Raw genomic sequence first — 275553 nt, 5'->3', positions numbered from 1 at the left:
GGGAGCTCGCCCGTTTGCCAGTCTAGAGATAGTGACGCCTTGCGTCGGAAAGTAATAAATTAATGCCAAAACAACAAACAAGGAAAACAAAATCTACTAAAAGATACTTTAAGCTATCGAACTAAGGGACTACGAACGCAGCACTAAAGTATATAGGGGAGCTCTAAACATACAAAACAAAAAGCAAACCGAGAAGGTTAAAGTGATACGAAACAAAATAAAAAAACGTAACATACAACCAACGACGGTTACGGTAGCGCAAAATGCAGGAGGCACGATACAAATGCAAAAAAATGGTTGAGTTGCCGGTGTTGCTGTTGTGGTCGTCGCATCTGGTTAGCGCCTTCCCGCTAAGAGTAGAACGTCAGCACGGACGTCTGATTGCCCCGGACGAACAGGAAAGGGGGAAGGTCACGGCTTAACGCTTCCAGCCACGCCATGTAGAGCGGTGCGGATACGACGCCCTTCCGGGGCATCGGCAGCGTCATGACGACGAGGTCCGACTTGCTGGAGTGTTGCAGCAGATACTCGCGCAGATTCAGGTGCCGGTTCGTCTTGTCCTGCACCGCCAACAGTTCCGCCTTCGAGATGCACGAAGCTCCTGCTGGGAGAAAAAGGGGAAACCGAAATTAGCTCTCCGATTGCGTGGTTTTGTGTCCCGTGGTCAGATGCATTTGAACGTCCATTGTTTCAGCCCATTTTCCATTCCAAAGCTGAAAGGTGCAATCAGCTACTCGCCAAGATTTACCACACACACACTACCAGCCACGCCTCAGCGCGTAATGATGATGGGTTTAAAATGGCAAAGTTTTAATTGCCAACACCATATTCAAAAGCCATTCACTTTTGGACGTTTGACGCAGGGCATCCGGTCCGGTAGTGCCCAGTCCCAAGTGCAGATGACCACTCGATCCGTTCCGCCGTCCGCTCACCTGTGCTAGCGTCCGATGTGTCGTCCTTCGCGGTGAACTCCTTAATTAGTGCCTTGAAGAAGTCGGCCATCTCCTGGTTCGGTTTCTTCGTAACGTCCGGCAGGAGCTGCAGATCGGAGTAGTCGATGCGGAACTTTGCCAGCAGGCTCGCCATATTGCGCTGCTCGAACTCGAGCTCCGTTTTGCGGTTGGCGAGCGCAAAAACGCGCAGCTTGCACGAGCTCCAGTTGCGCCGGGTGCTGATGATGTACGGGAGCAGTAGCGTGAGGCCACCGTCATCGTACAGCCAGTACACGTCGATGATGCCCGTCTTCTTCTTCGAGGTGAACTGTGTCAGCTCGTCAAGCACCTCCTTCGGGAGTTCGGAACCACCCGGTCCACGGTACAGGAGCGAGGGATCGCCACGTTTCAGTGAACGTTGGCCCGTTTCCTGAAATTCAACAAAAAAGTGGGTCAAATACAGGCTAAGAGTACAGGGTTCGACTAGGTGAACATTGTAAAGCATCAGGTTGACTTACGGTTATCAGCTTCGCATTGATATCGATCGGATCGGGAGCGACTGAAATGGTTTTGCTCAAATCACTGGTGCTGCTTGCTAAAAGGATAAAAAGGCAACAGAATTAGCACCCATGAATGTATGTGCCAGATACGATTAATGCCTCAAAATGTCCTTCATTTACAATTTTGATGTGATGCAGAATTTCTAACCTCTAACATGCTTACTGCTGCTACACATCCACATCGTTATACTAGGTTCATCTCATGTTACGCATAGTTCTGTGGGTCGTACTTACTCTTCAGATTTTTCGAGTTCTTCTCGTTAACGTCTATCGTTTGGTCTAGAGGATGGCGATGGTCCGATGGGTCCGTGCGTACAGGCGTTCCAAGTGTGTGCAATTACATTCCACATTCCATACATCATTCCATAACAGTCATCATCATCATCATCATCATCATCATTCGGTACCGGCATCAGCAAATTGTGGCCCCCCTCGGCATCGGGAGGGTGAGTGCAGTGGTGCATGGGAGGCAACGTTCCGGGAGGTGTGCACATTGTTATATTAAATCAGGCAAGAATGGTGTAAGAGAGGGGTTGGGGTTTGGGGTTGGGGTTCGGGGGGTGTGGTTTGATTTGGTTTTTGGTCGGTTGGAGTTTATTGGTGCGTGACATGCAAAAAAGGCGGTAGGATAGGAAATAATTTTAAAGAATAAGAAAGATCAACGATAAAGCTGAGAAAGGTTCTTCGGGGCACAACAGCGCCGACCGTAACTTACCTTGCGAGACGTTGCGGCTGAGCGAATCGCAGCTACCGTGCAGGGAGCTCACTTTGTTATGGCCCAGCAGATCGTTGGTGCTGTCGTTCGCCACCAGCGTCCGCGGGTACTCCGAGATAAACTTCACCGTGTCCTCACCGAGCACCTGGGAGTAGTCGAACCCTTTGCCCACGCGCAGTATCGCCACCGATAAGTACATGTCGAGCGCCTTGTGCACCACATTGAAGTACTGCTCCAGCTCGCCCGATTCGCACCGGTCCCAGTCGCTCTTGAAGCCCATCAGCAGCACGTTCGGGCGCAGCTTCCCGATGCCGGACGCTTGCATGATGGCGCGCGCACCCGTCTCGAAATCGTTATCGTCGATCAGCGAGTAAAAGCCCTTCACCTTGTGCCGGCGGAACCATTCGCCGGCCTTTCTCTGCAGATGGTTGCGATACTTTTGCGAAACGTGCGTTTTGGTCACGTGGCCACAGACGAGCAGGGACAGCTTCTTGGTGAGCAGGTAGGCGAAGTTTACCAGCAGCGGACGCGCGCTTGGATGTCCGCCGAGTACCAATATCTGGGGCCGATAGTTCTTCACGTGCTCCTCGACATTGTTCAGCTGCTGCACCGAGAGCAGCGCGTTCTTGTACGTCTGTGCCTGCGTGGTGGAGCCCCAGTTTACGTCCGGCTTGCGGTACGACACGATCAGGTACAGTGAGAGCACGGCCGCGAATGTAATCAGTGCCGTTGGCCAGGATATCAGGAACATAACCGCAATGCAGAAAATAGCACCGAGTAGACTGAGCCACATGTTGTAATACTGAAAAAAAGGGGACCACCACACATTAGATGGAGCTCCAGGTTGATAAGCCACCGTCTTACCTTGAAGGTTGGTCGCCAGCCGACTGGCTTTGCCAAGCTGGCATGGAATGTGCTGAAGTTCACCAAACAGTAGGCCGCCAGGAAGAAGTTGGATATCAGCGGGGCAATCATGTTCAGATCGCCCACCAGAATTACCGCCACGGAGATGATGAATGTCAGGATGTAGCCGCGCACCGGTTCATTGTTTTTGCCGAATCCCTTACCGAACCAGCTTATCTTCGGGTACAGTTTGTCCTTGCACAACGCCTGGAACACTTTCGGAGCCGAAACGAGACTGGCCAGGGCGGACGAAAGCGTGGCGGCGAAACACCCGGCATAGATCAACGGCCCAAACACGGACACTAGCTCCATCACCTGGAAGGAGTTGTGTAGACCGTAGCTGCAGCTTTGCACCTCACAGTTGGAAAAGTCCCAGGTTCCGTTGACCACATCGGTCAGATTGCCGGTTGCATCGCGCAGCACCGTCGCACCAGCAATGATGGCCATACCGATGTACGAAGCGGACGTCAGCACAATCGCCAGAATCGTGCCCTTCGGAATGGAGGACGAAGGATCCTTCAGATCTCCGCTGATGTTGGCTCCCGCCAGAATTCCCGTCGCAGCAGGGAAGAAGATCGAAAACACGGAGAAGAAGTCGTGCTGCGTGCCTTTCACCACCCGGTACGCGGAGTTCATGTTCTCCATCATCACCGACGCGTTGAAGCCAACGAATCCGCGTGCCACATCCAAATCCGACTTCGGTCCCCACACTGATCCGACGCAAAAGTCCACGATGGCCACGAGCAGAATGATGAGCAGCACAATCTGTGCCTTCGCCTCCCATTCCATCCCCACGACCACAATGCACAGCAGCAGCACGATCGTAATGCAACCGATGATTCGCACATCGTTCACAGCCCCGTCCACTATCGCCAGCCCAAACGAGGCGAGCAGATCGATCATCGACTCGCAGAACCCGACCACGTACATGGCACAGGCGACCGCATTCGCGAGCGAGAAAATCAGCCCGATCGAGCCACCGAATTCGGGCCCCAGCGAGCGCGATATCATGTAGTACGTCCCGCCACCTTTAATCACACCGTTCGTACTGATGGCCGACATCGAGAGGGCCGTGATGGTGGTCACCACCGTGGTCATGACGATCAGCACCACGCCCTGCACGATGCCCGCCTGGCCGACGACCCAGCTCAGCCGCAGGAACAGCATAACGCCCCAGATGTTTAGCAGACAGCGCATCAGCACGCCCTTTATCCAGCCGAACTTTATTGCTCCATCCATCTCGGCCGGCTCGTGCACGGTTCCTCGGCGCATCGTTTCCTGTGCTCGAGAGACAGAGCAGACGAAAAAGCAGTATAGATTAGCGGCAGGATAACTCTAAGGATGGGTTTTTGGGGACCAGTGAATGGGAATGTTTCTCCGAAAGCTTTGAGTCGAAGTCATCTTGAAGCGTAATTTAAACCGGATGCCCCTTGTCCAGTGTGGTAGTCTCGGCCCTTTCGACTAAAAATACCATCGCTCGATTGGGCGTAGATCAAGTGGGAAGACATCGACAAACGTTCATTTCGGCCGTCAACCATTGCCTCAACCTCGAAACTCAATAAGAACTGTTGAGCTGGTCCAGTAATTGACCGTTCGATAACTACCACCGGCTGCCGGTTGCCGGCGTACGGACGTGGCACGTTGAGAGTTATCCGCTACCGCACCAGTACGGATTCAATTTTACGGTACAGGGGAAATTGAAAAGGAGCGCTTATCCAAGCAATTTCAAGACGTTTCCGGCCAAACCCGGAACGGACGCGAGCAGCATTCCTTCGCTACTGAAATCAATTTGCCAGCGGTGACGTACCAGCAATGACGCAACAAGGTGTAAATGCTGCAGGTATATACTCTACCCCTCATTCTCTTCTCCACACCACCACCGCACCGCGGACCCCGTAAAAACGGTCCATTAAAAACGATACTGCCAATGTACGAAATTAAATTCCCGTGTGCGGATTGCATACCTTGCAGGCGCGAAAGCATAGCGATTGCATTTTTCCGCATCACACACAACACACACACACACAGCTTCACATATCGGGGCGTCGTCGCGCACACCGTATCCGGTGATACTGTTCTGGGCTAAATTAATGTTTTTCCCCAGCTTCTCATTTCCAAGCTTTATTTTTCCGGCGTGTTTGTATCCCTCTTTTGATAGTGAACGATCCGTATCCATTAAAGGACTTTGCTGGAAAATTCATTATGTCACCTTTTTAATACCTTCAACTGGGAGAGTGTTGTTTGCGACGTACTTCAACGGCGTGCAAAAAGTGTGCATTTCATTTGCAACCCAGCACATCATCACATCACGCCATCACTAGTTTCCCAATCAAATGCTTCCGTTTGATTGGTATTAATTGGAAACGTCTCCTGCACAGCCACACAGTGTTGCGTAAAAATGTGCAGCAGTCTGTATTAATTAACCTTCAGCGCAACTCCCCTCCCGTCTGGCTGTCCTCGCCCTAAAAACGCACACACACCAAAAAACCCCACTCCGTCCCGGGTTTCGAACATCCAGCAAAGGGCGCCGCCAGCCGGAGTTGGAAACAGAATAATGGCACTAAACGAATCCATTTGATCAATTAACCGGCTAGCTTTGACCCTTCGGAGGGGTGGGCAAATTAAATAAATTAATCAACTCTATGTCTTCCGCTTTACTTCGACGGTGCCTAGAACTTCAAGACAGATTTCGACTTTGCGGCAATCGGATTTCCTAACCGGGTCAGATGTATGGAACAGAAGAAAAAATACCTTATTTGTGATGGATGCATCGTGTAGCTCATCCAGCGTAGGCCTCTGGTTGCCTTGGAACGACAGAATGTTGCGATAATTGTCCATCCGGGGTAGGGCTTCCCGTGTGAAGTGTCTGCAAACGTAAACACACCGAGTTAGTGATGCCAATCATCGTTAGAGAATTTATAATTTATTCAAGGTAAACATGATAAACAACGACCCTGTCTCTCACTCGCTCTTTCGATGGTTTCAATTTCTGCGAACTTAACCTGTATTTAGATATGTGTACTTAAACGGCTACGATTTGAATTTTACCCAAAAGGTGGAGAACGTTTCGCTTACTGGGAATCGTAATCAATCTGCCCGAACTTTTCCAGGCCGTTTCCTTCCGGTTCCTTTTTAAACGCACGTTTCGCGCCGGGGGAAAGCACAAGTTTCCTGGTTGGTGATCCTTAAGGTGCTTCAGTGATACGTGACCCGATTTGCCCCGCAGCAAAATACTCGGAACGATGCCCGGGCGACCATTCGTTTCGCCACGAGCTTTGGAGATGATTAAAGGAACCTTTTTCGGATGCCTCTATTCACCACCGCCTCTGTTCTGCTTGGGACATTCGCCCGAAGAAGAAAAAAAAACAAGCTCCATACTCACCGGAAGCTTCTTGCGTAGCGATTTTCATCGATCAGATTGTCCTCCTCGTCGTCGTTCGAGTCCGATTCGCCACCCTCGACGTTGAAGCGCGTCGAGGGCTTGCGCTGGCGCGGCTGCTCCGGATCCCGGTCGCCGCCCGTCCGGAAGCTGCTGCGGAGCGACTGCAGCCGGGAGGTGCGCCGCTTGACCATCTCCTCCGGGAAGACGTCGTCCTCGGTGACCGGTTCGGCGGCGGCCGTCCCGTTGCCGGTACCGTGGGCGGCCGTCGGGTCGTCATGATTGACAAGGTTAACCTGGAACCGGTTCACCGACTGATTGCGCGGCAACGCATTCATTTCCACGTCGTTCGCGCCACCACCACCTTTCGGATCTGTCATTTTCTGTGTGCTGGGGAGCGGTCGGCGTTACAGATTACCGCAGCGGAGTGCGGCCAGCGGAAGTATCGCAGCACAGAACGGCCGAACGTTGTTGTGGTTGCTGTGGCGAGTTGGTGGTCCTTGTTTTTACCGGGAGCCGACGTTCCTGTTGTTGAAGATTGTTTATCACTGGGTGAGCGATGAGCGCCACTGGGGACACACTAACAGCAGAACGGGAGAGAAAAGAGCAACATAAGTAGGTACAAGTTAACATCCACACCCATTGGTGAAGGTCTCTCGGATGCAACACAGCAATGGCTACATTTTTCGATTCCAGCAACATTCTCAACAGGCCTCCCCGCTCGAAACAAGTGTACGTCGTTACTGCGGCAACCCCTGATTTCTAGCGAAGGCAGAGAGACACATCCTGGAATTGCGATGCGTATTTTGTATTGACCTTTTTTCCACCGAGAATCCCTCCAAATCAAGAAAATAACAGCATCTTCCCAGAACCCAAGGGGATGGATTGCATTATTGTTTACGTCGGCCAATCGGCCAGGCCGTGGATTGCTGGTAGATAATTCCAACCCCATATGCCCAGGGCAATCTATATTTATCGCACATAATTTGTTTCACAGAATTTAACGCACAACGAGAAGGAGAAGGAGCAAAACAGACGCATGGACTATAATTCGTTGACACTTAACGTGCGTGCGTGCTATTTTCGTCCTAATTCCTCAGGTCCTGCTTCTTCTTCTCGGTTCAGGATTCGTGACCAGGAATAGTTTGGCTCGATTTACGTACTTTGGTGTAAGAAGCTCCACCACCCCATCGATAAGCCTATTTGTGTCCATAACTCTGTCCGACTGTTATCAATCAATCACGTCATGTGGACGTTCACCTTCAAAGACCGTCCTTCGACGTTCGGTTAGTTGTATTGGGTGTTTATCGAACGGAACCTGCTCTCGATATGGCACGTGCCCGTGTCCTGGAAGGCGATTAAGATATCCAAGGATCTATGTGCTCGAAATGAAATTATATGCATGCGGCCTAAAGTACCGAGTACAGCCGAAGCTACAATCGTTGGTGAAGTTCCATGATCCGTGTAAATATTGGTAAGGGCCCCTGTTTGTTCACACAGCTTAGCACGGAACTTCGATAGGCCGTTCTAAATGCAGAGACACATAGAAAACCAAACAATCCTCGACCATCCAACACGCACAATGTATCGGATGCGTTTCGAGGCCGGACACCGGTTGCAACAACAAAAAAATACACATGATTGATGGCAACTCGGCTTTCCACACTGTTGACAGGAAACTGTCCACATGCTACCCATCATCACAGCGCCGTCTGCAAACATTTCCAACCCAACTTTCAATGTGTCTGACGCCATATTTCAATGATTCATTTATCTATTTTTCATCCGAGTTGCGGTACCGTTCAGGACACGCTATGAAAGCCCAGCCCGCCCGTATCCTTTTATCCGTTGGGCTCCCGCACTCGACAGAATTAGAATCCCAGAGCAAAACAAAAGCAGTGGGCAGGAAAGCTCAAGTGCCTCTCCGTTCGACGGTTTCAGGTCGACAGAGGGACTGGAAACTTCGCTCATTATCGGGACCACAAATTACGGGGATCTTCCGTTCTTTTGGATGTGGGAGGCTTTCCCCCATTTGGGTTTTTGAAGTTGATGAGATTTTTCAATTAAATTAAATTGCTCTTTGTCGAAGCAGCAACAAGCGGAAGGAGGAATTGATTTCGGTGCAAAATAATGCTAATGCCCGGGCCCTCAAACGTTGGGACCGTTTTCTACGTGGGTGTGGTGTTTCTCCACTTCACAGCCCCCCCCCCCCCCATTCCATTCTCTTCAGCTGCCGATTGTATCCTTCCACTAAACGGTGCACTAACGGCAACCAATACCTGGACAACGATTTTGCGTAACACGTTACCATATCCGGAGCTGAATCCTGAATTTGCTGAAGCCGAAAAACAATGCCACATGTGTTTCGGCTAAAAGCGGCTAGTCCTCTGGGCGTTTTGCCGGTTTTGTTTGACTATTGGGCAACACTCACACGGATCCGATTCGGTGGGACGTTTGAGCCCGTGTAATCCAATCCGAAATCGTCGCCAAAATAGAAGGACACTCGGCCTGTGGCGAATTGTTGCGGATTGTTTGCTTCGATGGCTACCTTCGACGAACTAGGGGGGTGTTGGGGAGGAGCGCTGCGTGTTGAGTTGAGTTGTGTTGTGGGGTTTTAATTTTTTTCCTCCATTTGCGGCTCAATGACCGAGCGGGGAACGTGTTGCTGGTTGAAAAAAACAATTCTACAGTGAATAATATTGATTGAGTAAATAGAAAGGGGATGAGTGCACTGGTCCTGTTAGCGTTAAGGGTTTAAAAATGTATTTCTAACCAATTCTGAAAGTTTTAATCGAAAAAATAAATCGCAAACAAAAACGCTTTTGGGGATCTATTTCTAGCTCATCTTAATTCGACGATGGTGGAACCCAGTGATAGAGACGATGTGACGAAATGACGTCACGAATATGACAATGAATGACAATCCCCTCGGTTCACATTTGCAAACAGCCAACAGCCAATCAATCACCGGCAGGTGTATGCTGCATCGATCTGGTGCCGGCTGGCCAGAGCCAATGCAGAATCGGGTTGCTTATCAGCCACCGGTGTCAAAGTCAAAGTATCAGACAAAACCGAAACGAGAGTCATCTGAGCAGTAGATGACATAAGTCCGAGGGTGAACAAAATGAATGCTATAATGAACGCTTCATTTCGTGCATGAATGCATTCTTTCGCTGTTTCACGTAAAAATAAAAAAAACCTGGAAAATCTTCTTCCGAACTATTTTGCTAATGAATAATGCTTGGAATGATATCCATTCACAAAACCAAAACGTTCCATCGAACATTCATTTCGATGTAAATATTTGCAATCCTTCCCTTTCTGGAGAAGGCCCCCTTTTCTTTACGCTCGTTTTACAATAAGCATCTCCCGGAACAAGAACCAGGCGCAAAAACTGTTCACGTGCGTCACGCTGCCATACTTTGTTTGCACACATCCCTGCGATCCCAACACTTTCTCCTCCATGTGAGAAGCTCATTGATCTTGGCCATTACGGGCAACAAGTTTCCCTCCGCCCGAAATCGTGAAACGCAATTGATTAAGCAATTGATTTTGCGTACTAACCATCGTCCTGTTTGAAGCTGTGAGTACCTTTAAATTAACGAATTCCACACCCAATAATCCTCCCGCTCCGTCCGGTATATGTCGCATTGGGCCCGGCTGTACCGTCATCACGTTGCCTGTAGGCCAACGTTTTGTCTCTGTTTTGTTGTTCGAACAATCGTTCCAACACTCGGATATTTTACCATTTCACCCGAACTGACCGAACGGCACGCATTCGGTACGCGGCATTGATTAAATTTTAAATTGATTCGGAAAATGTGCGTGCGTGTGTGTGTGTGTGTGAGCGTGGGCCAATAATATTTTGGTGCTCTGTTTTTACACACTGTGGCGTTGTGTAATCGCGACGAGTGCCACCACCGATGCTTTTACTATTTCATCCTTCGGCTCTTTATGAACGCGCGCTGGTGTCCTGCTTAAAGCTCTACCGGACACCATCTGTATCGAATTAACATTCCGGGCACTGTCGATACTCCGGCCCGGAACTTGGTCGACTTGGAGCCATTTGCATGCGCAAAAGATTTCGGCTCGGAAGCATCGAGTCGTGTGACACTTTTGGGACACACTTTTTGCAACCTTCTCAAGAAACACGACGAGACGGCAAATGTAACAGCAAATCCCAACCGAGCGATGAGCGTGAATTTGTTTAATATCCTTGCTACAACATCACGACGGCCCCCGGTGATGACAGGTCCCATGTCACTGGTTCCACCCGGTCCGGTGACGTGCTCGGAAAGTTTACGGCACCTAATGACACCCGAAAGGACCCTTGATTACGCTTTTGCTAATTTCTAATCGGCACACGGCACTCACACACACACACCGTCCGTTTGGGTGTCCTTTTCACGCACTTACTTTCTCCGTCCGTCGTTCGGTTTATGCTTTAAAACCGTGATGGATTCCGCTCTGCCTCTGCCTCCTAAATCAATATGCCCGCGCGATCGATCGTCGACGTTCGACGGATTGAATTTATGTTATTTTTCAATTTTATTTATTTCACCCTCAATCCAACACAATAACTTTCACCACATTACACCCATCGGAATGTGTACCGGCCCGCGTGTTTGCTGTGTGCCTCTCACACAGGAGTGCGGAGTGTGGAGTGCTTGATGAAGCCCTTTTTTTGTTGCTCTGCCCCAGTGTTTGCATAACGCTTATTTATGTTATGCTGGTTATAGAAGACACACACAAAAACAGGCGAAATCGTCATACAGTAAAACAATAAAACAATTGCAAACACAAACAGAACGCCGGTCGGTCACTGTTCGTGTGGCGAGAGTCTAAGCGACACACGCATTGAAATTCGCACCATTTCGTACGACTGCGGCAGCAAAAACCCCGGGGGCCAGCGACGATAATTAACGCAACGCAAATGTTGACCGAACAGATAAAGCTGCAGCACCGGTTCGATTCTCGGGAGCAATTGGAGTTGGTTTGTTGGGGGTTTGGGGCTCTAAATAGCAACAATAGAAGAGAGGAAAAAAAAAACACATGGTGAATATGATAACGAGCTCATTTCTCACCCGGGGACGACGACACCACCGGGTTGAGACTTTCGTTCTTGTGACTTTCGTTTCTTCGGTGGTGAAACAAAAACAGCCATAAAGCAATCCGGTGTTATCGGTGAAAATGGAATGGTACAAAGGAAGCATAATTTACATGCATATGACAACTGTGTCATTACGAAGGCATTACGGTGTGATAGTGGGTTTTATTTAGCGCCACTACAACATTATGCAGGCACCGGTATATCCTACCCAAGCCTAGCTAGGGTGGGAAACAAACAAATCCATCGGAAAAAAGGGGAAAAATGGATGGGAAAAAGCTTCCTCGAGAACGCTGGTCTATTAGAGATGATTTGAAAGATTATTTTTAATTTAAAATCATCAAACAATTGAAATTACATTCAAATTCATATTTGATATTTGATTCGTTGTTATCTTAGAGTTTAACACATGCAATACAGACTACCTGCGTAGTATTGACGGTAAGTGCAACGGCCGCATATTACGAATCACGCCTTGCTTTGTTCGAATCTCGACCAGGGACGAATGTTGAGAATCTTTTTCCGTATGTGTATGGCATCCAGTTCCAATTACGGGTCCAGAGTACCGTACTATATTATAACGTTTTATTATAAAGATACATGATGGAGATATTGATGGAGGTTCTCAAAACCTTGAACATCAAAGGATGGACTTAATTAACAGTGGACAAACACACTCCTTCCCAGTAGAGGAGGATCCCTCTGATTCTTTGATATCAGTGTTTTCCTGGTTTCATAAGTATTCCTAAACCCCGCCCCAACTGCTTCTGAAAATTTTGTTACAATCGTATCGGAAATTCTCTATCAATCTTTGAGATTTTCATTGAAATTTTTGACACAGATTCAAATTAAAGCATTTTTGAAATATCTTCAATTCAATCAACTTCAATTACACGAATTGCAAACCACAAGGTATCTCAACGAAAACAACAACGTCCCGGATGTTGCCCGGCCCCCCGAGAGCTGAATGGGAAACGATGTACGATGTTATTTCTAGGCAAATTTGAACAAAAATGCACTTTAAATTTGCCACTCATCAAGAAATAAAGAAAACTTCCCAATCGAGAGCGAAGCGCAATCGGTACATGGTAAATGGAAAATCTATGTTTTACATGCCCGGACAAACTGCAGTCCCGAGCTCTGGCTCTGGCTCTAGAAAAAGGAGTGCATCCACAACTAGCTCCTTGAAAGTGTCGGACGCACACAAACACACTTTGACCTTTGGTGGTGGGCAAGTGTAGCCTTTTGCTGTGATTATTTACGCACCACCACCCCACGTGTTTGCGTACCAGGTCCATCGGGTCCACCACTCGAGTGCACCCGGAGAGCACTCTTGTTGTCGGTCGGTCAAGGTTAGCTCAAGGTAGGTAGCTGCCAGGCGTGACCTTCCCTACCGTTTTTTCCGTTCTTTCGTCAACTGCCGAGTGCGTGTCGTGCAGTTTTTGTGACTATATCGAGCAGAACTCGATTCCAAATCTGTGTCGAGTCGAGTGAGTGGCGACCGAGTGTGGCTCAGTTATCAGCCCAGCTTTGTGCACACACGCACACACACCTGGGTAAATAATTATGCAAGCGCGTCGAGTCGACTGACTTTGGGCCCGAAATCCCTGGTGGAACCGGTTCACCGCTGCCTTTTACTGCGCTACCGGTTTACCCCTATATTTGTCGTTCTTCGACAACGGGTGCCCATACCTGCGTCCGGCATCTTGATTTTGAACGATCCAACCACCGGGGCAAGGGATGCAGGGGGGGGGAGGGGAAGGTGGCGCTCTAATTAATGCAACCGATGTGAAGCATCGCAACGAAACAGCTTCCAAAGAGGGTTGGTTAATTACCTGCAGGTCTGTTGCAGGTCGGGTTGAAGCGTTCAAAGCACGCGCCTTTTCTCCACCATTCGCTCCGTAAGATCACAGGACCCCTACGCAGCAAAAGCGTATCGAGAAAGGCAACTAAACAAAAAAAAAACCTACACCACATATCGCGTATGTTCACACGTCGCTAAGTTGGCCGGGGATTAGGTACGTTAACAAGTTAATCAAATGTTTGCACAAAGTTGTTTCGCTCAACAAGACGACACAATTGATCGTGGCGCACTTATCCTAGGCCCTAACGGGGTGAGCTGACGGGGTGGGGAGGTCGAGTGCAGTGGCGGTACGGTTATTGATTAGGTTGAGCTATAAAGCATATAAATTAGTGTACGCAGCCACTTAAACGTTCCCGCGAGTGGTTCGATATATTAAGCGAGCCGTTCAGCCGTCGGTGCCGTGATTGACAGTATGCTAATAATTGCTCAATGAGAGACAATGTCTATCATATGAAAATGGGTAAGGCAGGACAAAATAAAAGAATGTAGAATGGAAAATATAATTGATATTGGTTTGCTGCTAAATATAGCAAGGGCTTTAATAACAATTAATTTAAAGCAACACACATTGTTAAACTCGCAGCAGGTAACGAAAGGAAGGCTATAATTAGCCTTTCAGACCTGTCCTAATGAACTAATAAATAAACTCAAATAAATCTTGCAGATAAAAAGCCATAACGATGAATAGGAGCGAGTGACACAAACTATTTACCAATACCGATATCACAATTGTTATGCAATAGTAAAGTACAGGGTTTTTCAGTTGATAAGGCAATCCATTTTTATGGCAGGCTTCTTAGATGGAATGGCAAACAAAGCTAGTTGATATGGAAACGGCTTTAAATAACAAGGAAATGAAATACCTTTTATTGTGATGTCCTCAGAAGATATTGCCATAGTAGCCGTTGATATTGTACACGTCCTTTCAGTGCTCGGGTCAGTGCGTGCAATATCAACGGCTAGTATGACAGTATCATCTGAGAACATTACATTAAAAGAGAATTTGATTCACCTGTCATCTGAAGTCGTTGCCATATCAACTAGCTTTGTTTGCCATTTCATCTTAGGAACCTCTTAGGAAAATCTTAGGAAAAAATGAAGGTTCACTGAGGAGAGAGCTTACCAACTCTCTTATTCATATTTGACTTGTTCTAAATAAATTTTATATAACAACCACGGTGAAATAATTTTAAGAACGAGGGAGCAAAATCGGTCTTTTAAATATAAAATTTTTAAGCAACAAGCATGCCCAATGAATCATGCCGTTAAAAAACCCCACAATAAATCGGAGTGAAAGTGTGGCCATAAGAAAAGCGTTAAATAATCGAACACACTTACCTTCAAAGCCCACACATGTGTTCGTGTGGACCGTTCCATGTTCACACCTCACTAACAGTACCAGTCCCATTTCGGTACATTAAAAAAAAAAAACAAAACTCATTACAATCGCATTACCATAACTTTAGACAGCGCTGGCTGGTGATCGATTCGGCAAAGACATGACCATATCTGTTAGCCACTGTTACCGAACCCGAACTTCGCTCTTTCCAGTGTGACCCCCTCGGTGTGCGCGACCTTCACTACGCGCCCGACTAGTGCGTTAACCCCCTGGATGGGGCTGGCTGTCACTTTTTGCTGCATGCAAATTCTCTCTCTCGACGACGACGACGGCAAAGCGAACGAGCAAGCGATTAAAATGACTAACGGCTTGACCTGATTTACGAACGAGTAGTCACTTCAGCCCCCACGGTACGACCGAGTCCGTCCACGGTTGTCGATGGAGACAACGCTCTCGTCAGGTGCACTTCCACCCCGTGTATCGTTCGTTCGGATGCTGGAAACTATGATTTATGACGCTGCGCTTAATCAACCTGCCGAACGGAACTTGTGGGGAGTTCTCGTTTTTTTTTTTGTACAGTTCGCTTCTGGCCGACCCTACGCGAGACGCACTTTTCGATCGAACTTTGCAGCAACGACACAATCGAAACCACACCTGCGCCCAAAACAGATCCACCATTTGACATGGCTCGAACAAACAATTCGCTCCAAGAAAAACCATTTGCCACTGTGCGCCCCTGGTTAAGCGGATTGTTCCGGTGTGGGGGGTTGGATTTTCTCATCATCTCGAGAGTGCCATTTTTCGGCCGAAAATTTTATCCGTTCTGTCGAACTGTTTGTTTTGTTCCACAACGATAAAAATTCATTAGAAAACTTTTCCTTCCGCGGGGGCGGTTTAACGGAGGAAAAAAAAAGTAAAACAAAATGGCTGATGGGTGAAGAGAATCGCAATAGAATCTTTTGCAGGTCCTGTTTGAATTCCGCGTGCGGATTTTTGATGAGTTCTTATAATATCGCACTTTATATAAAATCGATACGCATAATGCTGCAAATTGTTGCATACAAAGTGGCAATTTGGTTGGGCCTTAGTTAAAACCACTGCGTAACTAAGTGGAGACGTTACGATTGAATCTTGCCGCGTGTTTACGAACGCCTGTTCCATTTCCTGAGAACAAATCAATTGCCATCAAACGCGACTGAGTGTTTGTTCGCATTTAATTAAGCTCGTTCTCACTATTTTGCGGTACGATATCGTTCTTTTAAGTAGCAGCCTCCATCTTCGTCAGGCTCAATTTCCTACACAAGGTAAGCATGGCTTATTAGCATTCCCAACGCAACCCTCCTGGAATGGCGCAAAACCAGGACACCTTAAAAATTCTATCGCAACAACGCTACTTGCACGTAACCCAACTTCACATCGGGACGCTTACCTGTTGCTAACCCAGCAGGATACTACTGTTAAATTGCATAAACGAAAGGGCGAAACGACGAGCAGCGCACACTTCACTCCATTTCCTCCTCCTCCTTCTTAATCCAATCCCCACTTTCCTTTCCCGCAAGAACAGCAGGGAGAATGGTGGAAAGCGAACAAAGAGAAAAGATTTGTAATTAATATTTCATCCCGACCTCGAACCGAAGCTGGTACCGCCGGATGGACCAAACGGGAACAGGTTCCTCGTTCCTGCTCGTTAACAATCAATATGCAATTTATGCTGCTGTTGCTGCTACTACCTGCTACTACTCCTCCCCATTCTGGTGACCCAACAAACACACACACACACGCGCGACCCGTTTCCCATTACCGTAAGGGCAAATGGCCATCTCATATCGTTTCATAGTGCTTCCTTTTCTTTTTCGCCTGTTCAGTTTCGCTTTGCAAAGGACACCCAACACACAAGGCCAACAAGGAGCAAAGCAAGTAAAGCGCACAAGATTGAGATGCAGATTGGCGAAATGAAAATGATGGAGCAAAACCCGTGCGGGCAGTAAAATTGGGAGAGAAAGAGAGGGACCAAACAAACAAAAAAACAAGCATTTAGAAATCAGAATCAGCAATCAGTGACCGGCTGGCTTATGCTTGAATGTTGGAACTGCAATATTTCACAGATGGACTTCCAATCGGTTTCCGCCGGTAAATGGTTGTTTATCGATCCGTTCGTTTGAAAATTGCTCAAAAATCGATTTACGGGGGTTTTCCCACGATGGTATCAAACTAAATTACCATCGTTTTAGGTTCGTAGGTATGTACGCGCCTGGAGGTATGCAATGTGGGATCGAGCAGATAAGAATCGTGGGATCAAAGCTGATCTGGTCTGGCTCCAGCTTTTGCGTGTGGAAGAAGGCCAAAAATAAAACTGAAGAATATTATAATTTCAATTTTAAGAAATATTGCATCGCATCATGTTCATACTTAATTCGTACAAGAACCTTTTAATTATTATCATATAGCTGCTCATATTATGAGGCTTTGAAGCTAATTTCGAATCCTGCTGGATTAGAGCCCACCTCAAATTTTACAAGAACTGTGTCAAATAAATAACCATTCCTTCAGTTACGCATTAATTGCATACGCCTAGAGGTATGCAATTTATGTAACAAATCGCCATAAATAATCTGGAATATAAGAAGCGTGAGATCTTATACATGATCTGCTGTGATCGGGGTTCAGGTGCTAGATAAACTTTCTTCGAATTAAGGTTGTTTACAATATAATTTTAAAAAATTATAAAACATAGGCTCATTCAAGACACAGTTAAATTGTTGCTTAACTGCCTCGATGCTACATCATCCTGCATGTACAACACGCTTTTTACACCATTCAAACAACCATTGAAGTGAGCTTCAGACACCTCCACCGTCACGTGCTGGAAGCGAAAAAATATGCATTGATTAAAAGATACGACAGATAAAGCGAATGAAAATTAATGACCCCTATCAAAGGTTGCGGTTTCAGCTGGCACGTGTTTAATGCTTTCGTTCCAGACAATTAATTTCGAAACAATCTCGGGTTCGGTTCGGTGGGAGCAAACGTTTGTATAACCAAGCGTCTTAAAGATTGTGGTTGAGAATTTTTAACTGAAGTCTCAGTACAAAAAAGTAACATTTAAAATATTAGTGAATAATTTAACAATAAATAACCAACACTATGGGACCTCATTTTAGTTCATTTTTTTTTTTGTCGAATTAATTGGATACTGGGTCATTAAAAAAAAGGTACCAATTTGTGTGTGTTCATCGTTCAATGGGACCAACCAACAATGTTCCACCACTGTTCCACACCACACAATAACCTCAGAACATGCATGTATGTAGCAAGCGAGAGCACACACACACGGCTCACACAAGCACAGTGGTTCACCTTTAATTGGCTACTGCTGGACAGTTCGGTTCGCGTTTATTTTTTTTCATATATTCTTTTCTCGGCCCCCGTTTGACCCCGTCAAGCCCTCGAGCCTATTGACATCAATGGACCTTTGGGGATGTGTTCGGCTACGATGCACCGAGCACGGCGGGCCACATTCCCGGCCCGGACACACACACATGCACGGTAAGAATGGGAGTCATTTCAACGGAATTTGCGACTGGAAATTCAGTTTGATGTTCACGCCACACAGCTGACGGTGACGGCCTTTTCCGTTTCCGCCCTTTAAATCTTCCACGCACCAGTGCGCACCAGTCCGCAGCCATTTTCTGCGAATTGCTGGGATTCGTCGATGCCCGGTATGCAGATTTTAATAAAGCCGTAAAGGTTGGGACCGTTAAAAGCTTGTGTGTTCCGAAATAATCCATGCAGAAGTATTTATACATAAATTATACCAAACAGCAGCATAACCAAAGAATTAAAATTTAAAAGTTTTGCTCTGCTGCTCTGGTTGCTTTTATAGCAAACATAAAATGGTCACCGGCGGCTACAAGAAGTAAACATATTCTACTTTAAAAAAATTAAAAAAAAGAAGCTACCCACTGCCCTCCAGAGCTCGTCATTAAACGTAAATAAACGTTTCCAAGGCTGATGTTGCGGCCGGTTTGCATCGTCCATATAAATGCACCGCCGGCCGCTGTAGATTGGCCGCATCATAGTCCGGGCGTACCGATTCAGAAGAAATTGATTGTAAACGAGCTGATAGTGTTCTCCAACCGCCCCGGGCGGTATAGCTTCCAGCCCACGGCTATCTTGCCAGCTCGTGCTTGTGCTTCTAGGCAACACTAGCCGTTGCGATAATGTTTACCATCGTCGTCGTCGTCGTCGTCGTCGTCCGTTGTTATCATCTCCGCGAAACTATCAACCCTCATGCTGAATCTCTACCCTCCCTCTCCCTCTGATGCTCACCACACCGCGGCAAGGATGTCGTCTCCGTCGTCTCCATCGTCGTCCTAAGTTGATGTTTTACTTCTTTTGCCACCTTCCTTTTGCACACCGATTAAATTCAAACAAACTACACTCATCCATTATTGATGTGCTGCTGCTGTCTGTTGCGGGCGAAACCGCTCGAGGAAACGTACAGTACAACAGGCCGGGGGCGGTAGTGTTGCTGTTGGTCAACATAATGTTCTCCTTCCCCTCCCTTTCCCGATTCGCTCGATTTCTTCTAGCCCCCTGCCAGGTCTGTGTCTTGCTCGATCTGGTTCAGCAATAACATGTTGATTAAATACTGTCGCCAACGAAACAACGGTTCGGTGGGCGGGGGCCGGGTTGCATTTATTTGCATCCAACCGTACGTCGTCCAAGTGCCGTGCGCTCAGGTATCAACATCAGTCAACCCACAAACCGATCCACCGTTACCGTTGTTGCGTTGCCCTGCTTGCACAAACGGGTTGACCCATCTTTGCTCGGTTCGGTCGCGCTCGAGTACGACGCTTAGCGAACCCGGCGTACCCTGTAGTAAGCCGTTAGGGGCAAACTAGATTGCGAAATAAAATACCTGTTGCAACAGCACCACCAGGCGTCACAGGGTGAATCGATAAGACGCTTGCAAAAATTCAGCAAATGGAAAATCAATAGCGATCGAGAGTGTAATGTCCGGAGCCGGTATCACTGTGTTTTGGTCGTGTTTAAGCATTCCATGCACGAGATGACCCGGTGGCGTAATGGATACAGTGACGGCTTACCGGGCGGGGAATCATCTCGGGTTCAAATCCCTTACCAACAGGTGTGTTGCTCGCTGGTACATAATATGAGACAAAATCATTTAAAAAACTCAATTTGTTTCCCGTGTCACGTAAGCGAGAGGGTACTTATCAATCGTATTATGAATTTGCAAATCACTTTTCTGTGTATTGTGTCCCAGCTGTGTGACGTTTTTGACCTTCTATGATGTACCTGCTGCTCCTGTGTCGTTCATCTACTACTTGTCATTTTTTCGAAGGTGACACACGAAACCCATGTATCGTTCCGGGAACCCATCAGCGCCACCAGCCAAGGAGTAGTAGTAGTTTCACCGTTGTCAACTCTCCTCTTCAACAAACGAGACCCCGTACGCGCGTTGTTGACTGAGGAGAGGGAGAGAGTTGAGACCCCATCTGTCCACTGCAGAAAAGCACAATTTAGACACAAAAAATGGGAAATGCCCGATCAAGCAGAAGAGAACCAACCCACATGCCACGGACGACAGCCAACAGCGAGAAGAGAGGCTGGCAGGCAGGCAGGCAGGCCAATGCAAACATGACTGTTTTCTGCAATGTTTACCACCAACACTCTACGCTGGACGTCGTCGTTGTGTCCACACACATACACCGTTTGATTTTTCGAATAGTTGGGGTTTTGGCCAGCACCACCTGCCCCAATAGTCGGTATTTAGGTTACACCGGTCACAGCGCGCTTTTCCCACGGTGCCGTTTTTTTTTTCACTGCCACTCGGATATTGGAGCTGTCAATTTGACCGATGGAAACACAGGCTTAATTCTTGTTATTGAAGCGCTTTTAGGCTTTCTACTAGGTCGCGCTTGTTATTTACTACCCTCGTTGTTACCAGGTAGCCAATCAGAGAGGATCAGATTTGGTCCACGTCCTTCAATGCCTCAGAACATAGAAGCACGAGACGCTGTGCACGAGCATGCCTCGCTTTTACGCTAATAATACACATCCACGACACCGTGAAGCATGAAGCAGCAATACGTCATAAACGCCATTTCAATACTGACGCTGTCTGATTGAAACAGTTCAATCGTAAGCAAATCCGTCTAGAACCCGTCAACATCACTCATTTGCGTGCTGCTTGGTGGTTCGGAGCGTCCATAAAAGGGAATACCGGCGCCCTTCTCACCGAGCGTGGCGTGCGCCGTTTGGTCGTAACGTCGTTCGAAAAGGTTACAATTTATCGACGAACCGCCATCAGCTAAATCGAAGCTTGTCTATCCAGTCGGTTGGGCCGGATGATGATAAACTTTGGCGACGACGTCCTTCGTCGAGTGGCTTCGTAACGCACGCTGCAATTGTGCACGAATTGGGCACAAGGAAACGAACAATGGCGCAGTTAGTATTGCGAACCGCTAGGAGGGTACCTAATTGCTTGGCTTTGTGCTAGAATTTATTCTAATGACAGCTTGTTAAATTATTGCAACTTTTGTTAATTGGAAAGCCATAACGGGGAATCGGTTGGCCGGGTGGATTTCGCAGGCCTCAAAGGACAGCAAGCAGATAAGCCAGTAAACACAAATTAATAGGCTACTAATAAGTGTCGCTTCCAGAAGCAGGCCGACGCAACGTCTCGAACGTCAACCGACAACACTCATTTTTTCCTAATCGCACGCTTTAACACCCGTGGCGCTTGGTGTTGATGCCCCATTCCATGAAGAGTTTAAGGCTCCAATCATCCACCGCATGGACAGTGGCAGAGCACTGCCTCGGGACGATATCTTCACGGAACAATAAACGGATTTCGTATTATTATCATAAATCTGAACAGCAAATCACCCTGCAGCAGCCCTTCGCCAAGTTCGCAACTCCCAAAACCGGAACGACTAAACAGTCACGACCTTCTCTCGCTCCGTCTCAAGTTGGAGCTTCAAAAGCGAACGATATCTTTCCCTAAGTCCACAACTAACGACCCTCGAGCCGCCGCCGCCGCCGAGCTTACGGCGACCGTTCATTAAGTTGGTTAGACGAAAATTTAAATTTCAAATTCCCTTCCAGCCGCCATTCCATCCGGTGGTGGTTGGTGGTGGTGCTGCCGGTCGTCTACTCTAGTTTGCTCGAGATTTTGAGTGCTAAAGAATGCCAATGCTACACCACCACAAGTCCGCACCTTACCTCCCACTGGCTGTTTCGGTTCGGTAATCGGGCCCAAATCGGAAACGGATCAGCGGAAAGATCATCCTACCGTGGGGATAATCCGAAAAGAACACAAATGAGGCCGGGGGAAAACATACTTCTTGGGACATTGTGTTGACAACGTTTCGTAATACATCCTGACAAGATATGTTTCACTTTCGTCTGTTATGTTAACAGCTTCCAGTTTGAGCTCCAGAACAGCTGGCAGGCGAGACCTCGGTTCGACCTACATCGAGAACCTTTGATACTCGGTCAACCGTACCACCCTGACCACAATGCTCGCGCGCTAAGACACAAGATCACCCCGCGGGCGTAATGTCCAGTAGCAGCAGCAGCAGCAGGCATCCCCCCCGGCCCCGTATGGCACCCCCGAAGGTATGGCAGGTTTATTTACGTTTATTGATAATTTCCTTTCTCGCTTGCCTAAGGGGTGATATGGACGGCTCGCGACGGCGATATCCAGATGCCGCCCTAGGCTAGGCGGCCCGTCATCGTCACCCCGGACGAATTAAGCGCGAGAAGTTCACGAATGAAACGTGCCGTTTTGTCTTTGGTCTTCGCCACCGGACTTATTGTTGGACGTGCGCGCGCGCGCGTGTCTAGTGCTCGATTAGCGCTCCTCTCGGTACGGGAGCACACGCACCCGCGTCCAACCGCATAGCGACTTCTGGACAAAAATTGACCAAGGTTTGCATGTGTAGCAAGAGAGTGTATATGCGCCCTGTTATCGCTTCTGGAGAGGCAAATGTTCGCCTGCAGCATAAGAGGATGATTTAATCGAATGCCCAACACGCACCAATGTCCCCCGGGCGAAAGAATATTTTAACTAATTCAATAGGATTTTTTGTATGATTTTAAACGAGTTAAAAATACCTTACCATTCTGTCCAACAGCTCAAAAATATTTCTAGCAAATTCCCTTCCATTAAAAGTGTCCCCCAGCTTCGTCCAGCAGACCACTCTCCCACCCCACAACAAGCACCAAGATTTGGCCATTTTGGCGAAACGCTGTTGAATTTAATTACGCCAATTAGCGGCAAAGCTTCAAACGCCAAAAGGCAGCAAGCACCCTGGGACGGTGGTTTGTGGTGGCCAAAATTTAAAGTTGAAGCGATTAAATTTTACTTTGACCTTTTTCCACAATCCCCGTCTAATGAAGTATCTCGTAAAACAAACTTTTAATGGTAGTTTCATTTTTTTTACAAGCCCCTTACCAGGCATTGTACAGCCTGTGGTTCACTGGGAGCAGTAGCAAAAAAAAACCTCTGAAAAAAGAGCCGCTGATAAAATGTCATACAAGCAGCATCTAAACTGCAGTGATGCATTTTATCACAGACCCTGCCCAACGAAACAGAAAGGTTAATGTGCAATATTTCATTCCTCTCGGGCTTCTATCATTAGCGACCCAGCTGATAGTGGCCGGCAAAGGAAGCGTTTGCCAGCTCATTATTGGCGATTAATACGGGCGGTGCGCTGTTACCCTTCTAGCCGACACACGAGGAAGCATCAATTAAACAATTATTGCACACGGCGCAAGTACACGGGTGGGGGGAGAGTAAGTGTAAATCGATGATTGGGATCATCACCGGTAGGAATATTGCTGACCAGCGGTTGCACTGTTGCCTGGAGTGCGCTGAGTCTCTCATAAAATTGTACACACAACAATCGCGTCACAAGCGGTGAATGACAATCGTGGACACTCGCGGGCCTGACGTAAGCCCCGATGATGGCAGGTGGTGTTGCAAAGGTATGCGTTGTGCAAGCATCGTTCTAGGCACGTTGACATAAACCACATGCCCGGTCGTGATGAGACCACCGACAAGAGCGTGTGTGTGTGTGATTCATTGGTCATTCAGATACATTGTGTTTCGCTTTATTCTCTTCACCGATCGGAACCGTTAGCAACCGGAACAAGGAATAAAATAAAAGAAACGGACCGTGTCTAGCACAAAAGAGCACTCGAGTGGACATCTAACTTTGGGGGAGATTTTTTGAAGAAATTTTGGAGCACCCAATACTGAACCGATTTTGCAGTTCAATTTGTCAATATCTTTTATTGGCGTGCTTCGGAAGAAACTAGAATTGTACTCACTCATTTTGAAATCTCGAGAACTGTGCTAGATTTTAAACCGACAAGGTCACAAACCTCTCATGCCCTTTTTGAGAGCTTTTAGGAACTCTTCGGCGCAATTTTCTTTCGTTTTCGATATTCCTAGCATCAGTCATATTATTTTCCCATCACTTGATCCTGAGCACAGGAAAAAGGTCCGATTGGGATTTGATACCGGTTCTTGAGTTTTCAGACAGAACTAGTACTCTTCTCTCTCCGCGTCTCTTCCTCTTTCGCTCGTTTTGATAGGATATTCCCTATCCAAGAATTCTATAACCAAGGGTCCAGCCTAGAATTTTAAGACGTTCTTTTAAAGCTCCTTACAATACGCTTTAACCTCATCAGGCAAACCAGCTGAAGTTGGCATCCGAATGTTTGTTTTTAAGGCCCAACATCAGAATACGATTTCCGGGAATCGCCCTCGAAGAAAATATCGAAGCTCATCCAAACGCACATCCACGGTATCGCATGGAACGAAAAGTCTGGACATCCTTGTATGAAAATAGCCTTCCTCCACACACACACTACCCGGAATCATCGGAAGTCAAACGGGAGAAATTTTGGGCGAAAAACATCCTCCAAAACAAACAACACCGCTCCACGTTCCATGGTAGAAAGTGAGTGGATTTATTGTGCCATCGTTTCGATTTCCATTCATTGACGTTTAACTTTTTCACCCACCAGGAAAAATAGTCCAACATCTTGGGAAAAAAAAGATCGAAATCGGTCGGTTCCAGCCGCTGACTGACGTCACACGACTTTATTCATTCGCGTGTTCGACCAACAAAAAACACGCATGACCTCTACTAAAGGTCTTGTTTGTGTGGCGGCGATAAAAAGTTGGCTTTCAATAGAACCCCAAATCCTGGATCATTATGAATCGGCAGACAGACCGGCCGAAGATGGGAAGGGGGGAAAAAATTAAGAACTCATCCATTGATGTAAAACTTACACACAGATCGCTTTTTTTCCTGTTGCCGTTCGGTTCCTTTCCGTTGCTTCAACCAGAAGAATGGATCTGCTCACCACACGCACATGTCTCTGGGAGGCTGCTCTCAATGGGCAGGGGTGTTTAATCCAAACTGTGTCAATATTATCATACGCACCATACACCGCACATTCACCGCCGCGTGTGTTTTTGCTCGATACTAATCACCGGGATTTTGGAAATCGGTTTGCAGTTGAACGAACGAAGGAAAAAAAAAGCCGCGTTACAGAATGCTAAACAAACACTTGTTATATCCGCGAAGCAATGAGGCCTTTGTGAAGATAGGGAAGAAAAACCAAACAACAAATCGAAAAAAAATAAAACACAAGTCTCGAGCATAAGAAATCGTCGAAAAGGAAAGCAAAAAAAAAGCAGCAGCCCATAAGAAGTACCACCCGGAGTAGATCAGTAAAAGGGTCAAATGGAACGAGAATCCGCACACACGCGCTTATACACGTCTCACATGACCTTGTCAGACACTCGAAACACGCGTTCGGAAGTATTCGAAGGGTGATCCCCCGGAGTTGGAAGGGGATGGGAAAAAAGAATTCAAAATCCAGACCCACACATACACATCATCATCATCTTCACTATCGCGCTATGCGTTCTTATGTTCTACTTCCATCCAAGTCACTGAAGTTCACACAGCACGCACCAACAGTTCTCCTGATTTAAATCGCTCGACGAATCATCCGCCGATGGCGGGCGTCAGCGGTTCCTGAGCGTTGGAAATAATGTGTCTACGTAGCGGAAATGGAACTTCACACACACACACAGAGCCGCTCGCATACCGGTTGATTGCCTACCGATGAACGTCATAATTTCTTCACACACGCGTTCCTCTCAGGTTCCGTTTTGGGAGGTTCACTGTCACCCTCGCGAGTGCGAGTTCCAATTTTAGGTCTTTCCCGAAACATGACTCACCCCACCGCGCACATGTTCTATGGATTCTTCCGCTTGTTCTATCGTCTGATACACACACACACACACAACACATGGGAAATGGATTTTTAGCTTTAATCGCACATACAAGCCAATCCTTTTGGCCACTCCGTATGGACGAAAATGGATACTTCAAACAGTCGAACAAAAAGGGGTTACCCAAAGGAAGTAGGAACAACAACGACCACAACAACAACTACAAAAAAAGACCTGGGTCAAAAACTCTTTTCACTGTGCCCTTTGCCGAAGACTTTGGTAGGATTGGCGGAGCACAGACAGGTAGAGACATCAAAGGAAACCATGGAAAGCTGTCAGAAGGCAAACAAAACACAACAGCAATGTCGGGCCGAACAAAAACAAAAACAGGATGACAGTTGGGTCTGAGGATACGTGAACATCCTGGATCGGTTCCTTGCTCAAGGTGAAGCCCATTGGTTTGTTTTTTATTTGGGGGATAGTATAAGAGGAAAACCGGAAGCCACGGTGGCTACCTCGAACAAGGGTAGGTTTTTTTCTTCTATCTCCCCAAAGTTCGAGACACACACTTTGATATCGGGGAAGCAGCCAAAACAGTCATGTTAGCATGTTAAAGTCAGATTTCTTTTTAGGACGATCTTGGACGAATCGGAATGTTCGAATCCCCGACCGGGATAACTTTCACCGAACAATTTTTTTTTGGTACGAAACAAATAAACGAAGGCCCCTAAAGCCCCTACCACGGTGTAGCTTTCTGGAGTTCCGTTAATTCCACACCATCCCGGGCGCCGAGGTTTTTGCACTGGTTCGATGAGTTTGATCAAAATACTACCCCTCCGCGAAGCAAGTATCATCCCCACATATTCCCATTTTCTGGACGCTCTGGCTCCTGAACCGTGGCAGAAAACCCGTTTTTCTGCCGTCGCTTCGCAGGGAGCAGCATCATTCATAATCGGCCATTCTTCGATTCCGTTCCGCGAGTTGTAAAGCCACAGGGCTTTTACAACATACACCACACAAACACAAACACACACACAGCACACTGACCGCGGAGCATTTGGAAGATGTGATTTCTTGACTTCTGGCAGGCTCACAGATTATGATCAGATTACGGACGGCATTGGCAATCGCGCCGGGGTGCACTGACACTTATCGGTGGGCAGACACACGAGGCACCGTAATTTACATTTTGTTCCATCGCTACGCTGATAGTGTGTTTGGGTTGTTTGAACACTTTGACGCAAATTTGTCCCGCGGATGCGGATTTCACTGTCAACTCGCCTCGGTCATGCTCAATTACCGCGCGCGCAAAACTAACCTCGAATAGGGGTGTGTGAGGGCAACCCTGTGGAAGCTGAGGAAGATTGCTTCGGTGCAAAATCGCGCCCAAAAGTCGGACGACGCACTGTCCGGGGAAACCGCTGCTGTCGGTGAACGGCACGCTTAGACAAAAGCCGCCAATTCCGCGGAACCGTGGTTTTATACACCGAAAGCCGTCCGCGCACACGCGGATCGCACAACCGCTCTTTTGCGCTCTCACTCTCTCACGTGCACTGGTTCGCTCTCTGCCATGCGTCAACAGCTGTCAGATTTCTCTCTCTCTCTTTCGGGCGCTCTCTCGCAGGGTCTCTGCTCCAGCGACCATTTGTTTACAACGCGCAATGCATGCAGATATTCCGGCGCATTACGCATTTTAACCCTTCCGTTGCGTTTTTTTGGCTCGTTTCTTCTGCATTCCCTTTTTTTGTTTGATACTGCAAAACTTGTTCCTGTTTCTTCGTACTCAAATCGATTCAAATGTGTTTGCAATAAAAAGAGGGAACCGGTCGGGTTAAAAAACGCACTCACACTAATGCTGATGGTTGGCAAGACGTCCGGTTTTGCATAGCAACCGTTCAACGTGGTAACAGCTATTACAAACACACAAACGCACTGCGGGAAAGAGATAGAGAAGCAAGGACGATTTTTGCACTCGACGTGCCAATTTTTGTTGGCTTCCTTGGCTGGGTGGTTTGCCTGGTTCTGATGACTCAGTCCGAGCGAATGTTGCGAATGTTATATTTGATATTTCCTAAATCAAACAAGCTTACTCAAAGTCCTCTGACACACAAAACTAACGTTGCTCTCACCTATCCTTTCATTAGCGAACTGCTCAGGGCACTGTTACTGCAAGTACTGCTTCCGGTTTCCTGGCGTCAGCTGGTCGCTACAGCTTAAACCTTCTCGAAAGGAACATTCTTCCTCAAAATTTCCGACCAATTGCCCCTCCCCCACAACTTTACCCTACATGCACGTGCAAAGCGATCGTGTCATGTGATAAATAATCCGAATTGACGGATGAGCTCTCGCCCCGCTTGAGCACGCTTCATTGAGCAAAACCGTGCCGAACGCCGATACGTTTCTGCATAATGTCTTGGCAAGTGGCGGCGTTCAAGCGCGATCGGCCGCATTGGAATTGTATGTAAATTGATTCATCTAATCGTCGAGTGTGAGGATGCTATGAGGAACACCGGCGCACCAGAAGGGGCAATAATTAATTGTGATGTCACTCTACCGCCAGAGGTGCTGCCAGGTGACCGCCGGTGGAGCGGAGATGGAGCTGAAAAACAACGCTACGAAAAAGCACGAGCAAAACAAACATACCGACATTGGCTTTCCGGTGTGATTGAATGAATCGTGACCCAAAGCCCGATCGAAACGTTTTTGGCGATACCGTTGCCCCTTTGTCGCATACCAAACGAGTTTCACCTTTTAATGTATTCCGTTTCACATTCGGCAGGCAAAAATTATGCCCCCTTAAGAGATAGGGCGACCGCACCGCATCAAAGTTCCGATGTGTCTTATCTTTGTCTTTCGAAAAACTTCTACTTCCAAGGGAGCATAACACATTTACATCACACCGTTCACGGCTCAGCTTACGGACGGCAGCAGTGGCAAGGTGAAGGCCCATTTTATGACCACTTCCTGCCTTGCCTTGAATGAATCTGGCGTGAGTAAAGCAAAACTTATCTCGTGTTGCTCGATTATGGCAGGCATTCGTCAGCACTGAGCAAACGATGCTTTTATTGTAAGGTGAGTAAACCGCTGAAGATAAGTTTGTTCCGAGATTAGAGAACAAGATTCTATCGTACAATTAAATCGCTAAGAACGCTCCACGTGTTTGGAACATTTTGAATTAATTCTTTTGAAAGGATGTGTCGTGCGTGCTGCATACTTTCAGGCTCACTTTCCACTTTGGGCCTTCCGCGTGTACTAAAAGTGTTCTAAAAAAACATAAAGGGATTTTCAAATTAAAAAGTTCTGACTCACTTCTGTGCAGAATCCAACGCAAAGCCCCAAAAAAACATCAATCACTGTGTGTTCGCTCTCTGGCTGCCTCTCTCCATTTTTCATTCTTTCATCTTATCATCGACTCGGCTCCAGCTCTGTCCGTGTATCACGGTCAACGGGGGAACTATTAAAAGTGCACTCAGCGTGAAAAATGCATCCACAGTGTTAGTATTTTCACGCTCCAGCTCTTTCGGTGTGCATGCTCCAGCAGCTGGAGCTCCGTGTACAGTTACATCATTCTTGATTCTCGGCTACCCAGAAAGCCGGCCCCGAACGACCTACACCAGCTGCTGCTGCTGCTGCTGCTGCTGGCGGTGGTTTAAGCCAACGTGAGACGGCCTCGAATGCGTACCCAACTATCCGTCTTCTCAACTCTTCCCGCAAAGGCTGAAGCCGAGCAGTCAGACGACGGACGTGGCACGTGACTTCATTGACTCGCGCCACCGCATCCCACCAACCGGTGGGACGGTGGGTTCCGTTGGCAGAAAATCGATTCGTGAACCGGCGGCTGGATGTTGGTCATGATGGTGATGATGATGTGGAGATGATGGGAGCTTTGTGGCTAACCTTCCCAATTCCTGTGGCTGTGGAAAGGCCCAGCTCCACTTGATGATGATTAATTAGCAACATTTTTGTGCGAAGGATGGACTATTTCTGACGCATCCTTGCTGATGGTGACGTCCAGCACCGTGGCTCTGGAGAGAATTGTAATAAATTCACCAAATGTCCGGGGGTAGTGGGCATCAGGGCACCCAGATGGGGGAAATCCGATACTGACACGCACCATCATCATCATCACCATTCTCCTTTCGGCAGGCGAGCACGTGTGCGCGTGAAGTCAATTGGCTACATGTGCCGGCATGTGACGTCAGGGAAGGCTTTAATTCCCATGTTGTGAGGCATTTTGTGCACAACACGAGGGAGGCTAGCTTTTATTTTCTCACAGCAGTTCCTTTTTTTTAATCCCGTCCGGAGCATCCAGTCCAAAACTTGGGGCAACAAAAGCTCGTCCAGATTAATTAATCCTACGCGCACTCATTCAGTAGTGTCAGGTGGTGTTCCAAGAAGCTGATGAGGATTAAACTCCACGAAATATGCAGTAAAAAAACAACCAGTGAAGTACGTACTCTTACCAGCACTGAAAGAAGACAAAAATACCTCCCTCCCCAGTGAGTTCAAAATTAAAAGCTCACCGGTATTAAATTAAATTCAATCCCATGCTTTGATGTGCAAAAATAGCAGCGAAATCTGGTGCCAGCCGTAACGTGTAAATCAAATAAACAGAAGCCGCGTTTAGAGAGCGAACACTTCGCCGAGTTCTTTTTGGGGAGTGAGGGGCGTTGAAGGGCCATGTTTACGGCACACCTGGGATGGCGCATGGTATTGACACGAATGTTGCTTTCGGTTCGCTAATTCCCGCTAAAGCACACCATCTTCACCTGCGAAGATCTCTTCACTTCATCAAGCCACGAGAAATGAGCGCAAAACATAAGACGCATGGTGGTAACGAACCCCCGTACCCCCTACTCGAGTCGAAGACACTGGCCGCGTAACTGGTGGTGTTAAATTCCGCCACGACTAATTCACCAGCCATCCATTCGGGCCTTCCTATTGGTGATGACGAGTCTAGTATATCATATTAAACACTTAACCCTTAGCGCCACCTGACCCCTTTTGGCGACATCTGAGTCATCGCCATTGATGATTTTGAAGCACCGAACAGCGCAGGAGTCGGGGTACGGTCATCTCGGACCGGTTTTGTGTCATTCATCGTTTGAAGAGAGCACACACACACACACGTTAGCGCCAATTGATGATAATTAATTGTTCGAATGTTCGAAACGCCACCACGTCGATCCTCTGCCGCAAACGGTCTGTTTGTCTGTCAGACGCGTCACACATATTGTTCCTCGATGTATTCTCATTAGGCGGAATAATTATCCATTATGGATGCCTGATTGAATGATCGATTATTGGGTGCTGAATGCTCACTGTCCTATATGAAGTGTTTGTGTTTGTTCAACTTTTCTTTTGATTGAATCATGCCACACGCGTGCTCCACACAGGGAGCAAGCAAAAACCCGGGGGCCAACTTTCTATTCGGTGGGTTTCCCATCGTAAATTCCGTCGCATTTACTCGTAACGCTTCATTGCCTCTCCATCCTTATACGCCTCAATCCCACCCCAGATATAGGTTGTGCGGATTGTCTTTCAATCGGAACACGCCGACCGGATTGTGGTGCACCGTTTGGTTCCAGACATTTAATCTTTAAATTAAATTATCCCCGTACCGAACGAACGAAGGCCCTCCCCCCGGTAGCGCTCGTACCTATTTTTATTCAAAGCATGCCATGACACTTTCTATTCGATTCATCCTTCTTCGCCCGAGGATGTCTGCAGATCCTGGTGTGTGTGTGTGTGTGTGTGTTTGGTCCGCCTGCCTCGTACCGAAAATCGCTCCCACAACTTTACTTTCACATCCGGACCGGCATTATCCTCGGTCTTGGTTCCTCTTTCGATGCTGCCACCATCTCGTCAAGTGTTTTGGCCAAGAACAATATCTAGCAGCAGTAAAAGAAAAACACACCGAAGCCGCTCGAAGGTGTGAAAAGGGCGACGGGGAACATTGCCACCAAAGTGTACGGTCTAAAGTCACTCAACCGACGAGCGTTGGCGGGATTTAGTGTGTAACGTTGGATATACTGCGGCGGCAATGCGAAATTTCATCCTTCGGAATGCCACGGAATGCTTCACGGCTCGGTGAGTTCGAACGCGCGCGTGCTTTTCGCGTTCCACGTGTGCTCCCGTGACCGTAGCGTGAAAGCTCACGTACGGGTGTGTCGCAATCGCATCTGGTGACTGGGACCTGGAGAACCATTATCGGGTGCGAGCGGTCATGCGGGGCTGAGTGCTCCACATTAAGCTGATGGCGAACATACACTTTGTCGCCAAATGGGCCACACTGTACGGTGTGGTGAAAATTGAGATAAGACCCAGTTGAAACCAGCTACTGATATTTAAAGCTGTTTCGAATCTGTTTCGGCTGGCAGATATTCGGAGCTGTATCGGTGTTCAGGTGTGTAACAGGTAGATTATGTGAACGAGAATTGGATGCGAGAAATCAGCGTTCATGCTGGACAGTAGCCATCGCTGGACTCGTCCGCTTTGAGACGGTTACGGTTTTTAGAGTTACCTTCCGGGTATGCTCGGTGTCTTATCAGATCTGTCATCAGCCGGAGTTAAAGCTAGGTCGCCAGACAATCGAACCAGGTTTTCTAAAAGTTTTCAATATACCTCTTATTGAATTCTAGACAACGATCGAGTCCCCTGGAAAATTCTCGCCATACCAAAATATATATTCTCTTAAGGATATCCCAAGAAAAAGGCTAACCATCGCCTGCGTCAATTTATAAATTAATCTTATGTCCTCCTCGACTTTCACCTCCCGATATTAGCCGTACGAGATTTATCGGGCATTACCAGTGCAACGAACCACGATGACTGTGATGATGTTACGCTTCTCCACCGAAACTATCCCGGTCCTTGGTTCCATTAAAGCTTACCTGTCACTCGACCGGCACACCCCACAACAGGGCTCCGCAAGTTGCCGAAGTTGTGATAAAATCACTACGCCTTCCGATCCCAATCGCACAAAGCTAACAAACTAGCTCGCAATTGGCGCTTTATTTATCACACCCGATGCTTTCGCCGCTTCCTTTCATTAGTGCAGCATCCCGTCCTCCGGTTCTCCGGCTGTCCTTGCCGGCATCACTTTCACCTTCGCGGCCCGGTACGCCTGTAGGTGGTGATGAGCTATCCGATGCGGTATCGATCCCGGCCGTAGCAGGTTCGAGTTGAGTGTCTGCCCGTACGACCGTAACAGCACGCTGTCAGTCTCGACCGGCTCGAGATACTGTGCCAGCGCACCAAACAGCTACCCACCCGCCCAGGGATCGGAAAGAAAACAAAGCAAGAGCAACCGTGCCGGGTGAACCTCGGGCTAATCAAATCGATACTCCCCCCCCCCCCCGCCCCCCACTTACCTCATGCTCCTCGCAGGTGATAAATCGTAGCACGGCCACATACTCCGACCACACCATATTGCGCCAGCGGACATCGTACCGTTGTGCCAGCGGTGCCATCAGAAGACACCCGAACCCGCCGTGACCGTAGCTCGAGCTTTGAAACACATCCAGCGCCAACTGGTACAGCCCGTAGTAGCTTTTACGGTTCTCGATTTTTGCCCTTTCGAAATCAAACACATTGTCGCCGGGCGCGGTCTCGTTTCGAAGGGCCGCGAGCCGCCGTTCAATCAGCGCCGACAGATCCGGCTCGAGGAACTTCGAGTCGGGCCCAAGGAAAGCGGCCATCAGATACATGAGCCGTTCGGTTGGCGTGGCCAGCGAGATGCCGGACGCTTCGACAAGCTCCGCAAACCGTAGCCCCGTGCTGATGATGGCGGTTTCGGTAAGTAGCTCAAGCTTCGGTGTGCCCCGCTCCAGCTTATCCACCATCAGATAGAGCGGACTGTAGGGCCAGGTGCGCTGCAGGAGCGGCCGTTTCCATTCCGTCACCGTAAATCCATCCCGACGGTCCGGGGCAAGATTGACCTGTTGCGGCACAACACGCAACCGATGGGTTAGCGCGGTAAATTTTGATTGAAATTCATTCCCCTCGCAGTAAGCTTACCTCATTCTGTATCGCTTTTTGGGCGAGTAGTTTGTAGTTAAGCTTCCATCGTTGCATGTCCGCCCCGGTTACACCCAGCTGTTCGACCGTCCCGTTATAGGACCCGGGAAGGAAGATGATATCATCAAACAGTTTTACCAGCGCAGGATAGAACGCTTCACTGAGTGAGTACGTTAGGAAGAAAGCGAGCTGAAGAGCATTCGTTTTGGATGGAGATTCTTCGAGCGCAGTGGTACGGGATTCGCGGCCACCGGCACCATTCTCCAGTTGCAGCACGTCCAGTAGATAACGCTGTTCGATCGTCTGGACAAACCAATTTCCAATCAAACTAACAGCACCGTCGGATGAGCGCGTCCGTGCGCACACTGTCTGCAAGTAATGGCGATGGGAAGCGCTGCTGAAAACGAGCTCCTTCAGCTCAGCCGCACAATGACCGTCGTCCGGCAGCAGCAGCCTGAGCAGCGCGTGGAGCAGAAGCACGGGATAGCTGCTCGTCACAATTAGTGTCGGAACGGTTTGGTAACGGCGCACCTGTACGGCGCCCAGCGACGGCAAGGAAGCAATCCCATACGCCGTCCGGTCTTCAAAGTGCGTCAGCACCAGGGACGATGAGCTGGTAGATTTTCGGGGAAATATATTGCAAAAGCATGTCAGTGCCATTTTGTTTGTTATTCGAAACGGGCGCCATAGCGTGTGGCGTCAGTACCTTAGCGTTTGGATGATTTCACCGAACCGTCCGCTGCGAACAAATGGAGTAAGATATTTCGTCAGGAACGCCGCCGTGTACGGTTCCATCCCGACGACGGCCGCACGGGCTCGGCCCACCGTCCACAAACATCCCGCCAGCAGCATCTTCTGTGAGAACTGCAACGAATAAGAAAGAAGCAACGTAAGACAAACGGGGGAAGCAGCGGTATGACTTAACACCGAACGTCACACTCGGTTTTATTATTGCAATGAGGGGATAATTAATTACCTCGTTAGCACCGTTGCGTTCGGCCGTCGTGAACCATTTCGAGCAGCAAGCGAACAGCTTTTCGCAGAGCTGCCGGTGCTGCTGACCGGGCGCACTTGCACCGCAGGAAGCTGCTGCTGCTGCATCCTGTTGCTTCTGCTGCTGCTGCTGCTGCTGCTGCAACCCGGGTCCAATTAGGGCTAACAAGGCGACAGCGTGCTGGCGGATGATAAATGGGCCATTCTCGTCGAAAATGAGATGCTGATAGTGCCACTCGAGCAGGTAGCACAGGGCGGGCCAAAGTTCGCTGGGGGAAGAAAAATGGAGCCAAAGAAGGGGGGAGGCTAATGAAAGGAATCTCCAAGCTTAATGGGGCGACAAGCCACAAACTGGGGTTGCTCATCACTTCCGTTCCAATGCAATCGCAAGGAACAACCGTGAAAACATTACTTTATTATGGTGTAGCCATCTGATGTTTGACTTGTCTAACTCGAATGTATTCGCGCTTGTTCAGGCAAGGATTCTTTGCCAATCCTCAGCTATCTTCAGCTTACACTTCCTGTTCATGTAATTTCCGCTTGTTTCTAAATTTAAACTGAATCTTAAGCCCCATTTTCATGACATCCTTCGTCAAGGATACTTACTTACTTATCAGGCGCTACAACCGCTTTGCGGTCTTGGCCTGCTGCAACAATCCTCGATACCGATCACGGTTCAGCGCCGTCGTCTGCCAATCCGTTATCCCGGCCGTTCTGGCGGACGCATCAACGCCATCACTCCATCTCAATTTGGGCCTAACACGCCTCCTCTGACCTAAAAGGACTTTACGAGCTGGGTGCGTCCGGTGTCATTCTCATGACGTGTCCAGCCCACCGGAACCTGGCGAGTCTAATTCGCTGCACGATGGTAAGATCATCGTACAGCTCGTAGAGCTCGTCATTGTAGCGGCTCCTCCATTGTCCTTCCTTCGTCAAGGGTATCTTACTCAAAATATGGAAATCTTGCGTTCTTATCCGATGTCCACCAAATAGGTGCGGTCTACACTCATTAATAGCAACTCTTCAATCTTGCTTGGCCTGACGACCTCTTAAGGTCATTCCTGCCATTTCTGGCCTAGTAAGCCTTATTGATACCGCATGGTTGGATAGTCAGCCCTCACTGTGAGAGAATGGCTCAGATGGAATTGGCCGATGTCGCATATACCACCACCGGGCCGCCCCTAATTAATGGCAGCTCTGGTTGGTATTTCGAATGTCATATTGCTCGTCAAACTAGAGTCTTCTTCCTTGGCACTTCAACCTTGAAAGGTCTCGGCCTGTCATTTCGGGCTTTCTGTGACATGATTTTACCCGTAGAAAAGTAGTCAGCCTTACGTACGGGGAGGAGGCGGTCTGGATGGGATTTGAATCCCGGCCCTGCCGTATGAACACCGGCGCCGCGGTCGGCCACCGGACCGCCCGAAGAGAGAATGGGATAGCAGTATATTATTCTACGTTGGAAGAATCTATCAAGTTAGAATTCAGGATGGCTTCTCTGGTCTTATCTGGCGATCCTCGGGGAAATATTTTCTCAAAATCTTTCTCGATGTTGTCATCTCTCCAAAATGTCCTGCTCCATTGGGTGTTGCTCCAAGAGTCTGTGTCTGTAGTCCAATCTGTCTGTGTCCTAAGAAATTCAACATGTTGTCTGTCGATCTCCCGATGCGACTCCCTGAGCTTCATATGGAGATCCACAGTGCGCTAACCCTTCTCTAGGTTTCATGAATCTCTGGAACTGCCAAATTGGAGCGGGTTCATCACAAGTTCACACGTCTTCTCGCTGATCGCTTAGTTTTGGTTTTCCCAGGTAAACCCACGTGAACCTTCCCTCCTATCGTAAGGTCCCCCTATCTTGCTGGCTAGACCTCAAACTCTTCATCCACTCTTACCTTCGTCCTTTGTCGCAGGATCCTTTACTAAACTACTGTTATAAATACAGTACAAAACAAAAGTCAAAAGTCTCTTCATAACATCATTTCATCCTGTTTGCCACCAAAGCTGAAATGCCCTCTCAACATTACGCGAACACTATCACGTAATCAATACACTCACCGCACCTCCGCGATATCGGCAACCAATTTTACTATTCCGTACCGAATGCTGTCGCGTAATGAATTGTCGATGGCACACGCGGCCGCCACGCCACAACCTGCCCGGGAGTTGGGGGTTTACATCGTGATTTATCGTTGCGAGAGACAGACAGAAAAGGAGGGGGGGGGGGAGGGGTGGCAGCTTTATGCAAATTACACCCATCGCGTCCACTGTTATTACGTACGATATTGTAACGAAGTCATCTCAATGAAACCGCAACTTTCTAATCAATATTCAATTGAGCATTGTAATCGTTACCGACCTGGGTATGATCTTGCATAGCTCCCAAGCACCGGCAGTTGCGTGGATGGTCCCTTGACCCTTCCGTAAGTAACGGGTAATGATGGTAATGATTATTGATTGTTGTGCCACAAGAAGTTGGAAAAGCTTAATTGTACAATCGCACGTGTGAATTGAGACTGGCATTGAAATGAATACACCAAAGCAAGTGTGAAAGCGCCTGTTGATAGGCAAGTGATGCGTTACGGACGTTCAAAATTTAAATCGCCCCCAGAGGGAATCGGGCTCCGAGCAGCTCGTTCGAAGAGTCAGCATTAGTTGCACTCTCGCGGTGATGATGTGCAGGATTCCGGTGTACCGGAAGCAATGGCACCGTATAAAACCAACCATCGTCAGACAGATGAAGCGATACAACGGTGGTACAACAACACGGCCGGTCTGTTGTCGAATCGGATCATGCCGCCGATGGCAAACGGAACTCGCCGGAAGTGTACATAGTGAGTTGTGAATTCGATAGCAGCAGCAGAAGAGAGAAACAGTTTTTCGGTGACGAACAAACATGAGCAAAGCGGCGATCGTCACCTGCACCGCCCTCCTGACGTTTTACATTGTGCTTTCGGCCGTAAGTTTGATAAGCACGCGGCATAGTGTACGCTGTTTGCATACGATTAGTGTTGTCTCGTGTCCCACGTGTCTTGCTGAGGGGGGAAGGGTTGAAAGTTGAGCAGAACAGAGATTTGCCAAAACTTTCCCCTATCTGTGTCGCATCTCGTGCACCAGAGCATGACGCGATTACGCATCAAAAGAATGTTTCTCCCAGTCTCCGGTATGCAAATCATGCCTTGACGTTCCCCCCGCCTGTCAGCCTAGGCTGGCCTTCATAGAAAGGCGGTATGAATTTTTCGGTGCCACGCGTTCAAAAATAAAAATTCAACGCCTCGGAACGGAAAACTTTGCGGCCGTCGGCCCTAACTTCATCATTACTGATTGGGTGGGATAGGTTTCGTTTTTTTTTTTGCGGAACAACAACAACATGTTAATCAAAACCAGGGTGAGACTTCGTCAGTTTTTCCCTGGAACGGCTTTCCGCTATCTCGGCCGTGTGTGTGTGTGTGTGTTCGAATAGCAAATCGGATGTAATTGGTAGGCAAAAACATCATCGCTGTGGAGGATGAATTTCTTAAGAATCTGTACGCCTTTTTCCCTCGAATCAGCTCTTCCGGATCGGAACCGGGTGGATCGGCGGTGGCGTGCTGCAGTAATGAGCTTTCTACACTTTATCCGGTCCGTTGAAGCCTCACCGTAGGGTCGTAGGGTGCTCTGGCTCGTATGTTATCCGAAAAACTTTTCGGAACACAGAACACTCGTCCCCCTCTGTCTCTTTCCACCAGATTGAACCGGGGAGAAAAAGTTTTTTGTTTGTACACATGACACATGAACCATGTGTCCTGCCGAGTTCTCTGCCGTCATAATACTGTCCCGTTTTTGCGCCAACTGCCCGTGCGTTTTCAGTTCGATCCTTCGATTCGATTGAATTTGAGCACGAGTGGTACCGAGTGTTCGGGGTTTTTGCGCTGGTGATTGGTCCCTGCAAAACAAACGGCAAACTAATGGTTCATGTTGGTGTAAAGTTTTCCGTTCCCTTCCCAACAATCTAAAAGTGTAATGCAAATGGTGTGTGTCTGTGTGTGTGTTACCGTGCCACATTTTGCACTTCATTTAAAGCCGATTTCGTGGTTCCTGCAGTTCGTTTCTTCACCACAGCTGACCTGCATACGGGCTAGCAATGTCTAACAGAGCTTCAATTTTTCCCTTCCTTTGGCGAACTTTCGGTGACATCTGGTTCCTGGCAATGGTTAGCCGCTTTTCCTAGTAGTCTCTCAAATTCTTCCATTTTTTTTTTGTTCTACTTCACCTCACCCGCCGCCAGGCGTTCGAAATACCGGACCGGTACAAGAAGCCGGCCAAAATGTTGCACGAGCTCTGTGTGGCCGAGTCGGGCGCATCGGAGGAACTGTTGCGCCAATGTATGGACGGGACGGTGCACAGCGACCCGGCCGTCAAGTGCTACATCCACTGTCTGTTCGACAAGATCGACGTGATCGAGGAGGGTACGGGGCGCATCCTGCTCGACCGGCTGCTGTACATCATCCCGGACGACGTGAAGGATGCGGTCAACCAGCTCACACGCGCATGCAGCCACATCGGTAAGGGTGGCCACACTCGCAATCACAACCTTTTCGCCAGCAGGCTTAACACCCGCTTGTCGTACGCTTGCAGTAACGCCGGACAAGTGTGACACCGCCTACGAAACGGTCAAATGTTACTTCAACGCGCACGATGAGGTGATCAAGTTTTGTCACCTGCTGGTGATAGAATAAATGGGGCAATCGGCTTTACCTACCTACATCAACTGGCACTCGCAGCACCAAAGGTACAGTTTCAGCATACGGATTTCGGTTAAGACTTGGATGGAAAACGTGACGCGTTTTAACCTAACAATTAAGGGCAGCCGTACGTGTACAGGACCGATATTAATAAGAGGATTTAGCTCAAAATGGAAATATACTTCGAGAGTACTTGAGAAATATTCACTTTTATCCTTGAAACCAGTAATACGATTACTTCCTGGGAAAGAGCCCATTTACAGACTCGGTTCATTGGAACCAGTGTAACTCGATAGCTGGAATTTCCGCTGGATGAAAGTATCGATAATCAGTTGCATAAATGTTGGTCTCGAAGATGAAGGGTCAGACGTTTCTCAGGTGAGGTGTGAGTATCTAGAAGGACATTCTACATACTCCGTTAAACCGAATCGAAGATGTAGAACCGTCTTTCAGGGGTTCCTAGAGCTAAAGCTTGGTGGACTAGGACCATGGCGGTCGTTACCGTACGCAATGTTGACTATTCAGGTACGGGTCCAACCAAGTCACAGAAAACCAGAAATGGCCGGCCGAGACCTCTCGAGGTTGTAGTAGGGCCAAAGGAGCGGAAGAGAAACGATGTGTAAAAAATCACCACAAGTCCACCAATGCTATCGGTTGTTCGGATCCTAGTCGTGACTCCCAGTACAAACTTTCCACAAGAGTGAAGATGTTAAAGCATGTGATCAGGACCACTTACTTGTACAAATCAGCGTCCGGATTGCATTGCAACAGCAAACGGAAAAATCGGAATGCTTCCATCTGTGTTTGAATCATGTGCACCTGGAACGAAACAACCGCTTTGATACAACGACCAACCCTTGCTTGCTGCTTCACCTCTCCTTCCAGTAGCTACACTCACATCGATATCCTTTCTGCTGAAGACGTACCGCTTCGCGAGGTTCACCACGTGGAAGCGGCCCAGATGCTGCTGGTAGAAACCTCGCCCATATCCGCACAGGATGCGCACCAACTTCAACACCACGTGCTGTGGTTGATGCTCCCGTTCGTTGCGTTCGATGGAGGTGAGATAGTTTTTCACCAAACCCCCGATCAGCGCTTCGTTCGTTGCAATCTTCAACGCCAGCGGTTCACCGGTGCGTGCCAATCGAATCAGTATCTTGGTGCAATTAATGACCGTTGCCCCCTCGGGCTTCATCGCGAACAAAATGTACCGGATGCGCTCGAGAATGTTCGTGCGCGCCAAACACTCGACGAGATCCGTTTCGGCCAGATGGAAATCGTTCATCGTTTCGCGATTGTGCACATCGTCCGGATCGTCCGGATCGGGTAGGTGCGCTTTGAAGTGTGCTTTGCGTGCTGTGCGCGAACCATCGCCGGTCAGATTCATGGCCCCGAAGCCTGCCTCCATGCGTTGCTGCTGTTGCAATCGTTCCTCTTCGTGGCTGTGGGTGATGTTTAGCGCCAGCTCCGGTTGCACCATACCGTACTCCGAATCGAACACGGTATCGAGCAGAATCTCGTCCGTGTCGTTGTAGAACAGGCTGGCCAATGCTCGGGACGCCACCTCCACCACGGACGGTGTGTTTTCGTCGAGCGCAAATCGCAGAAAGAAGAACACCTTCGACACGGGAAGCTCTAGGACGCCGTCGTAGAAACCTTGGTTCACAATGTTTAGCATACCGGCGATGGCCCCGAGCGCGGAAATGCGCTGCTGCAGTACGTTCGAGCGAGCTAAACGGAACAGTTCCTGCAGGGTGTACCCGGGCCGCTGGGCATCTTCACCGTGGAGATACAGCTCTCGATCGTCTGTCTGCTGAGGATGGGAGGTTGCTGCAACGTACGGCTGCAAAACACCCTTCCAATCGAAACGGGCCTCATACGATTCGCCTGGTTTGAGTTCCTTCACGCTGCGCTCAATGTCTTTCGTCCACTCGAGCTTCTCCGGTTCCAGTACGTCGAAGTTTATCCACTGTTCGGATCCCTTTTCCTTCAACACTTCCATACCGGCCGGGAGGATATCGGGATTCGGGGAACATTTACCGCTCTCGGTACCTTGCCTCTCATGCAGTGGTTCATTACGCACCGCAGTATTGGGCTTTTTGCGCGCCTTCAGGAACTTAACTAGCTTCGGATCGAGCGTGCTCAACAGGTGGTTTCGCTCCTTGCTGATTTCCTCCACCGACATTTGGTTCAGTTTGCGCAAGTTTTCGTTATGAATCGCCGTCGCATCCCATCCTTCGAGTAGCGCACTGCCCGTTGCTTCCTCAAACTCGATCTTGTCCTTGCGTTCCGTCGATTGCGTCGGCTGCGATGGGTTGCCCTTTCCCTTCGAAACCATTTGAGCGAAAATGCTTTTCCTCGGTTCATTCGCCTTCGGTTTTACTGCGCCCGGATACGTCGTAATGTGTAGCGTCCTGGGGAAAGAACCATCGCTCGGCGTGCCACCGGAACCGTGGAATATCTGCTCCGGATTCCGTTCAACGACCTCTCCCATAACCAACGATTCTGTGGACGGTTCTTCGGGCGTTTCTTCCGCCGGGCCGCCCTCGGTGCACATACTTTCCACCGGCTCAGGCTCCACCGTTGTTTGAAGTCGTTGTGCTCGACGCTTAGCAAATTCCGATTGCCGTACATTGCCGGTGCTTAGCGGCTGCTCGGGCTCACGCTGCACCCGTACCACTTTGGCTGCTGGTTGGAAATTCACGTCCCGGTTTTGCTCGGCGTAAAACTCCTGCTGCATGCGCAGGATCTCATTTTCACTATCCTTCTTAGTGGGTCTTTTAATCATGCTGCAAAATATCTTCCTTCACGAACGCGGTACGTACTGTGATTGCGATTGTTTACAAGTTGCGCGCGATCCGCGCACATCACAAAACAAACACCGTTTGACATTTACATCTTCGTTAAATGAGGGGTGGTCATGATTCTTCGTTAAAGTTTCTTCGATGTTTTTTTCGAATCAAATTTTAATTCAGAATTTACAATTAAGATTAAAATAAAAAAAAGCAAAAAGTACTTTATAACAAGAAAAAATTAGTTTTGAAAATAAAATTATCGTTTCCATAACATTACGAAACATTTTAGTAAATCTAAATTTGTTTCGTGAAATTTTATTTTCATCGACCGAATCGAACTGAACGAACGTGAAGTATGAAGAAGAAGCAGAAGAAGAAGCAACGTCAGGAAAGCGAGAGACGAGGAAATGGGAAAAGAAAGATGGCTACCGTCGGTGATTGTTTGTTTTGGTGTAGTGCGTAAAATAATCCCTTTTTAATCAATGTTTTGCTGAAGCATTCAACCGAAAAATAGCGTAATATTGTACGGAAAGCAAACCGCTTCCGGAGCAATATAACGTACAGTGTTTAGTGTGCTGCTTAAATCGATTCAAGCGGCCGTAAAGTTTTTCCGCCCGAAGCAACACCTAACCTCACTTTTTGGTTTGGTGTGCGGGAACGAATGTTTTGATTGCGTTTGCAGACGTCTACGCGATCTCGACCCGGCTTGTTTGTTTTGATTTTGTTTTTTTCGGGGAGGGTGGGAGCTTCACCCTCTATGCACGTTAACGCTGCCTAAACGCACCATGGACAGTGCAGGCGGTATGAAGTGCCTGCCGGTAACTAATCACGAAAGCAATGGATCGCATTCGGCCGGGACAAAACAACCATCGAAAAATGAAAAGTCGGCAAAAGGTGGCGCTAGTGCTAATGGCAGGCAGAAAGAGCAGGGTATGTATTGCCTCTCCGTGGTATGATGCGAATGAACTCATGTGGTTTGTTTTCACGCTTTAGGCAGCGAATTGAGGCTGGTAATGGAACCGCAAAACACTTCGCCCACCAAGTATTTCGACATTAACGGTGTACCGCTGCGCAAAGCATTGGAAGACGGCAGTATTGAGCCATCGGGCACGGACAAAGCGGATCAGGGCAGGCGGGGAAGCAAAGTGAGCATCAAGTGTTGCAACTGCGAGAAAACGTTTGTCTCTAGAGCAGCATACGAACTGCACTACCGCACAAGCTACGAGCAAGATCCAGTGTACGAATGCTCGGTGTGTGGCAAGCGCATCAAACAGTATCGGGCGTACCAGCTGCACAGCTACCGGCACAGCGCCAATCAACGGTTTACCTGTCCGGACTGTTCTAAAACGTTTCACCAAAAGTCGGACCTGACTCGACACCAGAACGTCCATCAGCCGAACAATGGTTCCGGCTCGTCGAAAAGTGGTGAGGTAAAGCTGCAAGCAATACCCTGCCCCCGGTGTGATGCGATTTTTGCAACGCAAGCCGAATTTAAGGAGCACTCCAGAAAGCTGCACCGAACGCCGAAGCAGTTGGTCGAATGTCCGGACTGTGGAAAGTATGTTGAGCGACAGCAGTTATCGTTCGCCCTTGTTTGAATTCCCTTACTCCCTTATGCTCTTCTGCAGATCGCTTTCTACCGGCAGTCTCTATTCCCATCGCAAAATACACTCGGAAAGCCCGAAGTTTTCCTGCCCCGAGTGTGGACGGACGTTCGTGCAGAAGATTAACCTGATCCAGCACCACAAAACGCACCTCGGCGAACGTCCCTTCCAGTGCGGACAGTGTGATAAAGCGTTCTGTGAAAAGGCGCACCTGCAGCGCCACCTCAACTATCACTCGGAGGAGCGGCCGTTCCGGTGTGAGCTGTGCGGCAAATGCTACAAAACGGAACGCTGCCTCAAGGTACACTCGGCCGTACACAACAACGAGCGGCCGTTCGTTTGCCCCGAGTGCAATAAAGGGTTCCTGAGCAGCTCGAAGCTACGCCAGCACAGCAACATCCATTCCGGGCTGCGCCCGTTCAAGTGCAAGTACTGTACGCGCGACTTTACCAACTTCCCCAACTGGCTGAAGCACATCCGGCGCCGGCACAAGGTGGACCATCGCACCGGCGAAAAGCTGGACAGTGTGCCAAAGTTTATGACGAAGAAAAAGGGCGGCGTGGGGGTGCGCAAGCAGGACGCACAATCGGAACCGTCGCTAGGGACGACGAAAAAGCGACCGATCAAGATACCGCTGCCGGATGTGCTGAAGGACGAGTCGCTACCGTACTTTAGCGAAAGTTCCAACATTGATCTCAACCTAGTGTGTAAGGATGATCTGCTGCAGCCGCTGGCGGACGAAATCGAGGACATCTTTCAGTGCTTACCGTCCGACGAATCGAAGCTAAGCATCCCCGAACCGTTGGAGCAGCTGTGCGGTGGCTCGAGTAAACCGGCGGACGGACGGGAGCGGTTGGGGTGCGGGGGTAGCCTTCTGCCACCGGAGGTGGATTGTGATTTTAGCGTTAGAAGCCCGATCGAGCACCAGCTGGACGTTTCGAACGATCTCATTAAGCATGGTAAGGTGATAGATACATATCGGTTTATAGCTTCCTAATCCTTCCTGCTTTCTTCCGCAGAACTTCCCAGCGACGCACTGTCCAGCTGCGAGAAGGAAACGTTCACCGGCGCGCTACTGTACGATGCGCAGCTCGCACCCATCTTGCCCGCGATGGCCTCATTTTGTGCCGGCGAAGAGCCGCCGGAACAGTTTCGGCTCATCAATCCACATTTCATACATCTATCGAGCGCGTCATTGCTCGCCCGAAGCTCGAGAACTTCGCCGCCGGAGGACGCCGCCGTTGCCGTGCCGGTTTCCATCGGTGAATGATGGTAGCTTCCCTCTCACTCCCGTACGACTTTATTGCATTTCTTCGTCCTGTTTTTTTTTTTCACATTTCTCTTGCCGTAATCCAGTTCGTCGTAAGCAAGCAGGTGCCCATCACAAAGATTTGCTGCTGATTGTGTGAGGTGCGATATAATAGGCTAGTGATTAGATAGCGTGAATGAGCCCCCGCCCTCCCAATCAAGAGGCAGAGCATTATCGTATTCGTGCGAAGGAAAGAAATGATTCCAATATTGGTTTTTACTTTTTCGCTTACATTCAATGACCCAACATGACTGAAATTTAGCACCCATTGCGATGTGAAAGAAATGTACCAAAACGTAAACACATTTTTGTAGCATTAAAAAAGGAAAAGGAACGTATATTTTTTTTCTAATTTATATTACACACCATGCCAACAGCTTGGTTAGCATTTTTATTAAAAGAAAACCATAAAGATACACATACGGACTGCAAAGCGTTTTCCTTTTCGGTGAACACCTTATTCGAACGAGTCGTTGGGTCCTTCCCAGCTTGTTTGAATTTACACGCAAAATTACACTTTTATTACACAAGCAAACATAAACACTAGCACTGGACAATTAAATCACTTATCTTCGTTAGTTTGGATTGCAGCTACTGTTTTACCGCTCAGTTCTTCCACTTTGTCTGCAGTGGCGGCAGTAGTGGTGGTGGACGCTAGGGCTTCGACAACCTCGTCGCCCTTTTCTTCTTCGATCGCTTGCACCGCGGTTGGCTCGTTCGAAACTGTCTCGATTCGTTGACTTTCCTGTCGCACCAGTTCCCGGAAAGAGACCGACCTGGCAAGGCCGTCGCCGATGTGAAAATTTAAATTTACCGCTGGCAGTTGTTGTTGCTGTTGTGCGTTGTTGGCCACCGGCTCATTCCCAGCAGCCAACCGGGTTCGGGACGACTGTATCCCGGCACTGATCACGCTACCGACCATTTGGAACCCACTGCTTAGGCCTACCGTCATGAGCGAGCTGAGCACCATGTAACAAAATCCGAGCATCAACAGTCCGGTAACTGCGGTCTGAAACCATCCGGCACCACGTGTGGTTTCATTGAACGTATCGAGCAGCTCCTTGAAAACGCTCCTGAAATACACCGCCTGTATGGAAGCCGTCGATTGCAGAAACACGTGCAGTGGATCGCACACCAGCAGTGGATCGCACACCAGCAGTGGATCACCGCCGTCCGGACGGGTACCGGACACGAACGTCCAAACGGTGGAGGTCGGTGGCTTTTCCAGGTTTTGCAAGCTTTGCATTGCCAAATTCTCGTTGCACTCCTTCCATTTGCTGCAGAAATTGATGCTGAACGCTAACAGCACCACCACCAGCAACGAGTTCAGCCGCGTAATGCGAGCGATTATGCGCACCAGGAAGCAGGCCGCGATTAGCAGAACGACCGGCAGTAGATTGTGCAAGATTTTCGATCCGAACAATTGCATCAGAAAGTTGTACAAACGCTCGCATTGATTTTCAGGGAAAATGGAACTGCGCCGAGCGCTGGAGGACGTTCCCAGCACAGCCGACACGATCAGATTGATCTCCCGGGCCGAGCATGAATCGTCCAGTAGCTTCTCTAGCTGGCGGTTTGATATTTTCAGGTGCCAATCGGTCGTATAGTAATCCTGCTGGTCCGCTCCATCCATGGTGAGCGTGTCGCGTGCGAAGAGTGTTTTGATCAGCTTCCGGTAGAACACCAATGCTAAACGCTCGTCTTCGCCGGCATTAGCACTGGCAGGCGTTGGTTCCGGTGGTGGTGGACAGTCACATTGCAGCGCGTCACCACCAGATCCAGCGGAGGGCTCTGTGCGATGACGTCCCTGCAGCTGTCCCCAGCGATCCAAAGCGCCGGGTTTTATCCAACTCGCCTCTTGCCGACGTCGTTCTCCGATGGTCGTTCGCAAAAGCACAGCAAACACGGCACAGTACAACGCGAAGCAACGAAACAGGGACAAATGCATTTTGCAAAGTGTTTTGCGCTTACCGATGATCACATAGCTTGCTGTTCCGCTCGCTAACAATTTCGCGAATGACGCATCAGTGTGTAAACAAATATATGCAAACCCGCTGACAAAAGCGTAGTGGGCGCCGTTGGTTTGACAGGCGATGTGGCACAAAACATCGAATACCAATTAAATATAGTTTTTTAATAACAACAAATAATGTGAAGATAAAATCAGTTAGAGTGTGAGCGTAATAGCACTTACAAGCAGAGATGTTATGGGAAGGGTCTTAAAATAGATTGAAATAATAGAAAATAATGCGCATCGAACAGCTTCAATCAATCCCACGGTGCGTGAGCAAGCGCCATCTGTACGTGAGGATTGTAAGCTCGTTTTGGCCGTTGCGAATATTTAAACCCAATGGCATGCTTTTTTGCTGTTTGTTCTACAAGCTATTGGGGGAGATCAATTGGGCGAACTCCACAACGATGGTCACAATGGCAATGCTAAGCAATCGGGTTTGAAGATAGTTCTTCTTCTTCATTGGTACTAAAACCTCGAGAGGTCCCGGCCTTGCCATTTCTGACTTTCTGTGACTTGATTTTACCCGTAGCAAAGTAGTCAGCCCTGCGTACGGGGAGGCGGTCTGGATGGGATTTGAGCCCCGGTCCTGCCGTGTGAAGACCGGCACCGTTATCGCCTCGGCCATCCGACCCCCCCTGATTGCATAGACATGGGAGAAAATGTGCGAGAATCGAAAAAAATATATGGAAACTTTAGAATATTTTACGAGAAAAAATTGGGGATTTTAGCGAAAAGGGAAAGAAAAATGATCAAGAGAAAATTGATGGAAAACATACCTAAAGCGTGAACAAGGGAGACACGAGAGTGATATTCAGAGAAACAAGAAAAAAAATGACGAAACTCGAGAGATGAATAAGCAAAAAAAAAGAAAGAATACAAAGAGCATTGAGGGGAAAAATGAGGGAATGAGAGAAAAAGTGCTAGAGCTATCAGTGAAAAATTATAGAAAAATGAGAAAGAAATGATAGCAAAATGAGAGACAATCGAGAGAAAAGTGAAAGAAAATTTAAAGAAATTTGGGAGATAACACTGAGGGAAAAATGAGAGAGAATGGAGAGATATAGCTGAGAAGAATGAAAGGAAAGTGAGAGTAAAATAAGAGATATCAAGAGAAAAATGTAGAGAAAAATTAACGAAAATCGAGAACGAAATGGTAAAATAGTTTGAATAAGACAAGAGTGCATCGAGAGAGAAACGAGAGTAAAAAGAGTGAGAGTTTTCAGCAGCTGTCCTTTTCAATTTCTTGTCACTTTTCCACTGATTCTCTCTCATTTTCCTCTCATCATTCTACAATTTCTTTTTCGATTTTCTCTAATTTTACTCGTTTTAAACGTGTTTTTTGCTCTAGAATTTTGTTTGTACTTCTTTCATTTGTTCTCTCTTATTTTCCTCTCGCTTCTTTCTCATTTTCCTATTATTTTTCTCCAATTTTGTTTTTTTCTTTCTCGTTTTTCTCTTGATTTTCAATAAGTTTTTTTTATATTTTTTCCCCCAAATCTCTCTCTCAATTTTCTTTATATTTCCCTTTATTTTTTTCTCTCCATTTACCTTCGTATCTTTCTCATTTTCATTTCATTTCTCTCATTTCGCTATCATGTTTCTCTCATTTATCTCTCATCATTCTCACGAATTGCTCGCATTTTTCTATTTATTCTTTCATGTGTCATCATGCTTACAACTTCCTTCCTGCTGTTTTTATTTTATATTTTATTTAAAGCGTTTATTTGGTACGCACTCTAGCTGTAACCTCACATATTCGCCTATCGATTGTTTACGAGTACGTTACACTAATGACTTTGCTTTACGCTTTCTCTGTATAATGGATTTTCCATATTTTCTTTTTTGTTTGTCACAGCTAACGATAAATCCAATTTAAAATTCGATGCTATCATTCCAACTACGATTAAAAACGCTTTTGTAAAGGTTGTTTGCTCACTTCACTGTTCCGCAGGTGGGTTAACATTTCTTGGTTAACATACATATTACATGCCTCGATAAGGGAACGAACCGTCGCCAGCGTACGCGTCGTTTAGCTACAATTTTGATACATGAACTAACGAATAAAACAATAAACAAACAAAAAAAGAGAACAAACATATAAAAAAAACAGCTACATTGTTCCTATAGCCTATAAATGGTGTTCGACACCATCACTAGCCGATTTGCGAAACGAATGCAGACACACACACATACACACACATACACACAATTTCCAATTATATGACACTTTGGGGCGGAATGCTGTCGTTACGAATGACGAATGCTAAAGAGCTACCCTTTTAGTAAAGGGTTCTAGGCGTTTTTTTTTTTTTTTGTTAGAACCATCCATGATGCATAAGGTCACTGCCGAGGGCCCGAGAAGCTTGTTGAATAAGGTCACTTTAAGTACGCGCAACTCCTTCCACTTTTCTCGCATCTTCCCAGGCAGTAGATTTAGCTTAGCTGAGGCGAAGGAGCATATGTAAAGCAGTCCAGAAGGTAAGGACAAGAAGCGCTACAATCCTTGCCGGTTGTACATCGGTCCCGGTGGAGTATTTGTGTTTGACTGTGAAAGAAAAATGGCATGGAAAAAGCATTATTTCACCATCCTTAAGTGAGCGCGTTATTAATGACAGCACCACCCTTCTTTTGAGTCAGAAAGTGTGACAAGATAAGAAGGTGATTTATTCTTCACCTGAGGAGCACATCCTCGCCCCGGGAGCTAATCTCCGAAGATCATGGAGAGCTTCGTTTAAAATCATGTCAGAAATCCGATCCACACTGAGGCGATCCATTTGTTGGAGAGAATCGAAAACACTCGTACCAAACCGCACACCACGTTGAACCTTGGACGGGGACACCTTCTTGGCCTACGAAATGCTGGCACCCGGTGACACACCATCCTGCCTAATGGATTATGCCCTGTGATCGAGGGAAACCATGCCGCCCTGCCATGGTTGCGGCCAGAATGTGGATCACAGCAAGCAATCGGTTGCGGTCAGAGTCAACCACGAATGTCAACGCGCAATATTATCACTGTCAATATACCGACAACGCACGTGGCGCAAGTTGTTCGCGCTATAGGAGACCGGAGTGCGTAAAGGGAAAAAAAAAGGGAGAATAACGAGGCCACGGAAATGATCTTGCCCGTAGACAAACCTGCCAAAGTTTAGCTCGGTCTCGGTGGTCCCGTTCCTGCAGCATTCCGTAAGCATTTAATGACATACAGATATGATGCGGAATGTGTGTGATAAGACGGTTTTACCTATTCTATTAGCATGAGCAGTGCGCGTCCGCATACGCATTGAAGGGGGTAGCTGCTGATGAGTGTAAATTGCACCTCAAACATCTTGCTCACATGAACGTTGGTGAGGGACATCGGAATTGTCTCCGGGCAACAATTGTCACTCGTTTGTGGTGGATCATACGGCGCAAACCGCGAGTGGCATCGTAGCTTTTTGCTTTGATTTAATTATGTGCTTGCAATGACAACATGCTTTTATGGGACTTCTTTTTGATGAATAATACCTCTGATAACATGTTTTACATTCTGATCCAACAGCAATATGATTCAGTGCTCAAAACGATCAATTGTCTCCTCGTGTGCTCTCCTCACTTTTAAACTTCTATCAGTTTGTCTAGTTGAACTCATCTTTATAAATTTTCCCAACAGACTTTTATAACTCCCTTGACTCTCGATTCCGAGAGACGGTATAGACGTTAACGCTTAGATCGGGTCCAGTTTACCGCTAGCTTTCCCTCCACAATACTGTTGGATCTAGAATCAGTGAAAATATTCTAAAACAGTCTGAAATACTTAATATTGACTACAATACTGTTATTCAAATTATTGTTACCAAGGATCTGAGCAGCTATTACCCTCTCAAGTCCCGTACGCAGAGCTGACTACTTTGCTACGGGTCAAATCAGAAAGCCAGGAATGACAGGCTAAGTCCTTTCAAGGTTGTAGTGCCAAGGAGGAAGAAGATCCTGTCAAGTAATATACCCTCTCCAAAGCTCACCAGAGCTCGTAAAACACTTGGCCGATCTTCGATGCCTAAAGACATTGTGTTGCTCACTGGTCAAGTTGCTGTTGGACTCCGTGTTCTGATCGTTCTCGATCCTAGAACCAAAGCGACCGTAGCAAGATACTCCCAAGGATATTTGGCAGATTTGTCACCCACTTCCATATCATGGAGATAGCTGTCGGTTGCTTGGCTTGTGGAAGAGATCCTCTTCCGATCGGCGCCGGTCTTCACATAGCAGGACCGAGGACAAAGTCTTGTAAGCCAGCAATGGGTTCAATTCAGAACCGTCGGCTACCAATGCGAATGCTTATCGTCGCTGAAGGTTACAGTGAAATGTTGCGATCTGGCATGCCAACCATCGCATCCACATCAACACCACTTCAATCAGCAAACGGAATGAAATCCGCCGAGACCCGTGGAAACCATGAGAAGACGACGTAGCTTTCAATATTTACCAGACCAGAGAGTGACAAACGGTCTGCACTTTCGCGTATAACACCACTTCCCCCACCACCACATCCATCTCTTTGAAGATCAAATCGTCGTCACATGATCTATTTCCAGTAGCTGCCGAGCGTGTGTGTGTGTGGCTACAAGGTGTTTGTTTACCGATCGGTAGCGCCCGACAGATTCATCCGTCGTGCTAGTAGTCAGTCAATCGAACCGCATTCGGAGGTCCACCAAAGTCATCCCATAAACATGGAGGTGTTAAATGCTGTACCGTTGCTTGTGGAACTGAAGCCTTCCCAACAACCAAGCAGCGCACCGCAAGTCCGTCGGCAGTTCACAAATCTCCGGGCTGATCTTACGATGGAAAATAATGATTAACGTCTTGTTGGAAAGCGTGTTTCACAAACCGGTCGACGTGCCGGTGGCCGACGGAGGGTTCACATTTTTCTGCCCGCTACTTTTCGATACCTGACGAATGATGGGGGAAATGGTGATTTAAATTATTTTCCCTTCCTCTCAGGTGCAGCCTGAAAGCGTGGAACGATTTATGCTTCTTTTTCACAACTCGACCTAATTCAATTCGGATCGTGCTCGTGTCTTTAGTCACCTAGAAGTGGCAAGGTTACGCACACTTAACAGCAAATTCTTGGTGGGCGAAGGAATGTGGTGTGGATGATGAATTTCCAAAACTTACATGTTCCGGCACCGGCGTTCGCTTGTCATAATAGTGTGTTCTCGAACGTCAATCATAAATTGAACGAACAGCACGAACCGACCAACAAAACCGGCGCTCCGGCGGTGTGTTTTGAGATTAGTCTGCTTAGCATACAGCTGCTCTCATGTAGATCGATACATCCTAAAATTAGGCCTTTGCTCAATCTTTAAGTTTTAATTAGTTAGGAACAATCGGACAAAGTTCTGACTGCTCACAACCCAAACGAACATACCAACATGATGTCTGTCCCACAGCAGATGTTAGCAGCTGTACATACGTATTTGGCCAACTGTTGCTGCCACAAACGAGCCAGGATGCCACTGGCTGTCGTGTATTTTCGGTTTTGTGGCATCGTAAAAAATTGATCTATTTTCCTTGCCGTCAGGTTCCGATCCATCGTTCACGTCGCGTGTCAATAGGCCACAAATCTTTTTAGTTCCTGCACGGTAAACAACAATACAAGCGCGACGCACGGTGTCGTTAAAATCTTCCTCTCGCAGATGCACATCACCCATAAAGTCGATCACATTCATCCAGGGACTTCAATGGCCCATGCCTCAGTTTGCTTTTTCGGGGGCAATGCTGTGGTGCGAAAAAGTTCCAGGGTTCAATTCTAAACCGCGCCGTTCGCCGGTGATTTTATGCGAGTGTAAATATTTACACTCCCCATCACATCATCCGAAACGGAACATGACCTATTCGTTCGGCGCGCTCAGGCACGATCCCAGTTTTATTGCTACTTTAATAATTCGAATAATCATCAACGCGCACCGAATTAGCGGACCTTCGCGTTGCGTCTGTCTTGCAGCTTCCGCCGAATAATGCATCCGCCGCACACGAATTGACCTACTCGTGCAAGCTATTGAGGTTTGTGGGTGCAATGCAATGCCGGCCAGAGATCCTCATGATTATGGGCGAATGATTATCGAGCGGCTATTAAGTGTCATGAGTGGCTCACGGCAGGGTGCACCTTTAGAGTGCTCCAGGCGGTGGACGACACAGCTTCTGGTTTGTGTTCCGAACGGTCGGTCTGGTCGATAAGCGATCCGATCGTAGCGTGCGAGTTAATCTGAACGCGGAGGAAGAGTTCATGTTCCAAAAAAGAAAAAGAAAAACCGATCCCCGTGTTATGGGGGTCTGGTGTGGTGTTGTGCTCGTTATCGATCTGGCTAAGGTTAAATAAACACCTTCTCTGGATTTCGTTGGAAAAGGTGGAGATCCTACAAGAACAACAACAAAAAAAAAAGCAGGGAATAAGGTACTTACACTCCAGCTTCGTTTCTACATCGCAGCAACACTCTTTGATCGCACGGTACTTGCTGCACGTTCCGGCGTTTACCGTGCAGAGCGCTTCCAACCTACGATGACAGGTGTGAGAGATCCATGGCAGTTGCTCTGGAAGGGAAAGATAGCATGGCGTTAGGCGTGTACGTTAGATAGGTTAGATTTCGACCAGGATAGATTTGGCACGCGGGAGAACGAAATCAAACATGAGTCACGTTGCGTTGGTGTGAAGTAGTCAAAGAACAGGAGGCACGCATTCCGTTTGCTCCCCATTCACAAAACATAAAACACGGTGTACGATCAGCACAGGTATCGATTAGGCGGGAAAAGTGGGGGTTGTGTATGTTTTGCTTTTGCGAAATGCTTTAATTTACACAACAGTATCGAAATCCATTTCAGCACCAGATCGCTTAGCGCACTCCATGGAAGTTAAGTGGTGCGGTTAGACTATTGGTGCTGGAATTAAAATATGAACTTAGGATCGCCCACATGCTGTTCATTAGTGGCGAGATTAACTACAAACTGTAACGAGACGTCTGTAAGTCTATGGAGCGTAACTTAGTAAATCCTGCGATGACGTAAGAAACGTTATTTATAACTTGCCCAATTACGTGGCACTGGAGTGTCCTGAGAATACTTATTAGATATTCAGCTACATTTCTAGCAATGCAGCTAAAAGAAGTACGAGCTTCAAGGGAATATTTATTCGGTTTTTCGTGGGAAGCTACATTTGTTGTCACAATGTTGATAAGAAGGTTGATAATATTCCAGCGAATAACTCGAGCAGGGGAAAGTTCGCAATCTGCAGACATGTTCGTCCAGGAAACATATTTGAGTGTCTCTTTTCGGACTTATCAAGTATTCTTGATAAAAATAGCATGAGTATAATGCTTCACAGAAGTCTAATGATATGATGAATCCAAAAGACCCAGATTAGTTTAATTCATTCTTACGATAAGGTGAGCTAATCGTCCAACACGTTCGTCACCATATCGAATGTAATCTGATCGCTTTCCTCAGATTAGCTGCCTGTACCCTCGTGCATTTCTCATGCTATTATCGTTGATGAATATATTCACTCAAGATCTTCGCCAAATCTCATCTAGACCGTTCCCCCATAGTGAGGACTGACTAAGCGGAATCAATAAGTCTAGTAAGCCAGAAATGGAAGGCATAATCTTAGAGGTCGTTCTTCTTCTTCCTTGGCACTACAACCTCGAGAGGTCTCGGCCTGCCATTTCTGGCTTTTTGTGACTTAATTTTACCCGTAGTAAAGTCGTTAGCCTTACGTACCGGGAGGCGGTCTGGATAGGATTTGAACCCCGGCCCTGCCCCGTGTGAAGACCGGCGCCGCTGTCGCCTCGGCCACCGGACGACCGCTTGAGGTCGTTAGGCCAAGAAAAAAGAAAATTGTTCGCCTATCTGAACATTGTAAATGGTACGATCACCTCCTGCGTAAATCGATTTGTAAGCTCATTAGTCTCTTATTTAGGACACAGGTGGAGGACCTCCTATACGATCCTTCGATCCCCAAATAGATTTTCTCACCGCTCTTGCAATGGGACTTCCCTTCCATCTTCTCCGGATGAAGGTCACTCTCGCATACTTTCCAAGATCACCCATCCCATGCTTCAGCTGTAATGTTTTCCGGCTTCAAATACTGCCTAAATTTGATTACAAAATTCTCTTAAACAATGCTTCAATAAGAAACCCAACCACCAACCGGCACAGAAGACCTCGACCGTTCCTTGCTGCTGTAAACGTACACTTTTCACCTTTCTCCCCCCGCCAAAAATAACTAATCCTATCTAATTCCCTGCGCGCTGCTACTGGCGCTACTTTCGCCGAAAGCGTACGCCTTATAAACCTAACCTAAGCCAACTTCTAAAACCGATCGTGTCCGATTACGGAGCCGCACTCCGAGCCGGCATGTGTTCCCGCCCAGAAACGACCCCGGAATGTTTAATGAGTCGGTGAAAAGTGGCAAACCGCGCCAACACTGGCCATCGTTTCGGTGGAGGCCGCGTAGCGTTGCTTCCACCCTCCGTTATCGTTCTTATTATTATTATCTCTCTCGTTAATTGTGTTGCGCATCCGCAACGGAGAGGGGGGAGGGGGTGGGGGGAATGCGCATAAACTCATCGGATTAACTGGCCAGAATGACGATTGGCCTGGCTACGTCTTGCGGAATGGAAAATTAACTCCCCATCGAGGAAGAATTAGATAATTCCGATAGAATCGGTATCAAATTACCCCCAACCGGGCTTCAAGCTCACGCGCGAGACCGTTCGAAGGGCATCGGGTACCAGTTGTTAAAGCATCCAGTTACACTGGGTTTCAAATTTCGCATTCACAAATAATTTTGTGACCGTACGGCTTTACGGGACACTGGGTTACGCGTGGCGCGCACCGTTGACGTTTGGGAACACGTAGCACTAGCCAGCAGAAACACCCTGCGAATGCAGCGGGAATCGACGGAACAGTGCGTGCTCTGCATACCAATCGACTGGGTACTGGGAGGCAAAGACAGCCGGACGCGACGCAATTTAGCGTAACTAATGGCAAAAGCTCCAGAAACTGCATACACCCGACGGGCGCTGGTAGGGGCATGATCAACTGATCGTGAAATTTGAAAGAATCAAACAACGGCCACCCGAAGGGCACACAGCGCGATCATAAATTGTGCGGGTGCACAATGAATCCAAGAATAAGGGCACGCGCGTTTACTTGTCATCAACATCAAGATGACGAGTCGAACGGCCGTGTGTAGCGCAGCGCGAATCGAGCGGAAGATGTACCTCGTCGATTGTGATCGCCCATCGTTGACAGCTTGATCAACTGTTAACAAACGGTCTTACCTATGGCGTGTTGGTACTGCCGTGCACCTCCGCAATGCCGGCCGTGTGCATTGTTCGGAACTGAATTCTAAACTGTCATAATGAATCTGCGCCAAGAGGTAGATTAAAGCACAATTCGTTTGGATGGGCCTTGCCCAGACGTTACTGTGTCTCACCATGCGTCGCCATCCACTGGGGGGGGCATATGTGTATATGGGGAGGCTGTCTGTACTGAAGCGAACAAACCTTCGCTATTCGCTGGACACATCCTCCAGCAAGTCACAGTAATTCAATGAACAAGTTAATCGAACGATTGCACTGGAATCTTAATTAAAATGGCATCAACCATCCGTCCAGTCTATTTTCCTTAAGGTGACGCTCTGATCGAGAACGCCCCCCCGAAGAGAACGATCGAATGTGTGTCCTTATTGAGTGTGTTTCCTAGAGGGAAACATTTCAAGTCTCCGGAGTTAGCAACACAACGACACCCAACCCAATCCGTACTCCCTTCTTCTAGATTCCCTAACCAAATGTGAATGCGTCCATGTTCCGTCCTTTGGACATTTATTACGACGCACAAACCGAACCTGCACCGGCCGGTCGGTGGGTCCCTCATGCCAACATCTGTGTTTTTTTGTTCCCCCTTATGCGATCTGATCAAGACCTACATTTTCCCTTTCTTCTCATTAGCAGCACGATGCCGGGGACGCGTTTTCGGGACCCTGGACAAACTGGGGTTCAACAAACCTTCTTGCGTGACTTGTGGCGACGCACACGTGCCGTCGTCTGCGTTTTGGGGGGGGGGGGGGGGGGGGGGGGTGAGGGCGCATAAATTACGTACGGAATGTAGGATGTGTCTTTGTGTGTCCTTCCCGCGTTCGGAACACTGACACACCAATACCAATGCATTAGGCGCTCTGTGGCGCTGGTAAAAAAAAATGCGCCGATTGCAAATATATCGGCCAGCGTGTTTTTGATAAGCCGTCATGTTGCGTGCCACGGTAACCGGTGCTTCCGGCTTGGAGATGGAGCAAATACTGTGAAGCAAAAACATCACTATTGATATTTTGATAAGATTCGCCAGTTGGGTTTTGTGGATTGGTGGATTGGATTGTTTGCTTGATTTGATGCACCATACGCCCAGCTCCCCCCTGACAGTCACGTACATAGATAGTGCTGGACTGTGTTTATTATCTGTCGATGATACCTCCGAAGCATTTCTGTTCGTTGACGAACGCTTTGCAAAGGAAGATTTGTGGGAATTTTTAAATTTCAGTATGAGGAGCAAGCAGCCTATGTGTAATACAAGAGCTACAACGAACCTACCCCTGGACTTGAACCACCAACTCAACACACAACTAATGAAAAGTTCCAACTCTTTCTTCAAAAATGGTTTAAACATGAGATTTTATGTGAACCTGAAGGATCGCATTATAAGAGACATGTTTCCTTATCCTATCTCATTCTGCGCTTGCCACTCATATGGTTTGGTCTCTAAACGGAGAGAGCAGTGCGTTCTTAGTCTCTACAGTATCCTTACAGTAAACAGCGCTTTAACCACCAATGATTAGGACTGATTCCCTGCTTTTCGAGACAGCAGGCTTAGTTTTAATGAACTAGCCTCCCAATCAGAAGAATCTGGTGTATCGTAAAATTGCCTTCGTGCCTACATCAATACATGAAACTTGTGACGTGATCTCCAGATTGTCTCCAGATCGTGAAGGGCATTGCAGTACCGGAAATTTATCCAAAGTTAGATAATTTAGTTGGAAGAAGATTAGATGAAGGTTACTGTTGAAGCCTTTTGTCGCTTCATCTTCATCTTCAAACATCTCTAACGGAGCCATTGGTGATATATTCCGCGCTCGTCAGTCAGAATGATCGGAAGATCCAATCCTCTGCAGAGTTGGGAGACGAAAGAAGATCCAACAGGGGCACCAAAAAGGGAGGAAAAACACGATAATAGCGAGAACCGACCAAAACCAGAAGCGTTCACCACCGGCTCAGCCTGACGTGCGCGAGACGCACCAAGCAACGTAGCAACAGCAGACGAGAGATTTGAGATCTGCAAGGCATTGCATTGCGCTTTTAAAGCTTATGATCGGGTTCGAAGAGGACATTGGCTGGAGAGTTTTATAACATGACGAAATAGTTTAAAATATGTTTTCAACTGATTCGATACCATGAAGTAGTTGCAGTAATTCTGAAGCGTTGTTGCCTTCGCTTGATGACTCTCGAGCAACGTTAGCCATACTTGGATTGAAAGTCCAGGGCGATCCGACACCGATCTTGACACAGCGGTTACGGGTATCGAAACTCATCCGACTGACTACGAGTCCATCTACAGATAATTTAAGTCAAGAAAGCCAGAACTGGGCGACTGAGACCTCCGGAGGTTGTAGTGTGGTGTCTAAGAAGATCGACAAAAATATAGGTGCGGCTACAACATAAAATGAACAAACCGTTCAAATGCTGCCCACTCTACTTTCATTTAGATGATCGGGTACAAGCAGCTACGGTGTGTACATCTTCTGCACCAAGCATCTTTGCAGCAAGCAACCAAACGACACAAACTCCACTGTCCGTGGAAACATTCTTATGCAAATCGTTTGTTTGCGTTTTGCCGTCGGACAAACGTGTCCGTTGCTTCCGATTGTGTTTTTTTTTTTTTTCGCCGTACCAACCGTCGTTCGACCGGAACAGACATGATTGAGCAAAGGGACACACCGCGAAAAGAAAGCCTCCCAAGGTGTGCACTCACTCAGACCGGTGTGAACTGGCCGGCTCAATGTGACGCTGCTGTCCAACGTAAATGGCACACAAACGCACCGCGAGATCGAGCATAACAACGGCGATCACCGCGTCCGACTATGTGTTCTGGACGACGCGTGCCGTTTGCATCGTTGCATCGTTCAAGCATGACGAGCCAATTTCCCTTCAGAACAATAACAAAAACTACAGCTAATCAACTTTGCAATTGTAAATGCAATTTAGTGCGTTAGTGTGTCTCGTTATCGTTATCGTACTGCGCGATTTAGAGGGCCGGCGACACGAGACATCCCACGAGAGACAGCTCGCTCCCGCCTTGTCCGAACGTCACGCCGTGGACCGGGGACCACGAACAATTTGTCATATTATTATTACCGTACCGACCGGCAGCAGCAAGCGGAGGGAAGAGCCTTTTGTTTCCCGCTGCAATTTTTGAACAAGACGACGACCCATTTGCTGCATCATTTTCCAACGTTTTCCACGTGGCGAAGGTTACTTAATAGGCGGGAGCACACAGTACTAGTGGATGACCGGGTTAGAGACACAGCACAACACTAAAGGTGATCGTTTTCAAATCATTCTTCAATCGCATCATCGAACTTCTTTCGAATGTAGAACGATAGCAAAAGAGATAGCTGGATATGAATAATTAATTAATCACAGGCGTGGATCTCACACGCAGGTGAGCTTGTTTTGAAGACACCGGATGGGATTACGACGTGCAAAAGACGCCACGGGATAGAATCCACCAACAGGGCCAAGGCCATATGACGCGTGATTGAATGCCGTATGACGCGCTGTTTGCAAATGAAAGCATTTGCTTCGATTAGTCACGCGAAAAACAAAATAACTTCCTAAAAGGAAAGTATTCTAATAAAATCTGTTGACCAAATTGCGATAAAATCATGATAAGAATTAAAACATAGTTTAGCCTTTTTGTTGCTCAGTTGGTAAGAATCGGCAAACAGACGTCATTGGTCTTCAGTAAAGCTCTCGGCCATCCCTATGACATCATCCATTTCCTAAGCATGCAACAACACATCGCGTGACCTCTTTTCACACGAGCACATGGCACCCTCAAGTGTGGATTAGTGGAGAAGCGGGTGACGAGAGCCTGTAGGACCGAGAGAAGGACGATTTTCCCCAAACGGTGCTTATGGGAAATTAGTTGGCAATTAAATCTTGACGCAACAAACGAATCTTGCTGATACCATTTCAACAAACACCGCAACCTGTGCTTTCTTATCCAGATCTCACCGCCAACTCCAGATATCCTACCGATGAGTCATGTCGCTTCTGGTCACTTACCGTTGGCGTGCGAATATTCACAGCAGCAGTGATCGTTGAGGAACAGTTGCGAGCGACAGTAACGCAACGTGGTAGCATTGCACGGCTTACACCAGGACGGGACACGAAAGTCGGACTCGCTCATTCTGGCCACAAACTCCCGGGCGCTCGCCTCCGTCAGCTCGTGCTCCTTATGGTAGAGTGGCACCTCGGACGACTTTTGGTGCGTGTATGCTGCATCCTTCTGGTGGGCATGATGCCGATGGGTGTCCTGCTCCACCGGCAGATTCATTTCGCTCGTTGCTAAGGCCGCCAACACGGAACTCGACACTACACCTCCGAAAAGTACCACCAACATTCGAAGCACCGGAAATCGCGCCATGGTAACACAGTGATTGTTTTCTTTTTGCGACTGCGTTCTTTCTTCCGAACACGCGTGTACGCGTGTGTTTTTGTTTGCTGCGAGCAGATGCTATTTAAGCGCAGTAGCTTTATGTAAGAGCACATACAACACACTTTCTGCCAGCTTTGGGGTGGAATATAACAATTTTTCCGCGGCACCACACATCCGAGTTTGAACAGAGTTGGGATAAATAATTTGGAACCTCCTTTTACACTACACTATCGCAATTGTGCGTACCGACGCTCTATGTATATGTAATTTTTTGTTCGCCCTTTGCTTCACTCACATCCCTTCTCACTACCCCGTGAATCGTTGCATACTTCGATGTACAAAAAACATAATAAAAAAGGATAACAATTGCGTGTAGCACGGACACTTGCTTCCCCACAGTTTGAAAACTACACCACTACACGCACACAAACATAGCTCGCGCATTCGACGTTTTCCTTGCGAGAAGCACGTGCACGCGTTCACAGCAGGCCGGTTTTTCTCTGCGGCACCACGGCACACTGGCGCTGCCTTTGGTCTTTGCGCAACGGTGGTTGATACGCGAATGGGTGCGTGTTGTTTGCGCGTGTACCGGCGTACCGCGCGCCGTTTCATGGTGTATGTGCGATGATGGTATGCAATGCGCTGTGCATCTACTATGCACCAGCTTGAATAGGAACGAATGCAGAACGAAAAACTTTATTTATTCGGTATGGCGGCTGTGGAAGCTTCTCGGGCTGGGACACCAGACATCTTCAGTGAATTAAATATAATTCTTTTAATATAGCAATAAAAAAGAATGAACACGCAGAAGTTTGTTCAAAAAGCCGAACAATTTAAATATTACAATCAACCAGTGTGCATCATAACAAATGTACAGAGAGAGCACAAATTATGTTACCAAATTTATCAAAGTTGAGCGTAAATAGAATTTATTACGATTTGTTTTTTTTTATTCATAAAGAACGGCCTGGACGTATTGCTTTTATTACGATTTGTTACAGCTATGGAATTCTGCTCGGGTTTATTCGTTTGTGTTACAAATAATGTTTTAATATTATTTGAATTCTTAGGAACACTAGTTAAAATACCCATTAGCACCACTAATTTCAAGCTTACTAATGTTGGGCCAAAGGTATCATTAATTAAAATACTTTTTTGTAAAACCGAATTGTGGAATGTCCTACGGAAAATTTATCCACGCGTATTGCGATATTGCGTACCATCGGAGCTCACTGTAAATATAGAAAACATTGAGCATGGAGTTACATTGTATCGTTGACGACTTCCCATGATTTCGATTGAAAACATCGCTTTCAAAAGTTTCGTTACGCGTATGACGGTAAATTAAATGTTAGCTTGGAACGGGTCTGCTAAGAAATAGCTCTCAATACATGGGCGATACTCGATATTCAACATGGTGATAGGGAAGGTGATCGCAACTTCGAAGTCATTTAAAGCAAACATCTCCTATCTTGGATAAAAAGCGAGAGACTTGCAAGTGTGCTGATAGCTAAGCTTCAGACTTCATACCACAGCCTAAGGAAACTTCTATTCACACATGTCGCGATGGTCCTCACATTTGCTGTCTTCTGAAGAAAGATGCTTAGAATATTTTTTTTAACCGCGTATGTAGAAGCCGCATCGAATTAGACTAGGCAGGCCCCGGTTAACTTGTCGCGTCAGGAGAATTGTACCGGACGATCCAGTCAATGAAGTTCTTTTAGGCCGTCGATATGGCCAGAGGAAGCGTAGTAGGCCCATATCGAGATGGAGCCTTCCCTACCCTGAACTACCAGTAGTACATTCATCCGAGCTAAAATTCTTGAAATTAAAGTTTAAATTAAAAAAAAAAAAAGAAACGCGTATGAATATACCAGATCTCTATCTCGACTACAGTACCTTATATATAGAACTTGTTCCATAAACAACCAAAATCTTTACCATCGCCAAATATTCTTTACCAAATATCATCGTCCAGCTTCAGACAGAAGCACACTGTTATTTTTTTTTCTTCTGCTCGCACCGAATGTTCGTTCAAGTTCAAAATCACTCTTCAACGAATGGGGGTTTCGCTGATGGTGTTGAAGCATCTCGGAAATAACTCGGTTTATCTGCCCCACTCGGCCGACGCTAGGCGTCAGTGCATTTTCGGAAGCGGAAGAAGCCGGTCGACTGTTCGAAGATGAAGCTTACGGTACGATACTCCACGAACGCAACATTTCACCAAAACGAGAGCGAATTAGTATGGCAGAGTTTTCCATCCCAGAGCGATCCATCCCCGCGATAAGAAGTACCTAAATAAATAATATCTGTGTGTGTGCCAATTTTAGACACAACATGCAAGTGTCCCCCCTTAAGCTCTAGCGCTTGGGAGTCTATAAGTGAGACCAGTCGAATCGGGGATCGAAGTGAGATTTCGTGTCCAACCGGCGCTGTGATCGTAAATCAACGTAATTGCCGATCGACGGCGCTATTTTTAAATCGTTATGATCTTAGCATGGTCCTTTGCGGATTAGCGCTGGATTTGAGTGTTGAGCCCCGTGTGCATGTGTGTGAGTGCGTGTATCTGAGTGTGCCTATGCTTATGCTAAACCTCTTCCGCGCCATTCGCCAGCATAAGGCCAAGAGCGCGTCTAAGTGTGTGGGCGGCAGCTTGTAAACAAAGCGATCGTATAACGCGGAAACCACGTGCCACAGTAGTAGACACAAAGATGGTTTTCAAATCTCCTCGTGCGTTGAATGATGATGAATTGGCTCGACGATTAGAGAACTATTATCGTATTTTTACGCCATCAGTAGCGCCACTACTCACTCTACTCAGTGACTTGGGTTTGCGCGATCGTAGGAATGATCTTTCCCATTCTTCTTGCAGGCCATGAGGAGCGTGCCACTTAAGTTGATAGTGATGTTGGTGATGCTCACCGGTATGGTGAGTGCTGATCCAGTGCCAGGCGATGTGACCACAATACATCAAGACATACGCGTGATGCTGGAGGATGTGAAATCTCATCTGAATCGCTTCAACTCGCACTACCTTATCAATCTCGAGCAGCGAATTGTATCGCTTCTCACCACGATGACCAGTTTGGACGCGAACGTGAAAACACTGCAAGAGAAGTCGCAAATTTGGGACGTTTTCCAGCATCACATCGGAGCCTGGAGCGAACACATCAAATCCGTTGACAGCAAACTCGACATTTTGCGGAAGTATGTACGCCGTAGTGTGACGGCTTGGCCATTGGACGATTTACTGTAAAGCAATTTTCTCCTTCTTTAGAGCCCACGATACACCTTCACCTACGCTGGAGACGCGCCTGTCCAATCTGGACTTTAAGGTCCAGCATATCTTCGAAAAGGTCGACGTGATCAATGAGAAGCTGCACGATATCACGAAAACTGTGTACGCTCTGTCAAGCAGCAGCGCGATCAATCGAGGCCGAAGGAACGATCGGCTAGAGTCGGCAGCAGAACAGGCGGCGATCCTTACCAAAATTACCCACCTTCAAAAGCAAATTAATCGCATCGAAAGCAATGGCAACAGCAACTGCCAGAAGCAAAGCAATGGTCAGGGAAGCCGGGCCGGAGTGTCCGCTAAATTTCGCAAGGACGTGTCAGATTCTGACGAGGAGATGGATGACTTTTTGGATAAGCTTACGGCGAAGAAATTGCGTGAAATGGTTGCCAATCGTAAGCAGTGTCGTTCGCTGGACACACTGACCGGGATGACGCGTTCGATCGAGGATCGTACAGTACGCATCTACGACCTAGAGGCGAACCAGTTCGAACAAATTCTGTCCTGCTGTCAGCGCACGAATCATGAAGTGGCCACCTTCACGAACAGTGCGGATATTCTCCTAAAACGGATCGAACATCTCGTACTGGATGTGGATAGGAAGGTGGAGAAACGAAACAATTTCCCTTGCACCCATGAAGTGCCAAATGTCGACCAAGCTGTGGAATCCTCCGTACTAACTGCCGGTAATGCTACAGTGGAAGAAAGCTTAGATGCTTCTTCCAGTGTCGATATTGGTAGTGGCAGTGAGGAATCTAGCCCGGTCGCTGATAGTAACGTAATAAGCTCAGCGACAATTGAGCAGCATGAGGAAATAAGTTTCCACCATCCGGACAAAGATGGCTGCCATCAGCTGCTCAAACGTGTCAGCGGTGTGTACACATTTGCGGAGGTTGAGCTTAACGAAGCTAGACGGGATTTTAACAGACGATACTGTGAGTTTGCTACGGACGGTACGGCCTGGACGGTGGTGCAGCGCCGGAATTGGTACGATTTGCAGGAAAACTTTAACCGCTCGTGGAATGAGTACAAGTACGGATTTGGGGACCTCGGCTACGAGTTCTGGATGGGGAACGATTTCATACACAGGTGAGTCTTTCCACAATAGCACGGGTCGTATCCGAAGGACACGTTTGGGGATATAAAAGATAATTGATATAAGCAAAGGCACTGACGCATCGATGATCGAAGAAGAAAACTGGGCAAAGGATCGACGATGTTCAACCGATAAAAGCCCAAGCAGCAGACAATCGTCCTTGTACCGTGCTCTAGAATCTACACGTAATGATAAGTATAATAACCTGTCTTTTCGCAGATTGAGTTACGATGACAATGTAGAGCTGCGAATCGAGCTGGAAGATTTCGAAGGCAACAAGTCATACGCTGCCTACGGAACGTTCCGCATGGAGTCGGAAAAGTTCAACTACAATCTGATGGTTTCGGACTACCATGGCAATGCGTCGGATGCGCTAGCGTACCACAACGATCACGATTTCAGCACGTACGATCGATCGAACGACAAGTCAAGCGGAGATTATCCGTGCGCCTTAACCTTCGGAAGTGGTTGGTGGTTCAACAGGTAGTAGGATATAGCTTTAGTCTACCAATTGTACCGATATTATACGGGTCTACTATACACCCACAGATGTGCGGCATCGAATTTGAATGGGAAATACTATCTGGAGAATCCTCGCGACCACAAGCATACCGGCATACTATGGGAGTCGTGGTTGGGAGATTATTCGCTGAAGGCAGCGAAGATGATGATACGCCCGAGAGACGCATGGAACAGGGATGAGGAGCTGGCGGAGAATGATGGTCCGGTGGATCCCTAAAGTCCCAACGTGTGCATTTATAACAAATATTTCATTCAATTGTGGCACTATGTTATTCTTACGAAATATACGGACATTTTTATATTGCGCTTATATATTGCGACGGGTGGAGGACTTATTGCCTTACATATCAGCGCACAATAAGGGAAAGTAGAATTGATTCACTCACCAGTCAGTCACACTGTCTTCCCATCGTCGGAACGGATACCTGAATGTCAGATTAGAACAATGAATCATGTATAACGCCAAATACCTTCTTAAGGATCATCGAGCTACTTACCCCATCGTGGTGCTATGTACAACCGATCTTTGGTCCTATATTCTATCTCTTTACCGACTTATTAACCAAACGCGTGCTGCAAAGGAATCGGAATTGTTGCAATACCAGCTTTACCAGCTTTACATTCCCGTTTAAATTCAACGCCGGTTTGCTCAAAAGCAGGAACATTCCTGTTCATCTACGCGTAGCTCTAACGGCACGAGGTGATTGCTGATGGTGAGACAAAAAAACTTTTCACATTCAAGTGCCCTCGCCCCGGATGAAATTTTGGCTTTTATTTACACCAAAAAACAAACAATACATTTTTGTATGTTTTAATAAACAGAAAACAATTAGTAGCAAGTGTTTTAAATAGAATATCAACACGACGAATTGTCCTCTCGACGACTGTCCGCTCACAACCCCATAGTGCAAGCTGTCAAAACGCTAATGACAGTTCGTCGGCTTGTTTACATTGTGTTTACAAGCGGAAAATGTGCGATATTTAACCGATAATTCTCAATTATATTGCGGATTATTTGCCTTACTAATAGTGAGCCCGTTTATGGTAAGCCTGTCGTCCAGCTAGTGCACTTACACAATGGGAAGTACCGAGCCGAAAATCTCCTTCGAGGTTAAAATGAAAGCCAAACCCCTACTTGGCATCAGTCCGGCATCAAGCGTCACACTGAAATCGAAGGAAACGAAGGAACGGATCGAATTTCTGGAAGGCAATCAAATTAAAACGGCTGGGTGAGTGTGTGTATTACATTTGTGTGTAATGTGTAGCATAATACAAACAAATCCTTTCTATATTGCAGTAAACAGGAGGAAGAGAAACCGAAACTGTTAATAATTCCGCCACTAAAAAACGAACGATCGACCGACCGTTCGGCAAAGATAGCGATTATCCAGCAGCTCAAACAACAGCGCTTGGACAGCGACGGCGGCCCTAAAGATGGCATTGAAACTCTCGAACAAAGAGCGGCACGGGAGATTGTGGCAGAGACTGCGGAAGCCATAGTGAAGAAAGAGGATACGTCCGGTTTTGTTGTGCCGCTGAAACCGGAAGAGCTTCCACTGGAGGGTGCCCGTGAAAGCACCTTGGACGATTACGAATCCGTGCCGATCGAACAGTTCGGCCAGGGGATGCTGCGCGGAATGGGGTGGAACGGTGATGTGAAAAAAGAAGACACCGAAAAGATCGCGCTCGGTCCTATGCCCCGCCCCAAAGGGCTCGGGCTTGGTGCGGATCGATCGGTCAAGGCTGGTGCCGGCCCGGCTGCGGTACAGTCGGCGCAGGGTGAAAATCTTGTGATGAAGTGCGGCGCACCGGTGAAAATAGTTTCCGGCAGACACAAGGGAAAATACGCAACGGTAAGTGGCAAGCTCATTTAATTTATTTTCTCAAATTGATCTACATCTTTTACAAGTTCCCGCATCACTGTGTAGTAGTGTTGCAATCGTTTGTCCGTCTGATACACGGCCGGGTTTTCACAAATTTCCGCCGGCAGCTGGGCAAAGTTGGGCAGCGCGTAGGTTCCCATCGCGAGAGCCAGACGTCCAAATTGTACGAATTGTTTTTCCAACTCCACTCGTGGCATCGCTTTTTCCGGATCACCACCTAGCTGTGCCAGGCTGGTGGAGAAAGCATTGTAAAATTCAGCCACCAAACTGTCGAGCTTTTCTCTGCGTAGTTCGAGCTCCCCGCACAGAAAAATGAACAGCGTGTAATCCAGGGCGGGTGATCCGTACCGAGCCATCTGCCAATCGAACAGGCAAACATCGTTCACGCGGCCATCGGCGTCGTAACCGAACATAACGTTATTCGTCCAACAATCTCCATGGTTTAGCGCTGCGTATGGTTCTGCACGCTCGCCTCGAATATGTGCGCCCGTTCTCGGCCACATAGACTGAGCCAGATCGAGCAGCTCACGGTGACGGGTCGGTTCCTTTTGTGGGTCGAATGCCGATGCCGCCAGTTGACAGTTGCGAGGTGTTAAAGGTTTCGTTTGCTCTGTGTCGAGTACGATGGAAAGCACATCACTCAACTGTCGAATTTCATCGAACAGCTCCGGTCGATGATGTTTCAAAGCAAACGAGCAGGCATTCAATTTTCCCAACGCTATCATCAACACGCGCACATGCTCGTAATCTACCGGGATGTACTGATCCAGTAGTTTCATGGGTGGACGCTGTGGGGCCACCAGATCCTCCAATATTAGCACCGCTTCACCACGCTCGGCGTCACAATACGCATGGAAACATTTCGGATAGCTGCCAAAGTATGTCTCGTCGCGCCGGGTAACACCGTGCTGCAGCTGAATTTCCTCAAATGCCGGCAATATACGCTGGTAGATGAATGTTTCACGCTCGAACAGAAGCATCGCATTGAAGCGCTTTCGTTGCTGAGGATCCTCGGGTGGAAATTTGCAAATTACCGACAGCGAAGGTCGTCCGGCGCTTACAAAACGAGCTCGCACGATAAGTCCGATGTAGCCATCGCCCGATTTAGATCCCAGCTCGTACTCGGTGGAGAAATGATCGCGGACAAAGCCTTGTTCCTGCGCTACGATCAGCAGCGCTTCCTGCACGTACGCTGGAACACTCACGGTTGTCTCGGTCATGCTTGGTACACGTTCACAGCACGGTCACGGCCAACTTGGGAATGTTCGTATCTTTATAACGATTGCCTGTTCCACCTGGACCTACAAGCGAAGAGTGGTGATAATTATTTTTGACAAGAGATAACCAACACATAACCACGCAGCGGTGCGGATTGCGATGGCTCTATATAACCATTTTGTTTATAATATTTACCGAGACTGGCTAGTTCAAAGGATTCCACGTCTTTGCGCCTCTGTAGAATGCTGAGAGAATTGTATCGATGGTGTAATACTATACAGCTACTTTGTGGAAGTTACCGAGCACCTGATCGAATGTAGAAGCTGTTTTAAAAAGTACACGCGGCGAGACACGACTTTCACATTCACTGGCACAACTTTCATTAATCGGTTGTATACATCGACTGAAGCGCTCCTTTCAAGCCTAGATCTTCTCTGACATTACGTTTTGCTCTTCCTTCTTTGCCAATGCTGTTGAGTTCCGACCCTGTCAGATGCGGCTGATAGATGATTGTAACGTATGCATTCAAAAAAAAAAAAATAGAACAATTTTGAATAGCGATCAGCAGAAAACTACAGCAGATAACTTATTGGATTGATTTTGATCTAAACCTACGTGAAAGAGGCCTTGGCGATCAAGTGATCTTCCGTCTTGCGCACAAAACCATTGGAGTGAATCCTCTCATTGAAATTTGCTTATCGCTGTAAAATGTTATTTTAATATACAAACTAACACACAAAAAACTGAAGAACACAGGGTCAACGCATGGGGAAAAAAGTTAAATGTAATGTATTTTATTTATACAAATGTTCCTGTTATTGTCAATCCGTTCCACAATTCTTGTCCATCATCACCATCCCCGATCGTATCTGCCTCTTGAATTTCGTTCATATGTATCCAAAGCGTATCGTATCCCGAATACTGCCGGCCATACGCTCCCGGTATCGTATGGCTGCCTTTTCCGTTGTACCGTAAACGAAGTTGACCTCACTGTTCCCACTGGCATCTTCTTTCACCAATTCTTCCATCGCCGCGTCCGCATCGGGCAACTCATTATTGGGCGTGCAAATGATGGGCAGTATCATCATAGCTATCAGAAGTCCGTACCGGCCGAATTGTTTCAGCTGATCGCGGAATGCGCTGCGCGGGAACTGACGCTCGATGTTGCCGCCCAGATTGTGCAGATGCTCTCCAAGACTGTTGTAGTAGATGCTCAGCAGCCGTTGGTAGCTATGGGAACGTAACTCTTCGTCCGTACAGTTGAAGATGAAGTAGACCAAGTCGAGCACCGGTGATCCGTACCTCGATAACTGCCAGTCGATCAGCTTGATCGTCTTGGGAGTTTTATCCTGTAAAGATGAAACGAACTATGAACAGCGCATTCTTGTACGCAAGCAAGTGCTACTTACATCCTCTTCATACTGGAACATCATGTTGTTGGACCAACAATCACCATGCCCTATAATAGCGTACGGCTCGGCCGCTTTCCCATCGACACAAGCTTCAATCTCCTCCAAGCAGCAATCCTGTATCTGCGCCAGCTTTTCTCGCCGGAAAGTATCATGCTGCTCGAGCGTATCGATCGCTCTGCGACACATCTCGGCCATCGTTTTCTTGAATGTGCCCTTCGGATCGAGTGCAAGCATCTTAGTCATTGGATCACTAAACTCGCGGCACGGTGCAAACTCTTCCGGCTGTTGATCTTTCATCGCAAAGGAGATTGCATGCAGACGGCCCAGGGTAAGCATAAGCAGTCGCGCATGCTCGAAGTTGACGGGGTTTGCCTTATCCCACATACGGAACGCTTGCAATCGTAGATCCTCCATGATAATCACCGACTCCATCTTATCAACTGCAGTTTTCGCGAAATAACAGCGTGGCACATTGTTGAATCTGGGCAGTCCCTCCGGAAGCTCCTTGTCGCGTTGGAACTTCAGTAGCAGGGGTAGAATTTTAATATACGCCTCCGATTCGCGATCAAACAGCGATACACCTTGCTGCTTTCGCAGTTCGTTCTCGGGCAGCAGCTTACACAGCACCACCAGCTCACGACCTGTCTCACGAATGTGTACCTTCACTAGATCGCCAGCAAACCCGTCACCCACGCTGCTTCCAGCCTCGCTTTCCAATCGGTACAATCCTTCGGTAAAGCCTTGCTCCCGGGCGACCTGCTTGAGCGCGGATGAGAAGCAATCTGGGAAAACTGTTTTAAACCTTTCCGCCATGTTTCCGACAATTTCCTTCCAATGAACGCAACTGGTTGACCGCGGATGAAAAGCACGTCCGAGCGGAACTCACTTTTAAAACCAATAGCTGCCCTGATATCGGACCTGCTGGGCTTTTACTTTACCGCTGCTTCTCGTTGAATAATGGCAGCGTTCAGCTCCAAAGGCTCTCTAATAGCTAGGAACTCATTTCGGTGCTGATAACAGGAACTCCTTTCGGCGAAAACATTGATAATGCGACAACGCGACTAAGATGCCAAAGCCGCGATGGTTTCATAACAGTGTGTTGGTTAGCGTACCAGACGGTGGAGCTGCACGCACGCTCGATTAGATAGCCGGACGGTGCCATTCAATGGAGCAGTTAACGATTAAATATCTTATTCCGCCAACCATCCCAGCCAGGGTGATTGTGTTCCCACAGTGCAATTAGCAACACAATGTGCCACAACCAGACCGTAGAAAGATAGAAGAAGGTCATATAAATTGTTCGACTTTATAGGATATTCTTTACTGCTGAAAATTCTAATGCTTAGTTGCCAGTAAGTTTGAGATACAGAGATTTTATAGGTACCCAAATCGCACAGCATCTCGAATACAGCCCGACATACGTTTTTTGTAACGGATGGCGGCCTTCTCTGTCGTTCCGTACACCAGCTCAACGTCATTATTCCCGTTTTGCATTTCATTCATGAATCCTTCCATCGCAGCATCCGTATCGGGCAGTTCATCGTTCGGCGTACAAATGATGGGCAGCACCATCATCGACATGAGAAGTCCGTACCGGCCGAATTGTTTCAGCTGATCGCGAAAAGCACTGCGCGGGAACTGACGCTCGATGTTGCCGCCCAGATTGTGCAGATGCTCACTAAGACTGTTGTAGTAGATGCTCAGCAGCCGTTGGTAGCTATGGGAACGTAACTCTTCGTCCGTACAGTTGAAGATGAAGTAGACCAAGTCGAGCACCGGTGATCCGTACCTCGATAACTGCCAGTCGATCAGCTTGATCGTCTTGGGAGTTTTATCCTGTAAAGATGAAACGAACCATGAACAACGCATTCTTGAACGCAAGCAAGTGCTACTTACATCCTCTTCATACTGGAACATCATGTTGTTGGACCAACAATCACCATGCCCTATAATAGCGTACGGCTCGGCCGCTTTCCCATCGACACAGGCTATAATTTCCTGCGCACATCGATTCTGTATTTTTTCCAGCTTTTCTCGCCGGAAAGTATCATGCTGCTCGAGCGTATCGATCGCTCTACGACACATGCCCGCCATCATCTTCTCAAACCCATTCGTAGGATCTTGCTCTAACATTTGGCACATTGGATCACTAAACTCACGGCACGGTGCAAACTCTTCCGGCTGTTGATCTTTCATCGCAAAGGAGAGTGCATGCAGACGGCCCAGGGTGAGCATAAGCAGTCGCGCATGCTCGAAGTTGACGGGGTTCGCCTTATCCCACATACGGAACGCCTGCAATCGTAGATCCTCCATAATGATCACGGACTCCCTCCTGTCAACGTTAGTCTTCGCGTAGTAGCATCGTGGCACATTGTTGAATCTGGGCAGCCCCTCCGGAATAGCTCGTTCGCGCTGGAACTTTAGCAGCTGCGGTACGATTTCCATGTACGCCTGTGATTCTCTGTCAAACAGCGGAACGCCCTGCTGCTTTCGCAGTTCGTTCTCGGGCAGCAGCTTACACAACACCACCAACTCACGGCCTTCCTGCCGAATGAACACTTTCAGTAGCTGGCCAACGAACCCGTCACCCATGTTCGAGCCTGATTCACTTTCGAAGCGGTACAACCCTTCGGTAAAGCCTTGCTCCCGGGCGACCTCCTCCAGACCGGCTACAACGTAATCCGGAAAGGAAGCATCGAGTATTTCCGGCATTTTTCGATTGCTTTTGTTTGGCTCGCGTCTACACTATGTTTCTGTACAACGAGATGGCACAACTATGCTTCGATGCTTCTTGACCGCTAGCCGTTGGAACAATGATGCTCAAAGCGTACCTGAAGATCAGTTTTTAAGCAAATAGTCAACTCCGCTGACCGATAGGAACAGACATCGATACGGCCAGATATTGCGCCGCCCTGTGCCAAAGGTTGATAAGGTTGATACCACCGTTTCGCAGGCCGGTAGAGGCGCGTGACTGGCATCATTCCATGGTGTAGGTCGCACGGTGGCGCGCGTGTGCCTCCTTCGCCTGAAGTCGCGTGGGTCCGGCCTATGGCAGATGACTTGCCATTATGCTCGATAAAGTTGGTTCGCAATGCACGATCGTTCCGTTATCATGCCGCATAGGTCGAAGATAAACGAAGTGCCAAAGAATACGGTGAACTTGGCAAAAAGTTGGCACAGAATTTGGAGCGAAATGACTAGCGCCCCGTTAATTATCCTCAATCAGATCTGGCAAACAAAAGATTTCTTGTGTGACACAGCAAAAGATTGTGCTGTTCGTGTGGTCGACGACATCTGATGTCTATAGAAATGTGAGCAATTTTGCGTAGAGTCATCATGATTGTCTATACGCTGTCGATTGTAGATTGCGAGATTTCTATTTAAGTAGAAAAAGGTCAACTTGAAATTTTATTCGAACGTTTATTATCTCATATCGCTTGCAGCTAAGGTCTATCGCTGCACTCAGAAATATCCAAACCGTATGCAATCCTTCACGACGGCCCTGATACGCGTTTCGTACGCTTGCTGATTCGATTCGGTCGTTTTGAAGAAGCTCTCATTCAACTGCTGCGATTCGGCCATCTTGTGTGCCAACGCTTCAATGTCGGGCAGCTCCTCGCTTCGGGTGCACATCATCGGCACCAAGAACATGCCCATCAGTATACCGTACCGGCCAAACACGCGCAGCTGCTCGTCGAAAGCCGACCGGGGAAAAACCTCCCCAACGTCATGCTGCAACTTTGCCAACATCGTCGACAGCGATCGGTAGTAGATATCAATCATCTCGTGGTAATACTTTCGCCGGAATTCCTCATCCGTGCAGCAGAAGATGAAGTACACAATGTCCTGCACCGGAGTGACGTATCGCATCACTTGCCAGTCGAAAAAGATAATTTCTCGAACTTTTTCTTCCTGAGGGGAGAAGTAAGTTGCCGTTGAGGAATGTTTGTTCGTTGTACAAATTTGCTCACACGCTCCGATAATACTTGCCTCGTATCGGAACATCATGTTGTTCGTCCAGCAGTCGCCATGCCCAACCACCGCGTACGGTTCCGCTAGTGCCGCCGTGCCACAGCGTAACAGCTCATCGAACACTTCCTCCTTGAGCTGGTCCATCTTCGCCCGCTCGACCGTATCCTGTTCGTCCAGCGCATCGATAACCATTTGCAGCTGCGAGAGGATCATGTTTCGGAACGGACCATCCGCCTTCAGCATCGGATCGAACGGGTTCGATAGCTTGAACTGCTCGAACTGCTCCGGCTGATCGCGCTTCATCGCCAGCGAGATGGCATGCAATCGGCCCAGGTGTGACATGAACAGCGCGGCATGATCGTAATCGATTATCTTATGCTTGTTCCACAGCCGAAAGTCACGCAGTCGCAGATCTTCCATAATGATGACCGATTCTTGGGCCACCTCGTCGCAGTGCGCGTAGTAGCAGCGTGGCGTTTGGAAGAAACCATCCTCCGGAGATTGAATTCCCTTCTGCCGCTGGTACGCGTAGATCGTCGGTAGGAAGCGATCGTACGCCAGCACCTCCCGAGCGAATGCTGTCATCGAGTAAAACTGCTCACGCCGATCGTCATCGAGTGGCGGTATCTTGCACAAGTACACTTCGGCTCTGTCCCCCTCGCTGATGGTGGCCTTGAACATCTGCCCCACGAACCCATCGCCCTTGCTGGATCCAAAATCAAACGCGATCGTAAAGTTACCCTCGGTAAAACCTTCCCTCGGGGCTAGCTGGTTTAGCGCTGCGTGCAGATACTGTGGTAGCTCTGGAACTTGGTCGTCCTCGCCATTTGGCACCGATTCGCCATTTGGCCCATTGGTGTTTCCGATGGGGGTAGAATTGCACTGATCTGCCATCTCACGGGGAACGCGATTTATTCTGAACGGGAACGGAACGAAGGTCACACCGCCGATCACTGCCAACTGTGTAACTGGGCGTACGCACCCTGAATGACTACCACTCCAGTCTGCACCCAGCCGCAACTAAATCAGTACTAAACAAAAAGCCCGCACTTGAACCGAATGCTAGCTTCCAGCGTGGAGGTGGTCTTCTCCCGAGTTCTAAGCGTTGTATCTCCGAGGCGATCGTGTGTATATGGTTGCCGGTGGACAGCACACACTACGCGAGATATAACACACATTCGTTTGGCCATTGCTGGATACGAGCTAGGCACGACATAACGCTGCTTCAAAATCGCAATGGAACATGATACCGCGGTGGAGCATCTAGACGGAGCAATACATTCAATAACTGCCAATTGACCATTTACTTCTGAGTGGTGGTAGTGAACGAAGTGTGAGCTGATTTTTTGTACTTCCCGCGCTTAGAATCGCTTGAACTCTGTGGTGTCGCTTAGGCACGCTATATGCTGATTTTTTGTTGGTGATTCAACGCCTAGAGTGAACACCAATGAGCCGTCGTTCATTAGTTCATGAAGATTGACGTACACAGCTTCTTTGATAGCATAACCGTACTCAAACATCGCGATTTGATTTCTGTGTATGTGCGTGTGAGTGTGTGACGGTTGCTTTTATGGTTGTTAAATTTGGTCAACAGAAACAAACAAAAAAAATGCTCCCCTCTTTTACCGTGCGGGGGTACCCCGGTTCGCACGTTCGGGTTTTGTTTGAAAGCACAAAGCAAGATAAGATAACACACGCGGGGACGCACGGTAGGACTTTTTGGGCACCCGAAACATATCTCTTCCCGGCAAGGGTGAGAATGGGTTTGATTCGACCGTGGTGGAATTGGTGGAGTACTAGACCAGGCCTGGGCCGGGCGTCCAGCCAATGATTGGGCAGTTCTATTAATTTACTGTCCGGTGTTGTTGGGTCCTGCTGGTCGGCTGGTCAGCAGATTTCGTGCACGCTGACTGGGCGAAATTTTAATACAATCTTTTGCAAGTCACGGTACTTCCGTCGCGTAACAGCAAAATGTTGGTGCTGTTATCCTAGTGTCTTAGGTAAAGCTTAGTAATTCGTTGGTTGCGAGCAAACCGTTACTTGGGAGCGGACATTGTGTAAAGGAAGAGGGACCGTTTTTGCTTATAATCGTTCAACGAAATCGATCCATCCGATAAGATAAATCTTACTTCTATCAGTACATCAGTGGCGTTGAAAGCGGGGTTTTTCTTTATCGTTTTCCTTACTCCAATGTACCGATCGGACCGGCGGGTTGCTGTTGCTTTCCCCATAGCAGATTGGTAAGCGTCTAGTGTAGTTCAGTGTATTATTCCCGGTGGAAAAGTTGCAATTGGCGGTGTAAAATATGGTGCTTGAAACGAAATCCGACCTGTCCGAGGAGCAAGTAGTGGCGGTCGAATCTGCTCCCTTCATTGAAGAGACAAGTGAGAAGGCTAGTCGTGTCGCGGAAGAACCGGCGAGCGAACCATTCCATTCCGGCGCACCACAACTCGATGGCCGACATGAACTTCCGAAGTACTTTTACACCGCCATGGAGCAGGTGGCCAAAGGTGAAGGATTCAATGCCGGCCAGTACAGCGTGGAGGTTGAGGATGGTTCCAGCAAAGGGGATGGTTTCGCTGGTGAACTGTTCAGAGCTTATCTCAGCGAAGGTGATCGTCGGGAGGTGTATCTGTGCAAGATACCTCCACTGAACGAAGCCCGACGCCAGCAGTTCGGAACGATGGCAATCTTCGAGCGGGAAGCCCTTGTGTACAACACGTTCCTTCCACTGATGTTCGCTTACCAGGAGGAGAAAGGCATTAGCAGAGAGGATGGATTTTTCTGCACCCCGAAATGCTATTACGCGCACTACGATGGGCCGACCGAGGAAGCGATCATTGTGATGGAAGATCTACGCCAGAGCGAGTACACGATGTTCAACAAGGATAAGCCGGTGGATTACGAGCACATCCGGTTAGCGGTGGAACAACTGGCTCGCTACAATGCTGTCTCGCTGGCAATGAAGCACGATCGACCACAGCAGTTCGCCCAGTTTAAGGTGCACGATCCAATGAAGGACATGATGGGTCCTGGAAACCCCTTCCTGATGATGCTCCAGAAGACGGGGGCGGATGCGATCGAAACGCTCGAACCGCACGAAACGAAGGAACGGGCGAAGGTGCAGAAACTGCTCGACAACATGGTGGCGGATTTTGAACGGTTCGATAAGCACGAGCTGGCCGAACCGTACGCAGTGCTTGGCCACGGTGACTGCTGGATTAACAACATGATGTATCGGTACAGGGTGAGTGTTCGCATACAACGGATGACGCGTCAATCGCACCAACAACAATGGGTTTACACGGTATCACTTTCAGAGAGGAGCACCGGAGCAAGTCATTCTGCTCGATTGGCAGTCGGCCCGCTACTGTTCGCCCATCCTCGACCTAGCGTACTTCATCCTCTGCTGTACGGATGAAGAGTTTCGCCGGCGGCACTACGACGAGATGATGAGCGTGTACTACAACTCGCTGGCAGCGCTGCTCGAAAAGCTTGGCCACAGCCCGCAGCAAATCTTTCCCCGAACCGCCTTCCTGCGGCAGTTGCGCCAGTACGGTCGGTTCGGTTTGCTGTTGGCCGCGTTCGTCGTGCCGATGATGTGCACGCGCAAGGAGGATCTGCTCGATATGGACGCGACGGCCGAAATGTTCCTCGAAACGCAAAACGTCGATATTGCCATCTACACGAAGAACACAAATCAGAGCGCTTATCGTAAGCGTATGAGCGCGGTGATAAGGGACGCGGTGCGGTATGGCTACATTTGAGCGTCACGGGCACAAAGGTGTGTTCGGTGGGTCTACTTTTGTTTTTTGGTGGTGTAGTTTTTAGAACCGTGTTTTGTTTAAACCTTAAAGAATAATTTTGTAAAATGTATCCAATGCGTTTTTTTTATTGGACGGTATTAAGAAGCTGGTATTATATCTATAAGATACGAAAATTCTGAGCCTGTTCACCGAAGGCGGCCTAAGCCTCTAGTAGTGTTTGCAGTAGAAACTGAGTCTGATAGTGACGCTAATCTTCAACAGATGATATCGCATTTCAGGATCAACGTCAACCCGAAGGTCAGAAAGGGAATAGGCGAACTTGATAAAAGCCTTAGCCCCTCTACCTAACGAAATGCTGATCAGGCTCAGGTTCTATCCGAATAGGGCTCAGACTCAGACCAGATGTGTTGTTGAGTCATACACCACCAACTGTGTTATTCAATCCCAACATGCCCCCGTTTTCAATCAAAGTCCGTCCCATAGGTTAAAACCTTCCTAATTCTGGATCCAGCAATTTTGCAATATTGCAGCTGTTATTAACACCGTCGCTTTGATTCCGTCCAGCAATTCTAAAACAAAATCGAGAAGCCTACCCGTTCCCCGATAAGATAAAGCAACGACGTGCGACGGTCTCGTGGCTGCACAAGCTATATTCCCTTACATGCCTATTCCATATAAGGGGTGTCGTGTGACACACGAGGAACGATTGAAAGAGTTGTTCAGTCATGATTGTGGTGTGCCGATTTTATGGACCGTTCCATTCCTTTCGGCTTTTTTACGTGGCTTATGTTTTCGTAAATCATGACCCAAGGCAAGATGGAGACGATAAACCTATTTCATTGATGGCACACTTCCATGACTAAACAACATCCGGTGATGATAACAATCCCGTCCTGCATCCAAAGACCCCCTAGTAATCTTGGAGTTTGGATTACGGGTTCGTTCAGTACACGCATTCCTGCCTTTCGCAAGCCATGTATGGGTATGTCACCCTGCTTATGTGTGCGGTAGCAGCGAGTTTGATGGACGTGATAAGCTATCGACACTAAAGACGCGAGGTGGCGTCTGAAGGAAGAACACTATCGTGGTGATTAGATAAATCGGTGCAGGCAAATGCTTCCAGGTACGTTGTTTCAGCGGTTTTATCGGTTCTTCTTCCCGACCGGTACGTGTCGCACATCGCACCTCATCTGGTTCCACGCTTGTTGATCTAAATATAACAGACCGTCGATTGGGCGTCGCACTCCAGTTGATCGGTCTCTGAACGCTGATACTTACTGGACGATAGGTGCGCCACGCGGCAGTGTCTTACAGTTTACGAGCACGAACGAGGGTGTTGTGAAGGTGTCGTTAAGATGGCTGGAGAAACAAATACGGATTCGAGTGTAGAGCAAACGGTATCTACGAAGCAGCAACCTGTGGCTGAACCAGCTGAAACGTCACCTGAACACGTGCCTGTTGCTTCCGCGGAATTAGTGGAAGATTTAAAAGACGCTCAATCACATGCTGTGACAGTGGTTGAGGTTCAGGAAGAAGCTGGGAAGGAAGTATCGCTTGAAGTTGTTGCACCGAGCACGCCAGGGCCGGCGCATGGTGAAGAGAAGGAAGCTTCCCGGGAAGAGTCGGAAGCTGTGCAACAAATCGAAGCTGCTGTGCAAGAATCCGAAAACGGTGTGATGGAGCAGACAAATGTTGTTCAAGCTGTGGACGAAGAAGAGCAGACAGAATCTGAAAACAGATCCACTGAACCGGAATCCGTGATTGCTACAACTGAAGAAGCCTCCATTGCGCCTGTTGCTGTAACGGAAGAAGTATCCACTGAAGCTACCCCTGCTCCGGAAGAACCAGTTGCTGCAACGGAAGAGATTTCCACAGAACCTACTGCTACCCCGGAAGACGTCGCCAGTGAACCTATTGCCGTAAAGGAAGACGTCTCTTCCGCTGCCACTGAGAAACCTACCACCGACCTGCCCGCGTATCTGTACAAAGCGATGGAGCAGGTGGCTAGTGAGCAGGGTTTTACCGCAGGACAGTACAAGATCGAGTTTGACGTTGGATCGAACAAGGGCGACGGTTTCGTGGGACAAATGTTCAAAGCATACCTCACCGAGGGTGACCGTCGGGAGGTGTTTTTGTGTAAAATCCCACCGCTGAACGAAGCACGCCGCCGTCAGTTTCCCACGATGACCATATTCAGCCGTGAAACGCTCGCTTACAAAACCCTGCTACCGGCTATCTTCCGTTATCAGGAAAGCAAAGGCGTTGCTCGGGAGGATGGTTTCTTCAATGTGCCCAGGTGCTACTACGCCGAATGTGACGAAGCTACCGAAGAGTCGGTCATCATTATGGAAGACTTGCGCTTGCAGGACTACCGCATGTGGGACAAAATGGTGCCCGTGAACTACGAGCACGTTAAGCTGACGATGCAATCATTGGGCCGATTGCATGCGGTCTCGCTAGCGCTGAAACGGGACCGGCCAGAAGAGTTTGAACAGTTCAAAGTGGCGGACCCGCTGCAGGTGGTGATGCCCGAGGGCGGCCCGATGGCGGCGATGATGGTGCAAATGCTGCAGGATGCGAAGGAAACGCTCGAACCGCACGAAACGAAGGAACAAAGCAAGATGCAAAAGCTCATGGACAACTTTTATCAGGAAATGCTGGGTTGCACAAATAGTACTACGCCGGAGCCATACACTGTACTGGGCCATGGCGACTGTTGGGTGAACAACTTTATGTTCAACTATAAGGTACGCAATACGTGTACGCATTGAAGTGTTTTCGATGGTTAATCGTATTATTTTCCCATATTCAGAAAGGAGCGCCAGAAAGTATCGTCCTGCTCGACTGGCAGATAACACGCTACGTGTCACCCGTGCTCGATCTCGCCTACTTCCTGTTCTGCTGTACGGATGAAGAGTTTCGCCGGCGGCACTACGACGAGATGATGAACGTGTACTACCACTCGCTCGCCACGCTGCTCGAGAAGCTTGGCCACAGCCCACAGGAAGTGTTCCCACGGACGGCGCTAATGCGTCAGTTGCGGCGTTACGGCAGGTTCGGAATTTTGATGGCCATCTTTCTGGTGCCGATGCTGTGCACGCGCAACGAAGATCTGCTCGATATGGACGAGGCGGCCGAAAGGTATCGCGATACGAACGAAATGGATTTGAACGGCATGACTATGAATGCGAACAAACAGGCGTATCGGACGCGGATGAGTGCGGTGATACGAGATATGGTGCGGTACGGGTATCTGTAGATGCGTGCTCCCCTTCTCCACAGTCCCGTGCACAGTGAGCGTGCAATAACTGAAAGGTGACATTGATAGATCGGCGTAGAAATCTGAATACTTACGTTGTTGTAAGGTAGGAAGAGTTATAGTAGATTTGCAGTAAATAAACTCATACTTGTGTTCCGGAATCTAATAAACATGATTGATTAATGTAACTGATTCTCAAACCTTTCAACTGATCATCAGCACATCCTTCTTTGCTAGAAGATCCCAAGCTGTCACCAAAATCATTTTCCAGTGGTGTTTGGCAACCGAATTCGGAGAAGATGGTGGCTCCATCTATTGTAAAACGACGCGAACTAAGTTTAGAGCCTTATTAACTGCAATAATTTCCCTCCGAGCCGAACACCGCGCAATGCGATAAATCGCACCTCTTATCGTGTGTCGATTTATCTTATCTTAAGCCGTTTAAAACGAACTTGACGCTCTTTCCATTGTATTGCAAATGCACAGGTGCCGCTCTCGGTACGGACGCCCAATTTCAGTGTGAAAGTCAGAATGAAAAGTTCTTTAACTGTGCCCGAGTACGTGCGCGATGCGCTAAGCAGCGTGGCACAGAAGCTAAACTTCACCAACGATCAACATTCGGTGGACTATGATTTTCGTGCGAGCGAAAACAACCGTTCGGTGGTGTCCGTTTTCTATCGGGTGACGTTCCGTGAGGAACCGCGTGAAGTTACCGTACTGTGCAAGGTACCGCCGCCCGGTGCTGACGATACCCTGCTAGCGCTGTTTGAGCGTGAAGTGTTCGTGTACGGGAAGCTGCTGCCTGCGTTCGAACAGTTTCAGCGCAGTGCTGTGCAGGGTGCGACACCCAGCACAACGCCATCGGCCGCGGAGGAGGAGGAGGTGGTATCCTTTGGACCGCTGTGCTATCATGCGCACTGTGACGCAAAGAAGGGTGAAGGAATCATTGTGCTGGAGGATGTGCAGAGGCGTGGATTCACCAACCGGCACAAGTTCGAGCCCATGGAGTATGAGCACGCTCGGCTTGCGATGGTACAGTTGGGTCGATTCCATGCGATTTCGCTGGCGCTCAAGAAGCAGCAGCCAGAACTGTTCGAGCAGTATCGGCACATGGGGGACGTAACCGGCGAACGCGTGCTGGCGATGGAAGGGTTCGCACAGGCGATGGAACAAGCATTCGCCAGTGCATCCGCCACACTAAGCCCGGGCGATGCAGGGAGGCGCGAAAAGTTGGCCCGGCTTCGTGGATGCTTTGCCGAGGAGCTGCAGAACATCAGCGATACTGCCCTGTCGGAACCGTTCTGTGTGGTATGTCACGGTGACTATGCAGGGGACAACATGATGTTTTCCTACAACGTAAGCAGCAGCACTCAGCAAGCGTTGGCTGCACGATTGAATACAGGACTACTTTGATGCTTGCAGGGAGGCTTTCCCAACCGGATGGTGTTGCTTGACTGGCAGCTGGCAAAGTACGGATCTCCGGCACTGGATTTCGTGCACACCGTCTTCCTATCGACGGATGAAGCGTTCCGCCGCAATCATTACGACAACATGCTGCAGACGTACCATAACGCGCTGATGAGCCATCTTGAGCGGCTCGGAGATGGCAGCGCTACGGAATGGTTCCCGCTGACGGTGCTGATGCGACTGACCAAGCTACAGGCCCGACAGGCGCTGGTGCTCGGTATGCTTCACATTCCACTGACGGTGGCGAGCGAGGAAGCGGCCAGCGCAGCGGAGGACGCAACTGATGAGGCTCGTGAGGATTCTAGCTCGGTGCAGATAAGCGATACGAGCGATGCAAAGTATCAGACGCGTATGGCGGGTCTGTTGAAAGATGTTTTCCGATTGGGCTTTCTTTGAAATGATCGATTAGACGTTTTCAGTAATAAAAATTGCAAAATATAAATTGCGTACTAGCCACCTGTGTAGATAGAAGAAGTGTATGAAGTTGAATTTATTTAATGACAGCCGTTTAACTCACTTCTTTTCTTCTTTTTTGTGTCTTGCAGGTGAAAAGCTTCGATGAGGACACCGGCCGCGTGATTGTGGAACTATCCATCGGAAGAGTGCTGGAATCGTTGACCGAGTGCTCGGTGCAGCTAGTAACGGTCGCGGAGTTTGGCAAAAATTCTAACGTTATAAGTAGGTAAGACCCCCTCGGCGTACTGCGGGCGGACTATTTTCAATTCCCATTCTTTCGCACCCACCAGATACGGCTAAGTACGAACAATTTAAGGACCGTGAATCGACGACGATGGCGGCCGGCGGTTCGTCCAAGGAATCATCCCGCAAGGAGGAGAAACCCCTTTCCAAGCACAGTTCCTATCGCGATCGCGCCAGCACAGATAGCAGCAGCGAGGACGAACGTGAGCGGCACCGGAGACGGCACAAGAAATCATCCTCACCGTACATACGCACCTCGTCCGGCACGAAGAAAAAGTCCCACAAGTACAAGCAGCGGCGTGAGCATCGGGACGAACGGCGTGGATCTTCGAGGGATCGGCGCCGAAACCGTAGCCCACGGGCGTCGGACTCCGAGTCGGACGATAAGTTTCACAAGAAGAAGACGAAGAAGAAGAAGAGACCGCGAAGTCGTTCGCGCAGTCGACAGTGATCGTAAGTGCGATTCATTTGTGGGATTGGGGACTACTTGACAGACCATCCATAGGGGGTGAGGGACATGGCATGGGACATTTAAATGCCAGATAAATCAGAATCGGTCATCGATGAGATGAGGACTTCTGAGAGCAGCTCAGAAAGAAATAAAATAGAAATTCTCACACCAATCAAGGCGTAGCGCAGGCTTTTTCCTATTTCGATACAAGACTTTATATTTGATACATTATTTCTAGTTCGATTTTCATAACGACGTTGCAAAACATTTTATCTTACAGCAAATATGTACTAAAAGTATCCCGCCTCCCCCCACCAGACAGAACATTTCACCTCGGATAGCTTTACAGTGCGGATTCGTGTAACGTTTTGCCATTCTTGCCGTATGCGTTTGCTGCAACCCGCTCGTTCGGCGTGGTGTCCGGTCCGTGGATGTAACGCCGCACAAAGCCAGCCATCAGATCAGGAGAAACCGTTTTCGGATCGTTGCGTCCGAAGAACAGTACGGAGCACAGCAGCGAAACCAGGATGGTGACGGCCGCCCCGAGGAATGTATACCACATGTACGACACGCGAAACAGTGGGAAAATGTCGCTGTGAAAGGATGCGAAAAATGTGATTTTGCCATTCGAAAGCGACGCAGCTTGAAGCATTCTTCGGTACTTACTCGGTTGTGTAGACGCTCGTACTGGTGGCGTTTACTAACGAGTGGTCGAATTCGTACGTGCAACCGTCGACCGACATCGGTTTGTGCGGGAACACGATCGTACCGGTCGCCACCCAGTACTGGGCCTTCAAGCTCAGCCAGGACATGAATATTACCCCGAAAATGCCACCGGTTAGAGCGCTCTGCAAATCGGGCGGATGAAATATGTGAGTACAAAACCATTGTTTCTTTTTCAGTCGCCCCATCTTACCCTGGATTCGACCCACGGGATAAGGATGCCGATAGTGAACGTGCCCAGCAGTGGGCCATTCGTGATCGCTTCCAGGCTCATCGTCAGCTGCAGCACCGTGCCCATTTTCTCGACGACAAACACCAGCGCGGCACAGAGCGCACCGACCCCGACCACGACCGATCGCATGATCCAGTTAACCGTCCTTTGGGACAGCGGTTTGTGTACGAACGGTTTGACAAAGTCTTCCAGAATGACGGCCGACATGGAGTTGAGACAGGTGGACAGAGAGCTAAGCGCAGCGCTGAACACGCCGGCTACGAACAGTCCCGGCAGCCCGGGCAGATCTCGCAGGATGTCCATTACGAACAGAGGCAACAGTTGATCCTTGGCACGAGCGAGCTGCAACCGGAAGGTTGCACACAGTTGTTAAGGAGAGATCGAAGGAGACAAAGTTCGACCTTACTGTTGCTTACCTTAGTCGAAAGAGGATCACAGTGTTGGTAGGTAGCGTAAATCAGCAGTCCACAGTAGCTGCACAGGGACATTAGCAGACACACGCCGAACACAAAAATCCACAAAGCGCGCCGTCCAGCGGCTACCGACGGAAGGGATAAATATCGCTGGATCATATTCTGGCTGACGGCATTGGTCTGCAGCCAGTACACGAACCCTCCAATCAGCTGCGACCAGAACGTGTGGCGTGTGGTTGGATTGATGTCGAAGCTGTCGAGCAAAGGGACACTTTTACTATCCAGCCAGCCTCGCTTGCCTGCTCGCTTTACTTACTTCGGCCGCTCCAAACGTCCCGTATCCCACGCACGTTGAAACACGACATCCGATCCTCCTAGATCGATCGTACCCTTGATGGCGACCAGTACCAGCGCACCGAACATGGAAAACGTTTGCACCACATCCGTCCACACGACCGCTTTAAGGCCGCCCTGCAGGTGGGCGGGAAGAATCAAATCATTAGAAGTTGTGATGCGAGCGATGGGAATCCAACGTGACAGTGAACCTACCACACAGGTGTAGAACACGCAGACAATACAAACGATGGGCGTGATAACGTGTATGTTTACTCCAGTTACTGCAACGAAGGGACACACGGAGGACACACATTGACACGGGGACATAAAACGCATGTTCACCAAGAAACAAAAACACAGGGAAGATAGTGAAAGTGTGTTCTACGGGGATAGACCGTGACCGTGACCTGACATACCTTGATTGAATGCTAATGCCGGCACGTAAATGACGATTGGAAGGTATCCGATCTGAAACGGGACAGTTAAAGGTGGTTGAATGGTTTCAGCTCCAGCGTGGAAGCCCTGGCGGACTATTTACTCACATTCATAATGGTGAACATAACCGAACCAAACATTCGTAACCGACGGTCAAAGCGGGTCTCTAGATACTGGAATGGATTGAAGATACTTGCGTGAGTTATGGACTATGTGTGATCTGGTGACGCGACCAACAACAAAGCAACCTGATGGTTACTCGCTAATCACTAATAGAGTAGGATACGAGGTTTTCTGAAAATTGATATAGACTTTTACAACCTTTCATCAGTTTTCGTGGACCTGTGATGTATCCTGGGGGACCAATGTAAGCTGCCAAATGTTCTGGTGGGCTGCTTCTTCTTCTTTCATGGCCTAACGACCTCTTTTAGTCATGCCTGCCATTTCTGGCTTACTAGACTTACTGATACCGGCATAGTTGGATAGTCAGTCCTCACACGATAGGGGAAAGGCCCAGTAGGGATTTGAAGCCTGGTCCTGCCGTGTCGCATCACTACTGCCCCTTGGGTGGGCTGTTTATGTTATACGAATGATACCAAACAACCCAGCCTAAAGACAAAATCCGTTAGATCCAGTAATTGACATGGCAGACCCAAATTAAAATGGAGTGATGGCATCTGGAAACTTCTCCACTCTAAATACCTGTCGCGACGGACGAAGATGGGGCTGTACAGAACATTTATAGTTCCACATACGCACTCACATACGCCTCTGAGCAATGGACTCTATCCAAAACTGACGAAGCCATCTTAGCCGCGTTCGAGAGGAAGATGCTCAGAAGGTTTTTTGGCCCCGTGTGTGTGGAAGGACAATGGAGGAGCCGCTACAATGACGATGATCTCACCATCGTGCAGCGAATTAGACTCACCAGGCTCCGGTGGGCTGGTCACGTCATGAGAATGACACCGGACGACTCAGCCCGTAAAGTCCTTTTAGGCCGTCCACACGGACAGAGGAGGTGTAGTAGGCCCAAATTGAGATGGAGTGATGGCGTTAATGCGTCCGCCAGAACGGCCGGGATAACGGATTGGCAGACGACGGAGCTGAACCGTGAGCGGTATCGAGGATTGTTGCAGCAGGCCAAGACCGCAAAGCGGTTGTAGCGCCTGATAAGTAAGTAAGTAAGAAGATGGCATCTGGATGTATCACGTAGATAGGCAGGATACATCAGAGAGAATTATGCACCATCTCACATTTTGCTTGCTTATGGAGAGGATAACAACGACAAGCCCTAGTCCTAACGTCTCCATATAAATTTGAAAGCCACTTAACCAAAATGTTGGACTGAGTCGTCATCCAAGGTTGGCTAGAAAGTTCAAGAGGCCTTAGCACTTCCAGCGTACATAAAAAAAGCCCCTTAAATGTATTCCTCCTGTCCATGTCAACCCAATCGCAAGAACAATTATGTGCGGTCAGTTTCTACAGGAAGCCTTCAGGAAGGAGATGATTAACCGGCATGGTTCTACTACCAGTTGTGGAATTGTGTTCCTTCTTTACGATCGCATAAATAATGATGCCCGAAACTGTAATGAACAATTTCCCCGGAGAATTGGGGTCCTTTCCTAATTCTACTGCCTCGTAAATCCCACGAACGCCATAATCCATCATAAATTTGGACCGCTTGGACGTAGCAAATTAGACGGAGCAGAGATAAACGGTTAATCCACGGTACAGCAATGTGTGTGTGTGTGTGTGTGTGTGTGTGTGTGTGTACACAAGCAAGCGCAATCCCTACCGTCCCGAAACCCACCAGCACACAAAAACACACGGTGCAGAAACAATCAATCTAATTGAGTGCGCCAACTGGCCGGTCGAATGTGTCGTTTGGGCACGGGACGACAGCCATGGTCTGAAGCACATGGCGCACATTCTGAATGAAGCTGACCAGCGGAAAGACACACGACCCGATCGCCGATCGCCGATCACACCGAGAGCGAATTGAATTCAAGCGCGCTTGAAAGGATCGGTCCGGCACACTTTCACTATTTCCGGCTTGGCACACGATCGTGCGCCATTTGCATGGCTTTATTTCTGTCCACCGTCGATCCCGACCGGTACCGGTGCTCGTGCAAGAAGAGGGCGCTTAAGGGACAGTGTGAGTAATTGCTACAGTTAAAAGGCGAAAGTTAATGCAATCCAACGTTCATATTGGATTATCGTTGCTCCATAACCGTTGCTCCATGTTCGGGGCAGTTCGGTGTTCTGGTCACCCTTTCAAAAATGGCCAGAGAGCGAATGTCGCCGCAGCAATCCGTGCAACGAAAAGGGGTATAAATCTAAATTTGATTCAATTAGGTAATCGTGTCATCTCCCCGCCCCCCCTTGATGTCAGTTATTGTAGAGCCGTAGGGATATGGGAAAGAAAACTGAATCACCGCTGATCTGCGGCGGCGGTTTTGGGGTCGTTGTGTTGGTAGCCCTTTCGGAAGTTATGCTTAAACCGAACGTAGCTTACCTCGTACGTTGATGTGATGTTCAGCTTGTGAAATACGGGCAGATAGATAAAACCCATCACAAAGCCCATCAGGGTGACGCCAAGCGCCACATACACGTACTGGATACCGAACGAGTACACCTCGGTCGGCAGCCCCAGCAAGGTAATGCCGGAGATGAAGCTGTCATAATGAGATACGGACACAGTCAGTCATGGTGCCGATTCGATCGAAACACCCGGCTCCTCTCACTCACCTGGCGATAAGGGATAGAGCAATCGGAAACACCAACATCGTCCGACCGCCCATCAGGTACTCGGACTCGGTGTTCGGTTTCCGTTGCACAAAGCCGAAGTACACCCCTATCAGGATGCACAGCAGCAGCATCGACACGAACACCAGGTAGTCCGGCCAGGCGAACCGCCTCATGTGCTCCACGATATCCTCCAGATCCGTTGCAGACATCGCTTTTTTGGGCGCGTAAAAGTGGAACTAGCAACGATCGACCACCAACACGCCAAACGGGCCCTTTACTCATACACTCCAACCACAGCCACTCGCGCACACACACACACTCGAAAAGGATCGCACTTAAACCGGAAGCTGGGATGAGCGGATGCACCATCGGGGCAGCCGACACGTTTCTGTCACGGCGCAGCGTTCGATCCTCACCCGCGAGCAGCTGGCAACTGCGACGATGGGCCACGATTTGAACGACTCGCCCATCAAACCATTCGGAACCGTTTCGACAACTCGACGGTTATTCGCGGTTGAGCTTACCCTCACAACGACGCGGATTAGTGGCGCAGGGCAATCAAATCGGGCAGACTGCTTGCTTCTTGTACAGTGTGGCCCAAAAGTATACGTGCAGCTAGACATTTTATTCACAAGAAGCGAGTTTAAGCTTGAAATGTGGAGCTGACAATACGCAATAGCTCGTTCAAAAGTGTCCAGCACTTTAGCAGACGCATAGGAGGAGTCTAAGGAGATGTTTCGGATTACTTGAATCCCTCTCAAGTCAAGAGATATCCGGAAAAAAATTAACAAGGAATAGATTCTAATTTACGACGTTTCCTCACACGCCTTTGATTCAGAGTGAGAAGCTGACGCAGCTGATTTGTTGATGAAGATCATATCGTCGATCGAAGAAGGCTATCAACATCTATCTGCAAGATTGCCGCAGCAACTGGGCTTTAAGGCATCATTTAATTAAGACATGAATGGACATATCATCAGGCAATGGGCCGTGGACAATTGGAATAGGGCAGAACTCCAATTAAGTCCACCGAGTTACCTGATGTAGTCCTATATGCACATAAACCGACATTTTTACGACTCACTGTACCCAGCGTGTCCCCAGCGCCCCGCGATATCGCACACACTGCAATCGAGTCAAAGATAGCCGGGAAGGCGGACGTTCGTAGCAGCAGCGGCAGGTTGGGACAGGTTGGTGGATGCTGGTTCAAGATTTGTCCCAATAAACACGCTGCCTTTGCTCTGATTTGTCCAGCGGCACGTGTTAGCTTGGTGTGGTGTGGTTTGGCTAGAATTGCTTTCGATTGGAGGCAAAAGCGGCTAATACTCCATCATCCTGTTGTTTTGCCCAGCCGTGGTGTGGTTGCGTTTGGGCGGTAAAATGTCCATCAATCTTTCTTCGCTTTAGTACCGCACGTCGGCGCAAAGCCTGCACCTTGCAATCCGGCGCATGGGGCGGTTTGCGCTGCTAGACTCTCAGACAGCCCGCTAAGTACATAAACGGATTTAGCTTAAGTTGGCTGAATGAATTACAACCAATTGTGCTGTCGTCTACTTCCGCCACCATGCCGTCCCATCCCTTCGATCCCCGAGCCGATGCACCCTTTTCTAGCATACGAGTGTTGGTGTGACCGTGTGCATCTCAGTGCATTCGATGGGGACATCTGTTACTACCACGAAAAAAAACTGTTGCCAGTCTACAATGTTACAGACAGCAGGTGAGCTGGTGCCAGAACATGTGCGGCTCTCCAATCCCTGCTGAAGGTCAAGGTTGGTGGAAAGGAAGGAGTGCACCGGTGGTCCGGTAGGGGGCTCATCGATCAGGTCGGCTGTTCATTGCTACACTCAATCGGTCCCATTTATCGAGGAATGCGACCAATTTCGTGAATGAAGTCCACCCCAACATTCGGATGTTTGTAAGTGTGTGTGTGTGTGTGTGAGCGTACTATTCGAACTCACTTGTCGTCTACCGGTCTGCACCTGGGCATGGCGATGCCAATTTTCGTTTGTTGGCACCGTGCCAGCGGAGAAGGAACGATGGGCTAATTTGTGTGAAGCAATTCACTTTCGGTATCACCAGGTGTACACCGCGCGAAAGGAATGTGGGGAACCACGGGGGACGCAGACAAACACAACACACACACAACACGTACACGGCTCTGAGTTTGGTTTGTGGTTTACAACCAACGCTGATTATAATTCATATGTTTTCGTAATTTCATGTTACAGTTTGTGTGAAACGGGTTGCTAAGATGCTTGTTTGCTTCGGGTTCGAAAAATATATAATATGTATTGCCTCTATCGGTTTTTTGCTTCTCACTTGTCTGTGTTTGTGTGCGGCCTGGCATCTACCAAGCCATCTGGTGTCCCCGACCATCGGTTTGATGTTCACCCTGATGATTTGTTCTGACCGCATTGGACGAGGTGGAACTGTCGGTGGCTAAGCTGTCCACCGCGCTCAAACTCCGCTCATCCGCTTCCTCCGCCTCCTCCTCCTCCTCCTCCTCAAACACCCCGTTAGAGTTGAGCAGGGTGGATGATGGTTGCGAAAGAGTCGAGTTGGAATCGTCACTATCGTAAGTCAGCTGCAGCGAGGCAAAATCACGCTCGGTCGCCGGTTCGCTGTCCACCTGCAGCAACGCTCCGGCCGCTTCCTGGTGATACGGTAGCGTTGTTGGAAGGTTTTGAAGCGTTTTAAACTCTGTCGTACCACCGGACGTAGTGTCCTCGTCAGCCGCCCCCATCGCCGACCGTGGCTGAACAACGGATTTGTACTGTGTGGTTGTGAAGGGCGAGTGGGCGCCCGTCATCGTTTCGGTGTCCCCGTTCACAGTGCTTGCCTGCGACGGTACGTTCGAGTAGAACCGGGTCGATGTAGCTGGGTTATCTGTGACCGGTGGACCGCCACTGTACGACGTACGGCTGCCGTTGGTGTGTGAGCTGTTGGAGTAACTGTACGATCGGCTCGAGTACGTGGCCGATGTGGAAGGTGTCGAGTTTAGGCTGATGCCAGCGACTGCGAGATCTTCAACGTTCACCCTGCCTTCTACGGCTCGGATTTCCAACCTAAAATGGATACAAAAAGAAAGGTAAGAAGGTCCAGGGTAGAGATGTTCAAGATTTCATTTCAGAGCGTCATTTGGTCAATGCCTACCGTTTGTAGTTATGATCCACCGACCACAGCGGAGGTAAATGCTTCGGGCGCATTGTGTGCAGAAAGTTTTCCCTCCATCTACGCTCCAGCTGCATCAAACCTCCCGGGGCCTTCTTGAAGTGATCGACCACACGCTCGCCGTGCGCACAGTACAGCTCGTTGCGCACCGATATATCGATGTTACTGTACTCTTCCAGCAAGCTTTGTGTAAGCTCCGTAATTTGCGGTCCGGTCGCTGAGTCGGCCGAACCAGCCGATTCCGGCTCGTTTCCCAAGCTGTTCAGCAAAGTGAGAAGCCTCTCCTCGAGCACTTGCTTCCGTTCTGGAGGAATTTTTGCTGCACTGTTCAGCAACGCACGTGCCGCCTTTCGGATTTCCGCCATCGATTCAATGCGAATTTCTTTCGAGCCGTTCTTCTGACCCGCCAGAGGGGCATTGCACAGCTCAGCCAGCTCCTGGCGCAATCGGTCGTCTTGCATGCTGCTTCGCTGGTGGCAATCGGCGCACAGCAGCAGCACATCGTGCGAAACGTGCTCCTTCATGACTACTGAAATTATCAGAAAAATATTCAATTAACCATGCCCCCCAAACCATGGAAGCTAGCGAACGCTTATCACTTACCTGGGAAATGTTTACGATAGTCACGCGGGACAATATTCTTCCGGTTGAAGCTTGACTTTGCCCCGCACACTACGCATATGTTTTCCTTCGCCTGTAGATAGTACTGACCGGCCTCGTCCACAGCACGACCGGCCGGCTCGAATCGCAACCGGACGGTGTACGGATTTTCGCACACCAGATCGCCCAGCTCGCGTTGGACGTACCATTCCGCCTTGCGACGATCGCACGTACAGAGCAGCTCACCGTCCGGTGCCTGCATCAAGCAGTTGTGGTACAGTGGCTTCGTGCGCGTCGAATGGTAACGTTTGTTCGCCTTCTGGTTACTGCAAAAGGAAACGAATGCGGAAGGAAGCATGAGCTTTACGATTCGTGTCCCCGCATCGTCATTCGCTTACTTTTGAGGCGTGAGCAACTTCTTCGGCTTGGAGCTTCCGCCCGACTTCGATTTGCGATTGTTGTGCGGTTGATCCATGAAGCAGTCCATCTCCTCCAGAACCTGTTCAAGCACCACCTTGCGGCTTGTCCATGGGTAGCTACCGGAAGGAGGGGCAAAGATTAGTGGGAATATTCAAAGAACCCCCCCCAATTTCTCACTACTCACTGTGGGACTAGTTTGTACGAAAGCTTTTTAAACAGCTCCATCGCCACGTGTGCATCACTGGCGGCGTATTTGGCCTGCCGTTCGGACAGTTCCGGCGTCTCCCAGTCGGAGCAACGCACCTTCCAGTGTTTGTCCAGGGTTATTCCTAGCACCTCGTTCGCGAGCCGCGCTATGCCGAGCGGTTCCAGCCCGGCTCGTTCGGCCATAAATCGTAAATCGAGCGTACTTTCCACCTTCAGCCGGTAATCGTCCCTCAGTACGCGCGCGTCTTCGTACGGCGAAACTCCTACCTTGATAATATTGTCATCGTTTAGAAGATCGTATAGCTCCTGCGGTATCCTGTTGATCATGCACAGCCGTATCAAGGCGCACAGGCCACGGTGCGAGGCAAGCTGCAGCAGTGCGACCGGCCGTCGCTTTCCCTGGTTGCTGACCCACTCACAATCGAACCCAAGTACATTGTACTCCTGACAGTGCCTGCGGGGAGTTTGATAAGTTCCGTAAGGTTTTGCGCACGATAGCTTCCGATCGATGCTTACCTTTGCAGCTTCTCCACAATCAGCCGACAGTCATCGGTGTTGTTGATGATGTGTATCTGCTGGTCGCGAAGCGGATCCCGTTGGTTCAGTGCCCTCAGCCGGCTCATAATGCCCCGACGGTAGCGTGATAGTACGAACAGTACACCGACACCAACGGCTGCTATGACGGCAGTTGAGACGACGGTTTTCTCTCGCTGGGTCAACATTTATAAAAACTCCCCGAGTCGGTGGTCAGCGGACCGCCAACGTTCCCAACATGAATGCAACCTTTTCCCGTTTCGTGATAATTTGTTGTGCTTTAATCTGTTCGGCAAAATTACGTCGCACGAGTTTGTCGCTCTCGTCTAGCCTTCAAAAACGGAACAAAAGGCGAACGAGGAACGACGGCGTTAGCTAAAACAGCAAACAATCACAGCAAGAAGACGGGCACGGTAAAAGAATGACCACTTCTTGTCTGGCAGGCCTTTTTTCCAAATTCATCAGTGCGTGAAGAAAGCAAAACTTATGCGCAGCCAGTGCGGGTTCGTGCGGGTGTGTTTGTATGCATGTGTATGTGTGTATTGTTATGACAGGAGCAACGTCAAAACAGCTCCGTCGTTGTAGATCCACAAGGACGTTCAGAGAAACTGAAATGGATTTCTATTGTTAGTTTTTCGCATTTTGCTTGCATCATCGCCAAAAGAGTAAATCGGTTTTTACTAAAAAAAATACAACACTTTTCACACGATCTAAACAAAATGCATCATCGTTGAGAAATGTTTTCAATGCACAAGGTGGCTCAAGCACCATCGTCCTCTAGGCACCTTGGACGACATCCGTCAAGCTGTCAAAATGCGGCAAAACGTCAAAGCGGCTCTCTTTGGCTGCTGTCAACCCGAAGCGAGCTCTTTTCGTCGCAAGTTTTCGTACGGTTCAGACGCCATTAAATATGGGTAAACCACGTGGAATTCGTACTGCCCGCAAACACGTCCGCCATCGCCGTGACCAGCGCTGGGCGGATAAGGACTACAAGAAGGCCCATTTGGGTACCCGCTGGAAGTCCAACCCGTTCGCCGGAGCGTCCCACGCCAAGGGAATCGTGCTGGAGAAGGTCGGCGTCGAAGCTAAGCAGCCCAACTCCGCCATCCGCAAGTGCGTCCGTGTGCAGCTCATCAAGAACGGCAAGAAGATCACCGCGTTCGTGCCCCGGGACGGTTGTCTGAACTACATTGAGGAGAACGATGAGGTGCTGGTTGCCGGTTTCGGTCGTAAGGGTCACGCCGTCGGTGATATTCCCGGAGTCCGTTTCAAGGTGGTGAAGGTGGCCAACGTTTCGCTGTTGGCGCTGTACAAGGAGAAGAAGGAACGTCCGCGTTCGTAAGGCGGTGGAAGAAGGAAGATTGTTGCGATGGTTCCGTTGGTCCGGAACGGGACGATGGCCGTTGATGGTCATCGGGTTTTTACCGGTGCGTGTGTGTATGTGCTGCGACGGACCAGTGTGCCGGGGCAAGAATTGGATTAATGTAAGCCAAGTGCGAAAAGGATGGAAATACAAGCTGCCTGGAAGGATCTTGTACCTCGTAAATGGAGTTTGCGCTGAGTGTGTTGTTATTGTTCGTGGTGGTGGCATTTGAGAAAGTTGTTTATTTTCAGGTTGAAAAGGATCGCGCTCAAGAACGGAACCCCATCTGGCAGAAGGAAGAACTCAAGCATATGAAAACAATCGTTCAAGAAAGCGGTTAACACAAGGGTCAAACCGAAACGCGAAGAGTAACGTAACCGGGAATTACTCGGACGGGGACAAAAAGTAAATAGCCGTAATAATCGGCACCTGGCATTGGAAGCTTTGTGTTAGATCCACTCTTGCAGACTGAATCAACCAACTCGCAACTTAGTTTCTCGCTTAAGGCCGGCTTAGAGCTATGCTTTTCATATGAGCTAAAACAGTACGTACTTTAAGAAATCGTTCTGAAACATTGTCGTTTGTTCGTTGGGCTGTTACCGGTGCCGGCTTCATAGCTCAGCATGGATATCAACGTCGGGAAGAAAGCGATTGCAATTTTGTCATTAATTCTGTGGATTATCTACCTATGCCAGTCATACATAAAGCTAACCTCTTCATAGGTGCTTTGTTTATCGAGCAAAAGTACATACAAAGCGTTTAACATTCTTAAAAAAAAACCTCTTAGATCAGGCTGAGAGGATTCGCTTTTCTTCAAGTTCATTTTGAGTCACGATTACAACCAATCGATCGGCTACATATTTTTAGTTTATTATCATGCAATGTTTTGCTTGTACGGCACAGGAATAAGATGAATGAGGCGATTTAATTTCAGAAGAAAAAGCAGTCAAAACCACCCTACTTGCTTGAATGAGAAACTCACGTAAATATTTTCTTGGATGTCAGCGGGAGCTCGATGAGTTTCTTCAAGGTTTGTAGAATTGTTGTGTGCTTGTGATCAATGTTTTATTTAGATTTTCCGCTCAAATTGTGCTTCTACGAATGTTTCTTGACTTTTCCTTAGTTGTTCTTATTTTTTGTTGCTTTAATAAAATGCTTATTCAATTAAAAACAAAATTATTCGACCCAAATTTAAGTCCCAATACTGTCACCCACGCGAGACCGCTGCACCTCCGACTGTGCACACGGGGCTACGTGTCATAGTGTGTGTATTTTCTTCGTCGCCACGTCGCATTTGCTTGTTTCATTTTCGGCATTTTCACAACGCGAAACAAGAGCGTAGACCAAAAAACCCCAGAGACCTCTATTTACTTGGAAGCATACCAGCATCGAAGTCAGTTGCAGTAAGTGTTTCGCCCATACAGTCTGCCAATTCGATCGAACGTTCACTAGTAGGTAGATCCGTTCGGTGGGCTGTTTAGTGTGGTGTCCACTACGATGGTGTTCCGCTTTTTTTCCTGCCACCCAACAAGGCAGCCCACTTTCGCTCGTTCGGCTGGAACATTCTCTTTCCAAAAACATTCCATTTTCCCAACTACGCACAACGCAATCCGCGGTGAATGTCGGTGTGAGCAATTGATAGAAACGTGTTCCGAAACGAGTGCGCCACGTCGGAGCCTGGTTTTTCCGTAGCACAAGAAAACATAAATAAGCAGAGTAGAGTAGACGGGGGTGTCGGGTGTACTACGTGTGTGTGTGTTTTGTGCGCGTAGGGAAAGTGCAGGAAAGAATCATCTGGATGCCGTTTACGTATACAATCGCTACAGTTTACGAGATTTACTCACGCTTACGCTTACTTTGTTTTTTCTTCCCGTTGTTCTCCTCCCAGCAACAATCCATAGCCTACTGCTGCTAGTAAAAGCGCCTCAGCAACGCACAAAACATTTCCTGATTCAGGTAAGCTGTGTGTTGTGCCAAGGAGAGCTAAAGCATCTTTTGCTAATGTTTTTGTGACAACCTCTTTTTCCTCTTCTTATCCGTAGTGTTCAACACCTCACAGAGCAAACACACAGAAAGATGGCCCCACAGCAGCGAATCCGTATTGCCAACGAGAAGGCCAGCAAGAACATTACGATGCGTGGCAATGTGCCCAAATCGTCGAAAAACACCGAGGAAAAGTATCCGGTCGGACCGTGGCTGCTGGCCCTGTTCATCTTCGTTGTGTGCGGTTCGGCGATATTCCAGATCATTCAATCGATCCGCATAGCATAAGAAGGTGGTGGTGTGATCGATCGATTTGTCCAACCTTTTTGGTTCTCTATCCCCCCCGTTTCTTTTTTCGTTTTCCCGGGCTTTTATTTCAACGAGAGGAGAAGCGATTTTTGCTTTCCCTGTGCACACACACACACACACTTTTTGTTGTTCCATTCCCGCTTTTATGTGACCGCCACCGGAACCGAACCGAATGGGCGGATAAAGTGTTGTAGCTGTTTGTTTTGTGTATTGTTTTAGTTTACGTGCCTGTCGCCAGTTTGGAACAACGGTTTTTTTTGTTGTTGTATACTTTCGCAATACTTCTGTTTGTAAAATAATGTGATGTGACTTTATAACGTGCTCTGGTGGAAGGTTCTTCTTCCACGCACTGACTGACGTACTGTTCGTTTTTTCTTTCGGGGTATTTGTTTGGATGACCGTTTGGATCCGGTGTGTAGCTAGCATGATTTACAGTTCAGTTCAGTTTCGAAATCTCTCTCCTCAACGCTTGATCCATTCTGCCTATGAACCGGAAGCAGGAATGCATTGCTTATAGAAGCGGCGTAGAAACGGATCTTTCAAACAGACAAATTCGCACAATTCCAATGCCCGCTCCGCTGGATACGGGCGTTAAAATACGATTACGCTCCAGAACCTTCTGCCACCAGATAACAGGTGCAACGCGTCGGTGTTGGTGGGAAGTATGTAAACCAAGTAACTAAACAACGCAACAAGCCTTGCCACATCACATAAGAGCGCTCGCGCGCGTTCGGCTCGTGTAAATCTACCAGCCTAACGAGGAACGAGGAAGATTGGATACGATAGAATACAGACAGCAGGATCATTCCCGAACCTTACCATAAAAAGAAAGACCAACATGATGCTGCTGCTATTGCTTCAAAATCAGACCAAGCAATGCAACAATGTGTGGGGGCACGATAGGGCAGACAAAACAGTACGAAACGGACGTCAAATCAAATACCCTCATCCAACCACTTAACAATACACTCAGAGAGAGAGAGACCCCTCAGACAACTCCCGGTTTTTCGTCGCATAATTTCGATGCGAGGAAAAAAAAGCACGTCGCAGGAAAATTAAAAAAAAAGTATATACATTAAGAGAAAGTGAAGCACTCAAACTGACAAAAAAAAGCAACCTAAATTTGGTGAAACATTATATATTATCAATGTGAAAACTAGTAAAACGGCCTTTGCTTGACGATCATCCGAAACGATCGAGAACTTTGGGGGAGTTTGGGCTTGTGATTCTTCTGCACCTGCATCAACAACGTCTTGCCGGGTTATTACGCGTCGGTGCCAGAGTTTTGCAAAATCGATGGCGCAGTTTCCATTGCGAACGTGTACACCACCACCACCCTCGGGGGGGCCTTATCTCACCCGGGGCGGCCCGCGTGTCGTTGACATTGAAATCATTCGAGTTTAATTCATATACCACCCCTGGGCACACGCTACGCAGCAACACAGGATGAGGTGGTTTTTATTGATTGCGCGTAACAACGATGATAGCAGATAGAAACTCCTCCTCTGCATATTTCTTCCCGTATCTCTGTATGCCATTACACTTCTTCTGTTTCTGTTGGTATTTGACTGATAATTGGAGATGTTTAAATTGCGCTTAAAAAATATTACCCGTCCCAGAAACTCTTATAAGCTGGTTAATGCTATAGTAATCGGAAGCAATTGGACAATTTATTTGTAATTTAATTTTATTGCTAAAATGTGGCTTCGTAATTCGAGTAAATTTCCTTAATTCATAGAAAACACTCGCGTTAGTTGTCGTTTCAGCCGCCGCACGTTGTTTATATGCCGCTTTAAGCACGCTCCCTTCACAAGTCCTCGATAGTATAGTGGTCAGTATCCCCGCCTGTCACGCGGGAGACCGGGGTTCGATTCCCCGTCGGGGAGGCGACTTTTTTTTTCTTTTTCCGTCTTTTTTTTCTACGAAATACATCTTCCAACAGCACATCAATTACTGTTTTGCAATATTAAATCGCTTCCTTTTTCGGCCACCGCAATCACCACGGAGTTCGGTGTTCCGGATACGGGCGCTGGGAAGACGCTTGCATCAACGACGCGCAAACCATGCACTCCGTTAACCCTGTTTTGTGGGGTACATAGAAGGTAAATTAACTAAATCAAACACATACTGTGTAAACCTTTGCTGGCTTTTACCTGAGCTGATTGTCAACCACAGCCTCACTGTGCAGTCCAATGGCGGCCGTCCCTCCGGGATGATGTCCTGTAAGCGCCGAAGTACGCAGAATACACTCCAGATACCGATCAGACGGTTGCTCGGTACTGCTGTTCACCGGCGGTCCGAAATTTGAGCACCGCTTTATGTGTGGCCAGTGCAGATGGGCACCTATGCTCCGGAAAGCATCCGTCCGAACCGTCCGCGCAGCCAATCGTATCGCTTGGATCATACACCCAATGTCGGACCGATCCTTCAGATAGTTTGGGTTGAAAAATGGAACACTGTCGATGTGACGATCGCGCAGAAAGATACCTCCACGGCTGGCCGGCTGATGGCAGGTGCTCAGGAACAGGAATCCTTCCTGGCTGGTGTTCTGGTAGGAGGGGAAAAACGCCCGGAACGTGTCCTCTTCCATGTTGGACACGTGGCGTAGCGCTTGCTCATCGACACTGCCCATCCCGAACAGAATAATGCCGTACCGACCACCACGAGGACTTCCAATGCCAGCGATGGCCGTGGTGGATAAAACTCCGCGACCATGCTGAAGGTACTGCCGGATCGAATCCACCGACAGGACCTTATCCATCGTTACACTGGCCGTTGCGTTGATGCTCACAAACAGCGGCAGATTGAGATGGTCGAAATAGTTCTGTCCCACGCCGGGTGCATCGTGCACCACTTCGATGCCGTGCCGTTTTAGCTCCAGTTTCGGCCCAATGCCAGATAGTTTCAGAATCTGTGGTGTGTGTAGGGCACCGGCAGACAGTATCACTTCCCGCCCGACTGTGATGCGAACCGGTGGTTGGTGGTGGCCTGTCCCGATCGGCGGCTGCACCAGCACACCCTTCGTACGATTGGTGTCATCGAAAAGGATCTTCGCAACGGACGTTGATGTTAGGATGGAGAGATTCGGACGTCCGAAGGCGGGTCGCAGGTAAGCATGGTAACTGCTCCAACGGATTCCATTGCGAATGGTGTAACGGGCCGGATTGAAGTGATACTGCTCACCAAGTTCTAGTGGTGCGTCGGTAAACACTTTTGCCAGCAGAGAGTCCCGAGGGTCCACCTCGGTTATGTGTAAGCGACCCGTTGCGGAAAGGTGTCTGTTTTGTGGGGAAGCCTTTCGCGTGCAAAAGCTAATGCTTGCGTGTTTGTCACTTTCCGACAGAATCGATGCGTAGTGGTTGTTGGTCTGAAATGAGAAAAGCAGGCTTACTGCTGAGGTGCATCATAGTGACATGGTTGGTTGCCATGACATTTTTACAGGTACATTTAGGTAGGTTCTTTTTCTGGTTTGAAGATAGCGTCTGAGTACTTTACTTCCGAGGCTTCATAGTTCTGAAGGCAGTATGCAAGATCCTGTCCCGAAGCCTTTCTTGCAGACTTCGGACCCATGGGAAACTATCGCAGAGGACTCCAGCAACTCACGCTGGCTATCTTCACACCGGCACCGGAGTCCTAGGACGCCATTTTCGAGTGAGCGGAAAGATATCCTGGCGATCATCTCGGTAGGATACGATCTCACAAACACTTCTGAGATGTCGAATCTTACAAAAAACTGTGAAGTAGCGAATTAAAATGGTGGATTACCCAGCTCCTTCTGCAGGTCTGCAGTTAGGTCAACATCGACCGGTTCGTGGGAATGGGAAGCAGACACAACCGCCATTACCACCTACCTCATACAACTCCTCGCCAGTAAGCTCCTCCTGTTTACAGTCCTGCAGCACGTCATCATCACCGTCCTGATCGCCCCCAGCCACCGGATGGTTAAGCTTATCGAGGTAAGGTTTCATGCCACGCCAGTTCCAATCACGTGCACCCAACCGTTCCCAGCGGTCAAAATCCTCCGGTATGCCCGTGAAATGTAGCATGTAGTTGATTTGTCCCGAGCCACCCAATCCTTTGCCACGTGGTAACAGTTGTTGCTGCAAGCGTCGGTGAGACGGTTAAACAGTTCCGATCGAGACCGGACCATGATCGAGACCGCGTTACTCACATTGTTACCCAAACCGTGTGAGGAATATTTCTGCGGTGTCGTCCGGAATGCCCAATCGTACTTGGTGCCCTGCATGGCGGTACTGATGAGCGGGATGATTGAAGCCGCACCGAACGTATCGCCCGCTTCTACCAGCAGCACGGTTACGTTCGGATTTTCCGAAAGACGGTTGGCCAACACACATCCTGCCGTGCCGGCACCGACTAAAGTGAAGAACTGGTAATAGCTTAATCGGTACTTATGGGAGACGCACCAGGCCAATGTTTACCGATAATGTAATCGAAGGACCGATCCTGCAGTGTTCGTGGGTCACGAATTTGATTGGGAATAATTTCCACTCCAAGCCATATCCACACGAGCAGCAGTGCACCGCAAACCAGTGCGGCCGTCACAAACGAAGCAAGCACCAATTTCTTGAGGCAACCCATCGTTCCCCGTTGTTCACTCGATACTGACCTAGAGCTGGTGGCAATGGTTGGTTTGGACCCGTTTCCTACGCTGTCCTGGTGCGATCGATCAATTTAATCCTATTACGGTGGTGCTATTTTTGAACGCAAACACAACGCCATCCGTTTGATTATTACATACAGTCTGTTGAAACGGCTTTTTATTGCTTCAACGGTTTTTGTTTTTGCATACAACGTGTTTCGAAATGGTTCCACTTACACACTAATCCTTAACGAACGAAGCGGATAGAATCACACCAGAGGATGCGCCACCCCCCTTTTACGCGCGCAGCATTTCCTCGTCATCCCCGAGCGCGGCCGACTCTTCCAGCTGCTTCTCGAGCTTGCGGGCGTCCACGTACTGGATCTCTTCCTCCTCCTCGCCGTCCTCCACGTCCATCAGCAGGGCCGATTCCTGTGCTTCCTCCTTCGCCCGGCGCTCCTTCAGCCCGATGGCCGGCGACCGGATGAGGGCAATGTTCTTCTGCACGTCCACAATGTCCCGATGTATCTCGTGCTCGCGCGCCTTTCGCAAACGCTCCATCACGAAATGGCATTCGCGCCGGTGCTTGATTTCGTTGATCTTCTTCACCGCCTCGATCGTTTTGTTCCACAGCTCGCGGTCGTACTTGGTCGGCACGTTGCGCCGCTTCTCGAACTCGAAGCTCGGATCGACGGTCAGCTCCTTCGCGTTCGTCTTGCGGTACGCCTTGGTCCAGCGAATCTTGCGCGGGTTCTTCTTTTTGTTGAACGCGCGGCGGCATTTCGACCTGCAGAATCGGAACACCTACACGGGGGAAGAGAGAGAGCGAGAGAACAAAAAAAAAGTCCCGATTAGAACGCATGGCACTACACGGTGTAAACAAACAAGCCCTCTGGTACTCACTTTGCAGTCGTTGCGCACGAAAACCATCCCGTGCCCGGGATAGATTTTGTTCGAGCAGAAAAAGCACGTCTCGATACGCATTTTGGTGGCGTATTTCGAACGATTCTAGGCGCACAACGCAGGAAGAAATTTGTTAAAATTTCTATCCCAATATTTACGCCGTCGAAACACGCGTGTTGTTGCTGTCAGAAAGGACTGATCGTAGTAGGGAGACAGGTACGTACATGACGGGATGCGGGCGCCATCTTGGTTGTCATGGTTTTTGACGTTAGTGCTTGTGGTTGAATGAAAAACAGAACAAAAAATTAAAACGAAATTGAATTTTAAAAGAATATTTTCATCCAATTGCAATTAAAAAGTAAAACATACGACGATTTGGGTCTATTTTACGTCAAAATACTTTGTTTGTTGTGAATTGTTGGTCATCCGAGTCAACGGTTTAATCGAGCAGCGCCATCTAGTGTTGGGTGACAGAAATGAGGGTCTCCTTCGTTCAAATTCATCAGCACGTGTTTGCAAAGATTTGTTACTCGTTTTTTTTTTTATAAAGATTTTCCAGACACTCCGACTACCTTACTTTATTTATTTAGCTTTTGCTTCGTTTTATAGCTTTTTATTTATTGACGCGTTAGAATCGCATCCAGCTGTGGAAAATAACCCATCCATCTGCAGAACAAAGAAGTCTATATTAAAATCGTGCGTGAAAAAAAACGATGAGCAAGCGTGCCACTGCGCTTGTGAAGAACAAAAATCACGGCACACAGGGAAGAAATTCACACGCACGATCGCGGTCGCGTATCGCGTAGGAACGATCGTGACGAATTGGATCGACTCTGCTGCACAGTCGGATGCACTGGTCCCGCAGGAGGACCAACGACGACGATCGACACATCGAAAGTACAGTGCCTTTTGGGTAAGTTTAGCAGTGCCAGCAGTACGATCAGAGGAGTTTCTCCAGACAAAAACCCGCCTTTATCGAACATCGAACATTCCAACGCGTGTGAGTTTATTGCACTTGAGCCATGAACTTGTGGTAATGGGAGGGAAAAACATACTCCCTACGTGTAATGGTGCGTGTATTGGTGTGCGAAAACGCACTCGGAAAAGTGTCGTATAGCTTTCGCACACCCCGAATATTGATAAAATTAGCCAATGTAACGCGTCACGATGCGCTTGTGGATGTGCAGTTGCATGTGCAGTGAGCGTGTGTAAACCAGTGTTTGTGTGTTGAAAGGCTGTATCGCCATAGCGCGATCGGGAAATGTACCGGAAAACCCCGGAAATGAATGTACAGTGCAACGTAACCATTTGGGCACCGCGAACAACCGAATATTGATCGTGGAAAAACATCGCTTTAGAAGCAACATAAAATTCATCACAACGAGCTCAACGGGGAAGCAGGGCGTAGCGAGCGAAATGCTAATAAGCTGGCAGAAAACTGATGCCGTGCACAATTCATCGCCGGCAAGCTGACAGCGAAAGTGGGAAATGGTGTGGTTTCTTCGTGACGCGAAGCCGTAATGAGCCGCGCGCGAATCTCTTTGTTTCTGGCTGGGCAAGTCTGCTGAAGGGGCAAAAACCAGACAAAAGTATTGCACGAATCAAGGTTTTTTTTATTTTTATTTTGCATTGTACCTATTCGCTGGGAAATTGATCGTGTACTTTCCAATTATTGTATCAAAAAATATTAATTGGATGATATTTTATTTTAATTTAAATAAGTTAATTAACAGGGATTAGTTTTTAGTGGTATATATTTTTCTAGTGGTTCAAAATCGTTGGGCGGTTCGCTCCCGGGTCTGTAACTGTAAGGCATATTGCGCTATCTTGACGGAACCAATCAGTCTTCGGAAAATCATATGCTGTGATGATTCTGTCTGAATATAACCAGCAGCAAACGGTGACTTTGGAGGAGCATAAAGTCTTGAAGGACCACGTCAGGGCTATAAGTGCCTCAAAAGCTGATGGGTTCAGTCGCACCAAGAATCTCCAAAAATCGGGATGTCTCCAAAATCTTCTTCATCTTGGCTGCTAGGTCATGCTGGCCTTGTGGTGGCCACTGTGGGGCCTTTAATTTGAATTTTTTAATAGATACTGAATAAACTCTAACATCGCCACGAGCTGCCGATCTGTCCACTGGTTGTCTAATTACACAAACAAAAATAAAACCTTTGGACATGTTGCACTGCTGAAGAGTACCTACTACCTACTAGCAGGAAGCGAGCAAACCACACCTTCCAGTTGAGTAAAGTTAACAACGGCATTGACATCATCTTTACCTTCGCTGTCTGGCGGTCCGTTTCGTTTGCCAAATTGCAGCAACCCGGGCCCGCGTTTCTCAACATAATTGCGAGCTCGACGCGACACATTTAGGCAGCGGTCATGCACTGATTGTTTAACCATAAGTCAGCTGAGGACGTAACTTTTCTCCTTGTTTTTTGTTTTTGGCTGCAAAATTTGCATGACAATGGTACCTTGATGTATCTCTTCGCCAAGACCTTGATGTTTATCGCCCGGGTGAGTCTCATTAGCGGGCTTTGCTGTAGGTAGCCTTAATAGAAGAAATTAAAAGCTATACCATTGTAGCTTACTTTAAAATTTCAAAATTTGGAGCATTTATAGCACACGGCTCGCTCGATTACCCGGCCCGATGAAAGTTCGATGATCCGATCCGATGATTAGAGACTACGGACCCGCTTTTATCAGTCGCCATTTTACTAGCAATGAGCGAGCAATTGCTCTCCATTTTAGAAGATTGTTTCTTTTTTTCCTGTTTTGTGTATTAATGTTTGCTAAATAGTGTACAGAAAATGCACCGTTCGCTCGTTGAGTATGAAAATAATTGTTGGAGGCGTTCACACGATCGATTTCCCTTACTGATGGTGTTCCGTTTGATTGCAGAGATTTCGCCTGCATCAGTATGGCTAGTTCGAGTGGCAGAAGCGAGTCCCGCCGGCACGGGGCCACATCCCATTCGCTTTCGACGACCATTCCAGCCATCCCATCGACGTCCTCGAACGCCTCATTGCCACCTTCCCCGGGCGCCGGCACGCGTCGTCACGTGCTGTCCCACATCAATGACATCTTCAAGTGTACGATCTGTTTTGGCCGGCTGGAAGATCCGCACCTGTGCCCGCAGTGTTCGAAGCTGTACTGTTACGATTGCATTGGCGAGTGGCTCGATTCGGGCAGCAGCCAAAGCTGCCCGAACTGTAAGATCACGCTCCAGCTCGAACAGCTCGTGAAGGTGCGTTGGTTCGACGATATACAGAAGCTGCAGCAGAACCTACACACGCTGAGCGCTTGCGATGCGGAAGAAGAGAAGCAGGCTGAGAGGCCGCCAACCGGCAAAGGGACGGAGAACGAGCTGTGTCCGATGCATGGAAGGGTGGTGAACTTTTACTGTTCCACCTGCAACCAGTGCATCTGTGAGGTTTGTGCGACGGATGTGATCGAAGGGCGGCATCGGGACCACACGTTCAAGACGCTGCACGTGACGTACGAACAGCACCTGAGCGTGCTCGAGAACGAGCTGGAGAAGGTGGAACACTACCGGGACAAGCTGTCGCTGCTGCAGAACAAGATCGAACGCAACGTGACGCTGATCGGGCGGGTGAAGAGCATGAAGCACAAGGAGCTGGAAGCGATCATGCTATCGGCCATGGAGAGTCTCGACCGGCAGGAGGAAGAGAAGCTGATGAAGCTGCACGCCCACCAGCACAGTCTGCTCGGCCAGATAGACGAGATCGACCAGAAGCTGCAAACGATGCGGTGCGAAATGATGCTCTGCAGCAAGCCGCAGCTCATACAGATGAAGCCGAAGATTTTTGCCGTCTGTAACGCGATTCGCATGAACCCGATCAAGGACTTCAAGCAGATCCGGCTGCCGGCACGGTTGAAAATGTGAGTAGCATCGCTGTTCGAGATGTAGAAATGGCTTCTGTTGCGCCCAGTTTGCTAAACGGCCCGCTGCTTCTTTACAGCGAAATCCCGAACCTGTACGAAACGGGCGTCTTTGTGGTGCATAACTTTTCCACCTTCGACGACAATAAGGTGGTGTACTCGAACGAGTTTTCCGACTGCTTTGGGCGCACGTGGCGCATCATGGCGTGGTGCGTGATAGCGGAGGATCACTTCGGCATCTATCTGGAGCTGGTCAATGGAACGCCGTGCTGGTACGGACGGCCACACAGTTTCGGTCGGAGTGGAGCGTTTTAATCGAGCCTTCTTTTCTGCTTTTCAGGATGGAATGTACCTTCCAGCTGATCCATTACCATCCGGAGAAGACGATCAGCAAGACGATCCGCCAGTACTTCGATCGAACGCCCCAGAAGGGTTGGGGTTTGCGTGATTTCGTGACGCTGAAAACGATTCTGGAGGAAGAGTATCTGCAGGTGAATGATTCGCTCGAGCTGCTGTACAACATCCGGCCATGTTCACCTACCGCCGAACCGTCCGGGGTGCTGGATGCCGATGAATCGCTGAGCGAACAGTGAACGGCCCAGTAGGAAGAACTTTTTTGGTTGCGTCCGTGGTTGGTTCTAGTGTGATTGATAGAGTGTGATAATGTTTGTGAACTTTCTCCTTTTTTTTAAATGATATTGTGAATTGGCCCGCTCCCGGGCAAGACTGACAGAGGTGGCGATCGAATTTTTTTTTAAACAGCAATAAAATAGACCATAAAATGTGCAATCACAGTGGTTCGCGGTTCGTCTTGCTCTAGCGCAGGTGCGCCCGTGAAGATGGGCAGGTGGAAAAACGTATTTATTGTAGTGATGTTACGCTGCCACACCGTGGACACACGTAAGAAAAAGTAAAAGTAATCACTGGCGCTTGTTGGGTCGACTTCGGGTTGCGGCTTGACCACATATGCATCGGCATCGGGCCTCCCGGATTTCCCACTCCTCTCTCTCTCTCTCCCTCTCATTGATTTTGCATGCCAGACACCAGAAGCATCTTAACTGCTCTTCTTGGTGCGATCGTTGCAATCAGTTGGTAGCCGCTCTGCTGCAGAAGCGCGCATACGCAACCCGGGGCCACAACCTGTTCAGCAAGTGCCAGGTGAAGGTTGCGCTTGCAGATGGTTCGATTGTCATAATCGTTCGTGAAAGGCGCCGGATTTATGGATTTGTGATCATACGCTCGGTTGATGTGTTTGTGTGTGGGCGATATGGGGTCCCTGATGTACCACGAAGAACACGGAAGTGGCGATTTGATTCGATGTCGTCTCAGCAACAACAACAAAAAAAAAAGACATCCCAAAGGAATGTCTGATGGAATGGAAGATGCCGCGAAAAAATGAGCATTATTACCGGGGTGTCACACCGCACCGCAGGAGGTTTAGCTGCAGCTTTAAAGATACGGGACGATAAAACAAACCTTTCACCCTGCTGGTTCACTTGCAGGGTTTTTCGGTGGTTCGGGAAGCATGGGTCCTCACGGATTTAAAACATCAATGTGTTATTTGAGACAAGGTAGCCTTGAGAGATCTTGGCCTACTATTTCTGGCTAACTTCACTTATACTACTCGAAGAAAGAGAGCTAGTTCAGCTAGTCTTATCAGATTTTCTTCTTCTGAGTTGGCTCTACAGCTTCGATAGAGGCGAATGAAGTTAAATTGCCCAAAGTCTCTATAATCAAATAAACCAACCTCATCAGATGTTGGCCTGCCACTACTAGCTTCCTTACCTCAGTTGACCTTGACCGTAGTGGGGTAGTCAGTTCTAGGTACGGGGTGATAGTCCAGGTATACGATTCTGTCGTGCGAGAACAGGTCTTTGCCATAGCTTCATTTTAAAGATCTCTTCTTGGACCTGTAAAGGAAAGTGTATGACAGCTGCCCCACAAGTCCCGATGGAGGTTATCAGGCTGAGGCAATGAGCAACATGCCTGGCGAAGGTGGATAGAGAGATCTCTTCCCGAGGGTCTTCCTAAACTGACATACGCTAATTTCTTAGAGATAATTAATTTTACCCTACCCCATGTTAGACATCCGGGAACTTGTCTTTGGACCATTGGAAACCCCTGCAAAAATTGTTTACGGAACTAGTTTCTGGGGTTGCTGCTTTAACACCGCCAAGAAGCGCGGATTTGGTTAATTACAATTGCAGCGCTTAGAAGCAAATGTCTACCTCCTTATATCTCACGAACCTCCATTTCGACAGCCGGGCACCGGGTGCAGAGGTGCCATGGGTGACATAATTTCGGTTTACATACTCCCCCCTTTCGGGAGCGTACGGTTTTCCTTTCTGTTAGCCATCGCCAACCCGGTGTGGTTGATTGATAGAAATGCTCGAGGGGCTGCCGCTGATGCCTTCTGCCCCGTCCGAACTGACCTACCCGCAGCGCGGTGCGTAATAAAATTAACGATCGCACATGAGGCAGACGATACCGGCCGAGTGGATCGTTTAAAAAGCGTTTTGTTTAGTATTTACCTAGATACCTTTTTGCCATTCACTTTCGGGATGGAATTGAGAAGAAGAAGAAAAAAAACGACACTGTCCTGTGAACCCGTGATCGGAGTGTTTGGGGACCTGGACCTTCGCTATTTTATTTTTTTACAAGCGCAAAAAGTTAGAGAGTTGCCGGAAAGAAGAAAAAAAATCTGAAAGGGAACCTTCATTTCATAAGACGATGTGTTGTAGGTAGTTAACAGAGCGCGATGAGCGGCATCGATAGCCTTATCACGGTACTAGGTTCACATTTTTGGTTCGTTGAGTTGATGGTGCCTTTCTATCGTCCTGCAGAGTGGATCGTCCTCCCCGCTAATAGATATGTTAGCGTTGGATCTTCAAGGGGTTAGTGTTTTAAATTATATTAGAGCTGTGTGTTTTGCGCCAATGCCAACGTCCAAAGCGACGAACCTGTGCTTGCCTCGCTAAGCGCATTGATGTCTTTCGTTTATGCTTCTCCGTACCATTTGCGTTACCCATGCAGATGGGATGGTCGAAACAAAAACCGAACCGTTTTACTGCCAGAAGCTTCGAGTTTTGTGGCGTCCGTTAGAATATGTGCGAAAAATTGAAATAATCCTCAAAAAAAAAACCCATTAGAACGTTTCCGTTTTTAAAAGCCGCAGCAAGAGGTTTTCTGGTCCCGCCGCAACCTTGAAACCGGCGAACGAACCCGGTGGCGCGCTGAAGGATCGCCAAGTGCGAGCATGTTTGCTGGAAGCAGCTCGATTGTTCAACATTCTCCAAAAATGGTACGTAAGAAATGAATTAGATGATCGTCTAATTTTTTCACACTGATCCGATTGTGGCTGTGTGTCGTTCGCTAAGGGGGACGGTTGCCTAACAGTGGCTTTAGAACCGGGTACGGGTCGCTAATACGCACAGCCACAACACAGCCGTAACCCTGCACAATTGTGCATCGTTAGAGGGCTTTGTGACTATCGCTTTGGGTCGATCGTCATCCATCAGATGCTCCAGTCGCCCGCTGCCCCAGAGACCCAGTGCTGATTCCGTGTGCTGCATCGCGAATGTCTGGTTAAACCCTTGCGGGGTCAGCAGCAAACTTTATTTCGTAACAGATTAATAACGTTAAAGCCAGGTTACATGATGCGAGAAGCCAAAAAGATTTCGCTCTAAAGGGGGGTTATGCGAAATCTATCCGTCAAAAAGATTTCGCCTCCTCGAGCTGAAATCTCGGAAAGATTTTGCTTCGCTCTAGCCCTCTTTGTCACTTCCCATGCGTTGCCATGGTAGTTTTCGGTTGAAGAGAGAGAGATAGCATGCAGTGCTCCGAAGAACGCGAATAGATGAACCGAGATGATTTTGACGGAAAAATTTCGCAAATTTTTCGAAAATTTCGCGCCCCCTTTTAACCGAAATCTTTTTGGCATCTCGCATCGTGTAGCCTGGCTTTTTGGAGACAAGATTTTTGATTCGGTAAGTCATTTAGTGGTTCAAGAAAAATAAAGAACTCCGGACCGAAAATAGGTAGAAGCCAAATAGTAGATCAGAATTTAACATTAAATTAAGGAACAGCAGTAGTACAGCGGTGAATAAATTTACGGTCTGGGATATGCTTAACATTTTTTCCTAAATTTTCTCTAATCTCTGCATGGAATTAGCGGAAGCTTAGTTCCACTGGAAAACCCAAAATAAAATAATGTTAATGATTTTCCATGCGATGACTCGCTGAACTAGTGATCCATCCAATTATTCATCGGCACTTTGAATCATATCCGTTGTGTGTTGACTCTTTTATCTATTGATTTTGGAACAACTAGAACCAATACAGTGAAGGAAATTTAATTACTTTTTTCTAACAGCTGATTCGGATTTCAGAACGTCCTGCTCAACCAACACGTCCTGGGAGCCAGATTTTAGCCTTACAAAAGCAGATGAACCTGGTAAGGAAAATCGATTGGTTGGTGCTTTTGTCTCATAACTGCCTATCCAGCTAAGAGAAACTAAAGTAAAAAAAGTCAAAATAAAAACAACAAAAATTGCGTTTGCGTTAGACCAAACCGAAACGAAACTCAACGACAGTGTATTAATCCTCCTAGCACCTTGCTCTTTCAAGGGTTAACTGGTAATGCCGTATTCCCTCAGCAATAGCTGGCGTATCTTATTTACCTTTCTTCAGTAGCAATTGTTTCTCTCGCGTATTGTTAGCTGTTGTTAATGTTTGCCTGCATTTTTCCATCTGATTGACAAATGGCTTTTCCATTCCCTTTTTTCCTTGGGGCTTTAGTTGTTTTCTTATGGATTCGCTCGTTTGACCAATGCAAAGGCATGTTTTGTAAAATTTATTATTAACTTTTCATCTTATTTCTTTGATAAAAGTTAAATTTTCTGTACAGTGGATTTGCACCCATTTTATTTCCCTCCCAACAGAAAGCAAACCCCCGATCAAAGCAATAAATGCAATAAAAAAGCCAAAGCAAAGTTGGAAATAATTATGATTTTGTGGCGGCACAGAGCAAATGGAATGAAAGCGATTTGTCTTACCGAACGCCGGGCCACGAACCGGGTGATTGTATTTCGGAGTGCAGTTTGAGAGCATTCTTCGGCCCCACAGTTCGACCCGGTGGCGGAAGATCTGTTGCCGTGCTTTATTATTGTTCCATTTCCACACGGTGCAACTGCAACTGACGGTGGAAAAACTGAATCAGGTAAAATGACACCACAGTTTTTGCCGGTACCGAACCGACAGTGGAGATGGGCCACTCTGTCGATGAAAGATATAGATGAGCCAGGAGGATGGCTTAAGCTGACGCAATGGGTAATGTTAATGAATGATAGTGTGATATAATTTGTGCTCTCTATCCCGAGAAACCCCGGCGAAGATCTCCACCGCGGAGCAGTAGCAGTGAAATTGCGGGTGGCCTTGCAGCCTTCGCCAAAAGACTTGGCACGATCGGCTGAAGACTGGGACCGAACGAAACGAAAGTGTTCGGCGACCGCGTCCGATAGAAGATAGTATCGTTATTATGCATTATTCATGCTCAAAATTATACACCATTTGAATCCGAACGGTGGTGTGGTGATTGTTGCCGATTGTTGCGGACGCTCCGCAACAGCAGTCAAAGCCATAAACAGGGAGCCAGTGCTTGTGATTGCATTAGTAAAAATGTACTTTAGAAACTGGGCCCGATAATTGCGTGAGATAGCTGGCCAACCAACCGGCAAACGGCCAGCAACAATCTGCTGTCATTTGATTTATTCTTTAATGGGTCGGTCGTGAAATTAGAAGCCTCCGCGCGGCGGAATGTACCAGCGAAGGTAATTAGGTGAGGTGAAGAAGGCATGGAAAGACTTTTTGCGGATAACATCAGCCGTTTTTGTTGGGGCGATGGATCAGCCGGAGCTCTGGAAGATGGTCTAGATTGATGATAATTAAAAGAGTTGTCAATCGGAGCATTCGCGAGCGCTTGCGTATCTGGAGATGCATGAGCGTTGGGCAATAGCGAGCGAAGTAAGTACACCGTGTACTTACACACAACGCTCAGCTCGCCACTCTGAGGAGGCTGAGGTCAGATCGATCCATCCAATTACGTGGTCCTATTTTCCCTAGAAAGTGGCTTAATATTAGGTTGGTTAGGTATAGAATTAGGCGCCTGTCCAAGGTGATCGCCACGTAGTCATTATTAATAAACAGACGAGAGAGAGAGAAAAAAAACCCCCGGCACCGCTTCTCTCGTAAGGTCGTTAATCCGTGTGAACTATCGGCAACCGGAGCCCTCTTCAGCTTGAATGCGTTGCTTTGAGATGAGTTTTAATTGATTGACGAGGTGAACGTAACATCGTACACCGGGCGACTTCCGAAATCGACGACAAGTGCCATTTCTTCGGCGAAGTATTATGCGCAACCCTCCAATGATATGCGCTTCAAAACCCTCCGAGCAGTTGCCACGGGTGAGATGAAACGGGCACTCGGACAACTTCATTCCGTGGCTGGCTCATTAGTCTCAGAGTCTCATTCAGCTGCTTGAAGCCTCAATTGAAGTCGCCGTAATTATGCAATGTGGTCGGGGTGCTGTGAGCCGCCGGACTCTCGGAGCACGTGGAAAGCCCGTATGGAATACTTCCTGCCAGCCACGACCGGTGGCACTACCGGATCGCAAGCCGCGAGCGATGTGTTTGATTGGTTGAGTCAGGTGTTCGATTGGCTGGTGAACTCGGACGGAACACTGCGCATCGACCTTGACGCTCATACGCTCGCTTGAGCTGAGGAATAAGTTGAATTTAATTTCGGTACCACTTTTACCACCGATCGGCCTCCCTTCTTTCTCTCGTCGTGGCAACAAAACCCCCGGCGTACGTACACCAAGGTCTGACGAATGGCGTGGATTGTATGGGGCTACGAAACACCCTGCGGGCCAACCATTTCCCCGTTTTCGATTGACCGCCGAGATGACATCTTTCACTGGCCAGTCTACCCAGGGGGCCAAGGTAGTCTCCATCTGGGTGAGCTGGGTAAGATTTTATGTAGAGCCCTCCCCCCCCCCCCCCCCACCCCCCCTCCACTTAACGCAACACCGATAGATTCGTACGATCGATAGATCTATTTATGCCACCGCGAGTGGTCGAAAACCGGGGTGCTACCAGGCTTTTTTTTTTAACCAGGACCAGGGGGGTAATTGGGAAACCTGTGAAGTGGTTTGCCATCGGACATCAAGTGATAGTTAACGAAAGCTTAACGCCTTTCCACGTGTTTTGAGAATAATTGAAACTCTCGTAACGCAGCAGCGTGTTCATGTTTCGCTGCACGTTGTGACACACGTCGTCAAGTGATCCTCCTGAAGCTAGCTGTTTAGCACTGTTTGCCGAGGACTTCTGCTGGCGGTTCGGTTCTGAAGTCTCGCATCCCCAACGAGTCCGATGTCTTCGGGTAGCTGGCGGGACTCCAAGTGAAGGGAACGCCAACCGATCGTAGGAAGCAAAAACGGCCAACCATCTTGGGGTTGGGGGCCATCGAACGCGCGGTGGCAACCGGGCTGGCGGAACGGGTGGATGTAATTATGCAAGGTCAAGCGGTTAAGACTCTCGCTTTCAAACGGCAGCTCCGGCAGCCACCGCGTACGAATTTGTGTGTTGACCTGTTCGGTTTTGCGTTCGCCGCCGGGGTCTGCGCCGGCCAGAGGGTGAAGCTTAAGATTGATGGAACAAAGTGATGATTTGCGTAGCGGATCGGCGGTCCGCCAAATTCGGTCGACCGAGGGTCGCTGTTTGTGGCCGACTGCGGACGGGGAAATTGGTGGGCATTCGCTTTCGATCAAACGGCCCAGTCTCAGTCTGGTTAACCCGGTTGCTTTTTGCCCTACACTCGTAACCCCTCGAAATCAGTTCAGTGGGCGAACACGGGGCCTCTTCGAGACGGTGAAGACCCTTCCGAGCGATCCATCTCGAAACGGCACGGGAAATGGCATGATGGGTTGGCGTTATGTAAATTCCTTCAACTGCAGCCGCGCTGAGGTTTCATCCGCAAGATTTAGACCGAACCGAATGTCGGGGGGGGGGACCTCAGGCATCATCCGCCGGAATGGCGCGAAATCGATTTATGCTGCTTCTTGTCAGTATGCCCGTTTTGCATTCAACGCCATGCCGTCTCGCATCTGATATCTTAGGGCCAATTTTCTAGCTTTTGTTTCGTGATGGAAGAAGCTTTGATTGAATTGTATTCGGACGCGTCGGCCGGGAACCTTTACCCAAGACAAGACTGACAGTTTGCAGGCACGTTATTCAATCCTCAACCGATTACATCCGACGATGGTTCAGGAAAAAACGGGGGGGGAATTGGATCTTTCTCTCCGCTGGGGTCGCATCGGTACTGTGTACAGTACATTCGCATATCGCCCTAAATGGCATCTCAGAACTCAGAAAGACAAACCGCATGGATCTACCATGACCGTTAGAGGGAAGACTCTTGGTGCTTGGAGGCGTAGGGCCATCCATATAAATCTAAATCAAGCACGGGGCAATACGTACGTAATGCGCTTTGAAAGTCCACAGCGAGAGCATAGATTGCAACAGCATATTGGACTCTCTGGTGGTTTCTTCCCGGTGCATCGGGAGACGATAAGTGCTATTGAAGGGCGACCTTTACCGTGCTGCATGTCGCTCGTTGACGATGAGCCGCTGTTTGCATAATAGAGGAAGTCGTGTCCAGGAGACAAATGCAAATGCTTCAATGGGAGCAACTTGAGATGGTCCAGAAAATGGATCGCCAAGAAAAAAAAATAAAGGTGGAAAGACCGATTACCTTTTCAGAAAGGTTAAAACTAATTAATTGCTCTAAAACCCCAAACTTTGCCGTGAAAGTAAATGCAAGATATGTGTCGCACGAAATTAGAAGGTGTCTGACCCTGGGACGCCATCTTAAGTACGCTGGTCAATTCGGCCAGGTGTAAAGATCGCTCCGAAAGCTCGCCCCAAAGAATGTAACCGAGGACATTGGAATGTAATCAATCAAGCACCATCGCGTAACGTCAACTTGATTAGCCAAACCGGTCGTATAAACGTGGCGAGCATTTAGTACACGGTTGCTTGGATGCTGCCTAGCGGCTTATCTCACATGAGACGAGTGGAAGCACATAGGGAGACAGATAGCGAGAGACAGAGAGAGAGAGAGGCTACATAAAAATAAAAACACCCTAAGCACACATTAGTGTAGCCGCCGTGCATTTCGTAACGAATTAATGGTAGTGTTGTTGCTTTTTTTTGTTGTTGGTTCGGTGTTGTTGCGGTTTATCTGTCTACTGTGCCAACTATGCTGAATCCACACCAGACCCCGGACAGGGTAGTCTTCATAACGCACATTCCTTGGTGTAGTATCGCATCCGCACCGCGAAGCCTTCCCTCCACTGCTGGTCAGATTGGCGGAAGAGACTGGTTACCTTTCACTAAACAGTAGGGAGGCACACACACACACACACGAACGCACTCAAACTTCACCTGGTGGCGCTATCAGGCCCGTTACCTCCCCGTAATTTGCTGAAGATTCACCGAGAACATCGCGGGGAATCCCGGGACTCCGCGTGTGGTGCGAAAGCGGAGATGAAGAGATTCCCTTCCCGATACGGTACTGCTACTGTTGGGCTTCGTGGGGGGAATTGTAGTTTTACAATCCCCATCGTCGCATCCTCTCCATCCTGTCCCCCCCCTCCGTGTTCGATCGTGCCCTTGACGCACTGCCGATAATCACATTTGTCAGTGCCGTTTAGCGAAACTATCCCAGCTTCAACCGGACCGTGTTCATTAATCCCGGCGTGCGATTATCGGATATCTGTCCGGCGTGTGTGTGTGTCCTCTATCGGACATCTTCCACTATCTCCCTGCCCGAGATAGTACCTAGCCTTCTTCAAATGTGCAAAAACAAAAATCCACACACTCCACAAACCCGGGGTGGGGGCCGGTGGATCTCGGTGGATGATTTTGGCCCATTGCGGTTTCTGATCGGTACGAATGTTTCCGACCAACGAAAAAACCAACAAAAAAAGGTAACCCCAGCAAATCCGAAGGAACCGTTCCCAGTGGGTCGGTTACCATTCGTTTCGTTGTGGCCGGAGAGAAGGGCTACGGCTTTGGTGGTGGTGTGCGAGCGCGCCATTGCTTTTCGGCGGATGCGCTACCATGAATGGCTCCGGCCGTACTCATCTTCCACGATCGCGCGCGCTGTCCGTGCCTGGTGTGGTGTGCGTGCACGGCCGCTTGGTTTCGGGTTGTGGGGGGATGCTAACCACGCTGCTCTCGGGCTCGGGCTCATCGCGGTCTCTTCGGATGCTGATGAGGCTCGCTATTCGGATGCGCTAGTATAAATAATCATTGCACTTCAAGACTCAGCAACAGTTTCAAATTGTGCATTGTTCCAGTAACAGCAGCACCAGCAGCAGCAACTCCAACCATTGGTGCCTCCGTCTATTGGTGTGCAGTGTGTTCTATTTGTGTGGTTTTCCGCAAACGCTTCCAACGATACGCACGATGAAGGTGTTCATAGTGTTAAGTGTGGTGCTGGCGTACGCCGCCGCTCGTCCGGAAGCCGGATTCTCATCCTACTCGTCCGCACCGTCGTTCACCTCGATCGGTGACTTCGGTGGTTACTCAGGTCCGTAAAACGTGCGCTAGGCACGATTTGAAGTTGAACAGTGAGAAACAGTCGGGAGTTTGCTAGAACGATAAACACCTCGTGGACACCTTCAATAAAAGATCGCCCCGTTCCGTCTCTTCCACCACCACAGGTAGTAGCTCCAGCTCCAGCTCTGGATACAACTACAACCCGGCGCCACAGATCGTCCAGAAGCACATCTACGTGCACGTGCCACCGCCAGAGAAGGAAGAGCCTCACTACCCGCGTGTGTCCCCGGTGCAGCCCGCCCAGAAGCACTACAAGATCATCTTCATCAAGGCCCCGAGCCCGCCGGCCCCGAAGGCCCCGATCATCCCGGTGCAGCCCCAGAACGAAGAGAAGACCCTCGTTTACGTCCTGCACAAGAAGCCCGAGGAGCCACAGGACATCGTCATCCCGACGCCGCCACCGACCAAGCCAAGCAAGCCGGAGGTCTACTTCATCAAGTACAAGACCCAGAAGGAGAAGTCTCAGCCACCGACCGAGTACGGACCCCCTGGCAACTCGGGCCCGTACTAAACAGGTTCTCGGACAGGGTTCGTGGCAACGTCCCTACTACCCAGGGGCCAGTACACATTCTACACCACACGCCCATCATCATCACACGACACGACACGACACTACATCATCCAGGAGATCATGCATTTTTGCTGTACGACAAGCGACGCACGAGATTAGACGCGATCGAGGGTGATCACTCGATCCGGAACGCCCGATCTGCTACCTTTCTGACGCTGTTGCTCCCAGGCGCCATCGACAGAAACGGACCCCTGCGGAAGGGTGCTGTATATAGATCACGTAATGCTTTGTTTTTCACAATTGTACTCTTTTTTTACACACTGTTTCTTCCCACTTGTATGCTTTAAAGAAGCGAACAAAAAATCTTAGCAAGTTAACTAAACGAGTTGTAGAAGCAGACACGAAAAAAAAGGTTTCGAGCTGGCAGATCCAAGCAAACAGAGGAGATAAAGAGAGAGAGAAACGGATGAACGGATAGGACAAGAAAATCGTAATGCGAGAGAGAGAAAGCCATAGTCGTTACCATTTGTTATTTATTACTGTAAGGATACATTGCAAACACTGAGCGTGCGTTTATCCACACGGCTTCGGCTCTCGGACAACGGAGCCCAAGTGTGGCGCAAACTCAAGTAGAATAAAAAAAACTAACGGTGACAAATTTTTTATTTAAACAAACGCAACCTTGCATGTTTTATTTTCGTTGGGGGGCTTTGATTGCATTAGGAAATGCGTCGAAATGGCTTTACTTTGCGCTCACCGAAACGGTGCAATTAAAGCTGAATTTTGGAGTACGGAAGCGTGAAAGAGGTCAAAAGTCAACGGCGCGCACGACGTCAATCTGCCTGACGAGACCTTCGGCTTCGGAGTGCTTCTTCGAGATGCTTCGCAATGCAAAACATGTGTGAGGATTGTGGTTTGGAATGTGGTTTTGTTTTGATTCGCTTGCGGTTTGCGACTCGGGGAACAGCATTAGGAAGACCGAGTGGACGAAAGAAGGCGGGCATGCGGCACACGTCAAGGAAAAGTGTAATTTCTCATTACTCAAAATCAGACTGTGCGCAGCTATATTCGGCAGTTGGAAAATGAAGTGGAAAAACAAGAGCGTGAAGGTGGACGAGAATTGGTGAGAAGAAGAAGGCGCGTTTGATTCTATTTTGCACCGTTGGCCACCACTTTTCGATGCGTTGTTCGGACGCTGATGGACGTTCAAGGATGGAGATTGAAGATTGAGTAGTTGGAAAACCCCAGTACTTTGGATGAAAAGCACACAGAAGTGGTGGATGATTGAGCTGTGAGGGCTTCTTCTTGAGATGTCCCAGCGTTAATCCGCTAAGAAATTTGAATTCCCTCTAACGAACCTTTAATATAAGTAAATAAGATCGTTTAGTTGTGGAGCAGTAATTACTCCGCACCGAAATTGGCCTACGCTTGCGTGAGGGTCAAACCGAATGGCCAAAGTAATGGATTAATTTTCAACCAGTTTACCTTCAACCGAATGCTGTAAGCGAATTGATAATCGACCCAAAGCTGACCAGCTTCGAATCTGGTACAGGTCATCATGATGCAGGTAGGGGACGAGTGGCTTCGCAGGTTTGATTTTTTGTTTTTGTACCAGTTACACATACAATATCTTTTATTGCTTCCCAAAGAGATGAAGAGAAAGGTAAACAAAAAAGGAGGAAAAAGGAACGAGGAAAAAAAGTAACCCGACAACCATCAATGAATGTTGAGCGATCGAAAATCCGAAGGCATTCAGTTATCTTAGGCACCTGTTGAGGCCTCACTGGTTGCTCCTACGTGAGACGTGACTTTGGACGGATAATTTTGTGAGAAGATGAAAGAGAGAGAGAGAGAGAGAGAGAGAGAGAGAGAGAGAGAGAGAGGGGGACAGTCGATAAAACATTAGGATGATTAACGCGCATTTATGTCCCGAGGCGTCCGCGATCGTGGAAGGGACGATATTGGCGAAGTAAATTGGCAAACGCAAACAGTAATGCCAGGGCAACAAAGAGATCGCACAAGCACAACAAGCGGGCTTCGTGGCTGGTCGTCGGCCGATTGTCAGTGCGACCACACTTCATCACCAGCTACACGGCCGAGGCGACAAATCGTGGCCAATTCGCACCACTAATTACATACCATTGGAGGCAAGGGTAAGGGAAGATCCGAAGAACATCACCATTATCAACCGAACCGACCGAAAGGAAAAACTCTCGGCATAAGGACCCGGTCCGTACATTCTCTTTTGCCCGGATCGGATCAGCGTTATCGATCATTCGGCCCTTTCACAACGGTTCCTTGACGGTACGCAACTGACAATGAGCGTAAGTGTTTTGGCTGACGACTCATTCAGGATTGCATAATGGGCGTGCAATGGACGGCAGACAGGCGAATGTAATGCCGCGTGTTGGGAAGCGTGTTGGTTGTATTAGCTATGACATTTCTTTTATTTAACAGTGACCTCAGACGAGCTGCTGAGAAGAATCTGGACGGATCTCTTCAACGGGGGGAGCGGTGTCTTAGTAAGCTAGTAGAAGGATCTAAGATTGTTTAAAAGCTAGAAGAAAAGGCTTCCTACATCTAGAACACGTTCGACACGAATGCATCCAGTGTGCCACCGACGGTCAGTGGAGCACTGTTGGTCTTGGTGCACTTGCCGCAGGATTTTTTCGAACCACGCTGACGGCTGCTAGTGTTCGAGCCGGAGCTGGTGCTACCGCCGCTAGAATATCCCGACAGACCAATGTTGGTCACCTTGATGGCTTGAGCCTTGTGGCTGCCACTGCTGCTGCTGGCCGTGCTGCTAACGTACGACGATGATGGAGCGATGGACGATGAAGAGGCGACCGAGTGCACCGTCGTCACCTTAACCGGCGTTGGTGTCGTGCTGTGGTACGATCCTTCCGTAACGACAATCGGCGCAAAGCTGCTACCGAACGATCCGCCGTATCCGGCAAGATCGGCCACTTCATAGCCACCGCTAGTTCCGCTACTGCTACTTCCACTGTACGAGCTGGACGAGTGCTGCTCTTCCTGGTGATGGTAGGAGTGTTGCTGCTCCTGCTTCTTCGTCTTGTACTTGATGAAGTAAACTTCCGGTTTGCTGGGCTTGGAAGTGGCTGGCGGCGGTACGACAATTTCCTGCTCGAGCTCCGGCTTCTTGTGCAGCACGTACACCAATGTTTTCTCCTCGTTGACGGGTTGCTGGGGCAGGACCACCTTGCTGACGGTCGGTGGGGACGGTGCCTTGATGAAGATGATCTTGTAGTGCTTCTGCTTGGTGTAGGTAGGCAGGATCACTTTCTGGTGAATTTCTTCCTTCTCTTCTGGGGCCACGTGCACGTAGACGTGCTTGTGGACTTCCTCCTTAACGACGGGCTGCTGCACGTAGTGGACGGAAGCTTCGTGGTGGGATTGATGATGGTGAGACTGCTGCTGCTGCTTCTGCCCCTGATGTACGCTGGTGAAGTACTCGATCTGAGGCTCAGCGACGTGTTGGTGCACCTGGTGCTGGACGGTCTGGTGGTGTGTCTGGTGTTGTTGCTGTTGCTGCTGCTGCTGATGCTGGTATTGGTAGTGTCCGGAGCCGGACGATCCACTAGACAGGGATAGCTGCGCGTGAGCTACAGGAAGTGATGCTTGCTGCTGCGCATGATGCCCAGCGGACGAGCTCTGGTAGGAGGAAGTCTCGACATGTGCCACCGGGGCTTCTGGGGCGAAGAAATGCACCTGGCTGTGCTGGTACGGAGACAGCTGTTCGTGTGCTGGCTCTTCACAATCGTCCACCACAGCACCACCACTGCCGGAAGCGCTCGCACCAGAGCTAAACAGTACACTAGCACTGGAAGTCGCCGAATGGCCGGACTCGGAACCGTGTGGCGTATAGTAACTGTATCCTTCCGGTCTTGCACTAGCCAAAGCTAACACTAAGGCACTTAACACTAGCAAGCACTTCATTGCGGGATCACACGTTATGGCACAATGTCAAGCGAGAAAGAAAGCCACCGAGTCACCGAATCACTCGCACGCCGTGCCAAAAAAGCGCACAACCACGTTCACAAGACTGTACTATCGATGCCGTATGCCGATTCCAACGTACGCCAACGGACACTCCCTATGTACTGTCCAAAAAAAGGCACAACTGCTCCAGTTTTATATGGCGCACCGAAACTCGTGTCCTCCACGGGCCGATCGCCGGACCCACAGCAACAAAACACTGATTATCACCCTTCGGAGCCGGTTCGATGTTTCTTGCGTCTCTCGCTCTCGGAAGGACATCATGGTCAGTCTGCTTCGGTTCGGGCACACATTTCAGACATTGCATAACAACTGCCCCAGCCTCCCTGGTTTCCCGATCTTGCCTTCCGAAAAGCGAGTAAACGAAACGGTATCGGTGGGTTTTCGGGTGCCTTTCCTGCTCTGCTCCAAGCAGTTCGCAGTCCGTGCTGCTTCTCGCCCGCACGGACAACGCATTCCCGGCAGGGTGGGCAGGACTGATTGGTTTCCCGCTTCGCATTTCGATCAGTGAGCTCGTAAGCGGCGTCGAGCGAACCGAATGCAGGCGAAGAAAGTGACGGTGCAACGCGTGAGTCAGGAGACTAATTTGCCTTTTGTTTTTGCCTTTTGGTGCAAGCTTCTTAACCGGTTGCTGGCTGGGGGTCAATCCTGGCCCGGTCCGATGCGATGGGATTATCAGTCAGGAGGTCAGCTCGGAAACTCTAGCCGTAGGTGCGATGCCATGGCTGGGAGGTTGCCTGCAAGGATCTTGAGTCAGTGCGCGGGCCCGAGAACCGGATTGAGAGGGCGTGCGACTTGTAACATGTCAACTTTATCAAACAAATTAATTGAACGCAGAGCATACGAGGTCTGGCCCGAATCAATCAACAGATTATGCGCAACGAACGTCCCATTGTGACACGCATTAGGGCTCTGTGTCAAGCGAAGCCGTCGATGCATACGTGTTTGATTGTGTTTGATTTGTAACACACACATAAACGGCTCTTTCAGTCCAGTCTTGCGAGGTCACCTCACCAACCTGTCACCGGTGCCTTTCTGCTTTCGCCACCGTAAGTAGACGAGCGTGGAATATCGGGGGACAAAATTCGAAAGGGAACAACACTTTCTTCTGTCGGCCCGAAATTTGGCGAACCGATGACGCAACCGATCGCGCACCGGTTCTTATGTATTCCCGATCCCGTGGCCGTTTTTTTTTGTTTGGGCTTTCTGTTTGCCGAATGCCAATCGGGACGATCTTAAGAACGATCTTGCATAACACGGCCCACCGCGAGTGCGATCCTTGCGGGAAGATTGAAAGTTTCGTCTGTGGCCACCGCTCACCGGCATCTCTTCTTCGCCTGTGTTCGCTTTTGTGTGGCTCGCTCCAGATGGAGATAGTGTTTGGCCTTGGTTGGATCGAGTTTTCTTAGCATGCCGTTCGGACGCAATCGGTAAAAGTGGTCTGTCCTCGAAACGATGTCCAGCCCACAACGCTGTGTGGTGGAATGGGATTTATGATGATCAGATTCCATTGTAATGGTGAGATGTAGTGTGTGGGATGTATCGAGAATTTCGCTTTATTAAAAGCAGGTGGAATGGTGGAATTCTGAGACCATGTCGAGCGTCGTTTTATGACTTGGGTCCGCCAATCCCGGATTCGAATGGCAACAGAGAAAGCGCAGCACGCAACACGGTGACCTTCCCGCGAGGCATTATACTAGGTCGACCGGCTAGGATAGGGACAACAAAAAAAGGAAGAAATTGAAGTTGAAAACGCGTCCAATCTTGTGGTTGACTTCCTGACATTGGAGGCATCCACGAGGTTGAGGTGATGAATAATTGCGAATAACCGGGTAAGCAACGGAGAGCGATCGATTAATTATCCGGTGTGCCAGGATCATGCCCGGTTCCCGAAATGACACACCCATCGAGATGAGGTGAAAAGTTGTAAATTGTGGCCTTCGATCGTGCGGCTCAATCACGAGCGGCCACCCGCACCACATCTCGAGCCCCTTTTGACAGTAATTCGATTCGATGCCGCAAGGTCGTTCTGGTCCCGGTATCGGAGTACGCGGGCAAGCGAGCGAGCACGTACAAAGGGTATCGAATAGAGCATGCGAAGACGCGTTTTCGGTTGGAAAAGATGTTCTGCTCCAAGAATAGCTAACCTCGTTTGTGCGGTGTTCCGTTGCGTAGTGCGTTGCGTTCCGGCTGTGTCATCTGGTGGGCGCTCCTGACGTTCGAAAGACGCGATTGTCTCGGTTGGCGTAGAGGAGGAGACGCACGAGCAGCAGCCAGCAGACGGGGGCAGACAAGCAACAGGTACACAAGACACACCAACATACATTTGTCCCAGTTTCTTCTCCGGGTGGCCCAGGTGCCCCTTCCTGGCCGCTGCTTTCTGTATAGAAACAACGAGTGGCGCCGTCCCAATATCCGCACGCGAGCCGCTTGCGAAATGCGTCCGCCGGCCCATGTACATTGTGGCTGGGTGATTGTAACAACATCAGCGCGCTCGTAAAAATGTGTCTTGTTCCGATGAGGAAGCCAATAAAAGGGATGCTTCACCAGCTTTTCTGCACCCGCTGTAGCTGCGACGATGTGCGAAAAGCGATTGGGGCAGACCGCACCCGACCTAATAATATCGTCGAGTCACCGATCCGATCCAGTAGTAGCTGCTCTCGGGCCTGATGGACTTAAATATCGTCATTTGTTGCAAATCTACCTCAACGCATTTGCGTCCATCATGTGCTGAGTTCTCTGATCAACGGCTTGATCGATGTTTTGCATCAAGAGCGAAGTTCTTCCGTCAATCGCCCGGTCAGGTCCCTAAACCGAGCCTGGGAGAGAAAAATGCAGCCCGGCGTGAAATGAAAATATCATCCAATATCTAGGTTATGGTTTCCCGTGTGTGCGATGATGCACCGACCCGGTCAGGGCGGCAGGTTCACCGCGGCCCCGACCAGGCCGGAGGACAGCGTCATAAAATTTTCCGACCGAGCCGTGCACATTTTCCGCACCCAATTTACATTGCTCCGCAACGGTGGTAGACTTGACATTTCGGACCGGCCGGATCGTGTCACGTCATGCGAGGAGAGCGCCTGGGCGCGCAAGATCGGTCACTGCAAATTGAGCGGAAATAAAAGATTGTCATCAACCGTACACCGGCCCAGAGCGGGGCATTCGGTGTTGCGTTGCCCTGTTAGGGCAGGAGCATCCCGTGCGTCTGTCCCCTTGTCCGAGAGATGAAAGTACCCTCCCCTCAAAAAGCCGGGGTTGGAATTGGGCGCGAAAATAAACACCCAGGAAATGCGCCACGTTTTTCGGGAAGGTGGGGGGGGGGGGGGATTCGGTTTTGAAAGTGCCAAGTCGACGGGCCAAGTCACTCTAGCCTGATTGGCGCAGCTGAGACTTCAAACGTCACGCGGGCATGATGCGACAGTTGAATGCATCAGTGAAAGGTACGCAAGATGCAGAACAGTTGGCTCCCGAAGGTTTGGGGCTGACAGGTTGGTCGCTGTAGCCAAAAAAAAAAACCCCCCAAATGGGTCCCAGCGCTCTGGTGCGGCAGAAGCCCTTTTTGGCAGGGCGAAAGAGAGGCGCAGCGAAGAATTGCGTAACTCGGAGCAGTTCGAAATCGAAAGTTCCGAAAGTCCCGAAAGTCGGACATCATGCTGCGGATGCTTATCGGTGGTTCTTTACGGCTTATCACACTTCGTTACCGTCGGATTTAGTTGACGGTTGTGGGCTGGAGAAGGAGCATTATATCAGATGCGATTATTACGACAGATTGCCGGGCTGACGATCGTTTCACCAATGGGCGAGGGGGAAGCGAAATCCGCCGAAGGGCCATGCATATTAAACGTTCTGCGCTGTACATTGCGCTCGCGTTGGAATCGATTCAACAAGTTGTCAGCAAAAATAATGTTATTGTTATTTATGAGACAGTTTAATTTGAAAGCCAAATTTAACTCGTTAAGTTCGCGAGCCGGTGGGCACTGATCTTGCTCTGGTTGGTTTACACGCGCATAAATTGTACTGTTGAACGTAAGGAGTAAAAACCTTAATGGAGTGCATCTGGGTGCTTGGTCAATCATTCAGGTGCAGGGTGACACCACCACCAGCAGTATTGCTCTTGGTTATGTGTGAGTAAAGTATCTTTAACGCTAGTGTTTCTCAAGATGGGCACGTCGGAGTCAGCAAATCTCGGTAGCGTCCAGGGTCATGTGAACAGGTCGTTAACAATTTTAAGTATCTTAAAATCGTGTACTTAGGCATTTTATTGTCGATCAACGTTCGACATTTATCATATAAATGTTAAGCAAATAAATCTCTTCGAAATAATAGTGCTGGTTCGAGTCTGTGATTTAAAACGCCTAAAAGTATGCAATGCCCAGTTTTGACATGTGTGTCAGACTTAGCAGTTAGTGGACGTCAACAATGCTTAGTAGCTGACGTATGAGACCTGACTCCACGAGCGGAGATCTCATGGGAAATTCGATAAACGCTTCAATTAGCTGTACGATCGTCCTCATTACCGATCTCCATCGACTACTAGTCACCTAACTAAACATTCAGTAAATCACCCAGCGCGTGCAGCTACGAGAAGTTTATTAGAACATTGCCCCATTCGGTGAGTGGCACGTTCTTTACGAACCTTGAAAGTACACACATTTCTCATGCCTGTCCAGTTCATCATCGGACCGTTCTGGGGTCACCACAGTCCTGCTACTGGGTCACGCATTCGAATGGTACCGCTTGGTGGCCACTCACTCTCTCTCTCTCTGTCTTTCCAGCGGTTTAATTCAATGTAAATAAGCGGCACGTCGTTTGCCGATCTGCACTCTAAGTGCATTCTGTCATAAGTCGTGCAGGTCCGCTCTTCACCGGGGGCCCCCATACACACGAATTCAGAGCAAGGTGCATCCATCGTTGCAGAAGATTAATAGACCGGAGAAATAATTAAAGCAACCGGTGACATTGTTGCCAACCCCGTATCCGGGCAACCCCCAGGCGCGTTTCCTCCATAAAAGTGGAGAAACTTATTGCACTAGTTCCCGGACAGGCAAGGCTCGCATTAAAAAAAAAAACCCCAAAAGGTAAGGGCGTCTCAGTGAAATCAGCAACGATTTTATTTACTTTTCATTTGTTTGCACTGATATTGCAGTGAGCGTTGGGAAGATTTGCCGCTGGCCGAAAATGATTGGCCAGCGTGAGAGCATCTGAAGCTCGGACAAGAGTTAAGTAAACGAACCCATTTCACCTGAACCGAGCGCCGCAAGTTTCGTTTCGTGTGATCGGCTGATCAGGCCGGCGGTGTTGAAATTGGACAAAAGCCTTGTGTCACGACCGGCTGGGAACATGCTGTTCACGCTCCCGTTTGCCCGATGGTTGGTGAGCGCCCGTTCCATCGGGGTTGCAAATACATTGTTTGCTAAACAGCGAACCGATCATATCGTGAAAGGGGTAGCCCGGCGCAATAAAACAACATGACCGAATCTGTGTGCAACAAAAGATCCGAATGGAAGCACTGGGGGGGTAGCTCTGCACGCCATAATCTTAAATCAAATCGTTTGGAAGCAACGGTTGGTTGGATAGACTGGTGTAATGATCGTCACCGACAAAGCGCCCGGAAGGTGAGAGTGCCTGGGATACTTATTGGAATTGGAAAACGATAGCTTTCTAGACTCTGCGAGTACGTGAGGTCTGATCACTTCTGAGGTTGATCGACTATTAGATGGGTTAAGGCTAAGACTAAGATGCTTCTTCAGAATCCCCAGAACTCTCCAGCTATTTCTATGTTTTAACAAACATATGATAAGTGACGTTTAATAATACAGAAATACTAAATTCAATTATTCCCGCCGAGGTCCAAACATAGCTTAATGTTTCCGATAATCATATTACGACTCCCTATTTAACTCACGGAAGCTTCAAAAGTGTCTATAAAATAATACAAATCTCGCCCCCCGGTTTGCCCGAGCAATGCCGCCGCACGCGCTTCTTAAGTAGCTGACGGTGACGAATGACTAATGATCGACCGGCTGCGCCCGTGTGGAGCAGCACGTGCAGTGTGGAGTAATCCCGGGCCGGCTCTCGGCCCATTCGAAACCATTCCGTAGAGGCAGTGGCTGCCGTGTGCTTACAATGCTTGGTAAGGGGACAATCTCTTCGGCGGTGGATGGCTTAGAAGGTCCCGTCTGCCGTACCGTGCCAACAGAAGCACCTGAACGAAAGTGGAAAGAGGAAAGAGGTTGCAAACGGTCGAGCTTCAGCCAGGAGAGTGAGATGGACCGACCGAACAAATGAGCACGCTGCCGCTGCTGGCAAACTAAGGCAGTAATCGACATATTTATAGAATCTCCAAAACTTATGCAATCGGAAATGTATACCCGAGGCGGGATATTTTTAGCGTCCAAAAGGCTGGGTCGGTCTGGGACGGGGTGTGTCGGAGTCGAACCTGCATCCAACCGGAGGAAGAAGGCGAGCGAGCGAGCTGAGCGGGGTCTCTGATGTTGATCGTGACGTAGAGTATCGGTAGCGAAAGGGGAAGTCTTGGAAGCCGTGTAGATGATCAACTGCAGGGGTCACTGAATCATTTGATCATGTTTAGCTATTCGCATCGAGTCTTCAACTAGATCACACGATAACTACCTATTAGCGATGTGATAGTATGTTATTAGCCCTCCCATTACAGCTGATACCACCGTGACTGACACCGTGTTGGCGAATGTTTTTGATTCGATAATAATTCGTTGCTCAGCGCAGAAATCAACCAACGACCCCCAATGGTTTGGCTCCCTTGTGTAATCGAATACCGGTGTGCCGGGTTACCGGTAGGCAAAAGAGTTGTCTGATATCACCTACACGAAATGGCCAATCAAACATGCCTGTCAGATCAATCAGAGGACTCCCGCGAATCGCGACCAGTCGAAGAATGTCCAACTTCACGCAGGAGGTTAACGAAGCAGTTTAGCGCACTGTGAACGTGACTAATGGCCCCCAATATATCCTACGGGTGAAAGTGATCCAGCCTTACGTAAAGTAGGCCGCCTAATGATGCAGGAATGATGTTGAACTCCAGTGTCCTAAAAATTATCGATCGCTCAGAATAGGCTAGTGGAGCACCTCTAAAACGTCCTGCATGCCGTTTCCAATTTCCACACTTCGCCGGCACATACAGGCGCCTGGATGAGCCACGGGCGCTCGCCCCGCGGGAAGACAAACATCCTAGATCGCGACAACTCGGAAACGCACCGAACTGTCACGCAGTTCGAAGCAAGAAACAAGATCTGACGTTTCGTGCGTGCTAAAAATAAAACTTTATTAAGTGTATATTATCGGTTGCGTGGGATTTTGACCACAAGCGGACCGGCCAGTGCGAGCACAAAAAAAAAGGGACTCGCCACCCGTGCGAGTGTCCCGCGCAACACGATCCTGGCCGCATCACCGCCTCGCTGCTCACTGGCGTCTAGCGCGTGAGGTTCCCAGGATCATGTGTCCCTCAGGTGGTGGGGGTCCGAGAGATATTGATTACTATCAGCCCGTTTTGCGGAAGATCGCGATCATCGATTGTTACGTGCAAAACATCCTCTGCACCACCAGAAAAAAAGAGAGCTCTGGTAACTGTCTGTCTATGTGTGTGTGGGCCATTACACTATATGTTATTGCTAGTGAGCAGTGAGCTGATCGCTCGCGCTCTGTGCCTCACTCAAACGAGATCTATTTTCTCCCCATCGTGCGTGCCGATCAAACTTTGGTTAGAATCCTGGGTGTGAGCGGGTGATGAGTGAGGAAAAACTAGTGCAAACGGACCGTTTCTCACCACTTTCCACAGCCGAATCTTCTCAGTTCTCGGTGGTCGTTCTACGGTTTCGGTTCGGGGTCGCGTGTAGTCCGTGCCTGTGCGAAGATCGAACAGATTTTCCAACGGCGCCGGGGCCATCTGCTACGCAACGTTTAGTTATTTTTTTCAGTTTCAATTTATTAGTAGTTTCTGTTACTTTCCAATTTCCGGTCCGTTTCGTCTCTTTTACCGTGTTGCAAATGTCCGACAGTGTCCGACAAGCGTGCAGCATGCGCTAGCGGGCAGGATCGATATTCGGTCGCGGAATATCGGCCGTACGGCTGCGATCATGCAAAGTGTTAGTTAATCTAATCGTATTTGACACCCGACACCCCGGTGGGTTGTGTTCGCCAGTGGTTAAAAGGTGGTTGGGAAAACCCCGTCGCCAGTTTGCTTGTTCGTTCCGGCTGGTACGGTATTATAGCGTATGGAGAAAATGATCTTGCACGAGGAAAAATAGATCAGAACGAACGAGTTCCTTCGTTGTGTGCGAACGCTCGCCGGAGTGTATGTGTGTGCGTGAGTGTTTTTGTATGCGAGTAGTGGCCGTATGTGTGTGTGTGTGCGTGGCCCAATTTACCAAAGGGTGCTCGGTTTGGTGAAACGGTGCACGGCTACCCGATTCCGGCAGGTGCGTGGAAATGCGGGAAAATCTATGCGTACGTGCGTGCGAGCTATGCGCGTGTATGCGTGAAGATGTCACCGCAACCGTGTGACATTGTGCGTGAATGTGTGAGGAATCGATCTTCATTCTACGCCAAAAAATCAAGTGATCGACAATGTGTTACCCGCGTGCAATTATCATGCTTCGAAGTGCCATCTTGAAAATGCTCGCCGAGGTCTAAGGATCAGGGTAAACGTGACACAGTTTGAGTGCCCCCGCACGATTGTTAACGGGGGGTTTCGATGCGGGAGATGCGCGGGGAAAGCTGTGGAAGGGAGTGTGTAAAACGCACCGACGAAAATCGGCGACAGTGGGTTAAAAATATTTTTTTTCTTTCACCTCCGTCGGGTGGTTTGTGGTGGCCGCGGTAGCATATCCCGAATGATCACGACGATCACGCACACACCGTGACACCTGGGGCCTGCGTTCGGGTGGTGAGATTTTCACGCACGAGGCGTGAGGTGTCGCGAGTTCGCCGCTGCTGCTGCTGCTGCTGCTACAGCAGCGCCATCTTGAGTGGAGTGCTCGGCGAAGAATGTTGTGAGCGAGAGAGAAAGAGAGAGAGAGAGAGTTATAAGTGTGTATCTGTGTGCGTGTGAGGAAAAGTGAGAGAAGGAAGAGAGAGAGCGAGATTAGGTGAAAATGAGAGCTAGTTTTCCTCTCATTTCGTTCTAACTAGAAGAGAGGCATTAGAATATGCGAAGCAGGCGGTGATCGTTCCCATGCAGTACAAACATTGTATATCTGAGGATGCGGTATTGATGATATCACGAGCTATGTTGATAGTAACAATAACGAGATGCTTGAAATTACTTAATAATGAACTTGCAAGATTGTCTACCAATTTCGTAAGAAAATTCCTTTACAATTTTCGCTCTAAGCTTCATTGAGAGGACAATGTAAGTCGTCGTCTAATTCCCGATGGCCGAACAATGCGAACAAACTCGTCGAGGCGCTCGTGTGCGACGTGTGGCGACAAAGATTCTAACCGTGCCAGCCATCCGGTCTAAACGAAATGAAACATCTTAATTAATCAGGCGGAAAGATGCAACCTCACCGCAGTATTCTGAGATTCTGCAGCTCACCGATTGCGCATGATCCTTGCAAACGGCTCCCGGTCTCTTTAGCTCTTTTCCTCCCATCCTCCACAGAGCCCAGAGCCGGTGCACAGATTGCACTCTAACATGCTACAACTATTTGTGTCGAGAAGTCATTAGTCTCGTCTCAAATTTCTGCCACCTTTGCCCGTGGCCAGGAAACAAGAGGCATCGGTAACACGCACACGAGGATTGCCTCTCGTGTGATGTGCCAACCGGGGAAGAAGAAAACCCCCCCCCCCCCCTTCCCCCGGGAACTCGAAGGGGAACTTGGGAGACTGGTGTTGAGATACCCAGCACCAGAACGAAAACGCACTTGGCACAGTGTCCTCCGAATCGCCGAACGGTGGACAAATCGAGCGAATTTACATAGCCTGACCTCCATTTTGTTTTTTTTTTTCGTGACTGTGGCTCGTAGCAGGAAACGTCGAGGAAGGACGCGAGACGAGAGGAGTGCAATTTATTAAACTAAGCCGTTTCCAATTTGTCCAAATGTACACATGAGTGAGAATGACATGTTTTGCGAACCATTGCCAGCTATTTGAGTAATCTGTGCGGCCTGCCTCCCCCCAGGAAACGCTGGCTTTGAAACAGATACGATCGTTGTAAGTGTGTGTGTGTGTGAGAGGATAGGATAATCCGCAACATGGATCTGGTTAACGTCCATTTAGCCGGATGATGAAGGAAACGTGTTGTGTAACGAGGATACTCAGGCCCTCGGGCGATGCCTTTGTTTTGTTTAAAGCCAGTGGATAGCACGAGTCTGGTTTGTAAATATCGCCCCCGCAATCGGCGAGCAGGATGTTTGGACATTCTGCTGCTTTTGAGATCTGCCATGGTCAGGTATCAGGCCGTGACAAACACCCATCACCCGGGTCGCGTTTGAATGCACGACAAGTGCATTTCACGGTTGATGCCATCCCGGACGTGGTTTGGTCACGCAAGCGTTTGGAGAGCATTTCTTCGCGCGAGAAGCGCTAAATTGTGCAACCCGACGAACGGTTTAATGTCCTAGGGATTAACGAATGCTGATGCAAATGGTTGATGAGGTTTTTACGCGAACGAGCGGTAGTAATTTCCTCCTTCTTTTTAGTCCTTTTCCCGGCAGTGGAGCGTCGGGTTAGTTGAGTGCTCGGAATGTGTGCGGCTGCCCCGGTGTCACTGCTTGATGTGCGCGAATCGATAAACATTAATCCCTAGTGCTTCGAGCTGTGCCGTAGTTATCTAACTCGATAATGGGAGATTGCGTTGGACGGGCAGGGAACCACAACGATAGTAACGCCAGCCGGAACAGCACCTCGCCACTGATCGTACTGCCGAACGGTGTGATTCTGAACCGACGCGCCAAGTCGGATGCAGCGGCCGCCCTGAACGAGTGCTTACTGTGCTGGAACCAACCGCAAGATCCGAGCCGGTGCCCGAGCTGCGCCCGCCAGTACTGTCTGCAGTGCATCACCAAGTGGTTCGGTGCGAAGCGAACCCACGCGTCCGGCGGTATCGACTGTCCGAACTGCCACTCCAAGCTGCCACTCGAGAACCTGGTGCAGTGTGCGTCCGAGGTGCATGATACGCTGGCAGCCGCTGCATGTGAACCGGCGCCACTGCTCACCAACGGAGCCGGTGCTGACGTCTGCAATGGGTCGGCGGGGGTTAAGCTGAGCAACGGGATAGCCGCGACCGGGGAAAAGGGCACGATTCGCGTTGTGGTGAAGGTGCTGGAAAGCGATGCCGATGCGCCACCGCAAGACGGACAGCGATCGTCTCCACCGGCGAACGGTGCGATGCTCACGAACGGTTCCAGCTCGGAGAAGATGCATTCGCCGGTGACGAATGGTAAGCAGCATGGCAAACGAAAAGATAACGCCACAGTCTCGGCAAAACCGCACCCGGATTCGTCACTCGCGAACGGGACGGATGGGGACGCGGCTGTACAGTTGAGGAAGCCCGGATCCGGACCATTGGAAAATGGACGAAACAGACCCAAGCCACAGCCGATCATGTGCAACGGTGTGCACGTACCCGAACCGAGCGACCCGTCAAAGGGTGCCGATCGCAAGAGCAATCACACCAATGGTAGGCCCACGGTAACGTTCGAGGAACCGAAGTCGACACGTAGAAACGGGTACCGTCACAAACATGCGGCCGAGAGTGAAAAGCCCGTATCCGGTAAAAAGCAAACCTCACCACCGGTAGAGCTAACCCGGACGGTCTCACCGAGCGACAGTCCATGTGCAAGTCCGGAAAAGGTTCCACAGGAAGATGGGCATAGGGGGAGTGGTGATAGCCTCTGCCCAACGCACGCTCTTCCAATGCTCTTCTTCTGCCTCTCGTGCAATGGGTGTATCTGCGAGACGTGTGCCCTGCACGACGATACGCACGCCGAGCACACGTTCAAGAAAATCACCACCATGTACGACAGCAAGGTGGAGAAGATCCGGCACGAGTTTGGTGGCATCAAGGATTATCTGGCCGAGGTGGGCACCGTACTCAGAGCGATCGAGCAAAACATTGACTGGGTCCGGGCATCCAAGGCACGGAAGCTCCAGGAACTGAGCCAACTGCTCCACACGGAGGCGGAAAACATTGAGCGACAGATCCAGGCAAAGCTGACACTGCTCCAGCGGCAGAAGGACGCGGTGAGTGCGGAGATTGCTCGCGTTACCGGCGCCTACCGACGGTTGGAGAGTGAGCTGAAGGTGTGTCCGAAGCCGGAACTACTCTTCAAAGACGATGACTTTCTGCAGCGCTGCAGTCGGCTCATTGAAACGCCCGCCTCGAAAGCCTTCCGCCACGAGCACGTCCCGGTGGATCTGGATTGGTAAGCGAAGCGAGCCTATGACGGCGGGTCAGCGTCGGATCGCTAATGGAGAGGGGTTTTTTACTTTTGCAGTGAGTTTGTGCCCGAGTTCCGGTCGGAGGTGTTCGTCATCAAGAACTATCACGCGATCGAACCGATGGAAGAGTGTCGCACCTCGGACGTGCTGCGCGATGTGGTCGGATTCGGGTGGCGTTTGCATATCTGGAAGAGTGATCATCTATCGGTGACCCTGATCATGACGGACGGTGTTATTGGAAGGTAAGCGCTGATGGAATTTTCTGGTTTGTCTACGAGAACTCAGCATACATTGCCTGTATCCCACAGATACGAGTACTGCATCGAGCTGATGCACGAGGATCCAGCCAAAGCGATCAGACTGACGCAGATCGACCATTTCGAGCTGCACCAGACGGGCCCGGTCCATGATCTGATCGAGAACGAGCAGCTCGAGGTGGAAGGTTTCCTGCATCCCGAGGATGACTCACTGCAGATCAAGTTCTCCGTCCGTCCGCCCACGATCGTCATGGTTAGCCGATACCAGCAAGAGTTTATCGATCGCTTCATGAAAGATAACATCAAGTAAGTAGATCCAAGTGGAGCGATGCCAAGAATACTTTGTAAATACCGTGGCGGCAAAACCAGGTCCAGACATTCCGCCAGTATGCCGGAAACTAATCATCCAATTAGATTGTCCCCGGATTACATTCCCAACGACCCAGAACGGTAACCAGATGCGCCGGTATTTGCCACCTTTGCTTGTTAGTGCGATGTACGTCCGGCACGTCCAGTTTTGGGCGTTGGAATTGCAGATGATCTGCCCCGTGAAATTCACCCCACGAAACGGTCCGTTTGCTTCGTACGAGCCGCAATGGGCGAGGGGATATATTGTACGTCGGTAGCGCAAATGCGCGAAAGTGCATCCCGGGATCAATCATGAGAAATTTTAATTGGTCACCCCGTGGGGAGAGACCGGCAGAACGTATACTAACGTTGAACGTTCGAACGCCGTTGGGAGGGACCACGAACCGTCTGCGGGAGTCCAATCGAGTAGCGTAAAAATAGTTTACAAACCCTTCGCTTGCGCTCCACCAAGCGATCCTCAGCGATCCTCGGCGATCCTCGACGATTTCGCCGAGAGTACACCGCGGCGGGAGATAGTTCGGACATCATCGGTGCGGTATTCGATCCACGTGAGCGTTGAGTGAGAAGAGCGTCGGCTCGCTGTGACTAATCTCTCACCCTTGGTGGCTCACGTGATCGTCAGCATCACGCGGGCAGGGGCTCACAGGTGTGCGTCCGGCACCGAATAATTGAAGTCACCGATGGAACATATTAATTTAATGTAACGCTAATTATCATGCGTTTAGCCAACGACAATGGGTGTTTGAGATGAAAGTACCGGTCCGATCCCGTCCGCGCGTTCTTGGTGATAATAGTACGAAGAATGGGCGACGATAGGAGCGACTGCCTTCAGCACAACACCCAACAACACGAGCGCAATCGTCACAGGCCTTACGTTGATCTGACGTTCGCTTGGCTACGGCGGAGGACTCGGGCGTTGATGCTGACGTGCGTTGTTGGCGTGAAGTCAATTAGCGCATACTGGGCCACCCGCGAACAGTGGCGCGCAAAGGTTTTCGGCCGGGGCCAGAACCTTACTGCTGGCGCATGCATGCCACTCACACACACACACACCCCGCCAACGGCGTCGAGTCGCGGTGGGGCGTTGCTCTAGCAAATCGTTTGCCAACCGAAGGCTAAGCCAAACAATGTGAAGCTTTTGGTGGAGGTGCGGCACCTTAAACCGGGACGCGCCAGGGAGCCGGGGGATTTGAGTGAAAGTCGGGCAGCTGGTGACGTCTTGTTCATCGAACCGAGTTCGTTTCCTTTGATATACTGGCACATGAGGCGGGAGTTTAAATTATTAAACGAAAAAAAAGAACAGGGTGTGAAAGGATGGCCTGCACCGCGAACCTGGCCGCATCGAAATAAAAATAATCCATCATTAAGGAAAGCAAATGTTGGGAAATGCTTAGAAACAGCTCAAGAACATCCCCCGGCGAGCAGGCGAGCTGGGAGGGGGCCTGTTTGGGGATGGAGGAATTAATTAAAATTCGCCACTGTTCGCTGCTGCACATTATGACGAGCTTCATCCAAGCAGTCCAAGCTTTCTGTCCGAAACAGGGGCGTTTCTGTGTGTGTCTTGCCCTCTGGGCTGCGCTATTATGATGTGCAGCTGTAAATCATTTTTTACATCACCAAAGCAAAGTGCAATTTATGGCCCAGTTCACGCACACCCACCCCGACTTCACGCGCACGCTCCCTGTCCCTCTGCCGATGGTTCAGATTTGTGGTCGATTTTTATATTAAATTTCTCTCCTCCAACCTTCCTGCGGTGGGATATGTGCAGGGAAACCCTGCCCGCTTCCGATCGCCGCCATGACAATATGAAAGCAGCGTGGACGGTTTGGGAGTGTCTTTATCGTGCTGCTTGCTTTTCTTCTTCGCAAATCGTCGTCGGCCAGCAGCTGCCAGGGCGGTGGGTGCATTTAAATGGTGTGTTAATTATGTTTTATTTACACTGTATGCGTTCACCGCCGCGGCGGGTTGCCTGGTTGCGCGCCCGGTGTTGATATTTTAGTGGGCCTTTCCGTCAAGAGACAGGCCGGTCCCGGCTTCGTTGATGAATGTTTATTTTATTTATTTTTAATGCATTCTCATCCCCCTCGCGCATTATGCTATGCCTTGTACGGGTTGGGACGGTACGAGTACAGCAGCGCTTCTTCACTTTGTACTTAAGTGTGTAATGATTTATGTATAAAGCACCGAACGCGATACCGGGCGTGCGGTTTAAATGCTGTGCTAAATGTACAAGAAGCCGTGTCGATGTAGTCCCGTTTTACATCGTGTCGTCTTAATATAAACGTATAATCACAACAGCTAGCGCGATCGCTAAGATGGTGGATTTTTTGTTGTTGTTTTTCGATCGGTCGTCTAGCGAGCGATCACTCAATTCGCCGGTCTCATTTGTCAATCGAAACAGCGGAATTTGTTTTCGCAAATCAATGCAAGGGCGTTTTGTTTCGTTTTTTTTGCCGCGAATGTGTGTGAATGGCGATCGCGATCAGCTTACAATTAGCGTGCTAATAACAACAGCTCTCTCGCTTCTCGCTTTGCACCGATTTACTACGATTGACATGGTTTCGTTTGTTATTTTGGCCGCGGCAACATGACGCCATGACAACCAATCTTCTAGGCGCTGTTTATTGTGTAGCTTGTGTGTTTGTCCCCTCCCAATCCGGATCAATTTAATTGATAATTTCCTTTAGCACTGCTTATGCTTATACAGGGGTGCTTTAAGATGATTTTTCAAGAAAAATTACTTGTTTTGGGAACTGCAATACATGGTTGGGTGACGTTGATTTTTGAATGGTGTCATCATGATCGCAATATTCTAATTTGATTTCACAATAACTGCACATAATTTAACACAGTCAGTAGAGCAGCTTTTACGAAGTTTTCAGTGTGCTACATGAGCGTATCTGTGATTCTTCTTATGATGTGTTCAATTTTTTTTTAAATGTTGTCCTTTTTGTAAACACCATCTGAAAACCCCTGTAAATCTGAAGATCGAATATCCGACCGCATATCTCTACGGCGGAGCGCACGTCGCTCATATTGAGGTTGAAGAAGATTTGGGCCTGGGATTATAATTTCAAAAGCGACCTTCAGCATTGCCGCAATCATTTACGAGATCGCAAACATACGAACGATCACCTCAAGATGGAATGATAAATGAAAGTAAGTGTTGATTTACCACTGCTTAGGGGCATCAAGAACAAGAAGAATCGCAGAAGAAAAAAGACTTGAAAATACTTCCACCTCGAAAAATTTGCCGTTGATAGTGTTGCTATAATTTGCACCATTTTTAGTGCCGCTTAACACCATATTTGGGATGCTGATGGTCAATCGCTTGGTGCTGGTAGGCCTCAGCTGAAGGTCCTCCGTGCGTGCGTTCGATAATTAGCCTCCCCACCGGTGGAAGGGGTTCCGTTGTGGTTGAGTTTGTTCAACAGACAATTAACTTTTTTAATGGCAATATGTTTTATAGCAGATCGATTCCCCATTTGCCATAAACACGAATCAATTTAGCAAAGCGATTGTGATTTATCGGTTTGCCTTTCCCGGCTGAGGGTTGCACGAGAAGTTCAATCAAATCAAATTTATGGTATCAAGCACTTGAAACGAGCATAGCTAGTTGCATAATAATCTTTGCCTCGGGAAAGTAATGGAGCTCTTCAAATACCTTTACTTATCAATCCATTAGAGAAAGCTAATTGAAACCCTGCACGACAAAACGCGTGGAGCTAATCAATTTGACACACATGTCCTGTAACGACACTTGAAACGCTCGTAATAGACAGGCTGATAACAAAAATGCCCTTTAAGGCATTAGCTGTTGTGGTTGAGGTGTCCAACGCATTGGCACGAATTTATTGGTCATTGGTTCGTCACACGTTTCTACAGCCAGTATCGGTTGTGGTTGTTGTATCACAATGGTGGTCGCAAAGTACTTGACCCACTTGTCCACAGAGGCTCCAGCTAGGAATCGAAGCCCACTAATAGGCGAGCAACCTCAGCGTTGGGCTTTCGGTCCGAACCGAACCGTTCGAACTTTAAAAGGATCATTCGCTTCGGCGGCTTCCGATGTTTGGAGGGAACATGCATGCAACCTTGCGTTAATTGAATGCTCCAAATTGGGCAGCATGCTGGATGTATGCTTACACCGGTCGATGAAGCTACCTCTTCGCGCTAAGCGGCAAGCATGATCCACATCTACCATGCATTATGGCGCAGAAGGTGCATCATCACCACCGAACAAATAGCTCCCAGGCAAGCCACGATGCCACACAAAACGATTAGGGCACCCCAAAACATTAAACTATTGTGTAGCGATGCTCGGTCGGAGGAAGATTAACTGCTGCCAATCATCGTCCATCGTCTGAAACCATCAATTTGGCTTGGCTGAAGAAACAATGAAGAAGCGAGCCCTGAGCGACCTGTGTGTTGGATGCTCATCACACATCACACACCGAATCCGTACGTACGTTGCCATTTTCCATAACCGTGTTTGCATCATAATTACATTTCGGTGGAGGTGAGGAGCTATGCACGACGTCAAGCTCAGGGGTGCTTTCTTCCGACACGCTCCTCTACCTGACACCGGGTACCGCCATCCAAAAATGGTGTCTTTCATGCTCCATTAAATGCTTAAACCACGCCATGACACGGTCTCAATTTTCCGCCCGAGTCCCCATGACTGGACCATGTGTGTCCACGGTGCGGTGGTGTACTGTTTCAGCCGACCGTTGGACAGTGATCCGGGACTGACAGATTGAGTCGATGACTGGGCGATCGAGTTCGGATCGTAGCCGTATGGCGGCCTGTTAGAGCTGTTTCGGGATGACCTTGCCCGGGGTTGGATTAGGCGAAGAAGTGGTACAGAAAATCTGGTGGATTTAAGTAATGATGCATACCGCGGTTCTGCCGTGTGACAGCTGTTGCGGCAGAATGTGCTTACAGCTAGAGTCGAATGGCGGGTCCCTAATTATGATGGTGATAATTTGTGTGCGTGCTGCCCGACCGAAGGCTATCTTAAACGATCGTTTTGTTTGCCCCGGTTTGGGCCGCTAATGGGACCGCTAATAACGATAGTTAGTGCGGACTTCAAAGAGAGCGAGAGAAAGATTTTAAAACGCTGCAAAGATCGCGCGATCGTACGCGAGATAAGGTGTATGAGATGTTGTGCCAGCTAATGACTGTCCTGCCGTTGTTTACTGTGTTTGTGGTTATTTAAAAAGACGCTTTCTTGGCCCACTATGTTGGGGACGCCAAATTTTGCTTACCACCGTGCTGATTTGCTTTGCCACCTTTTGACAGCGAATACGATAGCAATGTGATCACGATCTGCAACATTCGCGATCCCACTACCTCGATCGTACTGTCGAAACAGTACACCGACACGGTTGGATCCCGGTGGCGGCTGAACGTGTATCCGAAGGGGAACAACACCAACCAACGATATCTGAGTACGTACGTCGAGCTGTGTGATGGTATTGCTGGAAGGTAAGTAATCGAACCGCCATCTTGAACGGTCGGGACGATCTAGAATTACTGATGTGTTTATCCCCCCTTTCCACAGATATCAGTACACAGTGGAGCTGCTGCACGACGATGTGACGCGCCAGGTAAAGTTCCAGTCGGAGGATCACTTCACGGTGGGCGAAATTCGTGGCTACCAGAAGTTTATCCGCGTGCGAAGACTGCTCGAGGAGGGTTATCTGAACGAGGAAGGATCCATTCTGATTCGTCTATCGATACGACCGGCCAATCTGGCGCTACGGTGCCAATATCAGGAGGAATACCAAACGCTTAAGGAGGAGAAAATTCGTACCCAGTTCAATACGTACGTGTGTCGGAGATCGGCTCCTAAGCGATTCTATTCATTCTCGGAACTTTGTCCATTTTGCAGCCAATTGAACCAAAACCTGATGAGGATAAAGAGTTTACGCGACGACAACGCATCACTGCAATCCCTCGTGTATCCCGAGTATGCGTCCAACATCTTTGTGGTGCGCAACTTCACCGCGATGCGGGAAGCACAGGAGGACATCTGCTCCGACAATGCGTACGACGATCTTGGCTGCTGCTGGCGGCTGATCGTGTACGCCAACGGTGATAAGGAGGGGCGTGATGAATGGCTGAGCGTGTACCTGAGACTGCTAGAAGGCATTCCGGGAAGGTGAGTGTTCCGCTTTTACATCTTTCTCTCTCTGCCTCTCTCTGCGTAACGTAACGCATGTGCTTCCACTTGCTGGTTTGTCTCCCATTTGCATGCAGCTACGAGTACTGCGTGGAGCTGTTACACAACGATGCGGCAAAAACGGTCAAAATGGAAGGAACACAATCGTTCGACATCCAGGAACGGTTCGGCTGGACCCGCTTTGCCCGACTGGACTGGATCTGTGCGAATGGGTTCGTGAGCGAGGAGCAGGACGCGCTGTACTTTCGATTCTCGCTACGGCCACCGAACTACAAGGCAAAGTGCGAGTACCATCATCTTCTGCGGCTGGAAGCGAAGCGAGAGTGTGAGCTACTGAAACGGTAAGTAAAGACAGTTCCTTGTTGGGAAGTACATTTTGTATTGCGAGCTGCATGCGTGCAGGGGTTTTTAACTCTTTGGTCCACATCTACAGTGAGCTAATACCGGCATATAGTACGATGACGTACACGCTACGCAACTTTTCCGAGATGCAGCGCAAGGACAGCTTCGTCTATTCGGATCCTCTAGTAGACGATCTAGGGTTCTCCTGGAGACTATTGATCTACGCGAATGGACATAACGAAGCCCGCGGCAACCATCTCAGCGTCTATCTCATACTGTTCGAAGGTGTATCGGCTAGGTAGGTGAACCCGTTTGCTTGCCGCTCTTATGTCCACAAAACTTGGACACGATCACCACTTGTTTCTGACGCTTGTTTGCTTGCCTTTGTACTGTTTTTACAACCGTTGCATGCAGCAGGTTCGAGTATCGGGTGGAGCTGCTACATCATCGAAACCCAACCGCAAACATCAAAATGGAGGGTGTCAACGTGTTCAAGCTGAAGAAGATCTGGGGCTGGCCACAGTTTATGGACCACGAGCGGCTACAGGAGGAAGGCTATCTGGACCAGTCGACGGACACGCTCGAGTTCCGCCTGTCGATGTGCCCGCCGGACATTAAGCTGAAGTGTGAATATCAGCAGGAGTTTATACGCAAGCTGAAGGAGAATCAGAAATAGTGGATTAAAGCCGACGTCCGCTCTGGGCTCGGGACCACAGAACAGTAACTGCCAATCGTGTCAGTAACCGCACAGGGAGGACATGTTGGAACATGTACGCCAGCGGGAAAACAAGCTTGAGTGTCACGGGTTGTGTGTGCGTGTGTGTGTGGAAGAACGAAACTGTGCGAATGAAGGATACAACACGTTCCTAGTGTCGTTGCACCGGTGGTCGTCGTCCGACACCCATCCGCGGTGTTGGAGACTGTGCGGATTTTTAATATAATATTTGCTTCCGACAGCGTTCACCGTCCGGCGTTCGAGCGTTGATATAAATCAAAGCTAATGTTCGAAGCAAGGGCATGAGTGAGAGTGAGATAGAAAGTTAGGATGCTCTCGCTACTTGGGGGGAACCAAGGGGGGGAAATGGTAACCGTTTCTATATTTTTAGCATTAAAAGTGTAAGGAATTCGATACGCGACACCGATGATGATGATGCGGATGATACTATTACTACCACGACATCACCGGCGAACCAATCTGACATGAGCGAGACGGATCACGATCAGACACGTGGTTGTAAGACGTTCTAGGTGGGGCCGGCCAAAGAGTGGTCAAAGCAAAGTAATCAAAACCCCGGAAGAAGCAGCAACCGTGCTTCGGAACGGAACGAAACGAGACGAGAAAAATGTCACTAAAGAAAACGGGGGGGAAAATTAAAAACAGTGAACCGAAATGGCGCAGGCAAAGCTACGAGGCGGTGTTTTATGTTCCGTTTTTGTGTTTTCGTTTTTTTTTTGTAATGGGGAGACTTGGGGATTTGTGCGTAGAATGTATATTATATTTATTTGCTCGGTTTTAGTTTTCGTGGTCACTCCGTTTCGCGCGTCCACTATCCGTTACCGCGGGCGTAGGTGCGTGTAGTCTTTATAGGGAGGATATGAAATTTTAGGATAAGTGTAGACGGCACGGACCGAGTGCCGGAATGGCATGGGCACGAAATGCTTTTTGTGTTTTTATTTTCATTATCGTTTGTATAGTATGGTTTAGTTTTTTTTCGGTTGTTGCCACCGTCTCGCGTTGGGATGCTGGTAGAAGTGTACTGTGTGAAAAAATGGCGTCCGGCAGTAGTAGTCTGCAGAACGTTGTGTCTTTTTGTTTCGATTTTTCTTTATCTCTTTTGCTGTTTATACAATGCGATACCCAATGGCCAAATAGGGGGGGCCAGGCCAGGTGGTTGTAACGTTATGAACTTATGATTTTGCGTTCTATCCACGTTTATGTGTTCTTGCGCGGCTCGGAACGAATGTGTTTCGGCGCCAAATGGGGTGTGGGTTATAAATGGGGTAGATTTTTTTTATTTAGTTTTCTTATTACAATTGTGCACCATGGCAGATCGACTTTCATTGCTCGTGTGAACGAGTGCAAAAATACAATAAAAGAACATTTTGCAAAAATGGCGCGTGTTGTGTTTTCCTTCTTGTTGGTCAGTTTAAGCGAAAGTACATTTTGAAGATTTTGGCGACTATGATTTTGGATTATTCTTCCATACAGTTATAGCGAAAACTTCGTGATGGCACTTAAATTCAAATTTTAGTACATTTGTGCATTCTGGTTTAGATGCGTATAAATTACGAAGAATGGAAATGTTTTCCGAAATTTAGAACACATGAAAATTTAACTCAAGTTATTTATACCAAATCCAATCTTTGTAACAGAGAAAATGCTTTTTAGTCATAAAAATATAAAAAATAATAAATTTGTCGGTTATTTAATTTCGAATTTGTTCGACCAACTAAATTCGAACATCCCATGTTCGAACCTCAAGCTGTCATTTTTTGATTCGCCATCTCGCTCTCTCCATCTCGCTCGGTCGCTGTCAAACAGCAAGAAACAAAAATAAAAAAAGTAAACATTCGACTGTGAACCTCTGACAAGTGAACAAGTGGCCCGCACGTTCTGAAGTGACAGTTCCTTAAATTCACAAAAAAGCAAAAAGCTATTGATTTAAAAGCAACCGCCTTGATTTTGGACAAACGAGCTAAGGACATACGGATAGGATAAGTAATTAAGGATGGGGGTGGTGGACCCTGGGGGAGGCTCCCCCGGGTCATATTATGAGATCCTCGGGGAGGATCATAGAGTGATGGGGAAGAGGAAAAGGAAGATGAGAGGGGAGAAAGTAGCATTGGAAGAAATATGTGACAACGAAGAAATATTTATGGTGGTAGAGAGTATCACAGAGGGGAAAACGTTAGCAACATTTAACCCGTTTCTATTCCGAAAGTCAGTCGAGACTGCCATTAATGGCAAACCGGTACAAACGACGCTGCTGAGGGATGGCAAAATCCTCATGAAGATGAAGAACAGAAGCGACGCCAGAAAGCTGTCAAAACTTAACCTCAATCACCCGGGCGGCACGTTGAACGTAAAAGTATACGAGCACGAATCGCTTAACCTCACAAAGGGCATTGTTAGGTGTGATGCATGTTTGTTTCTAACCGAGGAAGAACTCCTGGATGGTTTAAAGGACCAGAAAGTTACCAAGGTGGAAATTATGAAGAGGAAAAATGCTGTTGGTAAAATAGTAAATACAAGGTCGGCAATACTCACCTTCAACAGCACAGTGTTGCCCAGGAAGATCGATATCGGATACTTTACTGAAAGAGTGGAATTATACATTCCCAAACCCACTCGTTGTATGAATTGTATGCGCATTGGGCACACAAAAAAAGTCTGCTATAGAGAGAAAAAATGTGCGAAATGTAGCCAACCATTCCACGAAAAGTGTGAAAACCTAGCAAAGTGCGCAGAGTGTGGAGATGCTCATGGCACGCTTGACAAAGAATGCCCCATATATAAGGATGAGTGTGAAATCAAGAAAATACAGGTAGAAAAGAGAGTAACAATGCGCGAAGCAAGAGTCATCCGCAGGAACATTGCTCCTGTCATCCCTAGGAAGTATACCACCGTAGACTACGCCACATACACAGCCAATAAGAAAAACACCCAAACCGCACCTAATGATCACAACAACGAAGAAAACAAAGAAATTACAGCAAACAATAATGAAAATAATAATAAAATAACAGAAAATAATAATACAAAAACTAAAAATAGCACAGAAAGTACAGAAAAAAACAACACAGAAAAGGAAACAATTAATACACCACCCATGACGAAAACGATCATCATCAACACATCAGATGACGAAGATAACATCTCATCCACAAACATAGCCCCCTCGACCAACTCAGGAGTTATGAATAACATTAATAACACACAAAATAATGAAGAAAATATACCATTCAAAGCAATGACAAAAGAACAAAGAAAGGAGTATGCAGCCAAACGATTCAGAGAAATAGTATAAGATACACTCTACTATTAAAATGGCTGCACAAACCAACATCAAAGTAACACAAACAAACATACAAGGACTACTAAACAACATAGACGAGCTGAAGCACATCTTAAGCAACGAAAACATTGATGTGATCTGCCTGCAAGAAACTTGGCTAGTGGATCACACTGCAAGCAAAACAAGAATAAATAATTACAATCATTTTTACCAAAACAGAGAAGATGGCTATGGTGGTTGTAGCATCTTTGTACATAAAAAATATCGAGTAGAAAGCGTACAGGTACACCCTAAGAACGAACACATGCAATCTACTGGTATCAAACTAAAAGGGCTGAATATAATGGTAATCAGCACCTATGTGAAACCCACCACACCTAAACACATATTCGCCAAATATTTCAAGCTGCTACTTCGTACGGTCAACAACACAAAAGCCATAATAACGGGTGATTTCAACGCCCATCACACAGCGTGGGGCAACCACTTCTGTGACATGAGGGGAAGAATCACGCTGGAAGAAGTTAATAGCAGCGATTTGGTACTGGTGCATAGTAAGGAACATACCTTTATAAACCCTGATGTAAATAAAAAAAATACTGCCATTGACCTAACCATCGTTACACCTAATATGGTTCTAGATGTCGAACGTAAGGTCACAAACCAACACATTGGCAACAGCGGACACAGAATAATTCACATAGCCTTAAAAAAGCCTACCAAAGTACAAACAAGATCTGTGATAAATATGGTAAGAGTAGAACAACAAATCTGTGATATAAGTAGTACCGAAAATACCACCATAGATAGCCTTAAAAATACCCTCCAGAAAATCATGAAACAAAACACCAAATCCATTGAATACACACCAAAAAGCTGGTGGAGTAAAGAGCTCCAAAGGGCTTGGGAAAAAAAGAACGAAGCTCGAAGAAATTTTAATCGCAACCGTAGTATAGAAAACTTGATTCAATCCAAAAAGGACCTAGCTAAATTCAAGTTCCTAAAAAAAGTGGAGAAGAAGAAAAACTTTGAAAAATGGTTAGATAAGGTCAACTCGGACAGCACTAGCAAAGAACTGTGGGACCTTGTGAACAAATGTCATGGAAAACCAATCAACAATAACGGCATTAATATAATAGCCGAAAGTACGGAAAATGCGAAAAAATTCCTAAAGTTAAACTTCAGCAGCCCGAAAAGGCCAAGATGGCAGTACGCTCCACAATTCATTTCAGACATCGAAATCTTGAATTTGGAGAAATGGAAAAAAATATTAGCCAATAAAAAAAACACAACACCTGGTACTGATGGTATATCATACAAAGCCCTGAAATTGCTGAATGATGAAGTGGTTCTGGTACTGATCAAAGAACTGAATAACATGTACCAAAATGGAAGGGTACCGAAAAAACTGAAAAAAATCAAGATAGTAGCAATTGGCAAAATTGGAAAAGACACAAACTGTGTAGAAAATTATAGGCCTATAGCACTTCTGTGTACATTGGTTAAAATAGTCAATTCAGCAGTCCTGCAAAATATAACACAGCACCTGGAGCAATTTAATATCCTTCCGGAAACCACATTTGGCTTCCGAAGACATAGATCCACGATGACTGTTGTAAACCTCCTGGTTCATAAAATTCTTCACAACAATGCAAAAAGAAAATACACGGGAGTAGTCTTTATAGATGTTAAAAACGCTTACAACAGCGTACTCACCCAGGAACTTCTTGAAATTCTCAGACTTGACATGATATCTGAAGAGGATATTGCATGGGTTGCAAGTTTTCTGAATAACAGAAGCCTAGAAGTAACAGTGGGAAAAGAAACAATCAAACGGATTGTTAGTAACGGTCTTCCACAAGGTGATGTGCTTTCACCAACTCTCTTTAACATCTACACGAGCAGCTGCCATGAACTAAACAACAGTAAGATCAGATTATTGCAGTATGCGGATGACTTTGCAATTATTGAAACCGGAATAACACCAAAAGCAGTTGAAACAGCGTTGCAAAGAAGCATCACATGGCTAAAAGAGCGCCTCAGCCAGCTCAATCTAGAAATCAACAGTGCCAAATCAAAAGTAATGACCTTCCCTAACAGCAAGTTCAGTATCAGAGTAAATGTAGATGGCGAAGTGATAGAGCAAACGAAAGAACACAAATTCCTGGGCTTAACGATTGACGACAAATTAAAATTCAACAAGCATCTTGACAATCAAATCGCCAAAACAACAAACAGACTAAACCCGATTAAAACTATTTGCAACAATTCTAACCACGTCAACCCAGAAAAGGCCATGCAAGTACATCGAGCCATAGTACGAGGTACTATAGAATATGGGATAGGATTTAGCCTCAATGCAAACAAGAACAAACTTCGCAGGGTTAACATCACATTAAATCAATCCTTAAGAAGAATAACCGGATGCACTAGATCAACGCCGCTCAACACGCTCCATGCCATAGCAGCAGAAAGACCTTTCCACATTCGAGCCAAATATCTCGTATGCAAACAAATAGCAAAAACAATAGCATATTCCGCACCTAACAAAGCCCTATTTTCCAAGCTAAATCATCGTCGAACCGTCAGACTATCAGAAATAGAAAAAAACTACCTAAACTTCAATGAAACTCTACAATCCATAGTCACATACCAATTCAATAATACTATCCAAAGTAGTAGTACCATAAAGATATCCACCTCAATACCCGGTTTAGAAAACTGCAAACAACGCTATAACCCCACAACAGCACGTCAGCTAAGTCTTGACTTGATTAACACCACAATTACCACCCCCACATCCATACAAGTCTACACAGATGGGAGTAAGATAGACGAAAACTGCGGTATAGGAATATACATCATCAGTGGCAGCCAAGTACTACTAAACCAATCCTATAGACTGAAAAATCCTATGTCCATATGCTCAACAGAACTGTACGCTATAAAACTTGCTCTAGACTTTGTGATCAAGGAACGATTAGATGGCCCAATTATTTTCACTGATAGTCGCGCGGCATGCCTCATTATCAAAGGAGCCTTGGAGGAATTTTACACGGACGATATAGTGTCGGAAATCTTGAACAATGGCATAAAAGTGAACCTCAGAATACAGTGGATCCCCAGCCACGTTGGTATTGAGGGAAACGAGGTAGCGGACAGGCTTGCTAAGGAAGGGATTACAAGCAACAACACCATAAACAATAAAATACCGCTCAAAGACGCGCTAACAATTTTCGAAAACAAGGCAAAGGAGGAAGCTAACACGTGGTATAAAGAAATAAGCCAGCACAAAGGCAAAACTTTTGCGGAGTATCAAACTCGAATGGAGAAAAGAATGTGGCATCACCGACTAAAACTACCAGCTCATGGCATAAAAATGATCAACAGATTAATATCGGGACACGATCACAGTAACTACTGGTTACACAAAATGAGGGTAGTGGACAACGGCCTATGCGGTACATGTAATGTGCCGGACACGGCCAAGCATAGGGTCTTCCATTGCGAAAGATATGCCTTAGAACGAAGAAAAACAACCCACATCAACGAAGTAGCGTTCAAAAAAACATGGAAAAGAAAAGACCCATTAGGATTGATTAAAATAATCAAATTCATAAAAGACAATAGGATAAAGTTCTGAATTACATAGCTACATGAAACATAAATCGAAATCACAACCGCTCAATCCTGTGATATAAATGCAAAGAACAGTCACGCACACAAGAACGTCATAAAGCAAAACACGAACCTTCCCACAACCGAGAGACGGAAAAACAGAACAGAACAATTGTAACAACCATAGAACATCAGGACATATGGCCTCAGCAGCCGGTCCATAAATCACTAGGGGTAGTGGTAATAAGCCTCAACCACGGAGTAACTAAGGAAAGCCTAAGTTTGGATTCCTATGTGGTACCGTGGTAATACCTCGACAAAAAGAAGAAGAAGAAGAAAAAAAGTAAACTGCGGGCTGGTTCGGGTTTATTTTTCGGTAGAAATTTCACAGAAAAATGGATTCCGAAGACGCAGCACAAACAATTTTCGATTCGGCGGTAAGTCTTTCGCCTGCTGCAGCCATTAACATCGTTTCCTGCCGTTCCGTAGCTTCGTATCCAGCGATTCCGTCTGCGCTTTGCACGATGTAAACATTGCTGGTAGCCCGTATGGGGAGGATCTGTACGAGCCGTTGCGGGTTTCACTGTTTTAGGCCGATTCTTGTACCAAACGCTGTTGGAATGTGTTCCGGGTGCAAGAGGCCACAAATATGCATCGGAATAACACCAATGGAGCATCCAAATATCGCCCTGTGCGCTGTGATGAATGATTACAAATGTTTGTTTACGTTTTGTTTACAGTCCTCACTGGTGGAAGGCTGCCGGTTACCGGTGAAAATGAGCGGGACTAACGATTGGCCACTGGCGGAAATCATCAGCATTCGGGAGGGATCGGACCGGAAATGCTATTACTACGTACATTATGTAGATTGTGAGTACCGCGACAGCATCCACAGCAGCAGAGAAGTGTTATTACTATTCTGTCTTCTCTTTGCCCGCCTTTTTCAGTTAACAAACGACTAGACGAATGGGTAACGGAAGAGTTTCTCGATATGCGCAAGGTTCAGTTCCCCCGCAAGGACGGGCTAACGACGGGCCAAAACACCGGCGTGACGACACCGAAAAAATTACCACCCGCGCTTACCTGCTCCCGTCCCGCCAGTCCCATCCAGGTGCCCGCGGAAATCACGGTAAATGGTGGTGCCGTGCTGGAGGCGGCACTGCAGAAAAAGATTAGCCGCAAGCGTAAAGCAACCTCCACCGAGAACGAAGACTCCGAAGACGTCCCATCGACACCGACCCCGCGCCAATCGGGCAGCATGGTCGCACACCACGACGATGTGGTGACGCGCATGAAAAATGTGCAGCTGATCGAGCTCGGCCAGCATCGAATCAAGCCGTGGTACTTTTCGCCCTACCCGCAGGAAATGTGTACCATGTCGTGCATCTACATCTGCGAGTTTTGTCTCAAGTACCGCAAGAGCCGCAAGTGTCTCGAGCGACACACGAAAAAGTGCAACCTGCGCCATCCACCCGGGAACGAGATCTATCGCAAAAGCACGATCAGCTTCTTCGAGATCGATGGGAGGAAAAACAAAAGCTACGCTCAAAATCTCTGCCTGCTCGCGAAACTGTTTCTCGACCACAAAACGCTCTACTACGACACGGATCCGTTCTTGTTTTACGTGATGACGGAGTACGATACGCGCGGGTTCCACATCGTCGGGTACTTCTCGAAGGAGAAGGAAAGCACGGAAGATTACAATGTGGCGTGCATACTAACTATTCCACCGTACCAACGAAAGGGCTACGGAAAGCTACTAATAGAATTTAGTAAGTATTGCCCTGTGCGTTTGTTTGTTTTGGTTTTGTGTACCAACGGCGTGTGCTCTGTTTTGGCAGGTTATGAATTGTCGAAATTCGAAGGGAAAACGGGTTCACCGGAGAAGCCATTGTCCGATTTAGGTTTACTATCGTACCGCAGCTATTGGGCGCAAACGATACTAGAAATATTAATCCTCCAGAAGCCAACCGGAGACAACGAAAAACCACAAATAACGATAAGGTAAGCGGGTGGCCGGTAGCGACTGCTCGGGGCGGAATGATTCTTACTTACCCACGTGTGTTGCTCTTTTAGTGAAATATGTGAAATGACCAGTATAAAGAAGGAGGACGTCATCTCGACGCTACAGATACTGAATCTAATCAACTACTATAAGGGACAGTACATCATCTGCATCAACAAGGAGACGATCGAGCAGCACAAAAAGGCGATGGAAAAGCGCAAGATACGGATCGACTCCAAGTGTCTGCACTGGAACCCGAAGGACTGGTCGAAGCGATCGAAATGGTAAAACGGTCGATCCCCAAAAACCAAACCGAATCAAAGGAGCCACAGACTGTCGTAGCGGTTGTCAAGACGATTTTGTATTCTCTCTACTACTACGCGCTCGGGCAGAGGTTGTTTGACACTCCTGATGATCTCCTTTCTTGCATATGTATATGTATGTATGTATGGATGTGTATGTGTGTGTGTGCGTGTCGACCTAGGTGAATAAGCTACTTGGATTAGAGAAAATGCAGAAGAGGAAGGAGAGCAAAACAAACGCCGGACGCAAGGAGGAGTGGCCATAAAGTGTAGATTCGAGGAGAGCGCGCGCGATAGAGAGAGAGAGAGAGAAAGAGAGCTATGGTACAAGAAAACTCCGATATGCTGAAGAATGAAGAAGAAGAGACAAAAATGGTAAGCAAAAGTCCGTCTTGACTGTGTTTTTATTTAATTTCACTTTTGTACCAAAACCGAGCGAACCGAGTACAGTGGCGTGTCCGAGTGGCGCATGGAGTCAGCAGGAAAAACAGATTTGTCCGTTAGTGTGAAGATGTGTGCTGTTCACAAGCTTTCTTAGTACGCTCCGTAACCGTCCGTGCTGTACGCAGCGGAAGGTGGTGGTGGAGGTAGTCGAGGTTGAGGAGGGAATCCACCTCCTGGTGGTGGTCTGGGAGGGAATCCCGGCATCTGTGGTGGAGGAGGTTGCGGCGGTCTTACCCCACCCGGCGGTGGAGGCCTTGGTGTGCTGGGTGCTGGAGGTGGCGGTGGAAACTGTCCACCGGTATTGCTTCCCGCGGGTGGAAACGATGGCGGTGGTGGCGGAAATGGTGCCGAAGGGGCGGGAGGTGGTGCTGGAGCACCTACCGGTGCCGGTGGAGCTGGTGCTCCCGGCTGTTGCCACGGTGGAGGTGGAATCATCCTTGGCGGCGGTGGAATGCCCATCGGAGCGGCTGGCAGTGGCGGTTGCGGTTGCACGCCGAGCGGTGGCGGCAGTGGAGGAGGAGGTATCCCTCCCGGACCACCGTAACCGCTGGGAGCTTGCGGCGGTGGCATGATCGGTGGTTGCGGGATGACAGCAGCCGGATTGGAGGGAGGTGGAGGAGGAGCCAGCAGCGGCGGCGGCATCATCGGATGGCCACCCATCATGCCCGGATGCATCGATGGCGGTACGGGTGCATCGGCAAACAGTTGATGCGGTCGGTCCGCGTGTGAGAGTGGATTCTGTGCCGCCAACAGACGCTCGGCAGCCGATCCGTGACGCTCACCCTTCGAGTCCTTCTTGAACGCGTACGAAACCGATATGGGCCGATTGCACAGATACTGTCCATTCATAGCGTCCATAGCCGCATCCGACGCCTCGAAGCTGGCGAAGTTTATGAAAGCAAATCCCTTCGAGTTGCCAGTCTCCGGATCGCGCATAATCTTTGGCGTCTGCAGAATCACACCGAAGGCAGAGAACGTGTCGTACAGCAGCTTCTCGTCCACCTCCAGATCCAGATTGCCGATGAAAATGTTCGCCCCTACGTCCAGGCTCTTCTGGTGCGCTGAGGCCTTGTTCACACGGATCGGTTTACCGTACAGCTTGATCATGTTCATAATTTTGATCGCATAATCGGCATCCTCTTCACCGAGAAACTCGACGAACCCGTACCCCTGGTGCATCTGTGTGACACGGTCCTTCGGCATGTGAACGTTCACGACGGGCCCGCTCTGGACGAACAGTTCCCACAGTAGCGTCTCGGTAACCTTATCATCCAGCCCACCAACGTAAATCGTCGCATCTGGAACGAGGGAACGAGTGCAGTAGGTAAACACAACACAACAATGCTATGGTTATGAGCAGATTGTAGCTAAACTTGAACCGGATATTACAGTTCCACTGTTTTAAAACGGTCCCCAAATGATGGGATTTACTTTTTAAGCTTAAATTCTTAAAATGCAACACATTTTAACGTAGAAATTACCTTGATTTCGCTCTGCTATCGGACCGGCCGCCATCGTGTACTCTTTTCGCAGGAAATTTTACGATAAACGACGCACAAACAAACGTCACACAGCTGTCAAAACAGCGGGCCGTTTTGTACCGACAGCGTTGACAGTTGGTTTGTTTACAAAGTCGGTACAAAAGGGAATTTGGGCGATAATAAATTCTTTTGTGATTTTGCGGCGTAGGTTGTTGCCCTTTTTTACCGCAATTGTGTGTAGAATCATGCAAACCTTTTTTCTTCTAATATTTCCTAATATTTTGCGGTAAAATTATTCCAATTGTTTGTTGTGGTGTTTTGAAAATGTGACAGCAAAAATGGCGCCAAACTGTTGAAACAGAAAAAATCAAAAAACAAACAGCATTCCAAAGCGACCGGGTGTAAAGTTATTATTTGTGTTGAAAGTGTGATTTATTCTATGATATTGTTTGAAAAATGGCATCTTTTAAGCCAAAGAAAAAACTCACGCCTCCGGAGAAAGGATCGGACTTCGCTTTCCCGTTTCTAGCGTACGATATTCAGCTAGATTTCATGCAAACGCTCTACACGGTGCTACACTCGGAGGGTATCGGAATCTTCGAAAGCCCTACCGGAACCGGCAAATCGTTAAGTCTCACCTGTGGGACACTGACCTGGCTAAAGGACTATGCACGGCTGGTCGAAGAGGAGCTGCATGAAACGATCGGCCGACTACGGAACGAAATAACCCGACTGGAAAAGGAGAACGAACGTTCAAGCGACTGGATTACGGGACAGTACAACGCAATGGGTCAGCGAAAAGAGCTGGATGAGTTGAACGGGTTTAAGCAATCGATGGAGGAACACCGGAAGCATCTGGTACAGATGAAAGAGCAAGCGGTTCTGCACAACATTCGATGGGAGAAGGCACGATCGAAAGACGGCACGCTGAAGGAAGAACCGCTCCAGCAGGACGTTATCATCGATGAGGATGAACATTTGATTCCGGAAGAAAGTGACGACAGTGATGGCGAACCGGATCTTGGTGGAGGAAAAGACGAGGAGGAGCGATACCGTCCGGTGCAGGTGATTTACTGCAGCCGTACCCATTCCCAGCTATCGCAGGTGGTGAACGAAGTGAAGGAAACGCAACACGCGAAGGATCTCCGGCTCGTGTCACTTGCCTCCCGGCAAAGTCTTTGCATCAATGCGGAGGTACGCAAACTGAAGACTAATACGCTTATAAACGAGCGCTGCCTGGAGTTGTTGAAAAAGGGAAGAAAAAGTAAATCGAACTCCGGGGATGGCGATGGTCCAGGTACGAAAAAACGAAGGAAAATTGCTCAATCGTGCCCTTACTACAACCAGCGGGCGATAGAAGGGTTGAAAAGTGGGATCCTGTTCGAAGTACCCGATATAGAAGATCTGGTGAGGGCAGGGAAGCGCGAAAGCGCTTGTCCGTATTACGCCTCCCGTGCGGCCATTCCCGACGCACAGGTGTTGATGGTTCCCTACCAGCTAATCTTGCACCGGCGCACCCGGCAGCAGTCGGGGATTGAACTACGCGACGCGATCCTCATCATCGACGAGGCACACAATCTGCTGGACACGATCGCTGCCATCCACAGCCAGGAAGTACGGCAGGAGCAGCTGCGGCAGGCAAAGCTGCATCTATCCGCCTACAAGGCACGATACTTTTCACGATTTTCCACGAAAAATCTACTCCGCATAAATCAGGTGATCTTCATCGCTACCCGGCTCGAGAAATTATTGTCCACCGAGGGCCAATCGTCACGAATGCTTCAAACCCAGGAGCTTTTGCTCGAGGCCGATATATTTAATTTGAATCTACCGGACATTCTTGCCTTCTGCGATCGATCGAGGATTGCGCAGAAGGTGCACGGATTTGCGCAAAGCGCACCACGCGAACTGCTCGACACGCCGAACGTTGCTTCCGTTCGGAGGAAGGTTGGCACCACATCGAAAGGATCGACGAGTGCGCTTAAGTCGCTGCTAAAGAATCTCGAGCAAGATAACAAAGGTAGGGCGGCACCGAAGAAGAAGGATGAACGAGGATCCGAATCGGGGCAGGTGGAGAACGATCAGGAAAATGATCAGCAAGTACAGGCAAAGCCACCGGTAACGAATGCAGTACGACCGTTGATTAACTTTCTCGAGTGTTTGATGGAAGACGGCAGTGGCGATAGTCGCGTACTGTTATCGTTCGATGAAAAGGACCCGTCGCAGGCGTGTATGAAGTATCTGCTCCTAAATCCGGGTGCACGGTTCGAAGAAATCGTACAGAGCTGTCGATCGGTAAGGATTGAAGTAAGGACAGACGTGCGATGTTGTAAGGAATAATTCAAATCTTTATTGTAGGTCGTACTAGCGGGCGGAACGATGCAACCGACGGAAGAGCTAACGGAGCAGGTATTCCGTCATCACCGGGACCGGGTTACAATTCGAAGCTATCCTCACGTGGTCCCGAAGGATGCCGTCCTTCCGATTGCGCTTGGGCGTGGACCAACCGGGAAGGAGTTTCTATTTAATTTCGCCAACAAACAGAATGTCCCGATGGTGGGTTCTTGCTCATTATCTTCCTTTGATTTATTATTAACGATCTTTGCTACTTTCAGCTAGAGGAGCTTCAATCGACGCTACTCAACATAAGCCAGGTGGTTCCGAACGGCATTGTGGTGTTTTTCAGCTCGTACGACTTTCTGGACCAGTTCTACCGGAAGCTGGAAGAATCCGGTAACCATGCTCGGCTGGAGGAGCGTAAGAAAGTGTTTCGTGAGCCAAAAACATCCGGACAGGTAGAGCGCATCTTGCACGATTACGCACGTGCCGCACGATCGGCGACCGGCGCCATTCTGTTCAGCGTGGTCGGTGGAAAGCTTAGCGAGGGGCTAAACTTTTCCGACGAACTTGGCCGGTGTGTGGTGGTGGTTGGCTTACCCTACCCGAACCGTACCAGTGCGGAGTTGAACGAACGGATGCGATACCTTGACCGGTGCCTGACCGCATCGGGTGTGGCTGGTTCGTCACCCGGCAATGAATACTATGAGAATCTTTGCATGAAGGCCGTCAACCAGTGCATTGGCAGAGCGGTCCGGCATATACGGGACTATGCGGCGGTGATTTTACTCGACACGCGGTACTGCACGGGCGAACGGATTCGGCGGAAGCTACCGGTGTGGATTTCGGAGCGCATGGAGTGTGTGGATCAACGGTACGGGCAGGCGCACGGGATGCTGGTGAAATTTTTCCGTCAACACAAGCTCAAGGCGTGAGGAGAGCTAATGGAGGGTAAATATTACTTCTTTTATTACTTCTTACACAAGTTTTTCTGCCAATGTGCTACACAAAATATAGTTTTTGGAGAAAACTGCTAGAGAGAGAGAGAGAGAGGGAGAGAGGGAGAGTAACGGACGTGGTCGTCCGGTATCATTTTAATGACATTAACATCCGATACGGTCGAGTCTGATTCTTTGTACGATAGTGGAATCAGCGCACAAACACTTCCCAAGCATCAGGTCAAGTGCCAGCCTTTTCTTCTTCTTCTTCTTCCTTGGCACTAAAACTTTGAGAGGTCTCGGCCTGCGATTTCTGGCTTTCTGTGACTTGAATTTACCCGTAGTAAAGTAGTCAGTCTTATGTACGGGGAGGCGGTCTGGATGGGATTTGAACCCCGGTCCTGCCGTGTGAAGACCGGCGCCACTGTCGCCTCGGCCACCGGACCGCCAACCCTTCAAAATCTCCTGTTTAAAATATCCATGCAATCCTCTCCTGTGTCCAAAATATCCATGTTTACTTCGACCTAAGAGGACTCTATGGGCCCAGACGTCCTGAGCCATTCTCATGTTCTTACCTACTTACTGGAGACTTCAGGTCTCCATTGTTTAACTGTTGGTGACTACACCAATGTTATTTATCACACACTGAGAGGTATTTGTTAACTTTAGACAGAGTCCATGTCTCAGAGGCGCGTGTGAGTGCCATAAGAGTGATGGGTCAAACGACTCTTTCTGCTAATCGATCCAGAGTCGAGTTCGTTCCTATAGGATGTCGTACTGCAGCAAGTTCGGAGCGACCCGTAGGTGCGGCAAAGCATATGTGAGTTTGACCCGTAGGTTCGGGTCGACCCGTGGGTGCAACGAGTCCGAGTCCACTCGTTGCGATTTCTGGACGACCCACTGATTAGACCGAGCTCACTGGTCGACCTGAACTCGTTTCAACCACGGGTCGACCCGCACGGGACGTCGCATTGCGTTGGAACAAGGAATACGATCCGAACGATTCCGGGTATCCTTTATCTCAATGAGCCACTGGTTTACTACCAACTCTCTAGAGCATGTATGGAGTGATGTTTTGGACATCTTCACAGGTGTGATTATATTTTTAACAGCTTTCGCTGCACAGGAAAGCTTCCATCATCAGTGTAGAGTATTGCACCTCGCAATGCCCTCTAGTTTTCAGAATAGGAGATTGGCAGGTTGTTGCTGGAAGCCCTCTTCCGGTATGAGCTTTTCGTCTGATAGTCAGTCCTCATCACTGCGAGCGAACGGTCCGGATGAAGCGGTCCTGGCGATGTGAAGACTGGTGCCGCTAAATATTTCTTGGATTCCGATGAATTTGTGGGCTAAAATGAGATCTACATTTGATATGGTATGAATCAAGATCCCCAAGAAAAGCAGTATTAAGCCCTAAATTGGAAAGATTATGGAGCTACCGAGGAATGAGAAATTTGACTTGACTTACAGGAATCAAGTCAACATTGGGCGTATTTCGGATGCAAGCTATAACCTCCAGAACTGTTATATTGGGCTATATTTTAGTCCGTTGTTGTTTATGTATTTTCCATCCATCATCATGGGTTTTCGATTTTTCCCTTCACTGTGATTCGTTTGTTTTCTCTATCGATTCGTTAACGATTTTGGGTACGACATAATTGGTTCCCATCACTATTTCTTCACGATCATCACACGAGCATTTGCTGGTCGTTTGTACCGTTTTTGTTTGTTCTTCGCTTGTAAATATTTCCCATCTTGTGCCCACCCCACGCACGTTGCTCGATCCCTGGGGTTAGCCGTTTGCTTACTGTGTTTCTTATCTTTGCTAACAAAGGCGGAAGTAGTAATCATGGTATCTGCTGTTCGAACTCTTGCAACTATCAGCTATAAGCTGGCATTTTTTTAACGGATGCGCAATAATACATTAGGTACGCAACATTCCAGTACGATATTTGTTCCGGGGGCTTTTTTTGTTGTCTGTGTGCGTAAAACGGAAGCTGCGACGACGGATTAAGATGGATGCTGTGTTAGGAGGATTGTTGCGGTTTGTGTGGTAACGGCTTCGATTGTTTCAATCTTTAGCTACCTGTCTCTTAATGAGCACATCGTATGAGTGGCTTGTGCAGTATAGCAGACAGACTTTTTGGGGTTACTTCAACACCATCTCCGGTTGTCTTTTACAGCTCTCGGCACTTTTAGCAATAAGAAGGAGGTAAAGAAAAGAGAGGATTTTTCCGCGCATCCTTGTAAGGTTCGGGTTTTCGTTACGTTGCGTTCATCAAACATGAACGAGGCCAAAACGGTGGTAGCCAGGTACAAAGTAGAATAATAAATTTCATTCGCTAGAAACACTGGGTACGGGAGAATCGGCATCCGTAGGAAGTGAAAATTGCATGAGCCTGCTATCGATTTTTCTGGGAGATATTTCGAATGACAATGGTGCACAGTCACAGAACTCTCAGCTTCAAGCTTCTTCCTCGCAGGCCACCCTTAATATATCAGCTGTCTTCCATTTTGTTTCTGTGCCTTTATATTAATACATCTATTGTTTCACTTTAATCGGTCCTGTCTCTTTTCGAACCCCTCTTTTGCGACCCTGCTTCATTTCTATATCACACTGACTCGGTTATTGCGGCACCACAATTTCACCGTAAAAAGTTGGAAGCGACAAAAAGCGTTTTGGAGGTGATCGTGCCGTGCCCGCCGCTCCACAATATAGAATATAAAATTTAAATTAAACCAAAAAACATACATACAACACTTGTACACACACACACACACTGCTGCTTCTGCGCTGTCCACATCTAAGGCTATATAGCAATGTATGTAGCAATAATGTTTGAATGTTAATCTTTGTTGGTGTGTGTCCTTCTATCTCTCCCACTTCCGTTTCCGGTCCCCCCCCCCCTTTTTTATTTCTTTTTCTTCGATTCGGTTGCTTTTTTTTGTTGAATATATTGAAACAGAATCAAAATAACTAGCAACATGCATTATAACCTATTCATGGAAATAGGAAGGCATTTGATCCAGTTTTCTTGGGGGAGGGGGGGACCAGTGTGGCCCTCGAGAGTAGTAAATTTTACATTCAAATATTAAATATCAAGTTTCTGTTCAGGTTTAATTAGCACTTGGGCTTCTCTCTCTCTCTCTTACTTTCCCCCTGGTTTACATCTGTAAGGCATGCATGATTGGTGTAAGCGCGTTCGACACTCGAGCTTCCTAGGTTTTGCATTGATCCCAGTCAAGGACGTGCTGCTAACAAATCCAGTGAAGCTAATCTAATCTGCTCTGCTGCTACTGGTGTGTGAGTAAAAAAAAACACACACACACACACACAAACCGCACCTGAGTATGAAACGAAGATTCGCTTGATTAAGGCTCGCCACAGTTCCCAAGACGGGGCACTGACGCGCTTAAAAGTATGGTATACACGATGAATTGGATGCGTCAACTCTGGGAGCTACTGTTCGTTGGCCGCGAACAGTAGCGGGTTAGTGTTATAAATATTTTTCTCTAACATACACTCGTATCGGCGATTGTGTTTTCGCTGCAGTTTTGAAGGCCGTAGTAGTGGTAATATTAGCAGTAGTAGTAGTAGTAGTAGTCGTAGTAGTAGTGGTAGCATTAGCACTAGATGTATATCATACTCATTGTCCTATATACTAATTTTCACAGTAAGCTTTCGGTTGGTTGTTATGCTTAATCGATAGGTACACACGCTTACAGCTATCCAAATCTGGCTAACACTAAATTGGTCTTGTATTGATGCCTGTGTGACTTGTTCAGATGTGCGTGCCCAGGAAGGGGTATGGGGAGATTTTTTCAATCGCGATCACGAATACTCAACGTTGATCTTGTGACGTTTGTTAGTGACAGTCAACTGTCAAATGTGTCAAATGCTACATCATCAAAAAGCAACGAGGAACCGATGGTATGAGTGGCCCCAGTAATTAATCGAGTAATTAATCAAGCAAGTATCTTAACCTGGTAACAAATGCGTTTTTTTTCTTGTGTGGCCATTTTTGGGTTTCCAATGACACACAATCCTAACAGCAACAAAAAAAAAAAGAGTCAGAAGGGTAGTGGGATGACTAAAGAAGACTCTAAGTATATTAGTACCATTTAACTTTTGCAGAGATTGGTTCGTTGCCACTAATCAGTAGGTGAGATTAATAGTAAATAACATGACGTTTAAAACAATGACACAAGATGGCGTCCACTACTACCAGCTGTTGCTGTTGCTGCTAGTAGCTTGCATTAGACTCTCTCGTTCGATGGTAGTAGTCGTTCACACTAATAGTATGGCACCCGTAGATAAATGTGATTGCCCTGTGGGCGTTACACACGCACACACACACACACACACATAAATGTTTCCTTCGGTCAAAGCAAAAGGGTCCCGTGTTACATTTTTATATCCATTTCGTTGGATTGAAGGAAAGGCTCTGAGGGTTTTGTTTGACAAAAACTAGAATTGATTGGTAACTTTCCGTTTTGGCATGGCCAGACCCAGAGACAAAAGTGAGCGAAGGTGTGTGTGTGCGTAACAATTGGTAACTTTCCGTTGGTAGTTTAGATGTCTGCATCGATCAGTCCGAAGTGGAAGGAATCTGCGCTGGGATTCCTTCGTGTTGGTGAAGAAAATCGTTTTGGTTAGTATTATTATTAATCATAAAAGTTATGCTAATTGCTTTGTAGCCAGTCATAATTAGCCATCTGTTCCTCGTTGCTGTGAGTGTGCTTTAGTGCATAAGACATTAGACTTGACGTACGGAAACAAAATGGTGTTTCTTTTCGCGCGCTGCTGGAATGTTTGGAGGTTTGGACCAATGTGCGTTTCAGCTCCAATGTCGAAGAAGAATGGGATGTAGAAGGGTAAAAAAAACACCCCCAAACCGGAAGCTGATTGTTTTGAGATTCTTTGCTCACGTCGTATATCAATCAGAATTAGTTGGATGTATAATCCCAATAATGGACGTTCGTATGGATGTGTTTAATCCTTGTGTTGAACCGTGGTGTTCGCATGTCAGCGCCGTTTCTGTCTGTGTGATGTGCCTCTCGAGTATTTTTTTTTTTCACAGTCTCGTAAATGGTAATTTAACTATTGAATTTGCTTCGTGAAGGTGGATACGGTAGACGAACGAGTTTGGAAGAGGCCAGCATAAAAGCACTGGAAATTGTTTCCGTTTTGACAGTGCACATGATAAAGTACGGCCCAGGGTTCACACAATGGTACACACCACGTGGCGTGGTACGTTTAACATCCATTTCGGTTCACACACGCAAAACTGAATTTAATGCCGTCAAACGGGAAGATGATGTCCACAAAGATGAAAACGAAAAAAAGGGAAACTGTGCGGGCATTCACATTTTCGGGCAGAACCGAACGTTCTGCTGGTTGACAAAAATTAGCTTGCGGGTGTGAAAAGAAGCACAAGACTTGCCAAAGGGGGAGAAGTTTCGCTGTTTGCTGTGCATATGCAAAACTGATTCTCCCGCCCCCCCCCCCCCCCCCGTCAAAAGTCGACAATAAACTATAGGGAAGCTCAAAATGAGAAGGAACAAGTAAATGGTGGATGAAGGAAACGGACGGAAAAATTGTCCGAAGCAAGTGCCTGTCGAAAACAAGAGAATGTGGAACAGAGCCGCGACAGACAGCACGCAAAAGGATAGCCACAATAATAATAATGATAAAGATAGTAATAATAATAATAATAATAGTCGGTAGTAGGAATAAGAATAATATTAATAACATTCAGTATAGTGTAGTACAATAGTAATAAAATGAGATACGATTATTATTGAACCTTACGCACGAAAAAGGAATGCATTTCCGATCTTTTCATATTCGCCATCGCGCTTTTTTGCTTCCTCTGCGCCTCTTCATCGTTTTTTGTTTTTGTTCCCGAATTTTGTTTGTTTGCTGTTTCTTCCTTCATATCGCCATTTACTTGTTCTTGAAGTCGGCTTTTGTGTTTCCTTCTTTCATTTACACCTCTTTTGTTGGTAGTTGGAAGCAACAGAAAAAGGCTGGAAGTGATAAAAAATCGACCGGAGCACTTACTTCTACTGTTGGACATCGTTTCTGTTCCGAGAAACCTAACCTCAATTTAGCACCCAGCAGCCATCTTTGTTTCGCTGGTGATGTTACTATGGTGATGTTCAGTTGGGTTCAGCTAGCTGTCAAGTCAGTAGAAACACAGGATTGTGAGTTTTGTACAGAGAGTGGGAGCACACGCGATTCGCGACCAGTGTTGAAAGACAGGCAAATAAGGAACATAGTAAAAAAGGGGGGCGAGCTGGAATAAGTCAAGCACCAGAACTTCAACGGATACACGGGAAGTTAAGTAATGTTCCCCCTATTTCTAGCTAGAGTAGTGTAGAGTGTGGTAGTCGTCAGGGCTTGCTGTCTTTGTTGGTGTGTGTGTTTAAAGATCGAAGGCTGCAGGTCACGCCAAGCAACCGTTGATGCTGTTGTACGCAGTGATGCCACTGTCCAGATCGGTGAAGTCTGTCGGATCATCGTCGGCCAGCAGCAGGTAATCGTTTGCTACCGGACCCAGCAGGTCTAGCGCATTGTGGACGAGTTGTTGGTGGTGGTGTTGCTGCTGTTGCTGCTGTAGCTGCTGCTGCTGCTGCTGCTGGAGGTGATGTTGCTGTAGTTGATGCTGTTGCTGTTGAAGCTGGTGATGTTGCTGTAGCTGGTGTTGATGATGCTGCTGTTGCGATTGTTGCTGCTGATGTTGCTGATGGTGATGCTGCTGGTGGTGGGTTTGCTGCTGTTGCGGGTGATGATGGAGAAGATGGCCGAGCGCAGGATCGCCGACCACGAGCAAACTGTCCAACTGTTGCTGTTGCTGCTGATGATGCATCCCGTTGGAGTGTTGCGGTTGCTGCTGCTGCTGGTGCTGCGTGTAGTCTACCGTAGCGGGTTTAAGCGTTTCGAAGCTGGCTCCAAACTCGAGCAACGTGTTGGAGGTGTTGTCTTTAATGGCGTTCAGGTGATTCAGTTTGTCATTTTCGTTTACCATGCTTGGATTGTTGTTGTTGAGAGTGGCGCCGTGCTGCTGCTGCTGCAGATGATGGGTGTGTTGCGGTTGATGCGGTTGTTGTTGCTGCTGCGCTTGACCGCAGTTCAGCCCCGCGGTTAGAGGGCTGTGTGCGTTATTGTTGTACAGATCGAGCGTGGCGTCGAACAGAAACCGATCCGCACTCTGTACCGACGTGTAAGGGCTTTGGGTGTCGATGAGTTCGTTTTTCAGTATAAAGTCATCATCGTCGGCCGTGACGAGTGTTCCGATCGGGTTGATAATGTTCACCGTCGACACCGAGCTACCGACGGTCAGTGGCGATGGTACGGATGAGGGTGAGGAAGAGGGTGTCGTCGTCATGAGTGTTGCTGCAATCAGAGGATTTCCTTTGCTAACGAAAGTGGTGGCCGTGGTGGTGGTACTGTTCAGCGGAGGAAGATTCGTGGTCGTGGACGTTGCTACCGGTGCTGGGTTCGTTTGTTTCTGAGCTCGCGATTGTCGTGGTTTGGGTCCGGGTTTCGATCGTCCATTCTTCGTGGGTTGCTGTGCGGTGGAGTTCGGTTGGGATGATGCAGACGACGAAGATCCGGGAATGTAGTCCGATTTGGATGTTTGCTCTCCAGATAGTTCGGAGGGTGAGTCGAGCAGGAAGCTGGTCGGTTCCGTTGGGGATAGCTTGCAGTAACCGGGAGGAAGCAGGCCGCCAGCGTCTTGCTTAGAGAAGTTGTCCATTGACGAACCTCCCGACGAACTGGAGGTAACCGATTTCAAACACTCGGAGTACTTGATCTCTCCCTGTCCCGTTTGGTCCTGATCGAGATAGTTCAGATCGTTAAGATACTTTCCACCACCGGCACTGCTGCCACTGATGATCGTCGACAGTGAGGGCAGTGGTTGATAGCCCTTCTGGTGAACGCAGGTAGGACCGTGTGCCTGCAGGACCTCCACCAACTTCCGGTATTCCGTTTCCAGCTTGCTAACCTGCGACTTTAGCTCCTTGTTCTGGGCATCGAGTGTTTCCGATTCGTTGATAAGATTAACCGTGCGCTCGCGCTTCTTCATGCGGCACTTGGTGGCGGCGATTTTGTTCCGTTCGCGGCGTCGCCGTCGCCGATCCTCGTCTTCTGGTGTTAGCTGTGCGGAGGGTGGGGAGCAGAAAAGAATCCGAAAAAATAATACACCTCAACCTTTAATTTAAGCTGTGATCAACCCTTCGGAAGATACTTACCGCAACAGTCGAGCGAGGACTCGCCTTGGACTCGATGTCATCTTCACTCGTTTCCCGGTGATCGGTCATGGAGGCGTCACGCCGTCGGGCTACCTTCGCCTTCGGCGTGCTGGATTCGTTGCCGTCGCTCGAGTCTCCACCGCTGTGTTTGCGTTTGCTCTGGATCAACAGCTTCACGCCTTCCTTGATGAGTTGCGAGCATGTCTGTAAGCAGAGGGAACGGGAACAGAGCACACAGTTGAGGATCAGGCATCATGCGACGTAGACACAATATCGTCCGCGAGCTTTGTATCACGCGCACGATCGCGCTGATTCTATTTATCGCCCGTCCTTTTAATTTTGGACGGAATGAAGCAGTTACGAAATCGTGCAAATCGTTTCCGTCTGCTTTAGTTATAAGAGGAATTTTTGATGTGTTTTCTTTACTGAGGTCAGTAAAATGTGAAGAATTTGGGACATGTCTGTGTCGTCTCGGGATAGTAAAAAGAGGTTGAGAGATGGAATCGGTAAGATTGGGGTTGTTCTCGCAAAGACAATACCCTAGTTGCGGTAGTGAAAAGCATTTTAAACACCGATAGACGCCATACTTGAAGAATTCTCGGCGTCCTCTCATAACTCAGTCGTCCGAATATCGAAGTCGTTAAAAATTAATTTGACAAACAGAAGCAGAACAAGAGTGAATCATATCGCTACTGCTGCTGAGGAAGCCGAATGCGCTCTTCCACATACAAAAAAGGGGAAAACGAAAACTAGTTTTAAGAATCATACGGTAAAGCGACCATAATCATAATTCAACACCGAAACGTGGCCCCAAAAGTCGTGAAACATAATTGAACCAGCAGGACCATTAAATGCTTCTGGGTGGGGTGACTTATTCGGGCCATTATTTATTTCGAAGGGAACATCCTGCCCTCCAGTGTCACCTCTCTGCCTTTTCTCTTCACGATCCGACGCAAGCATGAAAAATGCTTTCGCCATTTTTGGGACGAAGCCTCGTGTCCTTATCTGCGTGCTATCTCGCGTGGTGGTGCTCGTCTGCTTGGCAGGTTTGGTTTTGGTTGCTGCGTGTACGTACGGATGGCTTTCGATTAAAAAGCCTCAACCAACCCTTTTGTAGCTTAAGAGAGTAAGCCACACTCCACAAGGAAGCGCGGTAATGAAAACTGGTGTCTCGCTCATCTTACCATCATGCGGTGGTGAAGATCAAGATCGAAGATCACACATTTTCCAGTGCGTTGCGATACTACTGCCCACAGAGTTCCCGGGGCGAAGATGAAGCGCACGAAATGCTTTCAAAATCACGCTCTCGCATGTGGCATTTGTCGTTCCGCGGGCACAATGTGTGAGCGATCGCCGTGAGTCCATCCCTGGTGGGACGAAGATCTTGGAAAGAAAGTGGAGATTGGGGTGCGCGCGGAATCGAATTGTTCTTTCCCATCTTTCTTTGCTTGGGTATTTTTGTATGCAAATGCGCGGGCCCTGGGGGGGGGTGTGTTGCGAACGTGCCTGGTGTTGGCGATTTTTCGGTTTGGGTTGCCGTTGGATGGTGCCATGTGCCAGGGTCCGAAATGTTGGGGCACGGCGTACGTACGTATTGTCGCACCGTGGGCGTTGAATTTGGTTTGGTTGGGCGAAGTTTTGCGACCATCTCCATCAATCAGCATTTCGTCGTGAGGCCTGAGAATGGCGAAGTTGAGCGAGCAGCTGAAACAGCAAACAGGCTGCGGATGATTGACCTCGCACACGCGCAAGGTACGCGGGGGATCGTTCTGCCCGGTGCGATTCCGTGCAACTGTGACCGGAAACAAAAGTTGCAGAACGACTTCTTTTTTTGGGGGGGCTGATTGAAAATTGAGGGTACCGTGGACAAGGTGAATCATGTCCAGACAAGTGAATTTCCAACTTTTGAGAGGTTTTTTTCTCATACAATGTACCGCGGCTCTGATAAGCTCACGAAAAGCTCGCGCACGAATCAGTCCGGCAGGATAACAAATTGATTTCAAAATGTCAGACCGAGGATTCCCGTGAAGGTGAAGGCTAATCATGCGCTATTTGAATACCAAAATATGCTAAAATACGTTAACGTGGCTGCTGATTAATCGTTCCCGCCGCACTGTCGGAGTCGTCGTTGCTGCCAATGTTCATAATTATCGTCATTAGTGATTGAATGGTGGACAAATTGATTGCTCCCTACCGGGTATCATCTCTTTGATTGGGAGCTATTGATGAGCTTCGAAGTCTGAGTTCCTAGAGATATTATGGGGTTTTTGAAGTTCGACAACCATATCAGAAGGCCTCTATACAATGGGGGACAGCAATGCGAGGAAATAAATCTTCTCATAATTGGCTTAGACGAAGCATCCTCTACAGTTCTCCAGAGGGATGGTTCTTGGCTTGGTTGAAATGTCTTCAAAAATAGACATTTTGAAGATCATTGTGTGGGATATTATACTTTCAAGTTAGATTAACCTTAAGCGAGAGGTCTTATAGCTCCAGAAATTCCACAGTTTCTGGACAAAGTTCCTAGCAAGATCAATCAGTTGGTAAAGGTACGAGACCTCAATTGCTATATTAGCTATAAAACGGATTTTTTTTCAGCCAACAGTTCCACTCTCATCCACCAAACAACTCTCACAAACAAGCATATTTTTGTGGGTCGTTACTGTGGCCATATTGTTTGCACTTGGTGGATTGGGGTTTCGATTCTCCAAAAGTGGAAAGCTTCGCGCGGAAACCGGGTTTGGTCGAGACTGTTGGTTGCTTGGTTTACAGATTATTTGCACACTGTGCAGAGCAAAAATGTTTCGCCTGGGTGAGGGGGCCAAAGATGGAGGACAAGGTTTGTTTTGTTTCGCAGTTCATTTACCTGTTGTACGCTTGGCGTTTTGCCGGTGTGAAGGTGAAGTTGCTGCTGGTGCTGTTGCGATTGATGTTGCTGGCTCGCAGGGGAGTCCAGTGGAGAGTCGGAGCTGTTGGAATGGCTATCGTTCAGTGATGTCTGCGGGAAAGAAGAAGGAAAAAGAAGAAGGTTTTAAGTAAAGTTAAGAAGAGGATTCAACCTTTTTTCAATCTTATACTCGATTGTATCACAATATGCGATTAAATGCCCTGGCTGAAATGTTTTGAAATATTTCATGAAAGATTTTCAATGTCAGGTTCGACACCTTTGCAGAGGGTCCTATACTTCTGCACTCTTATTGATTGCTGTTTAACATTCAACATTTATCTGTTTTATTGGATTTTCTATTTTTTTTCGTATGTTTTCCCATTCCTCTATCCTATTTCATGTCATTTTTCAATTTATTATTACTATTTACACTTCCCTTTCATCAATCCGGTCGTTCGGTGCTAGAATTCGGAAACGCTCGTAACAGTGCCTTACCCGCTGTTTCGCTAACCATAATTGTGTTTCCCACTCCCAACTGGGAAAACACAATACACGCCAATACATTTCACGACATATTCTATGGAAATGAGGCCTTTGCCTGGAAGGGGGTCTGCGTGCCAGAAATAATTAATCAACGGTCATTTTCAATGTGCTTTTGTTTCATGCGCCGGGGTCGTGTGTGTGTGTGTGTGTCCATACCAGAGAGGGATTGTCGTTTGAATTAAGCGCTTTGCGGGCGAGGTGTAGCTTATCTAAAGCAACGCATCTTTAATTTCAGCAACAACGAAAAACGTGGCAAAAGCAAATGAACCAAATCGTACAATCGTTCGCCGGCGGTGAACGGAAGGTTCGCTTTGTAGGTCGGGTAAATTGAAACTGCCACTGATACGGTGATAAAAGAAAAGTGAGGAAGCTACAGGAAAGGGAAGGTGTGCGAGCCAGAGGAATTCGGTTCGTTGACACCGCCGTGGGCCCACGGCAAAAGTGTGATGGGTGTGCCCGGGCCCGGTCGGTCGTTATCAGTTCGTTCGAATCGGGCTTGTTTAACTGCGACCAACTGAGCCAATCGGTTCTTCCGGGCCGGATATGCTGGCCGGAACGGAAATGGGCTGCCTTTTTGGGAAATCTATCATCCGAGGCGCGTGAATCGATGGCCCGAACGGCAAGCTGTGGGACATAAATTACTGCCACCTTTTGCAACCTTGTCCGAGCCGGCCCGACGAAAAACACATCTCCGCCATGTTGGGTCGGCTTTAATGGTAGAAGGTCTGTAGAAGTTGAAGTTGGTAATAGTAAGAAATTGCTACGTTTACCGGTGGTTTGAATGATTAGACTTCCCGGTAGGAACTTCACTGATCCAGAAGCAAGATGATCAGCAACAGGAAGGAACCACCATTGTTTTAGGTTTCTTTTACTTTCTGCGTACACTGATACGGTACGGTGTCACAGAGAATAATTCCACACGTGTTGATAGTGCTGCTCGACGGCGGGTGCTTCATTAGGAACTTCACGTACAAAACGATGCAACACGAGATCTCTGGTGCGGGATTGGGGCAGCGACCAGAGTAATATGATTGCGAGCTAACGAAGAATTGCCATTAGACACGCGGAACCTGACGCAAAGGTGTGAAAAAATCCAACCTAACCCGCAATACCGCACATCACACACACACATACACGAACCCCGAGTTTGTAGCTGTTCGTGTTCCACCCCAAAGCAACGCAAAAAAGTAAGGTTAGGAAGGTAATAAAATCTAATACAACATTGTTTCAAACAGGTCCCCCGCACACCGAGGGGACAGTGTCGTGTGTGCAGGGGGGGGGGGGGGTCGATTTCGTTTGATGGCGGCGCCATGACTGGAACTAAGCGAGCTTTTGTTCGTCCATTTTCCTGTACCAGCCGGGCGACGGAAGTTATCGAAGGGCATGGCTACGTGTTTCGTGGTGGTTCCGTCCAGCGGTACTTTCCCGGCGATTTCTGGACGAGAAAGAACTCGCGATAACGCGATAGGGCAGCAGAAGTAGGGTTGGGCCCGCTTGTAATTGGAATTAGAAGCATTGGCGTGCGGCTTGGGTCAGGTGTAAGGCGCACTTGGGGGATGTGTACTTCAAAACGGTTGGAGGTCGCACCATTGAAAGGGTCAGGGTTGCTTGCATGATTATTTCGTTATTGCAGTTACACACCGTGTCCCTCAGCCGTTCTTTCTCCAAAAAGTTGTACCGCACGCACCTGTGTGTGTGTCGGAAAGGGACGGGGCTCGTGTCTTTGATAGGAACATTATGGCGCTCGCTACCTACGTGAAATGACAGGTGGTTGGCTTTCGGTAGGTCCTACGGCGACCGCTACGAGATGTATGGTGCTGCAGGAACTGTTGCATGTACCACGCGATTACGCGCGCGTGTAGGAAGATTTATGGACACTTCCAACATCACATTCCACCGCCCGAAGGTACTGCGCTGTCACGTCTCGGAACAGAGTACTCTCCCGGGCAAGCGCTGTGTGTGGGTGCTCAAAGTCATCGGAAGTGGGTCCAGCGTTTGGGGAGTCGCTGATGGCTATAACCATCATGGTCGCGGCAATTTCCTTTGAGCTTCATCAAGATCTACCCCCAAGCTCGACCCGACTCGATAGAACTAATACGCCCCTAGTAGAAGCATTCTAAGCCTCACGACTCTAGATGTGTGATTAGTGACGCTCTCTCGCTCTATACGGGAGAATACATCACACAGTACTCCGGAGCATTGATTATGATTTATTTGGGGCTCGTCTTGTAAGGTCATATCATGGTCGTCGCATTACTCTGATCTCTCTTTCTATTCAAAAGTGGTATTGTTAAGCTCTGGAGGGAAGTGTGTCTTGGCTGGCGTCTACCAATCGGCCTGGAACAAGACTTTTTGGACGAAATGCCAACAACCGTGCGGACAGGTTTGAGCGCTCCAGCTTTAATCAGCTGTGGTATGCTAGTTGGTTTTGGCACACACACACGCAAATGGTGACATACCGTACAATGGCGCAGACCGGTTGTTTGTTGAAGGCGGCCAGTGTCACTACTTGTACACTAACTCCTTGTCCCGGTGCACCGTGATGTAGTAGTAAATTAGATTTTATTTGTTGAGTGATTTTTATCGGTATTTGATTGAATTACCGAGGACCGGCCCCGAAAAGCGACACGAGAGCAACGAAAGATGGAGGGAGCGCGGGATAGCGCACACGGTCTAGGAGCACACAGAATGGGAGAGCTCTTGTCAGGGGTCACGAATGCATTACATTGTAGTCGGGGATAGGGAGAAATGAATCGTGCTGTCGGAATTCATTGCGGAGGTGTATTTAAGATGTTATCAACGACATTTCCTGCGTTGCGGACAAAGTGTGGTGGTATGCAAATGAGCGGCTTTAATTGGCTAGTGGAGGGAATCTAATGTCTGGCTCAAACCTAACACTATAAAAATGGAGGCAAAAGTCTTTATGGTGGGCTGCTCGGCCAAATCGTGGAGGAATGATTATTTTCGAAATGGCAGTTAGGGTTCAAGGGGAAGAACTCACGTACACTAGATTTATGGTAGTATGCATTCCAATAGTAGCAACAATGTCTTGGCTCGACTTGATGCAATTGAAGCTAAAATGTTGGAAACATGCTACATCTTGAATGTGTTGGGTACGATTGAGACTAGAATTAATGAGCAAGAAACTTTGGGATATCTGGTAGTAGCCTCACGCTTTGTACAAAGTATTAGTAAACCTGGGATATTGGGGGCAACTCACCTGTGAGTTGTTCACTGGATACGAGTACTCGAGCGGATTTGTCATGGCCATTAGCGAGTTCAGGATCTCCGGCGTCCTGGGTGTGCCACCGTCCATGATCAGGAGCGATGGCACGGTAAGGCTGAGGTTTGTGTTGAACATGTTGTGCGTGTGTTCCCGGGCGGGCGCAGTGCTAGATGTAGGATGTCGCTCTTGGAGCAACGGTCAGCTGTGTACGGGTTGATCAGCCGGTAGGATGACTAAATTGGCGGGCGGGAATTTGATTCCCCGCCTTAAGTTTCTCTTTCGTTTGACGAAGTTCGTATATCGTTTGCGTTAGATTGCTGATTTTGGGGGTGACTTGCCCAACTTGCGTGTTTAAATACTCGCTCAAAATCGAGCCGTCGTTTTGTGTTCGTTTCGTTCGTACTTTTACGTGGCACTTTTTACACTTCGTTTAAAAACCAACCAGAAGATCGTTACAAGGTAACAACAAAAAACAAAACCATAACTCGGTAAAGGTTCGCGGACCGGTCACTAAAATAAAGCAAACAAACACACACACACACACAAAATTAACAGAAATAATTTAATCACAGATATTTCGAATACACTTTTGCGTTTTGCGCACACTTGTCACCGGTGTATGCGCCACTGACAGGACGCTTTGCTCTTGTTTACTTTTGCACTTTGAGGACGCTCCCACTTGCGCAGCGTGTAACGTGGTTCGATTTTTGTTGTTGTTGGAAAGAGGCACGTGTTTGCATGCGCACTGGTTGTATGTGTGTGTATGTGTTGGGTGTATTTGTGAGTGTGTGTCTGTGCACTGCACTTAATGGGCAGAAGTAGTATTGGTGAATGAATGACGTTGATGCTGCTGCTGCTGCTACTACTAGGAGCGTGTGTGCGTTGTGTTTATACTCCCACGTAACTACTATACCACGTCGTTTTAAATAGATTGCGTATGCTTTAAATAGTATCGATTGTACGGTTTGTATATAAAAGTATTGTGGCTGCTACATTAACTTAAATCACAATATGCTTGCTGCTCAGCACCACTCTGAGGGGACCGTTAAGGCTGACCCAACTGTCGGTATTATTGTTACGATTGTACGATTCAACGGGCACTCTTCGGTAGCTCCTGTCACAGACTAACGATTATTGGCACAGATATTTCACATCCACAGTCGATGTCACTTTAAACTCCAGATTTTGGGCGTAACGCGAATTCGCATCCAATAGTTTTCTTGGTTGCCCCCGCGAATGTTGCCGCAAGCGAATATGGAAAGGCACTAGTTAATCGTTCACAAAAGTTCACAAGGCGATCCTGGCGACCGTGCGCCGCTCCTGTTGCACTTTCGTCGGTGTGCAGGCTGTGTTGATTGATTGATTTATGCACTTGTTGTGGTCGGTCGAGAAGCGGGAGTGTTCCGTTGCCCACGAATCCGGAAGCTTATCTGCAATGAGAGAACTGAGGCAGACGAAGAAACAAAAAACTCGGTTAATGATAATTGCTACCGGCGTCGGTGCGCGCTGCGATGAACTGTGGTGCGGTGCGATAATTAATTGGACTTCAGGTTTGACCAGTGTTCGGTTAAGGCAAAAAAATCAGACAAAATAAGCTCCCCATCAGTGAGGATGCCGTCGAAGGCGTTGGGGCAGAACGCCCTCCTGTCGGCGATGGTGGTGAGGCTCGGTGTTCGGAGCGGGTCATAAAATAGATTCTAGCCAAAGCTTGGGACGAGCCAGTCACCCACTCAATCCACCGGGAGGATTGAAATGAGCTATGGGCTTTCAAAGTGGACCTACACCGGTAACGTGTCGCCCGGATGGCCCGGAATGGAGCTCGTTCTTCCATAAACGTAATGTCAAGTCATTATTCTCTATGTTCGCCTCACCCCACCAGACAGCGAGAACACGATACACCAGCTATCCGCCGGTTTTAATAGCCCAATTCATGCAGATTTAACCATTCATTTCCTTCCCATTTCGTACGCAGTGCTCGCTGCTCCTACAGGAACTCTGCGTAAAGGAAGGAAATGAAGGAAGGAAAAAAAATTGCACAAAAAGATCGCACCCACTACCGAGCACAGTTCGGAGATCATTTCGAACCGGTCTCGTGGTGTGTATATATCGCTCTCTCTCTACCATTCATTCCTTCCATTAAGTGTTGCGCTACCGAGGATCGGTATGAGATTGAGGTTAACTCCCTGGGCTGCCCCAATCCCAAACGCCTCCACGTTCCGGACTGCCATGTTTGGCACTAAACAAAACAATCGGACAGTCACAGCTCGGCAACGCTGACAGAGCGTGTACTACTTTGCACGCAAAGAGTGGCGCCCTCTAGGCGGACGCTAACGGCCTCAGCTCCAGGTGGACTAGAACTGCGTAGGCTCTCCGGTGCGTCTCGTGTGACAGATGGTCATATGTGTAGTGTGCCTTCGGCGGGGTCAAATAAATCAAATGGAGAGAGCGAGAGAGAGATACAGCTTCTTGATGCTGGAGGAAGATTAATCTAAGCTTATTAACCACCCAATTTTACTATTGCAATGAGACGTTTTTGCTAGCTTCGGTCCTCGATGTGAAAGTGTTACTTTCGCTTGAGCGGTACAGTCACCTCCGTACAATGATCACACCACCCGCCAATAAACTAAACTCGTTTAAAGCGAGCTCCACTTCTTCGTTGTATTTTGAGAGCGAGGAAGAAGAAAAAAACGCCGATAATCGCCTGTTTATGTGTGCCCGTGTTTGGATGATTAATTATTGGCGTCGACCGCTTGACGTGAGCTGATATTGAGCAGGTTACCGTTTGGTGGGATTGCAATGATCGCGGGTTGATTTAGCAGTGCGTTTAATACATGTGGCTTCTTGTAAACTTTGCACCAAGCTGTTTCGATTACAGCTTCTCTCGTTTGTTTGTGATCGAGAACGTGACGTTTAGTCTTGAGATAACCGGTGTACATCAACATGACTGGTTAGTACCTAGTAGATCTGTCACTGTGACGTGTAGTGACTAATTGAAGTGATACGATTGTAATCGGGAGTTTGTTTGCGCGTCTCGTAATCATTTCACATAATTTGTCTTCCAAAACACGCATTGTCTTTCCGTCCTTCCTCTGATTCAACTCCGCGTTCCACTTTTGCAACTTAAAATGCATTCACTGCACTTGCATTCCGCCCCTTTTGGGCATCGAAAAGCATCGTTTAAAACGGAAGAAGGACCGGTGCAAAATAAAATCTCCGATAAGCGAACCTGAAAGTGTTCGGCCGTATGAATGGCCCATTGTGTGGTGTGTTGCACTTGTCTCTGCTGGGTCCTGCGATGGGGTGCTGCGATGTGCGTGCGGTTCAGGACTGCGGATTTAATTTATTGTCCCGTTGACTCCATACGACACAGTCGGATCAGGGACAGAGTGTGTGTAGGCGCGTGTGGCGAATTTGCGCAAACGTACGCCGGATTGTAATTTACGCACACACACACACACATTCTTGCGGCGCTTCGGGGCGTTTGATGCATCCGTGCACAGTGGGAGGGAACGCAAAAGGCATGGACATGTGAGTTGACTTAAGTTAACGGTAACGGTTAGTAATACTGGATACATTAAAAAGAAGATTTCGCTAATAATAAGTTTCAATTTAGCACGTGCTGGCTACAGTGCATGACGAAAAAGACATCACTTATAGTAGGCGACTTAGTAATTTTTTTTTGGTCTCGTTGTTCATAAACGTCAAAATAGTCTATTCGTTGCTAATCTGCAAAAAATCCTCAACTCTAAATGGACGTCAAGCGGAAAGAAACTGCACTCTCCGACGGTACCGGGAAGGTGGTCGGTTACCCATATGAAATTTATAAATAAAATCCGTTACAGAGAACCACCTCCGTAACCATCGGCGCACAAAGTTACGGAGGAGGAGGACACAGATGGGAAGAAAGATGAGGTGTGTGTGTGTGCTGTAAAGTGCTTTTCGTGGTTTCGTACCGAAACCTCACAGACCGCTTGTCATATGACCCGCATCCGGGCGGGCGTACAATGCCATACGCAAATGAAGTCGAACAACAGCGCAAAGGGCTAGTAGCGGCACCCAGCTACGGCCAACATTCTCATTCACACTTCCGTTTGGTGTGATTATATTTCGTTGTTATTGATGTGTTCGGACAGACACACACGCACGCAGTGTCCACAAACAGTCCGGTTAAGAGCAGCCACCTGTAGAATTCGATTCGGTTCGATAAATTGAAGTTCTGGAATTTCTGGACGAGAATTGGAACACATCTTTCGGAGTACGTTGTTGGAAACCACACCTGTGTTTATGAGTGGCTGAAGCACATTTCATCCAAAACAAACACACCAACCATGTGTTTTTGGAACAGTAACAGCAGCTTCTTCTTCGTGTTCTTCACGCGCACTCTTCATTTGCATCCGTTCGCCGGTGGTCCGCCCGTCTGCGATGAGTGAGGTACGTGAAGGCGTTATGCAAATTCCGATATAATGCAGTTTTTATTGCGACAGAAAATATGTATATGTGCATGCGCGCCTTCAGATGAGAGTTTGTCGCATCTCGCATCCTACTGCTGCCGGTTCCAGGCGGTCGTTCCCAACCCGGTGGCGGTGCGCTGGCGTCTTCAGGCTTCGCGTGAGGAAAGTATCCATGGTAACTTCAATAAAGGACGGCACATTGACGACGACGCATTGTCGCGTGAGCTGGATGTTGATGGGTATCATAATTTAGATTGTAAACGTGGCACACGTTCCGGTACGGGCTGCTGGTGCCTTCGGGCCGGCCATTTGTTTTCCCTTTGTTTGGACGACTTTTTCTCCTTCGCCATTTTTTTGTTCAACCCACATCGCTTCAGGGTTGAGGGTTTTACGATTATTTCTTTGGGTTTTTTTTTATAGTTTCCTTCGCATATCATTTGAAGTTTGACAGGAGACGGGGCACGCGGGTACTCGTATTCTATCCCGCTGGAACATCTTCCTGGAGCGAACATGTCTTTGTTCGTCGCTAGCTATTATTATGACATAGCTATCATAGGGAACTCTTCAATTGTGGCGCAGATAGACACATAAGGGAAAGAGTTCTTCACTATGGCGATGTGCTTTTGAAGTCAAGTTTACGCTTGCCAATTAGTTTTGCTTCAAAACGACACGGTGTATTGACGCTTACACGCCACAGTGACAGCTTCGGAAACATCTTATTCCGAAGCTACCGAAATACTGATTTTCGGAGCCGCTTTTGTGAGCCTTTTTTTTGACTCATCCTCAAGAAGCATGACATTGAGAATTTATCTTTACAAAAACAAAGAGACCCATGTTTGCAGCCTAACCGTTTGCTCCTCCAATTAGCAAGACAAAACGGGTGTCCCAGCTAAAGTGGCCACAATGGTTGGGAAACGATGTGACATAAGGTATTCCGTCGTAGCCGAACGCTTCTTGTTTCATCGGTTAGAGCGAGCGGGAAGATGATTTCTGGTTAATTATTCTACCGTGTTAACTGAAGGACACATCATTGGAGGTCCTGATGCACTTCAGCGTGATCATTTCGACACTTAAACTCTTGAGATAAATCAGCCATTACGGTCCCGAAGACTCCATCATTTCGAAGGTGTCGCAGGGTCGCGATAACGTTTTACGACACCACGATATCGTCTACTCCGCCAAAGTCTGGCCATAGTCAGTAGATGTTTGAAAGACCGTCGTCGCAGGTCAGCAATGCGAACGCAAATGCAATTTGTGGCCATCTTCCGTGATTGCCTTTTAAAGATTGCAATCGGTGACTCGTGCCAAGTTTGAATTTATGACCCGATCGATGAACAACGCGTCTAGCACAGTAGCAACCGGAATAGCTCCGCGGTCTTGATTGGATCCTGCAGACGTGTGACATGTTGATCATCCACTTGTTAGCTACCGGAATGATGGCGAACATGGCGACGATCGGGGGGGGGGGGGGGGGGGGAAACAATGTCGCTGATGTCAACAGCCGTTTGGGGGAACGTGTTTACAGACACAAACGGCATTTTCGGCCAAGGCGGCATCTTTTGTGCAGTGCCGTTGGATGCTTCTTCGGACATGGGTTTTGTTCTGCGGTGATGTTTGGAGGTAAGTCTGTCTGTGCGATACGGTGCTGCTGCTTAGCGAAGGTGGTGATATTCGCTAGTGAAGAACCATCGAAACATATCCACTTGGCTACCGTTCACCGCGTGAAGCACCGGCGAGGAAGAACCAGCGCGGCGGCAGCAATAATAGTTTGGCCATTTTAGGGAAGCGGATCCCTCGCCAGGGTTCAAGATTTCAAGCTGCCAAGATGTGGAGCCCGTCGTCCAACATTCAAACCCCGCGTGCCCCGCTCAAAAAAACGCGTGGCAATTTAAAAAGGCCAATATCTCATTTTTTTATGCGGTCGTAAAACGAACTATCAAGCTCTGAGCATCGAGTGGTTGAAGTTGTGTGCTTCGTTTTCTGTTCTTCGTCCTCTTCGTTTTGCATTTTCGTTTTCGGAGTTTCGGATCCGACGTCTTTTATGCGGCTTATGATGGTGGCGATGGTGGTGGTGGTGGTTACATTCGCTGCTGCCGACAGTATGGTAAGACGCAGTCAGTTAGTAAGGTATGGGCCCATAAAATCCATCCAGCCTCCCGAGTCAAGGTGACTCGAGGACTTTTGACCTGTCCCACCAATCTCGGCGGTTTTCAACATACTTCGCGGGGTCTCTGTGCAGCGCGAGTTTGCCAGTGAACGGTATAAGCCACATGGTGATATTCAAAATTATCACCCCATTGATATCGGGTGGTTATGTTGCAGTTAAGAAAAGGTTTATTTTTTATTTTTAGAGAAGTCAAATTTTTGAAACTGTCATACGAAACCGAATTTGTATAATTTTGCCCCATAAAGTTCCTTCGCTCGGCACGATATCCAATCCCCAAACAACCAACTACATGGGCGCTTAATTATTGCTATTAATTTTAATCAATATCACCTCCCAAACCGATCTTCAGGACTTCAAGTTGCTTGTCATCTTCAGCTTTTCGCGTCCGTTGTGCATTTCGCGCTAATGTATAACAACACATCAGCTCGATTTTCGGACGGTACAACAACGTTCCACGGGGTTGTTTACTTGCTAGCGACTACTTCTTTATGTTCTTACATTCTGGTCTTCACCTCGGTGAGGGATTGAAGAGGACAAAAAAAGGTGTCCAAAAATCTGCATCCTGTATCGATCGGTTGATCCATTGCAGCAAACCCCCACTATTCGCAGCATGCTAATGGCGCCGATTAATCTTGGACCTCTCCCCCCGTCCGTTATGCTCACTGTCCCTGCGTCTTGCTTTCTCGCATCCGATTATTGATTTCTTCGTTTCAGATTCCAGTTTGGGGAGCTGGAGACGGCAGAGTTTTACGATCATCGGCTTGGGGGCACCCAAGGAGAGAATCATAATTTCTGATTGACCCTCGGCATAGATCGATACCCGGGCCGATCGGTGAGGTGTGGTGGCTTAAAAACTGCATTCATTTGGCACACAAAGGAGTCGGTCAGGATCGATGGGACCGCTTAGGCTAATCGTTGCTTTCCACGAATGCTGCAGATTTTTATATCCGTCAACTGTGAGGTCTAATGTGGCTTTTAGAGGTGCTCCAATATTTTTTTTTCCGTGAAAAGTTATTTCGGAGTTACCAGAAATGCTATAAAACCCTAAACCTGTGGCGCCCGGGGTACGTTTGGGTTGAGCATTTTCTCCCCGGTCGCCGTCATTTGCCATTAGTGGATATTCAAATTTCACCCTCGTCGATCGTGGGACATTTGAGTCCTCGATATTGCTAACGATCGCGTGCAGACACATAAAAATGTTGCCGTGATTAATGCACCGGTTCGATCACGCTAAAATGCGTTTAGTTGCGGAAAGTTGAAGCTCTGGAACGGAGAGCGAAGCGGTGCGCCAAGGAGACAGAGTGTGGTCTTGGCGATGAGTTAAATAGTGTCCCGATCAATTAATTCGGACAGACAGATCGCGTTGTGTGCCTCCATTATGGGAATATGTAGACGCGATGCTTGATGGAATGTTTATTGGTAGATATGCGTAAACTGTGGGCTAATGGTGACCTACGGTAGAGAATCAAGCCTTTTTCCAGGAAAAGCCATTAAACTTTGATTTTTAGCGCAGAAGTCCAGTTGTCCAAATAATAAATGAAACTGCTGCAGAGCTGTCTGCTTTGTGTGAAAACATGCGTCCAAAAATAAGCAACACCACAGCACCAAATTTCTGTTCGCCCATCTCCGCCGAGCTCTAAACGCTCATCTGCATGTTCAGAAAAAATCGAAAATCGATGATAAATGAACTAAAAGTCTGTCCTCGGCATACGACCATCGCGTCCCGTTTCCATACTTCTCATCGTCGTCCACGAAACGCTGCCAGAGTCGCAACAAAATCCAGACGAAATCCAAAACGCACATACGAGGGTTCGATGGAACGCGAAACCACAAAAACCGATGCGTCTCCAAACATGGCCGACCAAGCCAGGGAACGGATATTGCCGGGGCATCGCTTGCAAACGGTGAAGCGACGCAACAGCAAAGACACCCCAAGAGAATACGCTACGCAAACAAGGAAAGTTAAACATCGAAAAAGTTTCGGCAAGGCAAGAGGGCATACGCCATAAACAAAAAGCAAAAAAAAAAATACAAACGCAGACAGACACACACACACACAGACTAGGTTTATCTCTCGGTACGCGGTCGAGATTCAAGATGGAGGGACCATCCCCCATTTTTCGTCGATTTCCGACGTTCTTGTGCGTGTGTGTGTGTGCCTTTTTTTTGTTTTAAGAAGCGAGAGCGAGGAAGACATTTCGGGGATGACCTTGGACAGCAGCGGACATCTGGCAGAAAAATGGTACAGGGTGGGAAAATTCGAACATTGACCGTCATTGACAGAGTGTCGGGAAAGATGTCGTAATGTGGATGCTGGCCCGTTTCTCCCGGCCTGAAAGGCCAGGCTAGAACAAACAAACAAATGGTACCCAGTGTCTGTTGCTGATTTTGAGGGATGAGTTTCGCGTCTAGAAGGATATTGTGAAGTCCGGAAGGATGAGTTTGGTAACTGTATCCCAAACTAGTTAAGCAGCAAAGACTGACATTCATGCAGATATTGTCATGAAGAGTTGTTACCCGGTGCTGCGTGAGAGATGCGTGAGTCATGCCAAGAGTTCTTGAAGAGGTCCCTACCCGGATAGATGTTTTGTGTACTATTGATTATGTTTCCACACAATTTGCAAACCAAATTTTTGTAGTTCATTGACATATCGTCAAGATGGCGATTACTTCCAACCATAGTTCTAGTCGAGCTTCATCCAGGATATTAACGGCCAGTATATAAATTGGTGAGCTACTCCCATAGGTTTTTTGTTTGTTGTTGTTGGATGGACTCCCCAAGACCCAAGGCACCATTTATGTCACTCTTAATAACTCGTGACGGGTGTGCCTGTCGTCCGTGGCGTTCGCCCCAAACGTGTGTATCGGTGCGCTTGATCTGCATCTGAATGGTTGTTTGTCGCCCCGGGTGGAGCAGATTCTGGTCAGAAAGTGTTTGACACTTAAAAATGGCTCTCGACGCGGTTAAACGTTAAACGGTGTACAACGCGGTTTTCAAGTACGCTTTGGACCCTCGCGCGAAACGTTTCACGAAATGAGGTGACACCAAACGGACCGTTTACGAAAAAACGCACCATTACCGTGTCCGGCTGGTAACCAAGTACTGCAACACACAACTCGGAACCACGACGATTGCGAGGGTCACATCCCAAGCGATCCCGAGCGTGGTATCGAGTGTAAGGTAAATAAATCGAATTGACATCGTAATCGCTTGCGTGGAGAAACAGGATTTTCACCAAAAATGACAGCAAAACGCTTTAAAATAAAACATATGGCAAGAATTACTTCTTTTACCGTGCATATGGCCGTAGCTCCGCGCCGTCCACATAAAGACATGTGGTGGAGTTGAAGCTGAAGAAGGTGTAAAAAGAATGTTTCGCCACGATTTCTCGGCTGTGTCCCCAATCGCTGATACTTAAGCACCGAGATAAGTGTATTTTCTCTGATTTCATTACCGGGTTTCTGCTCTCTCTCTCGCTCTCTCTCCCGTATCGGTTAAAGGTGTCGTCATAGCAGCTTAAGGAGCCGGCGTGCGGTGTACCTCATTATGCAAAGTGCGTTCTGTTTCGGAAGATGTTGAACTGCGGTGTGAAACTTAAAGCAATCAAGATAAAGCCCCGTTGAGTGGCCGTCAGGAGGTATCAAAATTCATTAAGAAACAACATACGAAGTTTAAATCTTCTTTCACAGCTCGAGAGCATAATGCACATGATGGGATGGAATGGATGGTTGGCAGCCGCCATCTTGGCAATAACCCAAAAATCCTCCGATAAAAAGATGTTCTTTTAATTGCATTATCTTCACCGAGCATTAATCTTAGCGTTCGTGTAGGAAAAAACAAAATCAAACGGGGCTACAAGTTGGAGCAACAGATTAACACGTTCGCACCTTCGATGCAAAAATCGCAATATCTGAAGGCGCCAATCGAACGACAGCCGGACCGTCGTGCTTCCCGAGCAGCGCAACGGAAGCATCAAAAGTCGACGGAACTCGCTCGGGCGAACGTCTCGCCGTGGAATGCACGGGGCACGGTACCGCGGCGCGACGCGCGAGCTAATGAAACAGTAATGAAAGCCGCTAATTATGGCAACATGAGCATGCGATAGTGTGGCACCGCGGCACAGTTGACCCAAATACTCGCGCATAAAATTGAGTTGGGCGCGTTGCTGCTGCACCCACGTCCTCGGAGATCGATGCACCGATGAAAGGTCTCGGTGTCGCTTTCGGTGATAGGAAAGGAGGGCTGACGGTTGGTTGCAATTCTTGTTCTTTTTTTGTTGCGACTGTCTTGCCCTCCCTTCTGTGGCGCATATGGTCGGAAGTTTGCATATGTGTATCGATGGCACGACAGGCGTGATGTTCGAGAATTTCTCGGAGCTGTTTCGATGCATTCCTGCGTGTCAGGAATTTTGAGTATTTATAGGAGAATTCAACCATATGTTTGAGTTATGTTTGTGAGGTGGAGCGAACACACGGTTGCCGAAATTCTTGATAGGCCACCAACATTGTGGAGACATGCAGAGTTCTTGGGATATTATGGAAAAATTAAGGAAAGAATTTGGAGGCTTTTCGGCCTACAGTTTCTGTACAACTTCCCTCAAACATTGAATCTCCGTTAAGAACCCGGCTAGTACGGAGAGATAAACACGACCAGACTAACGATTCAAGTTCCTCCGGAACATCCTCTACTGAACTCAGCACCAACAACCTAAACGGCATACATCAAAGCGATCGTTTGCGATCGTCGTGCTCCGGCAGGCAATATGGCGGCGTGCCTCCGTTCAGGGTCACCAACGTTTGCCGGCGATGGGAAAATAATCAGCACAAACAGCACAGCAAAGTGTCGTAAAAACTTCGAGCCTTCGATGGTTTTCAAGCGACGGCGAAACCTTTTCGTGAGTTCCGCCCGACAGAGGAAGTCGTATCGCGCGTATTTGTTTGTTTGTTTAAGGGAATAGCGATGGAAGGAAGGAACGGGAGGTGGTCGGCGGCATACACTGGGTTTGGGAGGAAGTGGCCACCACCACTCGGAAAAATACACCAACCTGTACGATTTCAGCTTCGGTCGGGAGACCTTCGGCTACCATGGGAAGATTTTTGGTTTTTGTTTTGGAAAGTCTTCAAAGTGGAAGCTCACGATCGTGCTCACTCGACTTGTCGCGATCGGAGGATGCAAGTGCAACATGGCGACAAATCAATTGTGCCTTGTGACAGTGTTACACGCAAACCTCACCGCTCGGTTGTCTTGAGCGCGACCGGCCGGAGTTGGCGTGATCGTGTCGCAGATGCGCATTTCGTTTCTAAAGAGGATTATGCGTGGCAGGGCGGAGTACTCGTCCGGCGATATGTATGTACCGTTTCGCATATCCAAAATCTACCATTCGGACCATCCGGAGAGTTGTTTGTATTAGGAACGTTGTTACGCATCTCGCGAGGTTTTGGGATGTGTTTACGTATTCGCATGACCGGCTTGTGAAGCCTCTATGGTAGGAAGTTTTGTAGAAAGGAAGCAACGTGAAGGCTAAGACAAAAGCAGTGGTGAAGTTTTTGGTCAACACTCCACCACGGTGTCTCGAGCGATGCAAGAAACGATTCTTTTTGTTCTGTTTGTTTGACAAGCCACTAATTGCTCGTGCAAACGATGCTGTTGACATATTAACAACAACAGCACTGAGAGCAATATGCTTTGGATGGAAGGCTGATTATGGCTGCCGGACGCCGCTGCACGCTCGACACACACAGCCAGGTGACTTTGACATTTGACTCGCTCCTGCATGCTCCCCTGTGTCAACTGTCATCCCTACCCTGGGGCTTTTTGACAGATGAATAGTAGCCGTATGGCGGCACTTTATGCTTCACCATTCGCTGGCTTTAGTACATGCCTTGCCTCCTTGTGTCCCTTGTAGGCGGCTGTTCGAGAAGGGTTTTTAAGCTAATTGTGTTGCGGTCCGTTTTATGACTGTTTGATGTGTCGTGTGTGTGTCTGTCTGCGTGTGTTGGAGGAAAACAGGTTCGCCATAATCCTTCTAGCTGTGATAAAAGCGCAGCAATTAACCCATAAACCGCAACGGATTAAACACATTAAGGAGAGTCATCGTTTTGCAGCGTATTGCCATTTGATGAACCGTTCGGGGCTTTATGGCGTTTGATTAAAAAGCAAATCGATAATCGGTCCGCATGAATGGTGTCCTTTAATGTTGTAGTAAATCTCGCAGCAATAATGACGACTAAAGACACACTATAATTAGACACCATTTAAAGGCTGCGTTTGCAAAACCAAAACCGGAAATGAAGCTTCACTGTGACGTTAAAGTTACGAGGGTTTAAAAGCCCACGTTTCCTGAGTCTAATTGTCTGCCAAAATGTGATTAGAAAAGTATGTTTTTTTTTTTTTCTTTGGCATATATCCCTAGACATCTTGTCGATGTTTTGCGTATATTGGTTGACCACGTGGCATCGGGAACAGTATTTCAAAACCGATTTCCCGATTTGCGGGAACTATTTTTAAAATGCACGGAACGTTCCATGTGTGTGTCTTCGCTTTTTTTTTCGGCCCTCGCGATATTCCCATCTGCTGATTTGCTTTTCCACACGACGGCCAGTTTCCGGGGGGGTATAGGATTCAAAATGGTTGACGTTGTTGTTCACTGTTTTTACTGGTATTGATCGATCGTCGGAAAACGATTTACTATCCGGTTGGTGTAGGTTGATTCGGCAGCGCAAACATTGTGCAACTCGAGATCTAACACAGCCGTGGCCTATGGCCTTCGATCGGGTAGGAAAATAATTGTGTAATGGCTTGGGTCACTGTGCGGCTGTCACTGGGAAAAGTTAATAAACGTTTTAGGATAGAATAATATAATGTAGTGAAAACGGGTTTTAATGGCCTTTTGAATGAAAGGCCAATCACTGAAAAGTGAAGGTCACAAGCGCATATTTAAAAAGGGCGTCTTTGTTTTTGTTTTTCCGGAGTAAAGTCAATAGTGAGTGGCGTGAGAGAGTATTTTAGGATGATTATTGTGATAACGATTTTCGTTTACCATTACCATACCACCTTGGTGAACGATGGGAGAAGATGGGTAGAGATTTTTATATCCGAGATAGCATTAGTAACCGGAGCTAGACCAATAGCGACATCGGTAACGCATGAAGGTACAACATGCTGGATGTGGGTTCACATCTCCAACAACACGATCAAGAACTCGTTTATTTTGTCGCATGAAGTTATGGTCGCGTACTATTGAACAAAATAAGGTAACATTCGGCAGAAGACATATAGCACCTCCTCTTGTCTTTGCTCCTCCAATATCCTTCTCCTTAAAATAGACGGAATTTTTATTGCCATAAATTCTCCAACTTTTATCTTACCGGAAACTTGGAATATGTGAGCCAAGGAATGTATGCGGATTAGCAAGAGAGGCTAGGATGCTCCAACTTAATTGGGTCCAATAAAAAAAAGATTACATATTGATTGTGGAGCGATAACGTATCAATAATCACAGAAAGTGTTTATCAGCCACAATAAAAGGGAAACAACCGTCATACGGCATGTGTGCCATTGGAGCTCAGTTATCGGGGTCTCGTGCTTCGGAGATCAAATTCGTTTTATGCAATATTTCAAACATGCTTTTAATATCCACCTATTTAAGCTATCCCTCCGATACGTGGTAGACACATCAGCACAAAGATTATGTTACTAATATTGTCTCCAAATCAATCAACAGAAAAAAGCCAGAAAACCAACCCGTCGAAACAATTTCCTTCCAGTGTGGCCCAAAGCTGCGAAATATCTCCATTTGCAAGCTGTCAACGGTGTCTCGATCGAATGGCCGGTCGTGGAGGCGCGCCACATTGTCGCACTTGTCAACAACGCGCCTCACGCACACACATAATCACACGGAGAGAAGCGGTCGAAAGATTGGCGAACTCACCTCCCGTCGTTCCCTGAAGCTGTATATGCCGGTCGTAGGTATTTGTGCCGCGCGCGCCCTTCGGATGTGGGAATTTTAATCGAATGTCACATGTTGCGCGTGTTACTCTTACCACCGAGACCTCCGCTCGCACGCCCGACGCTCATCCACGGCACGGAACGTTCCTTTCTTTTCTATGTGACTTTGTGCTCTCTGTTGCTTGTTGTTCTTGCTTTTTTCGCTCGTGCCCTCTGGCCTCCGTTTATCGTTGGCGGTATCTTTCAAACGTCACGTGCTGCACCAAGTGGCCCCGCATGTACGTGTGTGTGTGTGTATGGCTGCTCTCTTGCTGAACCGAACCGATTGTCCATCCCGCCCAATGCACGCACACTGGGCAACGTGGACCGGGTGTGAACGTGTTGAAGCGAACGTCTTTGCAAGTGCGATTCGCCGAAGCTGTTACTACTAAATGGACAGCTTTGTATACTGCCGAAGGGTAGCGTTGCATCCCTCCACGCGTGAGCTCTTAATCGTTGTGAATGAATGCTGTTGATGCGTTTTTTGCAATTTTTGTTTTACAAATTGATTCAAAAACTGTTTCCAATTCCCTGCGCTAGCGTACAAGGTTCAACGATAATGCAATTATTACCGAAGAGACATGATTCCAAAGACATCAGGGAGACATTCTTTGGATTCATGTCATGGGAAACGATTTTGCAATTAAGATACACACACATTGTGTGCGCACGTACCGATGGAGACGCCTGGTAGCAGCAGAAAGGGAGAGCAAAAAAAGGGATCTAAGTAAAAACAAAGTTCAGACACACTATAACCAGGCGGAATGAAGTTGCAAAGAGAGACAGAACGAGTTATAAATAATCAACAAGCTCGTCAAACGCATTCCTCCACCCGGCGGGACTCGAGGAACGGTTACGAGATATTGCAGCAACGCAGGACCGGAGCATGAAGAAATGAGACGCAACGGACTGCAGCTGTCATAATTTGCTTAACGTCAATGAGCTCGATTGATGGATCATCGTTGCACGAAGCGAAATGGTGGTGTTGTGTTTAGCTTCAAATCGTCGTGAAGTTATGACTGGTTGAAGAGGGAGGGGCTAAAGGGAGGAGATGGGAGGCAGGGTGATAGATTAACCCAATAACGATTGCGAGGGAGTGATTAGTGAAGGCCATCGGATAAGCAACACTAGCGCCACACGGCGGGCGACGAAGCAAATAGTGTGGCTTAGTATATATTTTTCCCTTCTAAAGACTTTTTTTTGTGCCGCATACAATGTAAGAGTGTGCGTGTGTGTGTGGTTTTTTATGCTTATTTAAACAAGACACAAGCAAAGAAGATAAATGCGATATAAATTGACACAAGATCAATCAATTACGCTCCCGGTTCCCGTTGCAAGTGTGTGGCGCGTTTAAAAGCGTAGGATTCAGTTCGCAAAAGGCGTGTACGATCGCGCCAACTCTATTTCAACTCTAGCCAGTCCGGTTCGGTGTTGGTTGGCGAGATTAAAATGCGCACATTTTTTATGTGGTTTTCAAGTTCACTGTGTGACTGTGACTTGCTATGCTACCGTTTTGTGTCCGACGCACGCACGCAACATGAAAGCCTGCGGTTTATAAACTACGTTCGCCCGCGTTATCCCACCGCAGAGCGCTTGAATTTGAAGTCGCTGTAAACGTTTGCCGGCCATATCGATTCCAGTCCGCCCGCAGACATGTTTACCGGTTCGAGGGGGGTTGGTTGGTATGATGCGACGAGTGAAAAGTAAAATAAACATCCAGCACAGGGAAAACACTTCCACCGGGGTAGGAGGGCCCATTAAATAAGTCATTTGCCCTGGGTGTTACGTTCGTGATTAGAAAAGCAGGTGTCGGACCGGGCACGTACCAGTGCGAACATTTGTACGGTTCTGCAAAAGGTTAGAACGTGCGCTATCGGTAGTGTATGGATGATAAATTGGAGCCTTACTGGAGAGTATATTAAACGGGGGGGTGGTGTGGAGTTTAAATTGAACAGCGCAACCTATCGCAAAGTGTCCTTACTTTAGGGGTGATAAATTCGTTCGGTTGTGTTTGGTAGGCCTTTCTTTTCGCAAGCTTCATATCCTATGTGGGTCAAGGATTTTGACAGTTACCTAGAAAAGAGAATAGAAAAAAAGTAAATATTAGTTTCAAACTGTTTGCGCGTAACAAGTGTTTTGAAGGGCAACTAATTACTTAAATTTCTTATTAATAGAAACACTATTAAAGGGCTTGTCAACTCGTCCTGAAAATAATTGTTAATCCACCCCGCGAAAAACCAACCGCGTTGACAGCGAAACGATCGGCGCGAAAGCATTTGTCAACGTACGGCCGACAATTGCTGTCAAAGTGAATAACACAGCCGTTCGTTAGTGTTAGTGCAAATGCCACTCGACAGCAGCGAAAGCACAAATCGTTTGACCTTTTTTTCTCTTGGCGCTCGGACTGAGAGTATCGTTGCGGCCGGAATGCACATCTTCGCTGCACAATTGCACCGTTTGTTGCTCAACTGTCAAAACAATCATTCGGAACCTGGCCACCCGTAAATACTAAATAAACAAAAAAGGGTTCCTCAAAGTATCTGCCACTTCAAAGCGAGAAAGAGAGTGAGCTCTTGGGAAGAAACAATAATTGAAACTAAAGCTAATTTTGTTGCCCTACAGTAAGAAGCAGCGCATAACTGTTTGTGAGGCACGCCGCATAGCTCGAATGTGTGGTTTTGCACGTTTTTTTTTTCTTCATTCGAGGTAAGGAAAAAGGACCGTCTTCCCCTCCGCATTCGTTGAGTTTTCCCTATTTTGCCATGCTCGATCGAGTTTTCGGCAAAACTCTGAGGGCTGGCAGGCTGACAAGAATGTACAAAATTTACTGCAAACACATGTTTGCGATCGATTTTTTTGTACGTGTGTGTGTGTGTGTGGTTTTTCCCTCCGTACGTCGTTCGTCTGGGAAACATTCGGCTTAAAGATTTTCCTTTGTGCTGTACGGGACGGGATATTTCAATAAACGCTTTGGCTAAATTCTTCGCTAAACAGCTGCAACTGTTCACTGTTTGCATGCGAGATTTCATAAAATTGAGGAATGAAAAATTACGCATCTTCGAACCACCGGCTACGACAACAGCAACATGCGACTTGAAACAAATTGTTGTTCAAAACAAAACATGTGCGTTGGTTGGGAACGAGCAGCAATTCCCACTCGAGTCCTGGTCGGCAGAATGACAGCGGCACTACTTGAAACCTGCCCGTAGCATCACACCACGTTTTGACAGTTATTAATTTCTAACCTCATTTTTGGGCAGTGTTTCACTCATCCTTCTACTCGCACGGGTTACGAAAGATCTCTCGCGCTTCATATTCTCTGTCCCGCCGCCCCCCCAGTGCATGTTGGTGACGATGCATCTCAAGCAGCAGCAAAACGAAATGTTCGAATATGTGCTAATCGACCCTGGCAGCGGCAGAGAGAGCTGGAGGGTTTTATTTCGCATCCACTCTGCACCACGGAGACAGAGAACATCGCACGGAGCGCGGAATGCAGCTGTGATGCTAGAGAATTAAGTGCTACAACGTCTCAAAAATCAATATACATCTAACAGCGCCATCGCGCGGTGTGTACAGCTCATCTCCACTTTCTCGCCAGCTTGGTTCGAAGAGCGGTTTCATGTTTTGTGTTTTTTTTTTTGCAAACGCTGGCAATACGGTCACATTTTAATGCTTGGAAGAAAACATAACATTCGGTCCGGAAAATCGTTCGACTCATAACGTTTGTGAATGTTTATTTTTTTATAATTTCGCATGAAAGATGCGCCCGAAGAACGGCTAAAACACTTGAGTGATTTTTTTTTCATCCATCTTTCGGAATCGGGGAAGATCCTCCGAGTTTGGTGGGCTGCTGCTGGAATGCTCTATCCGCTCGACACGGAAGCAAGTGCTTTGATCGTGGCGGTGTGTGTACTTCCATTTGGCCTAGATACCGTCGAGAAGATCATTGGGCGGATGATGATGCATCGGTCGACTGCAACTACACATGCAACACGTGTGTGCAGCATCTAAACTTCAAACCGGGGGTATAGTTCAAACGAAACTAAAAGTAAGAGTTTATTTTCGTTGGCAAAGTTCTAGACGAAAGATTATCGTAAAAATTGTTTGTAAAGTGAGTTGCGAGAGCATGTGAAGCCGGCTTTAGAGGCTAGGGTGACTTTGTTTGTCATCGCACTCGAGAATAGCTCGAAACTCTGACAGATTGTGATTTTAAATCGTTCTAACTATTACAGGGATTCCAATCGTATCCAATGGAGCATTTGAATTGCTTGGTGGAATTTTTCAACTGGATAAGGGAATATTGCAGTCTCGTTGTGGAAAGTTGCAATCATACAATGGAATGTTGTATTCAAATAGGGGAAATTTGCAACTCGCTAGCGGAACTTTACAATTCTTTTGGATCAATTATGCCCTACACTAAAAATACAAAAATGTCATAGGATCGTTGGTTTATTTGGCACATTTTAGTATCGTTAGTTAGCATAAAAAAGCCGATTTTATGCGAAAATTCGTGGGAAATATTGCTTAAACTACCACCTGCTTAATGTCCAGCTGATAAAAAATTCCACGATTGCAACTTTCCACAGTGAGATGAGATTTCCACAGTGCTTGCAGATCGGCAAAAAAGTGAAACGATCCTATATCTCGGATCAACCAATAGTTCGGAGATGCAAACCGGCACCGCCTGTGACGCCGATACAGTCAAAGCTGCCCTGTCCATATAGGCGCGAAATCGTTACCACCTCAAACAGTAATAAATACAAAAGAGAATCACCTCAGATCACTGACACATTAAAATATCCTGATTTCTTCACATGATCTAAGCTTTCCGAACGATATTGAAAAGCAAAATAGAAGAAAACAAATAATAAAATAATGTTATTGCATCGAGAATAATAAACAACACATATAAACAGCTGATTCGATGCGGTCAAGTAAACGTCAAACTGGTGCTGTTCTTCTACTTCTTTCCATGTGTCAAAACGGGCTTTTTACGACACCTCCTCTCAACTCACTTTGATTGCAATAGTCCACTATTCGATTGACATATTCTACCATGTGAAATGTTTCTTTGAACCTTGTAATCTTCTTCTTCATGGCCTAACGAGCTCTTAAGGTCATGCCTGCCCTTTCTGGCTTACTAGACTTCCTGATATTGCATAGTTGGATAATCAGTCCTCACGATGGGAGAACGGCCCAGATGGAATTTGAACCCCGGTCCTGCCGTGTGAAGACCGACGCCCCTGTCGCCGATCACTACTGGGCCGCCGATTGTATCGAAAACTTGTAATACTAACACTCAATATACGTCTACAACGAGGCTACTCAGTTATCTTACATAACACTGCAAGAGGTTGAAGTACAGCTTATATCTTATAATTCATATTGCGATCATCCTCGCAACGCGCATTAAGAACCTGTTATCTCGAGCTCGTCGTCACATCCATCAAAACGCGCTGATCGTACCGAACGCGTCAAGAAATCAATCATGTACAGTGAAATAATTCACACGTGCGTTTGCGTCCATTGCGGCGGAGTAGCTTGCGTACGCTGTGTTATGAAGCGCACAGGCCACTTATCAACCTCTAACGTCCCGAACCGTTTTAAGATGAATCATATGCGGTTTCGGTAGCGATTTGCACACCCTTATTTAGCACATGCACTTAGCGAACAATTCGCCCCCCCCCCCCCCCCTTCCCCCTTTGGAGCAAGCATCCGGACCAACTCCTGTTCCCACTGCACAAACACGCGAGCCGTGTTCTGTTCTTGCCCGGCGCGTTATCGTTTTCCGATCTTTGCAAACAGTGCGCTTGGGGTTTACTTTGTAATGCCGGGGCATGTTATCAGTGATGGAAAACGCACCCTACAAACAAACCCACAGCAAGGTGGATATGGGGTGTGAGAAATTACGGTTTCCAAGAAAACGACCAGAACAAAACAATCGTCGGATATCGAGTGCACTATCGGAACTGGTTGGTTGGGGGGTGGGGGTTCGAGACTGCCAATCCAGTACAGGCACTGTCGTAAAATGGATGAAATATTCTACTGAGCAATGCAGTGATTTGAAAAGGGTGCAGCAAACAAAACGATGCAATTGTTTATGGCATTTTCGTGGAGAAGCGTAAGAATGAAACGATTTTATTTGTTTGGAGTTGCAATTTGGATTTTCTAATGAACCCCACTTTTGCCTTCAATCGGTGTCGTATCATATCGGCTCTCACAAAGACATTATTTATAAGCAGCTTCTTCTATTCTTCTCCACCAGCGAGAGAAAGATCGCCCGAACGGCTCAAGCTGCAGACTCAAATTCATGGAAATCGATGCCGGGAAATCCAACGTGCTGGAGATAGATTTCTGGAACGAAACCATGACACATGCCAGCGCGTCCAAATGCCACGTTCCGAGTGAATCGTAGACGTGTGCTGGCGTCTCCGGCATGAGCCGTTCTTGGAGGCGCCTCACCGCCGTCATCGTAACTGTCGCGAAAGTAGCGAAGGTAAGTGCAGAGACGTGATGAAATTTGATTCCATTATACTGATCCCCGAGTGCCTTGCCTCCACCCCCCCGCCCCCCGCCTGAGCTGCCTGCCGTGGAGAGGTTAAATACTTGGGGCAATAGATTGGTTTACATCGTCCTGATAATTGCTGCATTGTTTTCGATGCTGTTTACGAGGAGGATGCAATTACTGAGCAATTTCTCGTTAGTCTGTTGGGCTGAGATGTCACAACTGGTTACACGGACTTGGGTTTGATAGAATGTATAGGGTGGTTGATGAGAAATGTTGAAGTTTAAGCTAAAGTCTGGCGATCAATAAGTCCTCGAAGAATGGACTTAGGACGTCTAGTATGTAGCAAGCGTCCTAACGCTCTGACACTTTACAAAATTGACAGATATGATAGACGGTCTCTGTTGCGAACGCGACAGCGCTAGGGACAGAGGAAGGTAACCTTGGGCATAATCAAACCAAATCTTGATTAAACATGTTGCATGAAAGAAACAATTCTTTCGATAGAATGTCCCACGCACCGAGAAGATTTCAGCTTAGGCAGCAAATCAGCGCGGATAAGGCATTAGCAGCGCGTGACCAATGTTTATGATACAGTGTGGCGTACACAACGCCTTTAGCTCGGTGCTAGAGCATCGAAAATGTTTATAGAACAATGCGCGCCTCGACATGCGCATTCAGCGCGATTAACGTTTACATACAGCATGTGACAAACGGCAAGTGCGTCCAGCGCGATGAATGTTTACCTTATGTGAAACGCAAGTGTTCCTGATCAATGAACAAACATTATAGCATGGGTTTGAACTGGTGGTTTGCGACCACGATAGTGAGTTAAACTTTAGCATAATGCGGCGTTAGCATAAAGGATACGTAAACACAAGCTGGAATAGTAAACACAAGGAAATAGTTAAACAAGAAAGAATGATCTTTCGTCTCATTCTAAGGTACCCCAAAATTAGTATATAAGAAATCAACTTATTCAATAAAGAGGACACAAATCTTAACCGGCGAACCGAACGCGTCGTAAGAGTTTCAGGGTTCTTTCCAGGCACGAAATCCGAAATAATCCTTCCCTCCGGAGAACGGATTCGACCCCTCAGCGGTGTCTACCACTCCAACGGAAATTACTAGGAATCGTGACTGTGAGAAGCCTCCGGAAATCTCCCCTTGCTTCCCTCCGAAGACCGGATCCGACACCTCAGCGGTGTCTACCACTTCGTCGGAAGCTAGGAGAGAAGCCAGTGTCCAAGCGTTGGTCAGCGGAAGATTCGACCTCGTCCTCCCTACGGAATTCGGGCCGGTGCTCTAGTAGTACCAACTGCTCCGTCGGAGGAATTGGAAGAATCGCGACCGCCCCTCCCATCAGGTCCACTTTTGGAAGATCGCCCGGTAATCCGGGAATGAAGCCACTTGTCTGACCTGTGCGAGGTACGTTGCATCCGTTGATTCAACGCCCGGAGGAAGGCGCGCGACTTCTTTTCCGAATCGGCCATACCTTCGCGTGGCCGGTTCATCAACGGGGACGTTTTACGTCCACTGTTGTTCCCGTAGCAACAACATGGTGGCTCCAGAGAGGAGGTTACAGTGTTCGCGCGCGTTGTAACTTCACCCGATCGAATATCGCGGTCGAGGCGTGCTGTCGCCTAAAAGAACAGCAGTGAAAGGTGAATATCGTGGAATTATTCGACAGAACGATTCAAATCGAATATCACAGCAACAAGGCGCATTAACGTGAACAAGTTTGGTTCCGATTGAAGTGTAAAGGGCAGTGAAACATCACACGAGGAAGGCAGACAACGGTTATCGTCGTAGTTATCCCGGAACCACATAGGAAAAGTATTAGAAGCCCGACATCGGATCGCGGTAAGTGAAGGCCTTTCCATTATTATAATCCGGGAAAATACAAATCGTTCAAAATGCCTTACGCGTTTGTGATGAATCCACTTGGCAGTTGCCGGTTGTGTGAGAGGGAAGACACTTCCGACAACACAATGGTCGACTGCTCCGAATGTGATAGGAGTTTCCATTTGGTTTGCGTAAAATTGACGCGCAAACCTGAGCCAAGCGAGCATTGGCTATGTGTGAAGTGCCAGAAAATCGCTTACGAGATCAATCGTCTCAAGGCGTTTGAAATATCAGGAACAGATAAGGGCAAGGTTACAAAGGATACAGAGGGACTCGAGACAAGTTTCAAGGAACTGATAGTGGGTCACACCAAGCAATCCCAAGAGCAACTACAAGCCTTCCTGCAGGTTGTAACGACACTTGTCGAAAACAATAAACAGGGCACGCACATGGAAACTCTATTGAAAAGGCAATCACTGATGCAGTTGCCTAAATTCGGAGGCGATCCTGTAGAGTGGCCAAATTTCAAGCAGACGTTTGACGCCACAAACGAGGAAGGAAAATTTTCTAATCTGGAAAATCTTTCCCGCCTAAGACAAGCCCTACACGGAAAGGCGCTAAAGAGTGTCCAGCAGTTAATGATGGACGCAGAAAACGTGCCAGAAATTATGACACGTCTAAAGAACTCTTTCGGAAGAACAGACCTCGTATACCTTGAGTTACGAAACAACCTGTATAAAATCCGAGGAGACCCCAAAGGCATAGTTGGGGAAATGGTGAACGCTCTGGAAAATTTCATTCAGATAGTGAATCTGATAAACGAACCAGATTATCTCAGGGACCATACGTTGGTAATGGACTTAGTGGCGAAATTACCACAACCCCTACAAAATAAAAGAGCCAGATATATGACTCAGTCGGAGTCACTTTCGAAAGTCCAAACAGTGGACAATCTATGCGACTGGCTGAAGCCTTACGCAGAAACGGCCAATATGCTGAAAACAATGTCAGCACATACTCAAAAAGGGGGGGTCCATCTCCATGAGCAACCAACCTCATCAAAGGGTTTATCGAAACCAATAAAAGGGGGTAAGGATTTCGAAAGGAAATCCAAAGGTACAAAGAGATGCTTGATATGTAATAAACAGCACATTACGGTCAAGTGCTATGCGTTCACCACAAAAACTCCAGCAGAACGATTGAAGATCGTTCAAAGCAAGCATTTATGCCATGGTTGTTTGAATGCGAATGACCACAAAATAGAAGATTGCAAGTCCACACGGCCATGTGGCATAGACGGGTGCAATGGCAAGCACCATAGAATGCTCCACCAGAAAATCTCTCCACCCGCGACAGAAAGGGAAAGTGTGAACAATCATCATGAAGATCACAGGGCTCCAATGACACATTATCAAGTATTACCGGTCACGTTAATAAACAACGACAAAAGGGTAAATACTCATGCATTCTTGGACCCTGGGTCATCCTTGACGCTGTTAGATGCCAAGGTTGCAAGGAATCTCGAACTCCAAGGTCAGGAGATTCCATTACAGTTGTTTTGGACTCAAGGAAAGCAGGTCAACCATGAAAAAAGCCAAAGTGTACAATTGAGGATAAAGGGCACAACTAGGAAGGGCTTCGTCCTAAAAGATGTTAGGACAATTGAAAATCTAAGATTGCCTATTCAATCATTAGATTATGAGGACCTGAGCGACAGGCACCCTTACCTAAAAGGCTTACCAATCCAATCCTATGATATGGTTCAACCCACCATAATTATTGGCATCAGGCACAATCACTTGCTGATGGGATTCCACCATAGATATGGAAAGCAAGGTGACCCAATCGCAGTAAAGACGCGGTTAGGATGGTTGGTTTATGGGAAAAATCAGAATCAAGAGGCAGACTATTCTATGGTAATAAACGAAGGTGAAGAGGACCTTCGTAAGATGACCCAGAATTTTTCAGGTGAAGACTTTGGGGTCAAACCAGTTGCCCGACTTCCGGAATCCAAAGATGAAGCCAGAGCGAAGGCCATCTTAAAGGAAAGAAAAGGCAGGCTCAATGAAATGATTCACTATAGACCACAACGTCCACCTCCAATAGAAGTATTGAGAGGAGCACTAATACAAGCGGAATTCATTTTAAATTCGCGTCCGCTTACAAATATTCCCTTGAATGACGAAGACGATGAAGCGCTGACACCGTTCCATATGCTGATTGGAAGAGCAGGGGATTATTCTCTTCCATTTGAATTCCAAACACACCAGTTGGAACGAAAGCACTGGCGTCTGATGGTACATTATGGGAAAATCTTTTGGAATAAGTGGAGGAAACAATATCTTCCATTAATCGCCCAGCGTCCAAAATGGAATAAGTCAACAGACCCGATTAAAATCGACGATATCGTCGTCATAACTGACTATGCCACGAATTGGGGAACATGGCTGAAGGGGCGAGTGGTAGAAGTGCATAAGGGACAGGACAAACAAATAAGGTCCATTCAAGTGAAAACCGCACAAGGCACATATAACCGCCCAGTAACCGGTGTAGCTGTTTTAGATGTATACAACAAACACAATCCGGAAGTTACAACGGGAACTAATAAAGTCTCCCCCGAAGACAAGCTAGAAAAACAAGCGTTCACGGGTGTGCATTACGAAGAAAACACCACCAATAAAATTTTAAACGGTAAACCATCAAAACGGGGGAACCGTAAAAGAAAAATAAATCCGTGTACATGGTACACTGATGTTGTAACAGCTGACTCGAAGTTCGCCACTGCGACCAAACGAGGGCATATGCCAGCAGAAATACACTCACGAACTCAATCTAAGGGTTCAAGGGCGCATTTACTCAACCACAATGTCTTGGCACTAATGATTTTGCTCTTCATTTCAGCTCAAGCCATGGGTAGTGCGATGAAAGGTTTGATCGCGTATGACTGTGCGCATGACAACATCAATATCACAAGTTACTCTCTCATAAATGTAGCCTCTTGCGAAACCCCGACAAAGAACATAACCATTAACGAGTCGCGAATTCAAGTATTGCAACAAAGCCCTAAAAAATTCGTTCATGTTCACCAATGCAAGGTAGTAATCAAACGCTCGATAAAACATTGTGGCGCGTGGTCCCACACCTCTGAGTACGAAAACGGTTACGCGTATATTGTGAAGGAATTCACTCCAGAAGAATGTAAAACCGCTCAAACGTTAGGCGAAATTTCACTCTCCATGAATTATAAGGTTAGGGAATTAAGCCGCAATGATACCACCAGAGGAATGACGCTTGTCACCGGCAGCATCAAGGGTTCAGCCTGCGTCGGAGGGCTCTACGCGACTTCATCCCAAGTCTGGGAAAACGCGCTTGTCTTCTACGAATACGACATCAGCATGTACGACTACTTCACAACAACGAACATCGAGAGCGATCAAATCACCTTACGAAATGGGATCGTATGCTCATATAGCGTTGGATGGTGCTTGGATGCAGAATTCGGTTACTTCACGTGGGAGAAAAATCACCAAATGCCGTGCGAAGGAACCGACTTTGAAATCATCTACGAAGGTACGGTCAACAAGACATTTGACAGCGACGACGTCAGAGGTTCAATGACCGCGGTGTACACTCTTATTACACCCGAACACATGTTCTCCATAAGAGCACGCGACACAAGACAAATCTGCGGTTTCGACAGCTACGTCACAGACCACCCACGCATCTTCATACTCGAGCTGAACGGTTATCAATCGCCGTTCAAGCGTAAGGCGGAGAACGGGAGGAACTTGGATTTATTCACCTATTTTAACTCCAAGATTACGCTGGTGGAAAGTTACCTGGGGCAACAGCTAAACGACGTCTACACAACGGTGATGACCGAAATGTGCAAGATCGATAAAGCCATATTGGAAACCAAATTAACACTCGCACGCCTCAACCCTAGCGAGTTCGTCTCAAATTTGGTCAAACGTCCCGGATACACCGCAGTAGTCGCTGCAGAGGTTTTGTACATCCTAGAATGCAAACCAGTCTACGTCACCTACGACAGCAAGCACGACTGCTACCAAGAGATACCGGTGAAATACAACAACCAATCTATGTTCATGGCGCCGGTTACCAGAATACTACAGCTGAGAGGTACTCAAATCGATTGCACACCGTTGCTGCCCGCTAAATTCGCAATCGGTGGAAGATGGTATACCACGGATCACAAACTCCGAGAAACGACACCCCCGCAAGAGTTGACATCAGACATCGTTACGAGTTGGTCGTACACACCCTTACCGAGCCTGATGGAAAGTGGGGTTTACGACTATGATAACCTGCAGAAGATGAAGAACATGGTCTACGAACAGCAGGACAAAAGAATCGCGTCTTCGGTGTTACACAAGATGATAACCGGCCAGCACCCAAATCTGCAAGGCTTTTCCTTCGAACCGCTAATGTCGGAGAATCTTATCCATAGTGCCTTTAACAGATACTGGAACAAGTTGGTGTCATGGTCGACATGGCTAGGTAATATAACCTCGACAGCCTTGGGTGTCTACATAATCGCCAGAAGCTTCAAGTTCATAGTAGACACCATCATACATGGTAGAATACTGTATGATATCTACGGCATCGGCTGGCAACTACTAGCCTCGTTCTGGGACTCGCTTACGAATCTACTATCTCATCGCAACCACATGAGAGAAAGCAGAAAGGCGAGCGACGGGGAAGACAATACCATAATCGACAGCCAGGCGGAAGTCGAAAATAAGCAGCCAGTGCGCAGACCAAACCAGAAGACGAAGAAGATATTTCCTGAATTGCATCACGAGATAGATCTTCAAGAGCAGTATGGGCAAACTCGCATCGACCGAGCGAGACTCGAAGACAACATTTCACCTGCGACCACTCATCAGGCGTCTGGACATCTATAACTCATCGTGGTATAGTTGCGTGCGCAAGATACAAATAATTTTGTTATAAAGATGAGAGTGAAATGATTTCAATTAAGCTATTTGAAAGAGAATAACGATAGTAATAATAATGCACGTCAAGGCACGTCATAATAACTATTACACGCTAGAAATCATAAGTCGCGTTATTTGGTAAAACTTGTAGTTTTACAAGGGGCGGTATGTTGCGAACGCGACAGCGCTAGGGACAGAGGAAGGTAACCTTGGGCATAATCAAACCAAATCTTGATTAAACATGTTGCATGAAAGAAACAATTCTTTCGATAGAATGTCCCACGCACCGAGAAGATTTCAGCTTAGGCAGCAAATCAGCGCGGATAAGGCATTAGCAGCGCGTGACCAATGTTTATGATACAGTGTGGCGTACACAACGCCTTTAGCTCGGTGCTAGAGCATCGAAAATGTTTATAGAACAATGCGCGCCTCGACATGCGCATTCAGCGCGATTAACGTTTACATACAGCATGTGACAAACGGCAAGTGCGTCCAGCGCGATGAATGTTTACCTTATGTGAAACGCAAGTGTTCCTGATCAATGAACAAACATTATAGCATGGGTTTGAACTGGTGGTTTGCGACCACGATAGTGAGTTAAACTTTAGCATAATGCGGCGTTAGCATAAAGGATACGTAAACACAAGCTGGAATAGTAAACACAAGGAAATAGTTAAACAAGAAAGAATGATCTTTCGTCTCATTCTAAGGTACCCCAAAATTAGTATATAAGAAATCAACTTATTCAATAAAGAGGACACAAATCTTAACCGGCGAACCGAACGCGTCGTAAGAGTTTCAGGGTTCTTTCCAGGCACGAAATCCGAAATAATCCTTCCCTCCGGAGAACGGATTCGACCCCTCAGCGGTGTCTACCACTCCAACGGAAATTACTAGGAATCGTGACTGTGAGAAGCCTCCGGAAATCTCCCCTTGCTTCCCTCCGAAGACCGGATCCGACACCTCAGCGGTGTCTACCACTTCGTCGGAAGCTAGGAGAGAAGCCAGTGTCCAAGCGTTGGTCAGCGGAAGATTCGACCTCGTCCTCCCTACGGAATTCGGGCCGGTGCTCTAGTAGTACCAACTGCTCCGTCGGAGGAATTGGAAGAATCGCGACCGCCCCTCCCATCAGGTCCACTTTTGGAAGATCGCCCGGTAATCCGGGAATGAAGCCACTTGTCTGACCTGTGCGAGGTACGTTGCATCCGTTGATTCAACGCCCGGAGGAAGGCGCGCGACTTCTTTTTCGAATCGGCCATACCTTCGCGTGGCCGGTTCACCAACGGGGACGTTTTACGTCCATTGTTGTTCCCGTAGCAACAACAGTCTCTGACGATCTTTTGGACTGTAGAGGTCCTTTGAAGGTAGCAATCGTAGCTTTTGTATAATTTTTGATGACTTTGACTAAACTCTATAATGTAATAATAGTTATATTCGGTGCCAATTATTCTTTTGCTTGACAGTTCAATCTGTCAAAAGGACAAAATTGAAACTCCAGTACCTTTTAGGTGAATTTTTTTACCACTTCCTATGAAACACCCTGTGTTACTGGTTGTGCTTGCATCTGGAAAGCAAAATATTGTTCCAATTTGTACACGTGACGAAAATGATCGTGTCCCTTGCATAAATAAGACAGTTCGTGAGAATCCAAACGCAAACCCATTTGCGCTACAATATTACAGTTGAAAACTTCATCAAGCTTCCTACAGTGCGATTCTGCAACGGTGTGCTGTACTGTAGAACCATTTTAAAAAGCAAACATATTGACCGGCTGTGTAAGCAACACCACAAACCGATCGCGTTTGCCCACTGAGTGCAACGATGCACCACACACACACACACACACGCGAAACGGAAGTACACACGCAGGCACAATTAGGTTGAACGGGGTGTGGCGCTCCATCGCACACCGAGCACTGTTGACAGTGCAAACAACACCGACATACGCAGACCGTTTCCGACCCGGAGAGGGAAAGAATTTCGCTTCGCGGGCAGCGTCGTGGGTCCTGGATTTAATTGGCAAACGTATTAGGGCGAATAAACAATTACTAGCTGGCGTGAGATGGGCATTATCAAGGGCGCTCGAAAACGAGAGCTAAAGTTGGTGAAGGCGATACTCTGAGATTTTGGAGAGCCCTTGGACCTATCGGCTTGCGTTGATCGACCAAAGTTGCTCCAATATTATCTCACTTCCAAATCCCCCCCCAGTTTAGATAAGCACCGTTTCCCCAATTCATCGCTCGATTGCAATCAGAGGCACAGGGCGGGGAGAATTGATCCCACCATGGTCAACCTTCAAAACTCGCAAACGCAAACTCGGAAACTCGGCAACAGCCATTTCCATGTCTGCCAGTTTTGCGAAGCGGGAAAGCCGTCCGTCGGTCCGGCGACGAGGCGATTCAATTAACTAAATTAAATTAAGCACCGCTTTTTTATTAGCCTCATCCTCTCTGTTCCGTATCGCGGGGAGGGGGGGGGGATGGACTCGGTTGGTAGTTCGATCTTTCAAGCCCCCCCCCCCCTCGGTTCATTTCCCGTGTGCTTCGAGCGCGTGTGTGTTTGGAGATTAGTTGTTTGCTCTCCCGAGTGCGGCAACTGTTTTGTTGTGGCTGCTTCTTCGTTTCGCCATTGTAAGCACAAGGTCTAGCACAAACGACCATCAGGAGTTCCTGGTTGAAACGGCCAGGTATACACAGGTGCCATTAAAAGAGGGAGCGATAGAACCCCCAAACTGCATGTCTGCTGAACGCGCGTGCTAAATGGCGTGCCCTCTGTGTCGCCGAGTGTGAGATATAGTGAGGTTAGGAAAACGGGTCAGCCGGCCTGTTAGAATTAGGTTGGTGAGAGGGCACAAAAACCCGAGGAATGGGAAGTGGCGCGGAGCCTTGAAGACCTAATTTAGAAATAACAATAACGCCATAAAAGTCACACTGACTGAGCACACGCCACATCGTGCTGGCGCCAACGTTCTGAACATTGTTCCGCTTTCCTGTTCTTCGTGCAGTTCCGAACTCTGGCGGTAGGCAATCCGACATGGCCAACGCACGTGAAAGAGAAATGGCGAGAAGCGATTGCAGCAGTTTGGAAGCTCTCATAGAGGGGAGACAAAAAATGGTCTCCAATTCATCAATTTGAGATGATTGTGTACTTAAATTACGCCCGAGCGCCATCTAGCGGGGGCAAAGTACACACACGGCGCGCACATTGCATAATAGCGACGCATAGAGCCGCTCTACGCCCCATTGGCCACGGAATAATCAAATCAAAATCAGATTGATCTATTGAGCATATTTGGGATGGTTTGTTTGCGTCTGTGTGTGTGTGTGAGTCTGTGGGGAGGTTAAAGTTTGTCAATTACGGCCAATGGCGGCTCGCTTTGAGGCTCGCTGAGCTTGCCTGAAACCGATGCTACTTCACCTTCCATTAAGGGCATTAAACAGTTCCAGTTCATCAGAGTTAAGAAGCGGCCCGTTAAAGGCAGATAGCAGCGCCATTTCGGGTTGGTAGAAATAGAGTTGTTATGCTAAACGGCAACCGACCAAGCACTGTGTGAAGAGCGATGCTATCCATTTGTTGTCTTTTTATTTCGGGGATAAAACAGCATGATTGATGCTACTGCCACCATCACCGTGGCCCCCCGACCTTCAATCGATCAAAGTTTACATTTCACGGGTGTTGTGTTTGTTGCGAGCCCGCGTCGTTATCTTTTACCCACTTTTATCTGCTTTTCTTAGTTATCAGAAAAACTAACGAGCTGTTTCGTTTATGCGATCGTAATGCGGGAAATCCGCAGGGTGGCTCCACTAAACGATCGTTAAGCAGCGTTGAGGTAGCAGCGTCTCGCTCCATTATGCGCAGCGTGTCCATTTCATTTGAACAATCACACCGAAAAGCATGCGTGATGCAAGAAAGTCGCCGGTGATGGTACCTTTACGATAAAGCATCGCAAAAATTGAAGTTTATTGATAGATTTGACATTTCGGTGGTAGAAGTAACGCTCTGCGGCCCGCGTCGTGCTCAATAAGCGTGAAATGCGCCGGTTTGGTGATAATTTTAGCGATCGTGTTTGATCGTATGGGTTCAAGGTGTAATGATCGCTGGAGGTGTTTATTTGCCTGCCGCAAGATGGCATAATTAAGCATTAAAATCTGATATAAGGAAACGATCACGATATTAAACAGTTTGAATAAATCTCGATAAATAAAGCCAACTTTTGGGGCAGGAAAAAAAGTTAACAAATACACACACACACACAGGTGGGTCGAATCGTTTGTCCACGAATTGCGTATTTATAAGTGCGGTACCGATCGATAGATTAATCCTATTGCCTCATCATCATCCTCTTCGTTTGTCGTGGGCTGTCGAGCGATGGTGGTCAGCGTGCGCTGCAAGCCACAATAAAGTTAAATAATTTATGTGCACACACACAAACGTATATAAACGCACGAACACACACCCACGGTGAAGGTGCATACAGTCAATGTAATATGCCACGCTTAAAGAGCGGAAGTGGCGCTTTGAAGTTGAGATGAAATCTTTCCAACCGCTCCTAACCAGTTTCAGTGTATCGCTGGCCGGCCATAGGCGGGATTCTCTCACTCTCTCAGCTCAGGTGAGTTTATCTCTAAAATCCACCCTTTTTCTTCCCCATCCGAGCATCCCCCCCCCACCCCCCACCCCAGGTTGGTTGAGATTTTCAATGTCAAAGTTAATTACCTCTCGCGGGGGCTGTCAAGCACATGACAGTAGGGCAAGATGGAAGACGAGAAGATAGGGAAAAAGGGCACCCGGTAAGCGTGTGGGTGGTTAGGTGGGTGCATCGTTCGTTTATTTTAGCCTGTGTGTGTGTGTGTGTGTGTATTTTTATATGCGGCTTCCACTGCAGTAGTGCCCACCAGATTGCCGATAATTATTTGTAAATTTTATATCGTGCCATTTGATGCTAATGATGACGCGCTGACAGTGAGCGATGGGCCAAGACGACAGAACGACGCTCACGTGCACAACGTTGTTCCTCCGTGTGAAACCGGATGTTGCAGGTATTGAGAAGAGGGAGAGAGAGAAAAAAAATGCACACACCTGCACAGCCAGTAACGCCACGCGTGCGCAAAACGTTGACGATCGTCATGGCGACTCGCGGAGATCCAGATTGCCTGAGGGTTCAGCAGCACAGAAGACTAATTTTTGTACATTAAAAACACCATAAATTTAAGTGTATAATTTTCACCTTGTACTTTAACTGCCTTACACTATGGCATCGCGTACAGCTTCTTCACCCTGGAGCTCGTTTAGCGTGGGCACCTTATTTGTAGAAGCGCGAAAATGTACATCACCCCAACATCGCACCTGGGGCCTACCATCTGCAACGGCCACAGTCACAGCAGCGCGTGATTTATTGCTGATCATTCTGCATCGCGGCGCTTTCGAGGTCTCGGTCGCTTCCAGATGTCAACAGAAATGTCTTCGGTTTTGCAAAGGGAGATGTATTGGTAATGCTTCGCAAGTAAAGCAGATCAACGGTACGGTGCAACCAGTGGTGACTTAGATCTGCAAGCTCACCGAGCACAATTGACCTGTGTGTGCTGTACCCTGCGGCGCTGACGCCGTGTCGAGCCGTGAGAGAATGGGAAGGAGAGCGCAAGAATCAGAAGAACTACACGCCCGTTTCCACGGCTTGGCACTATTTATGGATGAATTTGATTTATACTTCCCACCGATATTAAGGTCAATGTTGTGCCGCGATCGGTAGAAGCGCTACAACCACGCGCACCCGTGCGCAATATGGCTGCCGTGTGGTCGGTCCATCGGCAATCCACAAAAATCTAGCAGCACTATCTACTAATACCTCGGTGCTAAATCTTCTAACAAGCTCGCTGTTGCACACGGAATTGGCATTGTCGTGGAGAGACACAGAGTTTTTGGACACCGGACAAAAGACGCTTGCGAGAAGCAGAGGTTCGAGAAATTCACCAGATGGCGCCACCGAACTGACGCATGCAACAGCGCGTAGTCGGTTTTTGGTCGTCCCTGATTCATGGCCAACTTTGTGTTTCTCTGCACGTTTTTTTCTTCTTTTTGATCGTTCTTTGGAAGCAGTGCTGCCAACGAAAACTGTATGCAGAAATCTCTCGTTGGGGATGCGGTTTCGGCATCCTGAAGGCTCCACTCGGATTCTCCCGCACCGCACGCCCTACAGTGACGCAGCGTTTCAACTTCATCTCGTGCTCAGGAAGGATGTCCCCGGTGCAGCAATGGACGCTTGTTTTTGTTAGTTTTGGAGGAATTTTTGGGGCAGATTTTTGCTTGTCATCTACCGTTTCTCTTGTGTGACCCTTCTTTTTTTTTCGCCTGTTCGTTGTTCGTTACGCTACCACAATTCCAATTATGCGGCACTTAATCTCGGTTTCATAGGAACATCTAGACATGGAGCTTTTTTCTGTGAGGGGAGAATTTGAGCTTTGGAGGGTTCGCCAGTTTTTGTTGAGGTGACGCGGTTGGGATTTTTTATGCACGGGCAAACCAAATTGCTTTGACCGAGATTTAACAATCCGCGGCAAGGCTAGATCTTCTTCTCGCGAAGTCGGTGGTAAAAAAACAGCTTTGTGTTTGAAATGTAGACTTTTTGGCGTCCTGTTGACGGGGAATCCGGAAACGTACTCAGCACATTACTAGAAGGTTACTGAGGTTCGTTAGGATAATGGCTTTATGGTTGGTGTGAGCTATATCAATTATTGAAGATTTTGAGGACAGGTCGCTTGAGGAAAATCCTTGAAGTTCAATAGATTTTAAGAGGTTTTTTGTTTTAGTTCTCAAATAGGGCGATGCAAAATATCTCACTAAAGCTCTTGGTACATTCTTCATAGTCGGTCTCGTTTTCTTGATTGGTAGACCCAGCTCTAACTGTACCAGAGATCCTTGGTCTAGACAACAAATGATCTCTATTATCAATGGACGAACATCTCAGATACAAGATGTCCCTTTCTCCCTGTTAACAGTTACTCCAACACATTTATGTAAGCAATTGTTACAATATTGTTCCCGCAACACTACGGCCACAGTTGAGGCGTCATAATTACAAAGTCGACGCCACTCGATCAACGTCGTCAGCAAAGCAGAGTGGTCGGTTCGATTGTCTTTGCATTTCCACATGCCACCAACGCCAATGCTCAATGTCAACACGCTGTACGTGAATACATTCGCTGTGTGCACTGCAGTTTGCTCGTTTGTGACAAATCAATTATCTGGATAAAGTCCCCCAGACCCAGACACTTTCTCCAAGCTCTTAGCCCATGCGGTACGGATTTAACTCGGCCGGGTCGTAACCGTTCCTTTTAAGGACCGTCTTGCCGGAGGGCGCCACAAATCTGCGAGGGCGATAAAGTAACTCCATCTGTCAGTGGGGCCGATGATAATGGGCACGATCTCGCTCAACCGAGCTCGAGAGCGTTTGGACGTGCTGGGGCGAGAAAATCATTATCACACATTGTTTCATTTCGAAGCATTACTTTCCATTTGGAACGGGAATGGCATAATGATGGCCAAACGGGAGGGGCGGTGTACGTGTGGATCCCGAGAAGCCAACGCTTCTTAGCGCGACTGTACATTGTACTCGTTCCGGAGCAGTAAGTGCTCAAACAAAATCGAGTGCAACGAAAAGAACGGGGAAACACACAACTATTTTCTAAATTCTCCTATTCCCACATATTTCAAACAATCAACAAAATGGGCTAACGCTACCAATGCGCGAGGAATTTAAAGCCTAAACTATCGGACACGCGGCCTAATCCGGTACGGGCTGCCCGGACATTCGTTAATTGTGATGTGCTTAACAAATGGGATCAATTTATTTGCTGCTCGGTTCGCTAAAATTAATTACGGTCATTCATGGCCCTGTTGCGTTCTCCGGAGGGCAAACAGAAGAGGGAAAAAAAAAATCCCACACCACGCAAAACTTAACTGTCATTTCGCGCGCTAGTTTCGCGCTCAGTCTCTCGGTCTCCCCTAAGCCGTTGTCTTCATCGTTTTCCAGCGTCGAAAATAAAAGCGTGCAAATTATGCGTAACGCGCATGCAGAGGATGATAACATCGTGCGCGAAACCACGGTTTTATTCAACACACTTCATCCGTGAATGTTTTGACGTTTGAAATTACCTTTTTTTTTGTGCGCTTTCGCTGTGCCGTATAAATCCGGAACTGTGGCACGGTGGTCAGGTTGGCAAGCAGAAGAAAAAAGCAAACCCAAAGCCAACTTCTCCCATGTTGGACACATTACGATCGTACATGCGTTTCTGTGTGTAAACGGTCGAAGGTCGTTGCATGTGGTCGTTATGTCGTTGGAGTTTTTATTTTGTTGGTTTTGTTTCACTCTTGTCGAGATGCGTTGAGATAGCGCGTTGGTCGCACAATGTTATTAATGACTTCCTCTCGGCTGCTTGATGGGAGGAGGACCGTTTTCTTGTTTTGCGGAACGCGCTCTCTATTTCCATTCCCTTCCCGCGAGCTCAGGATGTCCTCCGACTACAACCGCTGTCAGAGGCACCACATACCGGAGATACTGATCTGTTTTGTAATCGCTCTTTCGATCCAAATTTGATGCAAATGCGACTGCCCCAGGATCTGATGAAGATCAATCGGTTTGGAACTGTATCGCGCCAAGCTTATAGGCCGGGGATGTCTTTTTATGGGACATTTTTAATGGCCCGTGGGGAGAGATCTGAAGGATGTGATTTATGGGATCGTCAATTCAAATAGCTTGAGCCTAAAAAAAATGAATTGGAAAAGAATGACCGATAAGTAGCGATAGGTTGGTTTGGTTGACTCATCAAGAGTTTAAGCGAATTGATGCGAATAAAAAATCGATTTCTAAAACAATAAAATCGAACGAGGCAAATTTTGAGCGTTGGCATGTTGTGATGGTTTAATGGCATATTTGCATACATTAGTTCGTGTCTGCTGCCCACCCGGGGTGGGCTTCAATTTGTGGCAATGGAGAAAGAAAATTTGCCAAAAGAATGAAAACGGATAAAATAATAAGCTTACGCAAAGCGATTTCAACTTACTGAAGGAATGTACAAAAAAAAAAATACTAATACAACAATGGAATGCTCAACGAAAAAGTCAAACAAAAGCACCAGTTAGAGTTGTGTGCTTATAATGTTCTAGGCTAATCACCAATCCATCATCAGCTCTTGCCACAATGGTAAAGCACAATGGGTCAGCTGAGTATAAATGGGTGGACATTCGATTTTTATCATCGATTATTAGCATTAATGCATAATACGTCGGGTCAGTCCAGTGGCCGAGGCGATAGGGGCGTCGGTCTTCCCACGGTAGGACCGGGGTTCAAATCCCATCCGGACTGTTCTCCCGTATGAAGGACTGACAATCCACCTACGTGGTGTCATTAAATATATAGTAGGGCAGAATGGCAGGTATGGCCTTTAGAGGTCGTTAGGCCAATAAGAGAGAGAAAGAGAGCATGATTCGTCCTATCTGTATTTAATTTAAATTGAAATTTTTCTTCAACTTATGCAAAATTTTCTACAATCGCCTCGAATGGCTGACAAATAGTGACCAATTTTTTTAATTCGCCAAAAATAACAGCAATTGGAAATTGAAGGATAAAAAACATATCTAAAGATGATAGGTATTTATTAATTTTTGTAATTTTTATAGATGTTTGACAATAAACTTAAGTATAGTAAAAAAAAATATGTTGATAATACTTCAGAAAAAAGGGCTAAAGTCTGAATAGATGCCCCACTCACTCACGGGCACTCATTTTTGCTACTGAGTTACGCAAAAAGGTATCTTTTTCAGACTTCTGATTATAATTATTTATTTATTAATAATTTATAATTATAATAAATTATTATAACAACAGTTTTTAACACTTTTGCTTAACTTTTACCTAAATTTAAGGTAACTCAGTAGCGAAGAGTGAGTGCCGTAAGTGTGAGGAGCATCTATTCAGACTTTAGCCGAGAAAAGCTTGTCAGCGAATTGTTAGAAGTTACTGCCTTCATAAAAATTTACTCAAAAATAGGTTTTTTCTATTCTATCTTAAATAGCCTATCACTTTCCAATTCGGCTGCTGGTATCTATCATCTTAATGGACAAAATGAAGTAAATGTCTTGATTATCATTTCAAAATTTACCGTTCGACATTTCGACACATTTTACTATCCAAATGTCCTCCCCACGCACCGTTGTGCAAAGGCATCGAATGACGTTAATCTAAACCATTTGTAGTTGGCAACTAGAGAGAAAAACAAAACCATACACACACCCTAAAACCGCGCCGGGTTCACTCATGGATTTGCTGGATTCCATTAGGCTTAAAAAGCAACAATGCCGCAAAAAAAAAAGAGTCATCAATTTGGACGATTCTTTCTGGCCCCAACCGACGACACCGACTCAAACCGAACGACTTGGCCTACATACGGGGTGACACGGTTGTGTCGAATTTCTTCGCAGGCCTTACACCACCATTAGCATACACTTAGCTGAGGTTCTGTGGGGCGGCGGTGGTTTAAGAACGCCTTCTTCTCCCCAGCAGATCACCGACAGCCAGCTTCCCGGCTTTTTTTTTTGCTCTTTTATAACGACAAACAAATTTACCAAGGATCGGTTTTCTTCCCGCCGGGGATAATTGCGGGGAGCGAACTCGAACGTCACCGGCCAGCCAAGTGACAGTGGCGGTAACTGATAGGTATCAGCTTTCTTGTTTGAAAATTTCACCCTGACAGGAGCATAAACACAGCCAACCAGCCAGCCAGTCAACCATCGTTTGCGTTCGCTCTGTTGGTTGCTGGTGGTTTTCGCATTCTTAACTGTAAGCGAAGTTGGTCGCAGTAAGAAATTCTCGCTCTCAATCAACTGCTGTAACGATCAATTAATTGCAAATTTATACAAACAAAATTCGCCTGCGCGTGTGAACAAATTTGTCACCCATGTGGTGTTGTTGTGCTGTGCGCGAGTTTGCAGAGAGCACCCCCAAAAGAGTAAGATAAGCCTCAAAGAAAGTCGTTCTGCGTCAGTTTTGATAACATCGTTTGAAGACGGACGGCGCCGTGCGAGTGAAAGTGGACGTGCCGGTATCGTTCGTTCCTTCTCGCTCGTGGATATTAAATAACACACACACACACCCATTTTTATTCGCGATATTCCGCTTACACCATGCTAACCATGTGCGGGAAGGAAAAAAAAACCCCTTTGGAGCTATTTTTGAACCGCGGGGCTGAACGAACACGCGAACTCGGCGAATCTTCTCGCCGCGTGCCCCAGGCTCGGACGGATGCCCTGGGACCGGAAAGAATAACAGTCTCGTTGTATGTTTACCGATGAAAAACAAGTAAAATCCGACCGTAAGGAAATGGTGGTCAAGTGAAAATCAAATGCGTTGGATTTTGACTGAACCCTCGCAAGCTCTTCATCGAGGTTTGTCCTGGTTTTGATCGATTCTTTGAGCAGTGGGATTTTTTTGCTTCTGTTGCGCTCTAGTAATTAAAAATAGCATTCACATTCGATTCGTAGGGAAGCAGGAACTGAAGCAGGAAAAAAGAAGAGTTTTGATCGATGCCAGTCAATGTTTTGAAAGAGTTGTGAAGTTAATGCTGATAGCGATATCCAGCAGCGCGCCATGTTTATGAGCATTTCGGTTGAAAAATAACAGTCCCAGGTTTGACGTAGAATTCGGATCAGTGTCGAGTGAATGACTCTTCACAAAAAAAAGGAAACTCAAACAATCGAATCTCTTTCGTCATTTTTCTTATCGAAATTCTACGAAGCACCAGGTGACTCCATTGGAGGGCCAACACAGAGGAGAGTGGCCCATTTTTATCAGGTGCTTCTGCAACTTACACACCCGCTTAAGTGACGGAAGTGCATCACCTACGGTCAATCGCGCCTGGGCCACTTAAGCGGCCACATAAACCAATCGGGTCGCCCCGCGGTGCATGTAGCCGCAAGTGCGTACGATTATGCAACCGAGAGAGGCTTGACACACAGCACGGCCCCCGTGTCCAGGCAGTTGGCACACATTTTACTGATGGAAATAAATATTGTTCCAACAGCGTTGCATCTTCGTTTGAAGTTGCATTCCGCTCGGCGAAGGGCAAGCAGCTGCAGATTACGACAAAGTGCATAAGACGGGAGAGCGAGAGGGCTCAGTGTTAGCTAATTTGCATGTTACACGATTACGACGGTTCAATTCGGGCGCCATTTTGTGTGCATTACATCCGTCAGAGTGTGTGCGCACTAAAACTAATGACTAATTCCAGCATCTTACTGCCGCGTGGTGTACGTGACAAATTGCACGTCTTGACACTTGTGCTGTTTAGTCTACTTTGCAGGGAATGGCTGAAGACAGTAAAGCAAACAAAAAAATCAAAACAAAAAACAATCAGCCTATCACCTTTTCCATTATATACACACACACACGCCGAGAAGCACAGCGTGACCTTACTCTTGAGACATCGAACATCCTGACATTGCCGATCCGAGGACTCGGGAAGCGCTTCCATACTCTCATTATTTATACTTTGCCCAACCTTATCGCTCGTTCGGTTCGCACCGGAGAAGAGTACCCGAAATCGCCATCCGGTTATCACCGTTAAGAGTCCGCATAAGTAATCCGAAACAGAAGAATAGAATGGGGACGGAAGAAATGGTTGCGCTCCGCACTAAAGTCTAAAGTCTACCACCGTGGTGGATATCAACCCACTGACCAAGGATCGTCTTTTACCTAGATCAAAATCGGGACCGTCTTCTGTGTGTGACCTGAGTGTTTAAGTAATGAGGCCCATCTGGGCCGACGGGTCGATGCCAATCTCGCGCCGTCTGGCTGGTGAAGATGTCGGCAACGCAGTCGACGACCGGTTGTCTGAGGGGTCGGTGGGTTCTACTTAGTTGCAAATGCGGTGCGCGCTATCTGCCATCGTTAAGTGGCGCTTTAAATAGTACTAGTTGCGTGTACAGACCTAATTGATTTAGGGAATCAATCATTAACTCTGTTTATGGTTGGCTTTACTCAACAAACAAGATTAGGTTTGATGCAAATAAGATATTCCCAGATGAAGATCTTATCTCGAGTATGATTCAATCGAAAAAAAGTAACCTACTCTGAGGCATTGTTTGTGTGTTGACTACTGTCTTCTATTCACAAACAAAAACGATACCAGACAATTTGTAACTCATTTCCTTTCTAGTAGATGCAGGTCCCTTTTTGCTTATTGAATTTATTACAAAGCACCAGATAGCCAAAAGAAGGGAAACGACAAGCAAAAAAAAAAACAAATACAAAAAGCAATCAAATTCCATTTTGACAGCTCCCCGCGACGCCCATATGTCAAAACGGAGTCGAAAAAAAAAACAAGTAGTGTTCATACGTCAAAACACTCGGACAAATAAGCTAACTACTGCCAACAAGCGACAGAGAGGGAGAGAGAGAGAGAGATGGAAACCAAAAGGCAAGCAATTTAGACCACAAACCGTGTGCCCCAAAGCGACGGGGGACACGCTTATCAGCATCTTATGATCTCTCCGTAGTCATAAATTTCTTATTCATTGTCTTCGATAAGCTCTGCGCTCTGAGCGACCCGGGAGAATGCGACCAGATGTTGATCAAGGCAAGGGCTTAGAGTACCTAAAAACAAAACAAAAAATTGCACGCCCATCAGAGTCTGGCAGTACGTGGATAAAGGTGTGGTTCGGTGAGCGAGTCTCAGGAAAAAACCCGATAGCGCACGCAGGGCGTCGGGACGACCTCTTTCAGAAGCTCGAGTGTGCTAATCTTCGAGACACGATCTTGTCGATCGTGCAGCCGCTTGCAAGGCAGGCAGGAGCCTTACGGGAGAAGGGCGGACATTCGACCGGGCAGGCTTGTGGGTGGTGAAAGACACACATACGCACGCACACACACATGAGCGCGATTTATGTTCTTGAAGCTCTCGTTGCGGCTCGGTTGTCTGCCGTCTGCCCCGGTGCTAATAGCCATCAACCTAATTTGATTTGATCGAGCAGTCGACGGTTAGAGAGGGAGACGAGTTTAGAAGCAAGTGAAAATGAAACGAAAGGAGACGTGGGGGGGAGGGGGGGGGGAAGAGGTGGCGAGTTGATGTGTTGAGAATGCTAATAGAAAATGTTTCTCGTCTCATCGACGCGAAGAAAATCACCTCCTGGGGCGGCCATCAGCAGAACAGTGTCGCGTAGGAGGCATACTTGTGCGAAGGCGAAATGGTTGGTTGGCCTCTACGTGTGTGTGTGCGCGAAACGTGGTCTGTGTTTGTCACGACACTGTGGTCTGTGATTCGAGCGATCTACTCCAAGTGATCTGTGATCCTTTTCTTTCCCTTCATTATCACCATTTTACTGAGTCTTCATTGTGTGCTGAGGAACGCCAACAGGTACATCATGACCCGGCCTCTGTATCAGGTGTCTTGATCTTTGCCCCCCGTCGCATTCCACACTATTAGCCTCCAACTCAATCGACAGCTGTCAAGGCGTTTTAAGCGTTCGGCACTCGGCATGACACTTCGCTGGGTAATTTGATTCTAATAGTGCCGTTGTACAACTCGCACTCCTCCCTTCGAATGCAACGATCACGTGTTCGGTTCATCACATCCAGCTCCCACCGATGCATCCACTGATGATTGAAACAAATATGAAATAGATTGATGGAAGTTGAACCTCAGATCACACAGTGCAGTTTCATTGAGAAACCTAGTCTTGAGGCACGGCCGGTGGGGTCCACACTTCCGAACCATCAAGTGGCCGGCTCGTTGAGGTATTCCAAGAACGAGGTTTTATGGTTCGATCGGTTATTGAGGAGGTGTATAAAAGTAAATGCCTCATTGCGACACCTCTTTCGAGGTGCTAGATGTACACCAAGTCATGAAGGCTCTTTAGAGCGCTCATTATTATTAAGTGATCTTGTTTACTGCTGTGATCTTTATGTTCCAGAACCCCGTGAACTGTCTGCATTCTTGGATAATATTTGGATTCCTGAAACCTCTCCAGCTCCATAATCTTGGCATGTGTTTTAAGAGTCTTTAAGAGGTGTTGCACGAGTCAGTAAAGAAGCTGTCTTAATCAATTCTTCAAAGAGATAATCCTACGGATCAAACTCCCTACCAAGCGGGCAACCCGGCTCTAAATGGCAAACATCGAGTGAATTTGCATCTTTCCTGCCACACCGCTAGAACAGCACAGTTCGTCCTCCAAGGTGTCCCATAAAGTGTGTTACTTTATGTGCCACTTTATGTAGCCGGAGGCGCAATCTTCTCGCCTCACCATTATCATTTGCGGCTGTGCGACTCGCTCAGCAGCAGCAGCAGCAGCAGCGGCAGGAGACTCAGGAGCGTGTGTGTGTGTGTTTTAAACGATCCGCACAGCGCATCCCTGACGAAGACGGGGAGACCCGAGAGGATGCCGGCGTGGATGCGTTTTATTAATATGATTTTAATTCCAACACTTCCAGTGCGCCGGATGCTGGCTGTGAGCTGACCCAGTGCCTCTCGCCACTCCCGAAGATGCAAATTTATGCAATTCATTTACACAATGTGTCTGTGTGTGTGTGTGAGGATGCACTTTCGGTGGCTTATGAAGGTTTGCTTTACATTCAGTCAATGTTTTGCTTTCGGTTGATTCCGCCCGCGGGGACCGACCGGGGGTGAATGCAGCTAATGAATATGACCTAGGCGCTAACACTTTATGTGCCTTGCCTACCCCCCCTATGAGGGAGGGTTACAAGGTGCGTGAAGACCGGCGTGGATAATTAGGGAAGCGATGTGAAGGGAAACAGTCCCCGAGTTACGAGGTCCGTCTGGGGTTTTGTTTAAATGACAACAAATGGATTACAGTGTAGCAAATCGTATGATTAGGCGAATCCCCGGAACCGAGGGGGAGTGTACATGGATGTTGAGCTGGACTCTGGACCTGGGAAATTAGAGTCCCCAGTTAGCGTCATTTAGCCGCTATTAGTTCGATCGCAGCTGTCAAAATCACCGGAAACGAAGGATTAACGATGCAATTTACACTTTCAAGGTGTGTGCGTCCTCCTTGTTGTTGGCAATTTGGCAACAGTAGCAATAAATTCTTCCCCATTCCAGAAAGAGAACTCCGGGATAAGCTTCAACCCACACACACACACACCAGCTTGCTGAAGATCAGTATTAAGCGATCTGTTTATGTTCGTTCGTCGAATCGGCTCGACTTAATCCTTCACTCGATTCCTTCACGTCAGATTGCGTTGCTACAAAGTAAAATTAATTATCCTTTCCCGGTGGTAGGTACGGACCGAGCCTTCGCTCCCCCCGTTCGGTGTGGTGGATCATAAATCTGGGAACACTCGAACTCGCCAAAAGGTGAACCGTTCTCAGATTCCATTTCGGTTCCTCGCGAAAAGACCAGTTTTTTTTTGCGGTTGGGATTTGAGATTTTTGGCGAACTTGTCAAGAGGCGTTCGCAACACCCACGACATCCAGCAACACTTTGTGGACCTCCTTTTTTGCGGCAGTGTTGCCTCGGATGTATCCTGCATCGGTGTGTGTGGACCAAAGAGTGAACTTTAGCACACATATAATCACTGCACGTGACCCTCTTTTTTGCCACGGCCCGACCATCTTATGGTGTACCGACACGCAATTGGACCATCTCCAATGAGCTATAATTTTGTATTTGTTTCTCACACGGGGCGGAAAAGTGCCGGAAAAGTGCCGCGCTGGGCAGTGGTCCAAGTGGCTATCACATACACACACACACACAGCCACACATCGACTCACGGCGTCACGCCACATTGCCAAAAACATGCAACAAATGTGTGTGCCTTTTTCTCGAGGAGTATGAGGGCGCTGAGGTCCTGCTACTTGGTCGAAGAAAATGGCAGCAAATAGTGTTCGCTTCATTAAGTGTCAAATGTTCTAATTCGTGAATTATGAGACCTCTCGGCGTGCGAAAGGATGCCTGAAATGCAATATGTAACCACCTGTTGTCACTACTGCCGTCGTCGTCGTCGTCGTTGGCGTTGCAGAGCCGTTGCATTCACTTCCGGAACGTGCGCGGCTGTGTTGCGTTTGTCGGTTTTCCTTCAGGCGTGCTAATCCTAGCGCATTGATGCTCGCCGTCGCCTGATTCGGTTCATTTGCGTTTATCCCTTTTCGCCTTTTCACCACTTTTATCACTTTTGTGTTATTTTGCACTCGTTTTGCTTCGCTCTTTTTCTTTTCCTAATGCTTCTCTTCTTAACTTCTTATATTAATCACTTTCTAAACACACCAAAAACACATTGAAACCATTTTCCCACTTACACTACTGCGTAACATTTGCTTGCATATGAACCCACTTTTACCGAATGCACTTGCTGCTGGTAATTCTGCGTTGGCCGGCAGTGACGTTTTCACTGAGTGTTGCGAATCGCTGAAGAGAAAAATAGGGGGGGAAAAAGGATAAGAAATTTCCACACACTGCTGCTGCTGCTGCATCGACACGAGTTCCAGCACGAAGTTCCGGCACGAAGCGAGAATCGAAAGCCACGCTTTGCCGAAGCCAAAAGGGTGCAGAAAAACCGGAAGCGAGCGGGGAAACCCCGGGAAGGAAACCGAGGAAAACCAATTGTGTTTTTCCTTCGGTGGCGCCGGTCAGTCCAGAGCCGAACTCACGGCCCGCTGCCGGCGGCGGTCAGTCGAACGTTTTCCACCGCACCCCTTACACGGGTCGAGTTGAGAGGGGGAGGGTGAGGGGGGGGGGTTTGTGTTGTTTTTCACCCGGTGTGAGTGCCAGAATTAGCATGGCACCGGGAGGGATTTTCCAGCCTTTCTTTCCCCACTCGACCGCTGCTTGTCCCATCGAGTGGAAAACTCAACACTCGAAGACCGGTTTTTCTTCTTTTTCTTTTTTGCTTCGCGGAACTCAAACGGTTGAACTTTTTGGAGCACTTGGAACACGGTCACAAAATATACACACGCATACACACACATTACCACACATATGCCCACACACGGTTGAAAGGATGTTATGGCCGACTGCGATTAAGAAGGATTTGTGATGCGGAAAATCCGATTTTTTTTTGAGAAGATGGTAAAGAACAAGAAAATGCACCCGGCTTCCAATTGTCCTTGGTGTTCCTTAAATACCTTAAATCATTTTGTAAAAAAAATCACTGTTTTAAATTTAAAAATACCACAACAAAAAGGCGTTGTTATGCAGATTTAAACATTTTCTTTACCACTCGGGTCACGTGTGTTATCACTTTTGCTTATGTTGCTTTTGGATTTTAGTGTAAATATTTATCAAAATCACAACCAAAAACCAATCACAAAACACTAAAATGCACTTCTTGTTTAGCTGGATTAACACTTTTTAATTAAAAGACAAATCTCTTTTTCATATTGATCAACCAATTGATGCTTTAATCGCAAATCACTTTTCCGCCTCAGTGTGTGTGTGTGTGCATATGTGTTTTCTTCCCCTGTTTCCTGCTTTTCGCTGCCGGTGGTGAAGGAAATCGGATCGGTTGCTTAAGCTGCAAATCTTCACAACCATCTCTCGACATCTTCATTCTTCCCCGAATTCCAACTTATTTCCGAAGCAATTGTTTGTGCAGAAATTGTTTGAATTTTCCTCGCGAACGTGTCCGTGTGTTTACCAGTTGCGTGTGCGTTGATGTGTGTGTGTGTACGTGCGTGCTTTTCTTTCCCCTTTTCTTCCCCCTGTTTTCACAGTTTCCGCGCACCTACACTGTCCCACCTGAAGCGTCCGTTTTGCGCTGCCGGTTCGCTGCCGATGGTGGTGGCGGTGTTGTCGTGTGATAAACGTGAATTTTCCGGCGCTTTTCCGTCGCGTTTCGTCGGCGCGTTGCATCGAGCGCACAACAGGGACACGTTGTTGGCGTACGGGTTTCGTTTGGGGTTTCGCGCGACAAAGCTCGCGATCCGGTCACTGCCGTCATGTGCGGTCCGTTTCGTGTGCGATTGTAAACTGCGGGCTCGGCGCGCTCGTTCGGCTTTCCGTCGCTTCGCGTTCAACGCGCGCGGCCACACGACCACGCTTGTACGGCTGTCGTCCGCTTGGTCGTGTGTGCGAGCGAGCATGAGCAAATGGATGGGCGGGTGGGGTGCTGTGTGAGCGTTGAATGCGGTTCTCGGGTCGAGTTTTCGATGCGTGTTGGCGGCCACTCACGGCCCGTATGCAGGGTTCGACGCTAGTGTCTTTTGAGTGGCGGAATGAGTAGCGTAACTCAAATCTGTCACGATGCTTATGTGCTAACTGATGGTTTTAACCGATTTTAAATGTTTTTTTAAATAATCTGTTATAAAAATTTTAATCCATCAAGGTTTTTGCTCATATTGCTTATGCGAGGGGCACCTTATGGTGAATTTTTCATGAACAAAAACGAAACTAGCCCCGCGAATCTCTGTATTATTTTTAAATATTTCTTAACTAAACGGCTTCCTAAATCATTCTGGACTAGACTTTTTTTTTCTTTGGCCCCACAACCACTTCGCCCGATCGTCTGTCAATCTAATATGCCGGCCTATCGGACGGGTCACTGCCATCGCCTCATTTGAGTTTGAGCCTACTAATCCACCTCTGTTCATGTGAAAGGCCTTTATTGGTTGAGTCGACCGATGCCGATGCCTAGCGAGTCTAGTTCGCTGCACGATGGTGAGAACTCCGTACGGCTCGTAGAACTCATCATTGTAGTTTTTTTCTCGATTGTTTTTCCTTACATACGGGCCCAAAATCTTTCTGGATTTTTCTTTTCTCATGTGAACGAATGTCAACATCAACTTATTATTTAAAGAGGTGAACGAGGTCTCGAAGGCCCAAAGCGTTTAGAATAAATGAAATAAAATAAAAGCCAAACCAAGTTGATATTCGCGATGCTCACTCATGGCTGCCCTTTTTCCCAAGCGAACCCTGCACGCGACACTCCACGTTGATAGTGAGAGGGCCCACGTTGGATCCCGCGAATTGGAACCCGCTCGGGTGGCTAAAAATAGCACCCCCAAGTGTTGTCATCATCATACCGTCGGGATTGGTGCAAAATGGCGTCATACTCGACGCCGATTGGTTCGTTTGCCATTTTTGCCGGCTTTTCGTACCGTATGCTTGGGAAGCACAGTACAGCCGCGTCCCGTGTACCGTCCACTACCCTGCTGCTGTTTGAATTCGTCCGGCAGCTGTGTAGGGGTAGTAGCAGCAGGCCCGCGAAACGTGGTCCGCGGTTCGCGCACCTCCTTCGAAGCCACCATGCCGTTTGATAGTGAAATCGTTTGCACCGACCACCAGCGATTTCGCGCGATGATCGTGTCAGTAAACAAAAAAAAAAAACAACCGTCGACGCGTCGAGAAAATAGACGCGTGAGCACGTGAGAGCGCACTATGCTAGTCGGCCGGCACACACATACAGTGGGGATCGCTTTTTATCGTGATCTGTTTATCTGGAGCTATCGGCCCGATCGCGGCAGGCAATGGTGAGAACTTTTCCCACTTTCATAAGCGTATCGGTTGGCTCCATGGAGTTGATTAAAAATATGTTATCACTCATTTGAAAATGTGGGTTACTAGTACTTCAATTTATAAAAATGAAAGAGAAGTTTGCTGTCACGTCAAAAAACCCTACCTCAGGATAAAGGTTGGATACCGACTGTATTTGTCAGTCACCACACGGACTGGCTTCTCGTTTTCTCTTGCTCACGCGTACGAAGCAGCTGATTCTCCCGCAGAAGGAGTGACAGCTTGGCTGCTAGTACACGCCTGACGTGACCCACACAAGCTCACTGACCACTAGAGTAAATACCGGCCGATCGGGCCAAGATCCGGTCGGATTTGCACGCGTGCTTCCGATACACACGCATACACGGCCGGACCAGGTCGTGGCAGGTCGCCCACACCCACATTTGCCACAGTGCGGTGTGGTGAGTGCTTTTTTGTTATTGTTATTTTTAATTCGATTCACTGTTGGCATTCGTTCGTTTGGGAAGGGTACGCACACACAGAGATCAGATCACGCAGAGAAGCTGCCGGAGACGCACAAGTCACAGGAAACCATGGCTTTCGGGTACTCATAATTGTAATGAGTGTCCTCACCGTACGATAATTTGCGCTTCGGGATGATAATATCGGAACCTATTCGAACCTACCGATATCTGTTCTAGATGGTTCGGGCGCGTATGACCGATCGCATTGTTGTTGGAAGAGGAGACTATTGGTTTCACAACGCTTTTTGTCACAATATGTGTCTAAACGATCGATAGCGATGCCCACCGAGGGTAACAACACAGTAACCGGAGACAGAATCGATTCTGCCGTCACGTAGCGATGAGTTCCTTCGCTTAGCAACAGATGGTTGCGGGTGTCGTCCTGCCAGTAATCCCCCATCGCAACTTTATTTCAAATCAATTTTTCATACAAAATCCTTTCCACTCTCTCTCTCTCTCCTCGGGTCGGATACGGCGAGGCAGAGGACGAAATGGATTTCAGTGCGGCTACTCCAAACATTGTTACACTGTTCCCTGTTTTCATTTACATATGCTCCTGCTTCTTTCCCACACCCTCCCGAACGTTCAATCTTTCCCATCACACTTTTGCCCACATACTGTTTGCTTCCTCCCGAATAATTCGGTTCACGTATAAAGGAGGCTGTGGGGAGAGCTTGATGTGATTTTTGGTGTAGTGTTTTTTTTTCTTCTTTCCGTTGCTCCCTTTTATCGTTTTGTTGGCCAAGTTTTTGATCTTCACAAACGGCGTTCGTGTGGGATGGAAGAAGTGAGTTGTATTTATTTTTTTGTTGCTGGTTGGTTGGTTCTTTTGGCTACAGCTTCCTTACCCGCAAACCACTGATGATTGAATGTGAGTTTAAGGCACATTTAGAAGCGCGGGTTTTTTTTTTGCTAGCCGGTTTGTTGTTGTGCCAAGTTTGTGTGTGTGTGTGTGTGTGTGTGTGCTGAAAAAGAGGTTAGTGTTAAACACACCCATCTCACTCACATTCCATCCCGGGGAGGGAGATGCTGGTGGGCCGCTGGGTACTTTCCACCCCCTTGCCCTGCCCGTGTGGCAACCTCAATTAATCGATTCGTTTGTTGTCCTCTTGTTGTGTTGTGTTTTGGGCGGCTTTTTGCTTCATTACTTTGCTTCTTTTATTTATTTATTTTTTGCTCGCCTCCGTGCTGTTGCTGTGCCTCTTTGATAAGGCTGCTGGCCAGTAACCGTTTTTTTTTATTTGTTGCTTCGTTTAGCTCGCACAAATAGAAGTAACATACTGATAGAGAGCACCAGATAACCTCTGCGTTCCGTTTTGAGCGTTTTTGTTGTTGTTGTTTTGTTTGCCTTTCGCCTTTTTTCCCCCCACATTTCGGCTACTTGTCGCGATACGCGCGATTTCTTTGACAGTGTCTGCTCGCGCCAGCGTGTCTGCTTCGACCATAATGCGTACCGTGATGGTGTGTGAGTTACGGGTGACGGGAACCAAGAAAAAGGGACCGAGAAATGACACGTGAGCGCGGCCTATCGCGCGCGCGGTTCAGCGGCTTGGAATTTTCATATTTCGCGTTGATTGCTATTTTGGCGCTGTGTCTCGAAAAGGAACTCACCAGCGGAGAGTCACTCACCGTTTACACCACTTTCGATGGTACGCCGTGAGTGATCTTTCGGGGGGATAGGTTTGGGGTTTTTTTTTGTTGCTCTCTCACACACCCGTCTTATTTTGACAGGGATGGATCGTTTTTTATCGTTTTCTCAAAACTCGAAATATTCCTGTGTTTTGTACGTTTGACTCTTTTTCGTTTCGTTTGTTGCTTTTTTGATGTCCACTTTCTTATCCTTCTCATTTGGCATTCGATCGTGTGCGAGTCTCCCCCGTGTTGTTTTTTTTTTGCTCTTACCCTAATGATCGTGTCGTGTTCTTTGCTCGTCAATGGTGCTGGTTGACGATCGTTTTTGGATTTTCTTTCTTTTTGCTTCCTTTTTCTGTGTAAACCTGTCCCACAAATCGTACAGGTTTTTTTTTCTCTCATCTCCGGGGTATTATGTGTTTGCTATTGATTTCCATCGTGTTCCTCATGACTTGTGTTTGCCGTTTGTTGTGAAGACTAATTGCTTTCAGCGAACTTTCAGGCTTCTCGTTTGGGCAAAAGTTGAATGAATTCGTGGATGGTAGATTTATTCACGTTTTCTTCACATTTGCTTATTTGGGATCTTTCGGAGGATTTTAAGTAATATTGGAATTTTAACAGTAACAGGAGAAATATTTTTACTCAATGACAGTTGGGACAATTTTTTTTTTGTCGCTCGACCATAATGTTTTTCCAAATCAGTTTGAGCTTTATTTTTAAACACTTATTTACATATTATGTCACTTCGCAAGCAATAGCCGATCCCTTCAAAACCCTATCGAACCTCCGCTTTGGCTCGGGGTGGTCCGCTCTTTTGACCGAGTGCTGCAGATTATGAAAATCAATATACAAAAATAGTGAATAAATGTTATCAACCCTCCCGTCGCGATATCTTCACCCTTCACGTGGTGTCACAAATTGAATATTAATGATTCCTCTGGAACGAACGGATCGCCCTTCTTCGCTCGAAGCTCACCATCGAAATTTTTACGACCCTGGCATATTCCGTATGTGACCGTAGATGTGGCCGAGCGATTAATGTTCGACCAGACCAAACAGTCGATCAGGTGGATGGTGGAAAATCCTTCAAAAGCTCCAGTGCCCACCTTGACCGGATCGGAAGTGGAAGGAATTATAAGTCTTCCGCCATTGCTTAGGTCGCGCCATCCATCTTCCTCATCTCGGCGTGTCCACACGGGCCGCGTTTTGTGATGCGATAATTTCGGTGCTTCTGTGGCTGTCCATCGCTTTGTTTCGTTCGGTGCTCCCCTAATTTTCATTCATTTTCAACCCATGCGAGAGGTGCTATTCATTAGCTACGGATGGTGTCGGATGGGCAATTCGGAGGTGGATTTGGGTCTCCCGCGATGAAGGGGGTCTTTGTTTTCGTTCGGTCTGTCGGAGTGCTGCTTCCGCAAGACCACACCGAAGGGCTTCACCTATTTTTATGGTAATAATTTAAGTGTGAACACAGCGCACAGGCAACGCAACCCTTCCACAAGGTTGACGCTAACAATCAATCATCCAGCTGCATATCCCGATGCGTACAAAACCTTGGCATCATTAGACGGGAGTTTCCATCCCCCTTTCTTTTTTTTTTGCCTTCGGAAACCCTCCGGAAAAGGGCAACATTCCAACCGACATCGAAAAGAACCTTGTACCACGGCCAAGATTTTGTCACGCACAGGGAATACAATCTCGGACTGGGGATGGAGTTCTGTAAAATTTGGGACAAATCGGGCCCATTTTGACAGGTGATGTTTGTAAGCGAAGACAAATGGCGCCCATTTGTACGCACACACACACACGCATCGAAAATTGGTGACGATAATGACAGGTTATGGGCGACAGCGGTCTCTTCTGGTACGCGCATCGGTGGAGAGAACCAAAATTGATTAATTTCTACGCTTGCGTTGGCGCATTATCGGTTGATTGGATGGAACTACGAGGGAATCCCATAGTGCTTGGAGCACTAATGGAGGAAGGAAAGGGTACGAGAGCGAGAGAGGAGAGTCGTTGAAGGGATCCGTTAATCCGTTGTAAAATCAATGGCAAAGTGGTCTTAAATAAAGATAAGTCGGAGGGAGGGCCTTCAACGTTGTTGCGTTGTCGAATCGATATGGTTGATGGCTATTTCAGGTATGGTTAACTGATTTATGATTGATTTTTCACCTTTAGCCGTGTTTTGGTTTTATTTGTGGACAACATTATTCCACACATTATGAGATGCTGAAACTAACACAGTTTTCTTAAGGAGTTCGAAAATGTGGACGAGGTCTTTTTGGCGTCTCTACTTAGATGAGATCCTTTGGAGTAAGCCCTTTCGCCAAAGCTCCTTAGAAGAATCCCTTGGACGAGGCTAACTGAACGAGGCTCCTTGGACGAGGTTCCTTGGATTAAGCCTCGTGGACTAAATCCCTTGGATTAAGCCCCTTCAACGAGCCCCTTGGACGAGGCCCCTTGGACGAGGACCCTTGGACGAGGCCCCTTGGTCGAGGCCCCTTGGACTAATTCCCTTGGCCTAAGGCCTTTGAGCGAATCTCCTTGCACGAGGCCCCGTGGACGAGGCCTCTTGGACGAAGCCCCTTGGACGAGGTTCCTTAGACGAGACCGCTTAGACAAGACCCCTTGGACGAGGTCCCTTGGACTAATTCCCTTGGTCTTAAGCCTTTGGGCGAGGCCCCTTAGATTGAGGCCCTTTGGACGTGGCTCTTTGGATGAGGCCCCTTGGACGTGGCCCCTTGGACGAGGGCCCTTTAACGAGGCCCATTGAATGAGGACTTTTCGACTAGATTCTTGAACGAGGTTCTTGGAGGAGGTCTTTTGAACTAGATTCTTTAACGAGATTCTTGAACGAGACCCATTGGACTAGGCATGATTTTTTTCAAACTTGGCAAGCTTCAAATTTGATATTTGACTATCAGTTTGTTTGGAATCCGTTTTAAAACTACGCAGTATTAAAAGCATCTTCGAAAGCTCATATCACTGTCCTTCAATTTTCAAAAGTTATCAATCCTAGCGCCTTCCTTTTTTAACAGATTTCACTATAGTTTCCTTCCTTTTCCACCAAGTTTGCCATCACGCGTAAAATTATGACATTAGTCCATTAGTCACAGTGATTGAAGTTTATCCTTCCGAAATGCCATAACCCTCGAACAGCCTATAAATACCGATCGATGAATCGAAAGAGCACCGATTGAAAAATCCACTTCCCAATCGTGGAACGGCGTTGCGTAGTTGGAGGAAAAATTTGTCCCAATGCCATTACTGCTGCTCGTGCCGTGCCGCGGGGGGGGAACTGTCGTCAACTGGTGAGTGGCTTTTTGGAATATTTTAAAAGGCATAATCGTCCATTTATCTTTCCAAATTAGCCAAGCAAACATTTTAAACCCACCGTCGTCGCGCCACCCCATCTCTCTTTGCGACGCGTTTTGGTTGTCATGTTGAAGCGAACTTCTTGCCTCCACCGGCAGCAAATCCCCAAATAAACCACGACCCTAACCACGATTGAGTGGAGCGCGTGAAAAATGGCGTGAAGATCACGACCGATGGGCAGCATCTCCGTCGCTACGCAATCCGGCTACGTTTGCTTTGACGGATCGTCTGTCAAAGGTAAACAACGCCCCTAACCTCAATTAAGGGAAGCATCTGCGCACCGGCGTGTGGCTGTGCGTGCCCCGGTCCATTGACAAAGTTGAGGTCCATTCAAGATTCACGACCAACATTGTACTAAATCAATCTTGCTCTCGTGTTGCGTTGGAAATTGTGATCCGATCTACGGAACTGCCGAGGGCCGAGGGAAACCCCCCGGTACGTCAAGAGCGGTTGGAACAATTTAATTTTCGGTATTAACCTGTGTGCCCGGCCAGTGGACGTTACTCACAACACCTGAAATTTATATGAACCTTTGACTAGACGCCGATCGGGGAGGGGTGGGGATCGTCGTCACTAGGCGTAAGCTGACAGTGTCGCTGACATTTGTCATTTGTCTTCTGTTTACACTTTGGCGGGTGACACTTGGCCGCACGCAACTTGTCGGGGGTTGAAACACGCGATCGTATCACGCACTGCTTGATCTTTTAATATTGTATTAGTGGATGCTTCAAACTGTTTAAAGTTACATGTAGAAGCTTCTTAAACTGCATTGCAATTAGACGCATGAATCAGCACTCCGAATCTCCGAAACGAATCCGAGTCATCCTGTCTGCGTAAGTAACTCGTCAAAACGTCACCATTACAAGCAAATGTTCCCCTTTTGGCAAATTATAGGTGACTAATTTTTAATTTTCAAATTTGAACGCCATGAAAAGACACGCCTGCTGTTGCAGGAAAATGGATCGTTTTCGTGAAAAAGTATGAACGAGCGTCTTTTCCCTTTTACTTCTTGGGATGATATTTTTAAATAAAAAGGCAGAAAGAAAAAAAAAGCTACTCTCGCCAAATGATGAATAGGTGCTTGAGAAAGCGCCGAAATGTTGCGTCGTCTACATGTCTAGGCACGATTTTGGGACGTTGATTAAGTTGCCGTCCATCGGGATGAGGGAGGAAAAGGGAAAGCCCAACGATTGCGGACATGAAGGAACGAAGCAACAAGAAATTGGTTGATGACAAATGCGATGTTGTGAAGCGTCTTGAGGGCGAGACAGGCCGGCCGGTGTGGTTAGCAGCAAGTTAAACATAATCAGAATGTTCTGTTTCGAATGTCGTAAAATTGGGGGATCGAGGAACGACACTACAACGGTTTCTACAGACGTCGTTGTAAAAGCGCAATGAAGTTGCGTTGCAGTTTATTAAAAAAACTCACTTGCCGGATGCTGCTGGTTTGGTACATGGTTTTAGTTTTACTGCCAAAAAATTCTACATCGCGCCCGGTTCACTGTTCACGCATCGTTACCCATTGCGTGGCCTTCGCTGGCAAGCGAACAAACAACCAGCCCGCCAACCGAAACACGCCGCACCAGCAGCATAAAAATTCGGTATCCAATGCATAACGGCGGCCGTCACGCGGTTAAATGTTTTAAAATTTGTTTCGTATTCTGTGTGTGTGTGTGAGTGCTGTGTCTCTCCTTTATGGGGTGGCGATTTATCTGCAGCTGCATCGGCTGCATCCGTGCGAATGCGTAATGTTGCACCAAAGCAGCGAAAAGCGAACGAAGACATATTATATATCAGTTTCGTTTCGTTTTTGGCTAATTGCTGCGGGAACATAAATTAACATACAAGAATGGGAGATAGGAAAAATATGCTTGTCCCGTGGGATTTTTTGGTCTTTTTGTCTGATGCGTTTTCTTTTATTCAAAAGTGTTGTCAGTTTGTCAAATTTGCCTGTATTTTTTCTGTAAAAAAAGTTCCTTTTAATATCTGAGAATTATTATTTTTATTATACTATTTTTCTAAGTCTTACTTCCCATTATTGCTGGGGCCGCTCCCCCTTAGTGAGGACTGACTATCCTAATATGCGGTCTCAATGAGTCTAATGAGCATATGTCATTTTAAAATGGCTCTGCTGCATGAGTCTCTTTAATAGAAGACAATTTTTTTATTTGATCAAAAGGCCGAATAAAGAATTCTGGCCATTTTAGAAGCTGGTAGAGATCGGGATCGAACCGACGGACCCTTTCGCATGGAACGCCAAACACTTACCTCTAGGCTATGGGAAAGCACACCTGGCTACAAGATGATGCGTAACCAGTTTCTTCCGACGGATCGTACATTGGTAAGCAAGAGTTAGTTTTTCGATTGTGAGACTAAAAAAAGGAATCAAACCTCTTATAAACAAATAATTTTGAAGAGAAATTTGATCACTAAATTTATTAAAAAATCGCTTTAGCTTTGAATGAAAACCTATATAAAAGAGGTTTTATTTCAAGTATTTTACGCTAAAGACTTTCAAGATCAAATTACTCTCGAATCGTGAGAGATCCTCCAGAAATATCTCACAAAATCATGCCCAAGCATTCCAACCACAGCTACCGAGCTATTAAACATTGGGAAAAACACATGTTTCACCAAATTCGGACCCATCACTCTCGCTCTCGTCCCACATTCCGGCGGACACCCTTGAGAACTATTCCGAAACTTCAGCCCACAAACTCGGTGACAAATTTCGTTGTGCATGTGCGTGTAAAACAGTAACGCCCCAGATTGGTGTACTGCTCACATTCCCCCACACATACGCAAACAGGCACAGATTGCAACATCGCAAAGGATTAATCATAAGTTTGGTAAACAATTTTCCCACCGCGGCTATGTTTTTGTGTGTGGTTGGATGAAAAATAAACAACACGATCTTCGAATGGAGAACGATAGCAAGGCAAGAAGATGTTTTAGAATATTTCTGGCTTGCAGATGCGTGTCTGCTGGTTAAAATGTATTTAAAAAGCCAAATTTTATTACCAATTCGCACAAGTATGATTCATCACGTTTCGTTTGACATTTATCCGTAAAAATCCATTCTCCTTTTCTTCCGTCCATTCTCCCTGGAAAGTATCAATATCTGTCGATCAGAGTTTAATTTATCGCTCATAAAAGAAATCTTTTCAATTTTCGGAGATTACCAATTCAATCTGCTTCGTTTAATGTTAAGCCCAGAAATGAATAAATATGCCAACTTCTGTCCTTACCTCTCACCTCCCGAAAAACTTGATGAATCATTCACGCTTAAGGATGTCTCATTTGGGATAATCATTCGCGAAAGAACAGGGAAGAGATCTCATGTGCCATGAAATTGATATTTCCGTTTCTGATGAAGCACACGCATGCTGGACTCACTCAATAATCAACCTGTCAGCAGAAACGTCGGGATGGGACCAGAAAGTGAGAAGAAAACGTATTGTACCCCCGAAAATAGCATCCCCAAAAAATTCGAAAATGTTTAAACAATCAAATCGTAAACGCATTTACAGCAAACTCACTGACACACAAATTACAGCGTCTCATCCATCTCGTCGACGCGTTCCGTAATTCCGGTAGTGATGCTATCGATTCGATCTGGGTGGAATATGACCGCACAATTGCTCGATCGGCCATGTTTTGCTGCCGCGCTCGAGTCAAGTCGAGGCGGACCAACATTAGTCATTTTGGGAAGTGGAAAAAAAAGACACGAAAAGGAGCGTGTAATTGACGACGCGGGCCTGCCAACGAGGCACGTTCGGACGTTCAATCATTGGGAGAGTTGCCGCAGCAGCAGTGCCGCACAGTGACACACGGAAAATGGATAAAAATTAGAGTGGAGAGTTAAAAATATTTTCAAACATGACTGCCTCTTAATGCTACCAGTCTAAGAGATTCTGGCATTTAGGAGACATTTGTAGATTCCATTTTGTTGATTGGAATTCAGTTTCCAACACCTATTTTGACGTTTCTGTCACGAAATGCAGTCCCAGTGTGATCGAGGGACCGTGTTGCACCAGGGTCGATCCTTGATCGTACCCACCAATTGAATTCGCTCTTGGGAGAGCCCAGCCAGGCTCCCTGTTGCACCTCGCCAGCTGCATGACACATATCTCACCCAACCGGGGCAGGGTTGCGGATGACTTAAAGCTTGCTAAAAATAGACGATTATCCGCACAGCCCTTAGGAAGTGGAGCTCAGAACTTCACCGTACCGGCGCCCGGCATCGACGCCGTGTGTCTAATCTGTGGGGAGCGAGACGAATTTGCTTGATTGTTTTACATCACGCGCGTCCAGGGCCGATCGGCTGCCCTGCCCGGGGAGTTATTCTGGGTGAATAATAGGCTTCATTTCTGTAGATCTTAGTGGCGAACGCGCGAAGGACAGATGGAACTGATGAAGCTGGCAGCAATGGGAAACAGATTCCATTACGGGGTGATTTATGATTATTGCATTCATTGCGCCACTGTGGTTATGGTTAATTTGAAGATCATATGCAAACACTCGAAATGAAGGGTCTTCAAACATTCTTTTCAATTCTCAGTGATAATGAAGGTAATTGGAGACATTAAAAAAAATTGACGTGGTTCCGTCTAGATTTGATCCTGGGACGAGCTGGAGATGGAGTTGCCCGCATCCAATGATACCATGGAAACCGTCCTGGATAGTGACGTTAAACAAGAATGAAAAGCATGCCCAGACATGTTCAAAACACCAAGAACCCGACCACAAAAAGACATTGCTTTCAATTCTCCCACCATTTCTTGAGATAATCCTTGAATTTTGACTCACAGACCTTAAAATCCCAATTTTGATTGTTTTTTTTTTTTGCTGGAAAACCCCGTCTAATTAAGCTATTCTATCAATGTTTTATCAAACGCAACAACCACCGAGCTGCTCACGAACTCGTGACCATCTCGGGTGGTTCCTTCTGCAATACTATTCTCACACAAGACATTCATCGGGTGTCAAGCACTGCTTTTGGCGCACATCGACCGTACTGTGAAGTTATATGGTGCGTAACACGGTTGCAGCACGGCCCGTAAAATGGAAACCCTTGCAATAAAGCCCAGCAAACGGGGTGACGATCGCCCAAGTACATGTTCGACGTACGTCAAATCCGGCCCCTCCGGTTCCCCAAAACATGGACGTTGTTAACCCGTATTTGCGTAGCGGGCGCACGTTTTCGCTCTGCGCAGTTCGATCGGTGTGTAAGGTTTCGGAGCTTTTGTCACGCCCGTGATTTGGCCTAAGGAGGACGACTGCTCACTCGCCTGCCTGCGAGCAACTCGTGTTCGTCGTATGGCGCATTTGCGTTCACCATAGCGCCTCGCTGGATGCAAAAAAACAGGGGACTTAAAACGTGGAATTCATTTGCGCCAAAGCGTGCGATGATAAATGTTGTGCTGCCGCCGCCATTGACATCCCTTTCCGCCTGTCTCTCTTGTCGGGGAGTTCGGCAGCCAGTTCCGAGTGGCCTTTCTGAAGCTGAAATGCAGAACAAGCCATCCAGCGTGGAGTGGCGCGTGTTTGGTGCTTTGCTGTTTACCTGTTTGGGTGTCAAATCGAAACAGTTTGTTAGGTGAAGTCATCGCGCAATCCTGATGGCATAATTTGGTGCTCATAAAGGATCTGCTCTTCGCATCAGGTGCCTGTAAAAGATCAAACATGCTAAATGAAGTCAATTAACCTTCCTCAACCTTACCACCGTGGTGTTATGTCAGAACTCATGAGTCAGCCGTAACACTCGATCTTCGAATAACGATGGTTTGGTTGGTTTTTGTTTGGTGCTGTAAGCGACAAGCTCTTTCTCTATTACACGCATGGTGTAGAAAACCCAGATGTTTGCCGCTCAAATATAACACGCATGAACGATACTGTCCTAACTGTTTGTCCACAATCCGTCAAAGTAAACAGTCCCAGTGTTCCAAGGGTGTCTGCACTCGATAGGTTCTGAACGCTCAAGTGCGATCAAGATGTCTCAAATCGATCGGTAGAATCGGTGGGCTCGTCGCTACCTCTTGCGACTTGCGACGACATAGATATGGCGACTTCCGACAGGTCCAATGTTTGGTGGGCAAACGATGATGTAAGAATGTTTTCTGATCGATTTGAAAGGCAATAAGGTTTCTTCCTTTCCAGCAGCTCACTACTCAAGGACTTCAGCAGAAAAGTTCTCCAGACATAGCAAGAAATTGAGGAAAAAATCGTTCAAGAATATCTTAAAAATGCAATGAAAAGAATTTAGTGCCCCCTTCAACATCATTGCACCTAATCAGAGAATACAAAACTAAAAGCATACCTCGTATGAAAAGCTGCAACAATGTCAGGGACTTAATTGCTGGTTTGTTTAATGAGCGTTAATGAACTGGCGAAAAACAAGCGAATCCCTGCACCCGCTGCGCCGCCATCATTAGTGAATATCGTGACGGATCATCGTCGAATCGGCCCCGTGGAACCTTTTGCGTGCTTTTCCTAGGTGGCGTTTTTGTGTTTGCATTAATCAGCCCTAACGACCAAAGAAAAAAAGCGTCCTTGAATCCGGGCTGCACCACGCAGATGCACCGAGCTTATATTTATAAGATTTTTTTTATGGCAACTGCCGCTCATTACTTGGTTGATTTTAATCAGTCGAAATATAGCGTAAGCCCGCGTTAGTACAGGAGTAAATCTCCACTCCACGACACCTGACAGATGCTAACAAGACGGCACGGGGTCAAACGTCAACCTTAACCTCTGTCAGTGTAGCTTGTTAGTGCAGCGCTCTCGGTACTGCTGTTTTAGGATTCTGTTTTATCAATAAATAAATTGCTTTGTGACGTTTTAACCTCTCCGCCGGTAGGAGCTGAAGTTTGAATGAAGGATCACACACAAAAGCGCCCTCTAGGTGTGAAACCTCAAAGCTGGCTAACGCGTGGCCTACTTTGCCCAAAAAACAATTTTCGATCTCATGATTGAGCGATGTTTACGAACCTCCGCTTTGAAGCCATCCATTTTCAATCGTTCACCTTTCGAAGGTCTATCCTTCGGTGTAACAATTTAAGCGCATCTTGCAGTGACCTCTTTCGCACCGGCGGAGCACAGATCAATGAGTTCACAGCTATCAATTACTGCCCGGGAGATCCTGCCTCGTCCCGTCAGCGGATCGCAAGTGCCCTAAGGCACAAGGTTCTCCGACCGACCGACTGCGGCGGGACAGGTTGCCCACCCTTTTGACCTTTGACGAGTGCGCATAGCTAGATTAATCGCCGTGTTAAACCGACGCACTCACCCCGTTTTGTCTATTGAGGTCCCTTCCCTCTAAGTTCAAGTGAAGCAAACGGGGAACGACAAAAAAAAAATCAATAATAAAATAAAGCTAACCCTTGGAGGGATTTTTGCATTGCGGGAAGTTTTGCGTTCTACGGAACGAATTCGCGCGCCTTACGGATGCTAGCGATCCTCCGCCGATACGAAGAACACGGTGGTGTTTGCATTGAAATGCTTGCCCCTGACCAGGTGGAGCGACTTGGAGGAAGAAGTCTCGCGGTGGTGGAGCTGGGACACGAGCATTGGCGAGCAAATGGAAGGCTTAAGACGATTGTTCATCGGCAAGCAAACGGGCTCCAGCAGAGCGAGCGACTCGACGTGGAATTATAATCGCACAATCGGTATGGCATAGAACACGAGGGACCGACGCTCTGGTCTGGTGGCGCGAAGGTACGCAGCATCTCGCTGACTGTAGCCAGTCTGTCTAACGAGAAATATTTCAAGGTTCCTCACGAGCCTCACGATGGAAAGTGTTGTTGTTGTTCTCCATGTTGTGAGGCCAAGATTCAGGCCCAGGGAGGGTTTCTTTTTTACACATTTATCATGACTCCTCATCATCCGTTTGCATGATTGTTCAAGGCAGAAGCACACTGGTGGAGAAATATCTTAACCGTTTTTTTCGTGCGTTGAAAGTAAGAGTGATACGGTAGCGGAGTTGAGGAAGTTCTTCGGGAATTCTAATCACATAATGACTCGTTTTGAGATAAGAAATGGTTGAAGTAATTACGAAGCAATTATCTGCCTAACAAATAACTTGCTTTGAGTTCTCTTTGTTTCTACCTCAAGGATATCGTTATTCTAATAACTAGAACAAGACCCAGGACTCCAGTGTTTGAAGGCTTTCGTCAGGAACTAATCGACCGTAACAATTTAATTCGTACGAGATTTCTGGAAGCAAGGCAAACCTTTCCCAGGAAGTAGCGGAACCCTTTCGTGATTTCCGGCAACTTTGTCCTTCGGCATATTCTCACGACTCACGATCACTATCTCGATTGTTATCTCACTCCGCAGCCAGCGGTACGATGCCGGTACGACAACTTTGGTTCCGGCGATTGGTATTTAGAACGACTCCAGCCCAGGCAACTGGGTATGGAAAAAGGGCGAGTCACCACCGTACAGTAGTGTACGGAAAATGTGTTCCAAGCCAGGAAATCGAGCTTGACATTTATGCTGGCGCTCTGTTTGGCACCGTCTGTAACCGTTGGAAGCACATTGAACTCCAGCCCTTTTTTTGCTGTTACTTGCCCCACTTATTTTCCGCTACGAGGCACATTCTGCTCCAATTGTCCAGGTCATGCATTCCTCGCCAAAGGACATTGTGTGACAGGACACCAATGACTGGGCCAAATGAGAAACCAGCAGCTCCGGTAGCGACGTACGTCCAAAGTATCGTAATTAGACGATTCAAAAACGGCACCATGATTATCCCACTCAGAGGCAGGACTCCCGTCGTTCCCGTGGAGCACCTCACCAATTCGCCCCGCCACATAACTCACATACTCAAGGATACTCTCGGACCACGGAGCGCGTGCTTTAATTATAAATTATGTCGTTTCATTGTGTCCGACGGGTACGGCGGTGGCGAACCTGCTGACTTGGCATGGCTTCTGCTGCTCTGGGGCGTTTGAGAATCGATTCGCAGGGCGAAAATGTATGGATGGTCGCGAGTGTGTCGCCAGGGTGTCGGCTCGAGTGAGCATGTTTTAAAGCGAACATAAATAATTTCTCTACCACAAGATGGCTCTCCCGCTTCCGAGCTTCAGGCTGCCGTCGACTATCCTGACAGAAAGAAGCTGTGACGGCGAGCGCAAAAAACCCTTTCGTTTGAGGTTGGTGTTTCCATACGGTCGGCAAGGAACTTGATTGAGATGATGGGCCACTTTGCGTTGGAGATGGGGAGACACACTGGGCGAAACGGGCCACTTGTTTATAGCCCGGCCGCCGGAGTGAAGTTGTTAATTAATTATCCCCATTCGACGGACGCCTGGCTTCTGGACATTAGGTATTTAATTTTCCAGTACGGACTCTCGAGCTCCAAAGAAACCTAACCCGGTCATGTACGGGAGGGTGCAAAGCATCGTCTTGAGGAAAAGTTTAAAGTCGTCGTTGAGCTTAAGAAAAGGGAACAACTGGCTACAATTTTGCTTGTCCAAGACATCCCGAAGATAGCGACCTATTAATTTCTGAACTTCATTGCATCTGCAGCTAATGGCAGCAACACCCCGCCGAGAACAGATCGATAAAAATATAAGTGCATCGTCGATACAATTTATCGCGTTCGATGTGTTTCATCGGTACGACCATTCGCAAGAATACGATTCGACCTCCAGCATCAGCCCACCACGCGGGATCGTATTGCATTTTATCGGACCTGGGAACTAACTCATTGATCCTCGCCAACCTGCCGTCGCCTGGAGCGAGTGCGTAAACTTGTGTTCTTTATTTCCGGCCTTATCTCCCCTGACGTGTCCGATGCTGCAAGCAGGGCGGCATATTAACGAAGCCGCGAGGTGTCACCAATCGAATGAGATCCAGTTTCTTTAACGGCCGATAATGGTGGTGGTGGTGGGTGCGTGTTAGGATCAACCGGGTGCCGTGGTGAGTTGTGATTTGTGGAAAAGGTGGATTTTTTGTTGGCGATTGCTAACGGTGAATGGAGAGATGGAAATTTTGCGGATGAAAGTTTCATTTAGCTCTGAACCGATCAATAACGCAAGAATCGGGAATGCGGATCAACACGGAGTGATCATTTCGGGGTTCTAGAGATAAGCTGTAGAATTTCTAGAGACGAAAAACCTTAGCTACTTCCTCTTGCTGAGCTCTTGAACCAATTCCAGAAATCCTAATAAAAATGAATTCTTTATTGATATCGCGAAGAAAAAAAAAGTATTAAAAATGTCCTGTCAAAATATTACTCCTCGCTGGTCGAGCGAAACTCTTCCATAGGATTATGACAACAAATTATGCAAATGAAAAATACGAATTGTCCGTTCAAGCTAAAACCCCTTTTGTGCTACTGAAAGCTGTGCAGAACTGGAATTTCGTTCCCAAAGTGAAATGACACCATTTGTATGCTACTAATCGGTGGCCATTTCGTAATACTCCCTGTCCCTGATACCAAACACACACGCGCGTGCCGACACCAACAATTCCCATTCAGTTATCAGCCCGAGTCCAAAGGAGAACATCCGATGCATCGGACATGGTCTCGCTGTCCCCGAATGATAAGACCTCACACTCACGGCCAGACACATCAGACAGTGAAAAACTTGGTAGAAAAACTGTCGAACCGTTATAAATATTAATTATGATCGAACGGGTGTGTGGTGGACACAGTGAATTGAAGATCAATAGTGTCGGTTTTCTTATAGATCTTGCGGCGGCATACACGCTTTGAGGTTAGAGAACCTCTCCATCATGCATCAAGTTCTGCCGCCCGTCCAAGGCAGTAGTAACGGCAAAAAAAGGGGGGGGGGGGGGGGGGAAGGGGAGTTATTAAAGGTAGCATGGAAAGACGTTCGACAATCAACAAACGCGCAGCCGACACAATCACAGGAAAAGCCATAAATCTGATCCGGCAATCGATCTAAGGCGCTGGCTGTTTGTATTTTTAAACATTATCATTAGCATGCCGCTGCTTGCAATTAGTCGACGCCCGGGGGAAGCAAGTAAACAAAGTTGTGTCGATGTGCAGTTGCAAATAATGATGATAATGTACGAGTAAACACTTGCGCCGGTTGCACAACGAACAGTTTTTGTCATTGGAAACCCTTCCCGTAAATTACTTAATTTGATGCACATTTGACATTTAACGTCATTTTGACACCTGTCACATGGATATGTTTGTAGCGGTAAGCAGATCGTAAAAACCAGTTCCGTGATAAGCCCGTAACTTCCCACGAATATCTCAAACCTATTACTGTACTTACCGTAAACGCCAATTATCTATCAAACACATGGCTCACACACTTACCCACCAATAACAGCACCGAACCGATCAAGACTACGACCTTGACAAGAGGATGCCGCACACACAGGAATCGATCTTATCACACAACCCATACACACTCGCGCAATTTATCAAGCGGATCTTCGATAGGAAGCTGATACCAGCACCACCACCAGCTCCAGGTCGGAAGGAACCAAGCGTCAAACAAGAAGTGACGCCCGATGACGCTAAGTGAAATTTATTATCACAAATGTGCCCCTGCCAAAAGCTTGTTCGGTTCAACTGCACCGGCGAACGACACACGTCTCTCGTCACACTCAGCTCGTCAGGTGTTTGATACAGTTTTCTCAGACAGTGATAAGAGTGAAAAGAGTGCTCGAGCTAACCGAACGAATCGATGACGTTTCTGTGTTGCTTGTAGCTGAAAGGTCGATCCTAACCTAATCTCGCACACATCAACCGCTTGTCTTCGCGGCTTAGTGTTGCTGCATAGCAGCGGTGGTATCAGCACTTGTTGGGCCACTTTCTGCCAAAGATAGTGTACGATTTTAGGAACCATCTTTCGTGACCGAGAAGGGGGGGAGGAGTGAAAATTGATGTGTGAAAGATAGCAGAGACCTTCCTATCACGGTCTTTCATCGTCTCTTCGTGGAGTACAGCGAAATGAGACGGCACACAAAAAAGCAACCAAAAACAAACGAATCAAGACGGAACACCTTATCACACGCGCTGGAAGTGATTTGAAAGTGCCCCACATGTCTGTGATGGAATGCATTCGGATGGGGGATGGTTTTTGTTGGGGGGTTCCGAATCGTTCCAGAATTACATTGCCATTGGCTGATAAGAAGGTTGTCTGGCTTCGGCCGTGGTCTCGTTCCGGTTACATGTCCACATCAAATGATTCACCAATCCAAATCGACCTCTGCAGTCAACCATTTCCATCTATTGAACTAGTCTGCAAAAAGGTCTTTTCTCCGATCGAAACTTGTGTCAAGCGCTTTAATTGCTATTGCTTAATTCGAAAAGGAGGAGCACCAACTATTGCATACTGCATCAATGTTTCAATCGCGCTTGCGGACAGTAATCTCAGAGCAGGCAACAGAAGCAGATGATAAGTTCCAACGGCCCTCGGGATATGCCCGGGTCGGCCAACCTCCGACTATATCATACCGTGACACGGCCGTGAGCTTCGATGTTGGAAAATTGTTCATGAATATTAATACGGGTCTCGTCCGTTGCCATTCGATTGGATAAAGCGGACGTGTGGCGGTGTGCCGAACCGATCAAAGCCGGAGTCGCTCCACATGGGGTGAAGGACTGAGAACGATGCAACACTGACAGAGAGAGAGAGAGAGCGAGTTGCGTTTCGTCGATAATCTTAGCTCCTCTAGTGCATTCCTTGTGTTTTTGTTTTAGATTTTATATTCCCTCGGAGTAAGTTCTTCATTTCCAATCAACATACGGCTTCGTCCAGCACCTCCAGCATTCATCCTTTGACGCCTCTCGATGCTGGTTTTAGGAGTGAGTGTGCTTAATCAATTATTCAGCTTCTTCAAGCGAATATTGCAATCACTAGACGCGCAAAAAAGTGTGTAATCCAACGCCATCACGTTCCCTCGCTCCATAGCCGCTCCTCGACATTTGCGTCTCGGGAGGCTGTATGATAAATTGGAAAATGCTAATTTCCAACAATAATCCTCCGGACCCCGGTAGAAATTATTCGAGTGAATCATGTTCCTTCAACACACTCAATGCTGTGTGATTGCTGTTTTCAAAGCAGAAGAGAAATAGGGAGATACGTACATATGCAATACAAATTGATGCTTGAAGTCTATGAATATTGCTGATTGACAAGCGGGCTAAATAAGATAGTAGATACACATGCCATAATAGTAGTACACGGTACGCTGAGTGTTTGTGTGACTGCGATCAAAATGGCTTGCTTTGATCCGCACTAAGTGGATCGCTTTCATCAGGTTTGCTTTGTGGGCCTCATCAACCCGAACCACAACAAGGTGTGTAAAAATGAAACCGTTTTCGTTTGACGTTTCATGGATTTCTCGGATTATTTCGCTTTTTTAATTTGAATTTTTCTTTAAATGATACTTTTATCAAATGAAATGTATTTTCTAACGTGTTTTTGCTTCTTTTTCTTCTCTTAAGGTACTAAATCGAAAAGCCCTCGCAGTGCAGCGAGGAAAACATTAAATCAAAAGAAGCGACACCGGGCAACACGTGGATGAAAAATAAATAACCCGCTTCAATGTGCAAATGAACATGAACCAGTCAGGTAAATCGGGTTTCCCTTCTCCCTGCTCGTACTAATCCCACTCTATTCCTTGCCGCCCTGTAAACGCTCAAGTTCATTCAGACGCGCCGTCATTAGACTATCGGTGTGCCCTTTATCAGATGAATGCAGCAAGTGTGTGGAGTTGAAGAGTTGCACTCGTCCGAACCGTCCAGCCTCGTGCAATTCAATGGATCGTGCCGGCATGCATGTGACTTAGTGTGTCGAATGGCTTAACGCATTCAAATCAACCCAGCACAGCGGTTCCTTTTTCGTGCTTCGAGGCCAACGTCCTAGAACCGTCGATGGGGGAGGAAACATGTAAACTGTCTGACAAATGGGCAGTATCACCTACCTCGACCGTATTTTAACACACTTTTGCTGTAAATCCTTACAATCATTGTTATTTAGTGTCTCAGGCCTCTCTTATTAGTCTCAACAGATTCACTACTGCTTTAAAAATAGAAGCTTACCGGTGCTCATAAAACCAACAGATGGCGACCGATCGCCGTCGAAGATTACGGCACGAACGCGAGTACAATTATTTGCTCATTACTTAATAGTTGCCCGCGTGCTCGAGGTACTCACACGACACTTAGTAGTAGCCGCAAGTGAAACACTCTCGATGGTGCTTAATTGAAGGCTTGCGACCCCACAGCGTGTGGGGGGGACCTCCTCCCACACGAATCTCGATCGTTTCGCTCTGACGCTAACTTCACATGTCTTCCGATTTGCCGTATCTCTAAACCGTGCAATTGATTTGTGCACCCTTCCGAGCCGTATGGATTGTTTGCTTAGGAATTTATCTTAATGTTGAGTGCTGCCGACACACACACACACTGGCAACCTCAGGCCAAGTCGCCTCCTTGAGAACCTGGGCACTCCTGAAAAAGCTACAAAACGATCTACGAGGATACGATCATTGGGACGGCAATTTGTGAGTGTAATTGTTTCTCGCCATCTAATGCTTGTCTCAACTACACGTATCGAGCAACACGCCCCGATATTGATGTCTGCATCAGCGTTTGATCAACACCGCCGCACTGCTCGAGCTTATATGCAAAGCTTCTTTAACAGCAACAAGAAAAATCACTCACATTACGTCTAATGCTGCCGTAGAAGAACACTTACAAAAGTATTCTAATAATTCACATGCGTTTTGCTCAACACCCTACCCCCCCCCCCCCCCCCCCCCCCCTATAATAAACCTATTTACATCCACGGTGCATTCGATGGGGGGATGTGCGAAGGTGGACACACAGATAAAATGCAAACGGTGGCATTGGGCTAAATAAATGTGTGCACTGTTGTTTCTGCACGTTTCTGCAACGCTACTGGCACGATTAATTCGCAATTTAGAGTCACGGTGCAAGCGAAAGGCTAGGCTGCAGCAGCAACAGCCAAAGTACCTCCGTTAGGGGAGTTTTTTACAGAAATTAGTCACGTGCCTCCGGGGGTTTGTTTTTTTTTTTATTCTTCTGCCGATCCGTGACGGTGCATTCGTATTGGGGGAGGAGTAAATGGGAGGTTTAATAATGTGGTTTTGTGTCCCACGATGGCGCCGGAGAAGGAAGCCCCCGAGAAATAGAGACTCCAAGTGTTGGTTTTGGAATTTCTTGGGATCGAAACAGCGAGAGTTCAGAAGAACAAACGCCAAGAGGTAGCGAGCTCCAAAAATGATCAAATTATCACATTTTCTCTAAGGAGGGTTTGTGTTTAACGTGCTCCTTCTAATTGTTATACATTATCAATTACATGCGTTGAATTTTAACATGGACGGACAAATCTTTATACCCATTTCGAGCCTTAACCGATTAGAATTTGAAGGTAAAGAGCGTACACGTCCCCAAACTATGGGACGCGCCAAGAGGATATCGTGGTCATAAATAGCTGGGGCTTGGACATCCAGCACGCGCCCATCATTTATGTTTTATTTTATGATTTATGAAGTCCAAATCTCTTGCTTGAAAAAGCTAGGACTGGACAGAACATTTATTGTCCCAGTACTCACATACGCCTCTGTCCAAAACTGACGAAGCCCTCCTAGCCGCGTTCGAGAGGAAGATGATCAGAAGGAGTTTTGGCCCCGTATGTGTGGAAGGATAATGGGGGAGCCGCTACAATGACGAGCACTACGCGCTGTACGATGATCTCACCATCGTGCAGCGTATTAGACTCGCCAGGATCCGGTCGGCTGGTCACGTCATGAGAATGACACCGGACGACCCAGCCCGTAAAGCCGGTCACCCAGGACAGAGGTGGCGTGGTAGGCCCAGCAGGCCAAGACCGGAAAGCGGATGAAGCGCCTGATAGGGTTTTAGAGCCGATCAGTTTTTACAGTGGAAAGAGGAAGACCATGAGGAACAGCTCTTCTACTGACTTCGACTTCGTCGTCCAAGAGAACTTGCCTTCTTCTTCCCTGGCACTAAAACCTCGACTCGGTCTCGGTCTCGACCTGCCATTTCTGGCTTCTTGTAACTTGGTTGTACCCATAGCTGGATAGGGAGACGAGTTCGAGTCATCAGGCGCTACAACCGCTGTGCGGTCTTGGCCTGCTGCAACAATCCTCGATACCGCTCACGGTTCAGCGCCGTCGTTATCTGCCAATCCGTTATCCCGGCCGTTCTGGCGGACGCATCAACGCCATCACTCCATCTCAATTTGGGCCTACCACGCCTCCTCCGCGTCCGTGTGGACGGCCTAAAAGGACTTTACGGGCTGGGTCGTCCGGTGTCATTCTCATGACGTGACCAGTGACGTGAGCACGATAGTGAGATCATCGTACAGCTCGTAGAGCTCGTCATTGTAGCGGCTTCTCCATTGTCCTTCGAATGGATGGGATAGGGAGACGATTGGATGGGATTTGATCCCCGGTCCTGTCATATGAAGACCGGATCACCTCTGCCATCGGGTCGCCCCAACATACCTACCAAGACTTCTTCACTTCCAATGGAAGACCTCAGTCTTCAAGCCTCATCTACCAAAAGCCCTCGTAGTCCAGAAACCTTCTCATGTTTGGATCCGTCACTGCTCAAGAGATTTCTTCCAGTCTGTGCAAATAAAGAGAGTCTTGTAGAAGTAAAACTCAGAACTCATAAAATCAGCAGCCAGAGTAAATAATAATCTAGATTTAAAATTTGCAACAAGAAAGATTTTGTCCCCACTTCTGGCCGTCCACTACCCCATAGTGCATAGCGTCGGAAGCATTAGTTCCTCCTCATTGAGATATCGCTAACAGGGAGTGTTGTGCTAATCTGATTACCAACAAACATGCTTCTGTGCGAATTCCTTCCACAAGCATCCGGGATCGTTGATTAGAAAAGAGGATCGCTTAGTCACACGCCCGGACGAGATTGATTTAATTACAAGAACGTATCTCAGGAACGTATAAATCGTTTTGGTGTGTAATTTTCACACAACAATTCACGTACTACCACCACCCTTCACACCTTTTCACCGCTACTCCGGATTCTGTTCGGGGTTTTGTTTTGTTGTTGTTGTTATTTACAAATCGTTAATATTTCGTGATCGCGAGAATTCCTCCTCCGGTGTTTGCTTGCCAGTGATTCTTCCGAAATTTTCAAGCCGGATTGACCGAAAACAACCACACACAACCGCACACACACTGTCAGTTCAGTTAGCTTTGCGAATGATTGATTCTTATTGATGATTCACCACCACGCGTCTCCATTCCGAGCGGTGTCGAGTCGATCGATGCGCGTGACAGAGATGGTAAACGTGGAAGAAAAGGACAGGCGATCGTCAGAACAGGTCCTCTCATCTCCCTTTGCTCCGGTCGAGTGTGCCATACCTGCTTTCGGTGGATGATCTAATGTGTCAATTACTTTTTGCAAATGTCACAAGTTTGTTTTCTATTCAGATTTTTAATTAGAACTTCAAGTGGTCTTAAAAATAGGTTTAAAATCCCATATTTTACCCTTCGTCGAGACGTCTAAAGCGCCTTAAAATTCTCGACCGTTTAAAATAACCTCACATTCCGGTTTAGTCCTATCGGAACATCGGTACCTAACCTCAAAAACGCACCACTAATGTATGTTAAAATTATTTCATAACCCAACACACATCTGTGACACACACGCAATTAGCATTCATCTTCGCTATAAATCTGATCCCCGCTCGTATCTGATCGTACGCCGGACGGTGGTCTCGTGGTGAAGCCCTGAAACGGAACGCGCAGTTACTACCACACGTGAGTTTTGACCGCTTCGACGAGAAGTGACTTGTCAAGAGGATCCGGGCCACCCGAACCATCAGTCCATCCGCACCGTGAGTCATGTTGTTGTTGTGGTTCCCTTTCCCCATCTGCGAAGCTACAAAGTTGTCTCATCGCCGTCGCTCGATTAGGCAGCTTTCGGGCTGTCGGGAGGATCGGGACCTATCGGGGTGTGCATACTAATCGCGTTCTGCACTGCGCAAATAACGACGCAAAATGTGCGCACCCCGTTACAGGTTAATGGCAGATTGCAACCATCTTCGGGAGATGACTGATAGAAGCTGATAGAAAATACTTGAACTTCTACTTTCCCCCCGGAGAATGCTTCCCAGCCACACACACAGCAAGAGTTTGCTTGCGAGTCACATGGTTTGCGATGGCTTTGGATCAAGCGAACCTCCCTTCCGTTGTGCCTTCAAGGGTTCAATCGAGGGGCACGTTTGACCCACTCCCCCAAGGGAGTCATGCTGCATATTAAACGCCCTCTCCACCGATGACTCTCTACTACCCGTCAGGTGGTCCTCCCTCCTCTTTACGTCACCGAAACGTAACGACAAGATCTCTTAATCCTGCGATCCGCGATGACTAATGCGAATCGTGCTACAAGTCACCGATCAGTAACGATGACGACACTTCAGCACTCATGACGGCATCAAACCGTTCGCTCAACTGGAAAGGAACTGACAGCTCACCGCACCGCTTCCGAGAACCATTAATGTGTTATAACATTTCTTTCGCATGATACAGGGATACGCGTTCATTTAATTCACTTCTGAACAAAGATCCAAAAGCGATGGGGAGATGGGGGGTTTTGTTTTATTTCCAGAGAAGAGTAGAAAGCACCGGTGGCTTTCAGTGCTGCTGCAGTGTGCTCGGGGGTGTGTGTGTGTGTTTAATTAATTTCCTGTCTAGCACCACGATTTCCTGTTTTTTTCTTCTCCTTCTTTTACCCTAATCCCTTACAATCCTACTACCACCACTGCACTGTGGTAAGCCTCTCACTCTATCCATTATCAAACCTTTCATTTAAACTAGAGCATGAAGCATCTTACACACCCTTCCGTCCTTCACACACGCACACCAACTCACCTGTGTTGGAAAGGTGTAGTAAAGCGTGCTTTATTACTACCAGAGTACTATTAGAATAACGTACGCCGCGTCTCGCTTAGCGGAGACCAACGTCGTGCTCTTTATAAGTTATTAAATTGCTATCCTTTGCGGCGTTATTATGCTCTGTGTGTGCTGGTTCCAAATGTTCCCGTGCTTTGTGTGTGTGTGTGTGTGTGTGCGAGTGTGTCTTCCACTATTACTACTACTATTGGGGCAGAAAAATAGATGTATTTCGTTTTTTTTCGCTTCGTCGCTGTTTCGCTTTACACAAACACTCCCTCCTAATGCCTATTTTGCCTAACAATTATCCAGTCCATTCGATTTGCGCGGGGGGAGTGTGCGTAAAAAGAGGAGATTTTTACGTGCCGCAACCGAAACACCTTCGATCGCTTTCGTTTCTGTTAATCTTGTACCACCTAATATCGTTATCCTTGGCTTCGGTAATGGCGCCCGTTTGCTTTTGTATTTACAGTTTTAACATCCGCATCGGCTTGGTTTCTTTTTTTGCAGATTCCTTTTCGGCCCTATTCCTTCCCCCTAAATTCAAATAACTGTGTCTATGCACTTTCCGCCCCCCCCCCCCCCCTCTCTCTCTCTCTCTCTCTTGTGTAGCAGCAGCAGTGGCACAAATCGTTCCCTATTCCGGTTACACTTACACACTAGTATGAAGGTCAAAAGGTACAAAAAGGGGGGTTGTGTGTAGTTAAGGTAAAATTAATATATAATTATTATAACAAACTTTCTACACCAAATAGTATAACGGACGCAAACAAAAAAAAAACAAAAGGAAAAGCGAAATCTTGCCCCTCAACTTTGCCCGCCTGTTGCCTGTTCGTACAAATAAATAACAATACACGGGGGGAGGGGGGGTGTACGAATTGCGGGAGGCAGTCATTTATAAAACAGAGAGGGGGCGGGGGAACAAATGCCAACAAAAAACCCTAATCGCGTTTAACAATAATAAATATAGCGAATTAAACAAAAAGAAAATTAGTTAATGTAAGGTACAGCAGCTTACGTCGAGCGGAGTGTTGCAGGGTTTGTGAGATGAGTATATGTATGAGTGTGTGTGTGTACGTATGTATGGTAAAAGTGTGAGTATGGGATAATAAATCTCGTGATTTCTTATTCGCATTTGCATCCTTTCTTTGGGATGTGTTTGATTTTTACGAGGGGAAGCATACTCTATGCTCTCTCCAACTTTCTATCAGCCTCCTGTCCCGCCAAAACCCGCTCTCTTTCACCCGAGAGAACCCTCCCACCAGAAGGGGCATTTTGCTACCTTGTATGGGGTCCATTTACACTTGCGAGTCGTCCTTCTTAGCTGTACACAATCCGTAACAACAGTGCCCCTATCCGCCGTAGGAGAGAGTCTAGCCGGTGAAAGGAAATGGCTTGCAATGGTCTGTTTGTCGTCGGTTCCATGCGCCGGTGCGTGACAAGCGCGGTGTGCGCGAGGAGAAACCATGCTGAGCTGCTTGAAGCAGTCGAGCGCTCAGTCGTAGCATCGCTTCCATTTGCGACGCCGCTTTCTCCTCTTGCGAACCCACTCTCAAATAACCGGCACCGGGGTCGAGTTGTTGGTGCGGCGGAGCCGGGCACCGCGCCCGGTCAGCAGGTACGATATGTCCACCGCCGGCAGTGCGTTCGGGTTGAGGGCGAGCTTCTGCATTAACCGGCACAGCACCTGCTCCAGTCGGTTCCGTTTCTCTGCCAGCGTCTGCAGGGGGGAAGGGGGGGGGGGGGCAAGCAGAAAGGAGATGGTTTTTAGAAATATAGTATAGATGATTAAGATTCCCTTAAAAAAAAGCAGTTATAAGGAAGGTAAGAAAACTAGCAAATTAATCTAGCGAATGTTTCGATATGGACCTTGGATCTGCCCGGCTTTGCCTCCACCGTCGGAGGTTGAACCGCGTGGGTTCGTTCTGTGCTCAAGCCAGTCTTTGGAGTATACAGAAAAGACAAGACAGAGAAAGAAAGAGTCATACGCTGGGTACGAACGAATGAGTTTGGGTGAAATGTTTGATTTGAATGATTTGGAATGAATTCAATTTTCGGATTCATTATGGGTCAATTTGACCCCGAGAAACCCTGCAATATGTAGGATGATATGACCGGTTGCATGAAATGATTGATTCCTCTTAATGTGAACTGATCATGAGTATGTGCGTGATGTGTGTGAAGAATTGTGACCAGTTCGAGATTCACGGCCAATTCCGCTATCGAAGCACTCACCTTCGGCGGCGGCGGCAGCAGCTGTACGATCGGTGTCATCTTCTTCGATCCACTCGAATGGCTTCCTCCGGCTGCACTGAACCCACCACCGCCAGAACCAGCGCTACCGGCCGATCCCGGCGCCGTTTGGCCCCCATTCGCTTCGTCCTTCTTCGAGCCCTTCCTTTGCCTGTCGCGTATCGCAAGCAAATGGGCCAACGAACCAAGATCGTGGGGCTGTAACAGTTGCAAAAGGGAAAAATGGGGGATTAGGCGCCGAGCCCGCCAGCAGAAAGCATATAGAGATCCCACTTACCGCGAATGTTTTTGCTATTTTAAGCTTCTGCTCAAACTTGTGGAACGCGTACGACTTCATGCACACCGGGTGCGAGTGGCGCGAGATCTTGGAAAACAGGCGCGCACTCTTATCGACGCGCAGCTCGCAGATGTAAACGTGCGGCTCGGAACTGTCGACCGGCCGTCCCTTGCAGAACGTGATCGGATCCAGCACCCAGCACCGATCGACCACCAGCTCGATCGGGATCACCTCGTACAGCGGCACGCGCATCACCTCGTTCGGGTAGAAGCGCCGCGTCGGCTCGTGGTACGTCTCGTGCGGCCGCAGGTAGTGATGGCCGTACACGAACCGTCGTCCCTCCTTATCCTTCCACAGACTTTCCACGCGAAAGATGTCACACTCGCTGTACTCGATTTTGCCAATCGTTTCGTACGTGTGTTTCCGCACGGGTGCACTCGGATTTTCCGGATCGGGTGACATCGGTATGTCCCGCAACACGTACACCGTGTCCGTTTGACGAATCTGCAGCTTGCCGCGCATGAGCGAGATGTAGTACTGGAAACCTTCCTCGGTGAACTCGTTCAGCGGAATCTCGTAGTTTACCTCGCGCGGTTCACACTTCTCGCACAGATAGTTCTCCACCGCCGGGTCGGCCTTGGTGCACTCGATGTGCTGCCAGACGAGACACTTGGAGCATTGGATCATGAGACCCTCGTCCTTGAACAGCCCACAGATGCAGCGTATAATGTCTTCCGTCTGCTCCTGCCGGCGGCCTCGTTTCGGTTTCGCCGCCCCGACCGCTTCCTCGTCCGGTTCCTTCTTCGGCACGAAGCCACGCAGCAGCTCGTTCTCCTCGCCGATGTAGGCCTGCAGCTTCGGCACCTGCTGCTGTTTGCAGGTGTAGTAGTGGGATTTGAGCGCTTCCGAAGCGATCCCTTCCGGGGAGTTGATGCCGTAGTACTTGATCGCGTTGCTGAGCATGATCAGCAGATCGTCCTCGAACACCTTCGGCATCCGGTACACGCCCTGCTCGATGTTGGTCTCGATCTGCGGCAAATCGATCGGTTTCGGGATACGTTCGTAGTACAGTGGAGTTTTCTTCTTCGACGGTAGCTGAAGCTTACCGATGTACGGAAGTCCTTTATCGTCTGGAAAAACCGACGAAAAAGTAAAGTTCAATTTAGTGGATGAGCATTCTGATTTGCGGCATTGAAAACGTACCTTTGAGCGTGGCAATTTCGGTGCATATATCCTTCAGCGCCACAGCGATCCGTGCCGTCTTCTCCAGCTCCGGGTCATCTTCGACGAAGGCGAGCCCTCGCGTCCGGATGTTGCGTGGACAGCGTAGCGCAGATATCTGCGAGGCCAGCGACGGTTTGCCGGAACTAGCTTGATCTGCTCCCGAGCACGCTGCCCCGGCTGTCCCATCGGCTGTCGATGCTCCCGGTCCACCAGTCGCTGCACCACCCGCCGACACTACGGCTGCAGCTGCGGTCCGTTCCTTCTGGCGCCGGATCTTGTTAAGATTGCGCAGCAAGAAGCAGTGATGTTCGGCGATTAGCGCCCGCTCTTTAACCGTCGGTGGATGGAATGTTGGCAGAGGTGTACCGTTAAGATGCACCATCGGTTGATTCTTCTTCGCCTGGCGTTTGCGCGATCTGGCCGCACTGCGTGGACTCAACTCAACCACCAGCGTGCCACCACTGCCGGCTCCATTTCCTCCCGAACATCCATCAGCACCTCCAGACTTGGCTGGATCCGGGTCGGCCCCGGCTTCAGCAGGATTGCGATGTCCCGCACTTCCCGCACCGGACGACGAACCCAGCGGGATTGGTTTGATGCGCTGGGACTTTCCCCCAATCACACCGCGACACTGTTCCGAGCCGCAGCGGCACGGTTGTCCCTCGGACGGGTTGAACAGGCTGAAGTTGTAATCGTAGCACAGCTCCTCGTTCGGCGCGATGTCACGCAACGCGAACAGTGCCATCCGGAACAATCCATTCACGGACCACTTTTGCATCTCGCAGTTCGGTGCACAAGAATGGTTCACGAACCGACAGTCGCTCCCCATCCGATGCCCGTCGATCACCAGACCCCCGTCCAGGTTCAGGCAGTAGTGATGCGTGTCGTTCAGATACAGCGTGCGCATACGCTCCTTGAACTCTCGCTCCGTCACCACCTCCCCGAGATACTCCATGATGAAGCTTCCCTTGCCGATTGGTTCCCGCGACCGTATGCCCCATCCCTTCTCCTCCGTCATGAACCGTTCCAGCCCCGGTGCATACTCATGGCGCTGGATGCTCGTATTGCGACAGCGATCCCCACACGGACAGTGCTCCGGCACACACTCGGTGTACACCATCCGATTCAGACAATCGTCCTGACACCCGCTGTCCGGCTTACAATTGCACTGCGGATTATCCGTCGAAGGGTTCGGCTTTACGTCGTAGTACACGTTGGTGCGGATTTTGCGATAGTTCCAGCTCGGCACGGCGTTCCTGCCGGGCAGCTTACCGTTCTCCTGCAACCACCACAGATCGTACGGCAGCTGGAAGTCGCGCACGGTGCGGCGCAAAAAGCGCTCACAGTACGCTGGCGGTGGAAGCAACGTTTCCGGTGGCGTTTTCGGCCCCGCACGACCCTCCCCCCCACCACCACCACCGGTGCCATCGTCCTTGTAGCAGTCGGAGAATAGACCCGCCGTGATGTATTTCTTGCGCGGAAGCTTTTTACTTGCAACGCGTTGCCCCCCGCCAGACGCTCCACCGCCGGCGGGAAGATCGCGCGTTTCTGCGGAAGAGGTAGGCGATGGTGTGTCGCTTAGGCGCAGGAAGTCGGACGGTCCCTCGTCCGGTGGAAGGGGATCGTGCTCTAGCTCTTCGGTGGAGCTAGCCGGTTGCAGGATGTGGCCAGCCGTTTCTTCCGGCTCGACTGGTTCCACGATCGGCAGTCGCTGCCTGGACGCTGCAGATACCGCCTCGGGCGATGGCTCGGTGGAAGCGTTGTCCTTGCGCGCCTTTTTGGCTGGCTTTTCGAGCTGGTGCGCTCGCAGCAGTTCGTCACTTTTACCACGCTTCAAGCGTGCTGGAATCACGGTTCCGGGTGGTGGTGTCGGTGTTACCGACTTGGAGGAGGAGCTTATCCTGGTCGCCAGATGAGCGCTATCGATTGATTCGGCAATAGCGGGAGGGACAGATTTACGACCATCTCGCTTTTGCTTCTTTCTGCCCACGGGCACAACTCCAACAATCGGGCTTGACGTTGGTGAGGACAGGGGAGACGATGAAGCACGCTCCAGCGAAGTGGATGAAGTGTTGCCAGTGATCGCTAGCGCTGTCCGCGGCCGTCCACGGCCAGTGGTTGGCGAATGCGGTGTTTCCGTTGCCGTGATGGGGGAAGTGGTCCGGGGACGACCCCGTGGCCGTCCGGGAGTTTTCGGCGAGGTCGCCAACGGTTCCAGCAGCACGGTGGGCGTCGACACCGACTGCAAGCGTGAGATGGCCCGCGAATGGATACGCTTCAACAGCGGCATCGAGTCCAGCGACGTCGAATCCTCGTTGTGCATTGCCGAGTGTAGCCGAACGGGAGTACTCGAGTGGGACGTCCCCTTGCCGGCGGGATCTTCAGCGTCTTGCTGGAGCTTCTTCACCTCCGCCGGGTCAAGCGCTATCGAGGCGCTGCGCGTACGCCGAATAACTCCTGCACCCTCTGGAGATGTGTCGGCACTCGAGACGGGTTCCGGCGGTTTGCTGGATTTCTTCCCCGCCGTCGAAGGCGGTCTCCCAGGAGGTAGCTTACTGTTTTCCTTGTTCTCCTTAGCCGCACCCTTCGACAGGGCCTCCCCTAGCCGGACGATGTTCGGAAGCTGTTCAGTCGATGCCGAAACGCTCTTGCTGCGATTGCGTTCCTTTGTCGGACGACGGTGTGCGGAGCTCGCAAGCTCCAGCGCTCCCTTGCGCTTGCTAGCGCCGGTCTCCGGTAGCGCCTTCTGCGTTTCATGCTTTCGCTTTCCTTTCCGTCTCGCGACCACTGTCGCTGACGCCTCCTCCTTACGACCGCGCTCCTGCGCTCTAGCCGTCAGCTGGTGTTCTGGAGCCAGCGGATTTATGACCGATTTGCGACCCCGACCACCAGTCGCCGGTGGAGTGGTGGCTACATCACGGCTGCCCGCCGCGAGCGGTAGTTTACCCTGCAACTTCTCCAAACTAACCACGGACAAGCGCGGCCGTCCCACTCCCGTGTGTCGCTCGATGAAGCTATCCGTCGGCTCGCCCTCCTTCGGCACACGATCGCAGGAAGCGTTCTTGCCAGCGTGTTGTTGTTGCTGGTGCTGCTGCTTTTCCTTCAGGCGGCTCTTTTCCGCTTCCGAAGGTACGTGACGCGTTAGGTTGGACGAGTCGAATAGATCCGGGCCCACTTCCGGCTTCAAATCGATCACCGCTTCGTCCGGTGGATCAGTCTCCGGCACCTTCTTCTTCTTCTTCTTCACCGTGGGAAAGCCGGTCCGGTTGGGTTTTTTGCGCTTTTTCTTCAGCAGCAAGTGATGGGCACCGGTTTTGGTGAGCAGCTTCTCGAGCACCTTCTCCGATGCTGCGGACGGTGCGGTGACGGTCGAGAGCAGCCCACTGCCCACGGACGAAGCCTTTCGCTGTGCTGCCGTCAAGACTTGCAGTTCATCCGATTCGAGCTTGGTGGTGACGTGGCCGGACCCGACGGCACTGGCCGAATCCTTGCCCAGGCGGGGTGAATCGAGCATCTCCACCTTGGCGATGAGTGAGGGGATCGATGTGGGAGGTGGTATCACGAGCTCCAGGTCCACGGTTGGTTCAAACACTCCCGGCGGTGGCTGCCCAGAGGAAGAGGGCGAAGAGACCCGTCCGGCAGAAGCCGCCCCGGACGGGAGTACCGAGGCTGACGATTGGATGACCGACGGTCGGGCCGGTGGTGTTGTACGATGATGATGGTGATGATGATGGCTTCCAGCGGAACTGTGAGCCTCGGCTGGACCGGTGTGCCCCGTCGCAGCTGATGCTTCCTGCTGCCGATTATGTTTCTTTTTGCCTCCACCAGCTCCGGTGTTGGAATGGCCGATGGCGCTGGAAGGACTCCCCGTTCCGGTGGCAAACTCGCTCGCACCCTTCCGTCCAACCGATACTCCGCCTTCCGACGGCGAACTTCCCGCATCTCCAACCCCGGACCCCACCACGCCTCCGTTGACGATCGTCAAGGGAGAATTGCTCGACTTTATCTGCTGTAGCTGCAGTTCCGTGTCAATTGGAACGGGACCAGGCTCGGGCGATTTCAATAGGTGGCGCTTCTTAGGGGTGACGGCTTTGGTGGCAGCTCCGGACAGAGACGAACCAGCCGCCCCAGCGTTTGCCGACAAACGCCCGCTGGTGAAGGCGCACGGGTTCAACACCGTATGACTGCCGGTAAAGCTGCCACTGGCCGAACTTCCACCACCGGATCCGGCAGCTCCGGTCGCAGTACCTCCACCACCACCACCACCACCAGCCCCCCCCTCGTCCACTCCACTGTTGTTATCACTGTTGTTCCCCTTTTCGCCGGGCGTCAGCAGATAGTGCCGCTTCTTCAGCGGAAGCTTATGATCGTCCGGACTCTGCGTCGGTACGGACTTCTTGTTGCGTCGTTTGCCCGTTCCACCGCCCCCACCTCCACCTCCATTCCCGTTCGTTCCACCGGCACCTCCACCACCCGCCGCACTGCCTGCCCCGGTCGTCGATGGCGAATCCGTCACGTGCTCCGAGGCTTTACGCTTCTTCACCGAACGCTTCGTTTGATGTGCTTTGCCGCTACTTCCAGTTGCTGCTGCTGCCGAAGGAGGAGGAGCAGCGGTTGCTGTTGTCGGATCGTCAGCAGTGTTGACCGACGGCCCTGATTCGTTCGTTCCTCCAACGATACGACACATTCCACCGAAGCTTTCGCTCAGCCGATCGACCTCCACGTTGAACTTCAGATCGAGTCCGGACGCGGTAGCGGCACCGCCAGCATTGAGCATTTCGGACGTGGCCCCGGGCGCAACAGACATCGAACGTAGCCGCTTCTTGCGCCGCCTCATCCTAGCCGCAGCATGCCTCGATCCAGCCGACCGGCTACTGCACCGGCTCATCGTGCTCAAGCGCCGCTGGCGAATCTTTCCGCAGCTTCCAATCATGCCGTAGCTTTTCACCGACATCACCTCCAACCGGTCGCTGGTGCAGCTCTTCCTCCGGCTGCGCTTCGAGCAGACGGATTTCGTGGGCGACGCTTTCGGGATCGTACCGTCCGCAATGCGCGCCAGCAGATCGACCGATCCGGCAATCCCTCCACCACCACCGACAGTTAGCGCGAACGAGGAGCTTGACTTTTGAAACCGACGGTTACACTCCTCCGAGTTCTTGATCACGTTCGCCTTCGACAGGGGAAGCTTCTTGACCGTCATCAGCTTGCCACCCTCATCGGTGTCGTCCTTTGGGCCACCTTCCGATGCGCCCCGTTGCAGAAACGTAGCGAACGCATTTTTTGACCCCACGGTCGAGCTGGAGAAGGTGTAGATGGCCGATTGAGACTCGTTGGCCGATGCACCGGACGGTGGCTGCAGTCCCTTGCTGTTGCTCATCGACGCAAACACACGATCGAAGTTGTTGATTGGAATGACGGGGGTGGAGCGATTCTTAGGCGCGAGCAAAGCGTTCAGACTGCCAAGCGATTTGCCGGACGAGGAGGCAGCCGATGCAGCCGATGCGGATGCGGAGGGCGGTTTTTTCACCGACGGTGGACGACCGCGTGTGCCCGGTGGTTTCTTGATCAGCGCGGAAGATTTTTGCTTCAGCGCTACCGATGCCGTCGCTGCGATTGAAGGTTTCGCCGGTGGTGGCGCCGGATCCTTCGCTTGCGAAGGCTTCGAGCGACTTCTCTCCCCAACAAACCGCCGACGGCCTATCACGTCCTCGTCCGATCGGTCATCTTCCTTGCTGCTCTTAGCGTGGGTAGACTTCCGCCTCCTATCAATCGTCGGAGTCGTGGAGGAGGAGCAGGATGCGCTCTTGCCCCGAATGCCGGCTCTCGTGGCAGCTTTCGCAACGCGCCCCTTGGCGACCGTTTTCGGTGGCGTCGGTTTTCGGGGCGTTCGCTGTGCTCTAGCTTTCGGGTTTTCCTGCTCTTTCGCACTGCCCTTCCGGCCCTTTTCAGGCGGCCTCCCCGCCGTCCGTTTGCCACCCTTGTCTACCACACTTTCCGGACGGCCGATGCCAGAATGGTCCGAAAGTAAGCTCTCGCGACTCTCCGCACTGCTGCTGCTCGTACTGCTGCTCGTACTGCTGCTATCCTCATCGCTCGTACTGCCCAGCGTCAGTCCGGCCATAAACATGATCTCCAGCTCACCGACTGAGGCCGATTTCGTGCTTCCTCCACCACCGCCACCATCGCTGGACGCATTGTAGTTCTTGCGCTCGCTAAGATTATTGTTGTGATGCTGCTGTTCGTGCGGATGCTGATGTGGTTGCTGCTGCTGCTGCTGCTGCTGCTGCTGGTGGCCCACTTTCTTGCGCCGTTTTCGCCGTACCTGCTTCCTGTGTCTGGTACTGCAATCGCTTCGATACCCGCAGCTCTTAGCCCTGCCGTAATCGCTCCGGTAGCCTCCAGCCCCCCGACTACAGCTTCTTCGCGACCGCGTACTGTAGTCCGACTTGTAGCCGGAAAGCCGACTCCGGCCGCTACTCGCACCCACACCGCCATAATCGCTTATGTACCCGCTTTGAGAGGCCAGCCGCTTGCTGCAGCAAATGGTCGAATGTCCACCATCGCTCTTATAGCCACTGAGCCGCGGTTCGTGAAACTTTTTGCTAATGTCGATCTTCTGCCAGTGCGGATCGAGACGATCCTCCGGTTGGGGCGGCGGTCCATTTACCGACCCTCGGCCGGAACCGGCTGACTGTTGCTGTTGCGCCGCCGAATCCTTCTTCGGCGGGCGACCAACGCCACGCTTCTTAGGACCGCGGGGTGGATAGAGAACTCGCTCGGTAGCGTACGTGTTGCGATCGAGACAGGAGGACAGTGAATATGACGCGCTGGACGTTCGCGTGCTACTGCCGGACGATGTTGGTGGTGCGGGTAGTGTGTTTCCACCGGCGGGAAGAACCGCATTCAAGCTAGGACCATCTCCGCCTCGCACTTCCGATTTACTGCGACGCGTCGAGGACAAACTGCTCGTCCCGGTGGCTGATCTCGTGTGTGAATTGGGTCTCGTTTTGTCCGTTTTCGGCGAACCAGTGGAACTGTGCGTCGAAAGAATCCCCGAATCGGGAGATTCAATCACAGTCGGAATGGCGACCGATCGGGCTGATGCGGACGGTCTTGCTCCAGCCACCGCAGGCGGCACGATCGCCAAACTAGATTTTGGAGGACGACCGCGCCGTTTCGCGACCGGAGCCGGTGGCACTTGTAAGTCCGATTTCATGCCCGCCGTACCACCGTTTACCAGTGGCGTATTACGACCGGCGGAAGATGCTACGGGAGATTCAGTCTTGATTTTACGAACGTCCAGCTCGAACGGACCACCGCCCGGTCCGGGACCGGCACTGCCTATCACTGGATCCGCTCCTTCCTCTATCGACGAGGAGGACGAGGAGGACGATGATCCCGAGGACGACGACGATGAAGACGAGGAAGATGGCGATGCTCCACCACCTCCACCGCCCACAGCGCTATTGGCGGCCGATCCACCAACACCTGCCAGGGCTGCGTTTCCACCGGCCGTGCCGAGCATCTGTGTTTTCACCACAAAATCCCGCAGCAAGCTGGACGTGTACTGTTGCGTCGGTGCGGACAGGCCACGGATGCTTTCCGCATCGGATCCACTCTCCACCCGGCGGATCGCTGCACTGACTAGAGCCGGCAGTTCATTGTCGCTAGAGCACGAGCCACCTTCGGCCGTAAGTCCACCGTCCCCTGCCGACGATGAGGGTGGGAATGCACCGGGTTGTTTGGCTGGTGTCGAGGTCGACAGCGGAGGCCTGCTCAACAACAGTCCCCCTCCTGTTGCTATCGTTAAAAGGCCGCCATCTTTACCGCCTTTGGCAGTGGCCGACAATTTGGCGTTGGGCATATGTTTCGCCTTCGATCGGACAGTCGCGAATCTTTTGCCATCCTCATCGGAGGAGCTAGTGTCGGAGCTGGTGAATTCGTTCGTTCGGTTTGCTGCGCCTCCACTTTTGCTTCCGCTACGCCCACTCCGGTGTTCGTCTTCCTCCTCCTCCTCCTCCTCATCGCTACTGCTGGATGATACGTTGCGATTTGCCTGTAAAGAGAGAAGGGTGGCAAATGATTAATCGACTATCGTTTAAACTTCAAAAGCCTTCCGGCAAATGAATCATCACGGACAAAACCACATGCAGCAACGAGCGAGCTTAGCGAACGGCAAATGTGGTTACCGGCACAGCTTAACGAGTGACCTACATACTGTAGCACGTATTTTGACCGGATTGTAAAGCGTTTGCTTTGGTTCAAAGCACAATTACGTAGCTTACCTTTTTCCGTTTCAGAATTTTTTGCTTCTTTCCCGCAGCGATAGCGTTTCCCGTCGCTACGGTCGTCGATTTTGACCTTGCGCTTGTTGCGGCCGAACTTCGTCCTCCAACCGTTGGCTTAGTAGATTTATCGCCCGCGCTAAGTTTGCCATTGTCACCGGCGGTGCTGCTCGAATCGCTATCACTGTTGCTCGTGCAGGACGAAAACGACGAGCTGGGCGAGCTGGAATCACTTTCGCTGACGCTTTTCTTCGTTCGACCCACACCACCACCCCCATTATTCCCCGAAGCTGCCGACCGCTGTTTGGTGGACTTGCTGGAATGGAGTGTTCTTGCGCGCTGCTCGTGAACCCTTTTGTCGGATGCTTTTGCGTGCTGCTTAGGATGGATGATTTTACTACCGCCTTCGGTAGACACTTGTTGGGCGGATGCGGTTCTACCTCGGCTCGATGAGCTCTCCACCCCGATGGCACTCGTTCCACTGTTAGCGGTGGATGCTTTTTTCCCATTTGGATCACTACCGGGGGCGTTTTGTGGCACAACCTGTGTCGTTGCTGCAGCAGCCGTTGTTTCGCTCGCAGCAGTTTCACCACTTTTCTGTCGCCGATCAGCTGCTGCTCCCGAGAGGGGCGGAACATCCTGTTGCTGCTGATGGTTTGGGCCGAGCGACGTAGGGGAAGGCGTTGGTGTCGCATTGGATTGGCTTCGAGGAATAGCTATCTTCATTCGAAGTCCGGCACTATCGGAACTGGAAGCAAGGAAGGTGTGTGAATGAATTGTTTTAATAATTGACTACGGAAAAAAAGCTGCTCCATACCTCATAACACTAAACTGTTGGGGCTTTTCGGGTGGACCACCACCACCAGTGCTCTGCTTGCTGCTGGTCTTACTCGTAGATGCCGACGAGGAATCGGAATCGCTCGACGAGTCCGATCCATCATCCGAGTCGGATGAGGAAGAGGAGGACGATGATGACGATAGAGGCGATTTGACGTTATCCCCAGGATTGGTGGCGTCGGTTGTATTGCTTTTCACGACGGTCATTTTTGCGTAGGCAATCGGACACACGATGATTCTCCAACCGTACAATAACTAAGCGCTTGCTTGACTGTGTTGTTCCGCTTTTGACTCATAAGCGTGTTGCATCGCAACTAGTATGACTTTTCAAACCTAAAATAATAAGGAAAACAGAACCAATTAATACATATAGGAATAAGCGACACTTTTAAGAGGTATTAGCGTGTTCCTAACCACAGCTTTCGAATAAATCTTTGTCCCATCAACGAACACCTTCTTCAAAAATGAATTACGTGCGAATGCACATGATATGACAACAAGCAACCCTAAACCGACGACTCTCCTCCAGTACCGGCCTTACTCAATGAACGTCTTAACTGAAGGGATCGGAAGCTTTTTAGAAATGTTCCACACGTTCCTCTAGGCCTCACTCATTTCAGTGCTCTACGAAATAGACATAAATTCAGCTGAAAGAAATACTCGGTTGGCAGGTAGCCAGCAGTAAAGAGCGGCAGAATAGCTTTGCCCTTTTGAGCGTTAGCCGCGCCGCTAAATGGGACCGACCGAGACGTTACCATAAATCATTCTTTCCTTTCCTTAGCAAAAGGACGGCCGGAGAAGTGGGCGTAAAGGACAAGAAAGGTTGGAGGGTGCGTTCAAGGTCGACGGCCACAAGGATGGATTGCCGGGCATACGAGAGTTCGTCCTTGGATTACGTCACGTAGTCCGCACTCGGAGGATTCGGAGCGTCTTGTCGTCACACAGCTGATCGTAAAGAGCACGCTTTCTATTTTGTTTTACTATTCAATTTATCCCTTTTTCTGTCTTGTGAGCACTTCTTGTACATAAAATGCCTCACTTTGTTAGGTAATAATTAAAACGAATTGGCAAACTGCTGATAAATTAGAAGCAACATCCTATCAAATTTAAGTGGAATTCGTTTTTAGGCCACCGTAAGTCGATTCCCTTCTCTCTCTCTCTCTCTCTCTCTATTTCGGTATGCTAATGCGCAAATGTACATCCACACTCGAAGAAAAACCAGTATAAATTCCATTCCAAACTTCCAGTGTACGGGCCAGTGGAACCGGGTAGTAAATATTTGGGTCATAACAGTACTGGGGAAAACGCGTGGACACGTATCCGAAGAAGCAGATGATGGCAGTGGAAGGTGGCTAATTCCTTTACGTTTTACACATAACTAAATACTGTTATTACTATTGTCGGAAGCGATTTTCATATACCAAACGAAGCCAAACGGACAGTCGGTAATCTTTGGCGCGTATGTTTATAATACAGCTCAGCAGAAAAAAAAAAACATAAACGTACCCGCATGGAGCCACACAGAGTAAGCTAGTGCAAATGCACTCACACATCCATCCAGCGTCCGTGTCACAGCACGGAGTCGTGTAGTGGTGTGTAGTGGCGCCTGTTTTGACTGGTTACGTACGACGAACCACCGACGGCACACCAACACACGCGCACGGTCGATGACAACACAACAAGTACGCCTTGTCAACGATCAAAACATCACCATCGTCGCGAAGCCTTCACGGCGATTTCAATCACTATTACTACTTTTTTCTGTGTTTTTAACACACGCACACTCACTTTGATCGGTTTCCTAATAAAATGCACTAATAATTTCATTAATATGGGTTAAAAATACATTGGACACGCACTGCGTGGAAAACAAGCAAACTCATCATCTGACAGCTGCTTGTGTACCGTCGCCTGCTGGCGTTTTCTTTATCTTTCACACATCAAACGGACAAACGGGCCTCTTTCGCACTGACGCACACCGCAACACTGGCTTTCTTTTGGTCACGTTTCTTTTCTATTCTCCGTCCTATTAGCTACCTTCGTGGCACGCATTCTTCCAACGTTGCGAAACAAAACAAACCACCAGCTCAAGCCCGCAACTGACACGCATACACACTCACCCATACATTGCCACACTCCGCGGCCAACGGGTGTTCTAGCTCACGTACACACACACACACACGCGACCGAGCGAACGACAACCCCACACACTATCTTTCTCGCTCACGCACTCGCCAATCTTCTTCCTTCTTCTTTTTACCTCACACGCACAGGGCACTTTCACCCGAAAAACTGCATCCAAGGATGCTTCTTACACCGAACTGACTCACGTTCCCGTGAACAGCCGCAACCCGGCCACTAGCCTACCCTATTTAGCGGCAACACACAGCCGAGCATGCAAAAACGCGAAGCAACTCGTTACGTCGTTGTAAAAATGCACCCGAGAGCAACACAACACACACACACACACAGCCGTACACACAGCTTTCGCATACGCACGGCACACCGTCGTAGTACGGCATGCAGCTGAAACTTTTTTTTTTCTTCCCCCTGTATAAATATCAATTCTAAAATGGCGTCGGACGACACCGTTCCGGGAGCGAAATAGCAGCCGAATCTCGGGCCAGTGGTTGCGTTGATTTGCAATCGATTTCGATCGAATATGGGACACTTTTCATTGATGCTTAGATGCCTTCTGCTTCCCGAAAGGGAAAAATCTAACCCCAATCCACACACGCTGCTGGTTGGCGGTTGCCGAAGGTCGTCGTAAGCATCACAGGAATGGGATGTTATGACGGCATCGGTGGCGCCTGCTACTGCCACCTTTCTCGGCACAAAACACAATTTCACTGCGTTGTTTTCACTCCGCCACCAGTCGGCGAGGCGCTAGATAACAGCAATCATTCAATCGCGATTCGTCACCTGGTGCGATTCTTTCCATTTTCGAGGTAATTCCATCTTTCGAATTAGCATTTTCTCATCCCCATTTCCCTCGCTGTCACTTTCCACTGCCTGCGTTATAACATCCAGCTCACCTAAGTCAACTTCAATTAAACCTTTGCCAACAGAACTTTCGCACTGTTCTTCACCATTCCGCGATAGCTAATCGTGCGTGCTGTGCAGATTTGCATGCGTTCGCCATCCAGCGATGCACCGAAAACCGTCCGATCGCGGATTTTTTCTTTCGATTAGCACGGCGCGACATTCGCGATGGAAAATATTTTTTCTCATTTCCACCGAGCCACTGAGCGCGCAGTGGAAGAGTGCAGCCCGTGCTTACCAACACTATCGCACGGCGGTCGTATACAGTGTCCAAGCGACTGTACGCGGGCTCACACGCACACACATTGGGCAGGTTCGTACAGCGGGTTGGTTCATGACAGTTTCGCGCCATATTGACAAAGCAAACAAAAACATCGACTTTGTTGTTATTACATTAAATTACAATTTATGACAATAAAATTCATATCTTTCATCTCAAAAGAATTTAATTTGGGTCATGTCTGAGGATTATTCTTATTGAACTCCTAAAAAAATACGTATTTAGTTATATTTGCACCCTTGGAGGAGATTCGATGTTTTTCTATGATTCAAAAAGACCGGAAAATAATCGTTGCAGAACGATCGGTATGCACCAACTGGTAAATGCAGTTCTGTTTTTCATCTTTTCCTACTGCATATCTTCACAATCAATAATCCCAATCGTCTCAAGAGCCTATTGCTCGCTCCCACACTACCATACCGATACCGACCATTCTTATCGGCGATGTTTCCTCCTCCTGATAACTTCTTATCTTCCAAGTCGCCTCGCTCCTAACGACCATCATATATTGTCGAAAGTAATTAATGACCCATCAGCGGCAGTGGTTAGTGTCAGTTTATTGTCTCCTGCCTATCGGAAGAAATTGTCGCCTGCTTTGATTGATAAATCCGTTTTGAACGCACGCGCAAACCTTTCGAACGTAAGCCATGTTCCGTCGGCAGGATGGAAACGGTTCCAAGATGTCACGCCAGTACGGTTCCGGGAACGATTTCCCCGTCGAAATGCAGTACGACACCACCACCGTGATTCCGGAGTTCGATAAACGTGAGTTCGCGTGTCACGACGCTGCACCGTCAACCAACACTCTAGACCAGTGTTTTTGCGCTGTGGTTTTTCTCTCCAGGGCCTGCTCTGATTCACATTCTGCTGCTCAACAAAACGATACGCCTGTTTGTGGTGCTCGGTTTGGCCAGTGTCGTTATACCTGCGTTTGCGTATCTGTTTTTCTTCTCGAAGGAAATCGGCCACGGTAGCAAGCGTGACATCATCGGTACGTGTGGTCATCCGACGCTGTACCACATTCCCTGCGGGTATCCGTACAATCTGACACAGGACGAGTGTCACGCGTTGGGCTGTTGCTATACCAGTTTGGCCACCTGTTACCATTCGCTTCCGTCGGAGCATCAGTACATCATAGGCAGTGACTGGACGACGGGTGAACCAGCCATTCTAACCGCTTACAGGCCGGTCACTCCATATGAAAATCCGGCCATTCGGGAAGTCCGGTTCGATGTCAGCGTCACGGAGGATGCTGGAGGACTCTTCAAGTTTTTACTGTCCAAAATGGATGCTAGCGAAGCGTCTCCATTAGCCACCAATACCCCGGTGACGTTGGAAACGGCCGATCTGCAGGTGCAAGTCTACAGCCCAACGTTCTTCATCGAGGTGAAGCGAAAGATCGATCAGGAAGTGATCTTTTCCACCGCACGTGGTCCACTGGTGGTGACGGAGAGCTTCATCGAATGGACGCTACACCTGGGGGCGGACATTTTGTTCGGATTGGGCCGTGCCTATCTCGAGCCCGGCACCAAGTATCTCCTGCTGAACAATCAGAACACATCGGCCGTTCCGATCGTCATGGGTTACAGTAAGTTCCAACTCCATCCAACCTCAGGTCGTTTGTGATCGACATTGTAAATGTGATTGTAATGTTCCAGATTCCAAGCTGAAATCGTTCAACGGGCTAATGTTCAACACGCCCGGTCTTACCGAGGTGGAAATCGTTGGATCACGGCTCATCATCGTACGAGCACAGCTTGGCGATCGGTTCGATCTTCGGTTTATGCCCGGACCTACACCGGCCATGCTCTACCGACAGTCGAAAGCGATTCTACAGAACCAGTACACACCACCGTACTGGGCGTATGGAGTGCACGTGTGCGATCAGTCTGCCAAGCGCAACGTAACCATCGTACGTCGGAATCTGGAACTCCTGCTCAACGATACCGTCATGTTCGATTCACACTGTCTGCACAACGATCTGTTCTGGATCTCCGACACGATGACGCTCGACAAGGACATCGACGGGATGTTGCAGTTGCTAAGGGATGCAGGCAAGAAGTTTGTCCCTTCGCTTGTGCTCAGCGTCGGGTACGGTGGTAATCCGTCCTTTATTGATGCACGGGAAAAAGGCATCCTGTTGCGACATTCGGGCAATCAGCTTGCTTACCAGGGCCGTGTCCGGAACCGTACTGCTGTGTACGTGGACTGGAGGACGAGCCGCTGGACTAATCTTACCGAGTGGTTCGATTCGCAGTGGGAGAAGATACTGAACCTAGGCGCGGATGGATACGTGCTGGAGGAAGCCAGCCCACGGGATGAGCGTAACAGTTCGCTGCCTGTCCTGAAGCAGTTGGTCTATCAACCGGATCAGCTGAACGACACCCTGGTCGAGATGTTGCCCTGGAACACGTTGCTATCGGACAGTCCGCAGCTCGTACTTTCACAGCACAATGTACTCGGTGTCCGGGCGCTAGAAATCGTGCGCAAGAAGTTGCCCTCATCGAACTCGTTCATTGTGACGGGCGCCTACGACGTGCACAGCCGGGCAGCGTTACTTCCAGCGAACATCTCCTCCAGCTGGATAGCGCTCCGCAGTGAGGTGGATCGTTGTATAGGTCTTTCGGTGGTCGGTATCAGCTTCACCGGCACACCGGTGTGTGGAAATGCCCCCCTGGGACGTACCAACGTTTCCGAGGAACTCTGCATCCGCTGGTACCAGTTCGCCTCGCTATTACCCCTGTTCCGAGTAACGGCCGACCGGACCCCGAATAAATTTAGCCGCTTTGGACAGCGTGTGATGCATGCCGTGCTGCGGAAGCGCTTCTCTCTGCTGGAGTATTTCCACACCTTGCTGTTGGAGGACGCACCCTACCTGCGGCCAATGTTCTACCACTACGAGGAAGCCTCCAACTACACCATGGACCTGTGGGAGCAGTTCATGATTGGGGATGCTCTGCTGGTCGCGCCCGTGCTTCTGCCCCAGATGACCCAGATCGCGATCTACTTCCCGGACACGTTCTACGAACTGTGGGGCGGTCAACAGATGCCAGGCAATGATGTGCTTCAGTACGCCGTGGTTGAGACCGATTTGCCGATGTTTCTGCGCCCCGGACACATCGTCCCGATGCGCGATATCGTCGAGGAGTTGGTAGCGCTGGCGAATGGGACCTCCGTTCCGCTTACGGCGGAACTGTCCCGCCTGAAACCGCTCCACCTGGTCGGTGCGTTCGATTGTAATTTGCGCCGGTCGAAGTGTTCGATGACGGGCCACGTACTGTTTCAGCCCGGCTTTCGGGTGGACTTTGGCGTGGAGCTGGACGAGCGTATCGTGATAAGCGTCAAGACGAATGTCACCTCGCCGGACGACGCTCAGCTGTTGGCTTGCGCGGAAGAGGCCACCGTGAATGCCACCATCACGAGCATTCAGTTTTACGGCCATCCAAACACAACGCAACCGCTGACGTATGACATCGGTTACGATTTCTGTCAGCAGAGCGGCATACGGGTGGAGTACGTGAACGAGCATCGCAAGGGACCGGAAGCGGACGAGTACGGAAACCGCGCCTGAAAGCGTGACCGTGCGGGGCGGAAGAAGGATTAGGCGCGTAGGCGAGAGATAAAGTGCAGAGCGAATGGATAAAATTCTTCACGAATGTTTAGGTTCATTTGCCTATTCCCGGTGTGTGTGTTTTTTGTGGGGGTTTTTCCGAGTTTTCCCCTCCAAAAAACCCTCCACACGCCCTGCCTTAAGATACTTAAGCAATTCGCCGTGCATCCGCCTGTCATACACACAGTTATGGTAATTGGATATTTTAATATGCATTCAGCGTGCTCAATCCGGGGCAGCCGGTTTCATCTCTTATCTCTAGAGTGTGTTGGAATGGATTTTGCTTGCTTCGCCACGTGTTTCTTTCCGCCGGGGTGGCTTGGTTAAACGCTTTAGCTCCGGCGATCCACCGTTCCGTTCGCCACTTCTCGGAACAGATGGAGCGACAGCTATTGCAGTTTGCTTCGGTGAAAAACACCGCCTTCGAAAAGACAACCGCATATAATTTTAATAACGGCACGCGGAATGAAATCGAATGAAGGTAGGAAAAGGTCAGCGTGTGGAAAGGTGTAGAGATTAAAGTTTATTTTCTCAGGTTGCTCATGTTGAATTAATAAAAGTTATTTCGAAAAGGTTTATACCGCTTGCATACTCGCCCGCGTTTGATGTGAGTGCCCGCCGTCACCATTATCGCGGACTCCGCTAAACGAGGGTGGTCATCCCGTGAAGCGCACGTTTTCGTTAAAGCCATATAATTTAACCGTTGGCCGGTTGGGGGTTTTGCAGTGATTTAACGTCCCATTTTCGGCCAGGCCAAGCTCCGAAACAGATCCAGCGAGCGATGTATTATTTATGCGGAATGTATCCCCCCGGAGATGTCGTCTCACTCGGTGCGTGATCCTGACACGGGGGCTTTTTTTTTCTTGCTCTTGTCGGTCCCCCAATTAATCAGAGACACAGCTAGCACCCGTTGCCTGATCGGTCTGGCGGACGACCTTGCCACGGGGCAGTAAGGTGTTTTCAATGCGAACTGGGTGTCCGGTGACCGTTGGCGAGAGAGTCAGAGGTCAGTGCGTGGGAACAGTGCCTCGTGACGGTTCGTTGGCTAATTTATACGATATCCGTTGGCGGATCTCGATAGGGTTTCAGGTGGACAATAAAAAAACCGTTTTAAATATGCATTCTTTCCGAGAGCGAAATTTGTATCCAAATCGATGTTTGGCATTTGGCCTTTTAACGGGCTTTTTTTTTTGGGGAGATCTCAACCCCTATGCTCGTGTTAAGAACTTGAAGCTGAATGAATTCTCCCCCGCGGTTGTTGGTCAGCTTTGCGCAGACTCACCTTTTCCCGTGTCGTAGGAGAAGCGGAAACTCGTTCCCCAGGAACGCTGAGCGTTCGCTCGTGTTCGGCGATGGTTCGGGCGTGAGTGTGTCTCGAGTTCTGTACGCCGACGTGCGTCTCTAGTGCATGCAACAAGTGTCGGCGGGAATATCCTGGAGAAGTGGCTAGACGATGACGCGAGGCGCACCGGAGGCAGACAGGCTGACTGATGACAAGTTCAAGTTCGTCCCGAGTGACTTTCGATTCTGGTGCGCGTCTGGCGTCAAGCGCCGTCCAACAACACATCAACTTTAATGAGAAGGGCACAGGCAGTGCTGGCGATTGCTTACGATCACGATCAAGGGTGCGAGATTCTTCGAACCGGTTGTCACCGCAACACTCGGGTGATGCTACGTTCTGTTGCTAAACGGCTAATGTCTAGTGAATGATAAAATACAATACGCGGAAAGTTTGGGGCTACTTTTGCCAGCTCCAAACAGTTATTAAGTATTGTTTTTTCTTTTTATTTTGCTACCCCTAAAAATACCTTCCCAAGTCACCCGTTCTTGTAACGTAAGAAGAAACGGTAAGAAACACCACCTTTTTTGCTTGCAGTTTGTTGTATGAATTCATTCAAAAAGAGACACCGAAAGCTCTCAGACGGGCAGGAGATGACACACGAAACCTGCCTAACTTCGTGCCATGATTGTCCATTTTTCTTCCACAAACTTCGCCCGGACATTCTTCCAAGGGTCCGGGACTGGGCAGGCAAAAAAAAAGAGAAGATTCAACCTTCTGGTAGTGCCCACCGTAACGTGATAGGATTTGATGCCATCTAGCGGAAATTAATCGAATTCCCACGAACCGGGCTGGGTAATTCATAATTGGTTCGTTTGCCGGGGGAAGATTTTCCAGCCAAGAGAGAGAGAGAGAGAGAGGGAGTCCGAAGAAATTTGCCCTTTTTTGAGAGGGGGTGTGCTTTGTTCTTAGATTCGATTTCCAAGCAATGGAATTGTTTTCGGTCCCTTAAGATTTAAATAAATCGTAGCCCCTGGTACAGCTCGGTTTGGTACATCGACTTCTTCTTGAACGGTACGGCCAGGTCCAGGTCACCGCCGAGGTGAGCCCTCGCAAAAGGTTACGGTTTGCTACCCACGTGCAGAAGCTTTTCCACGAAGCATCCGCTTACTGGAGCCTGCCGGGATATCTTAATGCGCCATTAGCAGCATGCCGTCCGGACCCTCGGACAGGTGTCGTTTTCGGACAGATCTTGCCGACCAGCGCCGGCTGTGGAAATTTGTGTTTGAAATTGTTTTGCATTGTTTAATTCGCTGTGTTTTGCTATCACGATGCATTTGCGGGTTTTTAATTTACTAACCCACAAATTCCGACGAACCGAATTAATGCCTACCACGGGGCCTACTTCCCGCCACGGGCAGCGCGTTTGGTGCACCAGGTACCAGGGCACTTCGCAAAACACAATCCCGTCCTGTGCATGTGCTGCTTTCCCAATACAGCTCGTGCAACGAATTTCAATATGAAATTCCGAGAACGTGATCAAAAATTCATGTTTTACTACTAAAGCGTGCTTGCATAACAGCTATCAGCTAGAACCGAACCAGGCCTACGTTTAAGGGGCAACAAAAAGGGCCAGTTTGAAACAAGCCCCTCTCAGACGCCTACTTCGGTTAGAAATTGCTGAATATTTCAAACACGCTTTCTATTTTTCCATCAATTAACCACTCACGGGCACGCTTCAACACCGTCCAAACGCGCTACGGAGCTTTGGCAGTGGCCCTTGTGTTCGCTAATCCTTTACATGAAAGCTTTTCACCCCTTTTCCGCCCAATATCGCGTCGTAAGCATTGTTTACGGTAGGGTGAGGTCACACAATTAACTTGTCACAATTCTGCTTGCAGCATTCAGCATCCTTCGCTCTCCGCGTTCCCGAAAATATTTAATGTAAAATTCATAATTAACTCCAAACATTTCCCCGGGAAGGAAACAAAGAGTTGGCCAAACTTTTGAGTCTCGCTTTCCATTTTTAAGCATTGGAAAGCTAAAGCGGGGTTACAACGAAGCATCCAATGTCACCAGCGAGGCGTTGCGCGAACGGTTGCGTAGCGACCGAAATCACAACCTGAAGGACGCTAATGGCAGGAATGCGTACACGCGGTACAACGCGAACCGTATAAAAAACCGCAAAAAAAAAACTTCCCGCTTGCCCGTGATGGCGCCGTTTTTTGAATGTGTCGTAGATAATGGGAAGCTATTTACCGAGGGGATGAGATTGGAGCGATGAGAAAAACTTTAAACTCATATGTGTGTATACGCTTCCCTTGGGTAAACAACAGCAGCCCGTTGGTGAATGGTTTCAATCTGTACTGTGCTGTGGTGTTTGTTTATGTGCCTTGAACTTTGAACCACGCGCACGGATAAGTTATTGTGAAGCGCACGGGAACCAGCATAATCAGCCTCGGTCCTTGGTGCCCGTGATGCTAATATATTGAGTGCTGATGCAAGATGCTAGAACAGCTGAACCAGCAGACGATCAAGTTTGGTGTATCGTAGCGCTGTGAGCAAAACGCTTCGTTTTGAATTAACGCGCCTGACAGTATGCAATTCGCAGCACACCACATACACGCGCGCGCGCTCACGCTCGCTCGCTTTCTCTCCCAACTCGTGGCGGAAAAACAGCGTTTAAAGACTGTGTCGCATGGTGTCCGTTCAATAATAAAAACAAAACCCATCTCGAAACCATCCATCCGTACCAGGTGAAAAGCGCATTTAATTGTCCACCCTCAAAAACCTTTGCACGTGCTTCGCTCAACTCCACCACTCACCGATTGCGGTTTGTCGGAGGCCTGAGTTCAAATTAAACTTTTTTTTTTTACCTCTCCGGTTACATACAATTTTTCTCATTTTTCACGCTCCGTTATCTCTACATGCACAGACGACAGTGGGGGGGGGGGGGGGGGGGGGGGGTAACTCGAAAAACGTATGCTGATATGCTATTCCCAGTGGATTATCATGTTCCCTCTTCTCGCTACAGATACGATACGACCGACCGACACCGAGTCGAGTTTCGAGTTTTATGGTTGTCCTGTCCCCCTATCTCTTTGATCCCCGTGGGATGGAGTCTGTGTGAGTGTGTTTTTTTGTGTGCTGCTACTGTCTTTAGGGCAAGCCAAACGTCAGTGAACACGGTGGATTAAAACTCGATTAAAGCGAAAGCGGGAAGGGGGAGGTAATGCGGGTGGAAACGGGAAAAAGTTGTGAGAAAATTAATTCTACATCACATGCAGAAAGTGATGTTGGAGGCTGCAGCGACGATCTGATGCTGAAAGCTCGTGAGCATAAATGACCCGATAAGAGATGTTTGTATTGGTTTTCGAGTTTTAGTTTTTATCAAACGAAATACGATTTTTAATCCTAAAAAATTAACACACACAAAAACTGCGTGATGTGCCAATTGCATACCGTAAGGCGTTTTCCAAGGCCCGATTGCCTTGCGGGCGGGCAAACGGGCGGACAAAGCTTCCACATGTACGGCCGGAACGATATGCTTAACGAATGCTCAGTGATGTGTGTAACGCTTGGCGATACATTTACATGCATTTCCGCAAGAGACAGCGTAAATTGTGGTTTCGTTCACTTTCGCCCGGAGCAACTTGCTGTGAAACTGAACTGCGTGTGTGAAGGTTAGGCGAGGTCGGAAAATATTTGGCCCGGTCTGCAGCTGCTATTTGTCAGGGCAGGCTAGACTTCGTTTCCGGTGCGACTGGGTACGGTACGGTGGTGCCTTGGGCTACATTCACTAGCCGGAGAGCGGAAATGAGACGCCTTGTGTTGGGAGGCAATGATTTGCCAAAGCGCACGATTGGAAGACCCGCCTGACTTGGGAATGTGTGGGCTACCGGAAGGCCAAGATATGTTTACGCATTCGACGCGATGAATATTTCATACCCGTGCCGGTAGTTAGTGTGGCGAATGAAAACAGTCTTATCGTCTGGAGCGACTCAACAGCACCAACATAAGAACAGTTTGTCTATTCGCTTACCTTTTTTTTCATTCTGTTGAAATAATGTAAGGAAGCTATTAATAGAAGCCCCATTTAATTCTACTCAATTCTAAGAAACCCCGTCAATTGTATACCACCCGATTGACGAAGTGCTTCTCGTCCCAATCGTAATAAATCAATTTTTATGTCCATTCGTACCTCACTTTTTTTTTGACTTTCTTTTATGCAGCCGCCACCTGCTAGCAATAAAAAGCATTAAATAAATAATACGCTGCCTTTACGTTGCCGTTCCGTTCCGTTCCGTTCCGATCGTTCGTAGGTTTTCGCACATACGTCTGCTCATTCATACATAATTCGCCGTATTTTCGGTTCTCCCATACGTTCATGCTCCACGTGGCCACCTCCCCACACGCCCCGGCCGTTCGATTCGCGATGTTATTACGGTGGATAGACTTGGTGGATATAAAATATACCCACGGGGAGTACATTTTTATTGAAAGCGCCACCAGTTCTTGCCACCTGCCGCTGGCGGACTGCCCGTCCGGGTGTTGGTTTATGAATACATTTTGTGTGTTTGTGGTTTGTGTGTGTGCGTGTCGGTAAGACTGTAGCAGGACCACCTCCCTCACGGACTCTGTTCATCACTGTGTCAAAAACGCCTAAAGGTATGTAAAGCGCAGTACAGCGGTGGCGGGCGGTTGCACATTGTGGTTTCAATGTGGCAACAAATGGCTGAACTACGTGGAAGAGAGTATTGCAAAATGCGGAATTAAAACTCGGATTTCTCAATGCCGATAGGGGGTTACGTACGCATTCTCGGACGGTCAAGCCATGACAACCTGGTGCCGCGTATAGAAATCTAAATGAATGTTAAAGCCGAAGGCCCGTTGGTGGAGGCGACAGGTCTTCACAAAGCAGACAGGAGCTCAAATCTCATCTGGAGCGCCCTTTCGTGGTGAGGACGGATTACTCAACTACGTAGCAACAATAATAATAATAAGAAAGAAATGCCAGACAAGTTGAGAGCGAATTCGGAGCAAATGTGAAGTAATAGCGAGAGATATGAGAGTGAACAAAAAAAAGGTAGTAAATCTAGAGAAAATCGAGCGATAAATGAGAGCATTTCACGTAAGAAATGAAAAAAATAGAGAAAATAAGTGAGAATTGAAGGAAAATCGAGAGCGAAATGAGAGAGAATCGTGATGTGAGGAAACGACCGAAAGATTCGGCAGAGAAATGAGAAAGAATCAAGATAGAACTGAGAGAAAGTCAAGAGAGAAATTGGAGAGAAATGAGAAAGAATGGAAGGAGAAATGAGAAGAAAATCGTGAGTAAAATGAACGACTATCAAGAAAATTGGAAGATAATCGAAAGATAATTGAAAGATAATCGAGAAAGAATTGAAAAAAAACGAGAGAGAATCGAGAGAGAAATGAGAGAAAAATAAGAGAGAATCGAGAGAGAAATGAGAGAGAAACGAGAGAGAAATGAGAGAGAATCAACAGAGAAATGAGAGAGAGATGAGAGATAATCGAGAGAGAAATTAAAGAGAATCGAGAGAGAAATGAGAGAAAAATGAGAGAAAATCGAGAGAAAAATAAGGGAGAAAAGAGAGAGAAACGAGAGAGAAATGAGAGACGATCGAAAGAGAATCGAAAAAGAAATGAGAGAGAATCGGGAGAAATGAGAGAGAAATGAGAGAGAATAGAAGAAGAAATGAGGGAGAATCGAGAGATAAATGAGAGAGAATCAAGAGAGGAATGAGAGAAAAATGAGAGAGGATCGAAAGAAAATCGAAAGAGAATCGAGAGAGAAACGAGAGAGAAATGAGAGAGAACTGAGAGAGAAATGAGAGAGTAATTAAAGAGAAATGAGACAGAAATGAAAGAGAAATGAGAGAGAATCGAGAGAGAAAAAGGAGAGAAAAGAAAGAAAAATGAGAGAGAATCGAGAAAGAAAGGAAAAAGAAAACAGAGAGAAATGAGAGAGAATGGAGAGAGAAATGAGAGAGAAATGAGAGAGAATGGAGAGAGAAATGAGAGAGAAATGAGAGAGAAATGAGAGAGAAATGAGAGAGAAATGAGAGAGAATCGAGAGCGAAATGAGAGAGAAATGAGAGAGAAAGGAGAGAAATGAGAGAAATGAAAGAGAGAAATGAGAGAGAATCGAAAGAAACATGAGAGAAAAATGAGAGAGAATCGAGAGAGAAATGAGAGAGAAATGAGAGAGAATCGGGAGTGAAATGAGAGAGAAATGCGAGAGAATAGAGAAATAAATGAGAGAAAAATGAGAGAGAAATGCAAGAGAAATGTGAGAGAGAATTGAGAGAGAAATAAGAGAGAATCGAGAGAGAAATAAGAGAGAATCGAGAGAGAAATGAGAGAGAAATGAGAACGAATCGAAAGAGAAATGAGAGAGAAATGAGAGAGAAATGAGAAATGAAATATTTCTCTCGATTCTTTCTTATTTCTCTCTCATTTCTCTCTCGATTCTGCTCGAACAAATCAAAAGAAAAGTCTAGGGGAAATACTGGTAATCGTTACTTTCCATTCAAAAGCCAGAGAAATGAGACAGAAATGTGAGAGAAATGAGAGAGAAAAAAAAGAGAATCGAGAGAGAAATAAGAGAGAAATGAGAGAGAAATGAGAGAAAAATGAGAGAAAAATGGGAGCGAAATGAGAGAGAAATGAGAGAGAAATGAGAGAGAAATGAGAGAGAAATGAGAGAGAAATGAGAGAGAAATGAGAGAGAAATGAGAGAGAAATGAGAGAGAAATGAGAGAGAAATGAGAGAGAAATGAGAGAGAAATGAGAGAGAAATGACAGAGAAATGACAGAGAAATGAGAGAGAAATGAGAGAGAAATGAGAGAGAAATGAGAGAAAAATGAGAGAAAAATTGGAGCGAAATGAGAGAGAAATGGGAGCGAAATGAGAGAGAAATGAGAGAGAAATGAGAGAGAAATGAGAGAGAAATGAGAGAGAAATGAGAGAGAAATGAGAGAGAATCGAGAGAGAATCGAGAGAGAAATGAGAGAGAAATGAGAGAGAAATGAGAGAGAAATGAGAGAGAAATAAGAGAGACATGAGAGAGAAATAAGAGAGAATCGAGAGAGAAATACGAGAGAAATGAGAGCGAATCGAGAGAGAAAAGAGAGAGAATCGAGAGAGAAATGAGAGAGAAATGAGAGAGAAATGTGAGAGAAATGAGAGAGAAATGAGAGAGAAATGAGAGAGAAATGAGAGAGAAATGAGAGAGAAATGAGAGAGAAATGAGAGAGAAATGAGAGAGAAATGAGAGAGAAATGAGATGGAAATGAGAGAGAAATGAGAGAGAAATAAGAACGAAATAAGAGAGAAATGAGAGAGAAATGAGAGAGAAATGAGAGAGAAATGAGAGAGAAATGAGAGAGAAATGAGATGGAAATGAGAGAGAAATGAGAGAAAAATGAGAGAGAAATGAGAGAGAAATGAGAGAGAAATGAGAAAGAAATGAGAGAGAAATGAGAGAGAAATGAGAGAGAATCGAGAGAGGAAGGAGAGAGAAATAAGAGAGAATCGAGAGAGAAAGGAGAGAGAAATGAGAGCGAATCGAGAGAGAAATGAGAGAGAATCGAGAGAGAAATGAGAGAGAAATGAGAGAGAAATAAGAACGAGATAAGAGAGAAATGAGAGAGAAATGAGAGAGAAATGAGAGAGAAATGAGAGAGAAATGAGAGAGAAATGAGATGGAAATGAGAGAGAAATGAGAGAAAAATGAGAGGAAAATGAGAGTGAAATGGAATGAATCGAGAGAAAAATGAGAGAGAAATGAGAGAGAAATGAGAGAGAAATAAGAGATAATCGAGAGAGAAAGGAGAGAGAAATGAGAGCGAATCGAGAGAGAAATGAGAGAGAATCGAGAGAGAAATGAGAGAGAAATAAGAGAGAAATGAGAGAGAAAGAAGAGATAAATGAGAGAGAATCGAGAGCGAAATGAGAGAGAAATGAGAGAGAAATGAGAGAGAAATGAGAGAGAAATTAGAGAGAAATGAGAGAGAAATGCGAGAGAAATGAGAGAGAAATGAGAACGAAATAAGAGAGAAATGAGAGAGAAATGAGAGAGAAATGTGAGAGAAATGAGATGGAAATGAGAGAGAAATGAGAGAGAAATGAGAGAGAAATGAGAGAGAAATGAGAGAGAAATGAGAGAGAAATGAGAGAGAAATGAGAGAAATGAGAGAGAAATGAGAGAGAAATGAGAGAGAAATGAGATAGGAATGAGAGAGAAATGAGAGAGAATTGAGAGAGAAATGAGAGAGAAATGAGATAGGAATGAGAGAGAAATGAGAGCGAATTGAGAGAGAAATGAGAACGAAATAAGAGAGAAATGAGAGAGAAATGAGAGAAATGAGAGAGAAATGAGAGAAATGAGAGAGAAATGAGAGAGAAATGAGAGAGAAATAAGAGAGAAATGAGAGAGAAATGAGAGAGAATGAAGAGAGAAATGAGAGAGAAATGAGAGAAGTGAATGGCAATTCTCTCGCAATTCTCTCGTTTCTCTCTCATTTCTCTCTCCTTTCTCTCTCATCTCTCTCTCATTTCTCTCATTTCTCTCTCATTTCTTTCTCATTTCTCTCTCATTTCTCTCTCATTTCTCTCTCATTTCTCTCTCATTTCTCTCTCATTTCTCTCTCATTTCTCTCTCATTTCTCTCTCATTTCTCTCTCATTTCTCTCTTATTTCGTTCTCATTTCTCTCTCATTTCTCTCGCATTTCTCTCTCATTTCTCTCTAATTTCTCTCTCATTTCTCTCTCATTTCTCTCTCATTTCTCTCTCATTTCGCTCTCGATTCTCTCTCAATTATCTCTTCTTTCTCTCTCATTTCTCTCTTATTTCTCTCTCATTTCTCTCTCGATTCTCTCTCATTTCTCTCTCGATTCGCTCTCATTTCTCTCTCCTTTCTCTCTCGATTATCTCTTATTTCTCTCTCATTTCTCTCTCATTTCTCTCTCATTTTTCTCTCGATTCATTCCATTTCACTCTCATTTTCCTCTCATTTTTCTCTCATTTCTCTCTCATTTCCATCTCATTTCTCTCTCATTTCTCTCTCATTTCTCTCTCATTTCTCTCTCATTTCTCTCTCATTTCTCTCTTATCTCGTTCTTATTTCTCTCTCATTTCTCTCTCATTTCTCTCTCGATTCTCTCTCATTTCTCTCTCGATTCGCTCTCATTTCTCTCTCCTTTCTCTCTCGATTCTCTCTTATTTCTCTCTCCTTCCTCTCTCGATTCTCTCTCATTTCTCTCTCATTTCTCTCTCATTTCTTTCTCATTTCTCTCTCATTTCTCTCTCATTTCTCTCTCATTTTTCTCTCATTTCTCTCTCATTTCCATCTCATTTCTCTCTCATTTCTCTCTCATTTCTCTCTCATTTCTCTCTCATTTCTCTCTCATTTCTCTCTTATTTCGTTCTTATTTCTCTCTCATTTCTCTCTCATTTCCATCTCATTTCTCTCTCATTTCTCTCTCATTTCTCTCTCATTTCTCTCTCATTTCTCTCTCATTTCTCTCTCATTTCTCTCTCATTTCTCTCTCATTTCTCTCTCATTTCTCTCTCATTTCTCTCTCATTTCTCTCTCATTTCTCTCTCAT

The 275553-nt window shown here is 48.0% G+C and overlaps 31 protein-coding genes and 1 non-coding gene across 78 annotated transcripts in view; 16 read left to right on the top strand and 16 right to left on the bottom strand.

Annotated features, from left to right (window-relative positions):
- Positions 1-27536, bottom strand: part of LOC118505695 (bumetanide-sensitive sodium-(potassium)-chloride cotransporter) — a 29079-nt gene extending 1543 nt beyond the window's left edge. The window contains exons 1-11 of one of the 6 annotated variants that reach the window (XM_036041837.1): positions 27402-27530; positions 25130-25436; positions 8921-9154; positions 6493-7069; positions 5862-5976; positions 3072-4388; positions 2208-3009; positions 1727-1771; positions 1451-1527; positions 933-1362; positions 1-604 (exon numbers count right to left, since the gene is read on the bottom strand). The exon at positions 1-604 is cut by the window's left edge and continues 1543 nt beyond it. In XM_036041837.1, the coding sequence (XP_035897730.1) occupies positions 351-604; positions 933-1362; positions 1451-1527; positions 1727-1771; positions 2208-3009; positions 3072-4388; positions 5862-5976; positions 6493-6869 (3417 nt within the window). In that variant the 5' untranslated portion in view covers positions 6870-7069; positions 8921-9154; positions 25130-25436; positions 27402-27530 and the 3' untranslated portion in view covers positions 1-350. Of the gene's footprint in view, positions 605-932; positions 1363-1450; positions 1528-1726; positions 1772-2207; positions 3010-3071; positions 4389-5861; positions 5977-6492; positions 7070-8920; positions 9155-25129; positions 25437-27401 lie in introns of all 6 variants that reach the window. The other 5 variants (XM_036041835.1, XM_036041839.1, XM_036041836.1 and 2 more) reach the window with 5 other exon arrangements.
- Positions 27537-33075: 5539 nt separating this feature from the next.
- LOC118505692 (RNA polymerase II-associated protein 1) lies at positions 33076-42690 on the bottom strand. The gene is made up of 7 exons (XM_036041831.1): positions 40712-42690; positions 40550-40632; positions 35079-35364; positions 34809-34966; positions 34103-34715; positions 33457-34023; positions 33076-33347 (listed from the first exon to the last, which is right to left on the bottom strand). The coding sequence occupies exons 1-7, from the start codon at positions 42599-42601 to the stop codon at positions 33135-33137; spliced, it is 3810 nt and encodes a 1269-aa protein (XP_035897724.1). The 5' UTR covers positions 42602-42690; the 3' UTR covers positions 33076-33134.
- Positions 37842-40016, top strand: LOC118505693 (general odorant-binding protein 69a). Its single transcript, XM_036041832.1, has 3 exons — positions 37842-38048; positions 39357-39633; positions 39707-40016. The coding sequence occupies exons 1-3, from the start codon at positions 37986-37988 to the stop codon at positions 39805-39807; spliced, it is 441 nt and encodes a 146-aa protein (XP_035897725.1). The 5' UTR covers positions 37842-37985; the 3' UTR covers positions 39808-40016.
- A 325-nt stretch (positions 42691-43015) lies between the features above and the next one.
- Positions 43016-45947, top strand: LOC118505691 (zinc finger protein 79-like). The gene is made up of 4 exons (XM_036041830.1): positions 43016-43538; positions 43602-44166; positions 44237-45171; positions 45232-45947. Exons 1-4 carry the CDS (start codon positions 43394-43396, stop codon positions 45480-45482), a joined length of 1896 nt encoding a protein of 631 aa, XP_035897723.1. The 5' UTR covers positions 43016-43393; the 3' UTR covers positions 45483-45947.
- A 3691-nt stretch (positions 45948-49638) lies between these two features.
- Positions 49639-61837, bottom strand: LOC118505689. The gene is made up of 3 exons (XM_036041828.1): positions 60906-61837; positions 53974-54102; positions 49639-50080 (listed from the first exon to the last, which is right to left on the bottom strand). Exons 1-3 carry the CDS (start codon positions 61264-61266, stop codon positions 49974-49976), a joined length of 597 nt encoding a protein of 198 aa, XP_035897721.1. The 5' UTR covers positions 61267-61837; the 3' UTR covers positions 49639-49973.
- Positions 61550-66932, bottom strand: LOC118505690. Its single transcript, XM_036041829.1, has 3 exons — positions 66686-66932; positions 66575-66613; positions 61550-61942 (listed from the first exon to the last, which is right to left on the bottom strand). Exons 1-3 carry the CDS (start codon positions 66688-66690, stop codon positions 61585-61587), a joined length of 402 nt encoding a protein of 133 aa, XP_035897722.1. The 5' UTR covers positions 66691-66932; the 3' UTR covers positions 61550-61584.
- Positions 63350-66500, top strand: LOC118505688 (angiopoietin-2-like). 2 transcript variants are annotated; one of them, XM_036041826.1, is made up of 5 exons: positions 63350-63472; positions 64151-64485; positions 64556-65659; positions 65886-66149; positions 66216-66500. In XM_036041826.1, exons 1-5 carry the CDS (start codon positions 63461-63463, stop codon positions 66403-66405), a joined length of 1905 nt encoding a protein of 634 aa, XP_035897719.1. In that variant the 5' UTR covers positions 63350-63460; the 3' UTR covers positions 66406-66500. The 2 variants fall into 2 exon arrangements, with proteins under 2 accessions (XP_035897719.1, XP_035897720.1); XM_036041827.1 differs by lacking the exon at positions 63350-63472 and adding an exon at positions 63665-63830.
- Positions 66933-67075: 143 nt separating the features above from the next.
- Positions 67076-84714, top strand: LOC118505682 (G-patch domain and KOW motifs-containing protein). 2 transcript variants are annotated; one of them, XM_036041816.1, is made up of 5 exons: positions 67105-67417; positions 67486-68041; positions 83712-83844; positions 83913-84318; positions 84597-84714. In XM_036041816.1, the coding sequence occupies exons 1-4, from the start codon at positions 67266-67268 to the stop codon at positions 84314-84316; spliced, it is 1245 nt and encodes a 414-aa protein (XP_035897709.1). In that variant the 5' UTR covers positions 67105-67265; the 3' UTR covers positions 84317-84318; positions 84597-84714. The 2 variants fall into 2 exon arrangements, with proteins under 2 accessions (XP_035897708.1, XP_035897709.1); XM_036041815.1 differs by lacking the exon at positions 84597-84714 and having other exon boundaries at positions 67076-67417; positions 83913-84485.
- LOC118505683 lies at positions 68042-69639 on the bottom strand. 2 transcript variants are annotated; one of them, XM_036041818.1, is made up of 3 exons: positions 69485-69639; positions 68373-69372; positions 68144-68302 (listed from the first exon to the last, which is right to left on the bottom strand). In XM_036041818.1, exons 2-3 carry the CDS (start codon positions 69289-69291, stop codon positions 68289-68291), a joined length of 933 nt encoding a protein of 310 aa, XP_035897711.1. In that variant the 5' UTR covers positions 69292-69372; positions 69485-69639; the 3' UTR covers positions 68144-68288. The 2 variants fall into 2 exon arrangements, with proteins under 2 accessions (XP_035897710.1, XP_035897711.1); XM_036041817.1 differs by having other exon boundaries at positions 68042-69372; positions 69485-69638.
- LOC118505680 lies at positions 70054-71655 on the bottom strand. The gene is made up of 2 exons (XM_036041812.1): positions 70699-71655; positions 70054-70638 (listed from the first exon to the last, which is right to left on the bottom strand). Exons 1-2 carry the CDS (start codon positions 71512-71514, stop codon positions 70177-70179), a joined length of 1278 nt encoding a protein of 425 aa, XP_035897705.1. The 5' UTR covers positions 71515-71655; the 3' UTR covers positions 70054-70176.
- On the bottom strand, positions 72001-73514 carry LOC118505679. Its single transcript, XM_036041811.1, has 2 exons — positions 72598-73514; positions 72001-72537 (listed from the first exon to the last, which is right to left on the bottom strand). The coding sequence occupies exons 1-2, from the start codon at positions 73411-73413 to the stop codon at positions 72076-72078; spliced, it is 1278 nt and encodes a 425-aa protein (XP_035897704.1). The 5' UTR covers positions 73414-73514; the 3' UTR covers positions 72001-72075.
- LOC118505678 lies at positions 74102-75852 on the bottom strand. Its single transcript, XM_036041810.1, has 2 exons — positions 74692-75852; positions 74102-74613 (listed from the first exon to the last, which is right to left on the bottom strand). The coding sequence occupies exons 1-2, from the start codon at positions 75565-75567 to the stop codon at positions 74164-74166; spliced, it is 1326 nt and encodes a 441-aa protein (XP_035897703.1). The 5' UTR covers positions 75568-75852; the 3' UTR covers positions 74102-74163.
- On the top strand, positions 76310-78549 carry LOC118505677 (uncharacterized oxidoreductase dhs-27-like). Its single transcript, XM_036041809.1, has 2 exons — positions 76310-77920; positions 77994-78549. Exons 1-2 carry the CDS (start codon positions 76979-76981, stop codon positions 78438-78440), a joined length of 1389 nt encoding a protein of 462 aa, XP_035897702.1. The 5' UTR covers positions 76310-76978; the 3' UTR covers positions 78441-78549.
- Positions 79579-81891, top strand: LOC118505675. The gene is made up of 2 exons (XM_036041807.1): positions 79579-81187; positions 81253-81891. The coding sequence occupies exons 1-2, from the start codon at positions 79796-79798 to the stop codon at positions 81697-81699; spliced, it is 1839 nt and encodes a 612-aa protein (XP_035897700.1). The 5' UTR covers positions 79579-79795; the 3' UTR covers positions 81700-81891.
- LOC118505681 lies at positions 81914-83608 on the top strand. Its single transcript, XM_036041814.1, has 2 exons — positions 81914-83055; positions 83122-83608. The coding sequence occupies exons 1-2, from the start codon at positions 82231-82233 to the stop codon at positions 83560-83562; spliced, it is 1266 nt and encodes a 421-aa protein (XP_035897707.1). The 5' UTR covers positions 81914-82230; the 3' UTR covers positions 83563-83608.
- LOC118505676 (sodium-coupled monocarboxylate transporter 1) lies at positions 84509-89733 on the bottom strand. The gene is made up of 10 exons (XM_036041808.1): positions 89204-89733; positions 88971-89130; positions 86563-86628; positions 86437-86488; positions 86234-86301; positions 86001-86155; positions 85688-85937; positions 85233-85613; positions 84983-85164; positions 84509-84909 (listed from the first exon to the last, which is right to left on the bottom strand). Exons 1-10 carry the CDS (start codon positions 89410-89412, stop codon positions 84660-84662), a joined length of 1773 nt encoding a protein of 590 aa, XP_035897701.1. The 5' UTR covers positions 89413-89733; the 3' UTR covers positions 84509-84659.
- A 1653-nt stretch (positions 89734-91386) lies between these two features.
- On the bottom strand, positions 91387-94672 carry LOC118505673 (exonuclease 3'-5' domain-containing protein 2). Of its 2 annotated transcripts, none has more exons than XM_036041803.1 (6): positions 94118-94672; positions 93579-94055; positions 93373-93510; positions 92978-93300; positions 92357-92903; positions 91387-92268 (listed from the first exon to the last, which is right to left on the bottom strand). In XM_036041803.1, exons 1-6 carry the CDS (start codon positions 94321-94323, stop codon positions 91551-91553), a joined length of 2409 nt encoding a protein of 802 aa, XP_035897696.1. In that variant the 5' UTR covers positions 94324-94672; the 3' UTR covers positions 91387-91550. The 2 variants fall into 2 exon arrangements, with proteins under 2 accessions (XP_035897696.1, XP_035897697.1); XM_036041804.1 differs by having other exon boundaries at positions 92357-92900.
- Positions 94673-94991: 319 nt separating this feature from the next.
- On the top strand, positions 94992-95685 carry LOC118505685 (40S ribosomal protein S23). Its single transcript, XM_036041820.1, has one exon. It carries the CDS (start codon positions 95046-95048, stop codon positions 95475-95477), a length of 432 nt encoding a protein of 143 aa, XP_035897713.1. The 5' UTR covers positions 94992-95045; the 3' UTR covers positions 95478-95685.
- A 1059-nt stretch (positions 95686-96744) lies between these two features.
- On the top strand, positions 96745-98955 carry LOC118505687 (stress-associated endoplasmic reticulum protein 2). 4 transcript variants are annotated; one of them, XM_036041821.1, is made up of 3 exons: positions 96745-96901; positions 97387-97454; positions 97541-98955. In XM_036041821.1, exon 3 carries the CDS (start codon positions 97575-97577, stop codon positions 97767-97769), a length of 195 nt encoding a protein of 64 aa, XP_035897714.1. In that variant the 5' UTR covers positions 96745-96901; positions 97387-97454; positions 97541-97574; the 3' UTR covers positions 97770-98955. The 4 variants fall into 4 exon arrangements, with proteins under 4 accessions (XP_035897714.1, XP_035897715.1, XP_035897716.1 ...); XM_036041822.1 differs by having other exon boundaries at positions 96760-96949; XM_036041823.1 differs by lacking the exon at positions 96745-96901 and adding an exon at positions 96935-96953.
- Positions 98956-99245: 290 nt separating this feature from the next.
- Positions 99246-102429, bottom strand: LOC118505674 (neither inactivation nor afterpotential protein G). Its single transcript, XM_036041806.1, has 5 exons — positions 102230-102429; positions 101962-102164; positions 101642-101890; positions 99944-101157; positions 99246-99869 (listed from the first exon to the last, which is right to left on the bottom strand). Exons 1-5 carry the CDS (start codon positions 102387-102389, stop codon positions 99737-99739), a joined length of 1959 nt encoding a protein of 652 aa, XP_035897699.1. The 5' UTR covers positions 102390-102429; the 3' UTR covers positions 99246-99736.
- Trnad-guc lies at positions 99605-99676 on the top strand. The gene has a single exon. It is a non-coding gene; the product is annotated as a tRNA-Asp (tRNA).
- Positions 102430-102533: 104 nt separating the features above from the next.
- Positions 102534-103503, bottom strand: LOC118505684 (probable ribosome biogenesis protein RLP24). Its single transcript, XM_036041819.1, has 2 exons — positions 103294-103503; positions 102534-103194 (listed from the first exon to the last, which is right to left on the bottom strand). The coding sequence occupies exons 1-2, from the start codon at positions 103372-103374 to the stop codon at positions 102688-102690; spliced, it is 588 nt and encodes a 195-aa protein (XP_035897712.1). The 5' UTR covers positions 103375-103503; the 3' UTR covers positions 102534-102687.
- Positions 103504-105966: 2463 nt separating this feature from the next.
- On the top strand, positions 105967-107990 carry LOC118505672 (E3 ubiquitin-protein ligase TRIM37-like). The gene is made up of 4 exons (XM_036041802.1): positions 105967-106123; positions 106195-107196; positions 107277-107468; positions 107537-107990. The coding sequence occupies exons 1-4, from the start codon at positions 106104-106106 to the stop codon at positions 107787-107789; spliced, it is 1467 nt and encodes a 488-aa protein (XP_035897695.1). The 5' UTR covers positions 105967-106103; the 3' UTR covers positions 107790-107990.
- An 8386-nt stretch (positions 107991-116376) lies between these two features.
- Positions 116377-119061, top strand: LOC118505671 (extensin-3-like). Of its 4 annotated transcripts, none has more exons than XM_036041801.1 (3): positions 116377-116443; positions 117614-117846; positions 117980-119061. In XM_036041801.1, exons 2-3 carry the CDS (start codon positions 117723-117725, stop codon positions 118384-118386), a joined length of 531 nt encoding a protein of 176 aa, XP_035897694.1. In that variant the 5' UTR covers positions 116377-116443; positions 117614-117722; the 3' UTR covers positions 118387-119061. The 4 variants fall into 4 exon arrangements, with proteins under 4 accessions (XP_035897694.1, XP_035897693.1, XP_035897691.1 ...); XM_036041800.1 differs by having other exon boundaries at positions 116422-116541; XM_036041798.1 differs by lacking the exon at positions 116377-116443 and adding an exon at positions 116873-117241.
- A 938-nt stretch (positions 119062-119999) lies between these two features.
- Positions 120000-122495, bottom strand: LOC118505670 (regulatory protein zeste-like). Its single transcript, XM_036041797.1, has one exon. The coding sequence runs from the start codon at positions 122341-122343 to the stop codon at positions 120967-120969; it is 1377 nt and encodes a 458-aa protein (XP_035897690.1). The 5' UTR covers positions 122344-122495; the 3' UTR covers positions 120000-120966.
- Positions 122496-130231: 7736 nt separating this feature from the next.
- On the top strand, positions 130232-144087 carry LOC118505662. Of its 9 annotated transcripts, none has more exons than XM_036041768.1 (10): positions 130232-130339; positions 133083-134807; positions 134880-135065; positions 135132-135386; positions 140748-140933; positions 141010-141273; positions 141340-141609; positions 141708-141971; positions 142064-142270; positions 142387-144087. In XM_036041768.1, the coding sequence occupies exons 2-10, from the start codon at positions 133225-133227 to the stop codon at positions 142646-142648; spliced, it is 3477 nt and encodes a 1158-aa protein (XP_035897661.1). In that variant the 5' UTR covers positions 130232-130339; positions 133083-133224; the 3' UTR covers positions 142649-144087. The 9 variants fall into 9 exon arrangements, with proteins under 9 accessions (XP_035897661.1, XP_035897662.1, XP_035897659.1 ...); XM_036041769.1 differs by having other exon boundaries at positions 130238-130398; XM_036041766.1 differs by having other exon boundaries at positions 130238-130526.
- Positions 144088-149574: 5487 nt separating this feature from the next.
- LOC118505668 (histone acetyltransferase Tip60) lies at positions 149575-152298 on the top strand. The gene is made up of 5 exons (XM_036041794.1): positions 149575-150043; positions 150347-150476; positions 150554-151378; positions 151448-151610; positions 151683-152298. Exons 1-5 carry the CDS (start codon positions 150002-150004, stop codon positions 151897-151899), a joined length of 1377 nt encoding a protein of 458 aa, XP_035897687.1. The 5' UTR covers positions 149575-150001; the 3' UTR covers positions 151900-152298.
- A 1-nt stretch (position 152299) lies between these two features.
- LOC118505669 (splicing factor 3B subunit 4) lies at positions 152300-153941 on the bottom strand. Its single transcript, XM_036041795.1, has 2 exons — positions 153839-153941; positions 152300-153655 (listed from the first exon to the last, which is right to left on the bottom strand). Exons 1-2 carry the CDS (start codon positions 153870-153872, stop codon positions 152448-152450), a joined length of 1242 nt encoding a protein of 413 aa, XP_035897688.1. The 5' UTR covers positions 153873-153941; the 3' UTR covers positions 152300-152447.
- Positions 153942-154053: 112 nt separating this feature from the next.
- LOC118505664 (ATP-dependent DNA helicase DDX11) lies at positions 154054-194147 on the top strand. 2 transcript variants are annotated; one of them, XM_036041775.1, is made up of 4 exons: positions 154054-156133; positions 156197-156394; positions 156454-157126; positions 192896-194147. In XM_036041775.1, exons 1-3 carry the CDS (start codon positions 154295-154297, stop codon positions 157108-157110), a joined length of 2694 nt encoding a protein of 897 aa, XP_035897668.1. In that variant the 5' UTR covers positions 154054-154294; the 3' UTR covers positions 157111-157126; positions 192896-194147. The 2 variants fall into 2 exon arrangements, with proteins under 2 accessions (XP_035897668.1, XP_035897669.1); XM_036041776.1 differs by having other exon boundaries at positions 192873-194147.
- LOC118505665 (activating transcription factor 3-like) lies at positions 158650-237279 on the bottom strand. 14 transcript variants are annotated; one of them, XM_036041790.1, is made up of 6 exons: positions 237226-237241; positions 188612-188703; positions 172020-173469; positions 168236-168367; positions 165370-165573; positions 158650-165275 (listed from the first exon to the last, which is right to left on the bottom strand). In XM_036041790.1, the coding sequence occupies exons 3-6, from the start codon at positions 172158-172160 to the stop codon at positions 163560-163562; spliced, it is 2193 nt and encodes a 730-aa protein (XP_035897683.1). In that variant the 5' UTR covers positions 172161-173469; positions 188612-188703; positions 237226-237241; the 3' UTR covers positions 158650-163559. The 14 variants fall into 14 exon arrangements, with proteins under 14 accessions (XP_035897683.1, XP_035897672.1, XP_035897677.1 ...); XM_036041779.1 differs by lacking the exons at positions 188612-188703; positions 237226-237241 and adding exons at positions 216923-217353; positions 218669-219028; XM_036041784.1 differs by lacking the exons at positions 188612-188703; positions 237226-237241 and adding exons at positions 217245-217353; positions 218669-219028 and having other exon boundaries at positions 172020-172535.
- A 7203-nt stretch (positions 237280-244482) lies between these two features.
- LOC118505660 (histone-lysine N-methyltransferase ash1) lies at positions 244483-261110 on the bottom strand. 10 transcript variants are annotated; one of them, XM_036041753.1, is made up of 9 exons: positions 260631-261110; positions 259215-259522; positions 257689-258041; positions 256872-257619; positions 248566-256642; positions 247363-248492; positions 247068-247283; positions 246702-246773; positions 244483-246552 (listed from the first exon to the last, which is right to left on the bottom strand). In XM_036041753.1, the coding sequence occupies exons 3-9, from the start codon at positions 257913-257915 to the stop codon at positions 246385-246387; spliced, it is 10638 nt and encodes a 3545-aa protein (XP_035897646.1). In that variant the 5' UTR covers positions 257916-258041; positions 259215-259522; positions 260631-261110; the 3' UTR covers positions 244483-246384. The 10 variants fall into 10 exon arrangements, with proteins under 10 accessions (XP_035897646.1, XP_035897648.1, XP_035897645.1 ...); XM_036041755.1 differs by having other exon boundaries at positions 259215-259509; XM_036041752.1 differs by having other exon boundaries at positions 260744-261110.
- Positions 261111-261541: 431 nt separating this feature from the next.
- Positions 261542-265231, top strand: LOC118505663 (lysosomal alpha-glucosidase-like). The gene is made up of 3 exons (XM_036041774.1): positions 261542-261795; positions 261875-262618; positions 262689-265231. Exons 1-3 carry the CDS (start codon positions 261678-261680, stop codon positions 264599-264601), a joined length of 2775 nt encoding a protein of 924 aa, XP_035897667.1. The 5' UTR covers positions 261542-261677; the 3' UTR covers positions 264602-265231.
- Positions 265232-275553: the final 10322 nt, after the last annotated feature.

The sequence above is a fragment of the Anopheles stephensi genome, chromosome 2 (assembly GCF_013141755.1).
Source record: "Anopheles stephensi strain Indian chromosome 2, UCI_ANSTEP_V1.0, whole genome shotgun sequence".
In the NCBI taxonomy this organism is placed as follows: Eukaryota; Metazoa; Arthropoda; class Insecta; order Diptera; family Culicidae; genus Anopheles; species Anopheles stephensi.
The sequence above is the reverse complement of the archived record's forward strand: the minus strand, read 5'-3'. Positions and strand labels throughout refer to the sequence as shown.

What these genes read in the sequence shown, in the direction of transcription:
- LOC118505693 (XM_036041832.1), top strand. Translation starts at nt 37,986, where the DNA reads ATGAGCAAAGCGGCGATCGTCACCTGCACCGCCCTCCTGACGTTTTAC. An exon ending in TTTACATTGTGCTTTCGGCC is followed by an intron (nt 38,049 to 39,356) that starts GTAAGTTTGATA and finishes ACCCGCCGCCAG; the next exon opens with GCGTTCGAAATACCGGACCG. An exon ending in ACGCGCATGCAGCCACATCG is followed by an intron (nt 39,634 to 39,706) that starts GTAAGGGTGGCC and finishes GTACGCTTGCAG; the next exon opens with TAACGCCGGACAAGTGTGAC.
- LOC118505692 (XM_036041831.1), bottom strand. Translation starts at nt 42,601, where the DNA reads ATGATTAAAAGACCCACTAAGAAGGATAGTGAAAATGAGATCCTGCGC. An exon ending in GAAATCATCCAAACGCTAAG is followed by an intron (nt 34,716 to 34,808) that starts GTACTGACGCCA and finishes AAAATCTACCAG; the next exon opens with CTCATCGTCCCTGGTGCTGA. An exon ending in AAAAAGCGATACAGAATGAG is followed by an intron (nt 34,024 to 34,102) that starts GTAAGCTTACTG and finishes GTGCCGCAACAG; the next exon opens with GTCAATCTTGCCCCGGACCG.
- LOC118505691 (XM_036041830.1), top strand. Translation starts at nt 43,394, where the DNA reads ATGGACAGTGCAGGCGGTATGAAGTGCCTGCCGGTAACTAATCACGAA. An exon ending in GAATGTCCGGACTGTGGAAA is followed by an intron (nt 44,167 to 44,236) that starts GTATGTTGAGCG and finishes GCTCTTCTGCAG; the next exon opens with ATCGCTTTCTACCGGCAGTC. An exon ending in GAACGATCTCATTAAGCATG is followed by an intron (nt 45,172 to 45,231) that starts GTAAGGTGATAG and finishes TTTCTTCCGCAG; the next exon opens with AACTTCCCAGCGACGCACTG.
- LOC118505689 (XM_036041828.1), bottom strand. Translation starts at nt 61,266, where the DNA reads ATGGCGCGATTTCCGGTGCTTCGAATGTTGGTGGTACTTTTCGGAGGT. An exon ending in TGAATATTCGCACGCCAACG is followed by an intron (nt 54,103 to 60,905) that starts GTAAGTGACCAG and finishes TTTCCCTTCCAG; the next exon opens with AGCAACTGCCATGGATCTCT. An exon ending in TGTAGAAACGAAGCTGGAGT is followed by an intron (nt 50,081 to 53,973) that starts GTAAGTACCTTA and finishes TTTCTTTCACAG; the next exon opens with TCAAACACAAATACTCCACC.
- LOC118505688 (XM_036041826.1), top strand. An exon ending in AAACTCGACATTTTGCGGAA is followed by an intron (nt 64,486 to 64,555) that starts GTATGTACGCCG and finishes CTCCTTCTTTAG; the next exon opens with AGCCCACGATACACCTTCAC. An exon ending in GGGAACGATTTCATACACAG is followed by an intron (nt 65,660 to 65,885) that starts GTGAGTCTTTCC and finishes GTCTTTTCGCAG; the next exon opens with ATTGAGTTACGATGACAATG.
- LOC118505690 (XM_036041829.1), bottom strand. An exon ending in GAAGACAGTGTGACTGACTG is followed by an intron (nt 61,943 to 66,574) that starts GTGAGTGAATCA and finishes TTCCTATTCAAG; the next exon opens with CTGGTGCATAGTAGATGCAC.
- LOC118505682 (XM_036041816.1), top strand. Translation starts at nt 67,266, where the DNA reads ATGGGAAGTACCGAGCCGAAAATCTCCTTCGAGGTTAAAATGAAAGCC. An exon ending in AATCAAATTAAAACGGCTGG is followed by an intron (nt 67,418 to 67,485) that starts GTGAGTGTGTGT and finishes TCTATATTGCAG; the next exon opens with TAAACAGGAGGAAGAGAAAC. An exon ending in CAAAAATTCTAACGTTATAA is followed by an intron (nt 83,845 to 83,912) that starts GTAGGTAAGACC and finishes CGCACCCACCAG; the next exon opens with ATACGGCTAAGTACGAACAA.
- LOC118505683 (XM_036041817.1), bottom strand. Translation starts at nt 69,291, where the DNA reads ATGACCGAGACAACCGTGAGTGTTCCAGCGTACGTGCAGGAAGCGCTG.
- LOC118505680 (XM_036041812.1), bottom strand. Translation starts at nt 71,514, where the DNA reads ATGGCGGAAAGGTTTAAAACAGTTTTCCCAGATTGCTTCTCATCCGCG. An exon ending in TGTTCCAGTATGAAGAGGAT is followed by an intron (nt 70,639 to 70,698) that starts GTAAGTAGCACT and finishes TCATCTTTACAG; the next exon opens with GATAAAACTCCCAAGACGAT.
- LOC118505679 (XM_036041811.1), bottom strand. Translation starts at nt 73,413, where the DNA reads ATGCCGGAAATACTCGATGCTTCCTTTCCGGATTACGTTGTAGCCGGT. An exon ending in TGTTCCAGTATGAAGAGGAT is followed by an intron (nt 72,538 to 72,597) that starts GTAAGTAGCACT and finishes TCATCTTTACAG; the next exon opens with GATAAAACTCCCAAGACGAT.
- LOC118505678 (XM_036041810.1), bottom strand. Translation starts at nt 75,567, where the DNA reads ATGGCAGATCAGTGCAATTCTACCCCCATCGGAAACACCAATGGGCCA. An exon ending in ACATGATGTTCCGATACGAG is followed by an intron (nt 74,614 to 74,691) that starts GCAAGTATTATC and finishes TTCTCCCCTCAG; the next exon opens with GAAGAAAAAGTTCGAGAAAT.
- LOC118505677 (XM_036041809.1), top strand. Translation starts at nt 76,979, where the DNA reads ATGGTGCTTGAAACGAAATCCGACCTGTCCGAGGAGCAAGTAGTGGCG. An exon ending in ACATGATGTATCGGTACAGG is followed by an intron (nt 77,921 to 77,993) that starts GTGAGTGTTCGC and finishes TATCACTTTCAG; the next exon opens with AGAGGAGCACCGGAGCAAGT.
- LOC118505675 (XM_036041807.1), top strand. Translation starts at nt 79,796, where the DNA reads ATGGCTGGAGAAACAAATACGGATTCGAGTGTAGAGCAAACGGTATCT. An exon ending in ACTTTATGTTCAACTATAAG is followed by an intron (nt 81,188 to 81,252) that starts GTACGCAATACG and finishes TCCCATATTCAG; the next exon opens with AAAGGAGCGCCAGAAAGTAT.
- LOC118505681 (XM_036041814.1), top strand. Translation starts at nt 82,231, where the DNA reads ATGAAAAGTTCTTTAACTGTGCCCGAGTACGTGCGCGATGCGCTAAGC. An exon ending in ACATGATGTTTTCCTACAAC is followed by an intron (nt 83,056 to 83,121) that starts GTAAGCAGCAGC and finishes TGATGCTTGCAG; the next exon opens with GGAGGCTTTCCCAACCGGAT.
- LOC118505676 (XM_036041808.1), bottom strand. Translation starts at nt 89,412, where the DNA reads ATGTCTGCAACGGATCTGGAGGATATCGTGGAGCACATGAGGCGGTTC. An exon ending in GCGTGTTCTACACCTGTGTG is followed by an intron (nt 86,156 to 86,233) that starts GTAGGTTCACTG and finishes GCCCACCTGCAG; the next exon opens with GGCGGCCTTAAAGCGGTCGT. An exon ending in TCCCGTGGGTCGAATCCAGG is followed by an intron (nt 85,165 to 85,232) that starts GTAAGATGGGGC and finishes CCCGATTTGCAG; the next exon opens with AGCGCTCTAACCGGTGGCAT.
- LOC118505673 (XM_036041803.1), bottom strand. Translation starts at nt 94,323, where the DNA reads ATGTTGACCCAGCGAGAGAAAACCGTCGTCTCAACTGCCGTCATAGCA. An exon ending in ATTGTGGAGAAGCTGCAAAG is followed by an intron (nt 94,056 to 94,117) that starts GTAAGCATCGAT and finishes AACTCCCCGCAG; the next exon opens with GCACTGTCAGGAGTACAATG. An exon ending in GTGGATCATAACTACAAACG is followed by an intron (nt 92,269 to 92,356) that starts GTAGGCATTGAC and finishes TATCCATTTTAG; the next exon opens with GTTGGAAATCCGAGCCGTAG.
- LOC118505685 (XM_036041820.1), top strand. Translation starts at nt 95,046, where the DNA reads ATGGGTAAACCACGTGGAATTCGTACTGCCCGCAAACACGTCCGCCAT.
- LOC118505687 (XM_036041821.1), top strand. Translation starts at nt 97,575, where the DNA reads ATGGCCCCACAGCAGCGAATCCGTATTGCCAACGAGAAGGCCAGCAAG.
- LOC118505674 (XM_036041806.1), bottom strand. Translation starts at nt 102,389, where the DNA reads ATGGGTTGCCTCAAGAAATTGGTGCTTGCTTCGTTTGTGACGGCCGCA. An exon ending in GTCCTTCGATTACATTATCG is followed by an intron (nt 102,165 to 102,229) that starts GTAAACATTGGC and finishes TCTTCACTTTAG; the next exon opens with TCGGTGCCGGCACGGCAGGA. An exon ending in GTGGTTGACAATCAGCTCAG is followed by an intron (nt 99,870 to 99,943) that starts GTAAAAGCCAGC and finishes CCCACAAAACAG; the next exon opens with GGTTAACGGAGTGCATGGTT.
- LOC118505684 (XM_036041819.1), bottom strand. Translation starts at nt 103,374, where the DNA reads ATGCGTATCGAGACGTGCTTTTTCTGCTCGAACAAAATCTATCCCGGG. An exon ending in TCGTGCGCAACGACTGCAAA is followed by an intron (nt 103,195 to 103,293) that starts GTGAGTACCAGA and finishes TCCCCCGTGTAG; the next exon opens with GTGTTCCGATTCTGCAGGTC.
- LOC118505672 (XM_036041802.1), top strand. Translation starts at nt 106,104, where the DNA reads ATGCACCGTTCGCTCGTTGA. An exon ending in ATGCACCGTTCGCTCGTTGA is followed by an intron (nt 106,124 to 106,194) that starts GTATGAAAATAA and finishes GTTTGATTGCAG; the next exon opens with AGATTTCGCCTGCATCAGTA. An exon ending in CTGCCGGCACGGTTGAAAAT is followed by an intron (nt 107,197 to 107,276) that starts GTGAGTAGCATC and finishes GCTTCTTTACAG; the next exon opens with CGAAATCCCGAACCTGTACG.
- LOC118505671 (XM_036041798.1), top strand. Translation starts at nt 117,207, where the DNA reads ATGTTTCCGACCAACGAAAAAACCAACAAAAAAAG. An exon ending in GAAAAAACCAACAAAAAAAG is followed by an intron (nt 117,242 to 117,613) that starts GTAACCCCAGCA and finishes GCATTGTTCCAG; the next exon opens with TAACAGCAGCACCAGCAGCA. An exon ending in TGACTTCGGTGGTTACTCAG is followed by an intron (nt 117,847 to 117,979) that starts GTCCGTAAAACG and finishes CCACCACCACAG; the next exon opens with GTAGTAGCTCCAGCTCCAGC.
- LOC118505670 (XM_036041797.1), bottom strand. Translation starts at nt 122,343, where the DNA reads ATGAAGTGCTTGCTAGTGTTAAGTGCCTTAGTGTTAGCTTTGGCTAGT.
- LOC118505662 (XM_036041768.1), top strand. Translation starts at nt 133,225, where the DNA reads ATGGGAGATTGCGTTGGACGGGCAGGGAACCACAACGATAGTAACGCC. An exon ending in TGTGATGGTATTGCTGGAAG is followed by an intron (nt 140,934 to 141,009) that starts GTAAGTAATCGA and finishes CCCTTTCCACAG; the next exon opens with ATATCAGTACACAGTGGAGC. An exon ending in ATTCGTACCCAGTTCAATAC is followed by an intron (nt 141,274 to 141,339) that starts GTACGTGTGTCG and finishes TCCATTTTGCAG; the next exon opens with CCAATTGAACCAAAACCTGA.
- LOC118505668 (XM_036041794.1), top strand. Translation starts at nt 150,002, where the DNA reads ATGGATTCCGAAGACGCAGCACAAACAATTTTCGATTCGGCG. An exon ending in AAACAATTTTCGATTCGGCG is followed by an intron (nt 150,044 to 150,346) that starts GTAAGTCTTTCG and finishes TTTTGTTTACAG; the next exon opens with TCCTCACTGGTGGAAGGCTG. An exon ending in AAAGCTACTAATAGAATTTA is followed by an intron (nt 151,379 to 151,447) that starts GTAAGTATTGCC and finishes CTGTTTTGGCAG; the next exon opens with GTTATGAATTGTCGAAATTC.
- LOC118505669 (XM_036041795.1), bottom strand. Translation starts at nt 153,872, where the DNA reads ATGGCGGCCGGTCCGATAGCAGAGCGAAATCAAG. An exon ending in GATAGCAGAGCGAAATCAAG is followed by an intron (nt 153,656 to 153,838) that starts GTAATTTCTACG and finishes CCCTCGTTCCAG; the next exon opens with ATGCGACGATTTACGTTGGT.
- LOC118505664 (XM_036041775.1), top strand. Translation starts at nt 154,295, where the DNA reads ATGGCATCTTTTAAGCCAAAGAAAAAACTCACGCCTCCGGAGAAAGGA. An exon ending in TCGTACAGAGCTGTCGATCG is followed by an intron (nt 156,134 to 156,196) that starts GTAAGGATTGAA and finishes TCTTTATTGTAG; the next exon opens with GTCGTACTAGCGGGCGGAAC. An exon ending in ACAAACAGAATGTCCCGATG is followed by an intron (nt 156,395 to 156,453) that starts GTGGGTTCTTGC and finishes TGCTACTTTCAG; the next exon opens with CTAGAGGAGCTTCAATCGAC.
- LOC118505665 (XM_036041791.1), bottom strand. Translation starts at nt 172,160, where the DNA reads ATGTTCAACACAAACCTCAGCCTTACCGTGCCATCGCTCCTGATCATG. An exon ending in ATCCAGTGAACAACTCACAG is followed by an intron (nt 168,368 to 172,019) that starts GTGAGTTGCCCC and finishes TCTTTCCCGCAG; the next exon opens with ACATCACTGAACGATAGCCA. An exon ending in AAACGCCAAGCGTACAACAG is followed by an intron (nt 165,574 to 168,235) that starts GTAAATGAACTG and finishes CTCTGCTTACAG; the next exon opens with ACATGCTCGCAACTCATCAA.
- LOC118505660 (XM_036041753.1), bottom strand. Translation starts at nt 257,915, where the DNA reads ATGACCGTCGTGAAAAGCAATACAACCGACGCCACCAATCCTGGGGAT. An exon ending in CAACAGTTTAGTGTTATGAG is followed by an intron (nt 257,620 to 257,688) that starts GTATGGAGCAGC and finishes CCTTGCTTCCAG; the next exon opens with TTCCGATAGTGCCGGACTTC. An exon ending in CAAAGCCGGGCAGATCCAAG is followed by an intron (nt 246,553 to 246,701) that starts GTCCATATCGAA and finishes TCCCCCCTGCAG; the next exon opens with ACGCTGGCAGAGAAACGGAA.
- LOC118505663 (XM_036041774.1), top strand. Translation starts at nt 261,678, where the DNA reads ATGTTCCGTCGGCAGGATGGAAACGGTTCCAAGATGTCACGCCAGTAC. An exon ending in GATTCCGGAGTTCGATAAAC is followed by an intron (nt 261,796 to 261,874) that starts GTGAGTTCGCGT and finishes TTTTCTCTCCAG; the next exon opens with GGCCTGCTCTGATTCACATT. An exon ending in TCCGATCGTCATGGGTTACA is followed by an intron (nt 262,619 to 262,688) that starts GTAAGTTCCAAC and finishes GTAATGTTCCAG; the next exon opens with ATTCCAAGCTGAAATCGTTC.